This window comes from Dromiciops gliroides, chromosome 3 (assembly GCF_019393635.1).
Source record: "Dromiciops gliroides isolate mDroGli1 chromosome 3, mDroGli1.pri, whole genome shotgun sequence".
Taxonomy (NCBI): domain Eukaryota; kingdom Metazoa; phylum Chordata; class Mammalia; order Microbiotheria; family Microbiotheriidae; genus Dromiciops; species Dromiciops gliroides.
Genome location: NC_057863.1, coordinates 599,152,087 through 599,435,364, shown reverse-complemented (window position 1 = coordinate 599,435,364; position 283,278 = coordinate 599,152,087). Strand labels below are relative to the sequence as shown.

General features: G+C 41.1%; 7 protein-coding genes across 14 annotated transcripts; 2 read left to right on the top strand and 5 right to left on the bottom strand.

Moving 5' to 3' along the window:
- Nucleotides 1-11,146: 11,146 nt before the first annotated feature.
- CLDN19 (claudin 19) lies at nt 11,147-24,075 on the top strand. Its single transcript, XM_043996106.1, has 5 exons — nt 11,147-11,552; nt 15,690-15,854; nt 16,080-16,164; nt 22,762-22,914; nt 23,780-24,075. The coding sequence occupies exons 1-5, from the start codon at nt 11,330-11,332 to the stop codon at nt 23,826-23,828; spliced, it is 675 nt and encodes a 224-aa protein (XP_043852041.1). The 5' UTR covers nt 11,147-11,329; the 3' UTR covers nt 23,829-24,075.
- A 900-nt stretch (nt 24,076-24,975) lies between these two features.
- LOC122745327 (claudin-16-like) lies at nt 24,976-28,898 on the top strand. The gene is made up of 6 exons (XM_043990551.1): nt 24,976-25,150; nt 25,919-26,038; nt 27,010-27,112; nt 27,569-27,733; nt 27,965-28,162; nt 28,344-28,898. Exons 2-6 carry the CDS (start codon nt 25,925-25,927, stop codon nt 28,418-28,420), a joined length of 657 nt encoding a protein of 218 aa, XP_043846486.1. The 5' UTR covers nt 24,976-25,150; nt 25,919-25,924; the 3' UTR covers nt 28,421-28,898.
- Nucleotides 28,899-51,947: 23,049 nt separating this feature from the next.
- LOC122750308 (60S ribosomal protein L11-like) lies at nt 51,948-52,484 on the bottom strand. The gene has a single exon (XM_043997011.1). The coding sequence runs from the start codon at nt 52,482-52,484 to the stop codon at nt 51,948-51,950; it is 537 nt and encodes a 178-aa protein (XP_043852946.1).
- Nucleotides 52,485-56,362: 3,878 nt separating this feature from the next.
- On the bottom strand, nt 56,363-86,120 carry YBX1 (Y-box binding protein 1). Of its 4 annotated transcripts, none has more exons than XM_043991894.1 (8): nt 85,799-86,120; nt 84,970-85,033; nt 72,050-72,083; nt 68,789-68,878; nt 68,159-68,461; nt 67,458-67,540; nt 57,484-57,749; nt 56,363-56,723 (listed from the first exon to the last, which is right to left on the bottom strand). In XM_043991894.1, exons 1-7 carry the CDS (start codon nt 85,962-85,964, stop codon nt 57,515-57,517), a joined length of 975 nt encoding a protein of 324 aa, XP_043847829.1. In that variant the 5' UTR covers nt 85,965-86,120; the 3' UTR covers nt 56,363-56,723; nt 57,484-57,514. The 4 variants fall into 4 exon arrangements, with proteins under 4 accessions (XP_043847829.1, XP_043847830.1, XP_043847828.1 ...); XM_043991895.1 differs by having other exon boundaries at nt 56,363-56,728; nt 57,484-57,731; XM_043991893.1 differs by having other exon boundaries at nt 56,363-56,728; nt 85,799-86,119.
- Nucleotides 86,121-87,922: 1,802 nt separating this feature from the next.
- PPIH (peptidylprolyl isomerase H) lies at nt 87,923-106,014 on the bottom strand. 3 transcript variants are annotated; one of them, XM_043999150.1, is made up of 10 exons: nt 105,915-106,014; nt 105,350-105,414; nt 104,051-104,074; nt 103,735-103,779; nt 103,582-103,624; nt 101,958-102,050; nt 98,791-98,878; nt 98,472-98,512; nt 98,088-98,177; nt 87,923-88,114 (listed from the first exon to the last, which is right to left on the bottom strand). In XM_043999150.1, the coding sequence occupies exons 1-9, from the start codon at nt 105,978-105,980 to the stop codon at nt 98,109-98,111; spliced, it is 534 nt and encodes a 177-aa protein (XP_043855085.1). In that variant the 5' UTR covers nt 105,981-106,014; the 3' UTR covers nt 87,923-88,114; nt 98,088-98,108. The 3 variants fall into 3 exon arrangements, with proteins under 3 accessions (XP_043855085.1, XP_043855087.1, XP_043855086.1); XM_043999152.1 differs by lacking the exon at nt 105,915-106,014 and adding an exon at nt 105,632-105,708; XM_043999151.1 differs by lacking the exon at nt 105,915-106,014 and adding an exon at nt 105,612-105,692.
- A 6,896-nt stretch (nt 106,015-112,910) lies between these two features.
- Nucleotides 112,911-257,927, bottom strand: CCDC30 (coiled-coil domain containing 30). The gene is made up of 23 exons (XM_043996078.1): nt 257,842-257,927; nt 257,207-257,297; nt 251,692-251,874; nt 247,944-248,064; nt 243,551-243,747; nt 242,968-243,054; nt 232,666-232,822; nt 226,994-227,065; nt 223,439-223,554; nt 218,197-218,276; nt 215,085-215,277; nt 207,007-207,108; nt 206,200-206,325; nt 169,192-169,371; nt 164,648-164,857; nt 161,462-161,613; nt 159,985-160,147; nt 159,436-159,548; nt 150,612-150,753; nt 136,361-136,497; nt 134,987-135,101; nt 113,637-113,704; nt 112,911-113,264 (listed from the first exon to the last, which is right to left on the bottom strand). Exons 2-23 carry the CDS (start codon nt 257,222-257,224, stop codon nt 113,051-113,053), a joined length of 2,946 nt encoding a protein of 981 aa, XP_043852013.1. The 5' UTR covers nt 257,225-257,297; nt 257,842-257,927; the 3' UTR covers nt 112,911-113,050.
- A 6,907-nt stretch (nt 257,928-264,834) lies between these two features.
- On the bottom strand, nt 264,835-268,960 carry LOC122747065 (phosphopantothenate--cysteine ligase-like). 3 transcript variants are annotated; one of them, XM_043993299.1, is made up of 3 exons: nt 268,582-268,960; nt 267,140-267,243; nt 264,835-265,711 (listed from the first exon to the last, which is right to left on the bottom strand). In XM_043993299.1, the coding sequence occupies exons 2-3, from the start codon at nt 267,230-267,232 to the stop codon at nt 265,388-265,390; spliced, it is 417 nt and encodes a 138-aa protein (XP_043849234.1). In that variant the 5' UTR covers nt 267,233-267,243; nt 268,582-268,960; the 3' UTR covers nt 264,835-265,387. The 3 variants fall into 3 exon arrangements, with proteins under 3 accessions (XP_043849234.1, XP_043849233.1, XP_043849235.1); XM_043993298.1 differs by lacking the exon at nt 268,582-268,960 and adding an exon at nt 267,678-268,216; XM_043993300.1 differs by lacking the exon at nt 268,582-268,960 and adding an exon at nt 267,411-267,651.
- Between the last annotated feature and the right edge of the window lie 14,318 nt (nt 268,961-283,278).

The following is a 283,278-nucleotide window of genomic DNA, read 5'->3' as shown; positions in this document are numbered from 1 at the left end:
AAGGTCTACAGTCTTTTCCTCGTTACCCAGTGATGTTGGTAGGGCCACTTTACAGGTGAGGAAACTGAGGCTTATCAAGACTAAGAAGGTTGCAGAGCTAGTGTCTTAAGGACTCAAGGCCAGTACATCCTTTGACCTCTGAATCATTTGACCCTTGGACCTCAGTTTCTTTATCTTTAAAATGAAGTGGGAGGGTGCAACTAGGTGTTGCAGTGGATAAAGCATTGGCCTTGGATTCAGAAGTACCCGAATTCAAATCTGGCTTCAGACACCTGACACTTACTAGCTGTGTGACCCTGGGCAAGTCACTTAACCCTCATTGCCCTGCAAAAAAAAAAAAAAAAAGAAAAAATGAAGTGGGTCAGACCAATGCCCTTTGAGGCCCCCACCTCTCACTCTCTGATGTTAGGACACCAAGGCACCCAGAGCCCAGACTCAGGCAGAATACAGAGCCCCAGAGCACATGCTGAAGACCTTTAGGTGATGGCAGTAGACCAGGAAGAGGGGAGGAGGGCATGAGAAAGGGCTATGGAAAGAGACTGTCAGAAAAGAACAAATATAAAAGTAACTTGGGAGCTGTAAGAGGGAAGAGTGAGAAGCAAAAGTGTCTCATGCTGGTTAACCTCCATCTTTGTTCAATCCATGGGGCAGCTATGTGGCCCAAGGGATGGGGCACTGGGCCTGAAATCAGGAAAATGAGTTCAAATCCAGTCTCAGACACTTACTAGCTGTGTGACCATGGGCAAGTCACTTCACCTCTGCCTGACTCATTTTCCTCATCTGCAAAATGGGAATAATAATAGCACTTACTTTCTGGGGTAGCTATGAGGATCAAATGAGATAATGTTTGCTTTTTGGGTTTGTTTGGGTTTTTTTGCTCAGGGCAATGAGGGTTAAGTGACTTGCCCATGGTCACACAGCCAGCAAGTGTCAAGTGTCTGAGGCTGGATTTGAACTCAGGTCCTCCTGAATCCAAGGTCAGTGCTTTATCCACTGCACCACCTAGCTGCCCCCTAAGTCATTTGATTTTATTAAAATTTGAGGCCGGATTTGAATGCAGATACTCCTGAATCCAGGGCTGGTGCTTTACCTACTGCGCCACCTAGGTGCCCCTGAGATAATGTTTGTAAAGTGCTTGACATAGGTGCTATATAAATGTTAGCTATCATTAGCAATTGCATTGAGAATAACCAGGAGACTGGGTCTTTTGTTTTGTTTTGAACAAAGCTCTCTAGTAGTTGTTCTGGTTTGCAGAACATTCTGCTTTCCAAAATGCTTTCACATCCATTACCTCTTGATCCCCAGAACATGCCTACAGGTCTAATCTCTAGCTGAGTGACCCAGGCCCAGGACAGAAGGGATTTCCACACAGATAGGAAGTGACAGCTCTAGGATTGGAGCCCACGTCTCCTAACTTCTCATGACCCTGGCCCACATTCGGTATCGAGGGTGTCCTAAAGAAAGAAGATAGCTCAAAGTAGGGCTGAGACAGTAGTGAAAGGAAGCAGTGCAGTAAGCTCTGGACCACAAACACCTCCAAACCTAATGAGAAAATGCACCAGACCAGATCCTGATGAGGAAATCCCTAAAAAGTCACAGTGAACCCTTGGTTCAGGCATGCTCGGCATAGGAAGACAGACAGGGAGGTCTGGGGACACGGCACAGGATTGGGGCAGGATTGGGGCAGGAGCATGCCAGCATCCAGGGAGAGGCTAGAGAAGGTCCTAGACCCACACTGAGGCACATGCCTCCTCCACTCCAGACACCTGCTGGTGTGCTGCAGGGGGGACAGGTGTGAACTGGCTGATTTTTTGTCACCTATTACCCAGTTTTGGGTCACAGATTCAGGGTGGAGTGAAAAGGGGGTAGGGAGGCCCTGTGAGGTGTACAGAGAAAGGAGGAAGTTCAGAAGCAGCAGCAGCATTACCAAACCCCAGGTTAAAGCATCTAATCCAAGCTGCAGAAAAAGAACAAAGGCAGGAATCCCATGCCAAAGGGAACGCTACAATTCTGCCACCCTGAACCAACAGAGCTTTCTTGTTGGCCAGTAGGCGTAGAGTCCAGCAATATATTCTCTCTCAGCACCAAAGCCAGGTCAAGAACTTGCAAAGATCTGACCAGCAGGGTAGCATTCAGACTTTGCTTTGGATCGCACCATTTTGGGAGCACTGAAAGCTTCGAGCTGCCCTGCCATGCCACAATAACACAACACTTAGTACCCCAAGAAAGCAATAACAAAGCCAGCTCCAACCTTCCCTCCAGAAGCATTACAGAGCCTAGCCCTAACATCTGAGCTCAGGAAGTAGACTGGAAGAATGGACAAATGAAAAAAGAATCCAACAATAATGAACCATAATGGTGGCAAGCGTGCTTAGAATTTTTTTTATAATTTATTTTTTTAAAATTTAAAAATTCTTTTTTTCGTGCTTAGAATTTTAACAGAGAAGACAATGGCTCCAAAACATTTATAAGCAAAGCCTCAGAGGAAAACACAGCTTGGGCATAAACTCAGCTAGAATTCCTATAAGAGATGAAGCAAGAGTTTTAAATTTAATAAAATATTTTATTTTCCCCAATTGTATGTAAAAACAATTTTAACATTCTTTTTTTCAAATTTTGATTTCCAAGTTCTCTCCTTCCTCCATCCCTCCATTGAGAGAACAAGCAATTTGACATAGGTTATACATGTGTAGTCACACAAAACAAGTTTCCATGTAAGTTATGCTTTGAAAAAAAAAAAACCAGACAAAAAACCCCTAAGAAAAATAAAGGAAAGGAAAAGTATCTTTGATCTGCATTCAGGCTCCACCTTTTTCTGGAGATGGACAGCACCTTTCATCATAAGTCCTCCAGAATTTTCTTAGATCATTGTGTTGTTGAGAATAGCTAAGTTATTCACAATAGATCATCATACAATATTGCTATTACTATGTACAATGTTCTCCTGGTTCTGTTGTTTTCACTTTGCTTCAGTTCATGGAAGTCTTTCCAGGTTTTTCTGAGAGCATCCTGTTCATTATTTCTTATCGCACAATAGTATTCCATCACAATCATATATCACAACTTGTTTAGCCATTCCACAATTGGTGGACATTCCGCCAATTTCTAATTCTTTGTCACCACTAAAAGAGCTGCCATAAATATTTTTTTTAATATAGATCCCTTTCCTTTTTTTTTTTAAATCTCTTTGGGATATAGACCTAGTAGTGCTATTGCTTGGTCAAAGGGTATGCCTATTGGGCATAGTTCCAAAATGTTCTCCAGAATGGTTGAATTAGTCAGTATACAACTTCACCAAAAGTGCATTAATGTTTTAATTTTCCCACATCCCCTTCAACATTTGTCATTTTCCTTTTCTATCATATTAGATAATCTGATAGGTGTGGGTTTGGTCCCTCAGAGTTGTTTTAATTTTCATTTCTCTACTCAATAGGAAACAGTTTAACGTTATTAAATCCCTTATGATTTCTCTTTCCTGTTTACCTTTTGATGCTTCTTTTGAGTCTTGTATTTGAAAGTCAGCTTTTCTATTCAGCTCTGGTCTTTTCATCAGGAAAACTTAGAAGTCATCTATGTTATTAAACGTTTGTTTTCTCCCCCAAATGATTATACTCACTTTTGCTGAATAGATGATTGTTGTAGGTAATTCCAGCTCTTTTTTCCTCCTGAATATCATATTCCAAGCCCTCTAATCCTCTAATGTACAAACTGCTAAATCTTGTGTTATCCTGACTGTGACTCCATGATATTTGAATTGTTTCTTTTTGACTGCTTGCAATATTTTCTCCTTGACCTGGGGGCTCTGGAATTTGGCTATAATATTCCTGGGAGTTTTCCTTTTGGGATCTCTTTCAGGAAGTGATTGATGGATTCTTTCCATTTCTATTTTTTTTTCCTGAGGCAATTTGGGGTTAAGTAACTTGCCCAGGGTCACACAGCTAGTAATTGTTAAGTGTCTGAGGTCGGATTTGAACTCAGGTCCTCCTGAATCCAGGGCTGGTGCTCTATCCACTGCGCCACCTAACTGCCCCTTTCCATTTCTATTTTAACCTCTGCTTCTAGAATATTAGGGAAGTTTTCCTTGATAATTTCTTGAAAGATGATGTCTAGGTTCTTTTTCTTATCATGACTTTCAGGTAGTTCAATAATTCTTAAATTATCTCTCCTGGATATATTACCCAGTTTAGTTCTTTTCCCAATGAGATATTTCATATTTTCTTCTATTTTTAATTCTTTTGATTTTGTTTTATTGTTTCTTAGCTTCCATTTGTCCAATTCTAATTTTTAAGTGATTATTTTATTTGGTGAGCTTTTGTACCTTCTTTTCCATTTGGCCAATTCTGATTTTCAAGGTATTCTTCTCTTAATTGGGTTTTTGTGCTTCTTTTACCATTTGGCATATTCAATTTTTTAAGGTGTTGTTTTCTTTGGCATATTTTTTGTGCTTCCTTCACCAAGCTATTCATTCTTTTTTCATGATTTTCTTGCATCACTCTCATTTCTCTTCCCAATTTTTCTTCTACCTATCTTACTTGACTTTAAAAATCCTTTTTGAGTTCTGTGGCCTGGGGCCAATTCAAATTTTTCTTTGAGGCTTTGGATGTAGGAGTTTTGACTTTGTTGTCTTCTGAGTTCATGTTTTGATATTCCTTGTTACCATAGTAACTCTATAGTCAGGATTTTTTAGTGGAAAAAAATTTGTTTGTTCATTTTCCAGCCTATTTCTTGACTTTTAGCTCTGTGCTAAAGTAGGGCTCTGCTTTTAGAGTGGAGAAGGCACCCTCCCAATCTTCAGATTTTTTTGTGCAGCTGTTTTCAGAGTTAATTCTGGGAACCTTTAAGTTTTTGGTTCTTCCAAGGTGGTATTATCTAGGGAGAGGTGTGTTTACTATTCTCCTGTATTGTGCACTGGTCTGTGAATGGCCATAAGCCCTCTTTTCCACCTTGGAATTTTGACCAGGGTCCCTGTTCTCCTGCAGCAGCAAGCTCTGGTGTGCTAGTGCTCATCCTTGCCCTGGGACTGAGACCCAGGACTTCGACCTAGATCTAAATATGGGCACCACAACAGATTCCTATCCCCAGTGCCAGCAAAGGGACCCTTGTAATCTTCTGACCAGTTATCCAACCCCCTTACTATTTGTGGGCTGAGAAGTCCAGAAACCGCCACTGCCACCACTGATTCAATTGCCCAGAAGGTCTGATGCTGGTTTGCTGGGGTACAACCTGCACTGGACTGTACTCCACTTTCACCCTGCTGACCTAAGTTGTCTTGTGCTAAAAAATTGTTTCACTCCTTCCTTTTGTGGGTTCTACCACTCTAGAATTTGCTTTGAGGTATTATTTTGTTAGGAGTGGTTTTGGGGAGAGCTCAGATGAGCCCTCTGCCTTTTCTTTGCCATTTTGGCTCCTGAAGCAAGAGTTTTTAAAAGACTTTAAAATGGTTTTTAGAAATGGAATGAGAGCACTTTCAGGGGGGAAATTGACAAAGAAATATGATCTATAGAAGAATGAATTGGAAAAGGAATTAATATCTTGATAGAAGAAGTAGAAAACCTTGCTCAAAAAACAAAATTAGAATGGAACAAAGAGAAGTCAATGATTCCATAAAACAAGAAGAAATGTTAAAGTCAAAAGCCTAAAAATTAGAAGAAAATGTAAATTATCTCATAGCAAAAATAACTGAACTAGAAAAAAGATCAAGGAAAAAAATTAAGAATTATTGGACTATCTGAATGTCATGACCAAAAAGGAGCCTTAGACATCTTAGAGCCTAGAAATCTTAAAAGAAAACTTCCCAGATCTCTTAGATCCAGAGTCCAAAATGGAAATAGAATTCACTTGTCACCTCCTGAAAGAAACCCCAAGATGAAAACTTCCTGGAACATCATAGCCAAAATCCAGTGTTTTAAGATCAAAGAAAAAAAATACTGCAAGCAGCCAGAAAGAAAGAATTCAAGTACTGAAGAGCCACAGTCAGGATCACATACAATTTAGCAGCCATCACTTTAAAGGAACAGAGAACTTGGAATCTGTTTTTCTATATGGCAAAGGACACAGGCTTCAACCAAGAACAAGTTATTCAGCAAAACTAAGTAGAGTGCTACAGGGAGAAAATGAATCTTTACTGAAATAGAGGACTTCTAAGCATTCTTGATGAATATATTAGAGCTGCAGAGAAATGATAAAGTTTGAACACTAGAAAAGAAAGAGAGATAAAAAAGATGAATGAACAATGATAAAGGACTAAACGAAGATAAAGACCATAAGTTCAAATAAGGGGAGTTGATACACGTGTCCCTTCAGAACCCTATCATCATCATCATCAGGGTTAGTAGAGGGAGTCTAATTAGATAAGGCCTGAGAATGGGTCTGTCTTGATGGTTTATATCTTAACAATCTTATGAAAAGAATGGAAAGAGAGGGAAAGGGGGATGATGGAGGGTGAGTGAAAAGAAGGTTAAGGAAATTTATCTCACATATCAGGATATACAAGTAGACATCTAAAACAAAATGAGGCAGGGTAGTGGCTAACAATTGAACTTCTCTCTCAATTGAACTGATCAAAAGAAGGGAGAGTTGGGTACAGAAATACATTTCATCCAACTGTTAAAGTGATCTTCCTAAATCACAGGTCTGACCATTGTCACCCCCACCCCTATTCGATTAACCCTAGTGACTCCCTATTACTTCTAAGATCAAATATAAAATCTTTGGTTTTTAAAGCTCTCCATAACCAGGGCTTTTCCTACCTATTCAATCTTCTGACACATCACTCCTCTCCACATATGATCAAATGACACTAACCTTGCTACTGTTCTTCAATCATTCCATCTCCTCCCAACTCTGCATTTTTACTGGCTAACTGTTCCCCTGCCCTTCAGGCATACCTGAAGTGCTCTCTCCTTGTCTCTCTTTGCCCCCTGGCTGACTCCCCAGCTTCCTTTAAGTCTCAACTAAAATTCCACCTTCTCCAAGAAGCCTGTCCCAATCTCCCTTAACGCTTGTGCTTTCCTTCTGAGATTACCTCCAAATATCCTCTCTGTCTGTCTGTCTGTCTGTCTCTGTCTCTCTCTCCTTCATGTGTATACAAGATATATAATATATACACATATGTGTATGAAATATGTATGTATATATGATTTGTGTGTTGTTGTCTCCCAATTAGAATGTGAGCTTTTTGAAGGTGGAGGCAGTTTTCATCTTTCTTTATATTCCCATCATTTAGCAAAATGCCCACCATATATAGGTGCTCAATAAATGCTTGTTTGCATCACGTGGCTCAATGTGTTTCTGTTCCACTCCCAGTTCTGCCTTTTGGGGTCAGGCAGAGCCAATGTCATCTTCTTGTTTTATGAGAACTCCTCAAATGTTTGAAGACAGAACGTGCCCTCAGTTCTTTTCTTCTGAATGCAATAAATGTTCTTAGTTCCTTCAGTTGACTCTCTCATGGTATGGTTTTACATCCTTTCACCCCTGCTTGCCTACTCCAGACCCATTCCAGCTTGTAAATGCCCATCTTCAAATATGGCACCCAAAAGTGAACTAAGCATTCCAGCTGTGGTGTGACCAGGCCAAAGGGCAACAGGACCATTACTCCTCCCTTTTTATAAAAGACAACTATCATTTCTATTAACGCAGCCTAAAATTGCAATTTCTTCAGCTGCTCTGTCCCACCATTGAGTCATTGAACTTGCAGTCCACTAAAACCTCCAGATCTTTTTTCACAGGAATTGTTTAGCTATATGTCCCTCATTCTGTGCTTCTATAGTTGATTTTTTGGACCCAAGTATAAGACTTAACATAATTAGCTTTGATCAATTGTGCTCACCTGCCAGGATCTTTGAGGTTCTCCATTCTGTTATGCAGTTGGCCATGTCTCCCAGCTTCACATTATCTGCAAATTGGATAAGCCTGCTTTCTGTGTCTTCATCTAAGTCATTGATGAAGACAGGTCCAGGATCTGGGATTTTATTGGTATAGGGGATCCCTTGGTGAGGAAACCCCTTTAACCAGTGCAGATCAGCAACTTCTCTGGAACTCACAGTCTTAGAGAGTCCTCTAGCACAGCCAGTGTGTGATATAGATAAAACCTGAACTCAGGTCTTCCAGGCTTTGAGGGCAGCTCTCCTTTCATGACACCATATTGTTTCTCGGGTCAATAGAAATGCCAACTAGAACATTTCTCCTAGAGATTTCCCTCCAGGTTAACATTGATTCAGAATCTGGTATATATGTGTGTGTGTGTGTGTGTGTGTACACACACGTATACATACATACATGCATACGCACACAGAGGCAAGTTGTATGGGGCGGGGCAAATATTTTACATTTAAGCAGAACAGACAAACCAGGACATCTAGTGCCCATCTTCTTAAACTTTTTCCACTCTCGTTCCCTTTGCACCTGATAATTTTTTACACCACCCCAGGTGTATAGGTATGTCAAATAGGTACCCATAACCTTTTACTGTTGCCCATTTTTTCATGACCCCTGTGTTCAGTTACTTGACCCCACATGGGGTCCTGACCCACAGTTTAAGAAGCTTTGGTCTAGTCTACAAAACATTCAGTATCTACTCTGTGCCAGGCACTTTGCAGAGCTCTGGACAGCATGGGAAATGGGCAGCTGAGTACAGAGCCTCCTGATTTGGGGGTGCATAAGCTAACTGTAACATGAAGACCCCATGAGGCCCCATCTTCATGACCTAAGGGACTGAGGGGCATATAGTAGTAGAACCAGCCCTGTTACTGGGAGTTGGGAGAAGCCAAACTATAGTTTTTTCTATCACGCAGAGGGTTTTGAGGGTGACCTTGGGCCTGTGACTTTCACCCAGCCTCCCTGTGCCTCAGTTTTCTAATCCATGAAGGGGATAATAATTCTTGACACTCCTGTTACCTCACAGTGGATTTTCCTCCAAGTGGGACCACTCAGACCCTGTAAATTTGGCCTTAGTGCTTGGGGTGAATGGGCGTTTGGAATTATTCCTGGAACTTGCTCATTCTCTTACCTGGCCTTTTGAGGTCCCCCCAGGACCCACATTTGTATAGTCTTGTGGTGCCTGTGTAGGACATTTGCCTTGGGGCTATCCTGGATTGGGTGGGGAGGCTATAGGAGGGCTGGGGAGCTGGAGGACAAACAGCCTCTGACCTTGTGGGTGGTGGGCCACTCTGGGTGCCCGCTGGGCCAGAGCGCTGGACCATACCACAGGGCCCACGCCTGGGTCCTGGGCACACAGATGCTATTGTCCAGCTGGAGCCTGGCACCCCCTCGTTTGCATAGCCATGTGAGGAATGTAAGGGAGCAGGCCCTGTAGACAAGCCCTCTATGGACCCCAGCTCCTGGGGTGGGGGTGGGGAGAGAGGAGGCTGGCTCTGGAGCTGGGTCAAACCCAGCCTCCCCTAACCCCGCAGGTGGAAATATCCTGGGACCTCTATCTCCGCCCCCCACCCCCAGGTGGGAAGAGGAGATCTCCCCCCCACATCTCAAGCTGGCATGTGCAAGGTGAGGCAGGCAGCCGATAGAAGCTTTGGAGAAGGAAATGAAGCTAAAAGGTGGTCAGTGCTAGGGCTCCGCTATTGGTAGAGGCTACCAGGAATGGGTTGCAGAGTCTGGGACCCACACTTCAACCCCCAACAGCACGTACTTGGAGCTTCTGAGTCGGAGCGTGAGGGCACTTCTAATGAGGCCCAGGGCAGTTAAACATTCCCCTGCTGTGGGAGGAAAGGCGGGGCAGGGTTGCTGGGCTCCTAACCCAGGATCCTGGGGCCCAAGAGGGCGTGGCTTTCCCCTCCTGCAAACCAAGGCGAGTTGTGGGGTTCCCAACTCCAAATATTCTGGATCTGGGCAAATCTCTGTGTGGGGTGTGATGCCCAGCCTGGGGTTGTGGTGGGGTGGGGGGTGCTGTTGAGAACTAAATCCCACTCTCTTCAAGACTCCCTCAGTTTTCTCTTCCCCAGTCTCCCCCACCCCAGTCTGAGGAATGATTATGGTTGTTTATCCCAGTCTTGGTTCCCCTTCCCCCAGGCCGTCCCTGAGTCGGTGAGCAGAAGCAGCTTGGGCCTAGGTCCCAGCAGGAGCTGCTAATCCAGCTGCTGGGGAGGGGATTAGGGGCTGGAACAATCCACCTTCAGACGAATGCCAGGAAGAACTGGTGCTGCCCCCCCCCCCACTCCCCCAACGCCAGGCCCCAATCTGGCTAAGAGCCAAGGTTCAGGCAATCCCCCTTCCTGGCTGCTCTGGGGCCCTCCCCTCTTCTCCTTCTCTGCACCTCAGTTTCTCCAGTTCATACTCTCAGAAGGCTCAGGCCCCTTCTGGATAGACTCCCCTAACCTGAGAATGGGGAGCAAAGATTTAGAGGTCTCTGAGAAGCTTGTGCTTCAAGGAAGCTCTCCATGATATTCATTTTACCTCCCGCAAAGAGAAGAAATGCAACTTCTTTCCTGCCCCCTAGATTCTGAGGGTAGGAAACCCCAAAGTCAGAAAATTCTAGGACCAGGAATCAGTGACAGCACAGTGTGGTGTGGTGGGAGAAACAACAACAACAGCAAACACCAAAATCAATAAACAAACAAACAAAACCCCAAAACCCTTGACTTGGAGTCCTAAGACCTATGTTCTTACTTACTAGCCATGTGACCTTGGACAAGTCATTCCCCTCTGGGAGCCTTTGCCTGTATACTGATGGGGTTGGACCAGGTGGTTCCAAGGTCCTTCACAACTGACATTCTAGAAACATCAACTGAGATGTTACAGTGGATTTTGGGCTTCTTGGGTTTCTTTCCTATTTACTACCACTTGGGCAAGGTACAACCTCTCTGGGTCTCAGATCTTCTTCTGTAAAATCAGGGGGTTGGCCTCAAAGGTCCCTCCCAGCACCAAATGTATGGTCCTGAGCCCCAGAGTGGTTTCCTTCTGGGTAGGGGAGGATGGATGGTGTGTTGGGCCCCTAACTCTCTTTCAGTGCCTGGGGGTGGGGGCTCAGGGTTGCCTCCTTAGAAAGCTGCCTATGCCCACGTGTTTCCCCCCATCCCCCTGCTCAGGGACCTGGGGCAGTTCTCCACACTCTGTCCCAGGCAGGCTGCAGTGGGCGGTGCCTTGGTTTTGCCAACCCCCCACCTCCCCCTGCATTCTGGAGCTGGGAGCCCGGAGCAGTTACTGCTGTTGCCACCACTGCCCTTCACCCCCCCTTTCCTCACTGCTGTCTAAGTGACTCCCCATCCCTTAGCTGTCCTCCAGGAGAAAGAAGCCCTGTGGGGCCATGCCCCCGGTCACCACCAGGACCCCAACCCTGCTCTAAGCTGTCCCCTCGGGTCGCTGGGCAATCTGGGCCATGGCCAACTCTGGCTTCCAGCTCCTGGGCTACTTCCTGGCGCTGGGGGGCTGGGTGGGCATCATCGCCAGCACAGCCCTGCCCCAGTGGAAACAGTCCTCCTATGCGGGAGATGCGATTATCACAGCCGTGGGCCTCTACGAGGGACTCTGGATGTCCTGTGCCTCTCAGAGCACAGGCCAGGTGCAATGCAAGCTCTATGACTCCCTGCTCGCCCTGGACGGTAGGACCCTGCTCCCTCCCCTGCTCCCCCTGCCTCTGCTCCCTCCCCTGCTCCCCCTGCCTCTGCTCCCTCCTCTTCCCTCCCAAGCAGCTGGACTGTGTCATTGGCCCTTTGGGGATGGAAGGGGCAAAAATTGGACTTGGGTACCTGGTGGAGTTCACTGAGATGGGATGGCAGGAAGTCCTGGTACCTCGGAGGCCCTGTGTGTATTTGTTGGCCTGACTTTAAAAAGTAGTTCCCCCAACCCCCTACAGTCCCTGTGCCCCTCTGGTGTGAGACCCCTCAGGTGCCCCCAACTCCCTACAGTCCCTATGCCCCTCTGGTGTGAGACCCCCTAGGTGCCCCCAACCCCCTATAGTCCCTGTGCCCCTCTGGTGTGAGAGCCCCTAGGTGCCCGCAACTCCCTACAGTCCCTGTGCCCCTCTGGTGTGAGATCCCCTAGGTGCCCCCAACTCCCTATAGTCCCTGTGCCTCTCTGGTGTGAGACCCTCTGGGTGCCCCTAACCCCCTACAGTCCCTGTGCCCCTCTGGTGTGAGACCCCCCCTAGGTTCCCCCAACTCCCTACAGTCCCTGTGCCCCTCTGGTGTGAGACCCCTTAGGTGCCCCCAACCCCCTACAGTCCCTGTGCCCCTCTGGTATGAGACCCCATAGGTGCCCCTAACCCCCTACAGTCCCTGTGCCCCTCTAGTGTGAGACCCCTTAGGTGCCCCCAAGTCCCTACAGTCCCTGTGCCTCTCTGGTGTGAGACCCCTTAGGTGCCCCCAAGTCCCTACAGTCCCTGTGCCTCTCTGGTGTGAGACCCCCTAGGTGCCCCTAACTCCCTACAGTCCCTGTGCCTCTCTGGTGTGAGACCCCCCTAGGTGCCCCCAACCCCCTACAATCCCTGTGCCTCTCTGGTGTGAGACCCCTTAGGTACCCCTAACTCCCTACAGTCCCTGTGCCCCTCTAGTATCAGACATTCCATGCCCCCCTTCCTATTCATAATCCTCACATATGTAAGATTCCTAATCATACATATTCCTAGTTGTAGAGTGTTAGTGTGGGAAGGGCCCTCAGGACACAGAAAGCCAAGGTTGAAATAACCTTAGGACAGAGACTAATAGAGCTATACAAGGTTAGAACTGCAAGTGACCCTAGAACACAGAAGACTGAATGTGAGAGGGTAGAATTTCAGAGCCTTCAAAGGGGACTTAGAACATAGAATGTCAGAGGTAGGAGGGCTGTTAGAACAGAGAATCTCAGAGCTGGGAAGGCCCTTAGAACATGGGATGTAAGAGCTAGGAGAGAGCTTAGAACCCAGATGATCAGATCTGGGAGGTAACTTAGAACACAGAACATCAGAGCTGGGAGGGACCTTGGAACACAGAATATCAGAACTTGAAGGGGTCTTAGAACATGAAGTCAGCTGGAAGTGCCCTTTGAACTTTGAAGGTCAGAACTGGAAAGGGGTTTATTCCAATCTAGTTCATTTTAGCAAGGAGGAAACCAAGTTCTGGACTGGGCGAGTGACTTATTGGCTTGACCACAGAGCAGGTCAGTGGCAAAGCAAAGAGCTGGATTCTCATCTTGCCTTCTTCACCACACATCCACTCCTGGGGGCCTGCAGACTAACACAACCCCTATTAGACAACGCACATTCTCCATTCCATCAGTGACTTCCCTCACAGTTTCTCCCTCTTTTCCCAGCCCCTTATATCCTCCCTGGGGCCTGAAGAAGAGGGCAGTGATGGTGTTGGAGCTAAGGAGGGTTGTTAGAAGGGAGGGTCCTGGGGCAGCTAGGTGGCGCAGTGGATAGAGCACCGGCCCTGGATTCAGGAGGACCTGAGTTCAAATCCGGCCTTAGACACTTAACACTTACTAGCTGTGTGACCCTGGGCAAGTCACTTAACCCCAATTGCTTCACACCAAAAAAATAAAAAATAAAAAAAAGAAGGGAGGGTCCTGAAGATTAGAGGAACGGGGCAGAGTTTGAGGGAGGAACTGGAGGTTGGGAGAGACTGGGAGAGATTGGTTTCTCCCCTATTATTTCTGGTAGTTGCTCCCTAGCCCTATGCACCCAGGGGGTCTAAATTGAGGAAGGGGGACCCCAGTGGCTGGAGCTGTGTTGGTTAGTCAGGATGAGGGAAAGCTCCTGGTCTCTGGCTCCTAGGGCATCCTGTTTTTCCTAACTTGAGCCGAGGGTGGCTCTTTTCCCTCTTGAAATTTGTCTACTTGTCCTAGTGATGGAAATATTGGGGGAGGTGAGGTTGGGTGCTGACCCTCCCTCCTGGGAGGCACCCACCTGAAGGCTGCCTTCCTTTTTCTTTTGTCCTCATCCACATAATGCTAGTGTGCAGGCCCGGGTGTGGCCCTTGAGCCCAAACTTAGAACCAAAGGTTTTTTAAGTCTCAGTTGTATAGGGCATGCAGCCTCATTAAAGGGCAGGGGTATTTTGGTGGGGGGCAGAGCCATGATAGTCCTCAGTCCTCCTAGTGTTGGGGAAGGGAAATCTGTCTGCCTCATCTGTATAAATTAGGAAGATACCCTGGAAAAAGTGTCTGGCCACTCTAACTGGGGGAGAAAGGAAGGAAGGGAAATAGGATAGGCCTTTAAAGGAAGGATGGATGGGTTTAGAGCTGCTCAGGACATCCAGGGACATCGTCTAACCCCTTTATATTACAAATGAGGAACCTGAAGCCCAGTGAATTGGCATTACTTGTCCATGGTCACACAGGGAGTCAGTATTGGGCAGAGCCAGGATTCAAATCCAGGTCCTTTGATTCTAAAGTCAATGCCCTTTCTAGATCTCTAATAGCCAACATGATCAAAATCCAAAGAAGGAGGCAGAAGGTAGAAAGGTCCATGTTGGGGGTGGGGGAAGAGTACTATAAGAGACTGGGGCCCAGTTTCTACCCTTATCACCCACTAGCTCTGCTACCCCTGGCTAGCCACTTAACCGGCCACTATTAGTGCATCCAATACAAATGTGCCCATGTCAATGGGACTTTTTTTGTTTTGTTTTTTTGCAGGGCAATGAGGGTAAAGTGACTTGCTCAGGGTCACACAGCTAGTAAGTGTCAAGTGTCTGAGGTCAGATTCAAACTCAGGTTCTCCTGAATCCAGGGCTGATGCTTTATCCACTGTGCCACCTAGTTGCCCCTCACTGGGACTTTTATTTGTTTTTGTTTTTTGGGGTTTTTTTGGTTAAGTGACTTGCTCAGGGTCACACAGCTAGTAAGTGTCAAGTGTCTGAGGCCAGATCTGAACTTAGGTCCTCCTGTCTCCAGGGCCGGTGCTCTATTCACTGCACCACCTAGATTTCCCTCTGGGACTTTTAAAAAACCTTTAGTGGTCACTCTGGGCCTCTGTTTTCTCTGAGCCTCGGTTTCCACATCTCTTTGTTGGGGATAATCATACCTCATAGATAATACCTATCTGATAGGCTTGTGAGGATGACCCATTGAGATAATAAATGTAAGGTGCAGCCACACTTATTGAGGGCCACACTATTGGCTGATGAGGGGGATTTCAAGAGTCAGGTGTGTGAGAAGGTGAATGGGTTGAGTAAAAAGAAAGAAAAAGAAAAGTCTTAAAATAGAATATGTGACATCATAGCCATGGTACCACATCCACGAGCATGGTATCGCCCTAACTCCCCATGCCCCATATACTTTACTATAAAACCCAGAGACCTCAGGGTGCAAAACAGAAGGAGGGAGTGGCTTTTGTCCAGAGGCCCCATTTATCAAGGACATGGGGGAAACATGGAAAGGTTATTGGAGTTGAGTCTGGAGCCCTGGGTTCGAGTCTTCTACTCTCCCAATTACTCAGTGTTATGGTCTTGGGTACGTCATGTCCCTTCTGGGGTGCCATAACCTCCTCAGTAAAATGAGGAGTTGGGATTCGGTGGCCTCTCTGGTTCCTTCCAGCTCTGACAGGATTTTTTTTCATTTCTAGAGGCTGCACCAGTGATGAGGTGGAGGAAATGAAACAGGGAGGGGAGGATGGAAGTAGAAAACCCCGGGTGGGACACAAGGCTGCAGAGAACATGGATAGGGATGGGGGATGGGGAGGGACAGGGACAAACAGGAAGTGGGCTGAAAGTAGGGGCATAAGAAGCGGGTCCCTCTAGCATCCCTGATCTCTCTCCCTTGCAGTTCACATCCAGACTTCGAGAGCTCTCATGGTGGTCTCTGTGCTCCTGGGCTTCATTGGGGTGGTCATCAGTGTGGTGGGCATGAAATGCACCCGGGTAGGCGACAGCAACCCTGTGACCAAGGGCCGGGTCGCTGTCTCAGGCGGTGCCCTCTTCCTCCTGTCAGGTAAGTCCTGCTTCCCCCATGCTCCTGCCCTGTGCCCAGAATCGGCCAGTGGCCGGCCCCCTCCTAGCCTCTCCACCTCCTCCCTGCCCCCACTGGAGAGACGAGAGGCATTTGGCATAGTGTGTAATGCCTGGAGGCTGATGGGAGCTCCCTGGGAGGGGGGAGGGACGTGAGCTAGGAGCCAGGAAAGCCGAGCAGGACTGAGGTGGGCCTTTCTGTCCTCAGGCCTCTGTACGCTGACTGCAGTGTCCTGGTATGCCACTCTGGTGACGCAGGAGTTCTTCAATCCCAGCACACCGGTCAATGCCAGGTGAGGAAGCCCACATTGGCGAGGGAATTCAGTAACCTGGGTGAGGGTGGAGGAGGAGAGCATGCCTAATGGGGAGCCTGTTGGCTGTGCCCGCCTAGAACCCATAGTGCTTTTCCTTCTCAGCCCCTATGTTGACTCTTTTCTATTCCCAGGACTGCTCAGGGCTCTGAGCCCCATTCTAGGTGGTTCTTCTCTTCGGTCAGTCCAGTAGTCTGTATTTACTGGATGAAAACAAGAAAACATAGTAGGAATTCAGTCTCCCTGGGGAGATAATCTTAACACACACAAAGCTTCTGTGTCCCCCCCCCCCAGGATTTCCCAAGTACCATCTCCTCTGTCCTTTTTTCCTTTCCTCCTATTCCCCAAATCTCAGGCTTGGCTTCTGGCCCCCACAACTGCATTTCTGCCGCTACCCTCCCTCCCTCTTTCTGGCCCTACCTTCCTCTCTCCCCAGGGAGGGACTTCTGGTTGCCACCTCTCCCCTCACTTCAGCACACCACCTTGCTGGAGATTTTAAGAGGTTTTACTGCTAATCGCTGCAGGGAAACGGGCAAGGCTGAAAAGGAACAAACACTGGGGAAAAGTCACAGAGTGATGATGGAGTTCTCAACCCTAATTCCGGCCTTGCCTCAATAACAATCACGGCTCACATTTCGATAGTGCTTTTGGGATTGCTAAGCACCACCCTTCAAAATAACTCCTGGAGGTGGACTATACAAGTATTATTCCCTTTTTTTTGGGGGGGGGCAGGGCAACGAGGTTTAAGTGACTTGCCCAGGGTCACACAGCTAGTAAGTGTCAAGTGTCTGACTAGTGTGGTCTGACTTAAGTCTGATTCATGGTGATCATAGATCATGGTGATCAGTTCTGGCTGCCCCTATTACCAAGAATCACATTTTAGTTATCAAACGAAGAGATGCAGAACTTCTAGGAAGGAGGAAATGAGAGTCCTACTGTCTTTGGCCCTGATCAGATTCCATTTGAAGTGTTATATTCAGATCTGAGCACAGTTTGGTAAGGACATTGATAATCCAGAATGCATCCCCAAGGAGGGAAACCCCAGTGGTGGGATTCTAGTCGGTGCCGTAGGAAGGAAGACTTTCTAAAGGAATAGGGAATGTTCCTGGACAAGGGAAGACTCAAGGGGGATGTGAGATCCATCTTCAAGTATTAGAAGGGCTATCAAATGGAAGATACATTCTATTTCACCCAGACAGGGAAAATAGGAGCAGTGGGAAAAAGTAACAGAGAGGCAAGTTTCATTTCAACATAAGGGAAAAATGCCTAACACTTAACACTATCCAGATGTGGAATGGACCATTTGGGCATGTACACTATTGGTTAGATGGATGAAGAATTTATTAAGTATTTATTTATTAATAAATAAATGGTGTGCACTCATCTGTATGCTAAATTTATAAAAAACAAGCAAAAAACCCTCTCAAAGAGTTTCTATTCTGATGAGGGAAGACAACATATGAAGGGGAGCTGGAAAATGGCTGCCTTGGGAGCCTCATGAAAGGAGGGTCTGGGTTGAGGATCCACCAAACAGAAGAGAGGAACGCAGCATAGAGACATCTGCAGTCTGCTAAGGTCTAGGATCCCTTCTCACCAGACATCTTCAAGCAAAAGACTGTCTCTTTGTGTCTTCAGAATTTTATTCTTAATAATAGCTGACATATAGCACTTTTTTTGTGGGGCAACAGGGATTAAGTGACTTGCCCAGGGTCACACAGCTAGTAAGTGTCAAGTGTCTGAGGCCAGATTTGATCTCAGGTCTTCCTGAATCCAGGGCCAGTGTATATAGCACTTATTATTTCAGCTGATTCTCACAACAATTCTGGAGGATAGGTGCTATTATCATCCCCAGTTGAGGAAACTGAGGTTAAGAAACTTGTCTAGGATCAAACAGCTAGTAAGTGTCTGTGGCTGGATTTGAACTTAGGTCTTCCTGACTTCAGCCCCACCATTCTATGCACTGTGCCATATAATATTTAAAGTTCTGCAGATCAGGTTAGGGAATTGTACCTATCATCAGGAAGACTTGAGTATAAATACCTACTAATTGTGAGAGCCTGGGCAAATGTCTTAACTGCTCTGTGCCTGCCTCAGTTTCTTCATCTGTCAAATTAAGATAATATAGCATCTACCTCCTAGAAATATTGTAAGGATGAAATGAGTTTACATTTGTAAGAGGGCAGCTAAGTGGTATAATAGATAGAGTGCCAGACCTGAAGTCAGGAAGACTCAAGTTCCTGAGTTCAAATCTGTCTTCAGACACTTGCTAGCTGTGTGAACCTGGGTAAGTCACTTAACCCTGTTTGCCTTAGTTTCTTCATCCGTAAAATGGGCAGTATCTCTGCCAAGAAGACTCCAAAGGGGGTCACAAAGAGTCAGGCAGGATCGAGAATGACTGGACAACAGCAACAACAATGTGTAAAGTGATTTATAAACCTTAAAGCACTTATAAGTGCTAACTCTGACCATTATTATTGGTTTGTTTGATCTTCACTACAACCTAGTAAGGTGTGTGCTATTATATGTCCATTTGACAGAAGAGGAAATTAAGATGTGAGAGATTAAATTACTTGTCCAGTGTCCAACAAAAAGCATGTATCTGAGACAGAATTTGAACTCAGATCTTTTCTGACTCCAAGTTCAGCACTCTACCTGCAGTGTCAATCCTTGGGAGTTTCCTCTTCCCTCTAGCTTTACTTTCCTTATAGAATTTTTAGGTCCATTGGATCCTGCTTGTTCTTTCTAAGAATGTTTAGGGTTCATTTCAGTCTGTGCTTATCTTACCTCTCTTCCTCTTTCACAAATTCGAGGATGGATCAGTCATTTCTCTCAAAGGTCCTGAATCTAAAATGTACATTGTTACCTTGAGAACGTGTATAGGATTTGGGAACGTTTTACTAGCATATGAAGGAAGGCTTAAATACAAGTAATATTCTGAGGTCCCCAGAAGAAACTAAGTAGGGAACAAACAAAAAAAACCCAAAAGATATGATTTTGTAGAAACACCTCAGATTGAGCCACATCTATGTAAGTCCAGAGTTTAGGGGACTGAATCAAGAATTGTATTTCTAGAAATAATATTCTTGCAGTAAAATGTAAGAAATGACAATCGGGGGCGGCTAGGTGGCGCAGTGGATAATGCACCGGTCCTGGAGTCAGGAGTACCTGAGTTCAAATCTGGCCTCAGACACTTGACACTTACTAGCTGTGTGACCCTGGGCAAGTCACTTAACCCCCATTGCCCCGCAAAAACAAAAAAAAAAAGAAAAAGAAAAAAAGAAGAAATAATGACAATCTCATTTTTGGTTTTGTGTCTCCAAACAGTGACTTGTACATAGTAAGCACTTAATAAATGTTTATTGATTTGAATTGAAAGGATCATAAGTTAAAGAGAAGCAGGAGGTTAGCAAGTCTAGTCCCCTCATTTTACAGATAAGGAAACTGAGACCCAGAGAGGGGAAGTGATTTGCCCAAGTCCATGCAAGTAGTAAGTCATAAATCCAGGATTCAAACTCAGGACCTCTGATTCTACATTCAGCTCTCCATCCATTTCACCACACTTCCTCCCAAAGGCTGGATGACCACATGTTGAGCATGTTATAGAGGAGACTCTTGCTCAAGTACAGGTTGGATTAGATCATCTCTTGAGGAGCCTTCCAACTCAGAGATTCCATGAAGTGAAAAGAAACTTTGTTCTCCCATCTCTGGTGAAGGTTTTCAGTGTGGGGACCTTCTCAGGGATTTAAGGCTAGATCAATGTACCTAAAAGGGATCTCTTAACATCCCAATCAAGAAAGGTTCAGAAATATTATATCTATTTTCCTACAATTCTTACTCTAAGAGATTGTAAAGAATCCCAGTTGGTTCTGGGCAGCATGATATGGTGGAAAGAACCCTGAACCTTAATGTGAAAAGGCTTGGGTTAAAGTTTCATTAGGTTCTTATCAGGTATGATTTTGAACAAGTCACTGGGCCTCAGTTTGCTCCTTTGAAAATTGAGGATAGAGTGAACCTTACTCTCATCAGAATTGGCTCAAAGAAGGACACTCAATTGGGTATAGTAATCTATCTTACCCTGCAGGAAAGTAGGAGGGGAAGGGGATAAAGGGGGGTGGTTGTGAAAGAAGGGAGGGCAGATTGGGGGAGGGGGAAGTCAGAAGCAAAACACTTTTGAGGAGGGAGAAGGTGAAAGAAGATAGAAAACAGAGTAAATGTCATGGTGAGGGAATAAGATGGAAGGAAATACAGTTAGCAATAGTAACTGTGAAAAAAATTTGAAACAAGTTTGTCTGACAGGCCTCAGTTCTCAAACACAGAGAACTGAGTTGAATTTGTTAAAATAAGAGCCATTCCCCAATTGATAGATGATCAAAAGATATGAAGTTTTCAGATAAAATAATCAAAGCTACCTATAGCCATATAAAAAAATTCTCTAACTCACTATCAATTGGAGAGATTCAGGTCAAAACAATTCTGGGGTCCTATTGGATCAGATAATAGGACAGCAGAGGAAAATGACAAATGTTGTAGGGGATATGGGGAAAATGAGACATTAATACAGTCTTGGTCAGGTTGTAAACTGATTCAAACATTCTATAGAGTAACTTGAAACTATAGCCAAAGGGCTATAAAACCATGCATACTTTTTGACTTAGTAATACCACTACTAGGTTGGTATCCAAAAAGAGATTTTTTAAAGTCTCCAAAAAGTTGAATTCAAAATTGAGGAGATGCCCATCAATTGGGGAATGGCTGAACAAACTGGGATGTGATTATGATAGAATACTATTGTGCTATAAGAAATGATGAGCAGGAGGCTATCAGAAAAACTTAGACTTACATGAGTTGATGCAAAGTGAAATATACTGTATACAAAGTAACAGCAATATTATAAGATGATCTGCTGTGAACGACTTAGCTATTCTCAGCAATGTAATGATTTAAGACAACTCTGAAGGACTTATGAAAAATGCAATCCATATCCAGGGAAAGAACTGATGGTGTCTGAATACAGATTGAAGAATAATTAAAAAAAAAGAAAATTGAGGATAGATTAGATGATCATTAAGGTCCCTTCTACTTCTATCATTCTATGAGTCTCTGAGAATGTATAGAATTAGTTGTGCGGTACATGTCAGGTGGAGGAAATGCATGACTACTGGTGCAAAGGTTTAAAGATTTAGAACCAGAAGTAATCTTAGAGGTAATTTAGCCCAACTCTCTTATTTTTCAGATCAAGAAACTAAGACCCAGAGAAGGAAAGTTACTTGGGGATAGATAGTTAAACAGGTAGTAAGTAGGTAGAGAGCCAACATTTGAACCCAGTTCCCAATTCTAAATACAGAAGACTTTCTTCTTTACCATAATACCTCTTCAATATAATAAATACATATTAAAGCCCTGCTATGTATAGCAGAAATCTAGACCTCAGACACTTGACACTTACTAGCTGTGTGACCAGGGGCAAGTCACTTAACCCTCATTGCCCTGCCAAAAAAAATGACATAGCTCCTACCTTCAAGAAGTTCTAGTCTTTTAGAAGGAATAGAGTACGAGGGGCAGCTAGGTGGCGCAGTGGATAGAGCACAGGAGTCAGGAGTACCTGAGTTCAAATCCGGCCTCAGACACTTGACACTTACTAGCTGTGTGACCCTGGGCAAGTCACTCAACCCAAATTGTCTCACCAAAAAAAAAAAAAAAAAGGAATAGAGCACATATACAGAGAAGTCAGCTATAGAACTGAATGGGACAGGGACAAAAGAGAGCACTTTTAGTAGCAGGTTGATAAGCACCAGAGAAGGCTTCTCCCAACAGTTAGAAATGAAGAGAAGAGGGTATTTTAGGCCTGGAAGTGGGGCTGCATTCATGCATAGAGGTGGGTATAGTAGGATGAAGTAGAGGAACCATGGGAAATAAGGTTGGAAAAATATATTGATTTAGACTGTGGTGGATTTTGAATCCCATGCCAAGGAATTTGAAATTTATTCTGTAGGTAGTGAGTGGCCACTAGAGATTTTTCACCAGGGAGTGGCATGGTCAGGCCTATATGTTCAGAAATTATCATGCATGTGTACAGAGTACAGAGTTTCCCATTCAATTCAATAAGCATATGAACCATCCACCAGGTGTCTCTTGCTTAAGGGTACGTGGCAGGGCCAACATCTTTTCCACACACACACGAAACAACAAATATAAGACATGGCTGGTAATCGATGAAGGGTCTAGACAGGGGTTCAGAGGAGGGAAAGATATGCTTAGTTAGGATTAATCACAGAAATCTTCATGAAGAAGATAGTACTTGAACTAGACCCTGAAGGGTGGGAATAACTTTGGAATGACCTAATGAACCAGCCATAATGTTTTAGTTTTGTTTTTTTTTGTGAGACAATTGGGGTTAAGTGACTTGCCCAGGGTCACACGGCTAGTAAGTGTGTAAAGTGCCTGAGGCCGGATTTGAATTCAGGTCCTCCTGAATCCAGGGCCAGTGCTCTATCCACTGCACCACCTAGCTGCCCCAAACCAGCCATAATGGGACCTTGTCTAACCTGATCTTTCCCATTCTCCTTCCTTCCCTCCCAGGTATGAGTTTGGTCCAGCGCTATTTGTGGGCTGGGCATCTGCCAGCCTCATCATGCTGGGGGGCTCCTTCCTCTGCTGCACCTGTCCTGAAAGAGAGAGACTCAGCCCCCAGCAACCCTATCGAGCTGGGCCTGCCTCTGCGGCTGCTCGGGAGTATGTCTGAGCCCCTGGCCCAGCCCTGGTCCCGTTGTTCCTGTCCCCAACTCCCACATCCTCTGTGCCCCTGTCAGCCCCAAGACAGGTGAAGAGGCAAGCCCTCAGCCAGCCCCTGTTTCCTGAGCTAAGGGTGAAGGTGGTCCCTATGGCCCATCAGGTAGCTCCCAATAGCACACATTCCTCAGTTCACACAATACCAACATAGAAAAAGGAAAAGTCTCACAGGCACACATAGATTAAGTGGCATATTGGCATCTACTCCGAGAGATTAAAAACACAAAGACCCACACACACCCAGAAATACCTGGACACAGGCTTGCTCACTCTCTCCTCTCTCTCTCTCTGTCCCTGTCCCCTCTCTCTGTCTCTGTGTGTCTCTCTCCCCCCGTCTCCCCTCTCTGTTTCTCTCTTTCTGTCTCTCTCTCTCTCTCTCTCTCTCTCTCTCTCTCTCTCTCTCTGTATTCTCTGTGTCTGTCTCTCCTCTCTTTCCTATCTCTCTCTGTCTCTCTCTGTCTCTCTCTCTGTCTCTCTCTCTCTGTCTCTCTCTGTCTCTCTCTCTGTCTCTCTCTCTGTCTCTCTCTCTCTCACACACACACACACACACACACACACACACAAACAAAAAAAAGACATCTAAAGAAGTGTATACAGAGCCCACTCCTAGAAGGGCTCAGCAATCTGCCCCCTGTCATATGGACGGGGAAGGAGGGTGGTGTGAGCCAAGGTCACTGCCAATCTGTGTATAGGCTGGTGGGCTGTGGGTGGGGTGTGGGATGCTGGGGACAATGACCTCTGCCTGGATCCCTGGAGCCCAGGGTTTTCTCAGCAGAACTAATGCCCATTTTTTTCTTTTGAATTTCAGACAAATTGTAAAAGTGCCTGCACCCATGAGGGGAGACCCAGGCTTGTAACCTAGCAGCCCCCATTCCTGGCCCCCTCCCAGGCCCCAGACACTCCCTTCCCTTCCTCTTCCATTCCCTCTCCTCCCACCCTGGGGGAAGCTGTGCTTCTGCGACTTTGGTCCATATGCAAAGAGAAGTCCTGATTTGTTTTTCTTGAGTTTGGTGTCTGTCATTCGTCTGGGGGTAGGAGGTAGAAGGTGGTAGGGAGCGTGAAGGGGACAGAAAAGCAACAGGTGACAAGCAAGAGGGGAGAACAACCACTAGCTTTGTGATCTCATGCAACCTTTCTGTGACTTAGTTTCCTCATCAATAAAATGAGGAGTCAATGAATGATCTCTAATTTCTAAGTCCTGTGAACATCAATGACTCTTCCCCTGGGATGAGTGCAGGAGAGAGAAGCTTCACTCACTCCTAATCACTGCAGGAAAACAGGCAGGAGTTTTAAAGAAAAGACTTTGAGAAAGTCACAGTTTTCATCATTACACTCTGGTTCCTCCTCCTCTTAGGGATTTCACATCTCCTTGATTTCCATCCTCTAGAGCCTAGCTTACCCTTCTCTTCAGAGCTGCCTGAATTGGGATTAAAAGTAGAGCCTATTGGGGTCTTTAAAGCCTCTTCGGCTCTGACATTATTCCCTAAGGAGGAGAAAATGTGCCCTCTCCCCCTACAATTCTCTTAGAGGCCTAGGAGACAATCCCACAATTCTGAAGACCAAGACTCTAGCAAGGCTTGGGGTTGGGGACTGGGGACCGGACAAAGAGACTGCAGTGGAGCCCCTGGTCTGATGGTCTGCCAAGCAGTCCCAGGAGAGAGCTCACAAAAGCCCCCTCTCCATATCTTTCTTGGGGGGGCATTCAGGGGCAGGAGGGGTGGGGGAAGGGTGGTGTAGAGCTTTCGTCCCTCAGGAAAGTGTGCCAAAGTTGCTCTCGTGGGCTGGACAGGTTCCCAGGGTTTGGCTGGAATGCGAAGGAAACCTGGATCTACATGTGACTCACCCGAGTCCCCGCCCCCGCCCCCACCAGTAACCCCTCACTGCGCCCCCATTCCACGATCCTGTACCCTCCCTTTGGTTCTCCACGCCCTCCTCCCCCCAGGACCCCTGGCCGCGCCCCTTAGGCCTGGCCCAGAGCTCCAATCCGAGCTCTGGGACCCGCAGGGCTCCATCAGGCGAAGCCCAGGCTAGGACTGGGTGACGAGGTCCCAACGGGCTGTAGCACGGACTGCGGGGCTGGGCGGCGGCAGCAGCTTCTGGGGCTCCAGCTGTCTCCAAGGGGCGCGACCTCGAGACCGAAGTCCCGGCCAGGCCCTGGTCCAGGAGCCCGCTTGCGCAGGTCGGCCCCTCTGGCGGTTTAGGGTGGGGAGATGGGGTAGAGCGGGTTGAGGGATTAGAGAAAGATGGATGAGGGGTCCAGACCTACACCACCCTAAGGGGGGGCTCACTCACGTAGCCTATATTAATATCAAACCCCGGATAGATGGCAGTCCGCCTAGACGGGATCAGTGACGGCGTCAATGACTAACCTGGGTAGATGTCTAATACGGGTTAGTGTTTAACCCTTGTAGACCGTGCCAGATGTCTAATTCTCACAGACGGCATCAGACTCACCTGAGACCGCGGCAGTGTATATCCTTGTCAGTTACTGACTGGGTTAGATGTCTAACACGTTAGAATAAAGTCCCTAACGCTTGTAGATGGCATCAGTGACTAACTCTACTCCTACAGACCGGGAATAATTAGCCATAGACAGCATCTGTGTCTCTCTCACAGAGAGCCAGTGACTTTTCCCAACCCTAGAGCCCGATTCCTCTCCCGCCTCCGCTGGGAGTTATAGGTAAAGCCTGAGACCCGACCCGGGGCATCCTGGGGCTTTGCTGCGGGAGATGAGGGGGAGGAGGAGCCAGGGACCTTGATCTGCTGCAACGCCAAATCCTCCACCCTTCGATTCGTAAATTAACAAAGGCAATTTCACTGTTTCTGGTTATAAAATTCAGGTTCTTTTGTGGTTTCCCGGGATAGATAGAGGTTTCCGTGGGTGCGAGGCCCATCTGGGAGGGAGGACTGGCAATGGGAGATGCGTCTGGGTTACTTTCGCCTGCAGGCCCCAATGCCAGGACCCAGTCTCTTGCCGCTGGCCTCCCTGGCCCTGCTCTCTACAGCCTTGCTGCTCACGGCCACCTGGACCGACTGCTGGGTGGTTAACTCCGACGATAGTCTGGAGGTGAGAGAGTGAGAGTCAGGCCCACCCCCTTCTTTTTTTTTTTTTTTTAAGTGAGGCAATTGGGGTTAAGTGACTTGCCCAGGGTCACACAGCTAGTAAGTGTTAAGTGTCTGAGGCCGGATTTGAACTCAGGTACTCCAGACTCCAAGGCCAGTGCTCTATCCACTGAGCCATCTAGCTCCCACCCCCCCCCACACCCCCTTCTTAAACTTCTAACCTCCATCCTGCCCAAGTCACTGGTAACTTTAGTCCTGTAAGGTTTTGCTGACAGAATCTCAGCACTAGCCCAGTATAGGACCCTCCCCTCCACCGAGGCCACGCCCCTCGCAAATTCTGGCCTAGTCCAAATAAACCCTAAGCAGGATCCTGGCTCTAGCCTCAACCCCGTCCCCTGTCGTCCCGTCCCAGTCCCCTTTTGGTCTTTCTAAGACCTCCTCTGTCCCCAACCCCCTTCCACATCCTTCTTTGCCCGATACAGATCCCATCCGGGCCTGCCCCAATCCTAGCCCGCTCCCTACATCCTGAGCTAATCCTAGTTCACCTCCCGACCAGCCTCCTTGCCCACCTGTTCGGGCAAGAGGACTCAGTGGAAAGCAATGCGTCTCATTCACTAGCGCTACAATTCATGGATAATTTAGGCACCTCCTTATTCTCCCCTGCTGTGCAAAGAGAAAAAGAGAGAAGGTCCCAGAGTCCAGGAGCTCTCCTTGGTGCTGAGGCTCAGTGCAGGGGCAGTGGGGGAGAAAAGAATAACACGAAGCTTTACGCAGGACCTCGAGAGACCTGGGAGAGCGACACGAAACTAGGTGACACAGACCCTGTCCTCAAGGAGTTTACAGGCTGAAGTAGGGGGGAAAAACCTGACTAGGACGTGAATTTAACGAAGCCTCAGGTTCCCTCTCCTGAGTGGAAGCGGACCGCTGCCCTTCAGATTCCCTCTAGTCTGTCTTCCCCGTTCCGCCCATACCCAGGTGAGCCACAAGTGCCAGGGGTTGTGGCGGGCGTGTGTCACCAACCTACTGGATGGTATCCGGACCTGTGACCAGTACGATTCCATCCTGGCCACACATCCACGTGAGACCTTCACCCCTAGCCCGCCTGCAGGGCCCCGGCCAAGCCCCGGGTCTTCCCTTCCTAAACCAGCACTCCGGCAGTGACAGCTCGTCCCCTCATGTACACTCTCCCGGTCACGGGGATTCCCACCCCGTTTCCCTGCCATTTGTTCTGTAATTTCCCTGCCACACTACCCCTTCCCCACATTCTCTTTTCAATACTCTTCCAGTCTCTTCCCCCGTAAATGATATCCCGCCTCTGGGGCCTTCCTTCCAGTTACCCCCACCCAAGCTCCCCTCTCCTCCAGTGCTCCCCCATCCCCTTCAGTGCTCCCCGAGCATCCTCTCCGATACTCTCCATGTACCCTTTCAAAATGCTCCTTGTGCCCCTCCCTTCAGCTGGTCCTCCCTCGGTCTCTCCACCCCAGTGATCTCTGAGCCTTACTCCTTGGTACTCTCCCCTTCCCTCCCTCCCCAGGGCGGCGAGTGCTGACCAGGTCTCTCTTGCTCGTGGCTGGGCTGCTGTGTAGCTGTGGGTTGGTGGCCCTGCTGCTCACTCTGACCCAGGCCCAGTTCCTGGGGAGTGACCCCAGGACAAGGATTCGGCTGGCCTGGGCAGCAGGCTGCCTCCTAGGTGCCGGAGGTGAGGTGGGAAGGGACCAGCAATGGGGAGGAGGAGGGACTCAGGGCTGAGGCTGGGTGCTGGGGAAGTGAGTGACCCAAGCTCCTGGAAAGGACAGGAGGGCAGGATAGTTCTACACCCAAAACTATGGGGCTGGGGCTGGTCCAGGCTGGGGCTTCTGAGGAGGAAATTCTGAGGGTGCTCCTGCTGGACTACAGGGCAGGGGGATGAGCACACTTACCTTTGCTCTAGGATTCCCTGGAGCACTGGGCTCACTCTGGTTTGCTGTGGAGGTGGCTTTGGAGCGAACCCTACCTACTCAGCCTCGAGGACCCCTTACTGGCTACTATGAGTGGGGCTGGTCATGCTGGTTAGGCATTGTGGGGTCTGCAGGCTGCATGGCCACTGCTTCGAGCCTGGCCTGCTGTCTTCCAGGCCTCTGGCTCCCAGGTCAGTGTGTCTGGGAACCCTCCCCCTCCCCAAGTTCTCCCCTCTTTTCAAGCAAGCAGATGCATGAGGAGGAGGTCCTCACCTTGTCCCCATCCCTCTAGTCCCATGGTCCCCAGTCAGAGTTAATGGGGAGACATTATGGAACTTTGTATCCCTGATTCTCTTGTGCTCTGATCCACAGGCAGGAGGAGCCCTGGGCACCAAATTAGAAGCCGGCTGCACCCACAGGGCATATATATCCTGGACTCCAGTGTCTAAGGCCATAGCTGCTTCAAGTCCATCAGCATTGCCACAGTTTAGTCTCAGAGTCTTAGAGCTACCATGGGTCATCAGGACTCATCCTAACATACAGTTTGGCGTTTGAAAGTTTTAATAATAGCTTTTACTGGTATCCCACATTCATTTCCCAACACATTTCTTCCATGCTCTCCCACCCAGCAAGATTTCCCTCATCACAAATATTTTTTTTAGAAACACACCCACTCAGCAGAACCAACCAAAGCATCAACCTTGTCTAGCATCATATGCAATTTGGCAAGCATTTATTAAGTGCCTACTATATGCTAGGCCCCGCACTCAGCCCTGGGAATACAAAGAAAGGCAAAAATAGTCCCTGTTCTCAAGGAGCTCACAGACTAATGGGGAAGAAAACATGCAAACTACTACACAGAAAGAAGGTATAGTCAGGACAAATTAGAAATAATGTGTGGGGGGAGGAAGTCACATATTTCACCCCATTGAAAAGAGGGAGGTACATTAGGTCACCTCATCTCCAGGACCAAAACTGGCCATTATAATTGTGCAGTTGTGGCAAATAAAATTAATAATGGTAAACTGAGATACAGAGTTCAAGCAAAATCAGTTTATTAACAGTGAAGGTTATAATTGTTAACAAAGTGGGTCAGACTGGCAACCTCAGTAAAGCTAATAACCCAAACAAGAAGGAGACCTGTTTTATTGACACACAACAAAGAAAGGGTCATGGTAGGTGTGGAGAAAAGGTGATAGGTTGTAGGGTTTGGGTAGGAACATTATGATTGGCTATATTAAGAAAGGTGGAGGGCAGCTAGGTGGCACAGTGGATAGAGCACCAGCCCTGGATTCAGGAGGATCTGAGTTCAAATCTGGCCTCAGACACTTAACTCTTACTAGCTGTGTGACCCTGGGCAAGTGACGTAACCCCAATTGCCTCACTAAGAAAAAAAGAAAGAAAGGTGGGTTGGCATTCATGTGAGGCTAATCACCACCCCTCTTTGACAATTAAGACATTTTAATTGCTTTATGGGACCCATTTGCATATTGTAGTCCTTGCTCAAGGATCAAAACAACCACACTCGCTGTCTCCTTGGGAGTGATAAAAACTCCTTGTACAAGGACAGGCAAGGACAGACAACAAATCTTTTGAGGAATGGTACCAACTTGTAGGGCTGGGGGCAGTTAGATGGTGCAGTGGTTAAAGCACCAGCCCTGGATTCAGGAGTACCTGAGTTCAAATCCGGCCTCGGAGACTTGATACTTACTAGCTGTATGACGCTGGACAAGTCACTTAACCCCCATTGCCCGAAAAAACCAAAAACAAAAAAAACCAACTTGTAGGGCTTAAAGATTAACATTTACTGGAAGTATCCCAGGGGCTACCATATGAGAGATAACTTTTCTTTTAATTATAACTTTAACTCAGAAGAAAATCGAAATTCCTGAATTAACACAAATAGAAAAGCAACTTTAGGAATCAAAGTAATATTAATTTTCTTCACAGTGTTGAGGTCAATGTTTTGTTCTTTCCATTCTACATTGTTGTAGTCAAGAATACTAGTGTACAATGGTTCTTAAGCAGAACTCAATCTCCATGAGTTCATATGCATCTCATTATTCTCTGAATTCATCCTATTTTGTCATTTGTTATGGGACTGTAATATTGCACTATATTCATGTACTACAATTTAGCCAATTCTTAATGGGTGGGCACTTTGGTTCCAGTTTGCTTTTTCAACTATAGAAATTGCTGCAATGAATATTTGCTATATATGGAGCCTTCCTTTTTTGTCTTTGACCTCCTTGGGTTATATGCCTAACAGTGGAAACTCTGGTCGAAGTTCAACGCCCAATTTTAAAGAGACCAAAGAAGGGAAGTGACGATAAAAGTCACACAGAGAACATGACAGAACATTCTTGCACCATGAGATTATTTTTTCCCATAGGCATAGGGTGTGGCTTGCTATATGAAATCTACCATTCTCAGTGGCTCCCTATCCACAGTTATCTCTGCTCCCATTTTCTGCTCTGACCTTCTTCTATTGGACCCAGATCCACCTTGGGAACTAGTGGGATCTATTTTTGTCTGTCTGGTAGGAGCACAATAAACAAGCACCTTGAAGCCTGAGTGGTGGCACCCTTTCTCTCCTCTTGTGAGGACTCTGGGGCAGAAGTGTGACTCCCAGGGGTCAAAAGTAGATCTGGCTTCTATTTCATGCTATTACTCATGGATATTCATTAATATGCTCAGAGCCAGTGGGGCAGACAGGTGAAGAAGATACAGTCCCTGCCCTAAAGAGGTTTTTCTCTTGTAGCCAGGTTGGAGAGATTTGAGCTGTGAGGTAGACTTGGAATGGGCTCTCCCAGACTCCAAGAGATGTTGTCAATAAATTCATATCTTTGGTAGGAAGACCTCTAATGTATCATAGGATCAGAGAGTTAGAACTGGAAGGGAAATTAGAGTTCATCTAGTCCAACCTCCTCATTCCAAAATAAGGAACCCTGAGCCCTAAAAGGTTATGGGATTAAGGGATTTGCCCAATGTCAAACAGTAAATTATAATAAATAGAAAAACACCGATTTTAATCCAGGTCTCCTAAATCCAAATCTAGAGCTCAAAATCTAAAGTGAGCTTGGGAGATGTCTTTGGACCTATGTTGTCCAACATTTTTATCACTGACTTAGGTGGTGGCACAGATGCTCATAACTGGCGTGAGGGTTAGGCATATTTATCAAATTTGAGAATGACATTGAAGCTGGAAGGGAGAGATGGTATACTGGACAATAGAGTTGGTATTCCCCAAAGATGCTGGCCCAATAGCATGAGGAGCTAAATAAGAAACCATTGCTGCTCCTTCCATAAGGGTCTTCTTCCAATATTTCATCTTGACATGGAGGTGACAATAGGTTCTTGAAAACAATGTCAACAGAGTTCAAGTTTTTACCAGTGCTGCCATGTTGGAAAGATTTTAAATATAGTCCTAGTAACAGACCATCCAAAGATCAAACTAACTAGTCAAACTAATCATATATATATGTGTGTGTGTGTGTGTGTGTGTATACACGTATATGCATGTATGTAATTATATATGTATATAGACATATTTATATACATTTGTATGTGTGTATATATATTTACTGGACCTGTGATTTCATCAGTATAGAGAGCTCCTGCTAAAGAACTTTCTTTCCTAATGTAGTTCAGCTCAACATCTTCTCATCAACTTAGAATCTTAGAAAGTTGCCCATAACACTGAGATGTTAAATGACTTGCCCAGATCCACAGCAACTATGTGTCAGAGGTAGGATTTGAGCCCAAATCTTCATGACTTCTAGGCCAGCTCTCCATGAATTATACAATGCTAATAGTAATATCTCCCATGTATGTAGCACCTTGAAGTTAACAAAAAACTTGTATGTGCATTTTATTCAATCTCATTTGATACAAGAAACCTTTGCTCTTACCCCCATTTTACAGAGGATGAAACATTTCTCAGAGAGTCTAGGTAATTTGTCCCTTCTCACAAAGCTAGTTAGATATCAAAGAAAGAATTGAAACCCAGGCCTTGAGGGTGGAGTCAAAATGGTGGGGAAAAGGCAGGGACTTGTCTGAGTTTTTCCAAATTCCCCCCCAAACAATTTAAAATAATGCTTCAGAACAAATTTAGAGCAGCAGAACCCACAAAAAGATGGGGTGAAACAATTTTCCAGCCCAAGACAACTTAGAAGGTTGGCAGGAAGGGTCTATTGCACCTGGGTGAGATGCCAGCACAGGCCTTGGGGGTGACTGAATCAACTGTGGAAGTTCTGCTTCCAGAACTCCCCCACAGATGGTAAGGGGGTCAGACAATTGTTGAGAAGGAAATTGCAGGGGTCTCTTTTCTGACATTGGGTGCAAGAGTCTGTTGCATTGATCACATTCAGATCTGGTTCACAATTCTGAGTCACAATCCCAGGGCAAGAATGAGAGCTATCATACCATAGATTGTGACCCCAGGGGAGTGGGGTCCCTGGTCATAGTTCCAGGGCAGAAAAGAGTGCATGTGATCACTTATAGGCTAGAGAACAAACCAGGAGAGTAGTAAACACATCTCTTCTTAGATCATACCACCTTGGAAGAACTGAAAGCTTACAGACCCTCAGGATTAGCTGCCCAAAAAACTTGAAATTTGGGATAGTACCCTTCCACCCCAAGAACAGAGCCCAACTTTAATATAAAATTAAAAGTCAAGAGATAGGCAGGAAAATGAACAAACAACAAAAAAATTATTCTGATCATAGAAAGTTACTGTGGTGACAGGGAAAATCAAAACACAAAATCAGAAGACAAGTCAAAACTGTTACATCCAAAACCTCAAAGACTCTGAATTCATCTCAGCCCCCCGCCCCACTAAAAATTATTGGAAGTGCTGAAAAGGGATTTTAAAAATCAAAAGAGATAGAGGAAAAATTGGAAAAAGAAATGAGAGTAATGCAAGAAAATTTTTAGAGTCAACAGTTTGGTAAAGGAGGAACAAAAAGTACTGAGGACAAGTGGAAAAAGAGGTACACAGGCTTGCTGAGGAAAATAATTCCTTAAAAATACAATTGAGTGGGGCAGCTAGGTGGCGCAGTGGATAAAGCACCAACCAGCCCTGAATTCAGGAGTACCTGAGTTCAAATCCAGCCTCAGACACTTAACACTTACTAGCTGTGTGACGCTGGGCAAGTCACTTAACCCCAATTACCTTACCAAAAAAAAAATAAATAAAAACAAAAAGAATGAAAAAATAGAAGATGTGAAATATCTCATTGGAAAAACAACTGACCTGGGAAATAGATTGATCTATCTTCTCTTCCCTCCTTCCCTCTCTCCCTCCCTACTTCCCTCCTTCCTTCCTTCTTTTCTTCCACCTCATCACCATCCCTGGGGACTTCCTTGTTCTAAGTGCCCATGCTACTCAATCTGGACAGTTCTCACCTTCTGGTGCCAGCCTAGTGAGCCACCGCAATGTAAATCATCATGTGTTGTCATGGTAAGAGATGGAACAGTAGGTAACACTTGCTATTGATAACAACAAATGCATTTCCTTCATCCCTACTATCTTTGCCAATATTTGGATAATGTTATAATAGATGGAAAGTATGTAAATTTGGGGTTTTGTGATACAGTTGACCAAGAAGACTATGACCAATTTTGTCCATCATCCTAGTCATGAAACATATGAATTATTTTCTGTCATCTTAGCATTTTAGTGTATTTTTCTTTATTTTTAATATACTTTTCTTTTTAAATTTTGAGCTCCAAATTATCTCCCTCCCTTCTTACCCCTTCCCTTCCACTGGGAAGGCAAAAAATATGATATGCATCATACAAGTGAAATTATGTAAAACATATTTCCATATTAGTCACAATGCAAAAAAGCAAAGAAAAATAAAGTGAGAAAATTATACTTCAATTTGCACTCAGAGTTCACCAGGTCTCTCTCTGGAGGTAGATAACATTTTTCATTATGAGTCTTTTAGGACTGGATCACTGTATTGATCAGAGTAACCAAGCCTTTCACAGTTGATTATCATTACAAACATTGCTGTTACTGTGCACAATGATTTCTTGGTTCTTCTCACTTCATTTTGCATCAATTCATATAGATCTTACCATGTTTTTTCTGAAACCACCCCCTCATCATTTTTTATAGCACAATAGTACTCCGTCACAATCATATACCATAAAAACAATTTGTTCAGCCATTCCCCAATTGATGGCCATCTCCTTAATTTTCAATTCTTTGTCACCACAAAAAGAGCTGCTATAAATATTTTTGTACATATATATATATGTATATATATATTAGATCATTTTCCTTTTTAAAATGTCTTTGAGATATAGATGTAGTAGTGGTATTTCTGGGTCAAAGAGTATGCACAGTTTTATGGCCTTTTGGGTGTAGTTCCAAATTGTTTTCTAGAATGGTTGGACCAGTTCATTACCACTACCAACAGTTCATTAATGTACCTATTTCCCCCCATATCCTTTAGTATTTTTGTATTTCTGATAGTTGTTAGGTATTAAAGAGTTATTTTAACTTGCCTTTCTCTAATCAATAGTGATTTAGGGTATTTTTCATATGACTATAGATAGCTTTGATTTCTTCTTCTGAAAACTGCCTTTCATGTGCTTTGATCATTTATCAATTGGAGAATAGTTCTTATTTTTATAAATTTGACTCAGTTCCCTATATATCTAAGAAATGAGAACTTTATCAGAGAAAAATGCTGTAAATGTTTTATATTACTTATTGTCTATGGTACTTTTTAGCAAAATGTAGTTTCCATGCTTATCTCTTTCAATTAGATCTGTTTTTGATTTTGCTTTGTCTGAGATCATGACTACCACCCCTACCACCTCCATTGCAGCTAAAGCATAATAGACTCTACTCTAGCCATTCATTTCAACTCTGTGTGCATCTTTTTTCCCGAGTGTATCTCTCATACACAACATATTATTGGATTCTGGTTTCTAATCCATTCTGCTATCCCCTTCCTTCTATGGGTTAGCTCATTCCATTCACTTTTTTTTTTTTTTGGTGAGGCAATTGGGGTTAAGTGACTTGCCCAGGGTCACACAGCTAGTAAGTGTTAAATGTCTGAGGTCAAATTTGAACTCGGGTCCTCCTGAATCCAGGGCCGGTGCTCTATCCACTGCGCCACCTAGCTGCCTATTCCATTTACTTTTACAGTGATAATCACTAGCTGTGCATTTCCTTCCATGCCATTTTCCTGTTTATCCTTCTCTCTCTCTCTCTCTCTCTCTCTCTCTCTCTCTCTCTCTCTCTCTCTCTCTCCTTTCCCTTCTCAAAGCTTGTCTTGCTTCCAATCACTGCCTTCCCCAATCTGCTCTTCCCTTATCACCCCCTCCCCATGTCTCTTATCCCCTTCTCCTATCTCCCTATTGAGTAAGACATATCTATACTTAACTTAGTGTATGCACATACACACATAAATGTATGTGTATACACACACTTCCTTCTTTCAACCAATTCCAGTGAGATTGAAGTTCAAACATAACCTGCCACCACCACCCCCATTTCTCCCTCCACCATAAAAGCTCTTCATTGCACACCTCTTTTACGTGAGAAAATTTGCCATAGTCTACTTCTCTCTCCCCTTCTCCCACTGCATACCTCTTTCTCATCCTTACATTCCTTTTTTGAATAAAATTCCAACATAATCAACTCATACCTATGCTCTCTGTCTATGTAGACTCCTTCTAACTACCCTAATAATAATAAAGTTCTTAAGAGTTACAGATATCCTCTTCCTATATAGGAATGTAAACAGTTTAACCTTATTGAGTCCTTTGTGATTACTTTTTCATGTTTTCATTTTATGCTTCTTTTGAACATTTTGTTTGAATCTCAAATTTTCTGTTCAGCTCTGGTCTTTTCATCAGGAACCCTTGGAAGTCACCTATTTAATTAAATGTTAATTTTCTCTCCCAAAGGATTATACTCAGTTTTGCTGGGTAGGTGATTCTTGGTTGTAATCCTTGCTCCTTTGCCTTCTGGAATATTATATTCCAAGTACTCCATGTGGAATATGCTAAATCTTGGGTCTATCTATGGATCCACAATATTTGAATTGTTTCTTTCTAGCTGTTTGCAATATTTTCTCCTTGACCTGGGAGCTCTGGAAGTTGGCTGTGATATTCCTAGGGGCTTTCATTTTAAGAATTCTTTCAGGAGTTGATCAATGGATTTTTTTTTTCTTTTCTATCTTACCTTCTGGTTCTAAGCTATTGAAGGCAGTTTTCCTTTACAATTTCTTGAATTATGATGTTTAGGTTCTTTTTTTTTTTAAATCATGGCTTTCCAGTACTTAACTTGACAGCAGATTTGTCCAGATAATTTAGGTTTTATCCTAGTTAAGGAAATAAACAAGCTGCACTTCTAAGATTTAGTATGTGGCAATCTTGAGGCAGCTATTATTTTAAAAATGCTTGAGTATTTTTGTAAATAAAATTGTGATTTAATTTATCTCTTGTTGACCCTCATATATTGTGTATGAAATTTAATTTCAGGGTTTTGCAGAGTTTTGTTTTGTGTAATAAGTTTTCATCATGTACGCATTATTTTTGTAATCCAGAAGCTTTAAATGTGTATTTGGAATGTGTACTGTATAATTTTATCAATAAAGATAATTGATAAAATTCACAAAAAAATCATGGCTTTCAAGTAGTTCAATAATTATTAAATTATCTCTCCTCAATCTATTTTTCAAGTCAGTTATTTTTCCAATGAAATATGTCATATTTTCTTCTATTTTTTCATTCTTTTGACTTTATTTAATTGTTTTTTGATGTCTCAAGGAGTCATTAGCTTCCAGTTGTCCAATTCTAATTTTTTTTTTAATTTTAGTGAGGCAATTGGCATTAAGTGACTTGCCCAGGGTCACACAGCTAGTTAAGTATTAAGTGTCTGAGGCCAGATTTGAACTCAGGTTACTCCTGACTCCAGGGCCGGTGCTCTATCCACTGCGCCATCTAGCTGCCCCCAATTCTAATTTTTAAGGGATTATTTTTGGGACCCAAGATGGCAGAGGAAAGGCAATGACTTCCCTGAGCTTTCCCTAAGACTCCTCCAAATACCTTCAAATAATACCAGAAGATAATTCCTAGAGCAGCAAAACCCACAAAAAGACAGGGTGAAATAATTTTCCAGCCAAAAACAACTTAGATGGTCATCAGGAAAGGTCCGTTTTACTGGTGTGAGAATGGAGCGCAGGACATGCCAGCACAGACCCAGTTCCAGCTAACCAGGAGCAGGACTTGAGAGCCTCTGAATCAGCAATGGCAGCAACTGCTTCTGGAACTCAGTCCACAGATGTTAGGGGGGTAGAAGAATTGGCCAGAAGGAGATTACAGGGATCTCTTTGCCAGCACTGAGGCAGGACCCTGTTGTTTTTCCCATACTCAGATCCAGGTCACAGTCTTGGGTGGTAATCCCAGGCCTGGGAGGAGCACTAGCACACCAGAGCTTGTAGCTACAGTGGAGTGGGATTCTGTCCATAGTTCCAGAGCAGAGGAGCAGGCTTCTGGTTGCTTGCAGACCAGAACACAGACCAGGAGAGTAGTGAACATGCCTCTCCTTAAATCATACCACCTTGGAAGAACTAAAAACTTACAAATTCCTAGAAGTATCTCTGAAACCAGCTGCACAAACCTCCTTAAGCTTGGAACACTGCACCCTCAACCATAGAAGCATTGTCCCACTTGAACAAAGTGTTAAAAGTCAAGAACTATGTTGGGGAAATGAGCAAATAGAAAAAAATGCTGACCAGAAAAAGTTTCTATGGTCACAAGGAAGATCAAAATATAACCTCAGAAGAAGATAATAAAGTCAAAGCTTTTACATCCAAAGCTTCCAAGAAAATTATGAATTAGTTTCAGGCCATAGAAGCACTCAAAAAGGACTTTGAAAATAAAGTAAGAGAAGTAGAGGAAAAAATGGAAAGAGAAATGAGAGTGATGCAAGAAAATATTTTTTAATTAATTTTTTTTTTTTGATTCAAGAAAATCATGAAAAAAAGTCACCAGCTTGGTAAAGGAGACACAAAAAATAATGAAGAAAATGACACCTTAAAAATAGCCTAGGCCGGGGGCAGCTAGGTGGCACAGTGGATAAAGTGCCGACCCTGGATTCAGGAGGACCTGAGTTCAAATCCGGTCTCAGACACTTAACTAGCTGTGTGACCCTGGGCAAGTCACTTAACCCTCATTGCCCCGCAAAAAAAATAGCCTAGGCCAAATGGTAAAAGCCATTGAGGAAAAGAATGTCTTGAAAAGCCAAAGTAGCCAAATGGAAAAGGAGATACAAAAGCTCTCTGAAGAAAATAACTTCTTAAAAATTAGGATTGAGCAAATGGAATCTAATGACTTTATGAGAAATCAAGAAACAATAAAGCAAAAGAATGAAAAAATAGAAGGCAATGTGAAATATCTCAATGGAATAGGAATTATTTTCTTCAGTGAGCTTATATACCTCTTTTTCCATTTGGCTAATTCTGATTTTTAAGGAGTTCTTTTCTTTAGAGAATTTTTGTACCTCTTTCCATTCAGCCTATTCTGCTTTTAAAGGAGTTCTTTTCTGTCAGTAAATTTTTTGTGCCTCTTTTATCAAGCTATTAATTGTTTGATTTTTTCATATTTTTCTTGCATCAGTCTCTTTTCCCAATTTTCCCTCTTTCTTTAACTCTTCCAGGAATTTTTTTTTTTGGTGAGGCATTTGGGGTTAAGTGACTTGCCCAGGGTCACACAGCTAATAAGTGTCAAGGGTCTGAGGCCGGATTTGAACTCAGGTACTCCTGAATCCAGGGCTGGTGCTCTATCCACTGCACCACCTAGTTGCCCTCTTCCAGGAATTCTTGGTAGCCTTAGATGCAATTAGCATTTTTCTTTGAGGCTTTTCTTGTAGTTGTTGTCACATTCTTATCTTCCAAGTTTATGTCTTAGTCATCTCTGCCACGGTAGCTTTTTATAGTAAAGTTCTTTTTTTGTTGTTTGTTTATTTTCCCAGTCTATTTGTTAATTTTGAACATTTTGTTAATGTGATATGGGGGAGTACAGATGTACCAAGTTTCATGCTTTTTCATGCTGCTACTTTCAGAACTAGTTCTGAAAGAATGCAAGTTTTCAGAACTTTCAAGGTGGTATAGTAGGAGACCTGTGATCACTGGTTTGTTTTGTTTTGTTTTTTTTTAATAAAATTTTATTTTCCAAAATGTATGTAAAAACAAAATTTTAACATCAATTTTTTAAAAAACTTTGTGTTCCAACTTCTCTTCCCCCCTCCTTTGCCACCCCCCACCCACAAGAACTCAAGCAATTCAAAATAAGTTATATATGAGTAGTCATGGAAAAATTCCCATATTAGCTAGTTGTGAGAGAAAACAGTCAAAAAACCCAAAACTTCAGATTAAGGAATTGTCAAAGAGGAAATGAAAAAAAAATTTTAATGTGTTTCCATCTGTTTTCAGATACTATCAGTTCTTTCTCTGCAGATGGGCTGCAATCTTCATAAGTCTTTCAGGGTTATATTGGATCATGTCCTTGCTGAAAGTAACCACATGCTTCCCAGCAGATCATCCCCCACTATTGCTGTTATTTTGTTTACAATGCATTTCACTCTGCTTCAGTTCATGTAGGTTTTTCCAGGTTTTTCTGATAGTATCCTGTTCATCATAACCTTTATATAGTACCTTAAGCTTGACAGAGAATTTTCTTCATAAAAGCCCAGCAAAGTAGGTACCATGTGTTTTGCCATTATAATCAATCATCATAACTATTTCCCTCCATCCCACTCCCTTCCCATGACATTTACTCTATCTTCTTTTTACCTATTCCTCCTCAAAAGTGTTTTACTTCTGACTATCCTCTCCCCTGCTCTGCAGTCCCTTTTTTCACCCTTCCTTCCTTATCCTCTTCCCCTCCTACTTTCCTGCAGGGTTAAATAGATTACTCCTCCCAATTGGGTATGAAAGCTATTCCCTCCATGAGCCCAATCCCTTGAGATCAAGGTCCCTGAGCCAATTCTGTGTTCTAAATTTTTCTTCCTCCCTCCCTCCTCAACCCTCCCTATGAGATCAAGCAGTTCAATATGTCATACTGGTGCAGTAATGCAGAACATCTTCATCTTCCTTGAAAGTGTTTTGCTTTTTACTGCTCTCTCCCCCAATCTGCCCTTTCCTCCTTCCCTTCCCCTCCACTTTTCTCCCTCCCCTCCCTCAGGGCAAAAATATATTACTATACCTACTTGAGTATGTATGTTAGTCCTTCTTTGAGCCAATTCTGATGATATTAAAGTTCACTCACTCCCCAACTCCTTCCCCCTCTTCTACTCTCCTCCATAAGCTTTTTTCCTGTTTCCTTCATGTGAACTACTTCTCCCCAGAAAATCTCTCCTCTTCTCCCTCCCCCACTTTATTCCTCCTACACCTCAACCCTATTTTAATGATGTCACCATGGATTAGTTAGGTGGCACAGTGGACAAAGCACCAGCTCTGGGCCCAGGAGGTCCCAAGCCCAAATCCAGCCCCAGACATAAGACACCCCACCCTGTCTGCCCCACAAAGAACAAAACATAAATTCTTTACAGATATCATCCCTTCATATTCAGTTCAGACCTGTGTCTTCTGTGAATTCCTTACTGAGATAGTTCTTATGAGTTTGAAGTATTATCTTTCCAAGTAGGAATGTAAACTGTTTGATCTTTTAAGATCCCTCATGAAGTCTTTTTCCTGTTTACTTTTTATGCTTCTCCAGGATCTTGTATTTGAAAGTCAAATTTTCTATTCAGTTCAGGTCTTTTCATCACAAATGCTTGAAAGACCTCTTTCTCATTGAAATCCCATTTTTGCCTCTGACAAATTATACTCATTTTTGCTGGGTATGTGATTTTTGGCTGAAGTCCCAGTTCCTTTGCCCTCTGGAACATCATATTCCATGCCCTTTGGTCCTTTATTGTAGAAGCTGCTAGGTCTTGCTTTATCCTTATTGGACCTCCACAGTATTTGAATTCCTTTTTTATAGCTGCTTGCAGTATTTTCTCCTTGACCTGGGAGTTCTGGAATTTGGCTATAATAGTCCTGGAGGTTTTCCTTTTGGGATCTCTTTCAGGAGGTGATCAGTGGATTCTTTCAATTTCTATTTTTGCTTCTGCTTCTAGAATATCAGGGCAATTTTCCCTCACAATCTCTTGGAGGATGGTGTCTAAGCTTTTGTTTTGGTCATGGTTTTCAGGTAGTCCAATGATTTTCAAATTATCTCTCCTAGATTTATTTTCTAGGTCAGCTGTTTTTCCAAGGAGATATTTCACCCAGATCAGAAACCTAGGTATCATTTTTTACTTCTTCACTGTCAAATTGATCTTTGTAGAGCACAGGTGTGATCATATCACCTTATTCCATATGCTCAAGTGGCTCCCTATCAACTCCAGAATCAAATATAAAATATTATGTTGGCTTTTAAAGCCTATCATAACCTGCCCTTTTGTTGCTTTTCCACTCTTATGATTTCTTCCCTTCAAATACTGTGATCCAATGACACTGACCTTGTTTCTCTCACAAGATAACCATTTCCCTACTCCAAAGCTATCCCTAATGCTTGGAATTCTCTCCCTCCTCATAGCCTTCATTTCCCACTGGCTGTGCTCCTTTTTCCACCTTGCCCCCATCTGTCCCAGTATTTTCTCTCCAGCCCCAGCCCTACACTTTTCAGTCCCCTCTTTTGTGTTATCTTTCCCCATTAGACTGCAAGTTTCTTGGGGTCAGATTTTCTTTTTCATATTGGTATCCCCAAAATTTAGCAGAATGCCTAGCTTTCCTTAAGTACCAATCCCACCTTCTACAAGAAAGTTCTTCCAGTCCCCATTAAAACTAGTGCTTTCCCTCTAAGACTACCTCAAATTGATCCTGTAAATATCTTGTTTGTGCAAAGTTATTTGGCATGTTATCTCTCCCATTAGATTGCAAGCTCCTTGAGAGCAAAGTCTGGGGGGGGGGTTTGCATTTCTTTGTAACCCCAGTGCTTAGTGCTTACCACAGTGCCTTGAACATACTAGGTTCTTAGTAAATGTTTGTTGACATGAGCAGGCAGATTTCAGAAAAACCTGGAAAGATTTACACGAACTGATGCTGAGTGAAATGAGCAGAAGCAGGAGAGCATTGTACACAGTATCAGCAACATCTTGTAAGGATCAACTGTGATAGACTTAACTCTTCTCAGCAATACGATCATCAAAGACCATTCCAAAGGATTGATAATGAGAAATGCTATCCACATCCAGAAGAACTGTGGAATCTGGATGCAGATTGAACCATACTGTTTCTACTTTTGTTGTTGTTGTTTTTATTTTTGGCATTTTTCCCCCTTTTGTCCTGATTCTTCTTTCACAACATGACTAATGCAGAAATATGCTCAATGTATTGTACATTCATAACCTATATCAGATTGCTTGCTGTCTTGGGGAGGGGGGAGGGAAAGGAGGGAGGGAGAAAGATTTGGAACTAGAAATCTTATAAAAACAAATGTTGAAAACTCTCTCTACATGTAACTAGAAAATAATAAAATACTTTTATGATAATTAGATCTATTTTGCTGTTCCTTTGTCTGAGATTATGATTGCTACCCTTACCTTTTTACGTTGGCTGAAGCATAATAGTTTTGGGTCCAGCCCTTTACTTTAACTATGTGTACATATCTGTTTCAAGTGTAATTTATTTTAAACAACATAGCGTTGGATTCCGATTTCTATTGTATTCTGCTATCCCATTCACCTTCAAGGTTATGATTGCTAATTGTGAATCTCCCTCCATCCTATTCTCTTATACTTTTCTTTCTCTCTATTTCCTGCCCTCTTTTTAAGAGTTGCTTTTGCTTCTCACTAATCTCCCTTAATCTACTCTACTTCTTGTCCACGCCTACTCATTTACTTTCCTTCTTTTCCCCTGTGAAATGCATTTTCTACCCAACTATGTGTATATGTATTTTCTTCTCTCCTTTGACCAGTTCAGATGAGAGCAAAACTTGTGTCACCACTCTCCCTCTCCCTCATAATTTCTTCCTCTTTACAGTATGAACTTCTACTTGCATATCTCATTAATGTAAAATAGTTGTCTCCATTCTACCTCTCCCTTTACCTTCTAGTGTATTATTCTTTTTCTACATTTCCATTCTTCTTTTAAGATCATTAAATCATAATGGAATCAATACTGGGACCTTATCTAAATAGACTTTCTCTAAGACTCCCCATAGTGATAGATTTTTGAGGGTATACATACATCAATCATCTCCTCATATAAGAATGTAAATAGTTTAACCTTGTTTAGTCCCTAATAGTTGCTTAATCATGTTTATATTTTGTGTTTCTCTTGACTCTTGTGTTTATATGTCAAGTTTTCTGTTCATCTCTTATTTTTCCATTATGAATGCTTGGAAGTCTTCCATTTCATTAAAGATTCATTTTCCCTGGTAGGATTACATCAGTTTTGTTGGGTAAGTTATAAGCCCAATTCTTTTTTTAAATTTCTTTTGGGGGTGAGGCAATTGGGGTTAAGTGATTTGCCCAGGGTCACATAGCTAATAAGTGTCAAGTATCTGAGACCGGATTTGAACTCAGGTCCTCCTGACTCCAGGGTCAGTGCTTTATCCACTATGCCACCTAGCTGCCCCATAAGCCCAATTCTTTTGCCTTTTGGAATATAATATTTCAAGATCTCCACTCCTTTATAGTAATGGTGGCTAAATCATGTGTGATCCTGATTACACACACACATACATACATACATGCACACATACATATATATAGTGTGTATATATATGTATCAAGTCAATCCCACGTGTGTATATATAAGCATATATGTGTATCTATCTATCTATCTATCTATCTATCTATCTATCTATCTATCTATCTATCTGTCTGTGTGGGATTGACTTAATTTCCCCAATCCCCCAATTTTGGCTATAATGTTCCACAAAGTTTTCATTTTAGAGATGAACAATGGATTCTTTCTTTTTCATATTTAATAAACGTTGTAATTTATGATTTTGAGTTCCAAATTCTATCCCCTCCCCCTTCCCTTAGGTGACAAGCAATTAGACATATGTTATACTTGTGCAATTGTGTGGAACATTACCATATTAGTCCTTTTGTATAAGAAAACTTGAACAAAAGAAAAAAATGAAAGAAATAAAGTGAAAATAGCATGTTTCAATCTGTGTTCAATCAGTATAATTTCTTTCTTTGGAGGTGGATAGTATGCTTTATCATTAGTCCTTTGAGATTGTCTTGGATCACTGTATTGCTGAGAAAACTTAGTTAAGTCATTCATAGCTCTTCATTGAACAATATTAGTAACTGTGGACAATGTTCTGGTTCTGCTCACTACACTATACAATGGTTCATATAAATCTTTCCAGGTTCTTCTGAAATCATCCTGCTCATCATTTCTTATAGCACAGTAATATTCCATCACCATCATATACCACAGCTTGTTTAGCGATTTCCAATGGATGGGCATTCCTTTGACTTCCAGTTCTTAGCCACCAAAAGAAAAGCTGCTATAAATATTTTTGTACATATAAATCTTTTTATCTTTTTTGGGATGTCTTTGGAATATAAACCTAGCAGTGGTATTGCTGGATCAAAGTGTATGCACAGCTTTATAGCCCTTTGGGGCATATTTTGATGGATTCTTTCAATATCTACTTTACCTTCTGGCTTTAAGATGCCTGCAGTGAATTGGATTTAAGTGAGGGAGGGCCAAGCAAAGTCACCAACCTCACTCTCTCCTCCAGAGCCACCTGGGTCCAGTGGCAAGATATATATTAGGACAACTGGAGATGGCCCTGGATGTTTAAGGCAATTGAGGTTAAGTGGCTTGCCCTGGGTCACGCAGCTAGTAAATGTCTGAAATGAGATTTGAACTCAGGTCCTCTTGACTCCAGGACCAGTGCTCTAACCACTGTACTACCTAGCTGCCCGTGATGTTTAATAAATATTGGATTGAATTACAAGAAGCTGACTCCTCCCATTCTCTAGAGCAGGGCTTCTAAACCTGTGGCCAACAAATAGATTTCAAAGTTTTCAGGAAGTCTGTGCAGAGTTTTCATAGAATCTGAGCTTGGATGGGGTGGGGGGGTGGGAATTACACCATTATTTTCACTAGCCTCTAACTGGAATTTAGCATTTACTTCAATTTGGATTTTTAAAAAATGACCTTATTCTGAGAAAGGATCTAAAATCTTTATCAGAATGCCAGAGGCGTCATCCTTAATACACACAAAATATTAATATCATAATTAGCCAACAAACTTTAATTAAGCACCTACTATGTGCCAGGGACTTTGTTAATCACTAATACAAAGAAAGGCATAAACAGTCCTTGTCCTCAAGGAGCTTATAGTCTAATGGTGCACAATAAGGAGGATCTCTTGCCTATTTGCAACAGTTCCAAATATTCAGTGGTCCTTCACTTCCTTCTCTGTCTCAAATTCTTCCATTCTCTAATGACCTGACATAAATTCTTCCACTTTTTTTCTTTTCTTTTTTTGTGGGGCAATGAGGGTTAAATGACTTGCCTAGGGTCACACAGCTAGTAAGTGTCAAGTGTCTGAGGCCAGATTTGAACTCAGGTACTCCTGAATCCAGGGCCAGTGCTTTATCCACTCCACCACCTAGCTGCCCCCAATTCTTCCATTTTTTCAAGGAGGCTGAACAGCAGTATGATGTGGTAGATAGAGTCCTGCACTTGGAGTTAAAAAGACATGGGGGGAAGGGGCAGCTAGGTGGTGCAGTGGATAGAGCACTGGCCCTGGATTCAGGAGAATCTGAGTTCAAATCTGGCCTCAGACACTTGACACTTACTAGCTGTGTGATCCTGGGCAAGTCACTTAACCCCAATTGCCTCACCAAAAAAAGAACAAGAAGAACAAGAACAAGAACAAGATGTGGGTTTGAATCTTGGCACAAACATTCACTAGCTATGTAACCCTGAGAAAGTCACTGCATATCTCTGGGGCTCAGTTTCCTCATCTCTAAAATGAAAGGGTTAGATATGATGAACTCTACATCCTTTTGTAGCTCTGGGTCCCAGGATGCTATGATCTTATGTACAGCTTTACTTCTCCCCAATAATTTGGAGAATAAAGAGATGCTTCTGCAGCATTTTCACCTTCTCTGCTAATAGAAAGACTAACTTTGTCCAATATAGCTTTTGTTTGATACCGTTTAGATGTATATCATGACACAGGGTACTTTCTGCAAGTTATTATTATAAAGTTCCCTAACTTTCTCCATTGCAGCCAAACATTAAGGGGAGGGATTATTGTGGAGAAGGGGCCCACTTTCCTCATCATCTCAAGCAATAACTGTCTACAAAGGGCAAATGGATGTAGGATTCCCACAAGTGAGAGCACTGCCCCGCCCCCCCCCCCCCCCCCCCCAGCACAGGTCCTGATTCTTGTTTAGCCATTTTCTGTGGAAGAAACTCCTGTGGAGAAAAGGCCAGTCATTCCTACCAACTGCCTATCAACTATCACTCACAAAGCAAAGAAGCCAGCCTAGCTGAAGCAGCAAGTCACCGTGAGAGAGAAAAGGGCGGGGGGGTGGGGGTGGCGAAGCATGTGCCCAAGCAAGTTAAATCGCCACAGGCCCCTTGACCACCATGTTCTCTTAGACCTTGTTTGATAATTCCCAGAACCCTGAAACCAATATCCTTGAAGAGAGTCATTCTTTTAGCCCAGTGCCCTCAGACATGATCCTGGGAAGCAACCCCTGTGGAGATGTAGCCTGGAAATTGTTCCTGCAGGTGATAAAGGCACAACTCCTGAAGACCTAGAAAAGAAAGATACTGAGGTGACTGAGGCAAACAGGGTTAAGTGACTTGCCCAGGGTCACATAGCTATTAAGTGTTTGAGGCCAAATTTGAACTCAGCTCTTCCTGACTCCAAGCCCAGCACTCTGTGCACTATGGCGCCACCTAGCTTCCCTGCATATATGTTTAGTATTGATATTTATTGCCTATGTCCTAGCTTCTTAAACTGTGGATCCATGGGGTCATGTACCTGAATGTGGGGAGGGGAGGGACACAAAAAAAATTTGGCAACAGTAAAAGGTTATGTATACCTATTTTATATACCTATATACCCAGGGTCACACAAAAATTTTTCGTGTGACTTGTAAAAATTTCTCGGGTGAAAAGTGATCATATGGAAAAAGTTTAAGAAGTCCTAGTCTATGATACTTTTTTTAGCAAGCTGTAGTTTCCCCTGCCTGTCTCTTTTAATTAGGTCTATTTTTGCTTTCACTTTGTCTGAGCTCATGATTGCTACCCTTGCCTTTTTTACCTCAGCTGAAGCATAATAGAGTCCACTCCCCACTCCCCCCTCCACATTTTTTTAAACTCTGTGTTTTCCTGTTTCAAGTGTTTCCCATAAACAAGATATTGTTGGATTCTGATTTCTAATTTATTACATTATCTGCTTCTGTTTTATAGGTAAGTTCATTCCATTCACCTTTGCAGTTATGATTATTATGATGATTATGATTATTAATTATTATTATCCATCCAGTTTAATTCTGCTTATCCTTCTGTCCCTCTTTTTACCCTATCTCTCCTCATAAGTATGTTTTGCTTTGGGTAAAGTAGATTTCTATACCCAACTGAATGTGCGTGTATTCTTTGCTCTTTGAACCAATTCAGATATGTGTGAGCTTCAAGAATTGCCAGAGCCCTTCCCCTTTCCCCCTCACTGTACAAATACTTCCTTAATTTTCCCTATTCTTCCTCTCCCTTCTTTTCCCAGTGCATCCTTCTTTCTTGCTCCTCCATTTTTCTTGAGATCATCCCAATATAATCAACTAACTTCCCTGTCATCTGTATATGTAGAGTCATTCTAACTGTCTGAATATTGATAAAATTCTTGGGAGTTACGTGTATCATGTTTCCATATCCAAATGTAAACAGTTTAATCTTATTTAGTCCCTTATGATTTCTCTTTCATGTTTACTTTTTTTATGCTTCTTTTGAGTCTTGTATTTGAACATCAATTTTTCATTCTGCTTTGGTCTTTTCATCAGGAATGCTTAAAAGTCCTCTATTTCATTGAATGACCATATTCCCAACTGAAGGATTATATTCAGTTTTGCTGGGTAGGTTATTCTTGGTTTTAATCCTAGTTCTTTTGCCTTCCAAAGGAACATGTTCCAAGGCCTCCATTCCTTTAATATGGTGGCTGCTAAATCTTGTGTGATCTTGACTGTGATCCATGATATTTGAATTGTTTTTTGTTGACTGCAATATTTTCTCCTTGACCTGGGAGCTCTGGAATTTGGTTATAATATTCATGGAAGTTTTCATTTGGGGATCTTTTCAGGAGGCGATTGGTGGATTCTTTCAATTTCTATTTTATGCTTTGGTTCCAGGATATCAAGATGGTTTTCCTTTATAATTTCTTGAAATATGATGTCTAGGCTTTCTCTGATCATGGCTTTCAGGCAGTCCAATCATTCTTTCTTTCTTTCTTTCTTTGCAGAGCAATGAGGGTTAAGTGACTTGTCCAGGGTCACACAGCTAGTAAGTGTCAAGTGTCTGAAGCTGGATTTGAACTCAGAGACTCCTGAATCCACGGCCAGTGCTTTATCCACTGTGCCACCTAGCTGCCCCTAGTCCAATCATTCTTAAAGTATCTCTCTTCAATCTATTTTCCAGGTCTGTTGTTTTCCTGATATTTCATATTTTATTTTCTTTTACTTTGTTTTATGGGTTCTTGATATCTCATAGAGTCATTAGCTTCCACTTGCCTAATTCTAATTTTTAAAGAATTATTTTATTCAGTGAGTTTTTGTACTTTCTTTTCCATTTGTCCAAATCTGATTTTTAATTTGTTTTTCATCAGTGAAGATTTGTACCTCTTTTTCCATTTGGCCAATTCTGGGGGTTTTTTTTATTTGTTTTATTTTTGTTTTTGCAGGGCGATGAGGGTTAAGTGACTTGCCCAGGGTCACACAGCTAGTAAATGTCAAGTGTCTGAGGTCGGGTTTGAACTCAGGTCCACCTGAATCCAGGGCTGATGCTTTATCTACTGTGCCACTTAGCTGCCCCAATTCTGGGGTTTTTTAAGGTGTTTTTTTCTTCAATATTTTTTGTGCCTCCTCCATAAAGGGTTGGGTTGAGATTATCCTCTTCTTTATCTTCCTTTGAGTCATGCTTGATTTTTTCATAATTTTGCTACATTCACCTAAGATTTTTCAGCATGTGCTTGTCCTTTCCATGTACATTGTTATAGTAATTACAGGCATTGTTTTCTTGACTCTGCTTATTTCACTGCATCAATTCACATAGATATTGCCATCCATCTCTATATTCATTATAGCTGTAATTTTTTACAACACAAGTAATGTTCCGTTACATTCATGAACTGCAATTTGTCTAGCCATTCTTCTATCAATGGACATCTACTTTGCTATGACAAAAAAAAATGCTGCTATAAATATTTTGGTGCATATGGGGGTTTTCTTTGCATTCGATGACTTCCTTGGGGTATTAGCCAAGTAATGGAATCTCTGGGTTAAAGGGTATGGATATTTTAGTCACTTTATTTGCACAATTCCACAGTACTTTTTTAAATGGTTGAACCAATTTATTGCTCCTTATTGTAATTTTTTGTTATCTTTGCCAATTTGAAGGGTGTTAGGTGATACTTAGGGAATGTTTTGATTTGCATTTCTCTTATGATTAGTGATTTGGGACCTTCTTTCATGTGGTTGTTAATATCATACAATTCTTCTACAAATTGTTTTTTGTATCCTTTAACCACTTATTGACTGAGAAATGGCTATTATATGCATGAATGTATATATTTACATTTACAAAAATGCTATATACATATAGCTGTTAGATGGCACAGTTGATAGAGTACTGTGCTTGGAATCAGGAACTCATCTTCATGAGTTCAAATTCAGCATCAGACACTTACTACCTGTGTGACCCATGGCAAGTAATTTAGCCCTCTTTGCCTCAGTTCCTCATCTATAAAATGAGCTCGCGAAGGAAATGGCAAACTGTTCCAGTATATTTGCTCAGAAAAATCCCAAAATGGGGTCACAAAGAGTCAAAAATGATGGAAATGATTGAACAACATATATAGATCTATAGATATACACATGTATGTTAAATGTTTCTATATCTTGAATCCCAAACCTTTTTCAGTGAAATTTGATACAAAGACTGTTTCTTATTAAACCACTTCCCTCCTTATCCTGGGTGCATTAAATTTCTGTTCAAAAGCTTTTTAGTTTTATAAACCCCATTATTTATTTTATCTTCTGTAATTTCCTGTCTCTTGCCTGGTTAAGAATACATCTCCTATCTATAACTGTTAGAAGGTTATGATATTCTCTTTTAATTTCTTAGTAGTATGAGCTTAACATAAACATCATATACATTTAGAATATATTGTGGAATATGGTGTAAGGTTTTGGTTTAAACCTAATTTCTGCCATACTGTTTTCCTATTTTCCCAGCAGTCTTTATCAAATAAGGAGTTTTTTCCAAAACAATTTGCTTTCCATTTTACCAAACATTGGGTTAATTAGTTCCACTGTTTCTGATTCTCTCTAGTTTCACCTATTTCATTGATTTGTTTATCTATTCTTTAACAATACCAAATGATTTTGATAAAAGCTGCTTTGTGATATAGCTTGAAATCCAAAAGTACCATTTTCCCTTAATCCCTACTTTTTTAGCATTATTTTCCTTGATAGTCTATATTTTGCTTCACCAAATGAATTTTGTTATTATTCCATTGAGTTCCGTAAATTATACCTTTGATAGTTTGATTGACATAGCATTAGCAATGTAAACTAACTTTAGTAGCATTGCCATTTGTATTATTTTGGCAAGATCTATTCAAGAGCACTGAATGTTCTGTTATTTTTTATTGCTTAAAGGAGCAGTTTGTAATTGAATCTATACAAGTATTTTGTGTGCTTAGGTAGATTGATCCCCAGATATCGTATGTACTTAATGGTTATTTTGAATGGCATTTCCTTTTCTACGATTGCCTTTTGAATTTTGTTATTATACTATGGAAATGCTGTTGACTTTTGTGGGTTTATTGGGTAGGCTGCAACTTTGCTGAAACTATTAAAATCTTGATTAGTATCTTTGTTGAAGTCCTATGATTATCTTAGTAAACCACCATGACATCAAGACATAGTGATAGATTTATTTCCTTTGTTACATCTTAAATTTCTCTCTTTTGTTATGGCTCATTCCTAGAACTATACCAAATAATAGTGGGGAGAATGGGAATCATTTCTTTATGCTTGTTTTTATTGGGAAAGCTTCTAGGGCACCCTGATTGCATAGGATGCTTGCTTTTGCTTTTACTTTTTGTGATATTAAAAAAAAAAAAGTCTCCCATGCCTATCCTTTATAGGTAGTTTAGCATAAATGAGTGTCACACTTTGTGCAACTTTTTCTTGAAGGCTTTGGGTATTTTTGTTTTTAACATGATTGATTAATGTTGACCATTTTCCTAATGTTGAACCATCCTTGTATTCTTGGTCTAAATCCAACTTAGTCATAATGAATGACAGAATTTTATTTAGTTTTGGGGGGAATCAATATTCATTAATGATGTGGGTCAATAAGTCTTCTTCCCTTCTTTAGGCACTGGAATATTTGGTCTCACAAAGGGGGTCTGATCAAGTGTTTTCTTCATCATTTCTCAGAATAATTTATGTAGTATTGGTACTAATTTTTCTTAGAAGGACCTGGAACAAATTGATATAAGCAAAAATTTGCTTGGTTCTTGGCAAGTATTCTTAAATTCCAGTTTTTCTAGCATTAAAATTTTGAATTTTCCTTTAAATCCATTGGTACCAAGAGATTTATTTTTTTAATTTGGCAATTGTGTTATTTCAAAATTTTTATTATTTATTTATTTTTACACTTCGGGGATCATTTTATTGATTTTATAGAAAACAGGACTTTATTTGCCAGAAAGGATGATGCCATCGGACTTCTGCTGGAACCAGCGCATGGCTTCCTCTTTGCCAATTCTGTGTTTGGCCCCGATGCAGCCTGTCCTCTGCTTTTTGTCTGCAACGCTGAAGCCAGGCCTGCCCAGCACTACATAGAAGTCCAAGCCGTAGATGCCAATGCTTGGGTCATATTTAATCCCCAGGTCGATATGCTCTTGGATCCCAAAGCCAAAGTTGCCCGTGTCTAAAAAGTTATTTTTCCTTAACTCATATTCTTGCACCTTTAGCCCCTTCTCCAGAAACTCTTCAGCTTTGGCTCCACGGACTGTACAGTGAACTGCGATCTTCTCGTTTCTCCTGATTCCAAAAGATTTGACAGTATAGCAAGCTTTGGAGAACACTGGGGTATGGATTGTGAGCTGCTCCAACACTTTAGCAGCCCGGGTCAGGCCATCACCACTATCTCCAACACATTTGTTGAGGCAGAGCTTTTGGATGTGCAGTTCCCGCATGGGGTTTTCTTTTTCACCTTGATCTTGCACCATGGTGGAAAACTGAAAGCTATTATTTTTAACATTCTTTTCTTTTTAAATTTTGAGTTCCAAATTCTTTCACTCCCTCCTCCCCCACCTACTGAGAGCAAGCAATATATCAATTATACATATGAAATAATGCTAAACATATTTCCATATTAGCAATTTTTAAAAAGCAACAAAAATGAGAAAATTATACTTCAATTTGCGCTCAGAGTTCATCAATTCTCTCTCTGGAGGTGGATAGCATTTTTTCACCATGAATCCTCTGGAATTGTCTTGGATCATTGTATCGATCAGAGTAACCAAATTTTTCATCAACACTGCTGTTAACACAGTGATCTCCTGGTTCTTCTCACTTCACTTTGCAACAGTTCATATAGGTCTGACCATGTTTTTCTGCAACCCCCCCCCCAAACATTCCTTATAGCACAATAGTATGCCATCACAATCATATGCCCCAGCTTGTCCAGCCATTCCCCAGTTGATGGGCATCCTCTCAATTTTCAATCCTTTTTCACCACACCAAAAAACAAAACAAAACAAAAAAAACCCTGCTATAAATATTTTTGTGTATATAGGTTCTTTTTCTTTTAAAAAAAATTTTTTTTAAATCTCTCTCTCTTTGGGATACAGACATAGTAGTGGTATTTCTGGGTCAAAGGGTATACAGTTTTATAGTTTTTGGGGCATAGCTCCAAATTGTTTTCTGCTTGACCAGTTCACTATTCCACCAACAATTCATTAATGTACCATTTCCCCTCATCCCTTTCAGCAGCCGTCATTTCTGACAGGTGTAAGGTAGGTACCAGAGTTGTTTTAATGTGCATTACTCTAATCATGGTAATTGGTTTAAAAAAAAATAGTTCTATTTCCTTTTTCCTGAGAAGGTATTATTTGGTCTTCTCAGTTTAAGTACTTTATATTTTTAAAGTTATTCATCTATTTGTTAGCATATAACAGTGCATAGTTGATTGATGTTTCTTCTGATTACTATTTTGATTTTCTGCCCTTTTTTTAGTTAGATGTCTAAGGGTTCATTTTTATTTTCAAAGAACTAGCCTTTAACTTTATTATTTTAAGTCTTTTTGGTTTCCAATTTATTTCTCCTCTAATTCTCAACATCTCTTTTGTCCTCATATTGGTTTTTGTTCGCTAGTTTCTAAAAAATGCATTCATCTATCTTTCTGTTTGTTAGTGTATGTTTCTAGGCGTATTTTTATTCCGAGTGCTTTAGCTTGCAACCCAGAAATTTTGGTATGTTCTATCACCAATATCACATAATTATTGTCTCTATGATTGGTTCTTTGATGAATGTTATTTAGGATGTCACTGTTATATTATCTCCATTTGATTCTTTTATTTTTGCTCCATGAATTTATTACTATTTTTATTGTATTATGGTCTGCAAAGGATGTTTTTACTATTTCTGCTTTTTTACATTTGAAACATATCTGTAGCCTAGTGGGTAATTTTTTGAGCACACATAATGTACCCAGGAAAAACAATGCAACAGCCCACATCCCTTAAACAATGCTCTGGATTTTTGTTTGGGGAAGACCTAAAATCCTTAATTTGTCTCTATGCATCGTATCTTCAAGATCAGTAAATTTTGCTTATACATAGATCATAATTTAATGTTATGGCTTTTTGCTTCTCCAAGATTGTCCTTTATTTCTGTGCATTTGTATTCCCAATCAATTGTTCTTTCATTTCTTTGGAGAAAATAACCACTGTGGATTCCCCCCCCCCCCCGCCCCATTTTATGTTTGTTGTTCAATTCTATACTTTCCCTTTAGTTTATTATTCTGAGGGACATTACAACCATTGTTGTATTACTGTCTGTATTCCTATAATTCAGTTAATTTTTTCCTTATGAATTCAGATGCTATGACACTGCTTATGCTATGCAGGTCATAAATTCTGTTTTCAGAATTCTTATTTCTCTCGTGAACCACTCATTCTACTGTGGTTTTATTGTTGTTTGTCCTTCATTCTGGAAGACCATGGCAGATGTCAGGATTTGAAATGAATTGGATTTGAGGAAGGGCTGTGCAAAATCACCAACATCACTTTCTCCTTTGGAGCCATCTGGGTTGGGTGGCAAGATATACATCAAGATGAATGAAGATGGCCCCAGATATCTGAGGCAATGGGGTTAAATGACTTGCCCAGGGTCATATAGCTAGTAAGCGTCAAGTGTCTGAGGCCAGATTTGAACTCACGTCATCCTGAATCCAGGATTGATGCTTTATCCACTATGCCACCCAGCTGCCCCCGTAACCTCCTTTACACTTGTTTTTTGGTCCCAACACTTGTTTTTTGAAGGGCCAAAACATTATAATTTAATTTCTAAGACAATCCTTTCAAATAGTCAATGATAGTGATTATGTCCCCACCTCCCCAGTCCTGGACCAAGCCTCTACAGGCTAAAACATCCTAAACCAATCATACCTCATACTTCCCTTTGTCCTGGGCCACTCACCCTCAGATGGCCTCCCTAAATCACAGCACCTAAAACTTCTGATGTAAGAAGAAATTATCTCCTCTCAGCACACCTTATTTCTATAAATTCATTAAGTTTTCTTTGACCACCACATAGACTATGTGGCTATTTCTGGTCTGCTTTTGTCACCCACAAGTCATACACAATGACACTGTTTTAGGGTAGGGGCTAAAGGGGAGGCCATGAAGGCTTGAGAGCCAACTCATTTTGTGATTTTTAGAATTAAGCTCATTTCAATGTTACTTAAAATACTGCCAAAGCTGCCAGCAGTCATCAGATGAAACTCCATCTTATTGTTCTCCACTGTATAAATATCAGGATGAGGAGCCAGACACAATGTAGGAAAACATTTAACTACCAAGGTTAGAGGCAGGTAGGTGATGCAACCTAGATAGAATATTGGAGATCTCTCTCAAACTGTTGCTGAAGCTCCTGAATTTATAATTAAATCCTAACTGGTCTCCCCCCACCAACACACACATTAGATTTTAATCATCACACTGGGCAAATCACTTAATGTTTGCCTCAGTTGCCTCATCTAACAAAATGAGAAGGAAATGGCAAACCGCTCCAGTATCTTTGCTAAAAAACAAAAACCCTAAAGGGAATCATGAAGTGTTAGATGCAATTGAAAGACTGAACAAAAAGAATGTGGACACTAATACCCAGATCAATCAAAAATAACTAAGCTCTCTCTCTCTGTACTGTTTACCAGGATTTGAAGCCTTTTGGAACCCTGGGGTAATTAAAAAAAACTGGGGGCAGCTAGGTGGCATAGTGGATAGAGCACCGGCCCTGGATTCAGGAGGACCTGGGTTCAAATCCGGCTTCAGACCCTTGACACTTACTAGCTGTGTGACCCTGGGCAAGTCAGTTAACCCCAACTGCCTCGCAAAAAAACAAAACAAAAAAAACCAACTGATTCCCCCCACTTCTATTTGAAAAAATATGATTCCTTATATACAATCTTTCTTTGACCAGTCATTTCTTAATATCATCAATAGATTTCATGTCTGTGGATCAATTATCATTATTCCAGGAGGAAAAAAAAAGCCAAGACTGAAAAGAGTGGCTGAATCAATTCCTAACTTTGTGTCAGGGAGACCCTCCCCGTTCACCTCACACACTTTCAGTGTGTCTGGTCAAAGACACAGACCCTTCTCAATGTTTTTAAATGCATAAAAGAGAATTACAAAGAAAAGCAATTATTCTGAAATACAGTTATCAAAACATTTTAAAAGTTTCACCAGTTTAAGAACTCCTACTCATGAACAATGGCCCAAAGGATCCTGTGATACCCCCTATATCTGCAACACAACTTGAAGCCACACATAACTGGACAACTGCATCAACATCATTAGAAGCTAGAGACATGCACAGAAAATTATTTAAAGACCTTTATTAACAGGTGCTTGCAGTTTGTGGATTTTTGAAAAAATCAGGTGTACTTTTATACAAATTAAAAATGAGGTTCTTAAAAATCTCAACTTGACCAGATATGAAACAATTTAAAAACCTTTAAAGGTGTATTGAGAAAACCAGGCTTTTTAAAAAACATGTTTGTCATTCCCAAAAAGAGACTTCTTTAGGTAAAAATAATAAAAACCCCATGCTGCATAGATAATGCAGAGAGTTCTAGTTATCTGGTCAACAGCAAAAAGCAAGCACTTAGGTCTTCCGTTCCAAATCTTTTGTTCATTTCTTATTATTGCTGGAATTTCATATTCTTTCTTCTTGTATGATGACTAAACTAGAAAAAAAGAAACAAATGTCAGATTAGTAGGTCTCTAAAAACAACACATTGATCGTCTTGTCTATCCTTCATCCTAGCCCAATCTTATTTAAGACTGTATTATATCTAAATACCCCCAATTCCTTTCTCCAAAATGTTGTCCCTGCTAGAGAGAAATCTTTTCAGAGTGGCCTCAGAGGATAAGTTCATGGCAAAAATGGAGGCCAGGCTACCTACGCATCATGCTAGGCTATCTTTCTCACCAAACCAAATGCCCCATTTTCCCCTTTATATGTAGGGTAGAGAATGAAGCAGCAAAAATACCCTTTAGAATGCTGGTGTAAAGGTATATTAACCATTTGACCAACAGTATAACTGAATTAATGGTGTGTAAGGTACTTCAAGGAACCACACTGTTTTAACCTTTTCTTCAAAGTCATGTCCAAATGAGTAGCTGGGTCTCCCATTAGCACACACAAAAATAAAAAGAATGAAATTACTAAGTTTCAGTATCTCAGTCTCACAAATAGAACAGCAAACGCTCCATAGGTTGATTTCTCAACGACTGGGCTGGTAAGCCAACGTGGGCTTTTGCCCACCAACCAATACCTTGTATATGCTTTTCTTAAATTTTTAGGCAATTCATACAAATTCCTTAAAATTAAAATCTAATATGCATAGGAGACTACCTGACCAGACCTCAAAATGGAGCCACTCAATTTGCAAAGCTGCTCTTCCCTATACTCGGTTTCCAGAAGCACCCAAACAATTACCCGGATGATGGTAGAGATGGTAAGCCGGCATTTACTCAGCCCCGCCCTGCTCAGCCTCGGGAGCGGACGTATTCTCAGCTGGTGGTTCGGCTGCTTTTGTCTCTTTGCCATCTTGTGGTTTAGGGTTCTCTGGGCGTCTGCGTCGGTAATTGAAGTTACGGCGGTACCGACGTTGAGGTGGCTGCTGACCCTGGGTCTCATCTCCTTGGTTCTCTTTGTCTTCTTCGTTACCTTCCTCTCTAGGCTGTCTTTGACGAGGAGGGCCCCTAAAATCAAGTTAGTAATACTCGGAAGGATGCAAACAATTTTTTTTCAAACCATCCTAAAGTGAGTCAAGTATAACAGAAAGCTATGTCCTTGAGGAAAGTTGATAAATCCAGTATTTTAGGTTCAATTTTTTTGTCATTTTGTATACCCAACTGAACTTAACTGATTTCATTTTTCTACTATCTTCTGCTAATTTCTCAATGAGACTAAACACTTTCACATTATGCCTACCACATTTTTTAAAAGGAAAAAAAAAACAAACCCTTTTCCCAACTGTGACTTTTGTAGAACTGCTCTAGCCATCGAAAATGTCCTAGCCTTCAATTTCAGAGGGAGGAAAGGGGGAAGGGAGGGAAGAAACCAGTTTTAATCTGAGAGATTAGAGCAGTTGCATTTGACCTGACCTAGATTAATTCTACTACAACAGAGGTGGTATGGAAAAAACACAGATGAACACTGCTGTCAGACCTAGAGAAATTACAACCCTACTAAATTTCACCTTCTAAAAACATCTCTAGCTACACCACACAGGATGCTGAACTTAACTTGACAGTCACACAATATGCTGGAAGAAGAGGGAAGAGGAAGGTGAGTCAAGCATAGTTTTCTTTGGGACTGTACATAAGGCAGAAACCATGAAGACAGAGGAAAGTAAAAAACTAGGAAAAACACTATTAAAACGTAGTAATCCTGGGTTCAATCAACTCCTTAACAATCACCAAAAAATTTCATCCAGTACCATTTTCCACTCAGAGTTACCACCACACTTACCCCCATCCCCATCCATATTAAATCTGATCCTTGAGTTCAGAAACTTTTACGCCACTTTTCTACAACACATTTTCCCTGCAGCAGGAGGGGGAGATGTACAAATCCAATATATATCTAGCCACATTCCAGTTTTGAAGGCCCCAACTGTCTCCAATATGAATTTCATTAATATAGGATAGGAATGGTAGGCTGGGGGGGGGGGATGAACAGAAGAATTAAGCAGGGAAAGTAAAATGCTCAAGAAGTTTATGAACTCTAGAATAGAACCACAAAATTATAACATCTATTCAAACACCCAAAGAATTTAGTTAGTACCATGTACTCAACAGAAAGAACCCTTTCACATTCTTCCAAATCCCTAAATTCTCTAATCCCTCTCATCAAATTCAACTTCATTCATGTTTCACCTGACCTCTTGATTTTTTAAAACCTTTTCTGAGTATCAGCTTCATTCCTCTACCAATCCACATCATTTAGTTTCTTCATATTTCAGGCCTCAGTATCATATCAGGGCTTACTGGATATAGTTAACAGCAATGGATAATCTGTTCTTCATATTATTGATGGCACTTGTCACTGTCATAAAAGTCCCAGGCAATGTTCTCTTTTCTCTTCCTCTCCTGGTCACCAATGATTTTACAGAGGCATCACTCATACTGCCTCATGTGCCATGATGACTCCCAGTACATATCCATGGACCTCACACGGGCCATTCTACAAAACACAGCATAACTAGCCTATCTTGTAGCAACTATATACCACTACAACAATTTATCAAAGGCATTTTCTATCTCACTCTTTGGCTTTCCATAGGCTAAGGCAATAGCAAGCTTGCTTTCTGCATGTATTTGCCCATATCTCCATATTTATGTTCCTAAACCAATATATCCTTTCTCCCAATATCAACTTCTTCTGACTTTTCCTTCTTCCTTACCTCATAATCCTTTAAGAATCATTATAATTTATAGCTCAGAAGTCCCTCATATCTCTAACCCTTATAAGCCCTCATTACTAACAGCTGAGTCTTTGGGTCTTTAACACCTTTCATTCCACTACCAATTCATCTTTCATCCTGTTACTTGAATAATCTTTAACATGTGAATATGGTCATGTTACTCTTCTGAGCAAAAATCTGTCTACTGAACGATGGCCCTAACAATCTGGTTCCCTACCTTTTCCAAGTATATTTCATTTCATCTGCCAAACTCCAAACTCTAACCAAAATGGACTCTGCTCATCTGTTTTATGATTTTATTGCTTCTCTTCACCTTAACTCAAATGCCATCTTCTCCAAGATCTTGCATCACATTCCATTTTCCAATTCTCTAAAAACACCTTATTGCAAAATCCTTTACAAATTAAGTCCCTCTGAACTTACCTTGATAATGAGCTTCTCGAAACACATCGCTAGAGGTGCATGAATTAATGCCCTCTCATCATATAATAACACATACCAGTTACCTGCCAGTGTCCTCTCCTATACCAAATTCCATGTCTTCCCAATATCCCTGCAGAGTAAACACTGAATGTATTTACTAAAGACAATAACTTAACTTGGTGCATCCTTATCCTGTGTCAAGAGACAGCCACTGCAATACATGAAGAAAGATCTGGCTTTGAGATAGTCAAACTTGCTTCAAATTTGCTTCAGTTTTTATCCAAAGGGTCTGAAGAACAATGATTCTTCCAAGTAACAAATGGTAATGAAAATATTTTCAGAAGTATCTTATTAAAAGGCTACACTGGCAAGCATATTTCACAAAATACATAACCAGCTCTTAGTGGGGAAGACAAAAGTGAAGAAGGCATATAGGACGTCTGGAGACCCATGTAAGACAAGAGGCACCTTTCGGTATATCCTAAGTCTATTGCGTATTCCTCTCTTATAGGCAAAGACAGTTACACTAATGTCTACAATTTCAAAGCCAAAACAGTTTGCCAAAATTCACCCAAGTCTGTGAACAGCATACTAAATATGAAAGATCCAGGGTTGTTATTCAATATCAAATCAAGCTATTATCTAAATAATTCATAGGAAAGTATAGCATCATTACACTGTAGAGCTATAAATTCACCTAACACAACTTCTTCATTTTACGGAGGAGAAAACAGGTTTAGAATTTAAATGACTCGCAGCAATATGACTAATGACACTGAAACAAGAACAGGTATCTCCAACTCCCAGGTAAGAGCTCGTTTTCCTGCTTCTCTCAAGTTTCTGAAGCCAAACTTCAAGTTGACTCTGACGTCCTTTAGTGATACTGTAACTTTTGCCCCCAAATGGTGAGGAATAAAAATAGAAAGGAATACACTCATTTGAGTTTATATCATTGCGAGTATTCAAGTATAAGTGAGATAACCACAGATTCAGCCATGAAGCAATACATGAGACATAAAAGCTTTCAACAAAGTCTTCTGTTAGTTTTAAGGTTTTAGGATTGTCTCGTGACCAAAAGATACCCTTGCTACAAGAAATACCCTATACATCTCAAATAGATCTTGTCAGCATTTCACCAAGGAGAAATACTCAAACTATAGTCATATTAAGAGTGGGACATAAAGAATATAATTTCCCGTTTCGATTATTATTCAAGTATATACAAGATATGAGATATTATTTCATCTGTCTACAGAATGTTACCTTTTCGTAAAAGTAGATCTGATCACATCACCCCCTTATTCAGTCTATTTCAGTGACTTCCTATTGCTTCTAGAATAAAATATAAGCTTCTTTCTCTGGTTTTTAAAGCCCTTCACATCTGGGCCCCTTCCCACACTATGATCTAGCCAAGGTGGCCTCCTCTAATTTCTCACATGTAACACCCTCACAGCTCCATACCTGTGCCTTGGCCACACCACATGCTTGGCATTCAACCTAACTTCCCTTTACTTCAAAGAATCCCTTACTTCCTCCAAGACAAAGACTTAGCTAAAGTCTACTTTCTACATGAACTTCCTGCTAGTTTTCTCCCTGCCTCGTTACCTTGTATTTATTCTCTATATATTTATATTGTATTCTTGCATAGTATACTTGTATACTTATATAGATATAAATCCAAGTCTCCCAGAGAGAAATACAAGTTCTCTTAGAGCAAATTGGGTTTTTTTTTGGTCTTTGTATCTCTTCAGTGTCTACTTAGAAGGCATTTAGTAAATGCTTGTTGATTAAATCAGTGCTCTAAACAACACATTAGATTTAACCTTAACAGAGAAGTCTGAAGTAATTTAAAAAAATATAGCCTGTAGTAATGGTACTTTAAAAAGTATAGCTTAGGGGCAGCTAGGTGGCACAGTGGATAGAGCACCAGCCCTGAATTCAGGAGGACCCGAGTTCAAATCCGGCCTCAGATAACTTAACACTTACTAGCTGTGTGACCCTGGGCACGCCAAGTCACTTAACCCCAATTACCTCACCCCCCCCCCCAAAGTATAGCTTAATCATGAGAAAAAAGACTGACCAATAGGAACAGCAAGTAATGGGAAGGAAAGGTAAGGCAAGTTCAGATGACAGGGGAACTTAAAGGTCAAGATGGGGAAAACGGACTGAAGTTGAGTTTCTAGATTCTGACTACACAGCAAACCTTAATCTGCTTGTTGATAGGAAACACTGTAACTTGACAGTGTTTATAAACATGCCTTTTCCCTGAAACTTCAAATGAAAAGTTGAGTATGTAGCAAAATTCCTCCCTAACATTAACTCTTGAATCTTCAGATGACCCAGAAGAACTTCTGTTATTGATGTTATCTGAAAAGCAGGCTTAATCACAGTATGATCCTGAGATAGTCACACACACAGACCATCATGCTAAAGGATGAAACTTTTCAGGATAGGAAACATTTCCCCATTTCCCTTCACCACTTTGAATAAAAGAGCAAGAGGGAGCAAGGAAAATAAAATACTTATTTTTCCCCAATGATACTCCCAACACTCAGGACACCCTAATGCTATAAATCCCAGAATGAGGTGCTTTCCACAGAGCAAGAAGATGTGTCCTATATCTAACACGAGCAGTTTTTATAGAGAATCCAGGATCCATCTTCAAGTCTGAGCCTCTTGGCCCCTCCCATATTAAATATAACTTGCTGCTTCAGGGGCTCATCTACATAGTATAGATATTCACATTTTTCCTTACCTTAATGAATGGCTCATAAAGAATGATTCATCTGATCAAGCCAGGAAGGATTTGACAATCACCATGGAGTCTGGGACTTCAACTTCAGAAAGCCTATCCCTTACCTTCCCCAAGGCTTCTGAGGAGCTACCTTAGACACCAAAAAGATGTTAGCTTTCCTGTGTACATCTCAGCTTTCCACTGTAGTCCTAACTGCAAAAACCATCAGGGAACAGCTGTGACAGGGAATCTTTTTCATACATCTGCTGGGACTTAGAGGTAATTTCTCTGAGAAAAGTCAGTATGGAGCAATTTCTGTGCCATCTGGGATCACACCTGGGCTAGGGAAACAAGGAGATACCCACTTAGAATTAATTTGGGTGCCTGTTGCGAATGTCAGCAAGGGGAAACTGCCTCACTTAGTGGTTGTAGTTCTATATCCAAGGGTAATGGGGAAAAAAAAGTACAAAGGCTGTCACAGTCATTCAGGGCCCTCCACATCTAGGTAAATAAAGTTAATTCCTTCACAGGTACTTCAGTAAGAAGATCAACACAGTATTAGTTAAGTACTGACTTCTTCTCATTCTCTCAGGGCTTAAGTTCTGAATGAAAATACAGCAGATGTGGGGCAGCTAGGTGGCACAGTGAATAAAGCACCAGCCTGGATTCAGGAGGACCTGAGTTCATATGTGGCCTCAGCCACTGGACACTTACTAGCCTAGCTGTGTGACCCCAGCAAGTCACTTAACCCTCAATGCCCCACAAAAAATTTTAAAAACAAAGAGACCATGGTAGGTTTAACTCCCAAAAAGTATGGTCTGTGTTGAGAGACATTATTTCCAGTAGGCAGCACAGTGGATAGAGTGCTGAGCCTGGAGTCAGCAAGACCTGAGTTCAAATGCAGCCTCTCAGGCACTTACTAGCTGTATGATTCTGGGTTTAAGTCACTTGGCTGCTCTCTGCCTCAGTTTTCTCAACTGTAAAATGGGGGAAACAGCACATACCTCACAGGGACTTCTTGTGAGAATTAAAAGAGATATTTACAAAGTGCTTGGCACAGTGTCTAGCACTAAGAATATACTACATAAATGCTTATTTCCTTTCCCTCTCCCGTTCTGTTGAGGAAAAACTCATAAATAAAGGATAGTATGGAACTAGATAAAGACCATAGACTCAAGTATTCCAAAGGATTAAAAAAAAAGACTAAAAGGGTTAATTAACATCATGACAATGACTTGATGTGTGGTCAATATCCATAATTGGAGATATATACAAAAAACAAACCCAAACTTTAATCATTGCTGCCCCTCAATTTTGCTGTCAAGTAGCAAACTGAAGGGGTTAATTTCATCTTTTCGCTCTGAATTTTCCTGGGAAAAAGCAGTGATTACCATTTAGAGCTAAGCTTAAAAGGCTCCTTAAAAGGTCATCTAGATTCAGAGCCTTCATTTTACAGATGAGGAAAAATGAGGCCTAGAGGCTGTGTTCTACACAAGCTATTACAAGTAGGGGTAAACCCAGGACTAAGCCTAGTATTTTTAACTCCAACCCAGTGCACTTTCCACTGCACCATGCTGAGGAAAGGCCAGAATGCCAAAGAGGAAAACAAAACAAAGGGCTTATTTAAATAATCCATACAATGATTACATGGATCAAAGGATACATTTCTTTCAAACTGCTATAGAATGACAGAAAAAAGTTAAAATGATTAGAACTTATCTATCCAAGGGGGAAAACAAAAAAAGTCAAGTTGAGATAAAATGCCTGGTTTTGTTTTATTTAGTATTTTAAAAAGAATTCCCAATACAGGAACTTTCTCTACCAATGCAGATTAGTAACACTTTTGGCACAATCAAGTTTTTGATATAACAGGGTTGCTAGGGACCCTGAGAATTTAAGGATGTATCAGGGTGACATGTTACCCTTTAGCTCCAGATGAAAATCCTATCTCCTATGTTTATTCATTCTTGTGCCTTCCCTGTTACTTTTTTAAACCAATTTATCTTATATTTAGCTTCTTTGTATAGTTATTGGCACACTGTCTCCCAAATAGATTTTAAGCTCCTCAAGAGCAGGGACTTTTTAAAACCTTTCTTTGTATCAACCAGTCTTAAGCACAGTGCCCGTCACATAAAAGTTTTACTGACAGAACATGCCAAGAAAAGAACTTGATGCCAGGTCAAACTAACTACAGGGCTACCTACCTCTCAAAGGTTATCTTCTTGAATATAACCTGGTTACCCCAGGACAGAATGAGGCAGAGTGACATATCCAGGGACTTGTCAGATGGGGTACTGGCGGTGTAACTCAAACATGAAATTAAGAGTGGGCTGTGGTGACTGAGATTCATTATTTCTCAATGTATCATGGACCCTCTATCTATGTATGCCTAGCTCTAGAAAACAGTTATATACAAACTTATTTGGACTTTAACACATTTCTCAGTACTTCAGAGGAAGACAGCAAACATAATAAAGATGTTTATGGCAGAGAATTTTTAGGATTGTTTTGTTTTTTGGGGGGTGGGAGGAGCAGTAAGAGGGTGTGGTGCAGGAAAAGAGAGAGAATGGGGATGGGACGGACCTGTGATTTCATCAGTGAAAGGAGTTTCAGGTGAAGAAATTCCCTTACCACTGCTGATTGGCATCAACCAGTCATAGGTGGAACCTAGAGCCAGATCTCCCAGGCTCTGTGGGTAGCTCTCTATCCACCCACTCTGCTACTCCACTTCTACGATTAAATGACTAACATTCAATAAGCCCTAATACAGCGATAGAAAATATATACTAATTAATGCCTCACTTCCCCAACATCAAAGAACAAGCTGTTCTATACAAGCGAATTATCGAGAGCTCAAATTTTTCTGGATTACCAATTCAGACTCATCCATTAGGAAGCTCTGCTATTGGATATAGTACAATACAATGTTGCCTTCAGGAGTGAGGTTTGCTCCCATAATAAATGGCCCTAGACAGTTACTTTTTTTTCTCTCTCTCTTTTTTTTTTTGGGGGGGGGAGAGAAGGTTCTTCCCTTGCTGACAAGATATACTACACAATTAAATGTCCCTGCCTTTAGCAGGGTCCCTATGTCCACCAATGTTGTTTGGGAAAGCAGATCATCCAGCTTCTAAACAGTTATGTCTTGAGACATCTATTCCATTTATCAGGTCTTTTTGCTTACCTCTGGGGCCAATGACTACATATATTTTGGATTATTTGAGCTTAGGTATTGCCATTTCGGGTGGATGAAGGACTCATGGAAAACCCAAATAAACCACTTTAATAAGTATTAAACAGTTATGTTTAAACTATCAAAGCCTTTAGGTTTCACCAACCCAAAACCAAGCTCCATAACAAAAAAAACAGTCAAGAGGAGAAGTGCTGACTGAACTTCAGGGCTGATATGTTAATGAAAGGTCATCCCCAGGGGAGGCCTTTGCTATTTGATAATTCATTCCAACATCATTGTAGGATTTGTGAAAGCAGAATTTTCTACATACTGTAAGTCACCGGCTATGTGCAAAGGGGTATATAAACCGCAATTCCTACTTGGTTATCTAAAAGCTTAGAAGCTGACACAAAGGAGGATTCTAGTGGTTACACCAGCTAGATATACTACAGTCACAGTGAAAATTTAATCCCAATGCTACCTAAATTGCACAGTGCAATACAGGACTTACCTTTTCAGAAAAAAGCCCATCTGTACCTGCAAACATTGCACGGACACAATATTCGGGGGTCCCCTGCTATTAAGGAACCATCACCTCCACTGATTCAAGCAGTCTACCTCTAGCCTATGCAATTCAGCTCAACACACATTAAGGGTCTGCTATGTGCAAGATGCCTAAGATTCAAAGGTGAAGATTGATTCAAAGTTTCTTGGAAATAGAGTCTAAGGGAATGAAGAATAAATGCTTATTTATTTAGAGTGGAAAACTTTGGGGAACCCCAAGAAAAGGCTTGGATAATACATAGCAAAAATGTAGAAAATAGAAGAACCTTCCCTTTCTCCTATACATGGTCATCTAAAAAAACCCTACATGGAAGGGGGTATGTAGAGAATTAGTTACTTGAGGTGATCCTTAAAAGCCACAAGTGGTCTACAACTACATTTTGAGAACAGTATCCCATAGAGAGAAAACAGAACAGCAACATATACTGAAATGAGCTAGTTTGTAACCTAGTGTCAATCACTTAGGGTGATACCTCATTCCTGAGCTGAATCCACTAGTCTTCCCTGCTAACACTACTTTATCACCTCCAAATTCCTACTGAGAAGGAACATTAATAGCTAGCTATACCAAGAGTTCTAAAAATGTTAAGCAGCATCAGACATGCCTTTCCCTAAGAACATAAGCTCCTAGTGGGTTTTATGTGCACATGTACCTCCCTCTCCCCCAAATGCACATGCCACTCCAATCTCCCTATTGAGCCTTCATATTAAGACACAGTTCATAGAATGTCTACTATCACTATAAAAATCATTATCAGCCCTACATTTTAATTTGCCACGTGAACTGTTATAAATATTTAACTAGTATAAAAGGAGGCATAAAGTATGGCCTACTTCAGACATAACTGACTGAGAAAGTAATCACACCTGTTCATTGACTGATATAAGCCAAAGGGCAAAAGAAATTTTTATGTCAACTTTTACTTTGCTATCTGATCAAAGGAAATGTGTTAACACTGAACTAACCAAAAAGAAGGATTAATTTTCCCCTGAACAATTTTAGAAAAGGCTTTATACAGAAAATGCTGTGTGACCTGACATATGCTTGGGGCAGCATTTTAATACAGAAGACATAGCAATACAGAGCATACCTGCGGAATCGTGGTCTATAACCCCGATACATATTCTGTCTCACTGGTCTACCTTGTTCTCCTGCACCCTGGTTGTCAGCACCCTAAAAAACAAAAACAATGCACATCAAATCTACTAAAACCAGATCATTCCAAAGAGTAGAAAGTATAAAGCAAATCACCTGGTACCTTAGTTCACTTAATAAAACGTTTAATTTTAAGTTTGGACCTTTAAAGTCAGTAGGTAATATTTACACAGCACTTTAAGTTTTCTAGTGTTTTATATATACTATCGTATTTGATCTTTAAATTACCCTAGGAGGTAGGTGCTATTATCATCCCCACTTTATAAAAGAGGAAACTAAGACAGAAGTTAAGTGACTTACCCAGGGTCACATTACTATTTGAAGTGGGATGTGAAATCAGGTCTTCTTGGTACCAAGTCTACCACTCTATTCACTCTCACTAACTTTTAATACAGTTTAAGTAACAGATGTACTAATTATGTTAAGAACTGGAACTGGTCCTATTTTCTAAGAATTTAACTTCCTTCTAGGAAAATTATTATACATTCATTTTACGGAAAGGCTGTTTTTAAAGAAAAAAATTAACCTCAAAGGCAGGCATAAGAATCCTCAAAACTTTTGTCTCAGAGAAAGAGAAATCTGTACACGACGTCAATTCTGTGACCTCCATAGTTAATGTCTTTCCCATAACATTACCTCCATTACTTCTCCCTGCACAGGAGGGTTGGAATACTGTGGTCGACGCCCATAGGGTCTCCGCATGTAGTAAGGTGGGAACCGCCGTCTGCGGTAGGGACGGCGTTGTTGGGGCTGGCCTTCTGGAGCACTCTCAGATCCCTCGTTCTTTTCCCCACTCTCACTATTCTGGTAATTCTGCTGGTAGTTCCGTGGAGGACCCCTACGACGTGGATAACGTCTGTAATGGTTACGGTCGGCTGCATATTTACTGCCTTGCACTGGAACGCCACCAGGACCTGTAACATTAGCTGCCTCCGCACCCTACAAAAGCCATTACAAGTTGATAGTGACACTCAAAGGAAATCAGACATAATTGTTTTCACAAAATTCACAGTTAAAAAACAAAAACAACAAAAAAAAAGGTTTGCTGTGGCCAGGGGGTGCATACACACACCACGTGACTGAAATGTATCAGTTCATCACGGCTCTGAAGAGATTGCACACTAACTGCAGCCAGCACACAATAGGGAAGCTATAAAGCTTGATGAACCTGTATTTGTGGTCATCTGACCCATCTACATTAGAGTCACCATCAAAACTCATTATTTCTGGACTGAAGTCAAACCTTTACACAGAAAACATCCTCACCTTTTCTCCTTCAACAACATCAAACTCCACAGTCTCTCCATCTCCTACACTGCGAAGGTACTTCCTGGGGTTATTCTTCTTTATGGCAGTCTAGTAATATCACATTCCAAAATTAGATTAACAGGGGTGAATAATTTGCTTTTTCATTTAAAATGTACCAGAGTTAATTATTATGTTGAATATACTTGGATATACATTTGACCTAAAGACGAATTGAAATGAAACCAGAAGTTCATTAAATTTAGGAAGGTAGGGACCACAAAAAGACCTCTATCCACAAACTATACTTAGATGCTATAATCTTACACGTGTTTTACCCCTAATTTACCCAGTGTTACCACTATTTTTTAAAAACCAGACTTGTGATTTCATTGTGTAGTGAGTTCCTGGTAAGGAACGTCTACCAATTAAGGTAGTGACCTCTTTGAATTAGTCTTAGAGAGTAGGCTGGGGCACTGAGGGGTTAAGTGACTTGCCAAAGGTCACACAGCACACAAGTGTCAAGAGGTAGGACTTGAACCCAGAGTTTCCTGACTCCAAGGCCAGTTCTCTATCTGCTATGCCATGCTGCCTCTCAGCCTTCCTACTAATTTATATAAAAAAATAGCTGTAGTGTTCAAAAGAGACATATGTACTCTTGTGTTTGCTTCCTACAAATCAACTTTGGTTAAACAATGTTTGTAAAGAAAATGAAGTTATTCCTTGTTTTCCCATGTCTGTCCTCAACAGTGGAAGCTAGCCCCCTCAGGGCTGGTTTAGATGACAGGCAAGTCTGGTTTATCCACTTATAAAATGACCAAGTCTCAATACAGTCCTTGGCTTTTCCCACCAAGCCAACACAAATGCCAGTTGAAACCTCTCTCTTCCTGTGTTTCTGGGGGCACTGCAGAGAATGTTCTTGATATAGCTGGCATTAGCAAATTATTCCTCTCATTATTTAATATTATCAGGCAACTTGGTTATTTCCTTCCCTGAAATTCACTAGAATGTTTTCTGTTGGCTATCATAATCAGTTAACATGCAACTGAAACCTACTCTAAGAAGCATTCCCAACACCTCATTCCAGAGTAACCTAAGGACTGTGAATGAGGATTCTATTTCTGAGCTCCAAAACTTAGGTAAGTAAGCACTAAGGACCCAGGCCATGGTAAAGAAGAGAAGAAAACCAATATATGTCTCCCATGAAGTGAGTGGTTTGTCTCTATCACGATACATAAAATAAACATTTTAGTTGCCTTTAAACAGGGTTGGCTTTGCAAGAAGGATAACTATCAAGGTGTTAGGTCACTTGGGCCTAACAGCTATCTAGAACCTTAAAAAGCCAAAGTTTCTATGTTCATCTTGTACTTCCATCCCCTATCTCTACTAAAACCTAGGATCCAAAAAAGAATTGAGCCAATACTTAAAGGCTGAAACAGTCATTCAAAACTACAGGGGGGAGAGGGTACCAAAAACACCAGCCATCTGGATCATTAGAACTGAGTATTATGACAGTAAAATGAAATCAAGAGCTCAGTCTGTCATCTAAACCATCCCTTGAGCTTTTTACCCTTCATATACAGCCAACTCTATATTACCTGAAGATATGGGGGATTAATAATCATATGGATAACATATCCCACAAATAAACCAAGCCCTTATTTTGGTCAACAGTCTCAGCCTCTTCAATTTTTTCACCAAAGCTGCTGACAAGTAGCAAAACAAACCAGTTTTTACTACTGCCTTTCCATAATGTGCGTATTATTATAAAAAGGCTAACTACTGGTGAAATAAGGACTATAGCTGGGAGGGAGAGCGAGGAAATCAGATAACCAAGAGTAGGCTGTAGTCAAATAAGACTGCTTACAAGTCTATAAAACAAGATTTTGTTCTAAAATGAGTCAAACCCTCAGTTTTTACAGTCAACTTGACTGTGGCTATGGATAGGAGCAATAATATGGATTAAAAGCTATTGACATTTGGTTTTGGAATATGTTTTTGTACTTACATTTGGTCATGGGCACACCTGGTGCTTTGAGAATTCATATCCTATCATTCTGTGAAAATACTTCTGGAGGTGTTGGAAATTGACCCTACCTCCCCCATCCTGTCCCCTTCCTCCTCAATTCTATACTAAATATACAGATCCCTATTCTTATTACTACAAAGCAGCAAGCTAAACAAAAGTGTCTATTCTCCCTTTCTAAACTCACTAGCCTTTATGGATCACACATTCCCTGGGGTTGGGAAGGAGAAGAGAGATAAATTATTAAGTGTTTTGGTTTTTGCTAGGTTGTAGGCTATAAACACAAGAATAAGATCAAACAATTTAAGCAGAGTAGGTGATATAAAGATCAACGATAAAGACTGTTGGGCTCTAAGCTGCAAAATCCAGAGTAATTCCAATGCCTGTCAGTGTGTGCACATGCAAAACACAAATCTAGTCTTTCAAGGCTTATTTATACATGTGGCTGTAGCCCTCAGGAAAAGCCTTAGGAAGCCTCAAGTCCAACAGCAAACTACAACTACAGCATTATGCTTTAGTTTGAGATGCTTGCTCTACTCCAAAGCTATTTCTAAAAACATCTTTCTAAAAATGTTAACTGGAATAAAAGTTCAGCAAACTACCATCTACCTTGGACACAATTTTTCTTTCTTAAAAGACTACCTAATCTGAAAGTTATTAAACTATTATCCAGTTCACCATTCCTTTTCCACTTTACTTACCTTCAGGTGATAAAAATTTCTTAATTTTCTAACTCATAAACTCAACACTTACATAGCCTCCTATGCATGAACTCTTCAGAAAGCTTTAAAAAAGGTTGTTGCTGTAACTATTTCAATACTAACAAGTTCTTAAGACAATTTGTCTATCAATTAAATCATCCATTTTAAAGTGAACTGAATCTAAGGTTTCAAACACTAAAAAGCACACTTGACTGGAATATTTGCCCTATTTCTTCCAAGTCCCCATCTTCAGTTTACACTAGAATATATCTCTTACCACAGAGATTGTTCTAATGGTATTTTGAATGAAAAATGAATGAATGAGGAAGCATTATTAAGCATTACTATGTGCCAAGCACTGTGCTAAGCGCTGGGGGTACAAATACAAAAGCAAAGACAAAGCATGCTTCAAAATACCCATGTATTTATACCAAATACATTACTATAACTTCAGAAAACAAGGAAGCAGGAGTCAGTTTGGAGGTTATTTACCAATCCAGGATTTCAGGTTATAGCACTTCAGTCAGAAGTGTAGATGTGGGCACAATCACTCACCTGGTGTACAAATACATCTTCCTTGGTGTCATTCCTGTAAGACAAAATCAAGTTGGAGGAGTCAGAAATGCGTCATGAGGAGGAAAGCTGGGTTTTGGAGCCACTTGCAACTTATTTCCATGGAAAAGTAACCCCCCCCCCCATTCCATGCTTAGGAGGCTCAGCTTTAAAAAGGGCCAGGACTCATCAGTTAAAAGTCCAGGGAATACAGGAGAGCTCAAACATGCTTGAGCCAGGTCCTCTGAAAAACTCCAGCCTTGTTAAAGAAAGATAGTAAAACGCACTAGGAAGGACTTATGAGTCTGCATTGTGGGAGATGCTCCATTTACGTACCCAGCCAATTTTCTTCATCATGTATGCCTGGCTTTCCCCCTTGATTTCTATCTTTCCTTGACCAAGCCACCCAAAAATACCAACACAGGCAAAATAAATGTATAGTTTTGACTAAAACAAAAAACAACCCAAACCTCACCTGCTTGCTTGAAAATTAAGTTAAAATAATATGAAAAAGGGGCAGCTAGGTGGCACAGTGGATAAGACCTGAGTTCAAACCCAGCCTCCGACACTTACTAGCTATGTGACCCTGGGCAAGTCACTTAACTCCCATTGCCCTCAAAAAAAAAAAAAAAAAGTAATATGAAAGAGGGCAGCTAGGTGGTACAGCGGATGAAACACCGGCCCTGGATTCAGGAGGACCTGAGTTCAAATCCAGCCTCAGACACTTGATACTAGCTAGCTGTGTGATCCCTGGGCAAATCACTTAACCCTCACTGCCAAGGAAGGACAGAAGGAAAAATGGCTGTCACAAAGGTTAAAAATTAGATTAACAAGTAATCACTGACTTTTTAAAGTGGAAGGTGATTATAGAATGAGGAACCATGGCCTACAGAGATCAGGACTGGCTGAGGCAGCTCTGAAAAATTAGTTCCAAGGTATGTCCCATCAGTTCAATCCTTGAAAGAATGAAAACATTATGCACTATACCAAAGTGAGACAGTCTGACCTCTAGAAGATTACTTCTGGCATGTGGGAACTACACATATGAGGAAGTAGCATTTGGATTAATTGGAGATACAAATGATGGACTTGAATCTCATCACCTTTGCTGAAGCAGTCAACTGAAGTGTAGATAATGGTTGCCTATCCTGAATTACAAATATAAAATTAAAAATTCCTCCTATTAAAGCATCTTTACAACATGTATAGAAAATAGGAATTATCCCAATTTTATGGATAAGGACAGAGGAGCATAAACTAAAAAGTAACAGAAGTGGAGTAGAAGAATTCTCTTGATTTCCAACTCACTGTTCTTTCCAATGCCACTGCGCCTTTTCAATACACACATACTACTTAAATTGTTCCAAAACTGATGCCAAAAGCTATGTCAAGTTGGATGACCACTCAGGTCAGGCATGTTGAATGAACTCCCAGTAAGGAATATAGCTGTGCCTTCTCCAAGTTAAGAAACTTGCCCCAGGGTTATACAGCTGCCTCTCTCTCTCTCTCTCTCTCTCTCTCTCTCTCTCTCTCTCTCTCTATATATATATATATATGCATGTTTGGGGAGGGGGTTGGAAGAGAAGAGAAGGATTGAGGAATGGAATTTGAATACAGATCTTTTATCTACTACCATCACCCTACCTTATGTTGATGTGTCAATTCTTTTGGGGATACAAACTGAACTCTGTTGCTGAGATCCTTTCCCTAACACTTTTTTTTTCTTTACTTTTTTTTTGGGGGGGGGGGAGAATGAGGTTTAAGTGACTTGCCCAGGGTCACACAGCTAGTAAATGTCAAGTGTCTGATCTCGGATTTGAACTCAGGTCCTCCTGAATTCAAGGCCAGTGCTTTATCCACTGTGCCACCTAGCTGCCCCCTCCCTAACACTCTTGAACACTGAAGTAGCATGGCTGGACCAAAGGCAGGAGAAGACCTAAAATCAGCCCAGCTCTGCTACTAATCTGCTGTGAATCTGGCCATGTTACTTTAATTCTGTACTTTAACTTCCTCATTCACAAAATGAGGGTTTTATAGTAGGCCAGAAAATACCACATTTCAAAGTGTGTAACCAATGGTGGCACAGTGGACAGAGCACTGGGTATGCAATCAGGGAAATTAATTTTCATGAAATCAAATCTGGTCTCAGACACTAGCTGAGCAAGTCACTTAGCCTCAGTTTCCTCATCTGGAAAATGAGTTGTAGAAGGAAATGGCAAACCACTTAAGGATCTTTGTCAACAAAACACCAAACGGGGGTCATAAAAGAGTCAGATACACTGAAAAGCAACTGAACCACCAATAACTAAGATCAGGAACACTGCTTTGAACTTTCGTGGAATTTTAAAATTTCCCTACAGGACTTTAAACTGAGCTAAGAGTTTGGTACACAAACTTTTCAGTCAATATCTGTCTAACTAGCAGGTACTTAACTGGGGATAGTCTAATGGAATTAGGAATTTGTTTGCAAAGGCAGAAATGAAAATAGAAACACATTCAATATAATGAGTGACAGGTGGTGCTTAAGTAATGGTGAGCCAAGTAAGGTAAGGAACAGTGCTGAGATGGGGCATCTGGGGATGAAGATGTGGGGAAGTTGTCTGGCCATAATTTTGCATAACCTATGAGGCACCATCCCCAGAAAATAGAAAGTCCACAGTAAAGTTGATGGTACAATCTAGCCACAGAACAAAATCTGTATATTTCCAAAGACCAAATTAGGAGTAAGTTAAAAGTTATAGAGAAGGCAAAATTTGGCTAAGTATAATGAAGAATATCCTAAAAACTGAGCCTTCCTCAAAATGGAATAGAATGCCTTGTAAGATAGTAAACTTCTCATTACTAGAAGCATCTAAGATTCAACAAGCATCATCTATCAATGGATACTGTCAAAGAGATCCTTGCATTGCTCTTTTTTTGGGGGGCAGAGCAATGAGGGTTAAGTGACTTGCCCAGGGTCACGAAGCTAATGTCAAGTGTCTGAGGCAGGATTTGAACTCAGGTCCTCCTGAATCCAGGGCCAGTGCTTAAGCAGACTCATTATTAAGCGTAGTTGTTTTCAGCTACTTGGAAGCAACAGGAAGACTTTTAATGTCCTATTAGTTACTATGTACATGCAGAAGATTATCAATTACTCCAGTCATCTCATTCAAGATCTCCTCTATCCCCACAAACACCATCCTAGTCCAGTATCTTCATACCTTCCCTATGGATTTTGATTATAAGTTTTCTAATTTGACCAATTTGTACTAAGGGTCTATTCTATTCCTAAACATTGCCTTCTGAACTAATCTCCTTTGATCTCATCATTCCTCTATTCAAAAAACTTTCAATGAATGTTTCCCCACCAGGGAGTAAAACTAGTCTTTTATTCAAAGCCCCTCCTCCACTGCTTGGCCCCAGACTACTATTCCATTTCTTCTATTTCATTAACCAATTGCCAACTTTCTAGGTTCAAGCAAACCTATCTATTCATGACACTCTCAATAAGGCATCCTGCCCCCTCTTGACCTCAGCAGCAAACTAAGGTGTTTAGGGAATCTTTACCACCACAGAATGCTCCACTTCAAAACCTCCTTACTATGAAGGTCAAGCACAAAACCTGTGATTGCATCAGCTGGGTGATCAGCTTTTCAGCACTGACAGAACTTTCTTATGCCACTCATTTTGTAACAATATTCATGTACACTCCTCATTACATTCCTCATACTATATTGGTTGGATAACAAAGGAAAACTTGTTTGCAATTTAAGCTTACATATGACACATAAATTAGTACATATGGGAGTTGGTTATATGCTTAATGTACAGAAAAGGATACAAACTTTTCATTAACCATAATTCTAAAATGTAAATGGCTTTTAAAAGCCAAAATCCAACTAAAGGAGGCTGGGGGAATTTCATGTCAGTAGGGGTCTTTGAGAACAGGCAGATGACCACCTATTTGGATGCCAAAATCCAACTTTAACTACACAATCTCTATAAATCCTCGTTTATTGTTAAAAAACAATTTTTTTTAAGTGCGAGGGGAGAGGTGGGTTATGCAAAGGGGGAATGGTGCAAGCACTTTGCCACTCACATTTTATAGTAATTGTTCATTTCTTAGTCTCCTAAAGATTTAACAAACATTAACACACTTTAATAGACATCCTATTTATCAAGATTTATAACTTCTTTCCTATAAATCATCAGTTAAATCAGAACTGCTTAAACAGACTACCCTTGATTCCAACTAACTAGCATAGAAATATTTTAATATACCTACATACATTTCAAAAACATCTCATCTGGACTATATTTTTCTCACCAATGCAATGGTACAGAAGAGTTCCAGGGAACTCATGATAGAAGAGGATCTCCAAATCCAAGGAAAAAAAAACAAAACAAAACACTGTGGAGTATAGATGCTGAATGAACCATACTATTTCTTTTGTTTTTGGTGCTGTTGTTTTTTCTATTTTGAGTTTTTTCATCACTGCTCTGATTTTTCTCTTATAACATGACTAATGCAGAAATAGGATTAATGTTATTGTGTGTGCATGTGTGTGTATGTATATGTGTATATATATATATATATATATATATATATCCTATATCAGATTACCTGCTGTCTAGGGGAGGGGGGAGGGAGGGAGAAAAATCTGAAATTGGAAAGCCTGTATAAACAAAAGTTGAGAACTATCTTTACATGTAACGGGAAAAAAATAAAATACTTTATTAATTTAAAAAAAACCCTCATCTAGATTATTTCATTTTTAGAGGCTTCAAATATTTAATGTTCTTTTTTTAAATCACTAAATTTCATTGTGATAAAGATACTTCCCAAAGTACATTCCCTCAAAACAAAGCAAAACTGCCTAAAAGAATGTTGAAAGAGCACATCAACATAAATACACTTTTATGTCACCAATTTTTACAACAGTCTCCTAACCTTTACTATTTGTAAATCAAATTTTAATAAATCAAGACTCGGGCCACCATTATTCCACATAATTTCATACCATCCTCCACACATCATTGTGTACCTAGGGTGACATCTAAATGATTTCTAAATGAACATTTTATGTTTGAGGACAAAGGTGCAGAGCCAGATGAGAGCAACTTGCCCAAGTACCTGAAATGGACTGAAAAGGTTATATTGTGGTTTCCTTTGCACTATCTCTGTTGACTGCTATTCAAACTTTTCAAGTCACAAGATTTGTAGATGAAAATTCTTTGTGCAGCCTTGACACTTAAGCCATCAGTAGCAGGAGAAGTTGTCACCACAGTGTCTGATCTACAATCTGTCAAAAACGCAGCTTTCTGGGGCAGCTAAGTGGAGCAGTGGATAGAGCACCGGCCCTGGATTCAGGAGGACCTGAGTTCAAATCCGGCCTCAGACACTTAACACTTACTAGCTGTGTGACCCTGGGCAAGTCGCTTAACCCCAATTGCCTCACTTAAAAAAAAAAAAAAAACGCAGCTTTTGCAATGTCTTCCATCTACTAAAAGGCAGGTTGGGAGAGATTCCAGACCCAAAAACCTACTGTCCAAGGTGTTCTTGTCAAAGGTCACAAAACTAGCAAGTGTAGCCCTCAAATTCAGTGCCCCTTCTGTAGTACTACAAAATAATAAAACTAATAAATGGCAGAACTGTGACAAGAACAAAGGCAGGCCTCCAGATCTTTAGTAAGAGAAAATTTTTCCACTGTGCTTTGCCTTCTCTCAATGATTGTTCACTGTCCCCATCTTTACCTGTCAACAATCTAGTTTGGTGTTTAAAATCTCAAGAGTTAAAAGGAAAAAAAAAAAACCCAGAAACTTCCACATTCCTTTCTAACTACTCTCCCCTTTGGCTCATTTGGTCTCCTCCTGTTCTTAAGATACATTCTTCCCATTCACTGAAAAACATACTTTGTAGGTTTCTTACAGGATGATTGAGATTGTTATCGTTAGGATTATCCTGCTCATTTTAAGAACACTAAATGGTACTAGACCAGATGCTTTTATATTGTTTGCGGGTTTACTTCTCATTTCTTATTCATATTTCAACATCTCAGGACTTGTGTGTTAATCAATAATCCATATATATGGTATGCTTTCATCTTACTGTTTTTCTCATTGCCCCCAACCATTGCTAGGTAGGATGAGCACAGGACATGGTGGCATGTATGGAAGTCACTTCTTCATAATCCAAGCTCTGAGAAGTGTAGTAATCTATCACCTTCACACATTTATTCATCAAAGGCCCAAGTAGGTAATTAATAACCACCTTTGGCAAGTGGGAAACTAAGTAAGAACAACATTTAAAAATAAATTTTAAGGAAAAGAAAAAAGACTGGAGTTTAACCCTTTCAAAGAGCATAGGCATAACAGCTAGCTAGTCTAGTGATCTAAGCATGTAGATTCAAGGTACAATCACGCAACCTTTTTAGATACTGTGCAGCACTAACTCTGTCAATATCCAGGCCTTGTGAAACAGATAATGGCACCTGAATTGTTACACAAGCACAAAGACAATCTGGCCACACACAATAAACTTAACAAACTGAAGTGTTTCGGGGAGCTAGGTGGTGCAGTGGATAGAGCACTGGTCCTGGAGTCAAGACCCGAGTTCAAATCCAGCCCCAGACACTTGACACTAGCTTTGTGACCCTGGGCAAGTTACTTAACCCCTACTGCCCCAAAGGGGGAAAAAAAAATCCAAAACAAAGAAACTGAAGTGTTTCTGAAATTCTACCTCCATGAAACCACAGACTGATCAGAAAAATGTCTGCTCAGGCTGAACCAACTGCTAGGATTAATTTCCTGATCTCTATACTCTTGCACAAATGCAAGTAGTGACTTAAAAAATACTCTAAGAATGTTTATGGAAAGAAACCATATTAATGTTTCTAATGAATGTCCTACTTTCACAATATTGCCATGAGGAACACCATACCACAATCCATCCATCTCGGTTCATTAACAATCCTGAGATTAATTTGATTTTTTCATTATAAAAATTGAGATCTAGTCTGTCTGGGATATAATTTCCTTCCCTGACAAGATTTGGTCTCAGTAAACACGTTTAAGCCCAGCAAGAAAGCCAACTAGACAGCACAGCAGGTACAGTACTGGGCTTGGAGGAAGAACCCAGTTAAAATTTAACTTCAGACACTTACTAGCTTTGTGACCCTGGGCAGGTTACTTAACTTCTGGGGTGGAGGGTGTGTTTCAGGGAGGACTAGCACTTTTGATGTGAGAAGCTTGCTGAACCTTTTTCGGGCTGCTCATCCACCTCTGGTGTCCACCTGATTCATCTAACTCTCACCTGTGGCTCCAAGAAGCAGTAGCATGTTCAGCAGCCACAACACAGTAAACCATCTTGACAGACAGGCTAAACCAGGTTGAGGGTGACCCACAGGCCTCAAATCCACTGGTCAGTTAGAGGCATATCTACCCCAAGCATGTTAAGATTTTTCCTGGCAGAATGGGCAGATGAGAACAATTTGTTCCAATGGTCATGAAGGCAACTGAAGCAGGTACTAAGGAGTGCTTCAAGTTTAGTCAGACATCAAAAATGCATTCCAAGGGGCAGCTAGGTGGTGCAGTGGATAAAGCACTGGCCCTGGATTCAGGAGGACCTGAGTTCAAAGCCAGCCTCGGACACTTGACACTTACCCCCATGCCCTGCAAAAAAAACAAAACAAAACATTCCAGGCCATCACCAGTTTTGTCCTGCCACTGGACTTTGATGACTTTGGAAGAGTGAGGCTGATGGCTTTGTACAATTTCTGCCTCATCCAATCCAAAACATCATCTGTGATATCATTGATCCTCTTAAAAAACAAAACACCCTAACCTGTTGGCCTCAATTTCATCTGTAAAACAGGGATAATGATGCCAACTATCTTGCAGGGGTCTGAGGATCAAGTGAGATGATTAAGTACTTAGCATAATGCATGGCACATACTAAGTGCTGTGTTTTACCTATTTTTCTTTTTCCTCGCCTTGCCTTCCTTTCAAACAGGGCTCAGAAACCTCATTTCTTCTTTCTGCTCTAGCCATGTGGCAAACTCTACAGTAGTGCCTCCCAACCAACAATGGCTAACTGCCAGATTCACACAAATGATGGGTGGTTTATTCAGCAGTAGCAACGATAGGGAGCCAAGAGAGAGAAGTGGGGTCAACTTGGAATATTTTGCAGGGGATGCTAAGACTAAAAGTACTCCTATAACTCGAGGGGTATATACTTAACTGCACATGGGAGGAACCTTTTGAAAGAGCCATGTTCATTTTCACAGGGCTTTTGTAGAATCAAATCAAATAATGTGAAAATGTTTTGTAAAATAAAGCACTCTGACTCCTCACATTTACAGAAGAAATTTACAAGTGAGGAAACTGAAGCTCTTACCATTACACCCAAAATTTTCTCCAAGGATACCAGGTCAGCTAGAGAACATGTAGTTCATAGGAAAAGACAGTGACAGTGATTCTGTTCCCTGCCACACCAATACATCCCCAGGAAAAAATAAAATAACCTGACCCACAGATTACGGGTCTCTCAGTGAGTCCATGCTTATGCTTAGTTGAAGCATGTCCAAGAGATGTCAAACACCAATTAAGTCATGTCCAAATTGGTGTTGTCCTCTAACAATCTCTGAATCTACTACAGACATTGATATGGTCATTTTGTCATCATTCATAGTCACACAGCTAGTGAATGGAGATAGGATTTCAATACAGGTTTGACTCAAATCCAGGGTATCTTCTATTATGCCACATTGCCTCTGAGTCACAAGTTTATTATTACTAAGAAAATGTAAAGTTAAGAGCTTACTACTTGAAAGCTCTAAGCTCTCACACCCTGGATTACTTGGCAACTTTTAGTTAATAAAAAGTGTTATGAATATTTTGTACCATAACAAAATGTAATTCCAACTGAGAAAGGTGCTACAGATCATGAATCCTATTAGTTCACACTGCCAGTTCAGGGGCTGAAGCAATGGACTTGGAATCAGGGTACTTACCAGTTGTGTGACAATGGATGAGTCACTTTGCCTCTGATCCTGTTTCATTTATTTTATTCCCAAAGTTGGGAGACTCAAATAAGATATATATGTAAAGTTCTTGACAAACTTTATTCATCATCACTGTTACTATCACCTGGGCTGAGTTTTATTGAGCAAATCAATTCTTTGTAAAGTGTTTTTTATTATTGGTTGTATTCAAAAGGTTCATTTTTCTTACCCCATTAAGAGCAAGGGTGGGCCTTTTCATCTTTGTAGTCTCAGTGTATTTGGTATACTTTTGGTGCTTACAACATTAAGCATCAACTTGATAAGCATTTTGCTTATTATCAATAGTCCTAAGGATCATGACTATCATGGAGAAAAAGAATCCCCTCATTCTAAAGAGCTGAAATGACTTCGTATACAGATTAGAAACGAAAATTATACTGGAATCCAGAACTCAACTACTAGCTCAGTGTTTTCAATAAGTGTCATTTTAATGGCCTTAATAAAGATTTAAAAGGTACTTTATTCACAAGCCTACAAGATAGGCTATATAAGTAATAGTTACAGTTGAAAAGCTTGAGCCTCAGGGATATTAAACTTCCCTCTAGTCACAAAGATAGTAAGTGTCAGAGTCAGAATTTGATCTTTGTGAGTCTCCCTGAGTACAGATTCATTGTTTTTTCCACCAAGCCATTGTCTCTCTTAGTATAAATGAACTTGTGAAACTCAGTACTATTTAATTTCTAAAAACAAAAGCTACAAACCATAATTTGGATTGACTTTACAAATTAAGAGCTTGATTACAGTAGCCTCCCCCTCCCACCCCCCCACCCCCAAAAAGGGGAAAAGACTAAAAAAAAAAAAAGAAGGCATTAGTAGCAAAGGTCCAACTAATCCAAATAAAAGGATCAAGGTAACAGTTTATATTTGGCTTTCTAATGCAACAAAATAATTTCCTCCTTTTGCATCCATCTAGTCTGGAGCCTGTTTGGGTAGTGGAATAAAAGATAACTGAGTTAGAATTCAATTGCAGGCTCGAGAAAAGTAGTTTTTAAATTGGTCTTATTTGTTTATAATTATTAAATAAAGGCTTATTTCAGGCAAGTTAAGTGCCATAGGTTTGGAGTTTGAGAGGCAATTGGTGTTAAGTGACTTGCCCAAGGGTCACACAACTAAGTGTGAGACTAGATTTGAACTTGGGTCTTCCTGACTCCGGGGTTGGTGTTCTATCCACTTCACTGACTATGGCATAGGTTTTTTGTTTCTTTTTTTTTTTTAAACTCCATGGAAGAAGTTAAAAGGACAAAAAGAACCCTGACACCACCCTCTTCCCCCCAAAACCTCTGGGATTGGAATAAGTGCAAAGAATGCTCTAATTGTTTTAGTCATCAAGTAGCTGTGGGAAAGATAAGGAAAAAAAACCCAAACATGTAAAGATAAGCCAGGGGCCATCACTGGCACATTTTGAGGAACCCTGTTCCCAACAATGGAATAAAGCACCAGAGACATTAGATCCTGCAACCACTGATAAATGTGTAACCATTGATAAGTGGTGCATCTATCTAGCAAAAAGCTTCAAGAGGGTATGGAAGGAATATGATCAGGGCAAAACAGGAAGATACTAATATCCCCAGGAAAGATTCAGAAGAAGCCCCTAAAACATACATCTCAAAAGTTTTAAGTCAAACTACCCTTTGGATACAATTGCATTTGGAAATGTCATAACCCATAACAAGATCTGCAAAAAAGAAATCCCAACCAAATCAATTGTCAACATATCCTGGAAGGCCTAATAGCAGGAAAACAGGAAGTTAAATACACTTGGTATGAGCACAATTAACTAAACCAAAATGTCTAGCTCTATGGGATAGTCACAAAGGAAGAATGTTACAAATGGACTGAGTCAAGCTATATTACACCAGTGGGGTTTAGCTACAATAAAGGCATGAAGCTACTGTGCTCTTGGTTAGAGCAATCTTATTAAAGAGGTAAACCTGGAATATATTCTAGTTTTCAGAGCTAAATTTTTGGGAATTAAAGCTAAGTTAGACAGGTATTTGAAAGACTTAAAAAAATAAATAAATCCCAGAGAACAAAAAAAACACATCTTAAGTACATTACCTGTGGTTTGTGGTTAATTGAACTGTTCCTATGACATGGTTGGTATTTTTCTCTTGAATTTATCAAAATATTTCCCAGGGGTCATATTATATATATATATACATATATATATATACACACACACACACACATATATTTCAAATAGATTACATGTCTCAAATTCTTTTGTATACATCCTTGCTACATGGGCAAGGAGACTTGGGAAGCACTGATTTGCCCATCAGTCTGTCATAAAGATTTACATCTCTTAACAGTTAAGAATAAGCCAACTCCATTGGCTTCATGGCTATTTTACTAGCTTTGGCAGCTACCTTGAAAATGCCTCCATTGATTACAACAGAAACCTGTAAAAATGTACTTCAATTGACTGAATGAGAAACAATTTATAGGGGGAGATGATAGAATTTTAGGGCTGGAAGGCATCTTAGAAATCAAATCCAACCCCATCATTTTACAAATAGAGGCCTAGAAAAGGAACTGGTCCCCAAATCAAACTGTTACACAGTAGCTAGCATTTGAATCCAACCACTTTTTACTACACAATACTTGCCTCCATCACTAGGACAAAAACTCAAAGGAGCTATCTTACATGAATAGCAATAATAAAAACAATAGTAATAATAGCTAACATTTTATATAGCATTTACTACATGCCAAACACTGTATAAGGACTTTACAATTATTTCAGTTGATGCTCATAACAACCCCATGAGGTACATGCTCTTAGTATCCCTATTTACAGATAAGGATACTGAGGCCAATGGGTCTTTAATGACTTCCCAGTGTCATAGAGCTATCAAGTGTCTGAGGTCAGAGTTTAATTCCATCTTCCTGACTCCATTGAGCCATCTAACTGCCCTCAAACAGGTCCATCAATTTATCTTTGTATAATAGTAAGTGGACAGTACGTTACCTTAGACCAAAATTTTTTTGCCCCCCCCCTTGTAAAATCAGAAAAGCCCTACTATTGCTAAAGATTTAGAAAAAACCCAAAAGACTGAAATTTGCAGTTTGAGAAGGAATGGCAATTTTGCCATATTCCTTGACAATTTCACACTACTACTTGTTCTAGACAAAGAAATGAAACAAAAGCACCAATGTAGGCTGCTGTTAGAGGAAGCAAATATAAACTGGGAAAGCAAAAAAAAATTTTTAAAGGAAATATTCCATGTTATATTAGGCTAGCCTCAATCTGAATTATACCCAACTATGCAAGCAGACAGTGGAACCCTGTTGTAATATAATTCACAATAATACTGCACCACAAACCCTCCCAAAAAGGTTAACTGGATGCAATGATAATTTGGTCCCTGAACACCATCCTTACAAGGGAAGAAAATGCATCATGGTTACATATTTGTTTAACTCAAAAAATAGACTCTTTAGGAAGACTTTTCAGGATGTTTTGACTTTTCAACCGGGTGGGAGTTGTATTGTGCAGATTTTGTTCTATGTACTGTACTAAAAAATAAGTGTCTCTTAATTTGACAACTATTCTCCTCAAACGAGGACTCATTTAACTACTATTAACTTGCAGTTCTAATTACAAAATACCTTAAGACTGTTAGTGTTAAGTGTTAAGATGAAGATTTAGTTACAAAAGCAGGAAAGAAATGGCCCATTCCATTAGCTTCGGTGCTAAGTGCATGCTACAGCAGACAGCTCCTTTCTTGGTCAGCCTTCAGGAGATCATCTCACTCCAAAGTGACCATTTTTAATAAATGTAACCGCTTCCACCCACATCAGGCAGTTGTCAGGCGTGGAAAGCATGGACCAGGACACATGCAAGGGGGCAAGTTGGAGACTGCTCTAGCTCATTCTCACCTGTTGATGAAACCATAGCCGTTTCTTACATTGAACCATTTTACTGTTCCCAAAACCTTCGTTGCTGGGAGAGAAAAAAAAAAGGGGGGGATCCAAGGTTACAAAAATAAATTTTCTGAACCCTGCCGGGGCTGGAACCCACCCCCGCCCGGACCCACCGCCCGCCCTTAAGGCTTTGAGGGGGTGCCCCGGTGGTTGGGGGGGGGAGTGGCTGCCCACCCCGGGGAGCGCCGCCCGCCCGAGCCTGGGGGCAAGGCGGCGACCGCGGCCCGGGCCAGTAGAGGGAGGCGCCCGGGCAGCCGCCGGGAAGGCCGCAGGATCCATAGGAGCACGTGAGGGGAAGGCGCGCGGCGGCCCCCGCCCGGCCTGCGGAGGCAGGCGGCGGGAGGGGCGGCCCCCGCGCCCTCGGTCTACACGCGGAAGGGGGAGGGGGTGCGTGCAGGAAGGGGAGGGAACCCACACAACGGCGCTCGCACGCTCGCCCGTGGGGCGCGTGGCCGCCCGGGAGGGCCCGAGGCCGGGAAACCGTTACACACGCGGCGGGCAGCGCGCGAGGGGGAGGGAGGTAGGGGGGCGGCGGGTGGGCGCGCGGCAGCGGCGGCGCGCGGGGGTCCATAGGGGGCGCGGGAGGCGGCGCGCGGGCCCGCCGCCCTGGGCACGAGGACACTCGGCCGGCGCGCGCAGGGGGGAGGGAGAAGGGGAGGAGGAGGAGGAGAGGGCGGCGGCAGCGCGCGGAATCCATGCCGCGCGCCGCACCCCCCTCGGCTAACGGTCCCCCCACAGCCCCCCCGGCCGGCCCCGGCTCTGCCCGGCCGTCTCGGCCCCTCACCGATGACCTTCTTGTCCCCGCCGGCGGGCGCCGCCGATGTGAGGCCGCCGGGACCGCCGCTCCCTCCGCCGCTGCCGGTGATGCCGGGCTTGGTATCGGCGGTGCTGAGGGCGGGGGCGGCGGGGGGGGCGGCGGGCGGCTGCTGGGTCTCGGCCTCGCTGCTCATTGTTGCGGTGATGGTGACTGGGGCCTGCTGCGGCAGCGGCGGCTCCTCCCGGGTTGTGATGGTGACTAGGCCGGCGGCGGCGGTGGGGCTGCTCTCAGGGCTCTCTGGGGTCCGCTCTCCGCTCCCGCTACCGATCGAACTAGCGAGAATGGCGGGACGGGCGGGATAAGCCCTCCGAGCGACCCGCCTTATCCTCCGCTCATTGGCTCAAAATGCCATCAATCCGCCGCCTGACCAGAAGTGCTAGCTCTCATTGGCTAGGGGCGCATCACTCCCCCGTTCTCATTGGCTCTTGGGAGAGTAATTTGCCGACCTACTAGCAATTCCAGCCTCCGCCGCCGCCACCGAGACCGGAACTAGAACTAGAGTGAAGCCACAGCTGAACCATAGAGTACCCGAGAGGGCGGGCAGAGGGAACGTGACTTGGAGCCCGCTGTAGTGCGAGTCCAGCCCCGGTCCCGAGCGCTTTGGTCGGCGAGCTGGGGCGAGATTGTTTGACTGGGCAGGGACAGCGCGCTCGGGATCGACTAGGGCAAAGAAGAGAGGGTTGCCCTGGGTTCACGCCCCACCCTCCCCGGAAGTGTATATGGGGGGAGAGGGGGGGGTGAAATTGGCTGAATGACACCTTGGCTGACCCCGCCCCCGGGGTCCACATGGCCCCACACCGGCTGCGGGCACCCCAGGGGCCCCCGATTGTGGGTGATTTCTTTTTCTAATTCGGGCATTTATCTTCTTCCACGAGTAAGGGACCGTACTAAGTGCTGAACCCTTTACTATCCAGTGTCAGGCAGCAGTTTTCCTTCAATTATATTATGGAAATACTGGGGTCAGCATCGTCGGAGAGAAAACCTACGACGAGCTTGCTTTTTGAAAATGGCCAAATTGAAGAGGAAGGTGATCGCGTTCTTCTTGGCTGTCACGTGGACGAACGGAATTTGTTCTGCCTAGCCTAGCAGCGCAGGAGAGTGGAAGATGCAGAGGCCGATTTAAGGGGACAATTTCCTAATAATCAATAGTCCAGCAGATGAAAAAGGGCTATCCCTTGAGATCGTGGACTCACCCACACTGGAGCTCTATGTTGTAGATAGAAGAGTGGACCTCCTTTTTCAGGTGCTCATTGGAAGCCCTCGCCCCTAATTGTCAGTGGCAGTAAAACTGGTGAATGGAGGGGGGCGTGGCAGGGCAATGCTGTTTTGTTCATGCACAAGGTGTGTCCATAAAGGGAGGAAGATTTTTGTGTGGCTCAAAAACTGGTCCCCAAGGCATTTCTTAGAGATCCAAACTAGTTTTGAATACGGAAAGCCTTTTTGGACTACGCACACAGCCATCATCAAAGTAACTGCTTTGAAGGCCAATTTATTTGCAAATGGCCTAGAGGTTTAAAAAAAAAAAGGTGTAATTATCACTAGCTTCTACTCTTTGGAAATAGGAACCCAAAGACTGACCATGAAGCATGGCTAGCTAGCCCCTGCAGATGCTACTGGTGGGATGGAGGACAGAAAGTATTCAGGTTCTTTGCTCCAGTGAGGGCTGGAAGGGAAGGTGTAAAGTAGGGTGGTAAAGGACTTTTAACTGCCCAAGCTCTGACAGCATCAGCCACTTGTGCTTTAGTGAGTTACTGTACCCCAAGAACAGCAAGAACCTCACTAATGCACAGGTTTCTACCTACCTCTTTTATTGCAGACTTTGGCTGCCAAGGCCTTCCAAACTACCTAGCTAATTTTCATCCTGTCACCTGTAGTTTCTTTACTCAGCTCCTTCTCTTGGTGGTCTGAAAACAGACACCCTGCCTGGAACACACATTTCTACCAGCTGTCTTCTTTCTCAGTTCAGCTGTGGGCCATAGCTATGTGCAGCCCTGCCCAGAGAAGAGAAAAAGAGGCTGCCTGAGGGATGAAACCACAGTCATTCCAGCAGGTCTAGTCAGCCTAAGTGAACAGACTGAGCCTCCCATTAGATAAGGAAAAAAAAAAAAGACAACCAAAAACACAAGCTTTATTTACAGTTGAAAATGTAAAAAAATAAATGGCTTGGGATCCTGAATCCATGACAGGTCCTATCTCTTGATCACAAAGGCAGACAGTAACCAAGGAAGCAAGGTGGGAAGCCAACCCATCTTCTCAGAAGCATCACCCAGGGCAAAAGGAAGCCTAAAACAAGAGAAACATGGACTTCTGTGGGGGCCCATGGAAGGAAACAACTCTGAACAAGTGGGATGAAGCTGGCCAGCTCTTCACTTTGTGTCCATGTGAAGTGGTGTCATTGAAAGAATACTGACCTTGTGAGTCAGAAGAGCAAGACTCAATCCTGGCCCTGCTGCTAAGTCAACTATGGGCCTTGGGCCAAGTCCAAGCTTTCTGAGTTTAGTTTCTTCATCTGCAAAATGGGGCCACCACTATTTGCAGTGGGTGACCAAATGGGATAATGCATGTTGTTGGGAGTATTTTTGTCATTAACTGTTAACAGCTATTATCAGGCACCTCTCAATGACCTGCTTAAGTAGGAAAAATAAATAATACAAAGCAGAAGTAGTATTCCTGCCAGAGGGAAGTCCCAGGGTTAGAGCTATTGAATTAGGGTAAAGCCTGGTAGGGATAGGGCCAAGAACTTTAGCAAAAAGGCCCAAGACTGGAATCAGTTAGATCCTGGGGGAGGGGCATGAAAAAAAGAAAGGAATGGCCCCACCCATCCCTTCCCTAACCCCAGGTGACCAGCCAGCCAGCAATTGCTCAATCAAGGCAGTGGGCCTGAATCAGTTCCTTCTCACCTCCACACAACTTCTAACAGCTTTTGAACAACCCTGGAGGTTCAGGTTTGAATTCAGGGCCATAAAGTGGCCCTTTAGCCTTTGTTAAATGCAGAACAAACATCTTTTGCCCCACTGTAAAGGGCACTATTTACACTGCAGGCAGTCTCTTGGGTGTGGCTAGCTGGATCTGGGACACAGCCTAGGCCTGACTGGGTCAGGACCCAAATCCCTGCTGCTCTTGCTTCAGGATTTTGAAAATATTTGTTGACTTTGAACTGGATAATGCCTTAAGTGAGGTCAGGCTAAGCCCTCCGGGATAGGATCCATCCTATCCCACCCAGCTGGGCCTGAACCCCAAATTACCTCTGTGAATAGACCCTTGACTTAAGGTCTCTAATAGACCAGGGCTTACTAGGTGGCAAGACAGGCAGTGTAAAAAATATTCTGTTCCAGGGGGCAGGAGACCTGGGTTCAAATCTAGTCCCCCATTAACTATATGGTCTTGGAAAAGTCCTTGCCTATTTCTACAACAAAGGTAGTATCAAATGACCTTTCTTCTTACATTCTAGAATTCTACAGCAGGCAAACAAGTATTTGTTTAACAAATACCCAATCTCCAGTCCTCCTGACTGAGGACCCCCCCCCCCACCTCAGGTCCTCTACACACCTTCACATTCTCCCCAAGGAGTAGGAGGCAGGTGCAGGAAGGTAAATGGAAGGGAATCTGCCCAGTCTGGCAGCATAAGGGGACATTGCTACCTAATCACCCCAAAGGCTGCTTGTTGTCTTCTTGTTCCTCCAGTACCTCAAAACAAGGTGTTGTAGGCATCAGCTCTCCTCATAGCAACTCAGGATGGCAAATGAGAGCAGGTGGAACCTACCTGCCCTATGACAAGCTTTTTCATTCTTGGAAAAAGAAGGAATTCCTTCCCTCAGTGAGCTGGCCCATGGCTCCTGGGGCTAAGTCTTACAGGTGTGGCCTTTATGAGTATAATGGGCCCGAGATAGCACATGAGCCTCTAACTTGAAGAATGGTCAAAGGCCCTTGCGGAGAGCAATTCTACTACCATAGGTTCCTAGGATCTAGAGAAAAAGTGTATCTGGTATATCACCTATTCCCCTGCTTCTGAGAGAGGAAGAAGCTGAGCCATTCTACTACCATAGGTTCCTAGGATCTAGAGAAAAAGTGTATCTGGTATATCACCTATTTCCCTGCTTCTGACAGAGGAAGAAGCTGAGCCCTATAGCGGGCTTTGTAGAAGTCTTTCCCAATTGGAAATAGCACTGGACTGAAGTTCCAAACCCATGTCAACACTTACTAACTCTGTGGTCGTGGGTTACTCATTTAACCTCTCTTAGAACTTCAGTTTCTTCATCTGTAAAATGGGACTAATACTTGTAAAACTTACTAGGGCTATTATGAGATTCAAAATGTGATAATATACATATACCATGTGCATATATATCAGTGTCAGCCATTATACTGCCCAAAGTCTCCCTTGTCCCTTCATGGCCCAACTGAGGTCAGCCAGTAAGCATTTATTAAATGCCTGTGCTTATTAAGCACTGTGCTAAACTCTAGGAATACGAAGAAAAGCAAAAGACAGTGCCCTACCCTCAGAGAGTTTGTCATCTAGTGAGGGAGACGAAGAAGTTACATCCAAGAATAAATAGGAAGTAGTCTAGAAGGCACTAAAAACGAGGGGTTTAGAGAAGCTTCCTGCAAAAGTTGGCATTTTAGCTGGAGCTTGAAGGGAGGCAGTAGGTAGACAGGAAGAGGTAGAGAACATTCCAGGCCTGGGGGACAGTCAGAGAAAATGCCCAGAGCTGAGAGATGGGAGTGTCCTGTTTGAGGAACAGCCGGGAATCACTGGACTGAGGGGTGGAAGATGTAAGAAGATGGGAGAGGGGAGGGGAAGGTGAGGTGAAGGACTCTGAATCCCAGAGGATTTTGTATTTGATCCTGGAGATGACAGGGAGCCACTGGAGTTTACTGAGTATGAGGGTGACCTGAGCAGACCTGGGTTTGAGGAAAATCACATTCAGGGCTGAATGGAGGATGGATTGCTGTGACGAGAGTCTTAGGGCAGGTGGACCCACCAGCAGGTGAGCTCATGAGGGCCTGCACTAGAGGGGTAGCAGTGTCAGAGGAGAGAAGGAGCCATATTCAAAGAGAGGCTGCAAAGAGGAAATCCCAAAGCCTTGGATACAGCTTGCATATGGTGGGGAAGAGAGGTGTGACAGAGAGAGTGAGGACTCCTAGGTTGGAAGCCTGGTTAGTTTGGAAGGGAAGAGGGTTTATAAGTTCTACATGTATTAGTCCCATTTTACAGATGTCTGTACAATTCAAAGTTGTCTAAAGGGGAGTTGAAGATGCAAGCCAGGAAGCCAGCAGAGAGGTTAAGGCTGGTCAGGAAGATTGGAGAATCTTGAGATAATTAAAGGTGCAGGTTCCCCTTTCTTGCTATCTTTGTTAATACCTAGACACATGTACACACAAATGGTCTCTCCCTTCTCACATTTTTCCTGCTTTCCCTGGACTTTGACACCGATCTCATTCCCCTTTGTGACATTACTGTTTGCACATTTGTCTTTCTTACCCTGACCTCTATTAAATGGTCAGGCCTTTGAGAGCAGAGCATCAATCTATCTGTAGCTCTGAGCACGTAACCCTGTAGAGAGTAGCCAGTTAGCCAACTAGCATTTATAAAGCACCTACTATGTGCCAGACACTGTGCTCTAAGAGTTGGGGATACAAAGAAAGGCAAAAGACTGTCCCTTGAGCAGGTCATGATCTAATGAAGGACCATGGACAACAAGCTACACATAGGACAGACAAATAATCAGTTGAGGGAAGGCACTAGAATGAAGAAGGGTCAGGAAACACTTCCTGTAGAAGGTGGGATTTTATTGGAGACTTGAAGGAAACCCAGAAGTAGAGATGAGGAAGGCACGTATTTCAGGCATGGGAACAACCAGTGAAAACACCAGGAGTCTGGGGATGGAAAATAGCCAGAGGGCTGGTGTCACTGAATCCAAGATTCCATGTAGGGGCTGGGGGAGGCAGGAAGGGGTAAGAAGAGTGAAAAGGCAGGTAGGGGCCAAGTAATCAAGTACTTTAAAAGCCCAGAGGCAACAGGGAGCCAGAGAAGCTACTAATGGTCAGAACTGTGCTTTAGGAAGACCAACCAGACGGCTGAGTTTAGGATGGAATGGAATGGAGAGACTTGAGGTAGGGAAACATGTGTGAGGGGATGGGGGCTTCTTCTGGGGATGACAATGTCAGAAGAGAAAAGGAGGCATATTGGAGAGACATTAGAAGAGTATCAACAACAGGATGTGATCACTCATTGCATACAAGGTGAATAGGAGTAAGGAATCTAGGATGATACCTAGAGGTTGCAAACCAGGGTGACTGGGAGGATGGTCAGACCCTTGATATTAGAAGTTAGAGGGAGAGGGTGGATTTAGGGGAGAAAGAGAACAAGTTCAGTTTGGGACATGTTGAGTTTAGGATGTCTAGAGAACATCCAGTTTGAGATGCTAAAAGGCAGCTGGGGACATGAGATTCGAGACTAGAGAGAGGTTAGAGATGGATAAGGAAATCTGAGAATCATCAGCATAGAGATGATGATTAAATCTTTGGGGGCTGCTGAGATCACCAAGTGAAATGGCACAGACAAAGAGAAGTGGGCCCAGGACAGAGCCCTGGGAGACAAGGAGAGTGGTCTGGCATGATCTGGATAAAAAGCCAGCAAAGGAGACAAGAGAAGGAGCAGTCAGACAGAAGGAGAAGCAGGAGTGAAATGTCATGAAAAGCTAGAGAAATGAGAGTATACAGGAGAAGAAGGTGATGGGCAATATCAAAGGCTCCAGAGGGGTCAAGGAGGACAAAGATTAAGGACATGGATGTACATCAGGTACCTGTAGGACCAAACGGAAGAGCTCCACCCTCTTCCTGATACCATCATCTGCTCTAGGGCGCTAGAAGGACACCAGAGACCCTACAAGACTGGACCAAGGTCACCTAGTCCAAACCCCCACATAAAATGTGAAGCCGGGTAAGTGGTAGCCGTCCGTCCTTCTGAGACGAAGCACCTTCTTGCTACCTATTTCAGGGGTGTATCTAATCTTTGGCTTGACTTTCCATCTGGTTTCCCAGGGACATGGAATTAAGAACAGGAAGAGCCCTGGAGATCACCTAGTCCACCCCCTGCTTTCCAGTCCAGAGAAGGGGAAGAACCCGCCCAAGGCCAGCAAGCAGCAGTGCTACATCCAGCCCAAAGCCGAGGCCTTTCAGAACGGATCTCCTCTGGGAATTCACTTCCACAGGTTATGACTTCTGTCTCTAATCAGCCGTGGCAACTGAAGGGACAAGACTCCTCTGATGGACGCTCTTGGTTCCTTGTTGGGCAGAACAGCCTGCCTGAGAAGATGGAGAAGAGCAGAGCAAACACCCACTGGGGACAGTTCAAAGGTCCTGGGCTAGAAAGGCAGGGCTGATGACCCAGCTCTACCAGTTGGGAATCTGCCCGTTCTACTTCTCTGCTCCCCTCGGTGTTCCCGAGTCCATTTGTGACCCCTCACTGGGCACCTGCCAGGAATGCCATTCCCTTCTGCTGTGAGTCTGGCCAAATCCTTCCACTCCTCCGACACCCAGCTCAAATGCACCCATCACCATGAAGTATTCATTCCCTGTGGCCTCAGCTTGCAGTCATCCCCTGCTTCCTGGAACTCTCATAATCCTCCATCTACCATTCCCTTGTCATTTGGCACATAAGGCCTGGAACTGTGAGTTACAAGAGGGAGAGAGAGAGAGAGGAAAGAGAGGCAAAGGAAAAAGGACGGGGGGAGACAGAGAGGGGAGGTAAGGGAGAGAGAGGAGGGGAGAGAGACAGACAGAGAGGGAGGGAGGGAGAGTTTTAAGTGGCCTGGTGGTAAGGGGGTGCCTGAGCCTATGGTTTCATTGGTATAGGAGAGAGTCGCCGTGGAGAAATGCTCTGAAAGTTTGAGGGACCTACCCAGGATCAGAGAAAAAGAATGGGTCTGGTCAGAACTTGAACCCAGGTCTTCTTGACTCCAGGGCAGTCTACCCTCAGTTGCCTACACTGCACATCTTTTTACCCCAATTATGGGAATTATGAGAGCCAACCTTTGATGCTTCCACTTGTGTATATGGCAGGCAGTCAATATAGAATTTTGGACTGGGATAGTTGAGTAAATCCATAAGAACTGGGAGAAAAAGTTGGTTCTTATTGTAAGGTTGGACTCAATAAGCATTAAGCACCTACTACGTGCCAGGCACTGTGCTAGGTTCTGGGGAATATAATGACAAAAATAAAAACAGTCCCTGCCCTCAGAGGCTTACATTTTTTTTCTTGGTAAGGCAATGGGGATTAAGTGACTTGCCCAGGGTCACACAGCTAGTACGTGTCTGAGGCTGGATTTGAATTCAGGTCCTTCTGAATCCAGGGCCGGTGTTCTATCCACTGAGCCATCTAGCTGCCCCGGATTATATTCTTTCAAAGGAGATTATATGTACCTAAGTGAATTCCAAGTACATTTATATCTAGAGGAGGGCCCATAATATTCCCTATGCAGTGTTAAAACAAAATAATGAAAACATCAATAAGTTGAAAAATAACTTATAGACTTAATGCAAAACCAGTCAAAACAGCGCAGGTTACTACATAAATTGGATAAAGATGTAACAAAATTCATATGGAAAAACAGAAGGGCAGGAATAGGAAGAACCATGGAAAAGAACTACCAACTACCTTTCAGTACATATTATAAAATAGTCATTATGAAAACTAGCACCAGATATAAAAATCCACCAAATGAACAGACAAAAGAACCATGACATAAAGCTGAATGAATGACAGGATGTCAATGATTCTACTTAGGAACGTTTGATAAATCAGTGACAGAAACTTAGGAACATGATTATCATCCAGTGAATTATGCTGGAAAACCTATTTAAGTGCAAGATGAAGAAGGAGCTGAGAGTCCTACCTAAGATTATATATTATAATAAACTCTAACTGTGGGTAAGTCGGTCAATAAGCATTTACTAAGTACTTACTGTATGCCAGGCACTGTGTTAAGTACTGGGAATGCAAAAAGAGGCAAAAACCTGGGTCCCAGCCCCCAAGGTCACATTCTCACTGCTCACATGCAAACAACTCAGAGGGACAGAGGGGAGGACAACCAGGATAGTTCTCTCTTCCAGAGGCCTAGTCTTGAAGCCGAGACAAACTAAGAGGTAGAGGTGAGGTTGCAGAGCATCCTGGGCCTGAGGGACAGCCAGGTGCAAGGCATGGAGTCTGGCCATGGAGTGTCTCATCCAAGGAACGGCAAAGAAGGCCAGTGTTGCTAGATCCCGGAGTAGAGAGAGAAGAGTCAAGTGTAAAAAGACCAGGAAGTTAGGAAGAGGCCAAGTTTTGAAGGTCTTTGAAAATCAAGAAGAGGATTTTGCATTTAATCCTGGAGGTAACAGGGAGTGATGAGGTGAGATGGTCAGACCTGCCCTTTGGGTAGACCATTGTGGAGGACCAGCCACAAGACAACCCTGCATAGCCCGGGGTGAGCGTTGGCTGTGAGCACACAGAAGCAGAGATGTTTTGAAGGGAGAAACAGCAGGACTTGGGAACAGATTCAATACAAAGGATGCATGCAGATGAGCTGAGCATGCTGCTGAGGTTGTAAGCCTGGGTAACTAGGGTCAGCAAACTATAGCACATGGATCAAATCTGGTCTGCTGCTTGGTTTTAGAAGGCCCGTGGCCCACACCTAGCCTAGACAGGACTAAAGGAATTCTAAAGAGGGGAGGATTTGGGCGGGGGGGAGAGAATGCTTTCTGTTTTGGATATTCTGATTATAAGATGTCTACAGGTGAGGACATACAGTATGAGAGGTACAGCAGGCAGGTGGTGAAGGGAAACTGGAGATCGGGGACAAACAGATCTGAGAATCATCCACCAAGAAGTGATCACTGAATCCAAGGGAGCTGATATCAAACAAGATAGTCTGGAGGAAGAAGAGAAGAGAGCCTAGTACAGATCCTTGGGGGAGCACCCATGGTTACTGGGCATGACCTGGATGAAGGTTCAACAGAAGAGTCTGAGGAGAGGTCAGACGGGCAGGAGAAGCAGCAGGAGAGAGCAGTGGCAGGAAAACCTAAAAAGAACAACGTACCAAGGAGAAGGTGATCGTGTCAAAGGCTGTGGGGAGGGCATGAAAGGATGGGGACCGAGAAAAGGCTATTAGAAGTGTCCGTAGAACGAGGACTGCAGAAGAGAATGAGAAGAAAGGAAAAAGAGGCACCAATTGCAGTTTAGCCTTTTCACGGACTTTAGACATCAATGGGAGGACAGACATAAGGAGATAGCTAGTGAAGATGGAAGGCTGGGGAGTGTTAAGGATGAGGGAGGTGTGGGTGGGTCTGCAGGCAACAGATAGGGAAGATTAGTGAAAGACTGGGGGTACTCATGGGGCCCTCTATTGGAAAGGATAGAATTAGATCAAGGGTGCATGTAGAGAGCTTTCCTTGGCAAGGAGAAGGGCCTCTTCATGTGCAAATGGGCAAAGAGGAAAGAACAGGAGAAGATATCTGAGTGATGTGAGATGAGATGCAGGGGAGAAGAGGGGGGCTCTTGGTGAATGGCTTTTGTTTGGTCTCTGCTAAGAGGATTGCAAAAGGAAGGTACCATGGAGGGCTTGAGAAGAGATGAAAAGGTCTGAAATGGCCTCAGTGACAAGTGGGATACTGGAGGGCTGCTGTGCTGCAGTGAGGGCCCAGTCAAGATGAAGTAATACATTCATAGTGGACTCGGCTGAGCTTCATGGTCTTCTCCAGTTTCATTCAGTAGCATGTGCATAGGAGAGTGGGAGTAATCCAAAGGCTGGGGCCTAGCAAGGCATAGCTGGTGATAGGATAAGGGGCAAGGGTCTTGAGTAGAGGATGGTGTAGAGCTGAGCTGGGGAACTGGAGGTTGGGGTAAGAATGAAGAACAGGTTTAGGGGATGCAACAGAGAGGGAGAGGTAGAAGAAAAAGGATCAAATGAAGGAATTTTGGAGTCCAGTAAAACAACCAAAATCAGGAGCAACCTCTTGTAGCATTCCAGCAACCAGGGAATGACTACATAAACCGTGATCTATTCACATAATCACACGCTATATGATTAAAACATTAAAAATGTGAAGAACAATGAAGATGACAAGGAAATATGGAAGAAATAAATGAAATAATATAAAACAAGACTGGTGGAACCTAAATTCAAATTCAGCCTCATTTACTAGCTGTGTCACCCTGGGCAAATCACTCTACTACCACCTGCCTGTTTCCTGGTCCGTAAAAAGGGAATGATAAAAGCATCTGCTTCAAAGGATTGTTGTGAAGATCAAATGGGATAATATCTGTAAAGTGTTTTACCTCAGTGCCTGGCACAGAGAAAGCACCAAATAAATGTTAGTTGAATAATTATTATTATTTGTAAAGCACTACATAGATGCTAGTTGTTATCTTCCAGATGAAGATAATTCCTAGGGCGTCCAGGAGCTGTTCTAAAACCCAGATAAATTAACGTATGTGTTTTTTTTTTTCCATCTGAAAACATCATATAAAGGTCAGCCAAAGGGTGAGGGAGAGCCCCAAGAACCCTTGGCTTCATCTCTTAAGAGTGTGAGAATCGAGAAAGCATGAGGTGACCTTTCTGAGATTTTGAAGGTCAGATTGGAATCCGGAAGTTGCCTCTATTCAAAGACCACCTTTAAGTCATATCAATCAATGGACTTGAATTCGACCAGCCAATTAGCTTGGAGCTGTGTGTGGGGACTGCCCTTCTTCCTGTTCAACATGGGGCTTCAGGGAGAACTGAGTGGGACTCTTCCCTTTTGGAAGCTTGGGCTGCTAGGAGAAGGAGCGGTTTTTCTCTCTCTCCAGGTGTAGACAGATCAGAGGTAGGGTTTTTTCCATTCTTTCAGAGACATGTGTTCTCTCTGTCTTTGCTTACTTCTAATATACTTTAATAAATGCTTAAAAGCCTAAACTGTTACTGAAGCTCCTAATTAATAAGAAATTTCTAGCTAGTTCCCTCCCCCCCACTGGGCAGGGGGGGGGCAGGTAAGGACACACATTAGATTTTAATCATCACAAGAGACAACAGCATTAAGGGCAGAAATGCTGTTTTCTCTTCACAATCTCTTCTGGGCAATCACATTCCCTGATTGTGGTACTTTCCAGTTTATCTCCTGGAGCTTCTGAGCTCCGGGGATGGGGGCTGGGGGGAGTGGGGAGGGTGGGGGGAAGGAAAGGGAGTAGTTCAGCCTTCTCAGTTCAGACTAACCAAAGTTGGGGGGAAATGCTATTTACCTGATTCAGCACTGTTCTCCGTTACATCTCCCCACACTGGGAGATGACCACAGGAAGCTTGGGCTTGTTGTTGGGTCCAGTGGGAACATTCTAGGGAAAGGAAGCATAGTCCAGGTGAGCCAACACCTGCTGCACTGTGGTTCTGGTCCTAAGGACACTGTGAACTGTTCCTTACAGAGCATACCCACCCTCATGTTCCCAGAGGGCATCTCAGAGGGAAATGAAGGAATCAAGAAAGACAATGAAGGCTGGAGGCCTCTTGACCAGGAAGATGTAAACTTCCTTATGTACAGATGAGGAAACTGAGGCACTCTGCTGGGATCAGCTTTAAAACATAAGGTGGCCTGATGGTGCCCTCAAGGCAAGAAGCCAAAATGCACTCACCTCAATTTTTCTCATCACTAGAAGTCCATCAATTATTTTTCCTGCGGAAAGAATCAGAGCTAAATGACATTGTTTCATGTGCTCTTTCTCCACATCTCTCCCCCCATTCTGCAGCTGGCTCCGAAGAAGCCCAGTGGCTCCAAGGCAGAGGGGCCATATCCAGAACGGAGCAAATTCTGTATTTCAGGCCCCTTCAGGACCTGGAGGTGGAGACAGCCCATCTATTGATGACCATATTGATGCCAATGATAGGTCCAGGGACAGCCCCTTCCCTGAAAGCCTAAGCCAGCAGGCAGTCGGGTGTGGAACGTGAACTCACCAAACACCACGTGCTTTCCATCCAGCCAGTCACACTTGGAACAGGTGATAAAGAACTGGCAGCCATTGGTACTGGGGCCGCTGTTTGCCTGATTTAAATAAATTAAATGAAGGAAAGTTGAAGTGAGAAGCAAAAGACGACCAGCAGTGCCTCTGTCCTGAAAGAAGAATGGGTACCTGTGGACCTAAGGCCTGAAGAAAGGGACTCTCCACTGAGTTACTTAAGCCCTGGGGTCTCAACTAGACTGTAAGCTCTTGGAGGGCAGAGGCCATACATTCTGCTTGGTATTTATGCTTCATGTTGTATTTTTACTTTGCTGATATGTTGAGGCCACCGGGCAGGATGCTCCCTCAACTCCCTTCTCTCACCCTTCAGAACTTCCCAGCCTCATCCCCTGTTCTCTCTCATCTGCTCTTCCCACTCCTGGCTCTGGATAATACCCAGGTCCTCAGTCTCAGTTCTTCTCATCTCCACCAGAACTTCCTCTAGCAAGCCTTCCCTCCAATTATTCCTTCCCATCAGCCTATTAACACTGACGGACCTCCTGAATCCAAAGGCTTCCCTTGACCCAAATGTCCAGCCACTATACTTCATCTTTCTTCCTCTTTACCACCAAACTTCTTGTACTTCTTATACTAAGAAACTTCACTTCCTCCCCACTTACTCTCTCCTCATCCTCTTGCAGACTGGCTTCCTCTGTCACAAATCTGCTGAAATCCTTTCTCAGGTCACCAGGGATGCCTTCACCACCAAATCCAATGGCCATTCAAGGACCTCATCGGCTGTCATGGCTCCTGACCCTGTGGCACTAATCCATCCTGGATAGCCCCTCTGCCCTTGGCTTTCAAGATACTACACGCCTCCCTGGTTCTAGGACTACTCTTCTAACACATCCTCCTCAGGTTTTCTGGTTCCTCTTCCTCTTATCTTCAGGTTGGTGTTCCCTGAGATTCTTATCATTTCCATCTCCACAACTTCTAAATCTGTCCCCTTCTCTCCACTCATCCAGCCAGCACCATAGTTTAGGCCCCCCACGTACCTCATGCCTAGACTACCACAACATCTGCTGGTTGTTCTCCTTGTATCACGTCTCTCCCTACTTCAGTCCAACCTCTCCTCAACTGCCAAAGTGATATTCTGAAGCTCAAGCCTGACCAGGTCATGCCTCCTTCTAGGAACAACTATCAACTTCTGTTAGGTTCTCAAGCCCTTCCCAATGTGGCCTCTTCCCAGCTTTCCAGCCAATATACACATCCCCTCTTCTCCCTCATCCCGATACACTCCAGGGTCCAGCAACACTGGCCTCCTGGCTATTCTTCCCACATGATGCTTTCTCTCTCATCTGTGTCTTTGCATTGGCTGCCCACCTGCACAGCTACTTCCCAACCTTTTAGAACCCCTGATTTTCTTCAAAATGCAGCCAAGAGCCAACATGTGGCTTCTGCCAGGCTCTCCTCTGCTCCTGTCTAAGGCCACCTTCCATCTCCTGTCTTGTATTTACTGATGTTTCTAAGTCTTCTTGGCCATTATAACATAAGCCCTTTGAAGGCAGGGGCTACTCTTTGCTTCTTCTCTATTGCCAGTGCACCTGGCCCACAGTAAGCACTTAATAAATGTTTCAGATTGACTGATTGTGGCCTCAGCCTTCTTTCCATTTCTCTGTGCACTCTTTCCCTTGACAAATCTCATGCACTCTTGGGACTTCAGCAGATGACTGCCAAACTGCACCATCAGTCCAGACTCTCCTGAGCTCCACTTATAGAGCCAGCTGACTAAAGGATATTTCTAAGTGAACATCCCCATCGGTGCTTCAACCAACATGTCCAAAAAGGAGTTTGTCATCTTTCCTTCTAAACCCGCTTGTCCTTATGATGTTACCACCTCTATTTGTGGTACTGCCACCTGGTTTCCCGTGTCCTCAACCCTGGGATCATCCTTGAGTCTTTCCTCTTTCTAACTCTACATCATCAATCAGTAACCAAATCCTATTGGTTCTATTTTCCCAATCTCTTTCCTCTGCCCCTCTTTTCTATTCCCACTGGCACTGCTCTCATACAGGCCCTTACCACTGTCATCTTTCCTATGGCCACTCAGTGGGACTCTCTCCTTACTGCCAGTTTGTTCTTATTCTGCCATCAGACTTACCTACTACTTTTGGTCATTTCACCTCTCCACCCAAGACCATTCCCTAGTTTACTGGGCCCTTCAGTACCAAGTATAAACAGCCTAACCTGGCTCTGATGTCACTCCCCTGAGCTCACAGCACACCCCTTCAAACAGTGTATGCTCCAACCCACCTGGACCACTCACTATCCACTGTATCGTCCCACACTTTCCCTAAAATGCCCTTCTTCCCACTCCAGTGAATGAGTTCACATTTATCTTTTCAGCCACGGTCAAATGCTGCCTCTTCTAAGATACCTTCTCTGATTCCTGCCCCCTTAACCTCAGAGGCAGTTAGTTGGTGCAGTGGATGGATGGAGTGCTGGACTTGGTGTCAGGAAGGTCTGAATTAAAATACTACCACAGACATTTACTATCTGTGTGACCCTGGGCAACTCATTTAACCTGCTGGATTGAACTGCTATTCTCCATAGCTCCAGACTCAGGACTGGGCACATAGTAGGTTCACATTGGATAGCCACCATTTAGCAGGGATGGATCTAGGGCCATCTTTGGGCTGTACCTGCTGGCGTCATTAGCAGCTGACCTCTAGAGAGGCACTGGAAGGACAGCCTCCACCTCTGGTGGCTTCCTGTGCTCAGCTACTGCTGAGCTCTCATAAATATTACGCTGGGGACAGTGTGAGCAGGGGTGGGCCCAGCACAAGCACCCTTTCCTATTGGAAGATTCCAAGGGAGAGAACCAACGACATGTTCTGACTCAAAGAAAGCACATGGGAGAGCAAAGGAGAAAACTGAGCTCAGCCATGACTTTTTCAAGGCCACATGACTCAGATGAGTTTGAGGTCAGGTCCAAACAATGCAGAAGAGCCCTGTGTGGCAGGCCAGCTCATCCCCAAGGACAAGAGGCAGCTGACTGGCACAGCGAGTTGAGAATTGTGCCTGGAGTCAGGAAGATCAGAGTTTGAATCTGACTTCAGAGGCTTAATAGCATTTAATAACCACCCTGCCCCCCCCACCCCATTTCCAGGGGATTCTACATACCATAGAAAGCAGACCTGGAGCTGAGTGCCTCAATTTGAAGTTTTCATCTGCAAATGGTCCCCGATAAATGCTTGCAACTCCAGTGCCATCTCCCTAAGCAGAGAGAAAAGAGAAAAGGCATCAAGGGGAAGACATTGAATTTCACCTAAAGAGAATCATTTTTAAAATGACCATCTCCCTGCTCCCAGGAAAGAGGTGGGGGATTACAGGTGGGAATGGTGCATACATAGTCAAGCAGCATAAAGTGACAAGAACTAATCTTCTCTGCTTACAAGGTAGGGTCCAATGTGAGGTGGAAAATGACAAAAACCAGAGGCATCAGTAAAGCTTTTTAAAACCCGTTGTTTGCTTTCACCTGGGACATTCTCCAGCTACCACTGGTTTCTATCCAACACAATCCGTCCTAGTACAAAGCCAACAGCCAACAGCACCAACCACACAGGATCTCAAATAAAAAGTCTATGGATCACAGTCAGGCTTCTAATCTGATAGAGCCAAGGGCATGTGAAGCAGGGAAGATTAAGCATCTGAGTTAGGAGCCTGGGTCCTCGAGACAGTGAGAACCTCAGGAATTGAAAGACACTGCAAGGGCTGTAGACAGAACAGGCCTCCCAAATACCAGGGAGGAGAGGAGATTGGGTCCTACATACACATTACAAAGGGTCACTACAGACCTCAGGCCAGAATCAAGGGTGACCCTTGGATAGAGGCAAGAATTGCCCATTTTTCAAAGCTCAACTCAAATGCATCCACAACACAGGCCAGCACCTGGCGTGCCAGGCTTCTAGTGCATGTCATGCCATAACGAGTATGACAGTTATCTCTTGGTCTGTTTCATCTTCCACTAGACTGTGAGCTCTACCAGGGCAGTGATTGTGTCTTACCTTAGTTTGTCACGCAACTTAAATCTGTTGAGTGAACAAATGAATATAAGAACATCTGGATTAAAGGCAGAACAGCACAAGAGCTATTTGGGTTTCAAACTCCATGTGCATTAGGTTAACACCCAGGAAATGAAACAATCTCCAGTATGGCTCCCTAGTCTCTCTCCCACCACACATGCTCACACTTGGGATAAGGAGAAGAGAAAAATCAGCTTATCACCATTATTTCCTAAGTCATTGCCATCCCCTTCCATTCCCATAGTTACAGAGTCTGTTCCTCTGCAGAAGTAAGGGCAGAGAAAGCAACCAAACAAATTATTGTCATCCCAGACTTTGGAAACTGTCCACACAACCATGTCTCCCTTCTAGGCCTTCCTCACACCGGCCTATCCTGCTCTATAGCAGGGCTGAGGGGAAGGAGAAGGGGATGCCTGCCTGGGGGCAATGCAGAGCATTGGCTTGAATGCCATGGAGTCTGGGGATTACTGTAGACAAAGGAAAATGATTGAGCAAGCTACCATGCATTGTAACACTATACATATGGACTTGTGACCAAAGGTAATTAAGAGAAATAGACTCAGTATGTCCTCAGAGCTGCTCACACACCCAGTAAGGAAGTAAGCAGAAGAGAACGTGCCCTCCCCTTTCACCCCTCCCCCCAACCACTCTGGTAAATCAGACAGTGAGACACAGAGGGGGTAAAACAGAGCTGAAACAAGGCAAACTTACACAGTACCTACATTTACAAAGTCTCCTCCTTGGATCATGAAATCTTTTATAACCCTGAAAATAGGACAAACAAAAGGATCAGAAAGGAGAAAGTGATTCATGGTGTACAGGGAGGTGTCCCCACCATACTCAAAGAGGGGGTGACTGACAGCCCCAAAACTTACCTGTGAAAAGTGCTTCCCTTGTATCCGATAGGGACTCCATCTTTCCTACAACCAAGGAGAAAGATGAGAACTGCAGGGATTGCAGACAATCCCAGGCCCGTCCATAAAACATGCCCAAACTGGAGAAAGACCCTCAAAACTAATTCCCCCAACTGCCTCTGGGGAAGGAGGAAGAGTGGGTGACTGACTAAAACAGCAGAGTGACAGGCAGGGCCTGCAGCCTTGATCCCAGCAGCTCCCCTAGGCCTGATGGTAGCTTCCCAAAGGAACTGATTCAAGTTTTGGAGGCTCCTACCCAAGCATTTTGTAAACCAACCTGAATTCTCCTGTGCAGAACTGCCTGAAAGAAAGAAAAAAATGATTTGCAAAGCCATAGACACTGAGAGGCCATAGGGAAGAGAAACTGTGACCTGGGAGAGGGGATAAGGGAGCTACACCCGCCATCTATAAACAGAGGTTAACACATGTCCATATATATATATATATATACACACATACATGGATGTGTTAGCAACAGAAGGTCTTGTGTGTATATATAACCAGACACTGCTGACAGGCCATGACATATATAGAAGTGACAATAACAAAATGACCACATATGTTAGAGGCAGGTACCCAGCAATAAGGACTCTGCTTTTCCCCTCCATGCCCCCAGATACTGGGAACAGAAAGACAGACAAGGAGAGAGATGGTCTCCCAACCTCAAGAACAAAACAAAACAAAACAAAAAAACAGCACCTTAGAGGAAAATGCAAAAAGATAGGAGAGAAGGGTGTTTGGTATAACCAGGTCTCATGTTATGTTACACAAAGCAGTAACTAACCATCAAAATTATGTTGACTAGAAAATAAAGTAGAACAATGAAAAAGTTTAGCTAAGTAAAACCTAGAATCCAATCGGTACAACTTCAGATGTTTGACAAACCCAAGAACACAAATTAGGACTCTTTTATTTGACAAGAAACACTAAGAAAACAGGATAAATGTCTGGGAGGAAAAAGCATTGGTTCCTGAGTCAGAGGACCTGTGTTCAAATTCTGCTTCTGATATTTACTACCCGAGGGACAAAATTTTCCTGCAGATAAGGTACCTTATCTCCAAAATGAGGGGGTTGGAACACATAGTTCCTTTCAAATCTAGAACTAGTAGATGGAAAGACGGCATTTTATTAAGTGCTTACTATGGGCCAAGTTTTTAAAAATTTGCAAGCCATCAATAAATAGGTCATCTAAAAAGCTGCCCCAAATCCCAAAAGATGCAAAGAATGCAGATGTACACAAAGTGAGATTGATCACATGGGCAATCAGGGAAATATTACAAGGATGATGGGGAAGGCAGGATCCCTAATATACTTCCAGCGAAACTGTGTGTTGGCCCAACTTCTTTGGAATTATGCAAGAAAAGCCACAGAACTAATCACACCCTTTGACCCAGAAACCCCATTACTGGGCTTATACTCTAAAGCACGGAAGAGGCAAAAAAGTCAGAAAGATGCTACGTCCTCCCAGACAGATGCTGTTACACACCAGCCAGACAAGGTTAAGGCTATAGTGACAAGGCCGAAGGCTCCTGCCCGTCCCACTGAACCTGGGGGCAGGGGGGAGGGGTTCCCGGACCTGAAATTCTCCGCGGTCTTGGGCACGATGTCCGCGAAGAGCTCAATCTTCATTCGGCCAACCTCCTGCAGGGTGGAGCAATGCAAGGGCGTGTCAGTGACGTCATCTCTTTCTCCTCCCTCCCGGCCGGTTCCCCACCCTGGTCATTGGTCCCTCCCGTTCTCCCCCTTCCACCCCCACCCCCGGCCATGTTTGGTTCTGTCCATTCATTCTCCCAGCTAAAGTGTCCAGACCTGTCAGTCTGACCATACGGGATTCTGACCTGTCCCTTCTTTGTCTCACCCGCTCTCCCTCATCCTCGAGCCGATTGGTCCCGCCCTCTCTCCCCCATTCTCGAGCCTCTTGGTCGTGCTTGTGGTCCCGCCCGTTCCTCCGCCCTCCCCCCCCCCCCACCCCGTCTTCCGGACGCATTGGTCCCGCCCGCTTCTCAGGCTTCATTCCCCCCTTCCCCATGCGGTTCGCAAGGTTCTACATGCTTCCCCCGCGTCTCCGGGGCAGCGCGTAGCAATCGCCTTCAGCCCTTTCCCCAGTCATCCTGGACCTCTTTGATCCAACCCTGTCCCACCTGGCCACCGATGCTGACATCAAAGAAGACGATAGGGTTGACAGGGCTTGAATTTGCCACCGCCATAATCCCGACACGGAAGCGGAAGTGGGCCGGCGAAGCCTTTTGGGTCGCCGAGGTGCTCCGGAAGAGCGCAGGCGTGCTGGATGCCGAGGGCCCGGCTCCGCCCCCCCAGGCCGAGGTCTGGCTGAGCCTCGGGTCTCCGGGAAGAAGAAGAGGCGGAGTTACAAAGGCCGGGTGGCCCAATAGCCACTGGGACCCAGGACCGAGGCAAGCCGAACCCTGTACACGTGTCTTACATTTCTTTTGTGATTGTCGGACCCGCTGCTGCCATCTTGGATTTTCCTCCCCGCCCCACCCCCACACGTACGCTTTCTCAAACTGTAAAACAAACGCTTGAAACCTCTATTACCTGCCTACTGTGTGCAAAGCATCCGACAAACCCTGAAAATAAAGCCCCTGACACGTCTGCAGCCTCGGGCTGCGGCGCTGCAGGGCGTGCGGGCTCCACATGCTTAGAGGGAGTTGAAACCAACACGGATCCCGAGTTTGGCTGTATATCGCACGGTTAGGTGCATTTGTGGGGTCTGGACCCATCAGTTCTCACCGGCATCTGGGGACCCTGCGTTCGAGAAGCACGCAGCCCCCTTTTTACCCTCATACGATCTCCCGGTGATTTCATTTCACATCAGTGAATCTCTATGCAAATGAGCCCCACGTCTATATTGGAGATACATGCTACCCAAGTAAACTGTATCCTAAGATATATTACGTATAGTGACGTGGGATGTCTAAATGTAATAAAGAGGCTGGAGGGCAGCCACGGATAGCTCTGGAATCTTGTATATATGCCTGTTCAATATTCTCTCCTAGAGGAGAGCAAGAGAAGGAGCCAGGAAGGTGGCTGCATTGTTCTCCTCTGAGACGGAGGTAATTAATGGACAGAACGAGTGATACTGGACTAAAATGATTATATGCCCCACTAAACATTACTGGTCCGGGGCCCTATTTTTTATGCTCAAAAGCTGCTAGCTTTCCTGGTTGCTCTCCCTTAAAAGATGGAAGGTACCCCAGGTTCAAACTGCTGGCTTGATTCCTTCCAGGCAAATGTTAGTTACATGAAAGACCAACACAAATCGCAACTAGTGAGTAAACCCATTGATCCAAGCATATAGGAAATCGAAATTGCATAAATTACACAGATTAGAACATTCCAGAAAATGCTTGAGTGAATGAGCTCTTTAGAGGAGATGGAGGTATCTTAGTTGTATTGATGTAGGAGGTGAAAAGGGGGTTAATAGAAAAACCTAAGACCCAAGCTTTAATTCAGATATTAGCTCTGAAAGGGAGTCAGACCCCAGTTAATGGATAACTTACAAGTCAGGATGCTAGGTTCTCACACCCACATAAATCAGTACCCATAATAGGAATAGAGGGAGCTAGGCCATAACGACCTGAAGACTATAACAATAAAGGAATTGACAGACTATAGAAACTTAGACCAGAAATAAATGAAAAATGAATATGTTTTGAAACTAAGCATGGGAATCAGAAAGAGAAATGCGCAGAAAAGGCCAAATTTGTCCCCAGATTCACCTTATGATGTGTAAACCTCAAAAACATACCTCCACTGAAAAAGGTATCTGCCTCAGAGTTGGCTTAGGACCCCAGGAACTCCAAATTAGGATAAACCCTCCCCTGTACCTCCCTGAGGTGGAGAATATTATAATGAATAGGACAGGCCCTCCCCTGTACCTCCCCAAGGTGGAGATTATTATGAGACTAATAAATCAATTTATCGATACTATAGATATAACTGCAATTTGCTGGAAAAAATAGGAGGGAATGGGATCAAATATATATCCAGTTCTACTATAATGTGACACTTGCATTTTTTCCTATTTATTTCCCTACTCCCTTTCTAAGTCAAACTCCTTGAAAAACCTGTCTATACTTGGTTCTTCTGCCTCCAGTTTCTCCCTACTCTAATCCATCCCCCATTCAGCCACTAAAGTGATTTTCCTAAAGCACAGGTCTGACCATATCACTCTCCTACTCAATAAACTCCAGTGACTCCCTAATACCTCCAAGATCCTCTGTTTGGCATTCAAAGTTTGTCATAACCTAGCCCTCTTCTACCTTGCCTGTCTTCTTATACCTTACTCCCTGCCACATGTTCTTCAATCCCGTGACAGTGGACTCCTTGCTATTATGTGAACAAGACACTCTTTCAACTCTGGGTGGGTTTTCTGGCTGTCCTCTCATGCCTGGCATCCATACCTCTGCCTATTGGCTTCCCTAGCTTCAAACCTCACCTAAAACCCCTTCTTTGAGAGGAAGCCTTTTCCAACCCCTCAATTCTAATGCTTTCTCTCTGTTAACGATTTCCTATTTATCTGTATATACTTTGCTTGTACATAATCTGTTTGCTTGCTGTTTTCCCTATTAAATGGTAAACTCCTGAGGACAGTGACTGACTTTTGCCTTTTGCTGTATTCCCAGTGCTTAGCACAGTATCTGGCACATAGTAGGCACTTGTTTGATTGCTTGTTTATTTGAACTCCTCTCCTCAGTACTTTAATAAACTGCTTCTGACCTCATCACTCAACTGAAAACACTCTCTAAAAAGTTACCAGTGATCTCATAATTGCCAAATCTGATAATTTTTCAGTCATTATTTTGTTATCAAGGCAGCTAGGTGGCACAGTGGATAGAATGCCGGACCTAGAATCATGAAGATGGAGTGATTGATTGGCTAGAGTTCAAATCCAGTGTCAGACACTTAGTAGTTGTGTGACCCTGGGCAAGTCATTTAACTTCTGCCTCCTTCCCATCTGTAAAATGGTGGGGGTTTTTTTGTGAGGATCAAATGAGATAACATGTATACATAACATCTAAAACATAGCTCTGCAAACCTTTAAATGCGTTGTAAATTCTTGTTATTAGTCTCACTGCCTCAAAGTTCTCACTACACACAACTATCAAAGCAATTTTCCTTAAGCACCATGCGACTCCTTTCATCAACTCCGGTGGTTTTCTGTTGCCTCTAGGATCAAATGTAAACTGTTTAGCTTTGAAAGCCTCGCACAGCTATGCTCCGAGCAATATATATTTTTAGTGTTGTCGGCCATTACTTCCTTCCCTTTCCCCACTCTGTGATTCAGCCAAACCAGTCTAGTAATTCTGTTGCTCACACACAACACTCCCGCCTCTGTGTGTTTGTGCTGGCCGTGTCACATGCCTAGCAATGGAATCTCTCCTTCCTTCAGCCTCATAGATGCAGGTACTCTCATCCTTAATGATGCCAAGGAAGCACCACCTTCTGCATGAAGCCTTTCAGGATCCCCCAAAATGCTAGTGTCCTTCCTCTCAAACCACCTCATATTTCACTACGTTGTATTTATAGTCAATCACTTTGTATTTGTGTTGTATCTACTTATGTATGTAATTGTTACCCTCTATTCCTTCCAAGTAAGAATTGTTTCATTCTTTGTACTTGTATCTCAAGTACCTGGTGCAGTTAGGTTTGTGGTTTCTTGCTACACAGTCTCAGTCTCACATAACCAACTCAAATTACAAAGTATTATAGGCATTCCATACTCTACACTTCCAGCTCAACTCCCTCTGGTCTGTCCCATTTCCCCAAAACTTCACTTGTTGTTGTTGTTTGTCCTCCAGTCGTCCTGATGTATATCTTGCCACCAGACCCAGATGGCTCTGGAGGAGAGAGTGACTGCACAGCCCTCCCTCACTTAAATCTAATTCAGCACAAGTCATGACATCACCCTGGTGTCATGGTCCTCCGAGATAGAAGGACAAACAACAACACATATATCAAGACAACTGGAGATGGCTCTGGATGTTTAAGGCAATTGGGGTTAAGTGACTTGCTCAGGGTCACACAGCTAGTAAGTGTCTGAGGCTACACTGGAACTCAGATCCTCCTGGCTCCAGGCCTAGCATTCTATCCATTTTGCCATCTAACTGCCCTGCAGCTTCACTTACCTCTTCCTTGCTTGATTCTTCTTCCCTGGTCCTGAGCTCCCCACTGGCCACTTCTTTGTTTGCCTATTTTTTTTTTTACTTTTTTTTTTTTTTTGGTGAGGCAATTGGGGTTAAGTGACTTGCCCAGGGTCACACAGCTAGTAAGTGTCAAGTGTCTGAGGTCGGATTTGAACTCAGGTCCTCCTGAATCCAGGGCCGGTGCTCTATCCACTGCACCACCTAGCTGCCCCCTGGCCACTTCTTAAGTAGCCCTAGCCCTGCTCACTTCATTTGAGGTTACCTTCTCAGCAGCTTCACTAGGCACAGGGACTCTTCCCACCCCCTTCTCAGTTCCCCTTATGTTTCACGTTTGCCTATTAGAATGTAAGTTCCCTGAAAGTAGGAACCATGGGGAAGGTTTTCTTGTTTTTGTAACCCCGGGGTGGTTAGGTGGCTCAGTGGATAGAGCCATGGGTTTAGAGTCATGGAGGCCTGAGTTCAAATCCAGCTTCAGACACTCACTAGCTGTGTGGGCAAGTCACTTCACCTCTGTTTGCCTTAATCCACCAGAGAAGGAAATGGCAAACCACTCCAGAATCTTTGCCAAGAAAACCCCATAAGGGGGTGACAAGAGTCAGACATGACTAAACAACTGAATAACAACGATATCCCCAGCACTTAGCACAATGCTTGGCATATACTGCTTAATAAATGATCTCTCTCATCTCTATCTCTCTGCTACCATCCCTGGGTCTTTGTCTCCTCTCTTTATCTTTCTCCTTTCTCTGTCCTTCTCTCCATGTCTCTCTGGACATCTGTAAAGTAAGGGGGCTGGATAATCTATTTAAAGGTCTTTTCCCAACTCTAATATTCTACAATTTTCTATATACAAAAGTGGTCCAGCAAACGTCAAAATCAGGTGTCATGTATCTGAAAAAAAATTCTTGCACTCTGTGGAAAAAGGAAAAAAATTATATATTCTAATTAACGAGGTAGACCAGCTACTGGGTGTAATTTAAAACCTATTACAAGGAATCAGGGTTAGGTAGATTCTTAGGCACTGCCTCAATGAGTTGGACAGTATTAAGTCCTAAATTTGCTCTGAATCTTTAGAAAAAGTAGCAGTACCTTCAGTGGTGGTGACATGAGCACTTGGGTGGGAGTGGATTGACTGCCTGGGAGAGGGTGATGTATAAATGACTTCACTTTTCTTCAGAGTGCTAGCAATAATATTCTAGCGATTATGCAAAGCCAGTGCTAGCTCCATCAATGTTTTGTGTGTGATCCCTTGAAGGGTGCAGCTGTCAGCACATGGCAGCTAGGACATAAACCAGGGATTTGAATTAAGCACAACAGCAAGCAAGTATTCATCAAATAGTTGCTGACTGATATTTTTATCAGTTCATTTGAGGTTCAGTTTAGAAAATACTTTGATATTCCAGTTTAGAAAATAAAAAGGTTCAGACTGGTTCATCTGAGAGCAGATGAGAATTGAATTTGGCCTCTTAAATTAGTGTTTTGTTCCATTGTATAGTTCATGTTTTATTGGTTTGATTCACTTTCTTTCCACAGATAAATGTCCTTCAAGCCAAAGGCTTCCAAATCATTTTTAAATCATCACATTCTAGAGAAGGGGTCAGCAAACTATGGCTTGAGAGCCAAGCCCAGTCCCTAAAAGGTGTTTGGTTTTTTTTTATCTCTCTGAGCCAAGAAGGGCATTTCCAATTTTTAAAACGTAAAATACTTAAATGTAAACTTTATTTAAAAATGTAGTTCACAGGCCACACAACTAACCATGGTTGGCCCAGAGTTAACTGTCCCCTCCTCTAGAGCCAGAATGTTGGAGTTACCAGCTTCTATGTTATACTAGCTGGCCATAAGTTATATAACATAGGTCATTACATCGAGAGTAAAACACCCGAGTATGTCAATATACTGTGACAGAGCAACCAAAAAATCTAATCCAATGTACTTTAACAGTAATACACTGTCTATTATCTAGAATAATTTCACTGTCTTCTGCACTGTAGACTGTGTGTAGTATTGAATGTCACATTTTAGGAAGCAAACTGACAATCTGGGGCTCATTTCAAGGATGATCAGGCCATTGGGAGAACTGAAGGTCATGCTGCATAAGGACTGAGTATAGAAGGACCTGGATATGTCTAGTTTGGAGAAGTTAGACTTGGGTAGGAGGATGGGATGGTTGGTTTAAAGTATTTCCGGAGTTGTTTTATGAAATGATGATGGTAACTCACATATACAAGCATTTGAAGATTTACAGAGTGCTTTCCTTACAGTAATACTCATAGTATAGACATTATCATAATTTTATGGATGAGGACCAATTCAGAGACAGAGACAGAGAAATACAGAGGGACAAAGAGAGACAGAGATACAGAGACAGACACAAAGAGAGACAGAAACAGAGAGACAGAATTAGAGAGGGGGGGAGAGAGAGAGAGAGAGAGAGAGAGAGAGAGAGAGAGAGAGAGAGAGAGAAAGAAAGAGAGAGAGAGAGAGGGAGAGGGAGAGAGAGAGAGAGAGGGAGAGGGAGAGGGAGAGGGAGGGTCCTTCCCAAAGATTCCAGGGATTAATGAAACTATTTCACAGAAGAGATTGGGTGATTTGCCTCTGGTCCCATAGCTAGTAAGTATCCTAGTGAGGGTTTAGATTCAGGCCTTTCTATTGTTCTTTCCATTATATTGTGACCTCAGAAGGCAGTAGAAGGAAGATGTGTGTGTGTGTGTGTGTGTGTGTGTGTGTGTACATCAGGTAAAACTTCCTAATGATAACTATGCAAAAGTGGAATGAACTATCTCAGTAGATACCAAGTTCCCCATCTCTGAGGGTCTTCAGGTGAATTACTTCTTGGGATACTATCCAAGAGATTCTTGTTCAGGTACATACAGACCTAAACTAACTCTTAGGTCCTTTTAAACTGTGAAATTTTGTGTAAAAGAAACAAATGGGAACAACAGAGACCTACTTCTGTTTCTCTAAATGGTTTAATGACTTCATGAGCAACCTAGCAATTCTGGTTGGTGTCCCAAGGTGCCGCCGACTCTTCTGTTCCTTCTGTTCCTCTTCCTCCTGCTCTTCCTTCTCCTTTTCTTCCAGGTTTCTGCCTCGAGGTTTTCTCTGTGCCCTTATTAGATGTCATTAAGTCCATCCTTCTGACTCTGGTCTTGGTCATGGCTGCTGAGTTTGCCTACTAGAGAAACCACATTTAAGCTGCCCACATCAGGAGTTTGTGAATGTGAAAAAGACAGAGAGGACTTGGGGCTTCCAACTCGTTCTTCTGACTTCTGTTCTTCATTCACTTTAAGATTTTCATCTGACTTTGCCATACCTGTTGTTGAAAAACTGAGAGAGAGAATGTGTGGGGATTCAGAGATGTAAACATTTTCCTTCTGCATAAGTATTTGGGAGGAAGTTGGGGTTTTCTAATGGAATTTTGAAAAACCGTACTTTCCCCAAATTTATGAGATTACATGGCGTTCTTCAGAGTTATCAAGTACAAACAAAATCAAGTGATTCAATTTGGAAAGCATTTGTTGATTTTCTTCTACTATTTGTAAGGACCCTGCAAATTCCCTATGACAGTCCATGAATTTGTTAGAAAATCTTAATGGTTAAGGAAAAGGAAAGGAGCCCACTTCTCCTCATCTGTAGCTCAGGATGATTTAAGGAATCAGGGTTCCTGACCATGAAGCTGTTCCCCTCTATGTTACTGACCTTGAGTTTGGAAAAGTCAGTTTCCTATTCAATAGCTCATTCTCAGACAGCTCACTTATTGTAGTCTCCTGAAAAGAAAGAAAAGATAGATGTTCCCAGGATGGTCTCTAATGCTGAGGGTAAGCCACTAGGGCAAAATTTTAGTCCTGCTTTATCCTTCTCAGTCCTGCCTGAGTGGAAATGCCCCCCAAAGTCCCTTAAAGGCTTACTTTTGATTTTTTTTTTCAGGACCTTGCCTAAATCTCTAGGTATCTGAAGCCCCAAGGCAGCGAAGAGGACACATTTGTAGCTAGGTCTCTCTCTCTCTCTCTTTTGTGGGGCAACGAGGGTTAAGTGACTTACTCAGGGTCACACAGCTAGTAATTGTCAAGTGTCTGAGGTCACATTTGAACTCATGTCCTCCTGAATCCAAGGCCAGTGCTTTATCTGTTGCACCACCTAGCTGCCCCACTAGGTCTCTTTTGAGGATCAAAAAAAAATTCCAGGGTTACCAGTCCTTAAAGCCAAGAATTTGGGAAGGGTTTCATTCAATCAAGAAACCAAGAGATATATTAAGCATTTCATCTACAGAAAGCACTGCTCTGGGCATTAAAAGGGGTCCATACAGTATGGCCCAGTCCTTTTAGAACCACATAGCACGAGGACATAACTAACGAATCAACAGCCGGTCATGCCTGTGGAGGAGGTGAGGAAGAAATTGCAGAAGCATCCAGGAGATGAGAGAGAGTCCTGAGGGGTGCTTTGTCACAGCTTTGAGTTGGGTAGCTTTTAGGGAGGAAAGAAGAAAACCTAGGGAAGAGGAACACCATAAGCCAAAGTACAGAGATAGAAAACCACAAGGCATGGTGACACTTTGCACTTCTCATGTGCATCAATGCTGTTCCTCTCTGAATTACCATGAGCTGTGTGTGCTGGTATCCCTGCTCACTAGATTGTGAACGCGCTACTGTTTGCAAGTGTCTTATTTATCTTTTCATCTCCCTCAGTCCTTCATGAAGGATCACAGATCATGGATTTAGACATGGAAGAGAACTTTGAGGTCATCAAGTCTAAGCCCCTGGTTTTACAACTGAGAGAGAGTACATGACCTGCCTGGGGTCACACAGGGAGATGACCTAGTTTGAGTCCAAAGCCTTTGCTCCAAAGCTCGCACTCTGTCCACTGGGCCCCAAATCTAAGGTGCATGTTCCACTATTCCCCTAGGGGCCTGCACATCATGGGGGCGTCAGTGATTTTTAAAAAAAAAACCCAATTGCTAGGGAATAGATTAGTTTACCTGGAGTAGAGTTTGTGGGCCTGGAATGACCTTGCAGGGCTTTGAATTCCAGGTGGAATAGTTTGAACTTTATCGTGTATGCGAGGGGAGGAGGGAGGAAATGAAAACTGAGCTGACATAAGCAGTGTTCTGGTAAGATGAGTTTGTTGGCAGTATATAAGAAGAGGGAAAATGCAGGAAAATCAATTAGGACACAGCATATTACAATCCTGGATTAGGGTGTGAAAGTGAGAATGAAGCAGAAAAGGTGGATCTTAAGAGACTTCTGAAAGGTTGGATTGAAAGGAATCATCCAGTAACTGGATATAGGAGGGGAAAAAAAGAAGGGAGAACCAGGGTTAACTCCAGAAAACCTGCCACACATCAAAAAATGTAGAATTCAGACAAAGACATTTTCAGAATTAAATTCATAATGTTAGAGGCTTATGTTTCAGGAGAGAAAGGAACCATGAGTGGAATCTATATTTATTTGTTTATTTATTTATCTTGGTGAGGCAATTGGGGTTAAGTGACTTGCCCAGGGTCACACAGCTAGTAAGTGTTAAGTGTCTGAGGCTGGATTTGAACTCAGGTCCTCCTGAATCCAGAGCCGGTGCTCTATCCACTGTGCCACCTAGCTGCCCCTATATTTAATTTTTAAAAGAGTAACTTGAAATGACCAAAATTAGAAATGAGAAAGGAAAAACTACAATGAATGAACATTAAATGATCAGAGATCCCATGCCTTGATGCAAATACACTTGTGAAGCTGAAACAAATGGGTAAATATGTACAAAAATGTGAAACACCCAAATTGACAAAGCAGGAAACTGATCACCTAAAGAGATCAATTGCAAAGGACTTCTTCTTCTTCTTCTTCTTCTTCTTCTTCTTCTTCTTCTTCTTCTTCTTCTTCTTCTTCTTCCTCCTTCTCCTCCTCCCCCTTCTTTTTTTTTTGTGGGGTAATGGGGGTTAAGTGACTTGCCCAGGGTCACACAGCTAGTAAGTGTCAAGTGTCTGAGGCTGGATTTGCACTCAGGAACTCCTGAATCCAGGGCCGGTGCTTTATCCACTGCGCCACCTAGCCACCCCCCCTTCTTCTTGTCATTGTTGCTGTTATTGCTGTTCATTTGTTTCAGTTGCATCCCACTCTTCAGGACCCCATTTGGGGTTTTCTTGAAAAAGATACTGGAGAGGCAGCTAGGTGGTGCAGTAGATATAGCACCAGCCCTGGATTCAGGAGGACCTGAGTTCAAATCTGACCTCAGACACTTGACACTTACTAGCTGTGTGACCCTGAGCAAGTCACTTAACCCTCATTGCCCCATTAAAAAAAAAAGATACAGGAGTAGTTTCTGCCATTTCCTTTTCCAGCTCACTTTACAAATAAGAACTGAGGCAAACAGGGTTAAGTGACTTGCCCAGTGTCACACAGCTAGTAAGTGTTAGAGGCTAGATTTAAACTCAGGAACATGAGTCTTCCTGACTTCAGACCCAACCCTCTATCTACCACACCACCTAGCAAAGAACAAGACCAGGTAATTAATGACTTGCTCCTTAAAAAAGCACCAGAATGAGACAGAATTACAAGTAAATTTTTCCAAGATTGCATAAGACAAGACTATTTTGAACTATAAAGGAATTATGCCACTATAAAATCACATAATTTCCAAGATGGATGACCAGCTGATCCAATCTACATGTTTTAAAAAATCCCCTCTTTAACATACGCTATAAGTAAGTAATCACCCAGTCTTCTTTGCTTGAAGACTTCAAGTGAGGGGGAATAATAACAACTGACATTTGATCCTCACAACAGTGCTGTGAGGGAAGTGCTCCAAATATTATTGTTATTTCCATTTTACAGACAAGTAGACTGAGGCTGAAAGGCTATGAAATGTGCCGGGGGTCGCACAGCTTGTGAGCACCTGAGATTCCAGAGCCAAGAGCTTTCTGACTCTGAGAGAAATGGAAAATCACTTATTAAATACTTCTCATGTGCCAAACAGTAGGCTAAGCACTGGGGATAGAAACACAGCAGCAAAACCACTTCCTGCTCTCAAGGAGCTTCTATTCTAACAGGGGGAGACAAGACACAGAGGGGAGCAACAGTCAGAGAAGGTTCTTGTAGCCTGAAAAGTTCCTAGGTTCATAAGTGGGATCATGGTGGGGGTGGTGGACTGACATATGGTTTCCAGAAGTAATGGCAGTTTTGATTCAATTACGGTTCGAGAACCGGAAAGGGGCCTGGCAGGGTCTGTGTGCAGCATTAAGCAGCTAATGAAAACATGACAGTAGAGTAGAGTCAAACACAGCTGGGGCCCACCTGAAATAACAGGCCTCAGGAAGCTCTCTGATCAGACCAGTCACTGAAAAGTTGGAGCCAGCAAGATGACACAGTAGGTAGAGCACTGGCCCTGTAGGCAGGAAGGCCCGAGTTTAAATCTGGGGTGTGACAGCCTTAAGAGGAGAGCATAAGCATGTCTTTCCCAGGACTCTGAAGCACCCAGGGCTGGCTGGGTTTCACTGCGACATACTTATATCCACATGTGAAGGCCGTGTTGGTGATGAGAAAGCCAAGAAACGCTTCCAGTTTCCTCAAACCATTTTTGTCCAGAGAGGTAGGAAGGCATCTGCTATAGGAATGAGAATCCTCCCAGCAGACAGGAGGTTGATGGCAATAGCTGAACCTATGACTAATTGCACATCCGAACCTATGCTGGACAGCTCTACCATTGGCCACATAATAATTCAGGGGCCCTTGCGATACTGCTGGTGACACATTTCAGCAAGATGCAGACTTCATGACGGCCCCCATCCTGGCTGTCAGACACTGCAGCGGGAGCCCCACCATGGTGGCCAAGAACAGAACACAGAGCAACTTACATTTGGCCACTGCTCCAGACTGTCAATCAGACTCTTACATTCCCTGGTTCCAGATATGCAATGCTCATGAGGAAGCCAGGCCCTGTAAAAGTCCACACTGCTGGTGAAGTGCTCTTCCTGAAATGCAGAGGCCTATGAAGGAGAATGATTATTGTAGATGGTGTTAACAGCACCGAGGCTGGCATTGTTCTCAAGGTCTCCAGAACCATCTTCAGCAGGCATCTTCTGGTTAGAACTTAATATTATGGGGGATGCTGGTACCTCTGAGGACTTAGAATAGGATTCAGGAGGGCTGCCCCTTGCAAACAGATTTTCTTCCACTCTCTGTTACACTCAGATCTCCATCACACCTAGTACACTCAAAGCCTGAAGAACAACCCCCATTTAATCTATTGAATCCTACCTATATTTCCTCTGAGCACTTTGAAACTAACTTTCCCTAGATCTAAGGTATATGTTTGATTAGGCCCAGATTTCTTTCCTCTGTCACAAACTTTGGGTTGGGTTGGTCACTTTCCGCCCAAGGTTCCCATTATTCCCACCCCAGCTGCCAATTCCAATTAGTGAGCATCATTAAGGTAACTCTTAGCTGCCCTGTTTTGGGCATAGAGAACTCCAGCAGATGTCTAGATTATTGAGACCTCTCACCACTGCTACATTATGCCTCTGTGCTAAGCTGTGATCTGTTTTCCAAATTCTTTCTCTATTTTCTCTTTCTGCCCAGGTGGACTACAGTATACGCCAATGATCAAATCACTTCTTTTTCTCTCTCCTTTGATCTTTAACCACATACTCTCCATCATGCTTCTTCATTTTGGTTCCTGGATTTCCTCACAGGAATATACTTTCTTAATATACAATGTTATATCCCTCTCCTTTTACATTTGTTTACTTTGAATAAGGTCTCCTCATTGAGAGCCATGGGATTTATCCCACCAAGTCTCAGTGATATCTTAGCTCAAATTTGCTTGATATCCCTAAAAAGTTCTATTGCATACTTGCCCTAAACCTCTACTGAATCTACTCCAGGAGGGCAAGGGTGTATTCCTAAGAAAGTTCTTTATTGCTGTCTGCAGTGAGGTCTCAGACTTGTCCCTAAACAGCCTCGAGCCACTGGAGAGGATATGTTCATGCCTTATGCACAAACAAGTTATCTCTGTTGCAGAGGACCCTGTTTTGGCCCTTCTCCTAAGAGGGGTTCCCCATTATGGCTTAGCAAGACTAACATGAACAGACAAAGCTTCAGTTTCTGCCATGGAGAATATGGAATCAGCTTGACCTACAGATGAGATGTTTGTTTCTAAGGATGAAAATCTCACTTCAGTTTCCTCTATAGATGGGACTTACAGGAAAGATTTGTATCTGTACTGGGACTGCTGTGTGGTCTCCCTCTTTACTCATTAATGTCGCCAACCCCCCCCCCCCCACCAAAAACCCCAAATCCCAAACCAGAACTTTTCCATTTTAGATAAGCAGGCTGTTGGAGGGTGTCCCCTACATGGATTTTGTCACAAATTCTGAGTGATCAAATGGGTCTAGCAATTCACAGGACATGTCCTTAGTGGCTTCTCCTGGCCTCTTTTCTTAGAAATTAGAATTAGAGGGGCAGCTGGGTGGTGAAGTGGATAAAGCACTGGCCCTGGATTCAGGAGGACCTGAATTCAAGTCCTGCCTCAGACACTTGACACTTACTAGCTGTGTGATCCTGGGCAAGTCACTTAACCCTAATTGCCCTCCCCCCCAAAGAAATTAGAATTAGAATCCTCAACTCTTTAACTATGTCCTTCAATACTTTTGTAATGCCCTCAGCTTCATGGTCTGTTGCAAATATCAGTACTCCCACACAGATGTTAACGTCCATTAAACAACAATACATTTTACATGCAATACTCATATTTTAAAAGTATTTATCCATAATTACAGTACTCAACAGCTTTATGAAAATGAGCTATCCAAATAGGCTTATACCACAATGATACTGTAACCTGGTGCTCTAAGCAAATGATGTTGAATAACAGTAATGCAAGTCAAAAGTAATAACAGTGATAACATTCTATTTGCACACTGATAGGTAACAAAATAACTCTTAGTGTTAAATGTAGCCTTTCATATGTAAATTTGATATAGTAATATAGAGTAGGCATAATGGAGGCAGTTATACATGAGAGAGAAGAAAATAAAATACCAATGGAGTAATAATGCTGGGAAATCCTGCTTAAGTGGGAAGGAAGAATTAAAGCAGTGTGCAAAATTTTCAAGCAAAGAAAAATAAAATTAGGGGAAAAAATGGTGAGAAAAAAATATCTTCAGAAAATTCCCACTTGAAGCAGTGGTGGGGGAGAAGGCAAGGAGAGCAAGGCTGTTTAATCACTCCCTACTCCCACCCCACTATTGATTCATTGTTTAGATGGATTTCCCTCCTTTTCAGCTTTAATTCATATCAAAGGATCTTTAACACACGCACTCTCTCTCGGTCTCTCTCTTGCTAGGTCCAAGTCCCCATCAAGAGAGAGTGATCTGTCAACATACCTTGGTATTAGATCTCTCTCTTTGAATACGTACCTGTTCAATTTTTCATCCCAACTGCATTTCCAATAAGTACACTCAGACTGGTAAAGACTTACAGTTAATGTTTATATAATCAAAGTAAATTTCTAAAACAAAGGTCAGCAGACTTTCTCTGTGCTCAGTAGGAAAGATTTCAGCCCAAGGGGAGAAAGAAGATCCTGGATTGCCACCATGAGGTTCATAGTCCCAGCATGCTTTCAGTAACATTGCTACATATCTGTCCAAACACTCCTTGTACCTCACTGACTTAAACAGCCTCAGTGTGGCTCCTATCTTTGTAGTAGTAGTTTGCGCCTCTGCTTCTATTTCCCCATCTCCAAGAAGCTTCTCAAAGCCTCCCCTTCTCTACTTCTGCATATCTTCTATGCATCTCACATCTCATCAGGACTTGGCTTCCTTTTCTTTAGTTATCTCCCCTGAATTCACCAAATGACTTTCAAGGGTCACCTTGGAGGTGTGATCTTTCATTCTTCATTTGATCATTTTTGCTTCCTTTATGACTCACTCAATCTACTAATTTGTACCTCATAAAGGGATCAGCCGGCAATGGCAGCATTCTTACAGTTAAACACCTTGTTATCTAGCCCCCTTTCTGTGACTAGGTCTATGAAAGATCAACTCACTTAGACTTATCTCCTTGCAAATTCTACTCATGGATCTTACTTTTATTCTCTGAGTTTGAACCAAACAAGTCCTCTTCCATGTGACAACTTTCAAATATTGGAAAACAGCCATTATGTTCTCCCTCTCCCCCAGAAATGTTATCTTCTACAGGCTAAACACCCCCAGCCTGTCCTCGTATGGAATGGACGTAAGGTCCTTCACCATGATGATTCCTGTGCTGGACACTCCCCAATAGCTTAAGATCACATTAGCTTTGTGTTTGGCTGCCATTTCATATTTTTGACTCATACTGAACTTGCAGTCCACTAAAACCCCCAAATCTTTTTCAGACAAATTATCATCTAACAATGCTTCCCCTAGCTTGTAAACCTGAGTGTAAGACTTTATATTCCACCTACTAAATTTTATATTACTTGATATGGCCTGAAATTCTTGTTAAGAACTTTTTGAATCCTGACTCAATGATCTAGCATGTTAGCTATCTCTCCCAGTTTTATGCCTCTTGCAAGTTTGATAGTGCCTATATCTAAGTCATTGATAAAATAGTACAGGGCCAAATACGGGTGTTGAGGCACTCCAACAGAACCTTCCTAAGAAGATGACAGTGAACCATTACTGACTACTCCAGGTTGGGTCAATCACATCCATATCTACATAATTTTACTATTGTCTACACCACATCTATTCACCTTTCCTACAAGAACAACATGAGAGACTTCATAAAATACTTGGCTAAAATCTAGGTAAATTAAACCTACAACATTCCCCTCAATTACCAATTTAATAGCCTGTCGAAAAAGGAAATAAGGTTTGTCATGAGCCAGTCTTACCGAGACCATGTTAGCGCTTTGATCCTTTTTTACATGTTCACTAACTTCTCTAAAGATTCACAAATACTATAATAGCCCTAGATTAGTCTTGTCTTTTGCTTTGTATTTCCCTATATTCTTCCCATTCTGAGGGTGCTCTTGAGACTTAAAATACTTGTGGCTTGCATAGCCCAAACGGAGAATTGCCAAAACGTGGTTTAATTGTCTGCAACTGGTAAATTTAATGCAACAATAGACGATGCCTTTTGGCAAAAATGCCAGGCATACTAGAAAAAGAAGTAACGTGGATGCTAAACTTTCCACGTGTTCCTATTTGGGGATCACTGTGCCTGGGAATTCTCTGTGGGTTGGAATTGATATTTTTTTGAACTGCTGGTGGAGCCATAGCAGTCCCTGGCAAGCAAGCCAAAAGAGGTCCAGATAAGGACAGGAAGGAAAGTGAATCGAGATGCAGCATGAACAGAGAGGTCGCTTCTATATGTTCATCTGGACATCAGGGCTCACAGGGACAGCTTATTTTGATGTTGGAGACCTCAGGGAGAGAGAGAGAATGAGAGAGAGAGATAGAGACAGACAGAGAGACAGAGACAGACAGACAGGCAGAGACAGAGAGCACGTGAGAGAGCGCAAGCGCCTCTGGTGACTATTAGGAGAAGACAATATTTGCTAGGCAATCACATAGAAGTGGCTACCATATCTAAAGGAGGCACAGTTGAGTTGCTGCTTGCTACAAGGTTAGAATGCACCTTTGTCCTTTTTGTAAGTGGCATAGAGGAAAGGGAATGTCTGATAGACCCACTCTACCAATAGCCTCTGCCTATAGCTATTCCACTGGCAAAACTGAAGCAGAGATTTCAGACTTTGTGGAAGTTTTAGTATTTTATCTTTCCAATTTTTCTAATTTCATTTAGCAAAATATATTCTACTACATAATACAAGTGTATTTTTTGGGGGGTCATGTAAAGTTTTGGGAAGCAGGTAAGACTTAATGGCAATGGGTGGGTAAGCCATTGAAGTTATCAAATACTGCATAATAATCTTTACATTTTAAACCTAGGCTAAATGAGATAGAGCCTGGGAAGATAGTATGAGGATAGGATTGTGGGGACTCCGGGCTGGTTCCACTAGCCCAGTGGAATAAACTCGGGACTCAGGATTGTGCTGAAAGAAAGTCCAAATGCTGGATAGGCTCCTGCCTTCATTTGTGTGAGATTGACTTGATGCTGAAAGCAGGTAGCTTGAGTTTAGAGCACCACCTGGTGGCTAATGCAAAGGCTGCACTCTGAGCAAGCTTTTCAGGTCTAGAGCACCCCACCCACTCCCTCAACCCCTATACACAAGTAGCCATGGTCTGCTCCCACACTTGTTTGGTTTTTTCCAGATGCAGTAACAATGTGTAATAGCAAGTTCTTCTGAAGAAAGGAAAACTATATGTACCTGTCCCCCTTCCAACAAGGGCTTCCATTTTTTTTTTGTCTTCACACCCTTGGTTTTGAGTAAATCTTTCCATACCCTCTATTCAATATAAAAGGAAATAAATTCTAGAGTTTACCATGCATATATACATAAAACATAAAATGTACTTACTTAATAGGATAAAACATAGTTATTTATCAGATATTTTCCATAGTCCTTCACAAGTTTCTTGTACTCCCAGAGATATCTCAGGGTAGACACCTCAGTTTTATAATAAGAAATGCTGGGAAGCAACGTCAGATTCATTGGCCTGTAGTTTGTAGGCTTCATATTCTCCCCTCTCATCTTGTGGTACTTCTCCATGTCCCAGGCTTTCAGAGATCAGTGATAACGTCTCAGCAATAACATCTCTCATTGTTTCAGGATCCAAGAATGCTGTCATCTGGGTCAGGTGATTTGCTCTCATCAAGGACAGCCAGATGCACTCTATTTCCTTACTAAGCTTGAGCTTCCACTCCCCATTAGCCATTTTTGTTTTGTCATGTGTGGCCCAAAGATCATTCTCCTCGACAGAGAAAATTTCTGCTGTTAGTATCATTGCTGCGTTCACCTCAAGTAAGTGTTCTCTTCCTTCTGTGAGCCTCCATTTCCCACAAGACAGCTTTTAGAAATAAGCCAACTAACCCTTTTTTGTTGTTTTTAGCTTTCCTTGTTGGCATGTACAGGTGTTCAGGGAAGACTAGTACCTCTGATACGAGGGCTATCAAGACCTTTTCAGGGATTGCTCATCCACTTCTGGTGTCCACCCACCACCCAACTCTCCCCAGTGGCTCCAAGAAACTGTAGCATGCACAGTGGTCACAGCCCAGAAAACTGTTTCAACAGACAGACGAAACCATTTTGAGGGTAGTAACTGAGGGGCCTGAAACCCATTTATGTGTAGAGTCAGGACATAAAAAGTCCACTGAGGTCATGAAAATCTGCAGGGATGAAATATCTTGGCAACATTGTGCTTCACTCCTATCAAAATCTTAAGTTTGTGAACATTCTTTTCAAGGAGTATGTGTCTGTGGGAGATTGAAGCCCAGATTTATTGAGGTAGATTATTGTATAGCTATTGTTTCTATTATCACCCTATCATAAGAGGCTATATTATTTTATGTTATCTTAGTAAATGCCTTTGCTGTAACCTAATTGTCTATGGATTATTAAAAATACACTACACTGGGGGCGGCTAGGTGGCGCAGTGGATAAAGCACTGGCCCTGGATTCAAGAGTACCTGAATTCAAACCCGGCCTCAGACACTTGACACTTACTAGCTGTGTGACCCTGGGCAAGTCACTTAACCCCCATTGCCCTGCAAAAAAAAATACACTTCACTACACTACACTACAGAGAACTCCCACCATCTGGGGACCCAACCCACAAGTAGGAATGCACACTGATGAAGTAATCCAGAAGGGGTACTACACTTCCATCTTTCTTTTTTCTTTTTCTTTTTTTTTGGGGGGGTGGGGTGGGGCAATGAAGGTTAAGTGACTTGCCCAGGGTCACACAGCTAGTAAGTGTCAAGTGTCTGAGGCCACATTTGAATTCAGGTCCTACTGAATCCAGGGCCAGTGCTTTAGCCACCTAGCTGCCCCTACACTTCCATCTTTAAATGCATCTTTATAAAATTGGTAAGTTTCTCGTGCATCCACAAAGGAAAACACGCCTTCTTGAAGGACTCATCTCTTTGTATGTCTTAAGAATTTCACTCTTCAGAGTGTCATATTCCTTCTAAACTTACCTCCCTGGTAGAATATTATTCCACAGGATTGCTATTTATCCTTCCTCTGAACCTTTGAAATTTATTCTACCAAAATCTAAACTGTATGTGAGATTACAGGCTTTTCATTCCTTTATTACAAATTCCAAGATGGAGAGATTCCTTTTCCCCAACAGTCCCCATCATTTCTACTCAAATGACCAATTTCTCCCTGTCAGTGAAATTAAGATCAAGAAGAAATATCTCTTTATTCGTTCTTCCACCTTTTGAAGGATTAAATTATTAAGGCACACCAAGAAATTTTTAGCTACTCTGCTTTTGACAGAGAGCTCCTACTGATAAGGCACCTCCAATTATCTGGATGTTACATTCTGTTTCAATACTTTGTTTGAAGCTTAGGGACAGTATAATAGCTCTTTGGGTCCTTGTGGTTCCCTCTTCTGCTACCTTAATGTATTTATATTAAATAAAAAGATAGGATTATAATCACAATCAAGCCAAGCCCCCAGTTAAACAGTGCCTGACAGCCAAGCTTTCTATGTTAAAGGACATTTATATTTATTTCTAGCTTACTCCTAGACTCTTTGTGGCTGAAGCAAACTTCAAGCAACAGGAAATGTTTCAATAAAGAAGCAGAATATATTGCTGTTAATAGACAAACAACAGCAGGGGAAGTTGGGGGAAAGAGCAGAGACTTTTCCTTGGAACTTCCCTCAGTCCTCGAGGAGACGTTAAGTCAATAAGTACTTATTAAGCCCAGACACTGAGTTAAGGACTGGGGTACAAAACAAAGTAGTCTCTGCCCCTAAGGAGCTCACAGCGAATGGGGGAGACCACTTACCAAGACCTATGATTAGTTTGGAAATCCTCACCAGAGGCACTGGCATTAAGGGGGAACAGGAAAGGCAGAGCTTCCTGTAAAAGGTGAAATTTTGACTGGAACTTAAAGGGAGCCAGGGAAGCCAAGAAGGCGAGATGGGGAGGGAGAGCATCCCAGGTTTGTAGTGGGCCAGAGAAAATGCCCAGAGCCAAGACATGGAGTATTTTGTGCATCAAACAGCCAGGAAGCCAGTGTCACTGGATGGAAAATTTGGGGAAGCAGCAGGGAGGAGGGAAGTGTAAAGGGCAAGAAGTCTACAGAGGTAGGAAGAGCTGTAAAAAACACAGTTTTATATCTGATCCTGGAGATTACGGAAGAGGGAGAGAGGGGAAGGTGACGTGGTCACGTTTGTGCTTCAAGAGGATCGGTTGGACAGCTGAGTGGGGGATGGAGCGGGAGCAAAAGACACTGGGGGAGGAGGGAGCTCACCTGGAAGGTGTTGGAGAAGTCTGTGTATCAGGTGAGTGAAGAGGACAGCGCTCAGAGGAGAAGAGGGCATCGAGGAAAGGGTTTCTGAAGGTAGAGTCAGAAGGCCCTGGCGCCCAGTTCTGATTTACTGATTCAGCCAAGAAGTGTTCTTAGCCAAGGTAGCGACTTTTATGTGGGGTGGGGTAATCCATTGGCCTTTCACCCTTATGCTACATCATGCCTTTGGGCCAGGTTTGTGAACTATCTCCTGAACTCCTCATTTATTTCCTCTTTCTGTCCAGGTGGTTTATAGTACACTGTGATGACAATACTGCTTCTGTTTCTGCCTCCATTGATCTTCACCCCTGTTTCCACCATGATTTCTCTTTCTGACTCCTGGATAGTCTCACAAAGAAAATATTTCTATATGGTAAAATATGCTTTTCATCCCAAAATCTGACAAAAATATGACCGAAAAATAAAATTATTAGTCCAATCTCATGAGTAGCAAATAAAAATTAACTGCTAAATAAAACATCAGCCAAAATATAAATAAAAACATCAAAATATTTCCCATTATGATCAAATAGGATGTATAAATGAAATACAAGTTGATTAAATATTAGCTAAGCAATCAGTACAATAAAACAGCAATCAAATTCTTAAAGTATTATTTGTATAAACATATAGAAAAATCATCATTAAAATAAATCATTCATTCATATTAACATGTTAATAAAAATATTATAAAGTGTTAGTATATTTAAACAGGAAACTTTTAAATTAAAATTATTTTCTAAATTAACTGGTTTAAACCAAGGCCTAACATTATATGTAATGGAGAAACTTCCGAGGTAAATCCATTAAAAAACAAAACAGGGGGCAGGTAGGTGGTGCAGTGGATAAAGCACTGGCCCTGGATTCAGGAGGACCTGAGTTCAAATACAGCCTCAGACACTTGACACTAGCTGTGTGACCTTGGGCAAGTCACTTAACCTTCATTGCCCCACAAAACAAAACAAAACAAAAAACCTGGGGTATTTGTCTACTGTCATCACATCTACATGACATATTTTAAGAAATGTTATTTGCTCAAAGGCATAGAAAATAAAGTAATAAACATTGGCAATAAAAAGGTGAAGATGCCTCTCTTAACAAATAACGACTAACTAAAAGTTCAAGATTCAATAAATATTCAAATAATTTATGACAAATAAGATCTTGCTTATGTATAAGATACCTATAAAATCATCAGCATTTCAATGTTACCAACAAAATTGGGGAAAGTTGATAAAAATCAAATGTCATTTATAATCATTATAAAATATATTCTGACAGAAAAAAAACAAACAACATGCCCAATTTTGACTACTAGTAAGGAAGATTTTTTTTTTTGGTGGGGCAATGAGGGTTAAGTGAGTTGCCCAGGGTCACACAGCTATTAAGTGTCAAGTGTCTGAGGTCATATTTGAATTCAGGTCCTCCTGGATCCAGGGCCAGTGCTTTACCCACTACATCACCTAGCTGCCCAAGTAAGGAAGATTGTAATAATGAGGGTATTATCCCATATGTAAGAGTAAGTTAAGCTAATATTAAGTAAAAATATCAAAACTTTGCAATTTATTTTATAAATTTAATGCCATACCAATCAAAATATAATGGGCAATTCTGGTGTTTAGGCAAATACCTGGGACAAGTTGGGGGCAGGGAGTATCACACGATAAGTTCTTAATGAATTTTTGTTGATTAACTGATTGATCTCAGACCTTAGGGAAACAAGACCCTTAGGAAATTCCAGGAAACCAAGAGGCTGATTCTGGGGAGGCCCCTTCTGAAGGGAATGAACAAGGTGAGTCTAGGACAGGAGGGCCTCCCTGGAGTGTGGCCAACTGGTGTGGGAAAAAGGGTATGCTGGTAACTGTTTAACACCCTCCTCTTTGGGGAGGAAATGTATACACCAACACACCTTTAAATTTTATCCGCATTATAAACATTTTCTACATTCACTTCCTTAAACCTAGACAAAAACCAAAACAATAAATCAAGCCTTGCCTTGTAGCATTTGCTGATTTCTGAGGTGCAAATGCTCACAGTGGAAATGGAATTACTTGGCAGATCCTGTTGGTTCCAGTACACCCCTGAGTGGGACTGCAGGAGTATGGAACTGTAGGGTTCAACTATTAAAGGAATGGTTAACTGTTTTACAAAGTACTATATCAGCATTACCTAAATTTTAGCTCCCTGGGGAAAAGCTCAGATGGCCTGCCCTGCTTACTGGCACTAAGAATTAGATGAAACAAAGGCAACACTTGCATGGAAAAAACAGAGTCCTAAAGGAGACTGTGTAAAAATTAATGAAAAGGGATTCATCCTGTCAGATTTAAAATATTTCATAAAGAAGTAATTATAAAAAAAACTAGTCCTGAATAAAAACAGAAAAATAGATCACTGGAAAAGAATAGGGAATCCAAATAGAACTGAATGAATATGAGACTGATAAATCAAGATTGCCTAATAAGTCAATATTACAAAATACTGAGAAATGGAATAATCATTCGATAAAAGTTAAGGAAATTCAACAGTACCGTGGTAAAAGATATTTCAAGCTCCAAATTTATAATCTCATGTATATATTAGGGAAGCCTAATAGCAAGACAACTTTAAATATACTAACAGGAAAGAGAGCAGAAGGGGATAGAGGATGAGTATATTATTATTTTGTTTAATAATGCATTCTAGGGGCAGCTAGGTAGTGCAGTGGATAAAGCACTGGCCCTGGATTCAGAAGGACCTGAGTTCAAATCTTGACTCAAACACTTGACACTTATTAGCTGTGTGACCCTGGGCAAGTCACTTAACTCTCATTGCCCTGCAAAACAACCCAAAAAACAAACAAAATAATGTGTTCTAGGTGTATATGTACACATATGTATAAGCAGGGGTGTGCTGGCAAACATTTAACTGGCTTTCTGGACAAATGAACATGACACAATTTTTTTTTAAACACTTTTACTTATTTATTTATTTTTGCAGGGCAATGAGGGTTAAGTGACTTGCCCAGGGTCACACAGCTAGTAAGTGTCAAGTGTCTAAGGCCGGATTTGAACTCAGGTCCTCCTGAATTCAGGGCTGATGCTTTATCCACTGTGCCACCAAGCTGCCCCCATGACAAACTTTTAAATGCAATCTGCATTATTAACTTTTTCCCATCACTTTCTTACCTATTCAGTCAACAAAACAGGACATCAAGCTCTGTAGCACATGCTCATGTATGAGATGAAAGTGCTCACACAGAACATTTAACCACCAGCCCTCTCCAACTTATTGGAGCTGGCTCCAGCACAGCTTTTCACAGAAATGCAAGGGGAGCTAGTAGTGTGTAGCAGGGTCTTGCTGGCCTCAAGGAGGGCACTCTTCCCTTGGGAGTGGCACTTTATTTTAAAACAGGGAAGCCATTATTGGCCCCCAGTAGTTAGAAAATGACAATAAGATTGGCCACCCTCTGCCCACTTGCAGCCTTCAGCTTCTTACTGGCTCTTTGAAGGAATCTGGATGCTGAATATTCTTTTCTTTCTCCCTCTAATGAGTTGTAGTTTCAGGTAAATATATGGCTTGAACTTCCAGCAAGTTTTGCATTGGGGCAATCGTAAAATGGATTTATGATGTTTCAATACTTTAAATACAGGTGGCACAGAGGATAGAGAGCACTGAGCTTGGATGCAGGAAAATTCATCTTCATGAGTTCAAATCCCACCTCAGATACTTCCTAGCTGTGGGATCCTGGGCAAGTCACTTAGCCCTCTTTGCCTCAGTTCCTCATTTGTAGAATGAGCTGGAGAAGGAAATGGTAAAGCACTCCAGCATCTTTGCCCAGAAAACCCCAAAATGGGGTCACAAAGAGTCAACCCAACAACTCAACAACCCAACAAACAATCCTTTAAATTTGCTTCTCTTTCAGGTTTTACTTTCCTCTATTCCCAGGACAGGCACAGATTTGAATGGCCACCGGGATTTTCATACATTGTTAGAAGCATACTGAGAAAACACTTAAAACAATACCATTTACAAAAAAATAGCAGATTTAAGAGTCATTCTAGTTGATGGTGAAAAGAAAGGGAAAGAGGGGAATGGGAGGAGCAGACTGTCTGATTTTTCTCTCTTGGCCAGCTCTCCATTAGGAAACAATAAAGCAAAGAAGCAAACAGGGCAGACTAGGAGGGGAGAGACTAGCTCTTAGCACAGTGCCTGGCACATAGCAGGCACTTAATGTTTACTGCTTGATTGATTGGTTCTCAACCAGGAAAGCCCAAGGGGAAGTCTACAAGGGCCTCTCCAACAACTCCATTCCAGCCTCTCAGATGCCTGTTAGCAATCTCTGGAATGTCCCTACTCCCAAGAGCTTGTTCTTGTCATCTGGAGAATGGCAAACTGGTTGGCCCTCAGCTGAACCCCCTTGGCAAATGTAAGCATACAGACTCCAGCTATTCTGGCTCCAACTGCCCCAGCCCAACAAGGCCAAGTTCTCTTGTCTTCTCCTCTTCTACACTAAGATTTTTTTTTTCCTTTCCAAAAATAGGGGTGACCTTGGAAGTCAAGATTAGAGTCAGAGTTAGGGTTGGAACTGAATTTAGAGTTAGGACTAGCTTTTAGGTCAGCTGTGCAAACCCTTCACAATTAGGGAACTGGGAAGAAAGCATGCAGCACTGCCCTTCTTCACGCTAACGCCTCCCCTTGGAGATCATCGCCAATTTCTCTTGTTTCTACACGGTTGTTTTCATGGTGTCCTGCCCTGTACACTCTGAGCCCTTTGGGGGAAGGGACCGGACTGGATTTTTGCCTTTCTCTGTATTCCCAGACTTTAGCATAGTGCCTGTATATAATAAAGAGTTGCTTAATAAATGCTTGTTGACTCACTCCTTTCCAAACCTTCTAGCCATTTCAAAAGGTATACATATATATGTATAAAAGATATATCATATGTACATATATATGTATATGTATTGTGTATGCATATATATGTTTATTTCTCATAAATACCTGTGTCTGACTGTGTCCTTTTGTATTTCCTTGTGTCCCTTTTTTCCTGGCAAGAGGACACAGGACAGCTCTGGACACAAGGAAGAGTGATCTTTCCCAGGGCAAGGCTAGATCTCAACTCTCCCCCTGCCCCCAGCCCACCGTTGAAGAATTTTCTCTAACTAGGAGCATAAAGATGAACTATTCATACATTTCATAACTACACTTCAAAAGGCAGAATTACTATAAGCTTGGACCTTTAAATCTGACTCATCAGACCAAAAGTAGCAACACTTACACAAACATTTGTTTAAGGGAAATCTCAGCTATTATCATTCTCTGTCTTCTCCTCCTCTTTCTCCTTTTTCTTCCCTTTCCTACTCTTCCTCCTCCCACTGGCACTAGTAATGGCAGCCTTAAAGCAGAAACACTTGGGAGTTGCATAAGTTTGCCTTCATGGACTGAGAAAAGAGACACGGTGAGTGGATTTTCTCCACCCAAGAGATGGAAACAACCTAGCAGCCTAGGACATTGGTAGATTTTTTTTTTGGCGGGGCAATGAGGGTAAAGTGACTTGCCCAGGGTCACACAGCTAGTAAGCGGCAAATGTCTGAGGCTGGATTTGAACTCAGGCCCTCCTGAATCCAGGGCCAGTGCTTTATCTACTGTGCCACCTAGCTGCCCCAGGTAGATCTTAAGAAGTTTTGCTCTTACACATGTGCTGCTGAATGAAGATGAAAATGACACCACCTTTCTGACTGGGTACACTACACATGTTACACAACCCCAACTAGGCCCTCACTGCTTCAAGGCAATCCTATTCTACCTCCCTTATCTCAACTCACTCACTCTCCCACTCCCCCCAACGGCTCTTCCAGATCTCTTTATCCCTCCTTAAACCTTTCATGGCTCCCTGCACCCCCAACACATTCTTCTACCTGAGAACCCTGCCTCATATTTTACAGGAAAAAAGAGCATAGGCATCTTCTACCATGCTCCTCCTCTGGCCCTGTCTCACATAATGAAGTGGCTTTCTTCTACCAAGGCTGTTCCCTCTCTTTGTTCAAGCCATCCCATCTTCTCCACTCTTTCACTTATTTTCTCCCTCTCTACTGGCTCACCCCTCATACTTACAAACATGCCCATGTCTCCACCCCCACCTTGAAAAAATCCCTCAATTGATGCTTCCATCCCTGCTACATCCTCTATCTCTTTTGCCCTTTGTAGCTAAACTCCTTGAAAAGGTCTTCTCCAATCGAGGATTCCACTTTCTCTCCTCTCACTCTCTTCTTAACCCCTTACAATCTGGCTCCTAACATTACCATTTCGCCAAAACTGCTTTTCCCCAAGTTACTAATGATATACATTGGCCTTTCCTCAGTTTCTATTCTCCTTGACCTCTGGAGTCTTTGACCCTGTTGGTCACTCTTACGTTCTTGATGCTTTCTTCTCTAGCTTTCTGAGACACCACTCTCTCCTGGTTCTTTCCTACATGTCAGATGCATCCTTTGTCTCCTTTGCTAGGTCCCCTTTTAGATCATGAACTGTAGGTGTCCCCCAGGTTCTGTCCTTCTCCCTCTATATCAAGGCCTCTTAAACTTTTTCCACTCATGCCCCCTCTTTGCCAGAGAGATTTTGACATGACCCCAGATATATAGGCATATAAATTAGGTATACATAATTTTACTTTTACTGTTGTCAAATATTTCGAGACCTACACATTCAGTTATGTGACCCTATATGGGGTCGAGACCCACAGTTTAAGAAGCTTTGTTCTATACTACTTCAAGTGTTCTCATCAGTTTCCATGGATTTAATCACCATCTCTATACAGATGATTCTCACAACTACCTTTTCTATGCCAGCCTCTGTGCTGACCTCCAATCTCACAACTCCAACTACAGACATCTTGAACTGAATGTCCAGTAGACATCTTAAACTCATTATGTCCCAAACAGAACTCATTATCTTTCCCCGTAAACTCAGCCCCCTTCCTACCTTCCCTATTTCTGTACAGGACAACCCCATCCTCCCACTCTGTCAGGTTTGTAACCTAAGAATCATCCTGGCTTCATCATTAACTCTCACCTTCCCATAGCCAATCTGTTGCCAAGGCCTTCCTTCCAATTTCACCTTTGTGCCACCTCTCCATTATGCCCCCTTCTCTCCTCTGACACTGCCACCACTCTAGTCTAGGCCCTCATCACCTCATACCTGGACTATTGCAATAGCTGCTGGTAGGGCTGCCTGATTCAAGTCTTTTCCCACTCCAAGCCGACCTTCGTTCAGAGGTTAAAATTATTTTCTTAAAGTGCAGATCTGACCATATCAGCTCCCTGCTTAATAAACTCCAGTGGCTCCCTACTGTCTCTAGGATCACATACAAAGTGCTCTGTCTGGCATGCAAAGCCCCTCATAACCTAGCTCCCTCCTATTTTTCCAGTCTTCACACACCGTACTCCCTGACAAGTACTCTTTGATCCAGTGACACTGGGTTTCTAGCTGTTCTACAAACAAGACACTCTATCTCTTGGCTCTGGGCATTATCTCTAGTTGTCTTCCATACCTGGAATTCTCTCTCTCTCTCCATTGCTCTGCCTACTGACCTCCCTGGCTTCCTTTAATTCCCACCTTAAAATCCTATCTTTTACTGGAATTCTTCTTCAACCTCTTTTAATTCTAGAGCCTTCCCTCTGTTAACTATTTCCTATTTATCCTTTATAGAGCTTGCTTTGGATATATTTGTTTACATGTTATCTCTCCTATTAGATTGTGGTCTCCTTGAAGATGGGGGCTGTCTTTTGCCTTTTTTTGTATTCCCAGTACTTAACATGGCTTGGTACATAGTAGGAACTTTATAAATGTTAACTGATTGATTCCTATCTCTTCCAGGGTCAGGATTCACATCTTTAACCCCCCTTTTGACTAGAATCAATACCTACAGCCTGAGATTGCTCACAGGTAGCAAGCAAAGGCAAGGTGATGACAACCACTTTTCATCCTAGGGTAATAGTCCAACCCAAATCATTGTTGTCGTTCCAGCTGACTTTCTAGCCTTACGAACTCTGAAGTACATACACTGCTTTCCTTAGCTTGCTTCCCTATGCAACTATGGGCTTTTTATTAGCAAAGGCACTATAATAGCGTCATAAAGCTGAGGCATTTTTTTGTTTGGACCTTCAATGAAAACCTAATTAAACATCTTAGAGCAAAACTTGGATAAGTACTTATGAAAAGTCTTGAAGAGAGGATTAAAATCTCAGAAGTCTCTTCTACTCTAAAATTCTGCGATAATATGAAACCTAAGAGCTGTGGTGCTCCTCCCACTGTCCCTTGCCATCCTAGCCTATGGTAGACTTCTAGACTACTAGACTTCTCCTTAATAGGTGCCTTTCCTGCTGCTGCCCATCCCTTTGTGTGACACCTGTGTTCTTGGTGCACCCATGAAAAAATGCAGCAGACCAAATGGAAACCAAGGAGTATCCCAGTGGACATGCTTGGGTTCTGAGAATTCTTTGAGGAAAGATTTTTCTGAAGAGGAAGACCACTCTGGAGGATTCATTCCACAAGTGCCTGACATGCTGGTTTGCAGTCATTTCCCCTTCAGCTCCACATGAGATCAGTGGAATAGTGTAGGTGAAAGCAGAGTAACATGCTGGCCTGAAAACTGAAGATTCAATAGGAAGCAAACTTCTTACCTCCCCTCTTCGAATCTGTATACTCCTGAGAATTCGCTCTAGGAGGCCAACCTGCTGAGTAAGCCGAAGGCTATTTTCCTGCAATAGCTTGTTTTCTTCATCCAGGAAAAGCACTCTATGGGTGGCATAAACCAGAGGCAAAACTACAAATGTTTGTCTGGATTCTGTGTAATTCTAAGAGTTCCCATTTTTCAGGTGCCCCAGACTCTTGCCCAGATTTTGGGAACCACAATATAACAATCAGATTCACTAAATAAAAATAAATACCAATTGTCTGGAAATTTAATAAACACACAGCTCTTAAGTTCAGAAATGTGCTTGGTATAACGCAGGAATGTGGAACACATAGAAGAACCATGGGAGCTTATTGTGGGAAGAAACATCAGAAGTCATCCAGTCTAACCCCAGCCTGTATGGAATTACTCTCTATGGCATTTTCCATACTTTTTAAAAAGGTATTCCTGAGGGAACCAATTTCTTCCCATTTTTAAGCAGTTATCATAATTCTTCATCATTTTTCCTCCATTCCTTCCTTCACTAGGTTTATCCTAGTACTAGATAATCAGTAATTTCTGGAATGTTGCTATTTCCCCCAACAAGTAGGGTAGGAAGGGTTCAGAAAATCAATCTTCACATCTTTCCTTAAGCTACCAAGTATGTTATCAGATGCAGGTAGGTTATGCAAAGAATTCTAGAAGAATAATTTCAGGAGTGCCTGACAACCTGGCTTGATGCTAATGGGTTCTTTTCCCACTGTTCACCATGACATTTGTCTTTGTGACAGCAGAATACATAGTTGGTATGTGTCTAGTAGTATCACTCAATGAGATGACTGGACCTCATTTAGATAGCTGGAATAGAGGATTATGAATTATGAATGTCTTATCCCAGGTCATTGGAATACACTTACCCAGTCAATCCCTTTTAACAGTTATTAGACAGTCATTAATGTTACTGTTCCTGAAGATAATTCAATTCCCAAAGAGGGGTTTGGGTATTAGGGCATAGTCACTACTTATAGCCACAATATGAGCCAGTGGGTTCAAGTGGACACCATATTGGATCCGAAGTCAGGGTGTTTAAGTTGAATTCTAACTCTGCCCTTTATTAATTGGGTGAACTCTGACAAATCACTTAACCTCTTTGAGCTTCAACTTCCTTGTCTGTAAAATGGAGGGTTAGACTACATCACTACTAAGGCCCCCTTTTTAGCTCTAAATCTGTGATCCTACAAGACCGTCAAGGACAGCAGATTGTGAGATATTTTAAGGAACTGAAAAGGCATCTGTTTTCTTTTTGCTTAACTAGTAATATCACTTTTTGTGGAGGCATTTTGACAGAAAAGAAAAATATTCTTTGGAAATAAATCCTCACCTATTCTGGACTGAAGAGATCATCCATTTGTTGCCTTGTATAGTTTCATCTTGTTCTGTTAGTTTCTCTAAAAGTTGCCTCTTCTCAAGGAGCAGATTCTCATTTTGCGTGGTAACTTGGTCCTGGAATGCCTTCTCCTAGGGAAAAAAAAGAAGCTTCCAGATAGCAAACACATCATTGTCAAAAATTACTGTTATGGAATGAATTGTGGGTTTTGCTACATTGGCTTATAGTAGGATATAAACTCCATGAAGGCAGAATCTGTTTTTCACTTTTTCTTTGTATCCTCTGCACGATGCCTTGCACACAACAGGCAAGTAATATACCTTTATTCAACTGGATTGGTCTTTTCCTAAAAAGTGAAAGTGGTTCTGAGCTTTATACTTTTTCCAGAATTGTCTTCTGGTTTTATTCAGAAGAGAAAATCTAAGTTGATTTTGGTGTTCTTGATAATTTTCTTATCTTGTGTACTGTTTGGACTTTAAATCATTCTCTCTCATTTACATATTCTAAGGATCTATGATTTCATCCACTTATATACTTCTACCAATGCAAGTCAATTAGTCAGTTGAGAAAAAATTTATTAAGTTCCAGGTATGTCAGGTATTGGGCTAAATTCTGCAGATCCAAAGAAAAGTAACAGACTGTCCCTGATCTCAAGGAGCTCACAGTATAATAAGGGAGACAATATGCAAATAACTGTACATAAAAGCTATATTCAGAATAAATTGGAAATAATCAGTGGAGAGAAAACACTGGATTAAGAATCATTAAGGTAGGGGCAGCTAGGTGGCACAGTAGATAGAGCACCGGCCCTGGATTCAGGAGGACCTGAGTTTAAATCTGACCTCAGACACTTGACACTTCCTAGCTGTGTGACCCTGGGCAAGTCACTTAACCCTCACTGCCCTGCAAAAAACAAAACAAAACAAACAAACAAACAAAAAGAATCATTAAGGAGGGGGAAGCTAGGTGGCACAGTGGATAGAGCACTGGCCCTGGAGTCAGGAGTACCTGAGTTCAAATCCAGCCTCAGACACTTAACACTTACTAGCTGTGTGACCCTGGGCAAGTCACTTACCCCCAATTGCCTCACTATAAAAAAAAAAATGAAGAATCATTAAGGAACACCTCCTGTTGAAGGTGAGATTTTAGCTGGTATTTGAAGGAAGACAGGAAATCCAGGAAGCAGAAGTGAGGAAGAGCATTCCAGGTATGGGGGACAACCAAGGAAAATGCCCAGAATTGAGATGAAGTGTCTTGTTTAAGGAATAGCAAGGAAGCCAGTGTCAATGGGTCAAAAAAGGCATGGGATAGAGGAGGAGGGAGTTAGATGTAAGACTGGAAAGATGGGGGGAAGGCTAGGTTATAAAGGGCTTAGAATGCCAAAGAGGATGTTATATTTGATCCTGGAGGTGATAGGAAACCACTAGAGTTGAAGGGCATAATGGGGGAAGAGAGTGATATGGTCAGACCTCTGCTTTAGGAAAATCGCTTTGATAGCTGAGTGGACCCTGGGCAAGTCACTTAACCTTCATTGCCCCAGAAAAAAAAAGGAAAAAAAGATAGCTGAGTGGAGAATGGATTGGAGTGGGGAGAGATCTGTAGCAGGGAGGCCAACCAGCAGGCTATTATAATAGTCTAGGCATGAGATTATGAAAGCCTGCACTGGTAGTGACAGTGTCAGAGGAAAGCAGAGGTTGTATTCAAGAGATGTTACAAAAGTCAAATCAACAGACCTTGGCAACAAAGGTGAGAAATAGTGAGGAGGAAGATCACAACTCTGGTAGGCCTCAGTAGATGGTTTCCTAAGTTGCTGTGGCCCAAAATTATGAATCACTGGCAGCCAATCCCCTAGTATGAGCTCTCCAAATTTAGCTCAGCTGCTCCTGTACTTAAAGCTTTTCTTCCTTGGTAGGACTTGTTAAAGCTTGAACCCCACTGGCATTTACCTTTTGAAAACTCAAGGTCACTTCCATGTCATAATGGGGTAATAGAAGACTCAAGGAGAAGTCTCCTGAGTTTAATATGTTAAAAAACCTATAAAGTCAAATAAAGATCTCAACAATCACATCTATGTTGTTTCTAATTTCTCTATTGTCTGTCATCATCAACAAGAAGTACTTAGTTCTCTGATTTGACATGTTGTTGTTGTTGAGTCTTTTTTCAGTTGTGTTCAACTCTTCATGACTCCTTGTGGTGTTCTTGGCAAAGATACCAGGATGGCTTCCCATTTCCTTCTCCAGCTCATTTTACAGATGAGGAAACTGAGGCAAACAGGGTGAAGTGACTTGCTCAGAATCACACCAGTAGGAAGTATCTGAGGCTGGATCTGAATTGAGGTCTTCTTGACTCCAGGCCTGACTGTATCCACTATGCCACATAGCTGTCTACTCCACACAACCTAGGCTTTTGTAATTGTGCCCCAGGGTCTTGGGATAATCATGTTATGCACCTGCATTCCTTTTTTTTTTTTTTTTTTTGCGGGGCAATGGGGGTTAAGTGACTTGTCCAGGGTCACACAGCTAGTAAGTGTCAAGTGTCTGAGGCCGGATTTGAACTCAGGTACTCCTGAATCCAGGGCTGGTGCTTTATCCACTACGCCACCTAGCTGCCCCCACCTGCATTCCTTTTAAGGTAATCATGAACAAGTCACTGTGCCTTGGATCCCTCATCTATAAAATGGGCATAATACTCCCTGTAGGCCTTGCCTCATAGGCTTATTGGGAGGCTTAAATGGGACGATGTCGAAAGCTAACAAGCATTTATGAAGTGGTTATGAAGTGCCTGGCACTGTTCAAACTTGAGCATGCTTTGTAAATGTCAGTTATTATTATTGCTTAATGCAGAAAGAGCTAGCCTAAGGGAAAACTTCCTTGTAAAAAAGGATCAATCTTTAACCGCTGTGGCATTTATTCTGCCCTTCAATTGAAGCTCTCATTTATACTTTAGTCTTTCCTAGGGTAAGTGTTTCCAGTTCTCTTCACATTTAACCCAATGTCATCTTATGTAGCTGTCCAGTTTAATGTGGGCACAAGCTATCTCCCATACCTGGAATATACTACCTTTCAAAATGTTCAGTTCTGATGCCACTTCCAATAGGAAGCCTTCCCTGATCCCCCCAATTAAAAGAAACAAAACTCAAACTTTTATTATGAACTAGAAATCATCAAAAATATGAATGTTTCCATAAACAAAGGTCAGATAACAAAGATCATATGTGAAACTGTGAATCCAGAACATGCAGATTGGTCCTTTTAATATACATTAAGTGTAACATAATAATACTGACATTGCCTTGATTTTCTGTGTTCCCTCTGAACCTCTCTCTGATGTCCTCTGTGTATTTTAAAATGTTTTGACACTTTTCTTTTCTCTTTTTTTTGCATCACTATTATTACCCACCTCACTCTTCCCTTCTTCTTCTTTCACCTCCTCTCCCCTTACCCCAATGATAGCCTTCCCTTGTAACAAAGTATAGTCAAGCAAAACCAATTTGTGTTGGAATGGTCATGTCTGAAAATGTATAACTCATTCTGCACCTAGAATCTATCACCTCTATACCAAGATATGGGATGCTTGCTTCATTATCACTCTCCTGGAGTTGTGATTGGTCATTTGATCAGAGCTATTGTCTTTCAAAGTTGTATTTCTTTACAATGTTGTGGCCATTGACTACATAAGTTTTCTTGGTCCTGTATCTCATTCTTTATCAGTTCATACAGGTGTTCCCAGGTTTCTCTGAAACTATCCCTTTTGTTATTTTTTATAGTATGATAATATTCCATTACATTCCTATGCTATAATTTATTCAGACATTCCCAGATGATGGTCACCTAATTTTATTTCCATATATGTGCTACAATAAAAGTAATGCTATAAGTACTTTTGTATATATGGATCCTTTCCCTCTGTCTTTGATCTATTTACAGTAGTGATATTGCTGAGTCAAAGGGTATGCACAGTTTGGTGACTTTTCAAGTAGAGTTCAGAATTGCTTTTCAGAATAGCTGGACCAATTTGTCACTCCACAACAGTACATTAATCTTTCTAACCTTCTATAACACTTCCAACAATTATGATTTTCTTTTAAAAATTTGTTATCTTTCTCAATCTTATGGTCAAGAAGAGCAATCTCGGAATGTTTTCATTTGTTTTTCTCTTATTGTTAGTGATTAGGAACATTTTTATATAACTGTTAATAGCTAAGATTTTTTTTCCCTTGTGAACTCTTGTTTATACCTTTGACATTGATTGGGAAAATGGCTCTTGTTCTCATATATTTGTATCAATTCTTTATATACCCTATATGTGTAATACATATATATGTACATATATCAGACTTTTATCAGAGAAATTTGCTACAAATATTTTTCCTAGTACATTGTTTCCATTTATAGTTTCTTTTCTAGTTCTAAATGCATTGGTTTTGTGCAAAACTTTTTTGATTTTATGTAATCAAAATTGTCCATTTTATCTTTTACTGTATGATCGTTTTGATCCCTTATGTAGTCAAGAGTTTTCCTCTTATTCAAGTTGTGAAAGGTATCTCCTTTCCATTCTCTTCTAATTTGTTTATAATATATCTAGGTGATGTATACATTTGGAGCTTATTGTGATATCTAATATGAGATGCTGGTCTGGGGATAGGTCAAATTTCTCCCAGACTGCTTTTCAATTTTTCCAGAAGTTTTTGTCAAATAGTGCCTACCCTGATTAGTTTGTTTCCTTGAGTTTATTGATCACTATATGCTACTGTGTTCTGTTGCTTTTGGATCTTGTCTATCTAATCTGTTCCTTTGATCTACTTTTCTATTTTTTAATAAAACATTAAGATCTGGTTTGGCTAGGCTCCCTTCCTTCCTACTTTTTTCATTATTTCCCTTTAGGAGAGAGGTAGCATGGGCTGTCATCCACTATGAGCTGCCTTATCATCCCATCTGACTGCCATGTGGCCATAAACACATGGCACCCCTGTTTTTTCTATTTCTGTTGTATTTATTCTTTTCTGATCTGAGGTGAATAAGCATTAGAGAAAGAATGGACCAAGTTATGACCTTGTGTGCTTCAAATGGTAGAAAGGGTCATCAAAGGTCCCCTAAACAACTAGAACAAGTAGGAGCAGTAGCTAAGTCTGGTAAGGTGCCAGCCCTGAGGAATAAACAGATGGACCTGCCCCAGCAGTGAATTGGCCTTGCAGCCAAGATACCACATCCTATAATAAAGGGACTTACTTATCCATTGTCTAGGCCACACCTAAAAATTAATTTGGTGGAGGGAATATTTCTCAGCAGTCACTTTTTTGAATTCATTCTTCCTGAGGGGCCAAGGTATATAGATAGTTTAGGATGCTGTTATATTTTGGTCCTTGATCAATCTTCTCAGTAAATATCCCTTTGCAAAAGCTAATTGATTAAATGATTTTGGTTCTATATTAAGTTGTGGTTGATATTTGGAGGAACACAGCAGATGGGAGTAACTAATCACTAGGCTGGTCTGTGGAAGGTCTATACCCTCAGTGAGGACTGACTTAAAAAAAAAACAACAACTAATTTTTGTTGATATCTTTGGTTTTCATATTGACTCAATGTCCCCTTATATTCTTCCTCTTCCCAGAGATCCCGCTCACATAATAAACTAATAAACATTGAAAAAAATGACAATATGAGTAATGTTTCACACCTGTGACCCTCTACCTCTAAAAATGATTTGGGGGATGTAATTTCTCATATTCTTGGAGGCCAGGTTTGTCCTTTGTAGTTTTGCATCATTTATCTTCCATTGGTTTGTGGTAGTTGTTTTTGCCATTTACATTATTGTACACATTGTGGATATTTTTTCTTGGCTCTGCTTGTTAGTTCACTTCGTAGCAGTTCATGGAAGTTTTTCATGCTCTGTATTCATCTTTTAGCAATGTATGCAATGTTATAGAAGGCAATATTTGATTACATTCATGTACTCTAATTTGTTTGGCCATTCCCCCATTGATGGGCACTTATTTTCCAATTCATTGCACTAAATTTTGTTTCCATTTCTTTATAGTAGCTACAAAAATGCTGCTATAAAACTTTGGCGGGGGTGGGGTGGGGTGGGCATCTGGGTGGCTCAGTGGATAAAGCACTGGCCCTGGATTCAGGAGGACCTGAGTTTAAATGTGGCCTCAGTCACTTGACACTAGCTGTGTGACCCTGGGCAAATCACTTAACCCTCATTGCTCCCCCCACCCAAAAAAATCCCACCTTCTAAAAACTTTTGGTGAATATGGGACCTTTCTTCTTATCAATCACTCCCCCTGGAATATATGACTAGCACTGGACTCTTTGGATTAAAGGGTATGACCATTTGAGTCACTTTATTTGCATCCTATCAAATTGCTTTCCAAAATGGTTATACTAATTCACACCTCCGCCAGCATTGCTTTAGTGTGCCTATCTTTCCACAATCCCTCCAACATTAACTTTCTTCCTTTGTGTCATCTTTGCTCATAGGCTGAATGTGAAGTGAAACTTCAGGGTTGTTTTGATTTGTTTTTCTTTTATTATTAGTGCTTTGGAACATTCTTTCATATGGTTGTTAGTAGTTTATAACCATAATTATGCTGTTTGTTCATAATTGATTATCTATTGGAGAATGGCTTTTGCTTTTAATTATACATATGTTGATTACCTATATACCTTGGATATTCAACCCTTTCCTGGGAAATTTGACATACTTTTTTCCCCATTCTTATCTTGGATGTATCGATTTTGATTGTGCAGAAGCTTTTCAACTTAATGTAATGGAAATTATTTATTTTCCCTTTTGTGATTGCCTGTCTCTTATTTGGTTAAGAATATATCTCCCATTAATGCACCATTGGTGGAGTTGTAAACTAATTCAAACATTCTGTAGAGCAATTTGGAAGTATGGTCAAAGAGCTATAAAACCCTGCATACTCTTTGACCTAGTAATACCACTACTATGTCAGTATCCAAAAAGAGATAAAAAACAAAAAGTTAAAGGACCTATCTGTATAAAAAATATTTATGGCAGTCCTTTTCTGGTGCAAAGAATTCAAAATTGAGGAGATGCCCATCAATTGGGGAATGGCTGAACAAATTGTGGGATGAGATTATGATGGAACACTATTGTACTGTAAGAAATGATAAGTAGGATGCTCTCAGAAAAACCTGGAAGGACTTACATGAGCCGATGCAAAATGAGATGTACTGTTTACAAAGTAACAGCAATATTACAAGATGATCAGCTGTGAATGACTTGGCTATTCTTGGCAATGCAATGGTCCAAGACAACTCTGAAGGACTTAAGAAAAATGCAATCAATCTCCAAAGAAAGAAATGATGGTGTCTGAATACAGATTGAAGCATATTATTTTGTTTCTTTTTCTTACGTTTCTTTTGACTGTTTTCTTTCACAATCTGACTAATGTGGAAATGTTTTCCATGACTCCACATGTATAACATATTGAATTGCTTGTGTTCTTAAGGGTGGGGGGTGGGCAGGGAGGGAGAAAGAGAATTTAGAACACGATTTTAAAAATGGATGTTTAAATTGTTGGGTTTTTGTTAAAATTGTTTTTACGTGTAATTGGGGGGAAAATACAATTCAATAAAGACCTAAAAAGAAAAAAAAAAGAAAAGGGTCATTCAAAGTTTTGGTTCTTTAAACTTAAACTTCTTTAAAAACTTCTTTAAAAAAAAAACACCTTCATACTGCAAATGAACCATACATGTGTGACAGAATCCAAAAGAAGGATTAAACCATAGATGATTTTTTAAAAAGAGGAATCTATCTCCTACCTGTGAAAGATGTATGATCTGCTTCTTTTCTAATTTTTTATGGTATAATATTTAATATTCAGGTTACATATCCATTTTGAATTTATTGTGGAATATAGTCTAAGTCTAATTTCTGCAAGACTCTTTTCTGGGATTCCCAGAAGTTCTTATATGTAATGCAGGAGTTCTTTCCTAAGTAATTTATATTTTTAAGTTTATTAACACTGAGTTACTGAGTTCTACTACTGATGACTCTCCTTTGTTTAGTCTGTTTATTGATCTACTTCTCTATTTTTTAAATGAATACTGTAACAATTGGAATGACACCACCTGCTGGAGACTTACTGTAGAAAAGCTCCACCATGAAAGGAAGGTCTTTGAGGGCAAGACCATGCGTCTTTTCTTTGGCGTCAAGAAGTGACATTTGCTGGTGGGAGGAGGAAGGGGGAGCTGGGCGCTCTGCCTCTCTCTCTTTTCCTGAGGACTCTGGTGGAGAAGGGAGCTAGAAATGCACTCTCCCTTTAATAGATAGGAATCTAGGCCTTTCTCTCTCTCTTTACCAAATTCTTATTCTCCTTAATAAATGCTTAAAAGTCTAACTCTTGCTAAAGCTTATAATTTATTGGCAACCACTCATTAGATATTTTAGACAGACTAGCTAGAATTTTAGCCTTAACAATACCAAATGGTTTTGATGACTGCTTCTTTATTTTTAAATTTTAATTTAAGAAGCAACAAAGTGGTAGAGTGGATAGAGTACAGGAAGACCCAAATTCAAATCCATTTTCAGACTGGTATTATTTGTGTGACCCTGGGCAAATCATGCAGCCTATGTCTATTTCAGTTTTTATCATCTGCAAAATGGAATTAATAATAACACCCACTTCCCAGGTAAGGATGTTGTGAAGCTCAAATGAGATAATATTTGTAATGTACTTTGTAACTTTAAATTGCTATATAAATACTACTTAGCTATCATAAAAGGGAGGACCCCTGAGGATCAAATGTTATAGTTTGCTTGCAGAATTTGGCCAATGGTTCCATTCCCTAGCTGTGCCATGGTGCTTCTAGCAGCTTTCCACCTCTTCATCTCCCTACAGGGTTGCTTTATTTGGTAGCTATTCTTATTATTTTAATTAATAAAAATCTATTTTCTTCTACTCTTACCTCCCTCCCTCCATTGGAAAAACAAAAACAAAAACAAAGCCCTTGGGGGCAGCTATGTGGTGCAGTGGATAAAGCACCAACCCTGGATTCAGGAGGACCTGAATTCAAATCTGGTCTCAAACACTTGACACTTACTAGCTGTATGACCCTGGGCAAGTCACTTAACTCTCACTGCCCTGCAACAATAAATAAATAAACAAATAAACAAATAAATAAATACATAAACAAACAAACAAATAAATAAATAAATACACAAAAACAAAGCTCTTGTAACAACACATAGGCACAGTTAAATAAAATAATTTCCTCTATCAGCTTTGTCCAGAATATCTATCTGTGTGTGTGTATATATATATAGGTATAGGTATAGGTATATGCATATGCATATATAGGTCTATGTCATACTCTTTTGGCAACCTGAGTCCTTCAGGTGGCTGCTTCATAATGATAATAATCTGAGGTAACTGATAACTTTTACTCAATTGATCTAAGAATATATGTTTCGTTAGTTTTTACTATCTCCTTTCTGTTATAATATACACTATCTGTAACATGTACTCTCTGCAGAGGCTCTCCCTTTGCAAGACTAATGTCAAAGCGTCGGTTCATGAGGACAAAAAAAAAATCACCCCTCTGGACAAAACTTTCCTCTCTTCCTTTTCTATATTGTTGTTCACATATTATTAGTTAGCAATAGTTATTATATTCTTTTTACTGTTCCGTCAAGGAAATATTTTGTTTCTTGAGGAACAAAAGGGGGGAATGTGGTAAAAAGTTTTAACAGTCGGTTAGATAATGGAGAGACGCCAGTTTGTTTTTAGGACCACCCTTTTGGGGAGGAGACCAACAGCATGAGCTACGCACACCAGTCCGCCTGCGAGCGACGCACGCCAGATTGCCTGCTGAGCACTCGACTTCCAGGGTGCGAGCTTAAAAGGCAAGGAGAGAACGGAAGTGGGGCCTTTTTTCCTACTCTGCTGGTCTCCTGGCTGTGCTGCAAGAACAGATGCTGACTGGAGTTTGACTCGGCCCGGCTCTCGGTTAACAGCACGCGCTTGACTCGGTCTCTCTCCCCAAAGGTGGCCTTGGGTTTTGGTGAGTTTTACACGGAATATAGACTAAGCCTAGACTTAAGACGATTTGTATTGTATTTCTACTTTCCTATCCTTCTAATCAACATCACCTTGTGACTACCATACAATAAAAGCTCTAACTAGAAAACCAGAAGCTTCTTCCATTTACTAGTCTGGGAGATAAATTAAGGGAAAGGTTAAGTAGGGGAGATTTATGATCTAATATCCAATTTTAATCTCACAACACTTACTAGCTGTATGACCCTGGGCAAGTCACTTAACCCTCACTGCCCTGCAACAATAAATAAATAAATACACAAAAACAAAGCTCTTGTAACAACACATAGGCACAGTTAAATAAAATAATTTCCTCTATCAGCTTTGCCCAAAATATCTATCTGTGTGTGTGTGTGTGTATATATATATATATACATATATATATATATATATATATAGGTATAGGTATAGGTATATGCATATACATATATAGGTCTATGTCATACTCTTTTGGCAACCTGAGTCCTTCAGGTGGCTGCTTCATAATGATAATAATCTGAGGTAACTGATAACTTTTACTCAATTGATCCAAGAATATTAACTTATTAATGACTCCCTCAGCTCTAGGCACTATGCTCAGCCCTGGACTTTGGGGACAGTGCTTATGCAATGCTGACTTTGGACTATGCTGACAATACACTGAAAGGATTTTTACCCACTGATTTGATAACCTTGGGGAGGGGGCCTACTGGAGAAGGCAAGGTAAGAGGACAATGTACCTGTAGATACTGACTGAGCTTCCAGACCTCCTGGGGGTATGATAATGAACAGGGAATCAGGAAGCCCTGAGTTTAAATTCTGCCTCTGATATTTACTAGCTATGTGACCATGGGTAAGTTATTCAACTTCTTAGAGTCTGTTTCCTCATCTGTAAAATAGGGATAATAATGCCCATTATAACTACTTCTTCACAAGGTTGTTGTGAGGGTCAATTGAAATAAGATTCTAGAAGTGCTTTTCAAACTCTAAAGCACTATATCAATGCCAGTTATTATTATTATTATTCATTTACTCTCTCTTGATGAAATTTAGATGGTAACAGTTGGGACAACTTGCTATCCTATTCTTTTTTTTTTTTTTTTTGGTGAGGCAATTGGGGTTAAGTGACTTGCCCAGGGTCACACAGCTTGTAAGTGTCAAGTGTCTGAGGCCCCATCTGAACTCAGGTCCTCCTGAATCCAGGGCCGGTGCTCTGTGCCACTAGCTGTGCCACCAAGCTGCCCCTATTATTCTTTTATATTGAATGTTCCTTGGACCATTGCATAGATGAATAAAATAATTACCTTTTGTACCTAAATAAAAATATTGGAATGTAAAACGCATCTTGTATAGCTAGGCTGGGATGACTCCAGTAACAAATAGGGTGATGAGGATAATATCTGTCTTATCCTTTATCTACATGCTTTCTATTTCCTCTACTAGATCTTGATATTTTGAAAGATCTTCATTCAGGCTTGGAGATTGTGGGCATCTGGCATCTGGCATGGTGACATTGTTCTTAAGGTTTTGTGGACAAATATTGTGTTTTGGTGATTGTGGGCAACTGTTCTATGATAGTGGTCGTTATATTATGGTTTATCTGTTGAATTCTCCAGGATATTTTGAGGTTTGTATTTGCAGCCTGGGTGATGGTCATTTATTTACAAAAGATAGAAAGCTTCTGCTGTATTAGTCTAGCCACTAGTCTTGTCAAGTAAGTGCTAAATTTTTGCAAACTGCAGTGAAACGTTGAATACTTTCTACTATTTCATTACAGAAGCTGCATTGACTCCAATACCCAGGGTCCTGTCATTTCTGATGGTGGTGGCCTGGTCCTCAATCACTGGGCCCCTACTATTTCTAGAAACAAGTTAGTATATCTCAGCTATTTGCTTAGAGTGTCTGTGGTTGGTTGAATTCATGCAAATGCCACTCATAAAGAGCATTTTGATTCCATTCTTGGATCTTGCATGTTCATGAGGCTCTATCTAGATGTAAGCCATTTCTGGTTAACATTAGACAGTTTCACAGGTGTGTGCCTATTATCACCCCTTACTTACTTGGTGAAGTGATATCTGCTTGTTACAAAAGTATTTCTCTAAGTTTTTAGCCTGTTTATTATGTGTTCTGAGGTGTCTATCAATCCTATTCATTCTTTTTTTTTTATAAAAAAAGTATTCATCTTTCCATAGCTGCCTCAATATGATGAGTCCTGTGCTTCATTAAAATTGTATGACTTTTTGTTAGGATACTTTCCAAATCTGTTATGGTCTATTTTACAGTTCCAAAAGTGTGTATCAGAGAATGGTATTGCACCAGTATTAGTTGCTTTAAATGTGTTCTTTCCACTCAGCTTTGATTTTAGGATGCCAACAAGAATCCTGACCTACATAGCCACAGCTTTCTTCTTGATAGTTTTATGCTTGTTATGTTTTATTTGGAGGAGAACAAGGTTACCACCTTGAACCACTGTTTCAGTTTAGCCTCTGGATTCAAGATCATAGTCTTTAGTCTCTACCTTCCCTTAGTGGATAGAAATAAATTTTATACTTATTGAGTTCAAAAGACATTTTAATCAGTTGAGAAAGATTCTAAAAGATTGAGAAGCTGTGTAATGGATTTTTCTGCGGATCTTTATAACTTAATATGATGTTCTGGTATAGCTCCTCCATCTTTTACTTGGAAGACACATTCAGTTATGTTAGGAGAGAGAATAATATATTTAATGCTAGGAAGAATCAGAAATGGCTTCCTAAAAGGTATCATGTTTGATATAAATTGTTCTTGATATTAGGATGTTGGTGGCATATTTTAAATAGAGAATAGTTTTCTATGTAGATTATAATTATTCCTAGATTCCCAGAATAGTCCCCAGAATTAGGCCAATGGGAAAGTATGATCCAGGTACAATTACACGATTTGCAAAAAGCATACATTTTGTCATTAAGGGGGAGAAGGTAGTAGATGTGCCCATATACTGTACTGTCCTATGTCCCCAGTGACCTGATTGATAAGAATCTTGTTTTATATTGAAGAAATTTCTCAATATAAGGTGTAAAAATGCTAATTTGCTCCATTGATGAAGATTGTTTTCAGACACCGAATATTTCCTTTAAAAGGTGTGAAATTTCCTAGATAAGATATGAAACTCTTACTATGAATTGGTATGAATTCCTTGCCAGAATTCCATGCTGAGGATGACTGATTCAGGGTCAGTTCAAATACCTTTGGAAGGATGTGAGGTTCTAGGGAAGGTATAGAAGAATGAGGACAATGAAGAGATATACCCTTGTACTTAGCCTCTAAATGGAGGGAACAGAGAGGAGACTCTGAGCAGCAAAGAAAAAGACAGAAGAAAGTCTACACAGAGATATGGACTTGGATCCCCAGAGGGGAGACCTGTATATCTGCCAGGCCAGAAACTGCAGAAACTTGAGGCAGAAGTGCAGGGCAGAAGAGTTTCTTGACCAAATGGAAGACTTCCTGGATTATCTAAGATGTTAGGAGCCATGAAGCAACAAGGGACACGGTCATAATGCAGAAGAGTGAATTCAGACATTTTTTCCCATTAGGGGTCTATATGGTCTGTGTAGATCCAGAAACTCTTTACAAAGGGGGAATCCTTTACCCCAGGGACACAAGCCAAATTTTGCTATTCCCTGAGGAAAATCTGAGGGAAGGTGCAAGCCAAAGAAGTGTGATAGTGAGAAGACCCCAAGATTAAATCTGTTCCATGTAAAGCTGGACTGTGGTTCTAAGCCATACTTTACAGTGACAAACTACATTGGACTTTTATAGCTTGTATGGTTTCCTGAAGCTTATTCTCTTTTCAGTTTCACCCATATTACATGGATGACAGCTATGAAGGCAATGGAAAAAAAGTTGTGGTTATTTGGAGAGAAAAAAACCAGTGAAAGATGACACACAGCCAAGTAACTATATAAAGAATAATAATCACTTGATCTCCAGCTCCACTCAAGCTAATGGGCTTGAGGTGCAGCAGGAATATTTACATTAAACATAACTTGGGAGAAAGCCTACAATAAATTAATTTTTCTCTTTGTGCTTCTAGTACTTAGCACACTAGCTGATACTTAGCAGATACTTTATAAATGGAATAACTCCATTTCCTCTCCTCAATACTTTATCCCCACCACCCAAACTATCAGCGTGCTGTTTGCTATGTTTTCTTCTCACCTTTTCCATTAGTCTCTGCATCCCCTCAACTTCATTTTCGAGTTGTTTAATTCTTCCATCACGTTGTTCCACTTCATTTGTTAAACGTTCCTTGGCTTTACGAAGCTTGGCTTTATGGTGATTGTGTTTCTCATTATAATTTCTGTGGAAATAAACACAAGTGTACAACCACATACACAATGTCAGGTTCTACCTTGCACCCTCACCCATCTCTTTTAGTGGCCTTTCTGATCTTTCTGTCCTGGAGATCTTGGTGGCAGGTACTGACCTTTGGCTTTCCTCACGTCTGCCCCCAAATGATGCAGGGAATTGAACCACTGGTGTTTCCCATTAAAGGAGGCAGAAAGTTCAAGCATTTTGTTAGTTCAAAACTTGTCTGGGATTTTCATTATAAAGAATCTCTGATTTCTACTGCTTACTTCAACCCTTGTTTTGACTTAGAACTAGTTAAGTAACTCCTCATCTGAGTGATATCTGTGGCTACATCACAACACCGACAATGACACCCACCTAAAGTGGTGGAAAACCCTTTAGAAACACAAACAAGGCAGTAGAGCAAATTGATGCAGGGAATGAGAAGTGATAGAATTCATGAGAGGGTACAATGGTACTGCTGAGAACAAAACGAAAACCTCCAAGGTTTTGGGAAGATCCACTATGAAGGATTTATAGGAAATCGTGGATAAGAATCATATAGGATGAAGAGATTTGGGTTGGTTTTGATCTATATCAGTCAAAGAAGGAGCCTCACCAATGAAATTACAGATCCATGAAAGTTACCAAAGGCAAAACTATAAGAACTAAAAGATTTTAGTGCTGAGTAACATTCATGTTTGCAGTTATTTGAAAAAAAGCAGAGAAGACAGCAATTTGTGAGTGGGTATATAGTAAAATATGACCATAGAGATGATTTGACCCCAGGGATTGAAGGGGTTATGCCATTACTACTACAGTACCTCAAAAATCAAGTCTGGATTTATTTCAACTAAGCAGTAACTCAGGAAAATGGAATTTTATGACCCCTGGTCCTCAAATGATTTCAGAGAACCTCTAGTCCAATCAGTGTCTGAAAGGAAATTCTTCATAAAAATCCCCAAGAAGCTGCTATGAGAGGAGCTGTATGGTAGGCCCATTAGGTGATTTAAAAAAAATAACTGAAGTTTTTATACATAAAGCAAAAAGATGGTCATTGCATCCTTCTGCCCCTAATCTTCACTGATTCCATATTGTCTTTAGAATAAATGTCATTGCCTGGCATTTAAGCACTACATTATTTGGTGCCACCTTACCTTTAAAACTAGCTTTATCTCATAGAGGTCTCCTGCATGTTCCATAATCCAGCCAAAATGTGCTACTCTTACCTGCCAATTCTCTATTCCTCACCTCCCCACCTTTCCAAACTCCCCACCTGGTGAATTCAGACCAGTCCTCTAAAGCACATCTCAAACTCCATATCTTTCACAAACACCTTTCTTGTCCATCAGTCACTAATTACCATCCTTTATGGCAGTGATAAAGTGGATAGAGCACTGGGCTTGAAGTCAGGAGTACCTGACAAATCCAGCCTCAGAATCCTCCTAGCTATGTGACCTTGAGCAAGTCACTTAATCTCTGTTTGCCACTGGAGAAGGAAATGGCCAACCATATCAGTATCTTTGCCAAGAAAAGCCCATGGAGAGAAGTCCACAGGATCATGAAGAGTTAGGCACGACTGAAACGACTGAGGAATCAACAATGTAGACCTCTCTACTTCACTCATCACATCATATTGTATATTATGGTCATCTATGCTTGTTCTAACCCTTTCTGGATTTCACACAACAGCAACGTTTGCCAAATAGCTATTTGCTGTTTATGGATGACTGATCCGTTTTGCTTCTACACATAGAGAATTGCCATTCTGTGACTTCTCTTGCCCTTCAAAATTGTCTTTGAATCATTTGAACTTGATCTCACTTGAATACCCTTATTGCAAAAGCCCCCAGAAAATCCCCAAGTTGGGGGGTTGTCTGTGGGTCAGCAGTCACTCAAAACTGTAACTCTACTTTGGGCTGGGTAGCTGGGGAACTTTCTCCGAGAAGGGAAATTTATCTGGTGGATATGTCGATTGAGAATGAACTGTGAGTTTGCATTCATTCATCAACCAAGGCATTCATTGTTTTCTTATTGGGAGAGCTTTTCTCTCTCCTCTTTAACTCACAGGCACACCTTCTGCAAGTAGCCACCAGTCTGCCCCTATTTTCTCCCTTTTGGAGAGCTATGAGAAATAGTCCATGGTAATTCACACAACCTGGACCAGCTATTCAGGAAGAACAGAGAAAGAATGAAAACAAATGAGATATTGAAAGTCCCCTGTCTGTCTTCTCGAAGTTTAGATGTTTCCTTTTGAATTTGGATGCCAAGGCATTTGGAACATATAAGTTTATTCCTGATACTGGTCTGTTGTCTGTGGTTCCTTTCAGCATAATAGAGTTTCCTTGTTTCTCTCTTTTTATTTTTTGAAGGTTCGTTTTTGCTTTGTCAGTATGATTGCCACTGTTGCTTTGGGGGATTCATTTGACGAGTAGTAAATTTTCCCCATCCCCTCAGTTTTGTTTTGTGTGTGTCTTTGTTTTTTCAAAGTGTTTCCTGTAAGCAACAGATTGTAGGTCTTCATTTTCATACCCAATCTGTCATTCTTTTTTGCTTTATTGGATTATTTAATCCATCCACAGTGAAAGTTATGAGTTGGGTTTATATTTGAGGAAAAACAAATGGAAAGAGAGTAGGAGTGCCTCTCTAAACTCCCGAAAGATTGGGTGGGAGCTGCTAACCAGTCTTTGGGCATACTGTCCAGCTGCTTAGGAGGGCTAAGAGATAAACAGGCCAGATTTATCGTGAGCCAACCCAGAGTTCAAGATTCAGACCTGCAGTAATTCAAGAAAGAGTCATTTCCATAGCACTGAAGAAGACACTTGGTGTGAAGGGTGACATTGTTATTGGGATTCAGATGTTCAACAACAGAAGACATAGAAAGACTGGATTGATTCTGGCTTCAGAGGCTTGGAAGAGCTGATACACTGGTAGATGAGACTCTGGTATAATCAATAGGCCTGCTATACAACACCCAGACCTTAGAAATAACTCACGCCAATTTCTGGGGAATAGTAGCTAGAGCAGAGAACAGCAAAATGAAACAAAAAAAAAGGAGGCAAAAATGTAATTCAATAGGAAAACAGAGAAGTAGAAAGCTTCTAGCAAACAAGTAACGGACAGGGAATAGAACTATTGGCAAAAAAAGTAATGCTGTATTAGAACTCTAATGTGGCAGAATGAATCCTGGGTTCTTCCTTTTTACAGTAGCTAGCGGGGATTTATATAGCAGTTTAAGATTTGCAAAACACTTTACAAAGATTATCTCACTTGATCTTCACAATAACTCTTTTTTTTTTTTGTGAGGCAATGGGGGTTAAGTGACTTGCCCAGGGTCACACAGCTAGTAAGTGTCTGAGGCAGGATTTGAACTCAGGTACTCCTGAATCCAGGGCTGGTGCTTTAACCACTGCACCATCTAGCTGCCCTTCACAATAACTCTTGTCAGATACTAGTATATCCATTTTACAGACAAGGAGACCAAGGCAAACAGAGTTAAGTCACTTGCCCAGGGCCACACAGCTAATCAGAGTCTGAGGTCAGATCTGAACTCAGGAAAATGAGTCTTGCTGAACTCAGGTAGATGAGTCTTCCTGACTTCAGGCCCACTGTGCCACCTGAAAAACATCATAAGACCCACCAAATTAAATCAATATATTTCATATTGATTATTTTTGTGCAAAGATATGTAGCAGGTGAATAAGGTGAAAAAATATGTTGGAAAATATGAGAAAGGTCAAAGTCCTATTGATTACACAGTAGCCTCACGCCTATTTGCCAAAGGTATTTCAATAAAAGAATGGAGACTATGTGAATGCAACACTTTGGCAGTCTCCCAAGACAGAATAATGCAATCAGTTCTATCCAGGACAAACCACTGCTCTTAGCCTATATGGGGTGTGGCTTCTTAATCATGCTATCTAGTATCTTAATGACCCACATAACAGATTTCCAACTTGAATATGCCTTTTAATGATTACTGTATGAACAAGAAAGACATTTGCTGCGGGTATCACAATATCTAGGTTTCCAGAGCCACCATGATGTGATTACTAACTTTCAGTATCTCATCATATCTTTAGACTTCCTTCATGGTTTTCAATCTTGCTGGTGATATTGATGTTCTTTATTAATTCTCCAAGGACCTTTATGACTATATGGATAATAGCTACCTTTCAAATGAAAGATATAAACATCATGTCCACGTCTGGTCTATTTCACAGTACAAATCTTTATATCCTCAGAAAATTGCAGGCAAGTCTGCACTTGCCAGAGGAGGGTTCACACCCTTCTTGCTGTTGAAAATGCTACCATCCTGGCAAAGAACTGGAAATCGAGGGAATGCCCATCAACTGGGGAATGGTTGAACAAGTTGTGGTATATGAATGTAATAGAACATTATTATGCTGTAAGAAATGATGAGCAGGCAGATTTCAGAAAAACCTGGAAAGACTTAAGTGAACTGATGCTGAGTGAAGTGAGTAGAACCTAGACTCGGCTCTTCTCAGCAGTGCAATGATCCAAGAAAATTCCAAAGAACTCATGATGGAAAATGTTTTCCACAACCAGAAAAAAAAGACCTGTGGATTCTAAATGTAGATTGAACCATACCGTTTCTATTTTTTGGTTGTTTTTTTTTCTTTTTTGAGGTTTTTCCTTTTTGTTCTGATTCTTCTTTCACAACATGACTAATGCAGAACTATGTTTAATGTGATTGTACAAATATAACCTATATCAGATTGCTTTCTGTCTTGGGGAGGGGAAGGGAAGAAAGGGAGGGAGAAAAATTTGGAACTAAAAATCTTATAAAACAAATCTTGAAAACTATCTTTACATGTAACTGGAAAATAATAAAACTTTTATGATGAAAAAAACGCTACCATTCTCCACCCCAGTCATAAGGAAATCACTTTTTTTTTTTTCTGGGCAGTGGGGGTTAAGTGACTTGCCCAGGGTCACACAGCTAGTAAGTATCAAGTGTCTGAGGTCGGATTTGAACTCAGGTACTCCTGAATCCAGGGCCGGTGCTTTATTCACTGCACCACCTAGCTGCCCCCAGGAAATCACTTTTTACTTCACAGAGAAATGAATCCATTATCCACAAAGATTTTACTGCCAACTTGCACCACTTTTTAAGTGTTTTTGTAGTCTATCCATAGAACACTGTCATCACATGTCTCCATGTACACACCGTCCATGGTGATCTTCAGAGTCCTGCCCTCTTCAGTTTTACTTCAGCTGTGCCACTGCCCCTGATGAATTCAGTTAAGCTATCTGGTCCTTTGGTTCTCAGTCCTATAGCCATAAGCTGGTAAAGAATGGCTTTAGAAATGAAGTTCTCTGTGGCTTTTTGTATATTTGCAATGATCTCTGCATGGGAAATGTTTAAACAAGCAACATTAATTCCAGCTTTACTCATCTCTTCTAACATTTCCACAGAAGGGGACACAGGGCTAATTGTACAGATGACCTCAATGTTTTAAAATTGACAAATGTAAGGAATTCAGAGGAAATGTGTATGAACATTTACAGAACAAAATTAGAACCAAGAAAATGAAAAAGACACAACAGCTACAATGACGTGAATGAAAAAAATCACTAAAAGGAAATTGAATTTCCTTGTGAAACTTCCTTTCAAAGTAATGTAAAAGCCATTAAATTCCCAGAAAAGTAATGAAATTCCCTCACGGTAGAGAGGTGGGAAACTATGAAAACACATTATTGTGTATGATAACAGATTCAGTATCTGTATCAAATATTTTTGTTTAACTGATTTTCTTTGTCAGAAGGGAAGGTTCGATCTGGGTGCAGGGTCAGGAAATTTCTATGTTGTCAAGACAAAAGACATCCAAAAAATGTATTTTTTAAAAAGGCAACTGATAGAACGTCAATAGCTACTAGAAAAACTCATAAATATTTTCTCAACTCTATAAATGTAAGGGGCAGTGTGTGTTGCATGTTGAAGACATGATCAGTTTGCTGAGATGGTGTCATTCACATGAAGGACATTAGGAAAGACTTCTGGGAGAATCATGAGGCCCAGAGGATGGGATAATATTGATAAATGGCTTTGCAAGTGCCTGTAACATAAAGGGTACATAATAAACGCTTGCTTTCTTCCTTTCCAATAAGGTGTCTCCTATGCTTGTCAAAATTAGATAAGATTCCCAGAAAGATATAATAGTAATGATAATGATAATATTAATACCCAACATTTGTATAATGCTTTCTGGCTTACAATGAATATTAAATGCATTATCTCATGTGACTAGCATCAGAAACAACCAAATGACAACTTTCTGATAATTACTATCACATGAGGCATAAAATAGGGAGATGTATGCCTGCCAAAGGTGCTTACCACTAGCATGGAGAAGAGCCGTTGCAGAGTCAAAGCTGAAAAGGGACCTTTCTCCTAGACATGCTAGATGCTCCTATTGCAGAAGACATTAGCCTTGCTGCATCAGACCCTGGCACATTGGCAGAGAATCCTAATGATCCCACATGGAGCAGTTGGACTTAACGAAGGAGGGGAAAACAATCAAGCTGATGAAGGATGCCTAGTATCTAGGCATCCTAAATAGTGGGATAGAGAATCTAGCGTGTCTATCTCTCTGGCTATATATCCATATGTATGTATCCATATCTTTTGTTAATAGGAATACAAGGATCACCTGGATTGGATGGCGGTACCTTATTAACCAAGGGGAGTTTTATGAAACCCTGGATTAATAGGATTAAAATGTCCTTCAAGTGAACGCCAAACCTGAACCCAGATAGCTAGCAGATAAAAGACCCTACCTAGTGACTTCTTTTCCCTCAGGATAGTGAGTCCCTATCTTATGGTAACATCTGAGCGTCCTCATCCTTGCCAAACCTTTTTTGGAATCCTGTAGTCTTATCATGATGCTTCTGTATTTCCTCCATACTTGCAATAACTGAACTTGTTAAACTACTTTTTGCTTCTGGGTTGATTTCTGGATCATACTGTTGAAGCTAACAACGCCCTGTAATCAGTGGACTAAAACCTTATATACCCTCAGAAACGCAGAGTCCCCTGAGCTTCTCTCTCAGGAGGGAAGTCTCCACACGATCGTGTGTTTTGTTAACTTTCTTCTTGGGACAATAAAATATTAAATTGATATTATTTTTTTCTGTCTGTCTCTGAACTGTCTTCGTAAGAGTACAGGTATGTTTTTTCTGTCTCTGATTTGTAGGAGAGATTAAACATTATTTCTCTGATCTGTTTGTAGGAGACAGGCAGATATATCATGTTCTCTGATCTGGTTCATTGTAGGAGATATAAGATGTAATTTCTCTGATCTGTTTATTAATTTGTAGGAGAGATTAAACATTATTTCTCTGATCTGTTTGTAGGAGATAGGCAGATACAAAAGCTATATTTTAATATTTGATACTATATACTTAAAACTCTGTATTTCACTGCAAATGAACAATGATCTGGGACAAAAATTGAAGAAGAGGAGAAAAGTGGGTTGAATTGCCGTTGTGAAACTGTAAAGCTCTTCCAATGACCTCAAGTTTTTCTCTGAAACAAAGGTCAATCTTTTAAATAATTCTTCCTAGTAATACAGATCATAGAATAAAGGGCAATAAAGAAGTACAGGGAAGGTGTGAACTGTATGTATGCAACATGTTACAAAAAAGCAGAGTAAATAATCAAAGAAATGTACGGCTGGAAAAAGAAAAGATGGACTCATCATATAGTAAGGAATGAGAGTTCCCTGTTGGATACCCTCAGTTCTCCACTGATGTTCATTTGATGATAAGAGAACCTGAGGAAGGCCCTATCAGGTAGGGGACACCTGCTATGGCAAACTTAGGGGAAGACCTGTACAAGAGTTAAAGACAACCATGGATGAGATGTAATCTCCATTGCTGTTGGTAATGCCCACCATGATGAGATCAGAGATCCCCTTGAGTGGAGGAATACAGTAGGCTGGGATGGCCAAAAAGAAGAGAGAGGATTCTTCTGACTCAGAAAGGAATCAAAACTCAAAGCCCGGGAAGGGAGAAAAGAAGACCACACTTCTAGCTAGAGGAGATAATCAGAGACTGATTCGTCTTTCACATAATTACTGATAGAGTCTGAATAGTCAGGAAGAGCTCCTGAACCCTAGAGAAAAACAAACAGTAGTAAGGGCAAACACATAAATATGGGGCGAAGTTCAGACAGAGATGACCCAGGGAAGCACTAGCTCTGGGATCTGACAATCTGAATGCCCAGTAACATTTTAAAATTGTATATTGGAAGGGGAGGCCCCTCCTTTCTTGCTTAGCATAAAGCAATTATTCTATGAATTGGACTTACTTAACACATGTCTGTTGGATTTATTAGTGGAATTATTACAAATGCTACTACCATCAATCAATTTTCTTCTCTGTAAAATAATGGGATCTAATGAGGTGTTCTCTGAGATAATCTTCAACTCTTAATGCTATGAAGTTAGAACAAGATCTCACATTTATACAGTGCTTTACAACTTGAAAATCTCTGACTGGATCTTCAAAATAACTTTGTGAAATATGTGGTATAGCATTATTCACATTTTACAGACAAAAGAAAACAGGTACAATGACTTGCAACTAATAATCTGGACTTGAACTCAGGTCTTCTGACTTCTAGTTTAGTGGATCATCTTTACATGGCATCCCACTTCCTCTTATTTACCTCATATGGACATCGAGCTGTTTCAAAAATTGCCTATATTCTTCTCTTAAAGAGTCCTTCTCTTGTTGTAACACAGACAGCTTCTCTGACAGTTCCTGGTTGTTCTTAACTTGCTGGAAAACAGAAGAATTTTGTACACAGAACTTCAAAAATTATTTGGAAAAAATGAATCCTAGTAGTCACTTACACAGACCATTAAGATATTTAAATGATATGGGGCAGCTAGGTGGCACAGCGGATAGAGCACTGGCCCTGGAGTCAGGAGGACCTGAGTTCAAATCTGACCTCAGACACCTGACACTTACTAGCTGTGTGAACTTGGGCAAGTCACTTAACCCCCAGTGCTCCACAAAAAAATGTCCTATTGCTAAGGAGCTACTGATACCATCTGTAAATGTGCTAGTACATTATTACTAGCAAAATATAGGCTAGATGTTGGACATGATCTAATAGATAATGCTATTAATCTTCTATTGCTTTCCAGACTTCATCAAGGAGTATAGGTCTTCAAGAAATGCAAAAGGATAGGCATTCTCTTCTTACTCTTACCTCATCAGATATTTTCTTTTCATCTTCTAACATTTGAAGTTGGACCTCTTGTTGTTGAATCTTAACTTGTTGCTTACAACTAGACTGTTCCATTAGAGCCTCTTTAGCATGTAAGTATTGTATGTGTTGTTGTAGTTCATCTACACTTTGATTGAGTAGTTGCCTGTGGACAGGTTAAAGCAATACAACGATGATAAAATAACTATGGCCATATAACTCATTCACATACATGGGGCACAGGTATCTAAAGTGGACAAACCGGTTTTCTGTTCCCCCCAAACAAGAGTCTCATAGCAGTATCTGTGCTATACTTCTAGCTGAGCTGTAATCCCACTTATCCCCCACCTCTCCAATGTCTGCTTATGTTTGCAAGTGGCAGGCATGTGAATACAATGTACTGCTTTCCCTCCCATCACTATTCCTCCTACTTCTATGTTTTGGTGTCGTTGAGTCATTTTCAGTCATGTCTGATTCTTTGTGATCCATTTGGGGTTTATGTGGCAAAGACACGGGAATGGTTTGCCATTTCCTTCTCCAGCTCACTTTACAGAGGAGAAAACTGAAGCAAGCATGGTTAAGTGATTGCCCACACAGCTAGTAAGTGTCTGAGGCCAGATTTGAACTCACAAAGTTGAGTCTTCCTTACTCCTAGCCCAGCACTTTATCCACTGTGCTACCTAACTGCCCAAACCAGAAAAATTCTCTACTACCACTGGCTCCTTCCATGTGGTTCTATTTCCATTTTCTGGTAAAGGAAGCAAGTCTAAGACTTTAGTCTGCATTAAATTGTAAGTTGGTAACCCATATGCTAACTTACATATCAATAATATCACTCAGTGAGAACTCAAGCATTTTGAGTTATAACCAAAGAACACTTCAGAAGATAATTGATATATAATGTGCTGAGATGGTCTATAATAACCAATGACCAAATTCCGGTCTATATATCAGAAGTTATAATATTTTATAAAAATATTAGAAGAGCAGAGCTTCCTGGCATGTCTGTTTCGTTTGGCTGAATCATAAAATCCTATGTGAAAATATACTTATCTTTGTCAGAGAAATTTAATAAAGTATGACAACTGTTGGAATTGCAAGGAAGCTAGTCATCATAATGGCATCTGGTCTAGAATTGGACATTCTGTAGGACCAAGGCAGGGGCATGCTAGAGTGAGAGTTGATTGGTAAACTTTCAGTGTGAGCATTTAAACCTTGGAAATTGACAAAAGCTACAAGTAAGGGCTTGATTTAGTTTCTTTGATTTTCTGCAGTTAAAAAAGTGATGGAGAAAATGTTCAAAAAAAAAGTGTTCCAAGTTTCAGACAACTGAGTTATAATAACTGTATAGATTAGACCAGTTAGAAAGTTGGGGCTTCTCCATATGTCTTTCTAATATTATGTTGACAGTGTCAGATAGCTACTTCCTAGAATGGAATCTCTCCTCCCCATAGAAAATGATGATTGTTGTTCCTATTACCTCTTCTGTTGTTCTTCCTGATATTGCATTTTTAGTTTGGCCTCATTTTTTCTTGCTTCTTTTACTGCTTCTTCAAGCTGCTTTTTATCTGAAATGCAAGCTTCTGTACAAGACTCATTTGCAGCTTCTAATTTCTTCTGGAGATCCAAGACCTTGAGCAGAAAACGATGAGAAAGTGACACTCAGAAGGCTGCCAACTGCTTTTAAATCAGACCAATCCTGGACAAACTCTGAAATAAACAGTATTGTTGTGCACTCTGGCCTAATGTCAAGCAGAGCTCAAAATCCAGAAATAAGTTCAGAATTCTCTACACTCTGCACGGATGAGAAAGCATTTATCAGGAATGCTGGACAAATTGTTGTATATTAATGTGACAGAACACAATTGTGTTATAATAAATGACAAGGGAGACTGGTTTCAAAGAAGCGTGGGAAGCCTTAAATGAGTTGATGCAAAATGAAGTGAGAAGAACCAGGAGATCACTGTACACAGTAACATAAATACTGAAGTGAGGATCAACCATGAAAGACTTGGCTACTTTGATCAATACAATGATCTGTGAAAATTCCAAAATACTTGCAAAGAAACTGATGAATTCTGAAGATGGAAGCATATTGTTTTCCCCTTTTTTGTCTTGCTTTTTAATTTTTTTACAATATGTCTAATATGCTTTAAAAACCTCCAGAAAGTATGTATTCCAGTAAATAAAACCCACATGAGAAATATTTAACAAAATAAACAAAAATACAATGAAACTTTTTTTTTGGTGAGGCAATTGGGGTTAAGTGACTTGCCCAGGGTCACACAGCTAGTAAGTGTCAAGTGTCTGAGGCTGGATTTGAACTCAGGAACTCCTGAATCCAGGGCCGGTGCTTTATCCACTGCGCCACCTAGCCGCCCCTAATGAAACATTTTTAAAAGAAAGTAATTGGTATTGTCTCATATCAGGTAACAGCAACTCCTGCCCTGGATATCAAGGACATTTCAAAGACTGACTAAAATGTCTATGAAATACTTTATATTCATTTTGCTTGAAAACTTGTATTTGATGACCATATACAAGTCTAGACGTTATCAGTTACTGGTAAGAAAGATAGCTAATTGCATGTTGGGGTTTAAATAAAAATAACATGGATAATATGATTGGTGATTTTGAGATTTGTAAAGCTATTTATTCATACTTTCTTATTTCATTCTCATAACGGCCCCACCAGGTAGGTGCCCCTTTTATCCCCATTAAACATCTGTGGAAACAGGCTGAAAGAGGGCGATTATTTCCCAGGAACACACAGCCATAAGTGTGTGAAGTGGGGTTTGAATCAAAGTCTTCCTGCCTCCAGGACATCATGAAGAATTAGAAAAGACTGAAAAACAACTAAACAACAACTTCTCTCTTGATCTCTAGTCTTACATCTCCAGCTGTCTTTTAGACACGTCTCACAGACATGGCCACTTCATTACTCAGTAAACTCCAGTGACCCCTTATTATTTCCACAGTCAAATTGTACTTAGTTATGTGTTGTCTCCCCCATTAGGCTGTGAGCCTCTTGAGGGCAGAGACTGGGTTTTTTTTGCCATTCTTTGTATCCCCTGTGTTTAAGACAGTACCTGGCACCTGGTAGGTGCTTAGTAAATGCTTGGTGACTGAATCTATAAATGTTATCTGCTTGATGTTCCATGTTTATTTATATCAAGCTGTTCTAATCTAGACAGCTATATATTCAATCTTTACATCTCTATCTATGTATATCTATGTATATATTTAATATAAATTATAGAAAATTCATGATCAAATCTAGGTGGACTAGAGGAGAGAGCTAAGCCCTTGAATTTTAGCCAAAGAACTACTTTCCAACTTGGACCATATTACTATGGCATACTTCAACAACCTGGGGGCACTTTATCTACATTTTATTATAATTATTTGCAGTAATAATAGCTGACATTTATGTAGAACATTATGGTTTGCAAGACTTTTACATACATTATTTTATTTGATCTTCAACAACCTTGTGGGTATTATTATTCCTACTTAGCTAGTAGGTGTTTGAGGAGAGATTAAAACCTACAAGGCTTCTCACATTTACATAGTACTTGCCTAAAAACTAACCCCATGACATAGGTAGTGCAAATTTCGCTGCCCCTATTTCAGATGAAGAAATTAAGGTTCAGAGAGTTTAGGCAATTTGTCCAAGGTCACACAGCTAGTGAGTGTTAGGGAAAGGCTGTGAGCTTGAGGATCCTTAAATACTTTTCAAGGTGAAAATGCCAAACCAAACATACAAGTGGATAGCTTTGGGATAGTCTGACTCTTTAGTCTGTCAGATGGTAGACAAACTAGACTTATTTTACTGAGCTGACAGAGGCAGAACTAGGAACAGGGGTTAGAATTGTTGTTATTGTTTGCCCTTCTTTCCTGAAGAGGACCATGACATCAGGGTGATGTCATGACTTGCACTAAATTGGATTTAAATGAGGGAGGCCTGTGCAAGGTCAACAACCTCACTCTCTTCTCCAGAGCCATCTGGGTCCAATGGCAAGATATGCATCAGGATGATTGGAGATGGCCCCAGATGTATGAGGCAATACTTGCCCAGGGTCACAGAGCTAGTATGTGTCTGAGGTGAGATCTGAACTCAGGTCCTCCCAACTTCAGGGCCAGTGCTTTATTCATCGTGCTACCTAGCTGCTCCTAGTACATAGAAGCTGAAAAGCTGAAAATCGAGGCTTGAGGCAGGAAAACTTCCCAACAGTTACAGTTTATCACCATGGACTGCCTTGGCATGGTGAACTCTTCCATATTTAAGGTCTTCAAGGAGAGGCTACACTCACTTGCCCAGTGTGTTGAAGAAGGGACTTCTTTTTCATGTATGAACTATACAACATGGTAACTGAGGACCCTTCCAACCATGACATTCTGTGAGCCTATAAGGGTCACATTGTGGCTTTAATAGATCCTGCCCTTTAAAATCCACACTATAGCTGGAGAAAGGAAAACCCATTTACAATCTGAAGCTGTGGACCATGGGGAGATCAGTTCCTAAGTATTTGTCCTGCAAATACCCAGGCTTGATTCAAGTTGTGGTATGAACTTCACAGTCACTGGAATCTTGAGAAAGAGGATTTCAGTGATAGTTTCCAGGGCATAGTTACTGGAAAGGGCCAAATGTGATGGTTATAATTACCTTTTTCTCTGCATAAACCACTCTGGTTTTCTCTTGAGCAAGCTTTTCATACAAATTGTTCTGTGACTGAATATTCTTGGATTGTTTAAGTATTTCTTGTTCAAGCTCTCTTACTTTCTGTTGACTGCCTTCCCAGTTTGCTGTGACAGAAGAACACATATTTGTGCTATCTAGTAGTTTCTTCTGGGCCTGCTTCAATTCAGCTTTGATCTAGAGTTGGGGAATAAAAATGACAATTTTAGCATAGACCAAATTTCAGTATCTTAGAAAAATCTTTCAAATGAATCTACCCTACATCAAATATATCTTTTCTCAGGTAACCGAGAAAAAAAATCTTTGCAGAAAGTTTCTTTGATAAAGATCTCATATCCAAGATACATAAGGAACTGATTCAAATTTATAAAAACAAGAGCCATCTCCTAACAAGTAAGTGGTGAAAGGATATGAACAAGCAGTTTTCCAAAGAAAAAATCCAAGCTGCCACCAAGCATATTAAATATGCTCCAAATTACTAATAATTAGAAAAAAGCAAATGAATATAACTGTGAGGTTCTACTGCATAGATCCCCCAACAGCAAATGCCAATTGCTGCATGTGCTTCAGGCACAGCTGCAGCTGTAAATTGGTCCAATCATTCTAGAAAACAATTTTAAATTATGCCCCTTTCCCAGGTCACTAACCTATGGATACCCTTTGACTCTGTGATAGCACTATAGCTATCACTTTTTTTGGCTAAAGCATGAAGAGCTCAAAGAAAGAGGAAAAGGACCAATATGTACAAAAATATTTATAAGTAGCTCTGTTTGGTATAGTAGAGAGCTGAAAGTTAAGGGAATGCCTATCAACTAAAGAATGGCTAAACAAATTTTGATATATAAATGTAATAAAATATTTTTGTGTTGTAAGAAATGAAAAACAGAACGGTTTCAGAGCACCCTGTAAAGACTTGTGCGAACTGATGCACGATGAAGTGCGCAAGACCAGGAAAACAATTTATACAATAACAATACTGTAAAGACAACTTTGAAAGACCTAAGAAATCTGACCAACAATTTTGAAAGATTTAAGAACTCTGACCAACTATAATGCCAGACAGCTAATGATGAAGCATGCTACCCACCTTCTGACAAACAGATAATGGCCTCAAGTTGACATAGCCAGTTTAAGAATTTGTTTTTCTTGACTATACATATATCTATATCTATATATCCATATATATATTTGTTGGTTTGGAATTTTTTAAGATTACACATAATTATTACAAAGGTTTCAATTTTCTTTTTTTCAATTGGGGTGATGGGGTAATGGGGACAGACAGGAGCTAGGGATAGAGTTGCAAACAATAAAACAAAAACAAAGAAAAAAGGGTTTAATACATGAAAACAGGTTTTTAAAAATGCACAAAAGAGAACAGAAAGGTCAGCAGGAATCACAGATAAGTAGGATGATTTTGAAAGTAACGTTAAATTTATTATATATTTACAAAGAAAAGCAACTGTAGTTAACAGAAATTTGCCATTTTGTTTACAACCTTTTCTTTTTGTTCTCCTCTACAGAAGTACTCATTTAATTTCACGTTTAAAACCTTTAGAAATTTTAAAATGGGAAAAAAACCAAAACTGAACTATGTCTTTCTTAAATTTAAGCCAAAAAAAGAATCCCAATCTTTACTTAGCCAGCCAGAAAAAAGGAAAGATCTGATAATATGTGCTGTGCTCAAAGGAATACCAGAGCAAAGGATAGAGCTAGGAGTCAATTTACCTATGTCTTTTACAAAACAACATTTTCTTTGAAAGAAATAAACCCCTGAACCACAGTAAGAGTGTTGTTGCTCCAAGGCTGACTACAACTGCCACAGGTTTTTGGAAGTTCCTTTTGTCTCTGCTCCAGTCTCTCTGCTATTAAAAAATCCATGATTAGCTGTTAAAATGTGTGCACTAACTAGTAGTACTGGATACAACTTGAAGGAGGAGGATTGAGGGAAAATCTCGGAGATCTATAGAATTGTGAGGTCATTACTATAAATTCAAAGGAATTACTGCCAGAGTGAGATTTCTGGCCAATCACTAAGAGCAAGATTAGCTTAGTGGAAGGAGGAGAACAAGCCTCAGGATCAAAGAATCCTGATACATCTTATACATGTGAGCAGCAGCAGTGAAAAATAGCTTTCATTTCTTTCTTTTGTCCTGAAAGTGCACCATCGATTAAAGAAGCCTTGGCCACAAAAGAAGGGATGGGGAGTGGCAATATAGGAGCATGCCCAGTTGTTCCCAGGCTCAATAGATGATTGACAGCTTTGTTGGTTGTGTTCATCGGCACCACCTGGTGGTTACATACTGAGGATGGAAGAAAGGGAAAGTAATGGAATGAATGTAAGGTTTTGTATTAATCTATCTACACCTATACCTACACCTACATCTATATCTATATGGATTATATGATCCTGTAAAAATAGTTATAAAAGAAGTTGCTGAGGGAAGCTAAGGACAAGAAGACAGGCAGAGTTGTTGCTGTTGTTTCCTATTCTGGGAGGAAAACAAAGGATCAGACCAATATAGCTCTGAAGGACTTATGAAAATTGCAATCCATCTACAGAGAAAGAACTGATGGTATCTGAAAACAGATTGAAGCATAAGTTTTTGATAGTTCCTTAATCTGAAGTTTTGTTTTTGTCTGTTTTCTTTTACAACCTGACTAATGTGGAGATGTTTTGCATGACTACTCATGCATAACTTATATTGAATTGCTTGAGTTCTTGGAGGTGGGGTGTGGGGAGGGAGGAAGAAAGAGAAGGTGGAACACAAAGTTTAAAAAAATTGATGTCATAATTGGTTTTTACATGTAATTTGGAAAATAAAATTCTAAACAGAAAAAAAAAAGAAACAGGAAAAAAAAAGAAAAGAAAACAAAGGATCCGAGAAAGGAAAGAAGCCTCTACTTTGGAGCATATGATGACACTAGACCAGAGGGAGAAGGCAGAGTGGCTCAATTTTTATTCTGCTTCTTTTTTCTTTGCCAGGATCAGAACAAAAATGGATCGGGGAAGGCCTCGTTGCGATGAATTCAAGTCATACGGATCAGATAAAGCTCATTTTGTGGGTTCTCAACCTTTGATGATGATGATCAGTCCTTGGTACTTTCTTCTTTCTAGGTTTGTGTGATACTGCTCTCTCCTGGCTTTTTCCCCTCCTCTATGACCATTTCTTCTCTCTCTCCTTTGCTGGATCTCTATCTATGATATGCATAATAACAGTGGGCATCCCTCAAGGCTCTGTCTTGGGCCCTTGCCTCTTCTTCTACTAGACTTTTCCATTTGATGATCTCATCAGCTTCTTTGGATTAAATTGTCATCTGTAATGACAATGTAATAATTGAGAAAGTAAATTCTCAGATGTATCATCCACCTTCCCATACCTTTCTTTCTTTCTTTTTGTGGGGCAATGAGGGTTAAGTGACTTGCCCAGGGTCACACAGCTAGTAAGTGTCAAGTGTCTGAGGCCATATTTGAACTCAGGTCCTCCTGAATCCAGGGTTGGTGCTTTATCCACTGTGACACCTAGCTGCCCTTCCCATACCGTTCTTCTGACATTGTGTTACATTTCCAACTGTCTACTAGATATCTCAAAGTGCATGTCCTGAGGACATCTTAAATTCAACATGTCTAAAACTGAACTCAGTATCTTTCCCCTCGAGGTCTCCTCTCTTTTAAACACTTCTCTGTTACTGTCAAGGGTACCACCATCCTCCCAGTCACCTAGGCTTACGACCTATGTGTTTTTCTCCACTCCTCCCTCTCTCTCTTATCTCCCATACCCAATCTGTTGCCAAGACAGCATCTCTTGTATACTCTCTTTTCTCCTCTGACCATGCACTGCCCTTTTATTGGCCCTCATCACTTCACTCCTGTATTCTTACAACAACCTTCTATCATTGGCCTCCCTGCCTCAATTCTCTCCCTACTTTGTTCCATCCTCTACTCAACCATCAAACTGATCTTCCTAAAGCACAGGTCTGACCATATCACCCACTGCACCCTCATTCTATAAACTCTGGTGGCTGCCTATTGCCTCCGGGATCAAACATAAAATTGTCTATTTGGTGTTCAAAGCCCTTCACAACGTGACCCCCTCGTACTTTTTCAGGCCCCTTACACCTTATTCCCCCACCATGTACTCTGATACTCAGTGACACTTTCCTTCTGCTGCTCCTCACACAAGACACATCATCCCTTGACTCTGGGCACTTTCCTTGGTTTTCTCCAAGTGACAGCTAAAATCCCCTTCTGTAAGAAGTCTTCTCAGATCCTTTTTCATATGAGTACTTTTCTCTCTGTTGATGATCTCCAACTTAAGCCTTGATATATCTTGATTGAGTAGTTGTTTGCATGATGTCTTCCCATTAGACTGTAAGCTCCTTGAGAGCCGGAACTGTCTTTTGTCTTTCCTTATTTCCCCAGAACTTAGCATACAGTAGGTGCTTAATCAGTTCTTGGTGACTGAGTAGCACCTATACCCCTGGTAGTTAAGCAAGGGACCTATACTTACTTTAACGTTCTCTTCCTGAAGTAAATTATTTTGCTGCTTTAAATCAAAGCTTTTCGTCCGTTCAAACTGAAGCTCTCTTTCAGCTGAGCTGCACAGAGTCTGAACTCTTTGCAAATTTTGTCGAAGCTTCTGCAGCTCTTCATCTTGCTGTTGGTATCTTAATCTTTTCTCTTGCGAACTCTGCATGAAGAAAGAAAAAATAAAGAAATAAGGAATAAAAAGTCAATAACCAAGCACAGGTCTCATATAAGGAGGCAACTGTGATCCAGCTAAATGATCTCATGATCATCTACATCTGGATCTTTTACATTTCAGCTAATTCATTTTAAAAAACCCAAACGGGCAGCTAGGTGGCGCAGTGGATAGAGCACCGGCCCTGGAGTCAGGAGGACCTGAGTTCAAATTTGGCCTCAGACACTTAACACTTACTAGCTGTGTGACCCTGGGCAAGTCACTTAACCCCAACTGCCTCACCAAAAAACAAACAAAAAAACCCCCCAAACACCTTGTTTTCAAGTTAATTGTTCGGTGGTGCCTACTACTCTTAAGGCTTTTTGACTCTCTTTTGCCTGCAGAGAAGAAGTCCTTTCAAACTTGCCCCTTTAGGTATATTCTAAGAAAGAGTAAGTCTTAGAGCAGTCTGGGAGGGAACAGTAAATGGTCAAGACTGAAAGGGCAAGTGAAGGATGGGAAGGGGAGCAGGATGAAGAAAGTATCCTTGTTCTTAGTCCCGACTGAGTCAGATCTTCAATAGGAATGCCTTATTTTTTTTGAAAGTAAATTTGCAGGGGCAGCTAGGTGGCTCAGTGGATAAAGCACCGGCCCTGGATTCAGGAGGACCTGAGTTCAAATCAGGCCTCAGACACTTGACACTTAACTAGCTGTGTGACCCTGAGCAAGTCACTTAATCCTCATTGCCCCACAAAAAAAAAGAAAAAAAAGAAAGTAAACTTACAAAAAAAAAGTCAATTTGCAAGATATCAGACATGTCAATATTCCACTATAAACACAAAAACACATTTCAGAGCAAAAGGTGAATTCGGAGGAGGGCTTATCTGCCATTTAAAATTAATTATACTTCTGATCCCTTTTTAAAAAATCACTTTTATTAGTATGGGAAAAATGGAAAGGGACTGTTATCACCATTTGTTGTAGTAATTCTGGCCCTGGTATTTTCACCCTAAAGTGAGAGAAATGGGGAAATTGTAGGAGCAGATAGACCTTAATATACTACCACCTTCATCTTATTTTGCTTCTAAGATTTCATTGGTGGAGGGAGGTACTTCCTCCACTGAACCAGATTGCAACTCTGCAACATTTATTTAAGTAATGATGATTTCAAGGGTTCCTGTGGTCAAAAAAATCATCACTGTGGCCAACCTGCTAATGAAGCATCTCTGATTGTAGGTAGGCTGGGTCCTCAGAAAACAGACAAGACAATCTGTCATGGGGCCAATATTCAAAGCCTTTTCAGCCTAGCAGACCCTACTATCTCTACTGCTCCATTGGCAAAGCCTTTGAGAACCCAGGATCATGTCCACAATATGAGGAGGTAGTAGAAAAAGACTTTAGCAGAGGCAATTTTGTTTTAGAATAGGGGGAAACACAAGAAGGGAATTAAAAGAGATTTTGTGTGTGTGTGTGTGTGTGTGTATCTAAGAAGGAATGAGCACACGAATATAAGAGAACACAGGACTCTATGCATGTGGCAGAATTCCAGACTCAAGCTCCCTGTCACTCCCCTTTCTACCACCAAGGACAAGGTGTTGGGAATGAAGACCTAATCTTATGTGCTTTTCTCTTCATCAGTAAATCATTTACTGTCAGGCTTGTTGTTCTGAACACAATATAATGACTTACTTATAGGCATGAGAATTTTTGTTTGTTTGTTTGTTTGGGGTTTTTTTGTGGGGCAATGGGGAGGTTAAGTGACTTGCCCAAGGTCACACAGCTAGTAAGTGGCATGAGAATTTATAAGACTGTACAGACCAATACAGGCACCTACAATAAAGTGTCACCCTTTATGTGGCTTTGAGATAACATTTAAATGTCCTTTGGTGCTTTCCTAATGCATTCCCAACCCATTTCCTTTTCTCTCTAGGACTCCAAAAAGTCTACACTGTTGGAAGGGAAGGGGATTCAGCATTTATGTAGCACTACTATGTGCCAGGGCCTGTGCTAAGCATTTTACAAATATCTCTATATCTCTTTTGATCTTCACAACAACCCTGTGAGGTAAGGGATATTATTATCTCCATTTTACAGTTGAAGAAATTGAGGTAAATAGAGATTGTGACTTGCCCAGGGTCACACAGTTAGGAAGTGTCTAAGGCTGGATTTGAACTCAAGTCTTCCTGACTCCAGGCCCAGAGCCCTGTGCCCTATGGTGCCACATAGAGCTGCCCCTAAATTGTCTATTTCCTTTGCCTCTTCTCTTGGTCAAAGGCAAATCTCTCTGTATTATAACTGATACTTCAACTCAAATAAAATGATACCTCAAACCAAGTTCTTATGAGTCACTATAAACTAGACTGGGTCTCAGCTTTTACTAACTTCTCCTTTGCTTTAGCTTTCCTCTTTATTGAGTTCTCCTGGGACTTGAGAACACTTGAGGCTAATAACCCTAGTGTCTTCCTTAGCCATTACCCATCAAAACTTAATTAACTCAACATTTTTAACATATACAATCATTTAATTTATAAGTGCAGATGCCAAAATACAACATCTTCCCTGGACTAATGGGACACTCAAAGGGGCACAGAAATGTAGATGGGAAGACAAAAGGAGAGCCTTTTGTTCAAAGGAAGAGAGTGAAAGAGATGAGAGGTAATGTTCACACTTAGGACTTCCTTTCTTATCGAATTTTAGGTTTGGGGCTGAAGTACTTTTTGGTCCAAAGGAAGAATTGCTATCATCTTAGCTCCCCAATTTACTCTCTCATAGGCCTGTGAATCCCACATCAGAGGAGTAGGATGGGTTTAGAAATAAAGAGGAAGTAGGGAGAGAGGCAGTCATATAGGGAGAGAGCAATGACTATTAACTTGCTCTTCCCTAAACCTTCCTTTAGGGCCAAGGAATAGGGTATGGATTGAAATGTTTTATAATATTTGGGGGAGATCAAGGCAGGAAGCAGAGAGAAAGTTCTGAACCTGCATAACTTGCTGGGATTTGAAGTTTTTGCTCATCTCCCAAGGTAAGGAAATATTCAGGAAATCAATGAATAATTCAAAGAGTGGAAAGTATACAAATCTGGAGGGTAGATCATGATGTAGCAATCTTAGGATTACAGACATACCATTTCAGAAATAATAATAATGAGAATCACAGAATTTTGGAGTTGGAGGGAATCTTGGTAGTCAACAACCAGAAAAAAGATCCACTATAATACACACAAAAAGCAGTCATCTACTCTTTGCTTGAAGACCTCCAATGAAGGGGAACCCACTGACTCCAGAGGTAGCCCATTCCATTTTTAGACAGCTCTATGTGTTAGTTATTGTTCCTAATACCAAGCCCATATTTGTCCCTTTGGCACGCCTGCCCTCTGTTGCTGGTTCTACCTTCTAGGAACAAACAGAACAAGTCTAGTCCCTCCTCCACAAAATGACCTTCAATGGCTTAAACAGGCCTTTTGTGACCCCTCCCCATCACACTCCCCCTCAGCCCCAACCCAGTTTTCTCTTGTTCATACTTAAAACAGCTCCAGTTCCTTGAGTAGGTCCTCAGCTGGCCTGGACTTGAGGTCTTTCATTATACTGTTTGCCCTTTTTTGCACAGTCTCCAGTTTATAAATGTCCTCCTTAAACTGTGGCACTCAGAACTGAACACAAACTGTAGATATGATCTGACCAGAGCAGAGTATAGGGGGACTATTACCACCTGATTCCTGGAGGTTCTTAATGTAGCAAAAAGGAAAAGAGAAGTTTAAGAAGAATGGAGTGGCCCTATCTAGTCTTTCCTGGGTCAGATATCATTATCCCATCCACCCCAAGTAGCAATTGGATCCTTTCTTTGATTGTAGAATTATAGATCTAGAGCTAGAAGCCATCTCAGAAATCTATGCCCAATATGTTATAGATGAAGTGTGGTAACAATTATTTGTGGTATATATATATATATATATATATATATATATATATATATATATCTCGGAAGTTTCAGCGGAGTCATTTGAGAGATGGTGCATGCTACCGAAGAGGCTTCTGAAGGACCTCCTTTTTGGGGGAGCAGAACGCGAGGAACTTCCGGTACGCGGACTTAAAAGTGAGGGCAGGAACAGAAGTTCTCGCTCTTTGGCGGTGAACAGCGACTGAGTGGGTTTGAAAGGAGTGCATGTGGTTTGGTGTTCTTCTTTTCAGAGATTCCCAGTCTGGCAGGCAGTTTGGGATTCGGTGAGTTTTATAAAGGAATAGACTAAGCTTAGATCTAAGATTATTCATTTGTATTTCTCCTTCCTTATTTCTCTAATTGGTTTCAACTCTTGTTGTCTAATTAATTCTCAAGCAATAAAATAAAAAAAACTGATCCACCATAGATTAAAGCTCAGTGGCTCCTTTTTCTTAAGGAAAATTAAAGGGGGGAGATTAATGCTCCATATATCTAATTTGGCTCTCACAGAAGGAAATGAGATGCAGTGATGTCCAGTGATTTGCCCAAGGTTGCATAGTGTCTAAGAGGTAGTGATCCTCATTTTTCTCTTAATAAATTTTAAAACCACATTTTTTCACCATCCTCAACTCATGGCAAGTATTAGTACTTCTGAGATTTTAATTTAATATTTCATTTCCCCCCAATTACACATAAAAACAATTTTTAACATTAATTTTTTCTTTTAAGTTTTGAGTTCCAAATTCTATCCCTCCCTCCCCTCCTGCCTCCCTGAGACAGTAAGCAATCTGATATAGGTTATATATGTGCAATAATGTAATACACTTACATATTAGTCATTTTGTGCAAGAAGACTGGAAAAGAAAGAAAAAAGGAAAGAAGGGAGGAAGGAAGGAAGGAAGGAAGGGAGGAAGGGAGGGAGGAAAATATGCTTCAGCCTGTATTTAGACAACATTAGTTCTTTCTCTGGAGGCAGATAGCATTTTTCATTATGAGTCCTTTGTGATTGTATTGGATCATTGTATTGTTGAGAACAGCTAAGTCATTGACAGTTTTTCATCACACAATATTGCTGTTACTGTGTACAATGTTATCCAAGTTCTACTCACTTCACTTTGTATCAGTTCATGTAAGTCTCTCCAGGTTTTTCTGAAATCATCCTGCTTGTCATTTTTTATACCACATGAATATTTCATTACAATCATATACTACTAGTTTATCCATTCCTTAAATTGATGGACATCCCCTCAATTTCCAATTCTTAGCCACTACAAAAAAGAGCTGCTATAAATATTTTTGTACATATAGGTTCTTTTTCCTTTTTAAAAATTTCTTTGGGATACAGACCAAGCAATATTATTGCTGGATCAAAGGGTATGCAAAGATTTATAGCCCTTTGGGCATAGTTCCAAATTGCTCTCCAGAATAGCTGGATCACTTCACAACTCCATTAATAATGCATTAGAAGGGGCAGCTAGGTGGCACAGTGGATAGAGCACCAGCCCTGGATTCAGGAGGACCTGAGTTCAAATCCAGCCTCAGACACTTGACACTTACTAGCTGTGTGACCCTGGGCAAGTCACTTAACCCCAACTGCCTCATCAAATAAAAACAAACAAACAATAATGCATTAGAGTCCCAGTTTTCCCACATGCCCTTTAACATTTATCATTTTCCTTTTTTGTCATATTAGCCAATCTGATAGGTATGAGGTGGTGGTACCTCAGAGTTGTTTTAATTTGCATTTCTCTAATCAATAGTGACTTTGTATGACTTTATATGACTTTGATTTCTTTGTCTGAAAACTGCCTGTTCATATCCTTTGACCATTTATCAACTGGGGAATGACTTACTCCTGAAATTTTTACAGGAACATGCCATATTTCTACTCATCCTTTGCTATTTGCCCTTGTTTCCACCTTCTGAATATATCCTTTTAAAATCTAAGTTGGGGGGCAGCTAGGTGGCACAGTGGATAAAGCACTGGCCCTGGATTCAAGAGTACCTGAGTTCAAATCCAGCCTCAGACACTTGACACTTGACACTAGCTTTGTGACCCTGGGGAAGTCACTTAACCCCCATTGCCCCGAAAACAACAACAACAACAACAAAAACAAAGTTGGTTGGAGATTTCCCTGTTAGGCTTTAAGACAACTTCCATGTTTCCACTATAATACAACTGTTTCTCTTTGTGTTTTCAGAATATCATTCTTGTGAGTTGCCTAGCCCTCTTATGCTGATTTTTCCCTGTAGAATTTTTATTCACCAGATCCTACCTATATTTCTTCTGAACCCTTTGAAATATGTTTGACTGTAATTCCAGATAATGTTCAGGTTTCCTCCCCTCTAACAAAAAATATAGAATGGGATGTTCATTTCCCCTCCAACAACTAATTTGTCCCTTTTAATAAAAATTAGACCCAGCACAGAATATGTTGGTTTCATTCAAATTTTGGTTAATGACAGAATTATTAGGAAAATTTGTGTTCCATCCCAATAGAATGACTAACAGAAAAAACAGCCTAATCATTGTTATGCCAAGCATGAATAGCTTGTAGAAGGGTGAAATTACCTCTAAGGCAAATCAAGAAGTTATCAGCTATTCTGGCCTTAGCAGAGGGGGCATTCCAACAGATGTGTTGAGATAGTTGAAATCTCTCATCACTACTATAACTTTCCTCTGTATCATCTATTTCCTCTTCCTGTCCAAGTAGTATATAGTATATTCTGATGACAAAATCACTTCTGATTTTTCCTCACTGATCTTTACCAAAATGCCCTCCATTCTGCTTTCTTGCTCTCATTCTTGAATTTCTTGGTATGACCATGCCTTCCTAATACACACTATTACCCCCACTCTCTTTTTACCTATCCTGTTTCTTTTGAATAAGGTATATTCATCTAGCACATATTCTTATGTATTTCATCCCACCAAATCTCAGTGACACTTATGAGTCATGATTGCCTTCTTTTTTTTTTTTCAGGGCGATGAGGGTTAAGTGACTTGCTCAGGGTCACACAGCTAGTATCCGAGTATCAAGTATCTGAGGCCGTATTTGAACTCAGGTCCTCCTGAATCCAGGGCTGGTGCTTTATCCACTGCATTACCTAGCTGCCCCCAAGATTGCCTTCCTTTGTTAGGATATTTATTTCCTCTTGATAATTGCCTAAAAGAATTTAGATATCATATGTTCAGGAAACGGTTAAAGAAATATTTATAAAATTGGTTAAAACCATTAAAATATAAATGTAAAGAATTCATAGGATACCTGCAAGGGAAAAGTCAAGATCTAATATATCTAGACATATAACAGTGAAGTGCCAAAGCAATAATGATAAGAATAAAATAGTATGAGCTACCAGAAATAGTTTAAAAATCACTTTGTTGTTGTTCAGTCATTTCTGACTGTGACCCCATTTGGGGTTTTCTTGGCAAAGATATTAGATGTTTTGCCATTTCCTTCACCAGTTCATTTTCCAGATGAGGAAACTGAAACCAACAGGGTAAAGTGACTTTCTCAGGGTCACACAGTTAGTGAGTGTCTGAGACCAGATTTAGACTCAGGAAGATGAGTCTTCCTGACTCCAGGCATGGCATTCTATCCACTGTACCACTTTGCTGCCCAAAAAACATTTATCAAGGAATAATGATTAGATCACAGTAGACTTTTCAAGGAGAATGCAGAAATTGGAATATGTGTATTCAAAATTAAGAAATGTGGGCTATGAAAGCAGAATTACCTGGCAAAATTTAGTATGTTTATGAAGACAAAAAGTGGATATTTGAATAGCAAACTTTGATCCACTTCAAGAAATCTTTAAGCAGCAAATAAGCCACTCTACCATAGATACAAGCATTGAAACAACTAAAATAAAACAGCCCTTAACAATACAGGAGAGCCCTCAGAATATTGTACTGGCTAAATAACTACTGAAAGGTTTTCCAAAGAAACACAGGATAAAGAGCTCAAGATGGAAGGCAAGAGATTGCCAAGTAATCACAAGGAAAAGCACCTTTGATTTAGTTAAAGCAACTTACATAGTTGTTAATATAAGAAGATCTTTGTCTAGAATGGTTAAGTTTTGATTAATGACAGAATTGTTAGTAAAACTTGTATTCCATTCTGATAGAATGACTAATGGAAACTACAAACCTAGCAGTTGTTATGCAGAGCATGAATAGCCCAAACTCCCTAATAAAATAAGAAAAATGAGTTAAAAGCGCAGGATCAAGCAATCTACTGTTTATTGGGAGCATATTTAATACAATAAGATCTGAATAGATTCAAAATGAAAGGCTGTAACAGCACTGATATATCAGGCAAAGTTTAATTAAAACTAGAGAATAGGCAGAGAGATTAAGGATGGCATTATATTATGTTGAAAGGGTTCTAATATGAATCTGAAATACATAAACCCTTATTAATCCTGCAGCAAAAGTTCATAACCTTAAAAGAAGAAACCACAATTTAAGAATGAATCTATAAGGAATTAATTTATAGCTAGAAGACTATTAGTACATATTACCCAATGGAGCAATGGCCAAAAGATATAAACGAATAAATTACAAGGGAGGAAACCTAAACTGTGAATAGCCAGATGAAGAGATGATCAAACTTTTAATATTAAAAGCACCATAACCCCAAATCACCTTACAACTACTAGAATGGCAAATGGAATTTTTTTACAAAAAGGTAAAATCTACTGTTGGTGGGACTATGGGCAAAGAAGGACTCTAAAATATACTTGGTATGACCACAAACTAGTATAAATTCTGGAGATCATACATCTCCACCCAGTGATTCTGCTCCTAGGGCTTGGTCCTCAAAATTACTGACAACTGTTATTTTTCATAGCAAAAGCCTGGAAAGTACCCATATATCTAGCAAATAGAGAATGGCTAGACAAAGATGGAGCAGGAGGGAGCAGGACTTTGGATTTGCTACCTGAGGGCATCTTCCATGGAGCTGGACACACTCTCTGGCATTTTCAGGAGGGACATGCACCTTGCGGGAATGACAGTGAACTCCTCATTAGTTCTCAGTGACTAGGGGAGGGAGACATGTCAGGGAGATGGATGCTTATGGAAGAGCCACCTCTAGGCCCCAAGCACACGGAAGCTTGAGGGGCACCTCAAGTCCCAGGCTGCCTTCTTCGGCTTGTTTTCTTCCCTGAGCACCTAAATTCCACATCTGTGTTTAAACTGTCCAGGGGAAGAGGATTTCTGCAAAGAAGCCTCCTTGGAGGAGAGGATGAGCACAGGCAGGATCAATATATATCCGAAGGACTAAAGGAAACCATGTCCTAGCTAGGCAAGAGATCTGGCTCTTGTGAACTGGTCATTCAGCACAGGCTTCATGGGTGTTCTAAATATCTTTTTAGCATGCAGTCCCACAAAATGTCTTTACCTTTTAGGAAGTGTCGTTTGTTTTTGGTTTTGGGGGGTTTTTTAATATTTTTTTTTTTGGTGAGGCAATTGGGGTTAAGTGACTTGCCCAAGGTCACACAGCTAGTAAGTGTTAAATGTCTGAGGCTGGCTTTGAACTCAGGTCCTCCTGACTCCAGGGCCGGTGCTTTATCCACTGCGCCACCTAGCTGCCCCCAGGAAGTGTCATTTGTGTAACACTATTGGAAACCTTTTGTGTTTTCTGTATTTATATGTGCCTTTGAGGTCTCTTTTATCTTAGGAAGTTTCTTTGGTAGAGAAAATAAATAATTGTCCTATCCCTGATACCCATAATATATACTGAATACCTTTTCTATAAGAGATCTTGTTATTCACATAATTATACCCAGAGTTCCTCTAGGAGGGGATAGAACCAGAGAGAGGGGAAAACATGATCTTCCTCCTTTGGAGTTAGGTCCCCCTCAGGATGAATCCTTGACCCTATGAACTCAGAACCCTTTCTCTATTTTGGGCTCACTGGACTATGGGGTATAAATGTAATATGGTACCATAAAAATTATAAATATAAAGCATACAAGAATTATATGGGATAAAGCACCGGCCCTGGATTCAGGAGTACCTGAGTTCAAATCCGGCCTCAGACACTTGACACTTACTAGCTGTGTGACCCTGGGCAAGTCATTTAATCCCCATTGCCCCACCAAAAACCAAACAAACAAAAAAAGAATTATATGAAGATCTAGATAAGATGGTGCAGAATAAAATCAGCTGAAAAGAGCTTGTATGAAAAGATCTAGTATACTATATAGATAAAACCATATTATATGGTTAAAAAGAAAAGGAATAAAGAAAAACAGCCAAAGGAAGAAAAGCAGCACAATGTAATGGATAGGGAATTGGATCTGAGGTTGGAGAGACCTAATTTAATATCTTGCCTTTGGAAAAAACAAAAACCAGGGGCAGCTAGGTGACGCAGTGGATAAAGCACCGGCCCTGGATTCAGGAGTACCTGAGTTCAAATCCGGCCTCAGACACTTGACACTTACTAGTCACTTAACCCCAATTGCCTTACCAAAAAAAAAAAAAACCACAAAAAACCAAATAAAATAAAATAAAATCTTGCCTTTTCCACTTACTAGTTGTGTGACCTTGGGCAAATTGCTTCACCTCTGTTTGCCTCAGTTTCCTCATCTTCAAAATGTAGGATTCCAACAATCTCTAAGTTCCCTTCCAGCTTTAAATCTATGAGCCTTTGAAAGAGGGCAGAACTTCAGGAAAGCCAGAATAAAAGGGCATTCTTTGTTGTTAATTTGGTTAAGATTTTGACCTTTGTTTATTTGATTCTTTTTGCTGGTAGTTATTAAATTTATAATAAAAATATTCTGAGTCCAGTCCACTGTACATCTGTAGTGATTGTCCAACATGCATGCAATGATAGAACATCTCTGTGAGCTATGCATAAAACTGAATATAAAAATCGAGACAAAAGGCCTTCTTTAACCATTTGGTTATTTTCCTGTATGGACCATTAGGTCAAACTCTTTTGAATGACTGTAAATTTCATTTAGAAGGCTTTGCAATGTTCCAGGGCTTGATTGCAGTTGGCATAATGCCATCTACAAACATGAGCATTCAAATGACTTCCCCATCTAGAAAGAACCCTTTTTTGGGGAGATGCTTATGCTGCTGCCTTCAGGTTAAATGATATTCAATAATTTCTGTTAAGAATACATGGAAGTCGGGGCAGCTAGATGGTGCAGTGGATAGAGCACCGGCCCTGGAGTCAGGACTACCTGGGTTCAAATCCGGCCTCAGATACTTAACACTTACTAGCTGTGTGACCCTGGGCAAGTCACTTAACCCCAATTGCCTCACTAAAAAAAAAAAAAAAAAAAGAATACATGGAAGTGTGTAGTACATTTCAGAAAGATGTTTATTCAATTAACTTAATAGAAATCAAGTCTCAGGGCTTTAAGGCTAAGCTCCCTTATTTTACAGAAGTGTTGAGTGTGGTCTACTCATAAGAGCAATAGACTTGGAATCAGAAGAATCCTGGAGTTCAGATCCCAGTTCTGAAAGCCACTAGTTGGATGATGCTGGGCAAGTCACTTCAGTTCCCTCATCTGCAAAATTAGGATAATAACACATGTACTACCTGCCTCAAAGACTTATCACAAGGAAAACATCTTATGAATCTTAAAGTTTGAATAACAAACCACGTATCCAGAATGACTTATTCCTCCCATGTTGTGGAGGAGTCTACGTTATATTTTAACGTCCCCAAATTCCTTCAAATTTATCCAAAAATGTGTTTTATAAATACAAAAATTATTACAACCAAACTTACTCACATAATTTCCTCCTTTCCCCAAAGACATTCCTCCTATAGCTATGACCGTAAAGATGGAAGAGGGTATTTTGAAGTCATACTGCTCAGTTAAAAGCTGATGGCTGTATCAGTTAAGCATACACTTTTTCCTCTGATACTTTCTAGTTAGTAATAACAGAATTTCCTTCATAGTAGAGGATTAAAAGGCTTGATAACACTAGAGGATAAATAATAGTTATGTTAAAGCTTTTCTTTTGATTTCTCTTATAGCCCCAAATAATTTTATTATAACCCTAATAAACTAAAAACATTTTTTTGAAAAACCACATTGCCACCCAGTGAACCTTCCCTTATAATAAAAAAGCTATATAAAATTTAGTGTAAGTGAAGTTTGCACTTGCCGATATGAATTAGACATAACTTAAAAAAAAAACTGCTATCTATGGGGGCAGCTAGATGGTGCAGTGGATAAAGCACCAGCTCTGGATTCAGGAGGACCTGAGTTCAAATCAGGCCTCAGAAACTTGACACTTACTAGCTGTGTGACCCTGGGCAAGTCACTTAACCCTCATTGCCCCACAAAAAATAAACAAAAATGCTGTAACACTGGTGGTGGGGATGTGAATTGGTCCAACCATTCTGGAAAACAATTCAGAATTACACAAGAAAAGCCACCAGATTGTTCAGACCCTTTTACCCAGAGATGCCATTGCTGAAGTTATTTCCCAAGGAAATGAGAAGACTGAAATAAGGGGCCCACACATATCAAAATATTCATAACAAGGCTTTTTACAGTGGCAAAAAAATGAGAAACAAAGTGAGAACTGGTAAAATGGAGGGATAGCTGAACAAATTATAGTATATGAATGCACTGGAATATTACTGCATCACAAGAAATGACAAAAAGAAATCAGAGGAATATGTTTAATGTTATTATACACACACACACACACACACACACACACATATATATAACCTATATCAGATTGCCTGCTGTCTAGCGGAGGGAGGATGGAGAGATGGAGAAAAAATTGAAATTCGAAATCTTACATAAACAAATGTTGAAAACTATCCCTACATGTAACTGGAAAATAATAAAATACTTTTATTAAAAAAAGAAATCAGAAGAATATGAGAAAATGTGAAGGAAATGATACAGAGTGAAGTAAGCAGAAAAAGAAAAACAATACACACAATTACTACTATAGCAAAGGTGAAATGAGCGCTAAAACAAAACAGACTGCTGAGTAACTAATGCCCTTGTCAATGAGGAGGAAGTACACCTCTCTCCTTTCTCTGGAAAGGTGGAATACTATGGGTGCAGATTGTTGTATACAGTGTCAGATATGGACCCTAAGTCCATTGGTTTGGCTTAACTGATTTTCATCACACAAGTAAAACTGCAGAATTAACAATGATCTGTCAAATCTAATGAATGATCTTGTCTTCTTTCTCTCTTCATAACATTTAACGCTAAGCACCCACTTCTCCTAGCTGCTGTCTCCTCTCTAGGCTTCATGACGTGCTTCTCTTATTCTTCCCCGGCCTGTATGACCATGCCTTCTCAGTCTTCTCTGCTGGACCATCCCATGTCATGATCCCTAACTGCAAGCGTAGCTCAAAGCTGGGTTATGTGCCTTTTCCTCTCTCCTGTCTATATCTACTGACTTGGTGACCTCATCCACTCTTATGGTTGTGATTATCTTTATGTAGATGTCTCCCAACTAACCCTGGTTTCTCTTCCTGAGCTCTAGTCACACATCACTGACTGTTCCCTGTTGGACATCTCCAAGAGAATGTACTGTAAGCATCTCAAATTCATTATGCCCAAGATAGAACTCCTCTTTCCCCACCTTTCTTTTGAACTTCCTTATTACTGTTAAGGGCACCACCATCCTTCCAGATACCCAGGTTTACACCCTTCGTCATCCTTCATTCTCTTGCTCTGTTGTATTTGGTCTCACAGCTTGGGTTAGAGTAAGGACTTGTATGCACAGAAAATCGGTACTCATGAAGCTGGTACAAACATGAGCTATATTACACAGCAAGCAAACCCAAAAGTAAGCCACACAATATGACCACACAGACACACAGAGATCCTGCCATAAAGGACTGGTCATTCACATCCCATCACCAGATATGGTGGGGAAATTTCCCAGGATTATCTCCTGATTCCACACCCAAGTGGAAGAGTTCCTTAATCAGGACTAGAAATTGTCTGAGATGGTAAATGGGGACTCCAAGAGTGAGTATCAGTGCACAGTCACTGCAGTTGGCCAGGAGCCCTGTCTAATCAGAAACCGAAGTTGTTTACATGTTTGGCATGGGATCAGAGTAAATCAGGGCAGTGGAAAAACACAGGCTGTCTGCTACTGCTTTCATGTTTATGGTCACTAAGACAACTTGGCCTAAGTGGCTCCATGTGGGAGTCCTATCACTTACAACTACAACACCAAACAGTACGTTCCATGATCTCAATCATCACACACTCATCCCACATATCCAATCAGCTGCCATCTCTTTTCTTCCATCACAACATCTCTTCTCTCCACTAACACAGGCACCACCTCAGTTCACCTAGTCTATTTTGATAGCCTCTTGGTTGTTCTCCCAGCCTCAAGTCTTTCCTTTCTCCAGTCCATCTTCTACACGACCACCGACGTGATTTTTCTAAAGTACAGTTGTGACCATGCAACCTCTCTACCCAACGAAGTTCTCTGCCTCACTCTTACTTCTAGGATCAAATGTAAACTACTCTGGCATTTAAAGCTCTTCCTAATCTGCTCCCTTCCAGCCTTTCCAGTTTTCTCTCACATTATTCCCATCCATGGAGTCTACCAGCCTGTTTGCTATTCCTCACATCCAATCTCTGCTTTTGCTTTTTGTGCTGGCTGTCCATCATCTCTGATTTCCTAAAAACTCAGCTCAGGTGTCACCTTCTACAAGAAATCTCTTCTGAATCCCCAGCTGCTGGTATCCTCTTTCCCCAAAATGCCTTATGTTAACTTTGTATGTATTATACTTATATATATACATGCTGTCTCCTCCTTTAGAATAAAAGCTCCGTGAGCTAATTCACTATTGTCTTCTTATCCCCAGTGCTTCACACAGTGCCCAGCAATTTGGAACTATGCACAAAGGGCTATGGGGCTGTATCCCAAAGAGATCATAAAAAGGGAAAAGGACCCACATGTACAAAAATATTTATAGCAGCTCTCTTTGTGGTGGCAAAGAATTGGAAATCAGGGGGATGCCCATCAATTGGGGAATGGTTAAACAAGTTGTGGTATGTGAATGTAATGGAATACTATTTTGCTGTAAGAAAGGATGAGCGGGTGGATTTCAGAAAAACCTGGGAAAACTTATATGAACTGATGCTGAGTGAAGTGAGAAGAACCAAGAGAACATTGTACACAATGACAGCAACACTGTGTGATGACCAACTGTGATAGACTTAGCTCTTCTCAGCAATATAATGATCCAAGACGATTCCAAAAGACTCATGATGGAAAATGCTCTCCACATCCAGAAAAAGAACTGTGGAATCTGCATACCGATCAAAGCATACTATTTCCACTTTTATTGCTGTTGTTTATATGTTTGTTTCTTCTTTCTTTTTTTCCCCTTTTGTTCGGATTCTTCTCTCACAACATGAGTAATGTGGAAATATGTTTAACATGATTGTAATATATAACCTATATCAGATTGCTTACTGGCTTCAGGAAGGGGAAAAATTGGAACTTAAAATATTACATAAATGAATATTGAAAACTATCTTTACATGTAATTGGGAAAAATACTATTTAACAACAACAAAAAAGCCTACAACCAATGAGCAAACAGCCTCAGGGAGGGTCGGTGACTTTCCTAATGCCATACAAGGAAGAGGAAGCAGAAGCAGGATTTATACCAGAAGGTTCTCAGAGGATCTAGATCTAAGATGCTCTGATCATGTGTAGCTACATAACAAACAGAACTGTTAATAGTTCAGTCGTATCCCACTTTCCAGTAAATGAAATCTATGTAGGAGGCATTTACATTGCTAAGGCACTGGCAGGAGTTCCAGTATAATCTCTCCCCAAGCTGCCATGGGGTAGATTATTACAGCTACGTTCAATGTCAGCTCAGGCACAAGCCCACAATACAGCTGAAAGAAGACTAGATTTAGAGACAGGATCTCCAATGCAGAATCCCTGCCATCATGACAAATCTTCCCCAACCTGGGCCTCAGGTTCCTCATCTTTAAATGAGGTGGGTTGGACTAAATGACTCCCGAGATCTTTTCTAGATCTAGGCCCATGATTCTTGGAGGTGAGCAAATTTCTAGGAGGGTTCATTTCATTGTTTGTTCTTGTATACCCGGGCACTCAGCACAGTGCCTGTCATACAGTAAGTATTTAATAAATACTTGTTGACTAACTGATTGATCTTTAAAAAGGATGCCCAGGGGCAGCTAGGTGGCTCAGTGGATAGAGCACCAGCCCTGGATTCAGGAGGACCTGAGTTCAAATCTGGCCTCAGAAACTTGACACTTACTAGCTGTGTGACCCTGGGCAAGTCACTTAACCCCAATTGCCCCGCAAAAAAAAAAAAAAGGATGCCCAACTATAGATTAGTTCTGCAGAAGCTAGCAGCATGGAGAAGTGACAGGAGGTCAACATTTTCAGAGGGAAGTGTGAGAAGAGGGGAAGTGCAAGGGAAGATTGGATCCTTCTAAAGATGTCTTCCAAGATTGTGACCTGTAGCTGTTAGCTGCTTTTTGTATGTTTGGAGGTGGTGGGGAAGGTTTTAGCAGTTACTACCAGGTGTCTTTTATTCAGTGACCATTTTTCTAGTCAAGACAGCAAGCAGACAACTAACAGAAAATAAAGGGAAATAAATGCACCATAAGAGAGATGATCAGTGGTCACAGTGAGTACAGAGAACAAGGACAACAAAGAGGTGGTCGTCTCTGGTGGTGAAGGGGGCCTACAAAACATGAAGGATATATTTTAGAGGGGGTAGGGCTGGGATAGTTCAGTTGGCATTTCTGTTTCCAATGGCATTTGTGCATCTCCCAAGAAAAGACAATTGTGGGGATACTCAAAGTTGAATGGGCCATGAAAGGGCAAGAAGCATATCCCTCTTCTCAGCTCCTCAGGATAAGAGTGTTCACTAAAGAATGGAAGATGTGTTCCAAGAATACAGGAAAGAAGGAAAAAGACTGTGAAAATGAACAAGGAAATTCAAACCAGCGTCAAGAAATCGGAACAGTCAAAGAAAAGGGAGAGGAGATGTGCTGAGTCACTGAAGTATTAATGGGGGTAACAGTCTTCATGTGGTGGGAAATTTGTCCCTTCTAAGCCAGTCCAGATCATTGGCAATATCATACATCTGGCCCTTCTGGTTCACACTTCCAGTACCATAATTCAGATCCTTATTGCCTCTCACCTGGACTACTGTAATAGCCTAAATGGTTTCTCTTTTCTCCAGTCTCTTCCCTCTCCAATCCTTCCTCCACGCAGTTGTCACAATATTCTTCCTAATTCGCAGGTTTAAATCACTCCTCTACTCAAAGACCTTCAGTGGCTCACCATTGCCTAAAGGATAAAAAGCAAACTCCTTATTCTAGCATTCAAGGCCCATCCCAAGGCTGCCTATCTGGTCTAATCACAAGTTATGCCCTTGCACACACTCTGTACTTTAGCCCAACTGGGCCCCAGCTCAGTCCCAGCTCTCCTCACCTCACACCTCCTCTATTCCACACATTCACTTGCCAACCAGTTATTAAGTACTGACCTGGTGGAAAAACCCCGTTCTAGGCCCTGGAGGACGTATATATCATGACATGATGGTCTCTGCTTTCATGGAACTTACAATCTAGAAGGAAGGATGTAACCCCCCACACCATAAATATTAAACAATATATAATAACAACTTACCTAGTAGTCAGAATAAATGCATAAGAACAGTGTTGCTAGACTAACATTAACATTAACATTAAACCACTATGTTTAATGAATAGCTACATAGATTATAGAATCTTCCAATTCAGCCACCATTTATAAAAGGCCTCCCATGTATAAGACTGCTGGAGTTCTCAGACACTGAGCGTCTGAGAATAACAAAGATCCAAATGACACAAACCCCTGACCTTAGGAAGCTTATGTTCTTCTACTAGAGTGAAGGCAGAGGACATTGCCACATAATCACAAAACTACAAAATTTGAAAGAGAAAAGGGGTCTCAGTCTAAAATCTGGTCTAAAACATGTACCAAAGGAATCCTCACTAAAGCATTCTGGATACATGGTCATACAGCCTCTGCTTAAAGATCTCCAAGGAAAGGGAACCCACCACTTCTCAGAACAACCCGTTCCACTTTGAGACAGCTCTAATTGTTAGGTCAGTTTTCTTGATATTGAACCTAAAGATATGCCTCTTTGCAACTTCCACCCATTGCTCCTGGTACTGGGGCCAAATAGTACAAATTAAATCTTTCAAATCCTTTAAAAGAGCTATCATGTCCCCCCAGTTCTTTCAACCAATCCTTGTCTGTCATGGACTCAAGGTCTCTCACCACCCTGAACACTCTACTCTGAAAACTCCAATTTATCAATGTCCTGGAAGTTAGGTCCTTCTTTTTTTTTTTTTTTTTTTTGGTGAGGCAATTGGGGTTAAGTGACTTGCCCAGGGTCACACAGCTAGTAAGTGTTAAGTGTCTGAGGCTGGATTTGAACTCAGGTCCTCCTGAGTCCAGGGCCAGTGCTCTAACCGCTCTAACCACTGTGCCACCTAGCTGCCCCCAACTAGGTCCTTCTTAAGAGAACTCAAGATTGCTTTTGCTTTTTTAGCTGCCAATCACACTGCTGGCTCTTACTGAGCTTGGGCACAGATCCCTTCTCATAAGAACTGCTATTCATCCAAACCTCTGCCATTTTACACCTGTGAAACTGATCGCTTTGTAACCAAGTCTCATAAGACTTTACATTTATCTCTACTGAATTTCATCTTTTTAGATTCAGTCCAGTGATGCAGCCTGTCAAGATCCTTTTGTTTTTGTTTTTGTTTTTGTTTTTGTTTTGTTTTGGTTTGGGGGGGGCAACAATGAGGGTCAAGTGACTTGCCCAAGGTCACACAGCTAATAAGTGTCAAGTGTCTAAGGCCAGATTTTAACTCAGGTCCTTCTGAATCCAGGGCTGCTGCTTTATCCACTATGCCACCTGGCTGCCTTCTCAAGATCCTTTTGAATCTTGATTCTATCATCCACTGGGTTGGCTATTTCTCTCAGCTTTAGGTCATCTACAAATTTAATAAGCATATGATTTAGATCATCATCCAACTTATTGATAAAAATGTGAAAGAACACATGGTAAACCATACATGACTCACATGTACATCAGGGTATAGATTTTACAAAGTGCTTTTCCTATAAACCTATGGTAGGGGTTACACAAGGATTATTAGTCCCATGTTAATGATAAGGAAACTTTATTTGTGTAAACCACATCCCCATTCCTGCTATGATCCCCTTCTAAGCCTCTGCCTGTTGGTATCTTTCTCTTTCTTTAAGATATGGCATCTCCTCCATGAAGACTTCCTTGATCCAATCAGCCAGTGATTTAAATAAAGTTTAATATCCCAACATTTTATTCCTCTCTGATTTACACTAAGCATTCCTCACATTCTAACTTCTATCATGATTATTTGTGTCTGTCATATCATTATTGTAAGGGTAGGAACTATGTCTTTTTTCATCTGTGTGTCTCCAATTCCTAGCACATTAATAATAGATATTCAAAGATATATGTTGCATTTATTACTGTCAGTGAATTATAGAGCCCGTCATGCTCCATGAAATGATATAGATCCATGGATGTCATCATAATTAAAGGCATCTGTTCTTGGCCCTGGGAAGAAGAGACACATATGGATGGTAGGTGACTCTCTGCTGAGAGGCATGAATGCATACATTGATCAATGTGACATGACCAGTCAGAAGATGAGCTGTCCTTGTGAGGCATGTCATATCCAGGAAGTGACAGTGGACCTTCAATGATTTATCAAATATGATGTCTATCACCTACTTAGGACAACATATATGGGAATAAGTGATATTAGAAGGAACCTAGAAAGAATCACTAAGAATTATGAAGTTCTAGGCATTAAACTGAAGGTCTAGAAGGCATAGAGGTCATTTTCATTACTTCTGCCAGTGAAAGGTAGGGACTTCATAAGGTAAGGCAAGAACAGTAGGCTAAAGACATCAGGGAGAATGAGATTTGAATCTCTGGATCAAGGTTTAAGATTTAGAAATCATGAACTCTTTGACTCAGGACAGAGTATAGAAAGCATGAGGATGCTACCCACCTTTTAGCAGAGGGCTGATGAACTAGAAGTACAGAATGAGCCATACATTTGTGGACACAGATACCATGTGAATTTGTTTTGCTTGACTATACTTGTATCTTACAAGGGAGTGCCTTTTATTTTGAGGGTGAGGATTATAGGGAAGAGGGTGGGTAGAAACAATGATGCCCGAAACATAGCACAGAGCATAGAGCACCAATGAGACATTTTTAAAATACATAAATGAGAGCAGGAGAAAGAGCCCTGGACCTGCTGTCAGGATATATTTGGACATAAATCCTGTCTCAATTTAACTCCACAACCATTTATTGAGTATATACTATATGCCAGTTATTACATAAGATGCTAGAGATATAAAGTTTCAGACTCTACCTTTGTAACCAAGGGGAAGTCACTAATCAAATGAGATAATAATAATAATAATAATAACATATATATATAAAGTACTTAGCTTTTACATATATTTTATAAGTATTTATACACATATAATACGTATGTATGTAATATATGTGTAAAGTACAGTGCCTGGCACATAGTAGGAGCTTAGTTTCCTTCCTTAACTTCTCAGAGCCTCAGTTTCTTCATATGGGGATAATACCAATAGTACTTACTTCATAAGGTTGTTGTGAGATTCAACTGAGAAAATGTTCATAAAGAACTTGGCACATTGTAAAGCTCTGCATACATGTCAGCTATTGTCAGTGGTTGTTATCATTGATAATTATACTTTCTATAATTTTTCCCCACTAAATGTTTGCTCTTTTTTTCAGATACACTGGAAATCAATCCCTCAGTTCTTTAAAAGAGCATCTTCTCCAACCCCAGATTTCTTATGAGAGTCCCTGTCTGGTTCAGCTTTTGTCCCCAATGCCATCTTCTCTAGAGCCATTTTTACTCCCCCATGTTGCTGATTAGGGATTGACGTACTAGGGTGTAAATATGGTGGTTCTACTGTCACCAGTCATTAAGCTAGTTTGTCCTAGAAATTCTAACAAGATCAGTTCCATTTTTGTCTGTTTATTGGCCTCCTCCCAATTTCATCTATATCTATATCTATATCTATCTATATAAAGATATATGCTTTGGGGACGATTTGACTTAGGGTCTCATGCCAAGCTTTCTGAAGACATTTTATTTCATTTCCTGCTCAGTAGAAGGAAACATTTCTTAATGATGAGAGCTCTCAGGGCAAATCATACATGGAAAGGGCTGTGCTGGAAGGTAATAATGATAACTGACATTTATATAGCACGATAAAAGATTTATAAAGCACTTTCCTCACAACAACCAAGTATTATTATCAGCATTTTACAGATGAGAGGGAGAAAGTAACTTATCCAAAAAGTCATACCAGAACCAGGATTTAAACTCAGGTCTTTTGATTCCACATGCAGTGTTCTTTCAACTACACTAGAGTAATGAATTTCCTGGTCACTGGAGATTTTCAAGTGAAACAGCCAGATGATCACTTGCTAGAGATGTTGCAGACCAGAATCATGCTTCTACCAGGAGCTAGACCTGTGCGGTCCCTTCCAATTCTAAGATCCTATTGCTCTCTACAGAAAACACTCTGAGTCAATTTGCTGTATGCAATCCTCTATCAGGTCTTCAGAGGGTAATTTCATAGCAAACAATTGTAAATATACGCCAATATCATCATCCTCAACAAACATTTATTGAGTGTCTAGTTTGTGCAAAGCATTGAATTGAGTGGAAGGGATACAAAGAGACATAAGACATGGTGTTGCACCTCAAGGAGCTCTCTTCCAACCTAGTTTGAGAGACAGGATATCACCATAGAAATACAAATAAATAAATGAAATTGTTGGACATGCTATGCAAATGATGGAAACAATATATTAGTAGGACAAATTTAATGTACCCAGAGAGTTTAATTATGGAAAAGCATAAATAAATAAATTTTCCTGTAATTGATCATTTTTTTTTATCCCTTGTCATTGCCACTCCAAATATCTTGACTCATGCTATATACACAGGGATTACTCAATAAATATTTGGAGGGGGTGGTGATGTCAAGATAACGCTTATATTCATAGCTGATTATAGGAAATTGAGTAGTGACATTTATTTACAGAGTCATGTTGTTCTCACTAGTAGTGCAACATACCTGTTTGCTACTGTCATCTGAACTATCTCCAGAACTGGGAGAATGGAGAAATTGTTTACTCAGCTGGTTCAACTCTTCTCTAAGCCTTGCCTCCTCAGACTTGCTATTAAATTGCTGCCTCTCAGCATTTACATCTTGTTCCTGTTGAAGATGTTCTTCCCTTTCCATCTCTTTTGGATAAGTGCCCCCCTTCACTGGTTCCTTTAGCATGTCCATCTGTCTGCTACTTTCTGCTAATTCGGGACTTGATGCAAATGTAACAAAATCCATTCAAAATGTTCATTATTGTAGCAGAGGAGAGAGAAAAAATTTAAAGTAAAGACTGGAAGCAAGATTTACTAACCAGATGTATTAACAAAGCAGATATCCTATTTCTATGAGTGTGATCCTCCCATGCCAACTATGTAAAGGGCAGCAATGATCTGTAGGAGATCCCTCTGCCCCCTCTGAAGTTTTCAGTTCCCACCAGGCTTATGTCTTAGGCAAATAGACAATGCCAGTTTTGAGGGTATATAAATGCATTTGAATGATCAATTGTTTTAAGGATTAAATTTGGCAAAATAATAATTTGTTTTGGTCGGTGCAACAGTAAATAATCCATTTGGCTGAATTTTCCACTTTTCAAGCTGGTAGTTTGGACGTGTGTAGACAGAGCTGGGAGGCATGCAGAAAAAAAAATGACCATAGGGGGCTGTTAGAGATTGCAACTATCCTTCCTTCTTCACCCTATTCACACCACCCCCAAGAATATATGGGGCTCACTGTATATAACAATAGGAAAAAGGATTTTGCATCTGTGTACAAAGCTGCTCCACTTCCAGGGTGAGAAATTTGATGTTTTCCCCAAAGCATTAACCCACGGGACCTTCACTCCCAACATCACAGAACAGTCTCTTTTACACATAGAACTAGAATTTGATGCTATAATTAGACTGGATCTTAGTCCTCTAAGAAGTTCATTTTCTAAGCCATGTACACTGTTGTGAATATGCACATAAGACATGCCTATATATGAACACATAAGGATTTATATAATTTACTGGTCAAAGGGATGAAGAGTTACAGACAAAATATCATTTGGATCAAAATTAAGGATCTTAACTATAGTTCCTAATCTTCACCGGGCAAAGGGAGAGGAAACAGCTAATTTTTCTCTGAAATATTTTATGAAGGAAATATTTCCTTTCTTCTGACTTCTCAGGTACATGTCATACCCTAACTATATCTTATTTTTCACTAGAGCTATTAAATAATACTCCATGTTTGTGTATGTGTCGTAATCCTCATTAGACTGGAAGCTCATTAAGTACAGGAAATATGAATTATCTATATCTGAGCACTTACAACAGTGCTTAATAATTTTCCATTCATAAATTTTAGGAACTGTTTATATGCTATAAAAGGCTATGACATAAGGGGTCATCTGGGCATATGACATTTTCATTTATGGCTTGATAGTCAAAGAGAGATGAAGTAACACAGAGGTTTTAGGTTAGATGTCCCTCAGATAAGTGGATAGTATAGAATGGGATATGCGAGGAAATAGGGGCAATGAGGTGGATTAAGTGCCTCATGAGTCTCAAGTACAGGGCAAGAATTTCAAAGTTTATAAGGCTTTCTAAGTAAGTCTAACATGCACATACCCACAAGGGCGAAAAACTCCATAGGCTGATACAAGTGTTCATCTAAATACACACTCACATAAAATACAGCTAGAGCTATAGATATTGCCAGCCTCCATGTGGAGGCAGTTGGAACCAGAATGGTTAGTGCAGCAGCCATGAGACACCAGAACTGTTTCTATTCTCATTTTAAACTTTTTTTTCTCTCTTCCCTATCCAAATCCACTCATCAACTCTACCCTCTCAACCTTCTATCGCAATGTTGGACACCGGTCCTTGAAGAACAGAAAAAATGAGCTACTCATATCATGAGCTCATCTTCTTAAAAGGGAAAAGAAGCCATGTTAATAAAACTGTGGATCGGGTATTTAGGAAGGTCCCTTTGAAATCACAAGATCCTCTTAAATGAATAACAGGTCTCTACAGAGCAATTAAATTTCCTTCTATGCCACAATGACAGTAGGTCTTTCCTTGAGGATAGAAAGGAAGGAAGAAACAGGCAAATTTATCTCCATTTTTGTTTTTATTCCACTGGCTACCTCTCAACAAACAAAGATGATATTTTAAAAACTATACTTCTGTTTAGAGGGGACATAAACATGTATCACACTCAGTGGATATCTATTAACGTCTCAAGCATCAGCTTGTATAAGAATGAGGTTCCCAAGGAATAAGCCTTGGAGTGGATGCCATTTAATAATTTCTTTTTTGTTTGTTTTTTGTGGGGCGATGAGGGTAAAGTGACTTGCCCAGGGTCACACTGCTAGTACATGTCAAGTGTATTTGAATTCAGGTCCTCCCGATTCCAGGGCCAGTGCTTTATCCACTGCGCCAACTAGCTGCCCCCAATAATTTCTAAAGTGAGATAAATAACAGAACTGAATTTATGTTAAATCTACAGATGACAACAAATTGAGTTTGGAACAGAAGAATTTAATTCTAAATATTGGTAGAGAAATGATTCATAAAAAGATAAAGTTCAATTGTAATAAATGGAAGTTGTTATGCCTAGTAAAAATCACTGACTTGGCACCATAATTTCCACCTATAGTTTCTGTTTTAAACTACTGGATTAATCTAACAGAAGAAATCTGTGATTAGACCAAAACTCAGCATCAAGTCATTTTTGCTACTTGCTCTAATTTTATATTTCAAGTTTTAGTAACCAGGCTCTTGTCTTATTCCTTGTAATCAACAAACAACATTATACCTCAATTCCAATAAACTGGGTTTCAATATTATTCTCTCATACCCAAATCTCTATCTTAGTCCTATGTTCTTTGGGCCTGGAGCCCAGCTTTGATCACCTAAAGTCCTACTTTTGAAGTCCAGTTTCTGTGGCTTGGTTTTTGTGAGATGCTGACAAAACTCCTCTCTTTCCCCTTTTCACCACTAATGCTAAACATCTATCTTGCCTGAACCTGACCTACTGCCAAGACTGTCCACCTGCTGAGACATGCACCTGTTTGTTATCCACTGCTTAGACCTTCCCAATAACCACAGCTACTGAACCTGCATGCTGCTGAAATCAACCATCAACACCTATTCCACCCTGCCCTGCCCTGCCCTCTTTCTGGACCCCAGCCATCTCTGATCTTCTTCATCTGAATGCTAACAAAACCTCCACTCTAACACTTAAAGACCAAAGACAAACTAAACAGACAAACATTGAGGAAAGACAAACTGAGAGCAAGTAGCATGCAGCAGAGAGAAACAGCTCTCAGCTGAATCTGGAAGTTGGTAAAAACCCCTTATCACAAGACCTTGGACAGGAGCTAGGAGGGTAGATCTGCTTTGCTTTGGTCTTTATGTCCATTCTGCCTAGCACAAGGCTTGGAACACATCAGGGATCTCATAAATATTGCTCATAGGCAGACAGACAGGCAGACAGGACCTTAAAGTCCATCTGGTCCAGGCTCCCACATCACTGCCAGGGCTCCAGCACCGTGTAGTCCTTGTACCTTAGCATGCTTGACAAGCATCTCCTGTTAAGGCCCTGGGCAAAAGGCCACCTCCAACCACAGCAGACAAATTAGACTGCAATGACCCCATAGCCTCAAGAGACAGTGCATCTGGCGGGGGCTTGGCAAAGACCTGTCTGCCCTGAAGATACAGTATTGGTGCCTACTGTCAGATTCAGAATTAATGGACTGAAGAGGATGAAGCTACAGTCCTAGTGGAGCCAGACCTGTGCCCTGGGGCCTCGTTAGATAAACCAGGATTGCTCAAAATGCAGAGCCCCTGATTAAAAGGTGGTTAATTGGCAGCAAGCATCTGTTAATACAACTTGTCCTTCGGGGAGAAAATCTGGCTGTTACCATGGACCTCAATCTGGCCCCTCATCTCACAACTCTTGATAGCTCTCATTCCAATTGGCCTGCCCACCATACATCTGTCTATTCAGCCAGTTCCCCATAGGTTCTCTTCTATGACTTCCATTCTATCTGCCTGTTTTCCTCTACTTTCACCCCATGCCAGCTCTCTGACCCATTCTTGCCTTATCCTAGGATTTCTGTGTATCAAACCTGAGAGCACTTTCCATCCTTGCCTTAACTGACCAGTGTCAACACTTGTACATTACAACTAATTACCAGTTATTTCTTCATAGGCATTTAGAAAACTACCCAAACCAAGCTTGTTTCTTCATTCCTGGGGAAGAAATTGGCCCATCCCAGGCTCATCTTCCCAGATAAATCTGTACTTCCATATCCACACTGGCTAGTTATCTCATCTTCTCAAAGCCCATCACTTCTCTAGGTGAATCCTTCTGGATCCTTCGGAAAATTTGCTTTGACACTAGCCCTCGAGCCACTTGCTACTGTGATGCCTCTGAGCCACCCCACTCCTTATCTTCTCTGGGTACCTGAGGATAGGATCCTTACCAAGACATCTGGAATATGTCCAGCATCATGAATAGCAGCAATAGCAACAACTCAAAGCAGAATCCCTGAAGGGTAAAAAATGAGTTTCACTGCAAGAATCAATCAACAATATGCTTAGCCTGTAGAAAGAGAAGACTTAGAGAAAATATAATAGCTGTCCTTTAGGCTGGCATATGGTACAGGAATTAAGACTTGTTCTTAATTCTTCCCCAAAGGGCAGAGTTAGGATTAATAGATAGAAATTGCAAAGAGGTAAATGTAGGCTTAATGCCAGGAACACCCTCCTATTAAGCTCTATTAAAAAGTGGAATGGGTTGTCTTAAGAGACAGAGGAAAGATTTCTGAGCAAAAGCTAGATGGTTATTTGTCAAGATGTTGCAAAAGAGGGAATTTTTTTTCAGCTTCAGGACTATGAATAGTTTTATTCTCTTAGGCTTATGAGGATTCTATGAGTCTGTGAATAAGTATTTACAGAGCACCTTTTACTAGATCCTGTGAGCCCGAGATGAGGAGAAGCTGTGGTTTGGGGCACAGAAGGATATGAATGGGCAGGTAAAGTATTAAGAGAGTCTAAGGCTAAGGTCTGCACCAGGGTGCATTACACAGTGCCAGAGCTCCTGGCCACAGAAAGCAGATGGACAGTAAGACCTCTTTTGAGGGGAGCAGAGGCAGTCCCTATCATAGAATTTCCTAGATTAGCAGCAGGTTCAGAGCTAAGACAAGTCTCCTTGACAACTCTTCTGAAGGACCACAACTCTAAGCCATATTCCTGAGTAGATTTTTGCTCATTCTGATTTTCTATAATATTTTCTTCTCTGTTACCAAAGCAACTACCCTAAACCAGGCCCTCAGCATCTCATGCTTGGATCATTGCTAAAGCCTTATAGTTGGCTCCTCTTCTCAGTTTTAATCACAATACATTTGCCCAGACCTCAGCTCAGAGTTTTTCCAATTACTTAGTGGGCGATGTGGGAGGAGCACAAGGATACAGTAGTATCCATTATTACTGGGTGTTTTCCATGGCGGCAGCGGGCACTGTGCTTGGGACTGCTTTGTGTCTAGTAAGGGGAGGATGAGGACGAATTCAACATCTTCTGCATCCCTTGCTGTTGGCTGACTGACGCTGACAAAATCTCAGAGTTCAATACTCCAACTTATATCTTAATATGAACTGTTTCTACAATATCCTCTACAAGGGATCATTCAGCCTGTATTGGAAGGCCTCCAGTGAAGGAAAATTTACTACTTCCTAAAGCGGTTTGTTCCACTACTGGGTTATTCTAATTGTTGAGAAAAATATTATCAGGCCTGGATTTGCCTCTTGACCTTCCAGGGTTCCTGGATCTGCCTTTGGTACCAAGAAGAGATGGTCTAATCCTTCTTCAACATGACGGCCCTTTAAATATTTACAGATAGCTCTCATCTCTTCTCCAATTCTTTCAACCAATCTTCACATGACATGGTAACCAGTGCCTTCTCTATCACAGTTGCCCTTCAGCACCAGACTAGTTGGCAAAGAGATAATCAATTAAAACCAGCCCAGCTAGCCAGTGATACCATCAGACTCCATAATTAATCACAGAGTCCTATCAGTACACAATGCTTGCATACAGCCTTATATCTATCTTTACTGTTCCCCCACAACAATTCATCTAAACACACTGGTACTAAACCAATCTTCCTCAAACACTGTTTCCATCATTTAATGCCAGTACTTAAAAAAAACTAATACTAACCACATTTAAGGCTCTCATTAACTTCATCCTTAAGCCTCTACTACTTCTATAACTTAACCAATCATCTTCATCATTCTACATCTGCAACTCAGGGATTTACAGTAGATAACTGCTTATGTGATTTGCTCTGCAAAATCTCCCATTTTCTGACTGATGCCTTGCATTTTTTAAAAACTGAGGACAAAGTTTTCTTCTTCTTCTCCTCCTCCTCTTCCTCCTCCTCCTCCTCCTCCTCCTCCTCCTTCTTCTTCTTCTTCTTCTTTTTGGTGAGGCAATTGGGGTTAAGTGACTTGCCCAGCGTCACACAGCTAATAAGTGTCAAGTGTCTGAGGCTGAATTTGAACTTAGGTCCTCCTGAATCCAGGGCCAGTGCTTTATCCACTGCACCACCTAGCTGCCCCAGGGACAAAGCCTTCTAAATATACAATTAGAGATAAGGATTAAAATGTGACATACCAATAATAATGACAACAATCATTCTTTAAGTTCTGGAAAGCAATTCCTTCGCCAAAATCTTATAAAATACATTGTACCCCCCAATTTTACAGATGAGAAAACGAAGTTTCAAGGGGGTTAAGTGACTTGCCCAAGGTTATGCATCTAGTGAGTATCAGAACTGGGCTTTAAACCTAGCTCTTTTCCAATTTCAGGTGCAATGGCCTTTCTACTCTATCATCCTTCCTCCCTGGAAAGGGCAATACAGACTCACACTAATTAAACTTAAACTTATAGGTACAAATCATTATTCCTCTCCTTCAGAATGCCTACAGGATAAAGTCCAAATTCTTTAATCTGGCACCTATCTACCTTTCCAGAGTTCTCTCTCACTACCCCCATGGGAAATCTCCATTTCAATCAATTGCTTTGTAGCCTGAACCTGTCCTGTGCTATTCATCTTGTTCTTTTCAAGAATGTCATCTGCCCTTTCTTCCTTTTCACCCATCACAAGCCTACTTCAAATTGCATCTTTCTCTGGAGTTTCTCCTGATCAATTGTCAAGCACTAGTCTATCTTGTCATCAAAATAGTCCATGTTCAGCATCAAGTGTTGATCTACTTTGTAAGTAGATCTTGGGCGGTGGCACTTGGTTGGTCATATGCCTAACAACACACATAGTTCCCTTTTATCAATTCCCACCCTTGAAAATTAGTTGGTATGTCCTCTGGGGCTGCAGCCAGTCCACACTTTTCCAGTTTCATGTGGCACAGACTCCGAAAGCCAAATTAGATTGAGCCTCAATCAATCCCATTATCTTATTATAACCTAGTTGTGGCTTAGATATGTTTTGCCTGTGTCAATCTCACTGACCTTAAAATGTAGCCAAACATTTAGCCAAGATAAGAGCAACAAAACAAAAACCATTGTTACTGGGTCTAGGGTTTTAATGAAAGTGGAGAAACCCTGGAGGAAGAAAAGATAGTTACAAAAATAGTTCTCAAAATTTAGACAAAAATATTTGGGCAAACTTTATAACTAATTGGTCCATTCACATCATTTGTAAAATCCAAGAAAAAGTGAAACTCCAGTAATAATCTACCTAAATAAAGTTCAATTAATGGACTGATCACACTATGAAATTTACTAAATTTACCATGATCGGTGTCTTTCTCCCCTCAGGCTCTGACTTGGTTCTTCAAGTGTACGATCTTTAGACATTCCTGGATTTGTCACTGCCTTAGCATCTGCAGCTTTTACCCCCATAGCTAACTGATTTAAGTGCTCACATTGTTGTGAAAGCTTCAAGACCTGTGGAGTTCAAGTGAAAACTTCAGCAAGTTTATCTTATATTCTTTTGTAAACTATGCAATTAAACCTTCTATTAAAAGCTATGTAATTCTTGCTTTGAGAAGTGATGCCCTTAAGCTACAAAGAACAGCATCCACACGGATGTCATTGTCTTACCAGGGATCTTTTCAAGCTGATTTGGACTTCTTGTACAACCAAGCCTCCAATGATGTCTAATCGTGATGTATTGATAACCATGAGTTTTCCAAGGATAGGCCACAGTGGAACCTCTGGCAAATTCTGCCAGGTTCAATTGGCTTTGATTCTGAGCCCAGCAGTTAAATCTGTGTGTGTATTATTCAGGGACTAGCCTAGCTAAGTTCAGAGAGTCTCATCACTAGGCAAACTGCTCATTAGGTAATGTAATTTTGGCCACAGCGACCTATAAAGACTGTCTCTTAAGTCTAATAGGGTTTGTGATCTTTACTGGGGAGAGGAAGTGTGTAGAGTTGTGAAATCACAGCTTTTTAAAAGTATTGACGTATAAAAACAAACCAGTTCTTAGAACTGCTTGGCTTCTAGGAAAAGCATGTAGAGAAGTGGACCAATTGAAAATTTTAAGAGCTCCATATTCTGCTCTTAAGTTATTAAAGATTTATTCCAATAGGTTCTACAATGTTCTAGGACTTGATGCAAACACCACACAGTCATCCACAAAGAGAAGTATCTGGAGGACTTTACCATCCACAAGAATCCTTCTTCAGCTTGACTCTGCACTAGATTCACCTCCTTCACAGTATACTTCTGGGCCACATGGCCACCAAGATGGATAACGAAATGCTTTCTCTACTTCTCATGGGCTCTTAAAAAATAACAGCCCAAAAGAAGTATTGTGTACCAGAGACTGAGAAATTACAGCTGTCTCCACAAGACAGGAAAGCAAAAAGCCCAACTAAGTAATAGTATTATGAATGAACAGTGGGGGATGCTACTCCATAGCACTTACTCGGTACCCTTTCCCCACCAGCCTCCACACTACACTGCCCCTCCAACCTACTTCCTTGTATTTTGGGACCAACACAAGGATTTCCCTTTTTCTGAAGTTTCTCCCGGCAATACTACCCCTAATTCCCCCCACCCCCCGCCCGTGTTCTGTTATAAAAAAACAGATGAATTCAGTTCTACCCAGTCACATGTGCAGGAGAAAAAAATATGTATGTGTGTGTAGGTGTGTGTATGTATATATATATGTATGTATGTATGTGTGTGTGTATGTAAAAGAGGGATGGACAAGATCCTGCCTGGGGTGCCCCCTAGGTTAAGAAACCTCAAGATGACAGATATTCTGCCCAGAAAACCCTCCCCTAATCTGTAGAAAACAGCAGACAATGACTAAGCCAAGCCAGAGAAGTAAAAAACAAGGAACTAGGGCAGAGGCCCATTGTGTGAAACTTTACTGGATTTAAGGAAAACAGGAATGGCCTTCAGATAGAATCAGTCCTGTTCCCACAGAAGTTACTTAGGGCACAGACTAAGACCAATGAAAAGGGAATTCTCTGATGTGGGAGGAAGTTGAGATAGCTTTGAAGTCGAACCCAAGGAGTCAGAAAGTGAGCAATAGAGAAAGATAAAGGGGAAAAGACTAAAACTGTGAAAGACTACAGAAGGGAAAAAATTCCATTAAAAACCTAGAGCGAGGGGCAGCTAGGTGGCACAGTGGATAAGGCACCAGCCTTGGATTCAGGAGGACCTGGGTTCAAACCCAGCCTCAGACATTTACTAGCTGTGTGACTCTGGGCAAGTCACTTAACCCCCACTGCCCTACCAAAAAAAAAAAAAAGATACTGTTTATTGGGGCAGCTAGGTGGCACAGTGGATAAATCACCGGCCCTGGAATCAGGAGTACCTGAGTTCAAATCCAACCTCAGATGCTTGACACTTACTAGTTGTGTGACACTGGGCTAGTTACTTAACCCCAATTGCCTCACCAAAATAAATAAATAAATATATATTTTTTAAAAAACCTAGAGCCAACAGATAAATCAACAGGGAAGATACTAAAATCAAAAGAAAGATGACTACCAAGATATCTGAAAGTGAAAATATCTCAATAAATATTGCAAAGCAAAGAAAATGAAACCAATACTTGATGAATTCCCAAGAGAGTGTGGAACCTTAGCAAGAATTTCCAGAATGGTTCAAGAGAGAAATCATAACCTTGAAAGAAGAATGTAGATGGGAACAAATGGCAGAATTTGTAGTCTGTACAGCACAAATAATTAGTAAAATAGAAAAAACTTGAATCCACAGTGGGGAGTATCTCCAAAGTGAAAGGAAGAACAGATTGGAAACACAAACATACTGATGTAAAGCAGTATGTGAAAATAACGTATATGATCTTTATACAAGCAAAACACATTTATCTTGAAGACAGGATGTAAAGAGACAACTTAAAGATCACATACTTCCCAGAAGAACATGGCAAGTTAAGAAACCTAAAAAAACCCAACCACCATGCAAGAAATATTTCAGGAAAGCTGAGAAGAACTAGTGAATACAGAAAAAAAGCATTGGCCAAAAGAATCCACAAATTGACTCTTAGGGAAACAATAACAACAAAATACATTCTTTAGACTCCAAGAAAAATAGTGAAATCTGACAATGACAAGGACAAACAACGAATTTTTCATTCTATCAAGAAAAAGACCCTTCAAATTTAATAGAAAGAAAATTTGAATAACACAACTATTCTGCACCTACCAGAAACTTTAGAAATAGAATAATATAGTTTAAAAGGCAAAAAAGCTCAAGATGCAAAACTGAGCCTAATCAGTGAAAAAAGAGGCGTTTTAAGCATTTCTCCTCCAATCATGGCAAAGACTTGTGGTGAGTATGTTTACCTGCTTTATGTCTTATCTGATTATTTATATGGAGAAAGAGTTTGGCCTAATGGTCCACACAGGAAAAATTAAGTGGATGAAGAATGTCTATTTGTCCAGATTATGACAATGCAATTTAGATGCACACTCTATAAAGCTTTTCCATCGGCATATATGTATGTACAAGTAGTCTGTAATTTTCAGGAGAAAGTGACGCTGTTCTCAGGCATGCTGAGTAGAGAATTTATGGAGTCACATAAGGATGGGCAGGCATGAATGGGTTTTGATTTGCATCATTGGAAGAACTTTCCAAATCTATGAGATCAGAGACCCATTTGAGCATTTAAGAACTCGTTTCTTTTATGGACAGCTAGGTGATACAGCAGACAGAGTGCCAGGCCTCTGAATTCAAATCTTACTAGTTGTCTGACCTTGGGCAAGTCATTTAACCTTGTTTACCTCAGTTTCCTCATTTGTAAAATGATCTGGAGAAGGAAATGGCAAACCACTCCAGTATCTTTGCCAAGAAAATCCCACTGGGGTCAAGTGGAGTCTGACACAACTGAACTGAAAAAATGTGCTTGAACTCATACCAGGGAAAAATAAACCAGCTTGCATGAAGGAGGGTATGGAAAGATACTGAAATATACTTGACTCAACTATGGCTATGACTTTATCAATGTGAGTACTATCTTCAACTATGTGAATGTGTAGTAGGGTTGTGACTACACACTGTGAAATCAATCAGCCTTTAACCTGGACCTGGCTCTTGTTCTGTTTCTGGCACGTTTTTTAACTTTGAGAAGAACTTAGGCAGTCATACACTTAAACATGTCCCAATTACCTTGTGCTTTTAACCTGAACCTTTTATACTAGAGATATTTAAGTCAACCTTTTAAATTCATAATCTTCCCAAAATAAGGGATTCAACCTTCATTGTGAGTATAGATTGAATCTTGAATTTTATAGTGATAAATTTGAATTGACTTATATCCTAAAATATACAACACATTATTCCCAATATCCTTTCTCATGCTTGCAGCCAGTTCTGATTTCTAAACTAAATCTCATTTGCTGAAATTTAAACTTGAAGCCCTGAGAAGGCAGGGTGACTGGGACTTGAACTGAGGTGGTCAAGGGGGAAGGGATTATGCCTACCACATGTCGGGGGAATAAGTTTGTATATTGAGATTATACATTTTGAAGTAAATTGTTATTGTTTCTCCTTCGATCTCAAAGAGGAGCACGACATTGGGGTGATGTCATGACTTGCACTGAACTGGACATAAGTGAGGGAGAGCTGTGCAAGGTCACCAACCTCAACTCTCTCCTCCAGAGCCATCTGGGTCCAGTATTGAGATATACATCAGGATGACTGGAGATAGCCCTAGATGTTTAAGGCAATTGGGATTAAGTGACTTGCCCAGGGTCACAAAGCTAGTAAGTGTCTGAGGGGATATTTGAACTCAGGTCCTCCCAACTTTAGGGCCAGTATTCTATCCACTGTACCACCTGTCTGTCCTTTTGATAACAAGGCAGTACAGTGGATAGAGTGTTGGGTTTGAAGTCAAGAAAATGTGAGTTAAAAACCAGTGTCAAACAGTTACCAGCTATGTGACCCTAGGTCAGTCATTTGAAATAAATATTTCCATGTAAAAGCTAATTTGACTGTAAATGGTTAAATGGAACTGGGGTGCAGGAGACCACACCTTGCAACTGTGAAAACACCATTGGTAGAGACTAGAGCCATCTGCAGAGAACCTAGATCCTTCTTAATCCCCTTAAGTGTTCCAGGGAACCCTGGGGGTGGGGTGAAAATAAAATTTATCTGGTCTTCAAGCAGTGAGGGCAGGGTAGTCTGTGTTACACTTATAAATGCTATATCCCACACCGTCCCCAAGTAGAATATATATTCTTTTTTTTGTGAGGCAATTGAGGTTAAGTGACTTGCCCAGGGTCACACAGCTAGTAAGTGTTAAGTGTCTGAGGCCGGATTTGAACTCAGGTCCTCCTGAATCCAGGGCCGGTGCTCTATCCACTGCGCCACCTAGCTGCCCAGAATATATGTTCTTAAAAGCAGGGACACACATCCTCAGCTCCCTAATCCCTGACTGGAGATGTTAGAGGGTATACATAGGGGAACTCCTCACAGAACCTTCACCATCTAAGGAGAGTGTCCAGGGAATTCTCATCACTTCCCATCATGCTCCTTTCCTGACTTTATCATCTTCAGAAACTCATCATTCTGCAAGATGAAACCAACTCAGAAGCTCCCCCCTCCTCAGATCATTCCCCCACTGGCTGGGTGGGCTTCAGGAAGTCATCATGCCAGTGATCTGCCTGCTGTCTGCTTGGCATCTCCTTTTTATGTTTGGTCTCCCCCGTGTGACTGCAAACTCCTTAAGACCAGGGCCCCTCTTGTGCCTTTCTTCATATCCCCTGAGTTTAATACAGTGCTTGGCACACAGTAGGGGCTAAACAAATGTTTACTGACTATTGACTGTTATTACACTCCAAAGAAATGGAAATAAGGGGTTCTGTCAAACAATGGGCATTCACAGACTTGTTCGTTAGAGCTCACCTTTGTTTCTAAAAAAGCATTCTCTCTTTGTAGTATTTCGTATGCTGTAAAGAAAAAATGTCTGTCTTCTCTTTCCCCTTGAAGACTTTGAATTTCATTAAAAAGATACAAAAGCTCTGACTTTGATCTTTCTAATTCCTGATTAAGAAATGAAAATATTTAGTAGAATAAAATGAGACTATTTCCCCACATTTAATATAAAAGGTCTTAAAAGACAGACTTCTTAAATGATCCCAATCAGAGATTTATTAACCTTCCAACACATTTTACTAGCAAACCCCTCTCTTAATTACTGGATGGAGAATCACTTAAAATTAGTTATGAAAACTGTTATTTCCCCAAGTTTGCAATGTTTACAAATTATAAAAAAGGTTGTCTAAAGTCCTGGATATATTATTATTTTCTTTAGAATTATCCTGCTATCCTAAAATAACATTTTAACTTATACTCAATAACTCACTTAACTGTCAGAATTCAATCAACATTCCCTTGTAATTCTTTCCATTCAGTTGTTTCTTTATAGTCCCCTATTTCTATGGTCATATAACAAATAAGATGATGCTTGACAGGTGGGGTGGATGGGTAATGGGAGGGTCAGTTTGGAGCACAAACTTTATGGGGATAGAGCTTAAGAAAGTTGGGTTAAATCATGTATCAGAATATCAGAACTTCACAAGCATATACAGCATACATTTCTAGGGTGGACATTTTTAATTTTCCTGAAATCTTCAGTTCAGTGAGCAGTGCTGGGGCAAACTGTAGGGGAGGTCATGTGACAGCATCTTCCTACCACCTCCCTCTGTACTAAGACTACATCTATAGACCCCAGGTGGGAAGATGCAGCTGGGGCTGTCATCCTGAAATCAGTCAGGTTTGGCTTCAAAAGAAATTGTTCACACCGACTAAAATGAAGCCATTTCCTGGTTTCTCCTCAAATGCAAATCATTCTTCCTGACAGACTTTTTTCAAGATGTCAGAACAAGATGCTAAAAAAAGAGGAGTATCCCCATTAATACAGGACAGAAGGGAACACCAATACACTACAATAATAATTAAGAGCATGCCACCTAATGGACTATTGTGCAGCTGTGTAAGTCAGGGAACTGACCTAATAAATACTGGATCCAATCCATTGTTATTACACAGAACATATTATATATGCTCTACATACTTCTTATTTTATGATTCATTGAAGAGAAATAAAACGGTGAATTTTCTAAGCAAGAAAATAAGACATTCCAATAATCTACTTAATGAGAAAATACCTGACTTTCAGCCTGCAAAACTTTTTGTGCCTTTTTAAGGTCAGATGCCAATTGTTTTCTCCATGCCTTTTCTTCTGATAACTTACTTTCAAGTACTTCGATTTCTTCTTGGTTCATTATCAGTATCTGTAAAAATGATCTTTTATTATAAATTCTATCCATAATAGACAAGTTTCTTCTGATAAACTCTGAAAATAAATACATACCACCTAAGCTTCATACTCAGTGTCATACTTCATGCCAAGAAAATGCTATTCAAGTTTATTTGTATCACAAGGCAAAAGTAATTTACAATTTTTTTAAAATTGCCAAGTGGACCTAATTTTTTGGTGTCAGGAGAGCACAACATTCTCTCTCCCCAACTGGAAAAACTGCTTGGGGAAATAATATTAAATGGCTACTCCATGTATATAGAATAAGAGCAAAGGGAACCAGAGAGGCCTAGAATATGTTTTCATTAAATTCAAAGAGCCAATGAAATATTCTTCCTCACTCCAAGTACATAGCTGTCAAGTAAATCAAACAACACAAGCAAGTTCAAGGATATAATAACAAACTGACATTTCAACTTTTTCTAGACTCTACTGAAACCCAGATCTGCCATTTCTCTGTCTGTACCCTACTGGGACACCTCCCAAACCTCCTCTTTTAAGTAAGTACATATTCAATTATCTGCCCTCCACAGCGATAAGGTTCTGTAGCAACTAATTTCATCTACAGTTGAATTGCTGACCAAAGGGCACAGCCCTTTTCTCTTTTCCTAATGTTTAACATTCAGCCTTGGGATCAGACCTTTGCAGTTCTTACCTCTTGGAAGTCTTCAGCTTTTGTAACAGGTTCTTGACTTTTCATAACGGTTTCTCTTTTGCCTTCTTGTATTTTGGATAACTCAGTCTCTAAGCTGGAGATCTTAACACAAATAAATCATAGGTAAAAATATACATATTTGTCATTTTAGTTCCATATACAGTATTTTAGCACACACTAAATTTCAACTTTGAGAAAATGAAGCAAGATCCAAAGCTACATACATTCTCTAACTGTTGACATCTTAGGCTGCTCCACAGAGACTCCCTCTTACTAACAAACCCTGTCTCCTACTTGGCTCTGAAGCCTTTGCTCATGTCCTGGCACCCAGACTGTCCCATTTTTGGAGTCTTTGCTGCTGCTCATCAGCTGTGACCCAAAGGGAAGGAGTGGGAAATGTTCATCAATGAAGCATGAGAAAAACATAGTGTATCATCGGTATGAGGCCAGATCTTTGCATTCTCTTCCCAACTTTGACTTTAGTTGCTTTGCATAAGCTGCTATTTCTCTGAATCTCATATTTAGCAATAATACTTACTTCAAGGATCCATTATTTCATCAGTGTGGATACGCAGATTACAAACCCTCCAGTCCTCAGTAGATGGTCTTTGTGAGTTGCTGTGGCCAAAACAATTCTTCACCTGGTGGCCAACCTTCTGGTGATAAGCCTCTCTGAACTTAGCTAGATTGGCTCTCAGACAAAAGCCATAGTCCTCCAGGCTCATACACAAAGTCTTTTCAGCTTGATAGGGCCTGTCACAGTTTGTAATCCACTGGAATAGCCTTTAAGACTTCCAAGGCTACTTCCATGAGGCATCAGAATAGGACTTTAGAGTGATTCAGCATTAATAAGATTGGGGAGAAATTCCTCAGTTGAGGAATGCAGACATGTGGAAGAGTTAATATCTAAAAATGCTATTTTTAAAATTGTTACTAAAAGGTAAGTATATCTGAGACAAGTATTAAAATCCTACTATCGGGGCAGCTAGGTGGCACAGTGGATAAAGTACCGGCTCTGGATTCAGGAGGACCTGAGGTCAAATTTGGCCTCAGATACTTGACACTTACTAGCTGTGTGACCCTGGGGAAGTCACTTAACCCTCATTGCCTTGCCAAAAAAAAAAAATCCTAATATCTCAGAATAGCCAGTAGTATGGCCATTCAAAATATTGCTGATATCTTATGTATACTGCACAATTAGTTTGATACTTAAGAAGATATATTTTCATTATGACAACTTTTCCCCCTCATGTCAGACAACAGAGGTACTGGGAGATATGTCTGCACATCTATAGAGTGATGCAATGGAAAGACCACTAGGTTCTAATCTCAGCTCTGGCACTAACTTACTGTGTAACCTCAGGTGAGTCATTTATAACCTCTGGGCCTCAGTTTCCTCATCTCTTTAACAACAGAATTCAACCAGATGACTACTAAGGGCCTTTCTAGTTCTAATTATCTAGGTTCTTTAGACCTAGTTCCTACTCCATCTTGACTACACTGTAGGTATTCAACAAATACCTATATCTGCCTCACTCTCATCACTACACTGACTGAGACACGTGGAGAACATATAGGGAAAACACTGACTTAAAAAAGGGAAAATTTGTAAAAAGAAAGCACATTCAACAGATGTCTCTGACACACCAAGTATAGGTGTATTTTACACAACTTATACTTCAGACGGCCAAAGATAAGGGCTAAGGGCTAAAGAAGAAAAATTTAGCAAAAGGGCAGCAAACAATGGATAGCAGTGGGTTATTATAATGTCTGAATTGTAGCTGAAGGTAGCCCACCTCACCTTTCAGCAGAGCAAACAAAGTGGAGGGTCAGTGCCCTTGCTGGGCAATTTGTCTCATCAGCTGGGGGTAGACACCAACGGCTCAGGAGAGAGGGTAACAGCTCAGAATTCTGTGCTCTGTATGTTCCACTATCCTTTCTCATACACAGGAAGGACAGCAGACCTCTAGAGGGGCAGGTAGAAAGATTCTGGTACCACAAGATTGTTAAAGGTGAGACTATCATCCCTACACAAGAAATCCCCATTTGAAGAGCACCATCAATATAAACATTGGACCTCTGATAAAAGTCTGACATCCAAAATCTATAGGAAATTGACACAAATAGATAAGAATAAGAAACATTCACCAATAGAGAAGTGGTCAAAGGATTGAACAGTTTTCAGAAGAAACACAAAATACAAATAGCCACCTGAAAAAATGTTCATAATCACAAATAACCTGAAATTAATTAACACAACACTAAGATACCACACCACAATCCTATACTACATGACAAGCTATCATTGAATTTCAAAAAAGAGAGAACTCATTGTTGGACTGGCTGGGGGCAGACACACTGGTAGAGCTGTGAATTGGTTCAAGTGTTCCAGAAAACAGTTTGGAATTAAGCAAGAAAAGATGCCAAATTGTTGATATTCTGACACACAAAAAATATTACTATTGGGATCTTATCCCAAGGAGATTTTTATTGAAAAAGGTTCATGGAAGCATTATTTGTGATAACAGAGAGAGAGAAACAAAATATAGGACCAACAATTAAGGAATTGTGAATAAATTATTTGTATATGAACTTAATGAAATCTAACTATCCTATAAAGCAGAACTATTAGTCTGAGAAGTATGAGAAGACAAATAAACAGATGCAGAGTGAAGAAAGCGTTAGCCAAAGGAATATACACAACTGCAACAATATAGTCAAAGGCAGCATGAAGAGGCAATCAAACTCTGGTCAAATACAATGCTCAACTGCAGAAACTGCCAAAATTAAAGGACTCATGCTTCTATTATTTTAATAATCCAGAATCAAAAAGTTTTCTTGGAGAATGTTCTTTGTAAAGGGGTTTGTATAGGTGTTGGGAAATATCCCATTAAAACAAAATGTATCAGGGGCAGCTAGGTGGCGCAGTGGATAAAGCACTGGCCCTATATTCAGGAGTACCTGAGTTCAGATCTGGCCTCAGACACTTGACACTTACTAGCTGTGTGACCCTGGGCAAGTCACTTAACCCCCATTGCCCCGCCAAAAAAAAATGTATCAATTTTCTAAAAGTAAAAGTTTTAAAATACATCAATTTCATCTCTCTAACATTAGCGTCTGCCACTCAACTACTCACAATTCCTTGAATTTCATATATAGTTACATTAAGCTCAAACCCAAGACAATTCAGTGACTTGCCATTAGAAACTCAACATGACAGCAGTAAAATTGGAAATGAAATTTCAGAGTATTAGCCTTTGAGACAATGATAGTAGTTCAAGCTGTGCAATATACCCATCTATCACTGATCCCAAATATGGTAACAAGAAGGAGCTAATGTAAGCCAAAGAAAATCACTCTGTAGTCACAAAAATGCCACATGATGACTTTGGACAAATGGGTTAAGAAAGGACTCTAGGGCTGGTGAGAAATAGATTTTACAGGCCTAAGATGACCCTAGATATCACATAGACATGTGAGACATTCTACATGTGTGCAAAGAAAAGTACTATGGGCTCATATGAATATTTAGAGAACAGAAGTACTAGTGAACCTCTGGAACTTGTCTGCATTTACTTCCTGTCTCTGGAATGAGACAGAAGAACATAAGCCATATATTGGTGGTGACTTCACAAGCTATGCACAGGCATATCCCTAAACAGCAATCAGAAAACTTCCATGGTTATTAAAGTAGTTTGGGAGAAGTATTTTTGCTAGGATCCATTGATACAAAGACATTCCATCAGAAATGATGATGCCAACTTTACACCCTAGCTGCTGATGTTTAGGTCTTGGAGTTTCTGAGGATGGAAAGACTTCAGAAATTCATAACAAATATATCTCTTAACTGATCCAAAGAAACTGAAGAAAGTTTATTACCTAGCAACAACTTCAGCCCAGAAGGCCAAAAGAAATAAATTATAATATAATACCCAAGTTTTCAAGACTTTGAACAAGGTGACAGAGTTTTGCTGAAAAATCTTGGCGCTCATAAGACAAAGAAGTTAACAGATCAAAGCTACTTCACACCTACTTTTGGAGAGACTGGGTAATTTACCTTTTTACAAAATGGCCTGCCCCCCCCCCCCCCCCCGCAAAGACAACTCACCACAATCACCTAGGACCAATTAATTAGTTAAATGGACCCTGATAGGCAGTTGGAAATTTATGGACACTCATCTCGGCAGACACTAAACAGGAGACTGTTTTGAACCAGACAAAAGACACACTTCAAGTAAAGATGACTATATACTATAGTCCAACAAACCACAAATAATGGAAGAGGACATATCCAAGAGTCAATACCTATTCTACCTAGTTCTTCAGGTAGAGAAACCCCTAGGATACAAATGTACCTCTCAGCATATAGTAACATTCTCAGCCAGACTTGTTCAGATTTAGGAAGAGAACACTATCGTTTTGATGAGGATTATCAACCCATATTATCAACTAGCACAGGTATGGGGGAAATGACATGTCAGAAGACTCTAAGAGAACAGGGAATAACTGATCAGTAATCAGACTGACTTTTGTCCCAGGTGAAATGTGAAACATTACAAATATAGCTACATGATAATGCTAATATTCACCCATGTAATGAGTGGCATGCATGTAACTGCATATGTTCATTAATGCACATGTTAATAATTGCATATTTAAGTATGGTTTTATCATTTTGTTCATCTGTTATGATTTGATTCACTGTACATATTGTAGCTATATTAATCTATTGATTGTGCCTAGTTTTTTATTTCTACATGTTAATTTTTGTTTGTTTGTTTTGTTTTTGGTGAGGCAGTTGGGGTTAAGTGACTTGCCCAAGGTCACACAGCTAGTAAGTGTTAAGTGTCAGAGGCCGGATTTGAACTCAGGTACTCCTGAATCCAGGGCTGGTGCCTTATCCACTGCGCCATCTAGCTGCCCCTCTACATGTTAATTTTATTTATATATTTTGTCATTTTGTAGGTGTACTGATATTACTATTACAGACCTACTAATGTTGCTGTTTCTTTCATTTTGTTTGCTGTTATATATTTTTGCAACACATGGAGATGCATGTACTTCTGTGATATATACATATGAAATATATCCTACATATAATTTGGACCTATAATCATTGAAGCAACCTGTCAAGTGATGTTTTACACTGTGCCATGTCTATTGCATGTTTTGTTGATGGCACCCTGAGGTGATTAACGGGAATGCTGAGTTAATTATCCTTATTCCATTAAGGGCTGCTGAATATTCTGATGCTCTGCGGTATAATTCCAAATGCCAAGTTTACTGCAGATGATTTGAAAGGGATTGCAAAGTTTTAAATCCTGATGGAGAATGTAACAGTCAGAGAAAGGCTTGAACTGGTTGCCCTATGAGGGTGGATAATTTGCTATGGACCCTGGGAGTTGTCTTTTCACCGTGTCAGAAGAGAAAGAACTATCATATGATTGGGTTTGGACTGTGCAGGGTTATGCCAGTTTGGGAAGTATTTTAACTACTTGGAAGCAAGATAAGAGCATAAAGACAGCAACAGATGGGAGATGTTTTCTGGGAGACTGACTCTAGTCCCTGTAGCAGCTGGAGCTCCTTTCTTTCCCTAGCTTGTAGCTCATCATAGAAAGAAAACCCAGCAGGGAATCCAAGAGCTGTGCCCACTCAGAAAAGCTGCAGGGATGATAGTGTTCTACTACTGCCTCTCTACAGTCTGCATTGTTTACTGTTAAGTGTTTCCTTGCTCTTTTAAATTTGTAAACTGGTTGCTTATATTCCAACGATGTCTTGCTAGATAAAGATAACTTTATTACATCTTGCATTAATCTTTGCTCTAGAGGGTGAATAAGGGAGAAAGTCAATGGATAACTGGCTATACAGAATTCAAATGGCCAGAAAACATTTCCTGCCTGGTGATCAAAAAGATCACCTGGGGGGGGGGGGCAGCTAGATGGCGCAGTGGTTAAAGCACCGGCCCTGAATTCAGGAGTACCTGAGTTCAAATTCAGCCTCAGACACTTGACACTTACTAGCTGTGTGACCCTGGGCAAGTCACTTAACCCCCATTGCCTGCAAAAAAAAACCCAAAAACCAAACAAAAAGATCACCTGGGGGCTCAGAGCTTTTTATGCATTTTATTAATAATCTGCATTTCTAAGCTTTCTAATTTTGTAAAGAAAAGAAGCCATATGAAACTAGTACCCTTGCCCTGGGCTAAAATCTCTTTATCTCTTTGCTGACTGGGAACAAAAATAGAGACTTCCCAGATGACTATGAGGACCGATGGGCTTTCTCCAGTTCTCCACTCCACCCATGAAAGAGGGCAGAGGGAATAGAGGTAGGGTGCTTAAGAGAAGGCCACCTCCTAAGACTGACACATGATCAGGAAGAATTGTTTCCAGACATCCTCCCCACTCCCTAGGTCCCCACCTCCTCACCCTGCCCCCTCCCCCAAATAAAAAAAAGGGGGGGAGTGCTCCTTGACTAAATTGTCTTTCACAGTGATATTTCCTGGCCAACACTTTGCTTATTAATAAAACTTCCTTTTGATATATTAAGGCAGTGGTCTTATAGGTGTGGGATTTGTACTACAAAGTGATGAAGTTTAAGCTACAGAAACTTCCCAAGACCATTTCTATTAAGTTTATCGAGGTTCTACCTCTGTTTCTGGGGAGGGAGGAACCACACCAATAAAGTCATATGTCTTTGAAGAACTGGAGTAGATATGGCTTGTCCAGTTAAGAGATTTCCCCCACATTTCTGGGTGTAATTTGATCCATAAGAAGTGTAATGCTCCCAAAGTTAGGCTGAACACTGGGCACCATGCGTATCTCCAGCATGAAGTTTTGTTGTCCATGAAAGTAAACTGAGTATGGAGCTGTACTATGTGGTTATCGGAACAGCGTAATAATGTATATTACGGAGTGTAAGTTGAAGCAAATTATTTTTCACTTTATTTTTCATGGCTAATATAGAAATATGTTTTGCATGACTTCACATATATAATGGGTATTATATTGTTTGCCTTCTCAAAGGGTGGAGGGGGTAGAGGGAGGGAGAGAATTTGGTCCTCAAAATTTTAAAAATGAAGGTTAAAAAGAAATGATTTATTTACATACACTTAGACATATATACACACTCACATATACATATATACATGCATGCATGCATGCCTTTTCCTCTTGTGGTCAGGATCCCAAAAGTCACCCAGCAGTTAGGAAGCTAACTAGCTGTGAATATAATCACAGAATGGGTAACTGAGTTCTGTCTATAGCACCCAGGTAGAATTCCAAATTGGTTGATAGTGTTCAAAGAAAATAGATGACCCTCTCATGTTGAAGGCTAGTGGACACTCTGGGGCTCAGGACGAACCATGATTATAACCAAAAATCCAGATGTGAACCATAGGATAGGATAAGTTAATAGGCTATGGAATCCATCCATTTCTATTGAATAGTTTGTTTTACATGCGTATTTGATTACCTTATCCCTATATATCCTGTTAGCATTTTTTGTCTTGTAAATAAATCTTAAACACACATGCTTGTGGTGTAGGGGAAATAAAAGAAAAGAGGGACAGGCAATGGTGGAAGGGGATCCAGGGATGTTGCCAGTGGCAAAAGGCAGTAAAAAAGTAATCAGTGATTGGACACAACAGTCTCTGAACTCAATAAGCCAAACAGGCTGAAGGACCATGAAGATTCTTGAAGGTTTAATATTTTAAGGCCACGTTTAGAGACCAGCAAGGTTTAGAATACATTAATTAAGAATCCCTGGGCAAAATTCTCCTTTGTCCTGTGAAGAAGCTCATTCCCTAGAAAGCTGAGGTCTTCAGCAGTCTTAAGACTAGAGTGGGGGGCAGATAGGGGGCACACTGGATAAAGCACTGGCCCTGGATTCAAGAGGACCTGAGTTCAAGTCCAGCCTCAGACACTTGACACTTACTAGCTGAGTGACCCTGGGCAAGTCAAGTCACTTAACCCTCATTGACCCCCCCCCAAAAAAAAAGACTAGAGTGATCTTTCAGACAATGGTTATAGGAGTACTGGGTCAATTGAAAATAATATGGGCATTTTTCTTTTCTGACATACTTTCCTTTGAAGTTTTTCAATATGATATTCAAAATGTTTTCTCTCCTCCTTGGTTTGATTTTGAGTCTCTCCCAAAAGAAGTTCTAATTCTTCATTCCGTTCCACTAAATGTTCATGTTCATGCTCAAGCTTCTGGAACTTGTGAAGAAGGTCTGCATGCTTCCACTTTTGCTCCTCAATCATTTCTTTACATCTATAACAAAAATGCAGTTAAACCAAGAACAAATAGCCTCATATGAAGCCCAGATGTCTTGTTTCCCATGTGATAATGCTGCGATGTGCTAATGATAATGCAGGCATCCTCTCCATTTCCCACGGGGGAAGGGACAATGAATGATTCCTACAATGCAAATCAGGTGGCCTTTATTTCTAATCCAGACTCTGAAACTTTTATACTCTACCAAGTGTTTAATACTCTTGCAAAGTGCACTATGTATACTAATATGTACACTTTTTCCAATGTCTGGGAGACAGCCATTATTCAGTGCATAATACTGAATGCTAGCACCCAACTTGCATTCAATTCAAATGTCATTTACTGTGTCTTCAATATGCTAGCATTCTCCAAGGTACACTTAACACCTAAATGACTACCAAATTATTTTAGATACTAGAGAGACTATAACCAAGTACAATAAAATTACGTTGAATTCTTAACTACCTGGGTATATGTTACTTACCCTATTACTAGTCAAATAAGTATTATTATCCAATATTAGTCATATATATTATAATCAATAAATTATTGACTTATGGCAAATTTAAAATTCTAATCAATGGATGATTATCAGATAATATAGTGACTCTAATATCCCTATTTGTATATCCACATCTGGAGATTTTACCTTGTCATGGCATGTCTGTCTGATAGTAAATTTGATTTCATGAGGGTTGAGGGCATACATACACTTTACCTAAAAAAAGATACTACCATATCTCTCCTAGAAAACAAAGATGGGGTAAATAAGAGAGGCAGAGCATTAGGTACCTGAGCGCTTCCCAAGAAGCCACGTGTATATACCAGGAACAAAGTGGGAAAAAAGAAGGGTGAGGAAATATAGTATGTACAATATGATATGTGGCCAAGCTCAGCAAACAGTGTACTGTGACAATACTTCCATTGGATTCATCTGACATTGTTACCACTTCTGATTCCTTAATGACTTGTTGTTTCCATTTACTGATATGGTACAAGCTCCTTACCCCCCAAACTAATAGCTAAGCATTAGTGTAAAGAAAAGAGTCTTTTACCCAAGAGAGTTTTAATGACCTCCCCCTATTACTCAGGACAAATCGGATCTACAAAGGCTATCTAGTTCAAATCCATGCCATTGCCTTTAAGCAGGATCAGCGTAAGCCTCCTGATGCTATGCAGGCTCAGGGAAGAGTGAATCTTCTTTGGTGATAAGAGCGATTCCATCCCTAGGCCAGCCTCCACTTCAGTGTGAAATGCAGTCATGCCCACTCCTCTGCATTCAAATTCATCTTTGCGATGGACTGTTGGCAAGGCCTTTCTTGTCTATCATGTGCTTCTCATCACCAAGGTTCCTCTTAGCTTTATGAGGAACCTTATAGAATTTTATCTAAGGATAGATTCCATCCTCATCTCTTTTTATATGGAACACTGTTAACTTGTACTTAATAAAAGCTTGTGATCCGGACTTATTTCCCTTCATTTTTTCCTTCTTTATTTTTGACCATAGGTATTAGCTGAAAATTACTTATAATGGCAGCCCACGTGCTTCACAGAAATTTCTCTGTAAGCCAATTGGTGCTTCTACCTGTCCTAGTTTTTAATAACAAATAAGCTTATTTTGACCCTAAAATTGTGAGCCATGGGATTTTTCCAAGAGAGATGATATCCTCATTTTAAAGACTTACAGAGAAGTAACAAAGACTTTTCCTTAATAGTCATTCCATCGTTTAATAAATCTATTCCTCTCTGTGACCAAAATGAAACCAGTCACAATTGACTGAAGACTCAATATGAGGAGCTCTTGCTGTTTTATTGTTTCTAATTAAATTTCAGAAAATAACAACAAATAAGAGAAAATAGATTTAAAGTATAAGAATTTTTGGACAATAAAGGAAATAAAACATTGAAAAGATTACTAAGGAAAGCTGCACATTCTCCTCAGTAGGAAGGTCTTTTAAAATGGGAAATATTCTCATTTATGTACCAGGGCTTAGATGACACCGGATTTGGAAGTATGGAAATGCACTAGAATGATCTTTCACAAGATGATCTAATCCCAGTAGCTGGTATTTCAGCCAAATTAATGGGTGAGAGGATGGAGAGTGGCAGTATAGGACCCCATTATCAAAGATATGATATAATTACTAAAAAGAAAGCAAACCACCTAAGTAAGTCATTCTGTCATTATTGTATCCTGTCTTACTGTATCACTACTACTTTAACAGATAAGGATCAAAGGAGAAAATGGATCCAGATAGGGTCTCACTAAGTCCCCAATTGTAACGTTTATAGCAAACTCTCTCTTCTTGCAATCAGACAGTGTGGAGAGTCAGGGGATACTTGCTAGCAGTTTGAGCTTAGGCCTGCCAGGCAGGCTCTTCTTCCCCTCAATGAAGCTCAGCTCTGTAAAGTAACAATGTACTTGTGCAGCCTATTTCACAGAGATTGTTATACGGACTGTACTTTACAAACACTAAAGTGTTACAAGAATTTGAGTCATTACTATTTTTATACATTTTAAAAGAATATATTTTAGGGGTTTTCAATTATTAGGTGTGAATAATAATGCCTGCTTGTGAACGGGGTGAGCACTTAGTGAGTCCAACTATAGGGACACAGGTTTGGTGGCTCTGAATATCATATACAATGTTCCTGAGTGATAGGTAGGAAGGCAAGGAATTTTCCAGGCTTATGAGAGATGGGACTCACACTACTTTGGTCTGGGCACTGCAGTCCCTCTGGGAGAAGAAGAGGGAGGACAAAAAGGTTACTTCCCCCAGTTGTTGTCTTCCCCATGGATCAAGGGGAAAGACAGCAACAGTTCCCTCCCTTCTCACTGCTGGCTATTGGCAACAATATGGGATGGGGGAGAAAGCATGTGACCAGTTTGTTCTTGTCTCTGTTCACAAAGCTCACCTCTTATGGAATGTCTCATCACTTTTTTCATTTTTTTCTGCTTCGCAGTTGTCTTCGGCCACTATTTCTTTCTTTTTATCCTGCCAAATACACATAAAATGACAAATAAGTTATGTCAGTACAGACCAAATAAACATGAATCAATCACCAAGCTTTCCTTAAGCATGTATGTACTATGTGTCAGATACTCTGTTAGGTTCTGGAATACAGAGACAAAAAAAAACAACAGTCCTTGTCCTCAAGGATCTTAAGTTTCATCAGGAGATCACAAGTCTGTATAGAAACACAGATGAAGACTCTTTCTAATGTATAACACTCTTTCACTCTGTATAAGGACCTCATTCATTCTCCTGACCACAAAGAATCCATAAATACTGTGAATAAAAGCTCTCCATGTTCCTGTCCTTCCTGGCTATTCCATAAAAAAAGACTGAAGCTGCATGTAAGTAATTATACTTGTATTAAGTTCAACCCTAAAGAAATGTAAGCTCTTCAAGGGGAAGCAATAAGTTTCTTTGTTTTTTGCCTCCCCAACAATTGATATTATGCCTGGCATGGTGGTCAGAGCAGCACTAATCAGAATGTAATTATTATTTTTGCATTAAAAAACCTTTAGTATGCAATACAGTCTTTTGCTGCAAGCACTTGTTCTATATGATCTAGAATTGATTTCACAAGGTTTTTATAAATTTTTTTCAGGTTTTTAAATTAAATCTAATTTTTTCCAATTATCTGCCTTTTCTTCCTCCTATACAACTGAGAAAGAAAAACAAAGCCCTTATAAGAAATATTTATTAACTAGGATATTAAAGAGGAAGAAACACGGCTACTGGCTGACAATAGATAGTAAGACTGTTTCCTAGGAAACAAGTTCATTACTTGCAGAGAATCACATCGAAGAAAGGTTCCAGAGCTTGGGAAGGACATGACTGCATTGCCTGGGATTCCTAGAAAGTGTCCTTGATATGGGTGAATCTTTTTGTCTCATGCCTAATATTCTGTTTTTGGGGTTTTTTTTGTTTTTTTTTTTTTTTTTGCAAGGCAATGGGGGTTAAGTGGCTTGCCCATGGTCACACAGCTAGTAAGTGTCAAGTGTCTAAGGCCGGATTTGAACTCAGGTACTCCTGAATCCAGGGCTGGTGCTTTATCCACTGCGCCACCTAGCCGCCCCCATGCCTAATATTCTGATTGCCAAAAAGACAGCTAGGCAAGGAATATGTTGTGTCTGTATATTGAGCCCAGTGGATAGAATGCTTAGCCTAGAGTCAGGAAGGAAGGCCTTATTTCAAATCCAACTCCCAACACTAGCTGTGTGACCCTAGGCAAGTTACTGAACCTCTATTTGTCTCAGTTTTCTCAACTATAAAATGGGGATAATAATAGCATCTACCGGGGCAGCTAGGTGGCGCAGTGGATAGAGCACCGGTCCTGGAGTCAGGAGTACCTGAGTTCAAATATGGCCTCAGATACTTAACACATACTAGCTGTGTGACCCTGGGCAAGTCACTTAACCCCAATTGCCTCACTAAAAAATAAAAATAAAAATAATAGCATCTACCTCCCAGAGTTATTGTGAGGATCAAATGAGATAATATTTCTAAAGTACTTAGCATAGTACCTTAGCATATAATAGGTGCTTAATAAATATTTATTGACTGATTGATTAGCATTTCAATAAATATTCTCTAATTTCTCCTCCAGTTAACTTTGTGACTGCTTGACTACTTGGAAATTCAATTCAACAAACATTTATTAAGTGTCTGCTATGCAAAAGGCACTATGCTAGGCACAGTAGCTTCTCTTCTACACACACTTTTGCATGTGTATATATAGTGCTTTAAGGTTTGCAAGGAGCTTTATAAATATCTCACCTTATTTTCACAAGTCTGGGAGGCAGATTGCTACTATTATTTTCATTTTACAGATGAAGAAACTGAGGCAGATCAAGTGATTTGTCCAGGATTACCCAGCTAGTAAGTGTTTGAGGATGGACTTGAATTCAGGTCTTCCTAAGTCTGGGTCCAGCACTCTATCCACTGCACCACCTGGCTGTCTGTCTCTTGGGCGTTAGCATACCTGTGCTTTTCTCTGTGTCCCATATATTTGTGGCAATGTCCATCTCTATGTTTGTAATTGATCTATATATTTTGAAATTGATATGTGTATGAATAATCTGTCAGTGTATGTGTGAGTATGTTCATGGTATATGTGGCTAGCTTCCAAACTGATTTCCCCAATTCTTTACCTGCATTCAAAAGGGACTCAGGAAACCTAAGTCCAGGTCTCCTTAAGACCACATATTCCTAAAAAAACTACCTCTCCTGCATAAAGCAGCTTAGATTTTGCTAAGCTTAAGGAAAACTTTCCTTAGGCTCATTGAGTGATTCAGAAAAGATCTCGAGATCAAAGCTATTAATAAACTGGGTTGAGGACTGGTACCAGAGAGACTGTTACCTTTACCCTGCCATATTTTCCATGGCTACCATCTGGTTTTAAGCTAGAGATATGCCAATGAACATAATGCAATACTATTATGCCATAAGAACAAATCAAAAATGCATTCTACTTAGCTGAGCAGCCATTTAGACAGAAGCTTCAAGCTTATTTAAGGCAGTGAAAGAAAATGGAAATAAAATAGATAGTAAAGAAACTTTTACTGCAAGTGTTGGTGGTTTCAATTGATTTTAAAATCCCATTCAATTTCACATTAAAATCACCAGAGAGGGGGCAGCTAGGTGGCACAGTGGATAAAGCGCCGGCCCTGGATTCAGGATTACCTGAGTTCAAATCTGGCCTCAGACACTTAACACTTACTAGCTGTGTGACCCTGGGCAAGTCACTTAACCCCAATTGCCTCACTTAAAAAATAAATAAATAAGAAATTTTTAAAAAAATCACCAGAGAGGTGGCAAGTGCGATGAAGTTAAATACACTTAAATACATTTCTTTCTTTTTTTTTTTCTTTTTTTGGTGAGGCAATTGGGGTTAAGTGACTTGCCCAAGGGTCACACAGCCAGTAAGTGTCAAGTGTCTGAGGTCAGATTTGAACTCAGGTCCTCCTGAATTCAGGGCTGGTGCTTTATCCACTGCACCACCTAGCTGCCCCAATACACTGATTTCTTGAAGAAAAAAAATCAAAGAAGGTAGATACATTTGATATAGGTCTGGCCTAACTCAGAGGTTTTCTCCCAGAGAAGCTAAACCAAAGGACTACTGAGAAGCAGGGGGAGATAAGCAGAGCCCAGGACAAAGATAGCTCCAGAAGTCAGGACCACCACCCTTCTTTCAAGCCTCTCCCACCCTACCTGAAGATAAGCCCATTGGGCATGGCTGCTACCTGAGCTGCACCAGGGGACAGAGATACCACCATCCCTGATTCAAGCCTTTCCTATCCCACCCCTCATTCAAGCTTTCCCCATCTCCAAAGGGAGCTTTCCATAGTTCGGTGGTCATTCTCTCCTTCCCCACCACCTCCATCCCCTATAAAAGCTTTGGCCTCCCTTCTGGTCTAGGAGAAAGCTGTCTCAGAGAAAAGTTGTCTGTCTCTAAGCCATCCCCTTCCCAAGAAGGAAGTTTTCCCTCTTGGTCACCTTCTCTAGCGCCCAAATAAAAGACCATTTTATTTTAATAGGATTGTGTGTGAGAGGTATAATTCTTGTTTTCTAGGGGGGTTTTTTTGGTTGGTTTTTTTTTTTTTTTGGTGAGGCAATTGGGGTTAAGTGACTTGCCCAGGGTCACACAGCTAGTAAGTGTTAAGTGTCTGAGGCTGGATTTGAACTCAGGTCCTCCTGACTCCAGGGCCGGTGCTCTATCCACTGTGTCACCTAGCAGCCCCAAGAGGTATAATTTTTTAAAGAGGAATACCTAAGGACCCCCACCACCTATTTCCCTGTGATACATTGATCAACGCTTTTTTAATTTATTTTTTTGTGGGGCATTGGGGGGTTTAAGTGACTTGTCCAGGGTCATACATTGAGTAAGTGTCAAGAGTCTGAGGCCAGATTTGAACTTAGGTACTCCTGAATCCAAGGCCGGTGCTTTATCCACTGATCAACATATTTTTAATGTGGATGGAACAGGCTTGTTCTAGAAAAGGATGTCTTCCAGAACTTACAGTTTTAAGAAAGAAAAAAAAAAACTCAACCTGGATTTAAAATGTCTACAAATTGCCTCACACTCTTATTGGGAAGCATTGCCAAAGGAGATTTTAAATTAAAACCAATCTTTGGGGGACAGCTAGATGGCACAGTGGATAAATCACCAGCCCTGGATTCAGGAGGACCTGAGTTCAAATCCGGCCTCAGACACTTACTAGCTGTGTGACTCTCAGCAAATGACTTAACCCTCATTGCCCCACAAAAAACAACAACCACCATACAAAAAAACCCAATCTTTGTTAATCCATCTCAAAACCTCTGAGATGCTAAAGCAAATAAGAAATATGGCTGACTAAGGCTGTTTTCAAAGACTGGTTTTCAAGTTATTTTAGCCCCAGGTGTTGAAACATATTTCAAAGACAACATTCTCACCTTTCAAGCCATACTGATTTTAGAAAATATCCCAAATTATTCAACTACATTTGGTTCATTGTATGAGAATGTGAGCATGCAAATTCTCCAAGATGTGGATAAAGGTCTTTGCGCCCACCAGTGTATATATGAAGATTTAAAGAACGAATATTTTAAATGACAACGTTTTCATCATATCATCAATGTAGGCTTATCTTTAGATGTAATATTCAGTCATTTAATTTTTTTAAAATTTCACTTTCTTTAACCACTCTATTACTTAACTTAAATCAGTAATACATTTTTCTTATCCTTTGCTATTATGTGAATAAACCAATACAATTTTTATTTTTAAATTTTTCACTGCATACTTCCATTGGGCTGAAACCAATATCCATATTTTACATGTAAATATAACTTTGAAAAGTGTGAAATAAATAATGCAGAACCTTAATGGGATTCATTATTTGGATTAATTGGTACCTGACTGTACCATCTAATAATAATATTGTTTGTTTTTGGTTTTTGTTGTTGTTGTTGTTTTGTTTTTTGCAGGGCAATGAGGGTTAAGTGACTTGCCCAGGGTCACACGGCTAGTAAGTGTCAAGTGTCTAAGGCCAGATTTGAACTCAGGTACTCCTGAATCCAGGGCCGGTGCTTTACCACTGCACCATCTAGCTGCCCCCTAATAATAATATTGAAGTTATTAACTACAAAATTCTTTAAAGTCTTACCAGTTCCACACACATTTTTCTTTCGGAGTCATGTGATTGGATGTAACTTCTTAATGCCAGAATCCCTCTGTCCACTCTACGATTGTGTTGCTTTGCTTCCTGCAGATCAACTGACTCTGAAACAGGGGAAACAACAAAATATATTGACTAAACTGAATCAAAGAAAAATTTGGGTGATGCCATCATTGACATTTTCGCTATGCCCATTACTTTTCCATCCCTATAACCTCACGAAATACAGTATTTTTCCACATACAAAAATGAATCATAGCAGCTAATGCCAATCTTCATAATGCTAGGCTACTACGGGGGCTTCTGAGGCAATGAGGGTGGAGCGGAGAGAATGCTGCTGGATGTCAGGTCAGAAGACCTCAGTACTGATCCTGCTTCAGACACTTACTAGTTTTGTGATCCATGGGCAAATTACAAGTTTTCTGAGTCTCCATTTCTTCATTTGTAAAATGGGGATAGTAATTCTTGTACTACCTACCTGACAGCTGTTTTGAGGAAAACACTTTGCGAACCTCAAAGTGTTTTATAAATATAAATTGTTGTTGTTGTTATTGATAGGGTGAAAGGAACTTTCAGGGAACAAAGCTTAGAAATTGCCTACATCACCTTATAAAACTTGAAAAAGGTCTTGAAAAAAACTTCAAAAATAACACCACCTAATCACTGAGAAAAATTTGTATATCTTTGCCAGGGCCATGCCCCAGAAAAATCCCTTTCCTCTTGACTCCCTCCTAGTAAGTAATATCTCACCTGACCAGCCCTACAGGGTCCCTGGTACTTCCATCCCCCACTGGCCATAAAGTGTCAGAGTAGAGAGAACACTGACCTAGAGTCCCTTCTCTACTACTACTACCACTTCTGTGACCTTCCACAAGTCATTTTATCTGAGCCTCAATTTCGCATTCTAAAAATGGCCAATATCTACCTTTCTTACCTCCCAGGGCTGTCCTGAGAGTCAAATGGGATAATGGAAGTAAAGGCACCTTATGAGGTCTAAACTACTATGAAAATATAAGCTATTTTTGTGTGGTTCCCAGACTGGACTGCAGAAGAAGGTGTAGAGAAAATATTTCTCATTTATCCTTTATAAATATTGTTGAATCTAGCTTTATGTAGCTAGAAAATTATCTAATCCCAGGCAGCTAGGTGGTGCAGTGGATAAAGCACTGGCCCTGGATTCAAGAGGACCTGAGTTCAAATCCAACCTTAGACACTTGATGTGACCCTGGGTAAGTCACTTAACCCCCATTTCCCTGCCTGCCCCCCAAAATTGAATGAAAATTATCTAATCTCAATGATTCTGAAGTCTGGCTGACCTCAGAGACACTCCAGAGAACCTGGTTATAGTAAGAATGGAAAAAGAAAAAAATATGGACAATAGAAATTAGGAAGCAGACACTTCCAAGGAAGGCAAAGATATTGAACCAATGATTTAAGGTACATTAATGCACTGCTAGAGTTGTGAACTGGTCCAACCATTCTGGAGAATAATTTGGAACTATAAACCATGCACACCCTTTGACCTCACAATACCACTCTTAGGTCTGTATCCCAAAGAGATCAAAGAAAAAGGAAAAGGACTTATATGTACAAAAATATTTATAGTAGCTCTTTTTGTAGTGTCAAAGAATTGGAGATTGTGGGGATACTCATCAATTGGGGAATGGTTGAACAAGCTAAGGTCTATGAATGTGATGGAATATTATTGTGCTATAAGAAATGACAAAGGAGATGATTTCAGAAGAACCTGGGAAGACTTATATGAACTGATGCAAAGTGGAGTGAACAAAATCAGAACACTGTACACAAAAATAGCAATATTGTAAAGAAAAGCACCTGCTATTCTTTTTTTTGGGGGGGTGAGGCAATTGGGGTTAAGTGACTTGCCTAGGGTTACATAGGTTACATAGCTAGTATCAAGTGTTTGAGGCTGGATTTGAACTCAGGTCCTCCTGAATCCAGGGCCAGTGCTTTATCCACTGTGCCACCTAGCTGCCCCCTGCTATTCTAATCAATACAATGATTCATGACAATTCCAAAAGATTAATGATGAAAAATGTTCTCTACCTCCAGAGAGAAAATTGATAAACTCTGAATGCAGATTGAAGCATACTTTTTCAATTTATTTTCTTCCTTTTTTACAACATGACTAATATAGAAATATATTTTGTGTGATTTCACATATATAACGGATATTGCTTTCTCAATGTGTAGGGGAAGAACTAGAAGGAGGGACAGAATTTGGAGTTCAAAATAAAAAAAGAATGTTAAGCATAATTTCTCTAAAAAGAAAAATAATCTCGGGGCAGCTAGGTGGCGCAGTGGATAGAGCACCAGCTCTGGAGTCAGGAGTACCTGGGTTCAAATCCGGCCTCAGACACTTAACACTTACTAGCTGTGTGACCCTGGGCAAGTCACTTAACCCCAATTGCCTCACTAAAAAAAAAGATTTGAGATTATTAAGGAACGTTCTTATTTGTGTAAGGAGAACAGCAACCTGAATATAATTTGATGCAGGGCAATGGTGGTCCACTCTACCATGATTTTCCAGCGTAGCAAAAGGTCTAAAGACCTTCAGTTCCCCTGGGGAAATTCCTACTAAGACAAAAGACAGACTTTGACCAAAAGAGATCTTAGAAGAACTGGTCAGATGTGGCTTTAGACTAGATCCACAAGAGAACTGAAATTGTACTTAGAAGTCCTAAACATGTTTTGGCAATCTCACAAAAGAGGGATAACAATTCTTTCCAGGAAGAAGTTTCAATAGCCTCAGGCAGCTCTAGCAGATGGCGGTCGGTGGTGGTAGCAGCAGAAGCAGCAGAGCCAAGCAGCTCTGTGGTAGATGACTGCAGCACCTCCACAGAGAAGCCTCAGCCTCTGAGACAGAAGGGAAGCACCCCCCAAACTGCTAGGAGACTGAGCCAACAGAACCAAAAGCTGGAGGATTCCCAGGGAGACACAACTTGAGGAGACAAGTTTAGTGAGTAGTTCAGGAGGAACGTTCCCCATAACCAGTAATATGTGTGGTATTCTTCCTTGTTATTCACTTTTTTATTCTTTTCCTTCAAACTGTTTGGTCTAATCTGATGCGGGGAGTAATTTAAAGGAAAACTTTGAGGTACAGACTGGAATAGATGATGACTCAAACAGTTCTCTCAATCTGGGTAGTAGTGAGAGGTCCTAGGGTTGTGTGGAGACCTGAGAGGGTTTTCTATTTCCTTTGTATGAGGAACTCAGGTACTCCTCACTCTGAAGCATGAGCTCTATCCATGAGTCACCTCACTGTCCCTAGATAATTATTTCATTAACAGCCAGATTACCAATCTTCCTGGTAGTGAGACTCAACTACTAAGAACTTCTACCCATGTTATCCTAGTAGAATATCCCCAAATATCCCTCTGGGTAATTGCAAGTTTCTCTCACCTAGTAAAAGAATTGAAGCTCAGAAGACATTTAGCAGATTGGAAATATAAGGTACCTGGCCAAAATGAAATACTGTACCTATGTGATTTGAAAATTTTAACAGTGATTAGAATGACTTACCATTTTCTTTAAGTGTATTCAAATTTTCTTTTAGCTCCTCAATTTCTAGTTGGGCTGATTCCAAGGCAAGTTCTAAAAAAAAAAAGAAAACAAATATAACATACTTACTTGGATACCAAATTAGTATATGTTTATTCATCAAATTTCATTCCTTTGCATCTTCAAAGGCAAAATGTAAAGTGCTCCAATGGAGAAGACTTTAAATAACCAAAAAGATTTCTTCAGAAATATAATAAGCACAGTCTTTAACTAGACAGTGTTAAATATTGAGAATTGCACAAAAAGTAAAAAACAAATTACAAAACTACAAACAACAAATTAAAAATAAATAACTGTAACAAATATTATAAGTATCTTATTATGTGCCAGGGACTGCAATAGGCACTAGGTATACAAAGACAAAAAAAAGAAACAGTTCCTGACCTCATGCTATATCAAACCTTAGTATTTAATTAAGCACTGCCTTGTATTATATTTTTTATATTTAAATGTTTCATATGCATATGGCTTATTTTACCAATTCTGAGCTCAAGGGCAAGTACCATTTTAAAAATAACAACAACAGCATATTTATATGGGCCTTTAAGATTTATAAAAGGGTTACCCCCCAATACAATTATGTGAGTTCAATAATACACAATACTATTGTCCCTCCTTTATAGATAAAGAATCTTAGAGAACTGACTTGCCCATAGTTATAAGGGTTTTAGGAAAAAAATGTATGTGCCAGAGGAGGGATACAAACCCAGTCTTCTAATTTCAAGGATAGTACTTTTTCTACAACCAATACTTCTATATTGCCTTCCCACCCCTCATATCTCATAGCCTGGGCATATTGTATCAAATGAAATAATGTTTGTCAAGCATTTTGTAACCATAAAGTGCTATGTTAAATATAGTCTATTATTACTACTGTTGTATAAAAATAAAATACTAGTTAAATGAATAAATGACTGAATGAAATCAACTTATATATTAGTTTGTGTCTTCACTCCATTCCACCACCACCACCCCCACAAAAACCCCCCCAAAAAACCTAAATTAAACATCACATTTGTATTCATTCATTTTTGGAAGTTCCCCCTTGGAGCTCAGATCTCTTGATTGGGGACAGAGTGAGTGTCAATTTAGCTAGCCCAGTATATCTAGCTTGCTCCAGACCCCAGACCAGACCATCTTTCACCTTCACTTTTGGGTCATCTTGCCATTGGAGTGTACAACTTACTGTCTCCCACCTGGCCCCCACCCCCAACTGCTTCTAGAAAACAAAAGTTGGAGGCAGCTAGGTGGTGCAGTGGATAAGGCACTGGCCCTAGATTCAGGAGGACTTGAGTTCAAATTGGGCCTCAGACACTTGACACTGTGTGACCCTGGGCAAGTCACTCAACCCTCATTCCCCTGCAAAAAAAAGAAAGGAAAAAACCACGAGTTGACTGTCTCATGTCACAACCCCCCATCTCTATCACTACCCAAACCAAAACTCCCTTCCCTGACCCCCATACCCTAAATGTGCTTTCTTCTTCCAGAAGTATGTTAGTTCCATAACATCTAGCAAGATCTCTCTTGCTTTTTAATTTATAGTATATCACTTAATACAGTGCTTGGCACACAGTAAAATTTTTTTTGTTCATTCACATCTTTCAAAGAAAGATCATGATTTATGGCACATAGAAGGTATGTTTTTCTACTATATCCATCAAAAGTGTCACAGAAGGTTCAACATGCAGAAACAATGTGACTGAAAAAAATGGAAAGCATTTTTAAACTTCACTTTTTAAGAGTAAAGCAAATAAAATACATTAGATAAACCAATTTCATGGGATTGAATCAGTATGAAATCTCGACAACCTGGGCCCTTCCTACCTTCCCAGACTTCTCCCTTCCTTTCTCCTTTCCATGTACTCTGTGACTCAGCTGTCTAGGCCTACTCACTGCTCTGGACACATGACTCTCCCTCTCCCATCTCAGCATCTTTGTGCTGGCTCTCCTCCGTGCCTGGAGTGTACTCTCTCCTCACCTGCGTCTATAAGAATCTCTAGTTTCCTTCAAGAATCAGCTTGAGACACCTTCTACATGAAGCCTTTCTTGATCTCCCCAGCTACCAGTGCTAACCCTCTCAAAAGTACCTGGTGTGGGGCAGCTAGATGGCACAGTGGATAAAGCACCGGCCCTGGAGTCAGGAGGACCTGAGTTCAAATCCAGCCTCAGACACTTGACACTTACTAGCTGTGTGACCCTGGGCAAGTCACTTAACCCCAATAGCCTTACCCAAAAAATCAGTAAATCAATAAATTTTTTTTTAAAGTACCTGGTGGGGGGCGGCTAGGTGGCACAGTGGACAAAGCACTGGCCTTGGATTCAGGAGGACCTGAGTTCAAATCCAGCCTCAGACACTTGACACTTACTAGCTGTGTGACCTTGGGCAAGTCTCTGAACCCTCATTGCCCCACAAAAATTAAAAATTAAATTAAAAATTTTTTTTAAATCCTTGTAAATATAAGTTGTTTCTCCATGTGATGATATAAACTCCTTAGGGACAGAAAATTCTTTTTGCCTTTGTATCTCCCATGGCACCTGGTACATAGTAATGTAATGATTGGAATGATGCCAACTGCTGGGGAGTTACTATAGGAATGCTCTGCCATGAGGAGAAGGCATCTGAGGGCAAGCCATGTGGTCAGGTCCTTGGCGTCAGGAAGTAATGTTTGCTTGTGGGTACTGTCAATCAAGGCTACCAGCCAATTAGTTTGGAGATGTGTATGCATGTGGATGGGATGTGGCGAGTTTCACAGGAGGCTTGTGGGATGAAGGAGGTGTGGCTCGCTCTCTTTAGTCAGGACTTTGGTGGAGAGTGGCGCTAAAAATGCGCTCTCCCTTTGATAGAGGAATCTAGGCCTTTCTCTTTCTCTTCACCAAATTCTTATTCTCCTTAATAAATGCTTAAAAGTTTAAACTCTTGCTAAAGCTTATATATATATATATATATATATATATATATATATATATATATATATATATATATATATATATTTTTTTTTGGTGGGGCAATTGGGGTTAAGTGACTTGCCCAGGGTCACACAGCTAGTAAGTGTTAAGTGTCTGAGGCCAGATTTGAACTCAGGTCCTCCTGAATCCAGGGCCAGTGCTCTATCCACTGCACCACCTAGCTGCCCCTAAAGCTTGTAATTTATTGGCGACCATTCATTAGATGTTTTAGACAGTATAGCTAGAATTTTAGCCCCTTACAGAAAGCATTTAATAAATGCTTATCAATTGCTAGACTGAATTCCTTGATGGCTAGGAGCCATCACTTCTGTCTTTGTATCCATAGCCTTTAGTACAATGGCTGGCATACAGTAAGGGCTTAATAAATGCTTGTTGATTGATTGTACTTAGGATAGGAAATATAAAAAAGAAATAGGAAAGATAAAACGTTTAGCTAAGAAACAGTTCTTATAGCTCCATGGGGAGCTTATAGTCTAGTATGGGATAGGGGTATAACTATAGCTATAGCTACACATGCATGTGTGTGTGTGTGTCTGTATATATATAATATGTACATATATACACACATATGTAATTATGATACAAAATAATATACAAGTACATACAAGTAGTACTAGTGACAAACTTTATGAAGTCCAAGAAGGGGAAAGGTAAATCTTCACTAACTGTGGGGGGAATAACTGGATAAATACAAAGCAGACTATTTAGAATCTTAAGGTTCAGCCTAAAAAAATGACAAGTGGTTCAGGAAATAGCTTTCACTGATTTTAAGAATCAGATGATCTCAGGAATTAAACTCTCAAGTCATAGGTATTATCTTATTCTTTAATTGCTGAAATAAACCTGTTTTTTTAAACAAATATATTCTAGATAAAATTGCAGTAGAAAAAGGTGAATAAAAAATAAGTTATTTGCATTAAAATTTTTGTAAAAATTAGCAGTTTTAAAAACTTTGTATTAGTTGCTTTAAAAAGTGATGAGGGGGCAGCTAGATGGAGCAATGGTTAAAGCACCGGCCCTGGATTCAGGAGTACCTGAGTTCAAATCTGGCTTCAGACACTTGACACTTACTAGCTGTGTGACCCTGGGCAAGTCACTTAACCCCCATTGCCTGCAAAAAAAAAAAAAAGTGATAAGAACTCATGAAAAAGGATGCTATTCACCTAGAAACAGAGTGCAGATTTAAGAATATTTTTTCTCTTCATTTTTCTTAATTTTTTTTACAATATGGCTAATGTAGAAATATGCTTTGCATGACTTCATAGACATAATAGGTATTAAATTTATTGTTTTTTCAATGGGTCAGGGAGGGGATAGAAAGAGGAAGAGAATTTGGAACTGAAACTTTTTTTAAATCAAAAAAAGAAATGCCAAAGAAAAGCTGAATTCTTCTTAGCCCTATGTAAAGCAGAAATCTCAAGACAGCTTTTATAAAAGTATATTATTATTATTAGCTCATCCCATAAAGTCAATATAGGTCAAAGATTGTTTCACTAATCATAATAATAATAGCTAGCACCTATATAGATCTTTAAGGTTTGCAATAGGCTTTATAAATATTATCTTCATGACAATCCTGGGAGGAAGGTGCTAAATTTATTGGTAATATTATCATAAGAAAGAAATTATTAAAACTATTATTAATATTAATAGTGAGCAGCGTTTGTACATGCTCTGAAGTCTGCAAAGCACTTTGTGTCGATTATCCTTTGACCTGCACAACAACTGTAAGATAAGTGCTGTTCTTATCTATTATGTAACAGGGGAGGCAACACATTTTACAGATGAGCTCACTGAGGCCTGAGGTTCAGCGACTTGCCCAGGGAGTATTGAACTCAGGTCTTCCTAACCCTAAGTTCTACACTCGATCTAGCACTTCACCAAAAAGCAATCACCTTTGGAGTCTAAAATTGGATATGACATAAGCCCTTTAACATGTAATCCTGCATCTCCCTGAAATCCTCCAGACTGAAGATACCCTGGAAATTTCTGACTTAAAATGAAGTCGAAAGGGAATCCATCTCTCCTCTGTGCTAAAACTGTGCTGAAGAGCAGTCAACATGAATATCTCTTGAATGTAGGAACATGAGTGTGGCAGCTTTTCTCTAGGGAAGGTGGTTGTGACCTATATGAAGGTCACTGAGATTACCCCAGAGATACAACATGTGAACTCTTCTGCAACCCATTTTATGGGGTTAAATCAAAGCCCCAGATTCTGGAAAAATCCTTTAGTCCAAAAGAGAAGCCTAGAGAAAAATCAATCTGTAAGAACTGGCTATAAAGAACATGACAGATCTCTCTGTGCACGGCTTCTTGAAATTAGTCTTATTTTATAATTGTGAAAAGAACTTTAAGAACTCAGGAAAGAAAAACAATCTTAATCAAATTAAGTGATCTGCTTCAAAATATCAGAAATCAGTGGATAAAGGAGATAAATCCAATTCCCAACAGCTCCCAAAGATGTGCTGAGGGTGACCGTGTATGCCGGCCTTCAGAGGGCTTGGCCTCCTCTGAGCACAGGCTCCCATGGGCAGCCCCCAGTTCTCTTCAGTTTATCAGAAGACATTTTTGCCTCTGTTGTTTTAATTTTATGAAATGAAAATGATTTTGGCAAAGTTTAATTACAACAGTCAGAGATGACAATTTTTAACAACTACCAAGTTTACCGAGTTTGTTGTGTTCTTTTTCCTTTGTATCTAATTTTTCGGTGAGTCTAGAGATCTCTTCGTGTACATCCTGTAACCTCCTAGCTGCTTCTTCCTCCATTTTCTTCTCGAAGTTCCCTTGTACTCTTTTCTCTTTCTCCAGTTCTTCATTAGGAGGCTGAAATACAGATGCTATTAATAGCAGAACAAAAAGCAAATTTACTTTCATTCTACAGTAGTCCTTCAATCAGTGTTCAGTAGTCTGGAAAGGAAAGGAAGAAAAACGTGTGCAAACGAAAACCATTTCTGCACATAGAACAAAGAGATCCAGTTTCTGCTGGAATGACTCCAGAAAAAGTGAATCCACTTCTTCCTAAGGCAGCTCATGCTCTTTGGGGACAGTTAGATTTATTAGAAAACTGCCCTTTCATCTACCTCAAAACTGCCTCCCAACTGCTCCCTGGTTCTGTCTTCTGGGGCCAAGCAGAACTCCCTTTCAGGCCTTTACTTTCCGTTCCCCTTTTCTTTTCAATTAATAAACATGACTACTAAGTATGAAATCTGGTGCCCAAGAAGGAGATAGACAGATAAGAACCAAAAGTTTCTATTCTCAAGGAGCTTTCATTCTGTTGAAGACTCTAACACATACACAGATAAATAAATACAAGGAATGTGAGGCAGAGTACTTACTAATGGATAGGCAAAAGTTGCTTCCTTCCATCTACTCTCCATGTATGATACATTTGTATGTAAGAACAGATATCTCACCTCTCCTTGGGGGCAGGGGCTCTTGTTACTTTCCATTATTCACCCTACCACCAACACCCAATCCCACCGCACTTAGCTCAGGACCCGACACAGTCTGGGCTTGTTGAATAACATGATGGAGCTGCAGAGGTAAACTGGAGCCACACTATAGAGGGTAATTTGGGGAAGGCTTATCTATTGACTATAGAGTAAAGAACTTTTCAGCCATACCAACTTTTGAGGGCCATTTACTGCTAAGTTATTTTTTTAAATAAGCTGTAATCCATATCAACAGATCAGATTATACCCCAATAAAAGTAGAAATCTTTGAAGTATTGAAGAAGGATGACACATCACACTGTTGATTCACATTGGGTCCAATAAAAATCCCAGAGGCTTTTTCACACGAACAACTTTCTAACCATACTTCTTCCAGGCCCATCTTTTAAACCAGAGTAAACATTTATTTATTTTAGACCAGAGTAAACATTTATTCCTATCAATTTCACATTATTAGATCTGGGCCATTGCTGTAGCCTGTTCAGATCTTTTTGAATCTTAATTATGAAATCCAAAGTGTTAGTTAATCCCTCACAGATTTATTTAACCTGCAAGTTTTATAAGCATTTCATCTATGTTTTCAGTCAAGTCACTAGCAAAAATATTGAAAAGAACAGGGCCAAGTTCAAAGTCCCATATCATCCTACTGAAGACCCTTCCCACTTCCCACCCCTCTGGCTTGCAGTACTTCCACTTCCTTCTTTTTTGAGTATTTCTGTTTCTTTTAACCCATTTTGGATATGGGTCAACCAGCTCTGAACTTACCTAATTGTAGATTCATTATCAAAATGATATTACCAGGAGGTTACGTGTTTCTTCACCAATGTTGCCATTGCTTGAAACATGTTCACAACTCTTCTAGGATTACCTTCAGAAAAACAGTATGCTGATTTTCATTATCCACCTTTCTCTAGCTTTATAACTAGCTGGCAAGGGTTTGGGGTGGGAGCTAGCACAGCATCACTATAAAATCATATAACCTATGCTGTCAGCCATAATAAGCGCGCTCACTGGGTTGATACTTTGCATGACAGTCATTAACTGAAATACTGTGTTCAATATGCTTCTCTTAAACCTGGTTCTGTGGAGACTGCGTTGGACTTTGAAGCTCATAGCTATCAAATCAGACCACATTTTCCTTCCACATACTCTCTGATCCAATGATACTGGCTTCCTTGCTGTTCCTCCAATACAACATCCTTTCTCCTAACTCCAAGTGTTTTCACTGGCTGTTCCCCATATCTGGAATACTTTCCTCCCTGCTTCCCTGGCTGCCTTCACATCTCAGCTAAATATCACCTTCCACAAAAAGCCTTCCCTCGTTCCTCTTAATGCTAGTTTGTGACAATCTCCAATTTATCCTGTATATCATCATACAAGCACAAAGTTGTTTATGTGTTGCCTCCCCTGTTACATTCTAAGTTCCTGGAGACCGGGACTATTTTTGCCTTTCTTTGTATCCAATGCTTAATAATATGTCTAGTTACTAGTACATAGTAGGTGCTTAACAAATGCTTATTGATTAGACTTCTTCCTGAACACCCTGGATCTTCTCTTAGGGAGTCCTGAGATCTGGGCTAAGGCACTGCCTTTAAGAATACTCAGAGAGAAATGATTATGAATAAGCAATGATTTGGGGAATTCATTCTCTCATTGATTGTTAACCAATCAAAGTTGATTGCCATCCTCCGAAACAGCCCTTTTCTGAGTATATATACACCTGTGTCCACCACCATGATTGTCTTTGGTCTAAGACAAATGACCATTCCTTTATTAAAATACCGGCATTTTAATAAAAGGATTAGATTACCCAGAAATTATGCCTCTTGAACCTTTTTAAATGCCACAGCCTCTCTCCTATAAATCCTAGGCACACTCTGGACTTTCCTCTCCTTTCTTCCCTGTAGGGAAGAGGGACGTGCCACGTGGACAAACACAAACTTCTGACAATGGCATACCATTTGCTGTCCCACTGCTTTTTCCAGCCAAGGTGGCTATTTGGCTATTCCTCACACATGACACTCCATCCCCCATTTCCCTGACTTTGCAAAGGGGTCCCCACTGATGAGAATGTACTCCTTCCTCCCCTCTGTCTCTTAGAATACCTAGTTTCCTTCCAAGTTCAGCTCAAGTCCCACCTTGGAAATTAAGCTTTTTATTCATCCTGTGCCCTCCCCACCCCCAAAAAAATTAGTTTGTATTTATTTTGAACATAACTCTATGTGCATATGTTGTCTCCCATGGGCAAGGACTGTTCCATTTTTGATTTGTATCACCCCTGAGCTTTGCACAGTGCCTGGCACATAGTAGGCACTTATCAAATGCTTGTTGAAAGATTGATACTCCCAGCAGGAAGACAGGAACCTAGAGGTCAAAAACAAGGTGTGCTGAGTCACAAATGAGCCAAATCACAGAGAAAACTGTCATCTTCTGGACAAGTTAAAAGGTAAAGAAGAAAAAGAATGGCTAGCTCTGGAAGCTCATGGAATCGACCTCCTTGACCTCAACAGCACAATGAGTCTCATAAGTCAGTCCACAGGTCTGGCAGAGAATCTCCAGGAGATTCTTTGGCAAATAAAACTATTTCTCTACCTTCACCTATGGAAATTCTTCACATCTTTGACCAAAGTGGCCTTTATGAAGTAAAATCAGATAGACCTTGGAACCCGCTAGGGGCATTCCTTCTCCACAGAGTCTATCACTCTATTTGTTAATGTTGAGGGGTTCTTCAAAATAGTTAGGGAAACTGCTGACATACTCCTGTGGAATGTGATACAACAGCAGTATTAACACCCCTCCAAGCTGAGGAACTGCTATAAGCTTTATGTAGAAGTGGGAATCTATTTTAGGTGGATCCATGTAGACTTCTTATTGATCTATTATTGGCCCCTGACCTATGATCATAGGGATCATAGATCCAGAGTTGGAAGGGACCTATATCCAATCCCCTCATTCTACTCTCAAGGAAAAAGAGGCACAAAAAGGGATAGATGACTCATCCATACAGTTAGAAAGTGTCTGAGGTCTGAGCCCCCCACCCCGCCCCAATCTTTCTGATTCTAAGTCTAGAGCCCTATCTACTCCATCACACTACTGTGGGCACATGGGCAGTCATGTGTTCCCTTGCCAATTCCATGAGTAGAGCTAAGTTCTCCAAAAAGTGATCTTTCCAGACGGGGCCATTTACCTGGCTTAGTCTCTGGAAGGATCTGACGTACCCTAGTATGGTATTGTGGTGTTTCTGCTGAAGCAAGCAAACATACTGATTCACATTTTCAGCCCTAAGGCAAGAGAAGTCAAAAGTTTCCTTGAGCTCCTAAAGCTCCTACTGCCACATTGTCCAGTAGGAAGACCAATAAGGTAGGGAGGCCCAATGGACAGCTGGCCTTGCTAGGTGGGACACACTGAAACTCAAATTGCCCTGGAGTGTGGGGAATCACCAGAAGGGGAAGCCTATGAACGACTGGCATTAGAGTCCAGGAGCTCTGAGGGGACCCTCTGACCATGCAGTGAAAACATCTAGGGATTCTAGATGCTATATGATGCCAGGGACACATTTGAACCACTGAGTAAGCCGGGACTTTTCTGCCTCCTTCGTCAGCAACTTCTCTGGAGGTCTCTGGAGCCCTCTACCGGGGAACTGTAGAACTGCCGCCACTGTTGACCACAAGCAAATTGGGAGTCAGGTAACACTCATATCCAACTGGAAAAAAGGGTTCTCCTTCCAGCCCTCTCCCACTCAGGGGAAATACCTCCTTTTGTGCATGAGCCCAAAGAAGAGATGAGAGCCAAAATGAGAAATAGGCCCATAAGCCAAAATGATTTAATTTCAGAGTGTATAGAGAAAATGCAGGCCAGAAAGTCGCTAGTAAATAAGGATGCTATATGCAGAAATAGTTGGGAGCTAATTTTTTGTCCCCAGTCAACATGTTTCCCCAAAGCCTCCATCTTGATTTCTGGCTTTCTTCATCCCCTTTCCAGTTATGCCAATGTACTGATGTGCTCAGGGAGGTACCATGTTTTCTTGTGGGCCTGTGCATGTAGTTCAGTTCAGGCAAGGTAGACACGCTACCAATCTAGCTGCCCTATGACTATGACAAAAACTTGGTGCTGGCACTGTTGTTTCTGATCAGCTGAAATAATGGCATAAAATCATGGCTCTGTAGGAATTTCAGGATGAGTATTAGGGGGGCAGCTAGGTGGCACAGTAGATAAAGCACCAGCTCTGGATTTCAAGAGGACCTGAGTTCAAATCCAGCCTCAGACACTTGACACTTACTAGCTGTGTAACCCTGGGAAAGTCACTTAACCCCCAATGCCCTGCAAAAAAACTATTGGAAGGGGTTAATCTAGCCTGCTACATCCTTTGCCCGAGTCTTGGAACTTACTATCTGTTCAAAGTAGTTGAATGTTCCTTATATCAAATTTGTCTTTGTACTCCCAACACCTAGTATAATGTTCTATCCATAGAAGGTGCTTAACAGATTGTTTAATGAGGCACAGGGAGTTGTGGCTTTGATATAATTACATGAATGCTACAGGCAACCAGGACTAGGAATCTACTGTGCTAACAGACTGGGGTGGTAAGATACACAAAACTTAATGTAGGTATGTACAGAATCCAACCTACATATGGAAAGGTGATTGGTGGAAAAATATCATTTCAGCTATTTTCCTATTTGAATCCTGTATCATGTCATTCAGTTTATGAAATGTCCCAGCAGTCTTAAAGGAATTCATAATCTGCATCTTCTCAGAACTGGACAATGAGATGGACATTTCTCTCAATAACCTTCTCATCTGTTTCTAGACTCTCATCTAGAACAAAGAATCCATCTCAGCCATTGTCCAGGGATTGTATCAGAAAAGGCTACTCATCAGACTAGAGAAGTGTGATGGGGTGATGGTGAATCCCTAAGGCACATACTGGTTCAAAAAGCAGGAACAGACTGATGTAAGGTAAAGATCATAATAGGGGTAGGAACTCCTGTATCTCTACATTGGCAAAAGGCCTACAATGGTTTCTAACTTTCCTGGAGTACAATTTACAATTTCATTTCCAGGTGTTCATGTCTGATAATGCTTTTAACCAACTAGCTCATGCCTCCAAACCATTCCACTGGACACTGTTGGTAGAAGATAAATGTTGTATTCAATGAGCTCATGAGATGTTTTCCTTTATCTTCATCTTGGTCTACCTAGATTCTCACAGACAATGTACAGTACAGAAGAAGTCATCCTCTCATATATACAACAATATTACTATGAATATGTCTTTCACAAGATGACTTCAGTGGAGAAAAAATTATGCTATATGGGAGAAATCAATCAGTCGTAAGGCATTTATTAGGTTCCACATGAAAGGCACACAGAACTGCTAATGGTCAAGTCACTTTCAAGAGACAGAAACTCAATGTAAATCAACACCCGTTATCCAAATCACACAAATCTAGAGCCCTTTTAAATTGCTCAATTGATGTCAGATTTGCTGGCACTATTTGTTTTAGTAGATTTAACCTTATAACCTTCTTCGACCCAAGGCAATGAAAGAAATTGGCAGATGCACTACTGCAGAAACCAGAGTTCCAACACCAAGCAGATCAGCCACCGCAGAAGACCCTATTTCTGACATCTCCTGCCTGAGGCAGGGTCATCCCTGGTAACCTGTGAAATCCCTAGGCAAGGACAAAGATATTGGTGTCACACTGAAGCTGAATCTTGAGAGAGACAAGAGAAGGCTAATCTAAAGTCAGTAGCCAGAGCACCTACAAAACAAAATATAAGTTCTTTGAGGATATGGACTGTTTAAAATTTTTATCTCTTGGGGCAGCCAGGTGGCTCAGTGGATAGAGCACCGGCCCTAGATTCAGGAGGACCTGAGTTCAAAGCCAGCCTCAGACACTTAACGCTTACTAGCTGTGTGACCCTGAGCAAGTCACTTAACCCCAATTGCTTCACCAAAAAAAACAAAAACAAAAACAAAAACACATCTAAAATTTTTGTCTCTTTATCTCCCATGGTACAATGTCTTGTACAAAGTAGTTATTTAATAAGTGCTTGTTGAATTTTTTTTTTTTGGTGAGGCAATTTGGGGTTAAGTGATTTGCCCAGGGTCACACAGCTAGTAAGCGTCAATTATCTGAGGCTGGATTTGAACTCAGGTACTCCTGAATCCAGGGCCAGTGCTCTATCCACTGAGCCACCTAGCTGCCCCTTGAATTAAATTTAATTAGAAATATCAATAGACAAAGAGCTAAGAGAGGAGCCAAAGCCAAAAAAATTCTGCCAAAATCGAGGGAGCCAAAACGCAAAAACCAAGGCATTGTCTGAACTTAAATTGCTTTCTGGAAGCTAAGATTTTAATTTATTCTGGAGGCCTGAGCACTCCATGCTGAACTGGCAATGCTGCCCTGTGTGATCCTGGGTAAACCCTATAATCTTTTGCTAATTTAGCAACCCTTGCTCAGGTCCATATACCTGAAAACTACAAACTGCAAAGCACTTGGCCTCAGCCAGACCTACAAGATCAAATCAGTCAGCAGCAGGCACAGCCTTCCCATTTGCTCTGGACCATTCTTTAGAGCAGGGCTTCTTAAACTTTTTCCACTTGGGACCCCTTTTTGCTTGAGAAATTTTTATATGACATGGGGTTTATAGGTATATAAAATATGTATACATAACCTTTTACTGCTGCCAAATTTTTCTCGACCCTCACATTCAGTTATGCGATCCCATATGGAATCACGACGCACAGTTTAAGGAGCTTTGCTCTAAAGCACCAATTTTTGAATGATGGAATAAAGCTGGTTTGACAGCCTCATTCCCCAGAGTAAGAGAGTCTATTTAAGGAAATCTGACTATAATGATTCACATCCTCACCAGTCAAAGACCTTACAACCTCATTGAAGCTAGCTACTCACCTGTTCCCTTAATTCATTTTCTGGCTCTACAATCTTCCCTCAAACCTTCCCTTCAGTCAAGGTCCCCAGTTTATCCCATACTTTTAGGCCATCCTGGTCACCATACTATAAGTAACATTTACCTCTCCATAGAACATTCTTCTACTTCAATGAATGGTATACCAATCATATTTGTAACTAGTATCTCAAGCACAATATATCATTTCACCAAGATGAGATAAAGAGACAAAAAATTTTAGATGTGTTTTTGTTTTTGTTTTTTTTGGTGAAGCAATTGGGGTTAAGTGACTTGCTCAGGGTCACACAGCTACTGTGGAAGGTTGAATTCTGTTATACACACTATGGGAGCAGCACCCAGTTTTTCTCCACGCTCAGATCCTGAAGGCTGCCCAGGCTGACTTATAACATAGTAGGTAGTCGAAGCTACAAATCAATGGTGATACTATTTAGTATGCCCAACAAGAAGCAGGTACTTCAGGAAGTGATTCCCCACCAACTTTGCTGCTTAAACTTCCTTCCCTTTCCCCCTCCAGGCAAGACGTAGAACTCACAGCACTCCCCAGCACTCCTCTCCTCCCCCCCACCCCCATTCCTTATCCTCACCACTTTAGGAGGGAACTCAGTCTCTGCTCCAGTCCAACCCTCCAGCCTACTCACATCCTAATGGGGGTGGGCCAAGTCCTTCCACCCCCTATTCCTGCCTTTCCTATTGGATACATCCACTCACACCTCTCAGAAGAGCAGGGAGTCACCAACGCCAGTTCTGGTAAGACTGAGGACAAGTAGGCCTCACCCTATGCCTTGCTATCCTGCCCTAAGTGCCACACAGTCTTACTACGACCATGTCTTCCATAAATTGCCATTTGGCCTGTCAAGGCATCCTATGGACCCTGGGGTCTTGCTATCATTCCTGCCGCTGTATCCTGAGGACCTCCAGGCCCTTGCATCTACCCTGCAGCCAAAGCCTCCTATATGTGCTATGTGCTCTATTTAGAGTGGGAGCAGAGACTTTTAAATTGCACACGGTAAGCATTGAATGCATCCTTCTTTCCTTCTTTCCATGTCAAAGGTTGAGTCTGGCTAGGTAGCCAGTACTTCTACACATTACACAATAGTCGACAGGTCCCTTCCTGATCATGTAAACTAGATAATGATCCCTTTGGCCTATTTACTAGGATTACCTGCCTTTCTACAATAGTCTATCCCATTTTCCATTAGTCTTTGTTGCCAATTAGGTTAACCTAAAACCTGGCCTACATTTATCAAAACCTCATCCACCTCCAATAATCCAGATAAATAAGAATAATATAATAGCCAGAGACATCTTGGAATCATAGAGGTGTTTGGTGGATTCTGGGCCCACCAAATACGGGACTCTTTAATAACATTAGCATTAATAATTAGCATTCCTTTGAACTAACAGAAGCTTTTCACTACAAAGTGATGGCTTTGAGCTCTAGAGAAATATTCTAGGAGGAGAGGCAATATCCAAGCCTGCTGCTTTACTGTATTCAGCTGAGCTGGGGAGATGGGAAGAAAATAAGAGCTGACAGTTTATAAAACACTAAGGTCTGCAAAGCCCTTCATTAACATTATCTCCTTGGATCCTCAGAACAAACCTATGAAATATGCTAGCATTCTCCCCATTTTATGGTTGAAGAAACTGAGGTTCATGGAGGTTAAGTGACTTGCTCTGAGCCACACAGCTAGCTGATGGTTGAAACAGAATCTTTTCTCTCTCTCTTACCTTTTCTTTCTCTCTCTCTCTTCCCTCTCTCCCTCCCTCCCTTATATATATGTCCCACTGCCTCCTGTTGGGGTGAGAAGATGGACAGTGGGACACTATTATAAAATGGAAAAACTGAGCAGATTCTTTGCAGAAAGTGAACTGTCTTTATTCAAAGCCTCAACCTTCTTCTTCTAGGATATGTTCCTGATTCTACTTAATGGGAACCTCTCCTTCAGCACCCCTTCCCCCTTGATTCTGAACCTAATGTTCTTGAATCCAAACTAAGTTTCTCAGCCCAGGGCCCCCTAGGTCTCTTACTTTTTGGATTTCTGTCTCTGACCATCTGGACTGACTTGCAGTTTTTGTTCATTTGGGCACTTTTAGTTGACTTATACTCCCATGACTTACTTTCTCTCCCTTCAGTCACTGGACTGTGCTTATTCTCTCCCAGCTCAGGAGAACAGGACACAACAAACTCATGCACGAAATATTGCTCTGAAGGATTTTTTGGCTCTTTCAAAAAATCAAATCCATCTTACAAGGGTGGAAAACTACAATCATAGATGATATTCAAAAGATATTCCACAGGTCTTGAAGTCAGTTCCCAAGTAGTAGGTCCAAAATGGAATAGCAGAATCATTGGAATAAATACAAAATCTCAGAAAGAAACTACTTTGAAAGGAACAGCATTGAAAAAAAGGACAATGTTCATTCAGATGTGAGGCATGGTCCATCTGTTTTTAAAAAAGACTCATTCATTATTATTTTATAGTCAGATTTTATATGTTTATCCACTTTAAGCTAAATATATAATTTAGAATTGATATCCTGAAATTGAAGGGGAAAAAAACCATAAAGACATTTTACCTTATTCAGAGTTTCTTTCTGCCAATGCAAAGATTCCTGTTGTTTCTGAAGTTCATCTTCTAATGTCTGGATTTGCTCAAATCCATCCTAATACCAAAAGATGAATTGAGTGAAACCAATGTCAATAATCTTTTGGGAGTGGGGAGAATGTTGTTTGAACCCAGATAAAGAAATCAATGGTGGTGACATTCTAGATATTATTGATAAAGGCAGAAAAGTATAATTTTGTCTGAATACATAAGTTAAACCTTGACAAACTAGGATTCCTAGGTCATATTCTAATATTTAATAGTCAAAATGACTTCCTCAATAAGTTTACGAGCAAGGAATACAAAATAATTGTTACATTAACCTAAGCAAAATTTAATTGTAAAGATAGTTTTTCTACAATAAAAAAATTATATGAAACATTTCAAAGTCAACCAAATTTTTTTAAATTTGTCATTTATTGTTCTTTCCTGTTGGCACAGACAATTGAAAAAATGTCCTATATTTTTATCTTGGTAAGGTAGGGTAGGGGAAGGAGAGCATTGATTTTTAATCATTAATTTATTGTTTGGGTTCCAAGGTAATTCTGGCATACCTTAAGATGAACTTCCTGAAGGTTCATACAACCCACAGAGTTGTATGAATTTAACTTGGGCTCAGCCAGTTCCAGCTTCTCCAACAGAGTTGTTCTCTCTACCAATAAATATGCAATCTGTTCACTGGGACTGCTCTGAGCTATTTCTGATAAGCCCTCCTGATCCAACATTTCTTCAATCTCCTTTAGCTCTATCTCTGGGAGGAACAAATAGCAAAAATAAAAGAATTATCCAATTAGCAAATGTATTATAGTTCAAAATCTCATAACATCTAATCCATGTTCAAAGGGGTCGAGTGAGTCTATGCTTAGATACCTAACAAAAGAGTCACTTAAAAGCTGCATAGCTCCCCTCCAGGCTCCTAGCTACCCACTCCCTGTCCATGTTTTTTTCCAACTTTCTAAAACAAAAAGAGGAGCAATAGAAAAGATCCATACAAAAAGCTATAGTCTTCCCTGCTGTTTAATTTGGCATTGATAGAAGATCAAAACGACTATTATGAAATTTTAAAATGCAGACCAAAATTGAGCAGGAATATGTATAGTATACTAATAGAAGAATTAGCCAGGACATTAGGAGACCTGCCTCTAGTCCCAGTTCTGCTGTTCATTAGCTGTGTTATCTTAGGCATGCTATGCCAAATGTCATTAACTGCTTTCATTAATATAATTTTAGGGAAAATCTAAAATGTCTCTGGTAGCAATAGCAGGAGGAAGGCAGTTAGTTTCATAGGAACAAGGCTGAACAGAGCAGAGCTAGTCACCTTGATGGCAAAACAAGTCACAGCTACCGATTCTAAGAGTAGAGGAAAAGCTGCCAGGTCAACATCATGCTAAACAGGTAGGGCCTAAGGATGTTTGGAATGACCTAAGATTACTGGTCTAGAACAGTAACAGGTTGAGGACATCATGAAGGAGTTTAGTTATAATGTCTTAAAGATGTTTTTGAGAAATTAGATTGACTGGGGAAACACTAGAGAGGCACACCTGGGTATAAACACATATGACTGAGAGACAAAGAGACAGACAGCAACTGAAACAAAGAAAAAAGATATGGCCATATGTTTATCAAGAGATAGACACACATAGATACAAAGAAACAGATTTCTATGGAATAATATCAACATCTTGTGGCAGTTTCAAATACTGCCCACCGGTTTTTACAGCTACTTTACAATTTTACAACTGCACTTGCCCTATGGGGAGGGCTTGATGAAATCAAGGCCAGGAAAGGTCCATACAGTTAGGCTACAAGTCCCTCCCCGCCCATTCTTGTAAAGATTTATCCAGTGAATAAAAATAAATTGTTTTTGTTTAAAAATCCCTATGTAATGTAAGCTTTCCTTTAAGATGCATCTTTAGATCACAGTTATCATTATGAGTTAAGGATTAGACCATTTCGCACCTGACAATACACTGCTATAACCTTTTTTAAAGTTTAATACATAATGCACTGCCTATTTCCAATCTTCAGCCTGTTTTCTTGCTAATAGGTTCAGTTCTCAGTATGACATTCCACCCTCAACCAACAAACAAGACTTGGCTATGACCTAGTGTTCATCAGGGAGAAATTGACAAAATACATTTGTAAAGGCATTTGACCTAACAGTGGACGGTTGAGGAGGAGATGAAGAAAATAGGTGATGCCAGAACTTGGCATGGAGACTAGGAAAAAGAGAATTGAGAATTAAAAATTTGACATTCTGTAGTTATCGTCATCTAGGCCATGAGGCGTTCCATTCCCCAAATATTCTCTGTAGCGAAGTGGTGATTTACTAGATTTTTCTTTCATTTATTTATTATTATTTACTTTTAACATTCTTTTCTTTTAAAATTTTGAGTTCCAAATTCTCTCCCTCTCTCACACCCACTGAGAAGGCAAGCAATATGCTATCAAGTATACATGTGAAATCATGCAAAACATAATATATTAGCCATAAAGAAAAAAAGGAAAGAGAAATAAAGAAAGTAAGAAAATTATACTTCAGTTTGCACTCAGAGCTCACCAGTTCTCTATGGAGGTAGATAGTATTTTTTTCACCATGAGTCCTTTGGAATTCTTTTGTATCAGAGTAACCAAGGCTTTCACAGTTGATCATCATTACAACATTGCTGTTACTGTGCACAATGATCTCCTGGCTCTTCTCACTTCACTTTGCATCAGATCATACAGATCTTGCCAATGTTTTTTTCTGAAATTATCCTCTTTATCATTCTTTATAGCACAAAAGTACTCCATCACAATCATATGCCACAACTTGTTCAGCCATTTCCTAATTGAAAAGCATCCCCTCCATTTCCAATTATTTGCCACCACAAAAAGAACTGCTATAGATATTTTTATACATATAGGTCCTTTTCCTTTGATCTCTTTGGGATAAAGACCTAGTATTGCTGGGTCAAAGGGTATGTGCAATTTTATAGCCTTTTGGGGATAGTTCAAAATTGTTCTCCAGAATGGTTGGACCACATCACTGTTCTATCAGTCGTTCATTAGTGTACCTGTTTCCCCTCATCTCCTTCTGGATTTGTCATTGCTGAGAGGTGTGATTTCAAGTATTTTTTTCATGAGACTAGATGACTTTGATTTTTTTCTTTCTGACTGCTCATAATCTCTTTTCCTTTCTGGAATTTGGCTATAGCATTCCTGGGAGTTTTCATTTTGGGATCTCTTTCAAGAAGTGATCTGTGGATTCTTTCAATGTCTATTTTACCCTTGGTTTCTAAAATATTCCTATATTTTAGTTTTCCTTTATAATGTATAATTTCTTGAATTATGATTTTTGATGATGGCTTTCTGGTAATCCAATAATTCTTAAATTGTTTCTCCTCCAGATATTTTCTAGGTCAGTTGTTTTTCCAATGAAATATTTCACATTCTCATCTATTTTTCATTCTTTGGCCTTATTTTCTTGTTCCTTGATGTCTCATGGAGTCACTAGCTTCCACTTACCCAAGGAATTCTTTTCTTCAATGAGCTTTTGTACCTCTTTTTCCATTTGGTCAATTCTCCTTTTCAGTTATGTTCTTCAGTGAATTTTTGTACCTTCTTTTCCATTTGATCTATTCTGCTTTTTAAGAAGTTCTTTTCTTCAGTGAATTTTTATGCCACTTTTGCCATTAGGCTAATTCTGATTTTTAAGGTGTTATTTTCTTTAGTGCTTTTCATGCTTCTTTTAACAATCTGTTAATTCTCTTTTCATAATTTTCTTGCATCACTCTCATTTCTTTCCCCAATTTTTCCTCTACCACTCTTTTCTCTTTCTTTAATCTTTCTAGGAATTCTTGTTGGACTTGTGTCTAGTTAGCATTTTTCTTCAAAGCTCTGGTTCTAGCTGTGTTGAATTATTGTCTTCAGAGTTTGTGTCTTGGTCTTCCCTGCCACTGTAGTAACTTTTTATGGTCAAGTTCTTTTTGTTGTTGTTGTTTGCTCATTTTTCTAGTCTATTTCCTGACTTTGAATTTTATGTTAAAGTTCTGCTCACCTCGGGGTGGCAAGGCACTGTCCCAAGCTTCAGGCTTTTTTGTGCTGCTGTTTTCAACTAGTTCTGGGTACCTGCACATTTTCAGTGCTTCTAAGGTGGTTTGATCCAGGGAGAGGTATGTCACTGCTCTCCTAGTCTCTGTTCTGGTCTTTATCCAGAAAGGGCCCCTGCTTCCCTGGAGGTGCAAGCACTAGTCTTAGCTTTGGACTTATGAGCAGATCCCCTATTCCCCTGCCACTGCAAATACTAGCACTCCTCTTGGCTCTGGAACTATGCCCAGGGACCCTGCTCCTTACTGGATTTTTCTTTATGAGTTACATAACCTTTTGCCAATTACAGGTTTACTATTTGCAAGTAACTATTCAACTTCCTAAATATAGGTAACCTCCCACTTAAGTTGCTTAGACCAAGTGCTGGTTGACTGTTCTCCATTTTCCCATAATATCCTTCAGCCAACCAACCCTAGAGATCAGCTCAACTCAGCCTTAGTGTCCACTGTTGGTCTTTGTTCTTTCCTTACCTTGTTAAATATCACAGAAAGATTAAACACTATATATACACACACAAGTACTTTACTTACAAGACTCATGCCGTTACTACTAATATTAGATGACAATTATATATCAGCTTAGAGGTTTACATTTTGGCCCTCTGAGAGTTTACATTCTAGAGTATCCGGACTTGGAAGCACACTGATAATCTGAAGAGATGCCAGTAACCTCAGAGCTCCAAAGCAATCTGACCAAACAGCTACAAATAACACAATCATGGGGTTCTACTACATTTGCTCACCATCACTGTAGTATGTCACTTAAAGTAACCTCAACTGTATTCTTCCATGTACTTTTGCCTAATGTGATTAAAAAACAAACCACTGAAAAAGTTTAAATAAAAGATCAAAAAGTTACCCTGTTGGAGCTGCAGTTCCTTACATTCAAGTTGAAGTCTCTCACTCTCTTTTTCAAAATCATGAGTTAAGGCTTCTCTTTCTTCTGTTAATTGACGGACATGATTCACATAATTTTCCACCTAAAACAGAAGCAGCAGCCACCATTGAACACATCTCTAAGTCATTTCAGAACAAAAATAAAGCAGTCGAATAAGTCGTAAATAGAAGTTTTGAAAACTATCATTTCTTATAGCAAGTGGCATTTCAAATACTTTACCAGTCTCTGATTTCACACTCTAAACCTTGGTGGAAGGCATCATTAACTAGGATATGCAAAATACATTTGCCTTCTGGTGATGACCCTCACCAAACCTAGTTATTAGGTTGGTTCTTGGTTAAGAAGGTACTTTGTTGAGTCCATACCAAGCCTTGCTAGCTTTCAGAGGCTCAGAACTAAGGTTGGGAGATATATTGGAGGACATGTCCAAGCCCCTCATTTTATAGATGAGGAGAATGAGGCTTACAGAGGTTCAGTTATTTTCCTATGGTCACACAGCTAATATATATCAGATGTTAAAATCCAAACTGGAGTATTCTCACCCCTAAGTCCAATGCTCTATCCACTAGGCAATACTGCCCTCCTAGGCAAAGCTTTCAAGAGCTGTGGGTGGCTTCTAAACAACGATGGTAATGTCTAGCATTCTGTGAAGTATTTTTATAGAATCAGAGACTTTGAGAGTTGGAAGGAACTTTAACAGTCCATCCATGAAAAGAATCCCCACTATAACATTCACATCCATTATTGCATTTAAGTCTCACAACTCATCTGATAGACATGCATAGTGCAATTATCTTTATGAAACTGCCCTGCACCAGTGGGTTGGGCTCTCCCAGGACAAAGACAGTCCCTTTGACTTGGCAACAAGAATGATCCAAGCCAAGGTTTCAGGGGTGTAGTAACACCAGGAAATCAGTGTAGCAGCTGAATGGGATAGCTGGCCTGGATCCAATTCTTACCTGTGCTATGAATTAGAAGGAATAACCTAATACAGTCTGAGTCCAAGGAGGTCTAGTTTTCATCCCAGGAAAAAAAGTAACAGTAAGGGGAAAATACTACAGACCAATTTGAAAGTCAAATGCAATTAACCAACTTGTGAAGAAGGAAATGAGCATTTATTAAACATCTATTATGAGCCAGGTGCTGTGCCTTAAGCACTTTACAAACATTATCTCATTTGATCTTCACCACAATCCTGGGAAGTAGGTGCTATTCTTATCCCAAGTCTACAGTTGAGGAAACTGAAGCAGGCAAAGGTTAAGTGACTTGCCTGGAGTCACACAGCTAGTAATTGTTTGAGACTAGATTTGAACTCATCTTCTTGGACTCCAGGCCCAGCATTCTATCCACTGCCCCACCCAGCTATCTGCAACCAGAGGCAAAAATCAGATGTAAGAGACCCAAGAAGTCACTCCTGCCTGATCTGAAAATCTGAATGACTAGTGAGTTAGTAGCAGCATTTCTTTATACTGAAGATGTATGGCCAGACTAGTCTCCCCTTCTCTTCCTTATTAATGCATTATTGTGCTCCAAGTCAGTTATGATGACAAGTTGATTCCTGTAGTGTCTGTCCTGGTTAGGCAGGGTTGCAGTGGTAGAATTCTTTGACCAACTCCAGGTTATTCAAGCTACACACAGGATCAGAGGTCCTTTCCCTAGTCCCAAAGCCTTTTATTCTGGTAAAATATTTGGGAAGGCTTAAGAGTTTCTAACCAATACCAAGGCTGCCTTAATGATGGACTCTCACTTCTCATTTATTACCACCAGAAAAATATAGGGATGTGGTAGATATATATTTCAGGCACACCAGCCATATGTAGGAATTCTTAAAAAGTGAGATTTAACTAAAAGAAGACTAGGAGGGTCAGATGACAATGGGTAAAAAGTTATGTTGTCTTTTTTTTTTTTTAATAAATCAAGAATAGGCCAACTGCCCAGTAGGCCAGCTAGGTAGGACCTTTCCTGAGTTTGCACTCTGCTGGCAAAACCTTTAAGAATCAAGGATCAGGGCAGCTAGGGGGTCCAGTGGATAAAGCACTGGCCCTGGATTCAGGAGGACCTGAGTTCAAATCTGGTCTCAGACACCTGACACTTACTAGCTGTGTGACCCTGGGCAAGTCACTTAACCCTCATTTCCCCACAAGGAAAAAAAAAGAAGAATCAAGGGTCGCCTCAGAGATTTGGGGTGGCAAATCAGACTTTGTCCTTGATTTGCAAGGTTTTCTGAGCTAAGTGCTACCAATTGGTCCTCACTTTTATATAGCCTTGAACACTGAAAGGGTTCAATACTGGACTACATGACTTCAAAGTGGATCTTCTTCCACTTCAAAGTGGAAGCTTCTTCCATTTACTAGTCTGGGAGATAAATTAAGGGAAAGATTAAAGAGGGGAGATTAATGCTCTAGTATCCAATTTTAAATCTCACACAGGACTATGGCTAGAGCAGTAATGGAGAAAGTCAAAAGAGAGAAAATGAAGGGACATTTATATGGTCCTACCTTGCATGAAATAGTGCATTCTAATGGCATGGGTAGTGTATAGGGGCAAAAACATCTTGTTCAAATGAAATCTCAGACATGCACTATATGACCAGGAATAAAACACTTAACTTATATGCCCACATCCTAAAATGAGGAGAGTATTGTCCCTTTGGAGTCCCACTTTAAAGGTTATTGAGGGAACAAACTGAGACAAGTAATGGGCTTGGGAATACCCCAAGGAACAACAACAATAAAAGATTCTTAATCTTTCTGGGCCTCAGTTTAGTCAGCTGTAAAACACAGAGAATACCTATAGTGGTGAGAACCAAATGAGATAATGAATATGAATCACTATGCAAACCTTAATGCACCATATTAATGTCAGTTATAATAATGATCAGTGGAGAGAGTTATGGAAAATCTTGTTGAAAATTCAGTTACCAAGAAACCTGTTACTTATAAAGGCTACAATTTGTATGTTTAGTCTGCCATTAGACTAGGGCAGTATTCAATGGAGAGATGAACTTCTTTACAATGAGAGCAGTGAGAAGGACAGAGAAAAAATATTAGAACCTCAGGGGTGCAGTCAAAGGTGGTGTTAGCAGAAAGACTATGGACCCAAATGCCTTCTCCTCCTGATTATTTCATCTTTATAGTATTTCTTGAATAGAGCCCCTCCTCTTTACTGTCTTTGCTACCTCATTAGTGCAGGCTCCTGTGACCACCTGATGGATTATTGTGATAATCTCCTAACAGGTCTTTCTGCCTCCACCTCATCCTTCACACTGCTGTGAGGCTTATCTTCTTATGAATTGGATCATGCTACTCAATCTGATCATCTAAATAGGAGAGTCTGTCCAACATACGAGATGAACAATGACTTATACAATATGAAATTTTAAATTATGGACTTTCCTTTCTGGTAGTTTCTGGTTCATATTGACAGCCTTAAAAAATGGGTCATTTCAAATATGCTTCACAACAGCCTAGATTTAAACACTACCAAAATAATAATATACTTCCTGAAATTACTGTGAGGTTTGTCTGTGATGGCAGAGGAGTGTTCTGAAAGCAGAATCCTTTATGTATTCTTTTGGAAGCTGTCATTTCAAAAAATGGAGAAGAGTAAGCAAAAGCAGTTTAAGCACACTATAAACAAACATAGGAGACTAGCTCATAGAAAAGAGTATGGCTATATCAAGGAATAATTCTGTATTATTTGCTCTTACTTCTTTCATTTCTTCCGTGTGCTTTACTCTGAGCTCTTCCAAGTCTCTAGAAGCAATTCTCAGCCTATCCTCGCTATGTTGGAATAAACGCCAGACATGACAAAGCTGATCTTCAGCAGTAGCAAGGGAATCCATTCCTTCTCTCTCAAGAAAATGGAGTATGTCTTCTAACCGAACATTTTCCTTAATGAGAGGAAAGCAATAGCACGAATAAGATTTTTTGTTTTAAAGTTATAGTAATCTGAGTTACAGGAAATCTTGAATGTATATTCCCCATAATGTTCAACTTCTGGATCGTTAAATGTACATAAAGACCATTTCTCACCGTTCACTTAACCAGTTACAAATTCACAAGAATTTCTCCCCCTCTAAGTGTCGACAGCTGCTGATAAACAGTTGAATAATGGCTGTATAATGCCAACTAAATTGAATGATGAGATCATGTGACATATTATAAACCACTCAATTATCACATAATCTACATGTCCAACTCAGAATTTTACTATTTTAAATATTCCAACATTCCTATCTACAAGGTAAATTTACATTATCCTATGACTCTAAGTTACCATACCAGTGACTTCACTCCTCCCCAATCAATTCTTCCAGATATGCAGTCTTTGTCTATTAGAATGTAAACTTAACAAGGACAGGGTTTTTTGTTTTGTAGTAGGGGGTAGTATTTGTATCTCTAGCAGAGAATCTAGTATTGGTTTTTTGGGGGGTTTTGTTGTTTTTTTGTTTTTTTGTTTGTTTTTGGTGAGACAATTGGGGTTAAGTGACTTGCCCAGGGTCACACAGCTAATAAATGTCAAGCCTCTGAGGCCGGATTTGAACTCAGGTACTCCTGACTCCAGGGCTGGTGCTCTATCCACTCAGTGCACCACCTAGCTGCCCCTCCCCCCCTTTTAAAAATCTGGTATTGTTTATTCTAACCAAAGGGTTTACTCAGCCTTGATCTCCAAGGTTCCTTTTGAGTATAAATCTATGGTCCTCAGTTCTTTACTCCCTCCAATAAATAACTACAGATAATTCATCAAACTTTTGAGCAATTGTGTGTAAGGTATTGTTCTAGGCATATAAAAATGGGTAACACACTGGAACTATCTAGAAGCTAGAGTTTTCTATTCATTCCAATATACCCCTTTCAGGCCTAATCAGTGTGGGGCAATTATAATACACCTTAATAACAATGCCAGCTTTATATAACCCGTGACAACTTTCTAAATCATTCTGTTCTGTCCTAAGCTTATAAACAGTGTCTGCCATTTTTCTTAATTGTGGAAGAACAACACTATTACATGGCCCTTTGCACCTAGTGGGCAATTGACTATCCTCTACTTCCCACGCCAGCCTTCCAAGGGACCATTTTAAACTAATCTTCCAGTGTTTTCTTCTATTGTGAGTAACAGTGCCCGAGTCATTTTACGGATAAGTTTTGCCTTCTCAACTTAATTGTAAACTCATCAAAGGGACAGTAGTAGTCTCTGGGGAATTTTTTTCTCTTTTGAGAGGTAAAACCTTTTCTCCTTCCTCCCCTACTCAAACTCATACATTCAACAAATGTTAAACAGGTTATAGATATTTAAAAATGTTATACATGCCAATAACACTATTACAGGTGTTGAGAGAGATACCAGTTGAGATAAAACAGTTCCTGTCCACTTGGAGATTATACCAAAGCATTCAGTATAGGCATATTTAACTTTATAGAACTGATACTTCAATCAAAGTTGTGAATAAAATAGATTTTTGTAGAATGAACTCTAAGTGCACTTTTATGTTGGGCACAATTAACAACTATAAAACACAAATGAGATAGTGGGCACTTAATATTGGTGGTAGAGGTGTTTTTTCATTGAACTGACAAGAACACATACTGAAGTTTCTCCCCTTTTCCACAACTTCCTTCCCTTCATCTACTCATTGGCATCCTCTATCCAAGTCTAGTTCCCCCTTGGAGTTGTCCCTAATCATGTCTCTTCCCATCTTTCAAAAACTTTGGACCTCTCCTTATAGTTTAATTTAGTTTTAAGAATATGCCTCGGGGCAGCTAGGTGGTGCAGTGGATAGAGTACCAGCCCTTGAGTCAGGAGTACCTGAGTTCAAATCCAGCCTCAGACAGTTAACACTAGCTGTGTGACCCTGGGCAAGTCACTTAACCCCAATTGCCTCACTAAAAAAAAAAAAAAAAGATTATGCCTCATCTACTTGATTAGAAAGAAATCTCCTTAAATCTAGGGGCTGTTTCTTATTTAATATTTGTTTTTCCCATGCCTAAGTGGCACCGAAGCACAGTGGACAGAGAACTGGCCTCAAAGTCAGGAAGACCTGGTTTCTCATTCTACCTGTGATTGACCCTGAGCAAATCTCTTTTTTTTTATTTTTGAAGATTATTCGGAATTTATTCTCAAACAAGAAAGATAACATATAGTTATAAACAACAACAAAACAACACCTTAATTTCACAGTAACACGAAAAGCAAACATTACAGAATCAACTGTCTCTTTCCCCCCTACCAAAAAACCCCCAAAAACCCTCACAAAAGAACACAACACCAAAAGCTCACAACAGCACATGTTTAAAAAACAACAACAATAAGAGCATGAGGTGGGGGAAAAAGACTTTAGGAAAGGGGAGAAGTGGACCTATAAAGCTACCCTCAACATTTAACCCTTAAGTTTCTTAGCAATGCCACTGATCTCAAATCAGTTCTCTTTCTTCTCTGGTGAGGAAAAAACAAAAACAAAACCCCAAATCCTCTTTTCATCAGCTAGCTATTTGTCAGCTTAAGCTGATCTAGATAAGACAGAAATAAAGAGGACACCAGATTCAAGTGAAGGTCTCTGTCAGACATTCAAGATCATTTTAAGATCTCCAGAAATGGCTTAAAAAGCTTACACAGGCCTTTATACACACACACACACACACACACACACACAGCCATCCTATATGAATGAACCAAAAATAAATAATGAAGCAGTACTAATCTATAGTTCTGAAAGAATTATGGTGAGGAATGACAAAGGTCTGTTTCTCCCAACCCAGATACACTGAGCAAATCTCTCAACTTCTGAACACCCCAGGCAACCCTATAAGACCATCCATTGATCCATATGGGGAAAAATTTCCCCACTCAGAGCTAATCTGCATCAATAAAATCATAAGTTCCTTCAAAATAAATATTCCCACAAATAGCACAAGGCCTTTCCCATTGCAAATGTTTAATATTTAGCTGTTGAACTGAAAAGTAGACTAACATAAGATATAAGGAATCTCATCATTCAGAAATTGGAATCTTCAATCAATTTCCTGAGACAAATTTTCTAATGGTGAAATTCTCTGTATGCAGTTTCTACATTGCAAAGTACATTTGTACATGCTCTATACATGACAGATACTAAATGATTTTTTATTAATAAACTAAGCTCCCCTGAAAATAAAGACCCTAAAATAATTATGAATAAGACAACTAGTTTTCTGGATGTGTTTCCTGAGATGCAAGGAAAGAAGAGGCAGAAACAGCTAAAGCTAGTTGGAAGCAGAGGGGTAATGAAGGTTAAAAAAAAAAACAAAACCCAACAACTGTACTTCTAACTGCAGTGTGGTAGCCAGGGTTACACTTCATTAGACACCATTTCTTCTTTGAAAACCAAAATCCAAGAGAAGGAGAATATGCTGCCCAGCACTACATAGTGTGGTCAAAGAAGAAACAAATACTGTAATAGCATGTCCTGAGAGCTCAAAGGCATCACAGTATTGACAGTCCTTCCCCACCCCCCAGGGCAATGAGGGCTAAGTGACTTGCCCAGGGTCACACAGCTAGTAAGTGTCAAGTGTCTGAGGTCAAATTTGAACTCAGGTCCTTCTGAATCCAGGGCAGGTGCTTTATCCTCTGCACCACCTAGCTGCCCCCAGGGTAGTCCTTTTAAAGGCCATCTCATTCACCCCTTTTACAGATTTACAGATGAGAAAATGAAGCACCAAATAGGTTAAATGACTTTGCTCAAGGCCAAACTGAAAGTGGCAGAAATGGGATTTGACTCTGGTCTTCTAACTAATTCAGCCTTTTTTCCACTCCACCATCCTTCCACCTTGAGGCAAACAAACACTGACACAAATATGTAATTCAAGACTTTCATAAACCACTAAAATTCTATTAGGAGGCAAGCTTCTTGAGAGCAAGGACTGTCTGGATTTTCTGTTTGTATCTCCAGTCCTTAGCATGATGCCTGGCATACAGGAAGCATTTAATAAATGCTTTAGAATTCATTCATTTACTCAGACTTCGACACTCTTACATACTCCAGCTTCTTCAACTTACAAACGATTAGCATTTTATTTGTGAACTGAAAAAGCAAGAAAATTTCCTTCTCCAGTCTAAGATTAGGAAGAGAAGCTGTAAAAACATTTAAATTTTTTCATGTAACCTTGGCTGAAATTCAGCATGACTTCATAGGTACCTATTATAATTGACCCTGAAAACTAAAATAACCAAGTTATCAATTTTCTGAAAACTAGACTCAATAAACTAAAATAATTGCTTTTAAATGTACTTCCAAAAAATAGTAAGTCCTTTACTGGGGAAGTTGACATATAAAGGTTCTAACAAACTTCAGGAAAGCATTTTTATAGGAAAAAAAATTAAACCTTCCTAATTAGTTAAATCCACTGTATCCTACTTACTAATGACATGTGGTTTAGGATGACCAGACAACAGGACAGATATATCAAGGAGTCAAGGGACTATTAAAGTTTAAACTGGCCAAGAAGATATCATGATGGACACATCTAAGAAGTAAGGGAAGGCAAAATTCTGTAGCAGGAAAGTCGGTTAGACTGACTGGAGCCAGGAGACAGAGATAACTCTAGAGGTCAGGACCATCATTCCTAAAAAAGAATCCCCCTGGACTCTCAGGAATGACAAGCATCCAAGCTTTCCCCACCCCACCCCACCCCACCCCACCCCCGAAAGGAACTTTCCATTTTCAGATGGTCATCCCATCTATCCTCTATAAAAGCTTTTGCCTTCCTTCTGTTCTGGGAGGAAGATGTTTCTAAGTCATCTGCTTCCCAGGGGTGAAGTCTTCTCTGTCGCCAAATAAAAGACCAATTTAGTCCTAATTGGACTGTGTTCAAGAGTATAATTCTTTACAGAGGAATACCTAAGCACCCCCACCATCATTTCCCCAGAACACTACCCTACCAAGAAAGACCTGGCACCTATATTCAACAGAGCTATCTTGCTCATAAGTATACATTTACTGATATTCCTCCCACTAGTTTCTCTCTTGATTCACTGAAAGTAGTGTTAGTCTCAAAAAGTAAACATAAAGTTTAATTATTACTAAACATAGGTATTATCCCCTAGTTTCAATTCTCATTCAGATAATTCTGCATCCAATTAAAAACCTGAATATTCTTAACAAAAGCTCTAAATAACAAAAAAAATGTAGTTGTTTTCTACATTTTCTAATACATTTGACTTGATGTAATTTAATAGTTTGTATTTACCAATGTGGGCTTCTCCATTTTAATTTCTAGTTTACTCAACACAGTCTCACCGTGATAGTGCAAAGTAATAGACAGACTGTTCCAAATAATCCTGGGGATACAAAATGGGAAATACCCAGCTACCCACAGCATTGCAGCAGGAAAGTGGAGTGAGACAGTGTATTAATTTTAGGGGTTCGGGCGCTATGAATGAACATTGAAAATGCACTATGGCCCAAGAAATTGGGGGGGGGCGGGGCGAAAGCAATAAAATGGATAAATAAGGCCAGAAAGAGGTCACAGGATCAGAGAATCGTGGATCTAGTGGTGGAAGGGACCTAGCTGGTCCAACTCCTTCATTTTACAGATAAGGAAACTGATCCAAGAGGGTGCAACAGGGAGAAGACAAAATGAAGGGGGAGAAGGGGAAGAAGGGGAGATCGAGGAAATGACTGGAAAAAAAAGACGTCAATCAAACAAAATTTTAGGGACAAAGGTGTGGCCTGGAAAAATGCAGAAGGCTAGATGACTTCTGAGACCAAGGGGGAACAAAGGAGCCACCCGTCCCTTGCTTGCTAGACAAGCAAGTGCAGTATTCAAAGGCCGTACAGCAGTGGTCAGAAAGGGCTTCCCCTTCCTGGGCTTCCCCCGCCCACCTCCGCAGTGAGTTAGTAAGGGCGGCCACAGATGCCCTAGCCAAGCCCGGGCCAAGCTAAAATCCCATCCTTAGGGCTGCTGGGCGCGCGTGCCCAGAGAGCTCAGAGCCCGCGCACGCACAGCTCGGGTACGAGAGCGGGCTCGGGGCGCGCGCACGTACGACTCGGGGGCGCGCGCGCGCACACCCCTACAGCCTGAAAGGCCTCTCCTCACGCACTCATTCACTCTACGGGGTGGGGGGTGAGGGGCTGGGGCAGGAGGTCAGAGAAAGGCGAAAGGGAGGAAAAGAAAGGAAAGAGATAAGAGAAAGCTTTTCTCTCTCCTGGCTGTCGAGTCTGCGGGTAGGTCTGGTTCTGCGGAAAGGGTGAAAAGCCCCCGCGTCGCCGAAGTCTGGCAGAGAATCCCCGGAGAACAGTCAGGTCGGCGACTCCGAACTGCAGCGGCCGACAGCCTCTGGGGGAGTCATGGCAACCACTCCAGTCCCGCGGCTCCTCTGACGGTAGCCATGGTTACGGAGCATACCATTGGCCTTAGAGGGAGGGATCTTCCTGTGCAGACAGTGTGTGCGTGCGTGTGTGTGTGTGTGTGTGTGTGTGTGAGACCGCTGCCACAGGGAGGGGGGGGGGGCAGAGAAAGCAGTTCTAGGGTGAGAGAACTTTGGTCCAAGGGGCACAGGCTTTGTTCCCTCATGGGTGGAGCCTACGAGGGTTTCTGGGAGAGGGGAACACTAGTCCGGCTCATGGATATCTGGAAGTTTTGAAAGGGTTTTAGGTTACAGGATTTAGGGATAAACGTTTCTAATTCAACACCTGTCATTCTCACAGATACCCAGGGAGGTTGTGACCTGTCCAAGTGGCAGGGATGTGACTGGAACCCGTATCTCACCTCACAACAAAATGTGCCAAGGGGTCTTTGGCCTTGTCACTTACAGGTTTTTAAGAATCCCTGCCTTCGGGCAGCTAGGTGGCGCAGTGGATAAAGCACCAGCCCTGTATTCAGGGGTACCCGAGTTCAAATCCGGCCTCAGACACTTGACGCTAGCTGTGTGATCCTGGGCAAGTCACTTAACCCCCACTGCGCGACCAAAAACAAAAAAAGAATCCGAGTCTTGGGGCAAAGCTCAGATAGCATGATTTTCAATTCTGCATGTGATAAGATGGGAAGGTTGGCCAACACACTGGAGGCCAGAATCAGGATCAACATAGATCAGGTCAGGTTGGAGGCATTCTAGCACCGGGTCACTGCTCACCCCTTCACAAGGCCTCCTAGCACTAAAGTGACCTGAGGTTAGGTTCATTTCAGCAGGTGCTGAAGGCTCAGCTAGTGCTGAGCTAGCTGACAGAATCAGAAAGACAAACAGGGGCATACTTACCAGGGGAAGGCTGGCCCCAGCTGAGGAACTGGCCACGGTGGCCAATGGAATGGATAAAAGTACAAAACTGCCTAGAGTGACCCACAGGTAACCCATCTCCACTCCTTTCATTTCCAATGATAGAAAAGCCTGTTTATCTTGGGTAGTTATTCCTTACTGAGTTTCTGATGTGGAAAATAAAAATGCAAACACTTTCAGATCTCAAAGGCATTTATTTATTAGATTCAGATAAGACAAGGCATATGGATCACCCACATGGCACTGGAAAGCTATTGATACAAGTATGGGTTATAGTAATATAACAAGAATTCTGCCACTTCACTGGAAAGCTATAGAGAGCTCTATCACACCAGCATTGCAAAGCTCTTGGGCTATTGAAAGGATAGTGTGTATGTGGCATTATAAAGTCAGGTGCTCTCACGTTTCCACAACTGGTCCCTTAGATGCTCATCAGGCAGGATTTCTACAGAGCCACCTAGGGACTGACTCCAGTCTGCTTGTCTATAGAGGTATACTCTACTTTGGACTTAGGGGCTTTCCAGACCAGCTGCCCCCTCAGCCTGACTCTCTTTTCTGGGCCATTATGGAGCTAATACATTCATTCATTCATTCAACAAACACTAAGTTCTTGGAGTCTTCCTACAAACTGTCCACCACCCAATTGGTCCTTTCAAACATGTCTTACCCCTCCCTCCAGTTCATGCTGTACTTGTAGAATGTTCTGAGCACAGCAGTCCGTGTGATAAGCAGTACTACACACCACGTATACAGTGACTAAGGACCAGTTTTTTCAACTGTCTTAAAAACAAATGAATGATAGTCTGCCTTCTTGTTCCTGTTAACCTGGGAGTATTGGATAGGGACCTAGCTATAGGATGGAAAAATATTAGAAAAAGAGTTAGACACAGCAGGATGGGAATGATCTTGGGTTAAATGGAAAGGAGAATTTGGAAACAAGATCAAGAAATCTGTTTCTACAGCAGGGAATATAAAGAAGCATAATGGGGAGTTGCACACAGTAGGCACTTAATATGGAACTGCTGGAAGAGAAGGCTTTGGGGGTCATGATGACTGTTCTGAAGTATTCTAAGCACTGTTACCTACAAGAGGGATTTGACTTGTTCCATGTTTACCCCAGAGGTCAGAAGTAGGAGCAGCAAGTGGACAGTGAAAGGCAAATTTAGCATTCACAACAGAAAATGTTTCCTTAAAAATTAGAGCTATATGGGGATAGTGCAATGGGCTATGTCTGACAGTGGCAGCAAGTTCCCTCTCATTGAAGGTCTCCAGGAAAAGCTGGCTGACCACAGGTTTTGCATGGAGTTCTTTTTCAAGTATGAGTCATCAGGGTCCCTTCCAACTATGACACTGTGGTTCTGTGTGCAAGTGATATCTTTGACCAGTAAGCAGATATGCTACAGGAGGACTAACCTAACAGAGGAAGGCCTCCAATACCCTGGGTGAAGGTCATGGGAAGAAACTGCATAGGACACAGGCTACTGCACTGCAATCCATCTGAATCAAGGTGGAGTAGTAACTCTGGGCCTCCTTCCAAGCCTCTTCCTGGCTTCCTTTGCTCCTTTGGGGTAAATGGGCAGGAGATTACTAGGAGGTGGTTGGGTTGGAGCTGGTGGGGAGTATATAGTACTTACTAAGCAGGAGAGGAATAGAGGTAGCAGGTGTGCTCAGGAGTTGGTTTCATAGCTACAGCTGTGACCAGCAAACAGCCTCATGGGAAGAATGTTGGCCTGTAAAAGGAGATTTGATAAGGGCCAGGTGGAGGAATTGGTATGGCATGGTTCCAGTAAAGTGGGTGGAAAAAGGATGGGATAGCAAGCAATGGGAGGAACCAAAGGCCCCTTGGTTATGGAAATCAGGTGAGGGTCATTGGCTCAGTGAGGTCTGGACCTGGTGTCCTTCCCCTCACCTCCCTCTTAGAGGCCCAGCTCTGCAACAACTGGTGTACCATCCAACTATTTTGTTTATAGTTTATATTTTCTTACATGTATATCTGTTGTTTCCTCTGTAGAATAAAAGGCTCCTGAGGGAGTGAAACTTTCATTTGAATATTGGTATGCCCAAGACCTGAAATAGTGCCCGGCACAGAGTAGTTGCTTAATAAATACTTGCAAGTTAGCTGAGTCCTGGACAGAGAAAGAAAATCTATCAATGTGCTTCAGGGGATCCTCCAAGAGGCTCTTTCCTGGCCCCACAGGGAACATAATGCTGTGCATAATTAGAGTAATAATTTACATAATGCTTTAGGATGTACAAAGGGTTTTCCTCACAACAACCCTGTGAGGTAGGTAATACAAATATTGTCCCCATTTTCAAAAAGAGGAAAGTGAGGCACATAGGGGTTGAGTGACTTGCCCAGGTCACAAAATAAGTGTCAGAGCCAAGACTCACACTCAGATTCTGTGAGCAGAGTCTAGCAGGCAGATGACACAGGTAATTAATTACAACACACAACAGTACACAAAAAGTGCCTAACAGAGGTGCAAAGTGCTATGCAAAGCCCAAGAGGGAAGTCTTGTTATAACCGGAGAGGAATCAGGGAAGGCTTCCTGGAGGTGATGGTGTCCAGGCTGGACAGTCTGAACAAAAGCAAAGAAAGTGCATGCCTATGTTCCTGGGAGAGTTTTACATCTGCAGATCTTTGAATCTCAGTATTTGTCCCCTCAGAGAGCACTATGAAAGCTATGGTGAGGCAGCCAGCATAGACGTACACTGAGGTGGGAATTAGGAGATCCGACATTTAACACTGTACCGAGTTTCTTCTCCTTTCTAGAACTCAGTTGACTAATCTGTAAAATAAGGATCTGGGCAAGATCATCTTTAAAAGTCCTTTCCAAGGCCCAAGAAATCATGGTTTAATTATGTGAAAGCTTTTGCAACTTCAAGCAAATTTAAAAAGTAACAATTCACTTGAACCTGCCTTCCCTTTTTAAGAGTCTGAGTTAAAATTCCACTTTGGAAGACACGATTGTCAGAAATGGCCCTCTGATTCTTGTACCAACAGTGGGCAATGCAGGCCAACAAAGACCTAAACTATGTATGTGGACAGTAGTGCAGTACTCACCCAGGCTGGTCTAGAGAGAAGAGAAGAGAAGAGAATCCTGGTCTGAAATGTGTTGTCCTTCCCTCCTGTAACAGCAGCCTAGCAACCTGTAACTAACTTGTCAATTAGTTATGAAGTCCCCAGCTAGCCAGCAGTCCCTCTCCTGAAAACCACCCACTGTGAGCCTTGATGCACTCTGACATCATGGCTTCCCTTCTAGGCTTTCAGCACCTTCCACCTTGTATTAAATGTCCATCCAGAACAAAGCCTTGCATGTTGTAGATACTCAATTTTTAAAAAATGTGTTTATGATTTCAGCGACAGAGGGAACACCTTACTGAATGCCCTCCACACCTTCTCGGCAAGTAGTCTTGGAGTCTTGCATTGAGATGAAATAATTTGCCCCAAACCACAAAGCCCCTGTATCAGATGCAAGAACAGAGCCAAGCTCTCCCTGGAGCCATCACACAATGCCTCTCAGCTCCAATTAATAGCTGCTGAATAAATGAACTGTCTTTTCCTGATTCTAGCCCCCATCACAGTTTAGGGCTGGCATAGCTATAACCAGAACAACTCTTGATTCTCAGTCCTTCCCAACTTTTTCATGGAGGGTAAGGTGGGAAGGATGGAGAGATTATCACAGCCAGTGAATACATCTTCTTAAGTCATTGGCTAGATGTATAACCACTGTTAAGAATCAATCATCCTGCTTTGAAATGAAAATTGAATTAAGGAATAGAAAAAATACACTTATAATAACCCTCTCATGGAAGCCTCAGTTTCCTAATTTATGAATCAAGGCAACAGCTTCAGGTTTCTGGAAACCTTGCACTTTGGACTACTACTGTGAGCCAGATCATATACTGAATGCTTTAACTCTAAAGGCTGATGATCCAAAACTCCTGCTCCAGGCCTTCTAAGGGCCCAAGCCAAAGCCTCATGATTCTGTAGGGCCTCCCTTCCTCCCCAGCCACTCTAGCATATAGTGCTTGAAACTAAAGGATCCTTGAAGTATAATTCCATCAAGGGCACTGAAGATGTCACAGCTGCCGGGTGAGAAGGCAAAGGCAGATGACAACCTTTACCTACCTGGCTGGCTAACAGTTTCTGTGCAGGACAGTCCAGAAGCACAAGACACATTGAAAACAAAACACCAACAGCTTTTGAGGCACTGTGTTCATTGATGGATCCAGGCAGGGAGAAAGGTACTTTCAAAATAAAAGGGTCCAATAACAGATGAATTTTCACATCATAGCTCTACTAAGCCAACTCTGCCAAATGCCACACTTACAATTGGTTTGTTTTTTGTATACACACTGACCAAACTGCCCACTCATGAATCATTTGCTTCCTGTGTTTGTAAGATGGATACCCAGACTAAAGTATGTTTTGGGGGACTCAATCCCCAGTTAAACCTTTTGGAAAATAGAGGTGTGAAGGGATACCACCATATACCCATCAAATTATCATTTACAATGACCAAACTGTTTGGTGGAGCGGTGAACTGGTGAAATCTTATTTTCATGCTGCAAGAGTAATATGCAGTGTGACTCCACATATAACCGGTATCAAATTGCTCACCATTTTAGGGAGGAAGGAAGGAGAAAATTTGGAATTCAAAAATGTTTTTAAATGAATGTTAAAAATTGTCTTTATACGTAACTGGAAAAAAATACTATTTAAAAAAAATATATAGAATGTGACTCACAAAAGGGATCACAGCCCTAGATCAAGTGATCTCATTTCAAGAAACACATTGTAATGGCATTGTTAAAAAGGAAAAAAAAATATGGTTGTTTAAAAATATTCATAACTACAGTTATCCCTTCCACATCTTGGGGGGCCGATGGATGACAAGGAGTGGGTTACGGGCTCAGTACCCCCATGATCTGGAACATCCACATAAAATTTTTAGGCTCTCCCTTCATACCAGAGAAGTCTGAATTTTTTTCTTTATGAAGTGTTTACAGTACTCTATTATATAATTTGAGTTAAGTATTTGGCTCTGTATAGTGTGCTGGCTTCTGCAAAACTCCCCCCAAATTCTCATTTAATTTCTTATGCCAACCTACCATATATCAAAACCTCAATGAGGAAAGTCTCAATGTGGAAGGGATAACTAACTGAAAACCTCCTCCACATGCAAATGGAAAATGGTGGAATAAATCATAAAACACTATTGTTTTCCCAGGAGTGGCAAATAAAGAATACAAAGATATATGGAAAGAGCTGTTTTAAAGCAAACAGCTCTACCAACAATACCAACAATTTAATACCACACTTGTTTTCCCACAATTCTGGCAATATTGAGTTTTATCATTTTTCTTTTTCTTTTTTTTTTTGCAGGGCAATGGGGGTTAAGTGACTTGCCCAGGATCACAGGGCTAGTAATTGCCAAGTGTCTGAGGCTGGATTTGAACTCAGGTACTCCTGACTTCAGGGCTGGTGCTTTATCTACTAAGCCACCTAGCTGCCCCAAGTTTTATCATTTTAAACTACTTTTTGCCAATTTTTGATGGCTATAAGGTGGTATCTCACCTCACTTTGATATAATAAATATCAATCGCTAATATGGTTATATTTTAAAAGCAACAAAACTTGAAGTACAGAGATGGAGAACACTAACAGAGAACACAGAACAAAACATTAATTTGTTAAAGTTTATGTACATGGACATGTTTTAATCAAAACATGAAAAGTTTGGAATTTATGGTTTTATTATTTGGGCTTTTATTCCTTCTATCCTTTGATTGTTTTTTGCTGAGGTTGTTATTTAGCTTGCAGTAAAATATTTTAAATAGAAAATGAGAACACTATATCCTTTATTCCTTTTCCCACCTGATGTGGTTAAGTTTAGCTCTATAACACTAGAGCTGGTCTGCCTTCACTTTCATTTTTAATGAAAGAGCATCAAATAATCATTAAAAGACAAAAACAAAACCGATTTGAAATTAAATATTCCCTCTCTATTCCAACACCCTTTTTTCCACCTTCCCACAGATTTTCCTTTTTCTTATGGACAATAAAAGATGGTTTCCCTTTCTCTGTACTACCCTCTTATTCAAGCCACTGTCCAAGTCACAACTTCAGATTTAGCAGACAAGTTTTTGCATCAGTTTTTCTCATTTATAAAAGCTGTGTGTCGAGACTGTAGATTACTCACAATCTTTTCTTCTATTTCCATACCTTTTCCCATTTCTTCGTCAGAAAGAGACAACTGTGTTTCTGAGTCTTTGGTTACAATAACCACATAAGACCTCAGGGATTCCAGGATATTGGCCACCACAACCTGATGACGATAAGTCTCCAGAGCCTTCCTTGCATGATCAATTACAACTGAGGGGTCTGTCTCCAATTTAAAAGAGATTACAAATGCCTTGGGAGCCCAGTCTTTAACAAGAGGAGAAAGCATTTTTGGCACCATCTTCATTGTTATCTGCATTGGAAAAGAAAGGTTTTAACACCAGCTATCAAAAAAAAAAAAGATAGCTAAGTTATCAAAAATATCACTAATTACAATTGGCACATGGATTTTAGATCAGCTAGATGTGAGGGAAATGCATGCCTAATATATGGACTAATACAGAGTACAGCCTTGATTTGGATAAAGAGTTTATTTTGGAAGCAAGGGCAATTCATGAAGGAGCTGCAGGGGAGAGAACAAGTATATGTACATAACTGGTGTGCCTTTAGCCTTGTTCCCATGAAATCCCACCAAAATTATCAAAAGATTTTTGGAAAGCCCATAAGAATGGCGTGCATCCTCTTGGTCTCTAAGATGTCTATCTTCTATGTCTCTAATAAACATATCTAGAACACTGCTTTTCTTAACACTGGGCATCAGAGCTAAGTGAAAATTGAGTCAAAGACCTGAACTTCTAAAAACTGGCTAAGTCCATTAGTTTTATAACTAACTTCTGCACAGCATAAAGGTGAACCTGGGTTTTGAAAGGCCGTGTTAGTGGAATACAAACTTGGGCAGGTCCCATCAAGCTGGAATGGCTACCTGTTACATACCTGGCAATGGACCATCTACCTGTCACTCAAGAACCAATCTAGCTAAGTTTGGTCAGACTTATCACTAGGTTGACAAAACAGTTATTCATTTTTTTAGTCACAGTAACTCAGTAGATGGGTTGTCATCTATGTGTATGCAAGGCCTGCTTACAAGAATGACACTGGGGGCAGATAGGTGTCGCAGTGGATAGAGCACCAGCCCTGGAGTCCGGAGTACCTGAGTTCAAATCCGGCCTCAGAGGCTTGACATTTACTAGCTGTGTGACCTTGGGCAAGTCACTTAACCCCAATTGCCTCACTAAAAAAAGGAAGGAAAAAAAAAGAATGACACTGCAACTCTCTGAAGTATTTATAAAAAGGTGTTCTATTCTTAGGGTTGGAAAAGAAAGTATTTAATCTGATAAGGAAGGCAAGGGGCTGAGAGGCCAAGGTTCACTAAAGAAATAAATGGTTTCTTTAAGGAAAGGGGGAAAGATTGCACAAAGGGGTTTTAGTAAATAAACTGCAAAGTGCCCAACAGCTCCAACACTTATATATACTTAGGTTATCCACTTTAAACACACAAAATTTCTGCAGAACCATTTGCAAAGGTTATTAGGAATCTTATGAATAGGGTTTTTAGTTTACAGATATCTGGGTAACTCAAAACTAAAACTCCCTTGGTCCCTTCCAATTCCAATCTGCCATCATCTATCAATCTGATATTATGAGCATCCTGGACCACCCTGCTTTGGGCTTTATATCACAGTTTGACTACAGAAATGCCTAATTCAAACAAAGAGCAAGCTGGTCTATGCTCAGTCATAAGGAACCTTAAGTCTACATGGGAAAAATAACTCTTACCCACCTGCAGAGGGCCTCCAGAGGACTGGATCTTATGCTCAGGCATTTCAGAGGCAGGCACATAGAAATCCGACACGGCCGCAGCGAGGTAAAACATTGCGGAGGGGCCTACAAAGAAAAACAGTGACGAAGCACAGTGGATAGAATGCCCGACTGGGAGGGTCACGGTGCGAATTCCAATCCTGCTTGGACACCAATTAGCTATATGCCCCCCGATTAAAGCCGATTAACTTCAGCGTCCTCATCTGTAAAATGGGGATAACAGCAGCACCTACCTCCCAGGGCTGTTCTGAGGATCCAATGAGATAATAAGGCATTTGGTAAGCGCTACATAAATGGTAGCTGTTATTATGAAATGGGTCGGAGGGCCTTCAAGGTCCCTTCCAGCTCCAGAGCTAGGCTGCTACAAGAGGGGAAGGGGGAGCCACGAGAACGAGGGCAGCGGGCGGCTCCCGGGGCAGGGCAGGGGTACGCCGCCCCGGGGGAGTCAAGGTCACCGGGCGGAGGCGGCGCAGGGCTGGGCCCGGATCTTCCCCACGCACCGAGTGGGCTGAGCGCCTGGGCCGCAGCCTGCAGCAGGTGCAGGTAGTCGTTCAGGGTGGTGAACTCCACGGCCAGGAAGGTGCCGGCGTCGGCGGCCTCCTGGTAGCTGAGCAGGGCGTCGGCGAAGCCCGGCAGCGCAGCGGCCTCGGCCTCCAGCAGCAGGCGTCCGCCAGAGCCCTCGGCCTCGCCCCGGGCGGGCCGCAGCGCCGAGAGCCAGGTCTGCGGCGGGAAGCGGTGCGCGAAGGGGAAAGCAGAGCGCGCGCGGTGCAGGAACAGCACCCCGTAGCCGGCGCGCAAGAAGCTTTCGGCCGAGGCCGCGCCGCGCCGCCCGCTGCTGAAGTTATCCAGAAAGCGCACGGTGCGCGCCTCCAGCGGCACCTTGGTACCGCCCGACGTGACGAGGACCACCGGCCGGCCCTGCGCGCCCAGCCGTGCGGCGAACTGCTGCATGAGTGCGGCGCTCCGCGCCACGCCGGGAGGCTCCGGGAACTCGGAGCTCAGGCTCGCTTCCGCCATCGGTCCAGCTACCTACACCGGGCCTGCGCCGCCGCTGCCAATCAGCCGGAGCGCCGGCTACTGCGCAGCCGCCGAGGGGGAGGAGTCCGGACACGCCTCCGTTGCCTTAGCAACGGCAGCGCGGCCCGGCCACCTGAGGCCAGGCTGGGACAGCAGGAGGGAGCTTCCTCCGCGACCCCAGCTAGGGACTCAGTATCGGTCGCCGGGCCAAGGTCATTTTCTTTCAGCCTAGAGAAGTGCATCTCCCTCCTAACCTCCGCCACACCCCATCAGGTGTTATAAAGAGCTGGGACTCAAGCTCCGTGCCGCTCTCCCCTCATTTCCCCGCTACGCTTTTTGCCAGGACTTGGAAGGGAACTGGAAAAGAATCCTCCCTACGTAACATACCTGAAAGTCCATCACCCAGCCTCTGTTCAGAGACCTCCAGGACAGGAAACTCACTACCTCTCCAGGCAGCCTCAGCCCCTTTTGCTTTTGAACTGCTCTAAACGTTAGGACATCTCCCTTGAACTCAAGCCTAAATCAGTCTTTACAACTTCCATTCACTGTTCCTGGTTCTGCCTTCCAGGATCAAACGGAACAAGTCTAATCCCTCTTCCACATGACAGCCCTTCATTTATTTGATGTGCCCTCTGAGCCTTCTTTTCTCCAGGTCAAACACGTCCCCAATTCCTCCATCCGATAGGTCATGAACGTGAGGAAGGTCCATAACTCCTGGACACCATGGTGCTTCCGGAGGTCTGGTTAACGAAGGTCCTGGGAGTGAAAGCAGATTACCTTGAGCCAACCCCTTCATTGGACAGAGGAAACTGTGGCACAGGAAAGGGAAGGGACACATCCGGGCTCGCGCCAGTAGCAAGAAGCAGGACATGGACGGAAGCGCGAGTGTTCCAATTGGAAACCAGCGCTTTCCGTAGGCTCAGGTCGGGAGAGGGTACCCGAAGCAACAGCTGGACATCGCCCTCTGCTGTCCTGGATACGTTGCGCGTGTCTGCATGGAGCGCGTGCTCACTTCAAGCCCTGCCGATTTAAGCCTTGGATTGGGAGTGGTCCGTCACGTGACGGGAAGAAGGGGCGGGCCGAGGGTTTTAGTTCTCGGCAACCGCTCCCTCCATTTCCTGGCAACGGACGCGCAGGCGGCGGCAGGGTGGTACCGGCACCATGAACGAGATCTACCCGCTGGCAGTGCCCAAGGGGCGGAAATTGAAGTGCGAGGTGTGCGAAGCCCCGGCCGAGCGAGTGTGTGGGGCCTGCACGGTCACCTACTATTGGTGAGGATGCCCGGCCCCCTCCCTGTGCAGGCAGGGAGACTGAGGCACAGGGAGGGTGGGAAAGGAACTTGCCCAGCGTCACCCAGCTACTGCCGAGGCAAGATTTAAGCCCAGATCTTCAGACTCCAAACCCACTGTACCAAGGTGCCTTGCCTCTATCTCCAGCCTTCCCTTCTCCCCACATCCCCCAAACCCTTGGAGAACCTGGTCGGCCCCAAGGAATAATGATCAATAATAATGATGTTAAGAATAATAACTAACACATCTATAGTGCTTTAAGGTTTCCAAAGCACTTTACATATTAAGTCATTTGACCCTCAAAAGAACCCTGGAAGATAAGTATTATTATTCCCATTTTACAAATGGAAGAGCTGAGAGAAGTTAAGTGACTTGCCCAAAGTCACAAAGCTAGTGTATGAGGCAGGATTTAACTAACACTTTCCTGACTCTAAACCCCACTGCAGCTATCTACTGGGGCCCCTAGTTGCCTGTGATAGCCATTCAAACGCCATCCCTGCCCCACCACCGTCACCCAAAATTTCTTCTCAGGCTGACTTCTTCCCATCCTTGGACTTGGCAATCAAAAAAACCTGGTTTTATTTCGTCAGAAATCCTGGGCAAGACATTTGCCTCCACTTTCTGGGCCTCATTTTCTAAGCAAACAAAGAAACAAATATGCAAATAAATGTGTGTATAGATACTAGTTTATTTTATTTGATTTTTTGTGGGGCAATGAGGGTTAAGTGACTTGCCCAGGGTCACACAGCTAGTGTCATGTGTCTGGCTGTATTTGAACTCAGGTCCTCTTGAATCCAGGGCTGGTGCTTTATCCACTGTGCCTCCTAGCTGCCCCTAGGTACTAGTTTAGAACTCATTTCCAGACTATTGCAATAGAGTGCTACTTAGTCTCCTTCCAATATTTCATTTCTCCAAACCATCCTTAATACAACTGCAAAAACAATCTCCATAAGGCAAAAACATGACAGGAACATTAAAGCAGGGCCTCCTATCTGATCATCTGACTATGTGCTTCCTGTCTTATACTGCACTTGCTTCCAGCCTAATCTCTAACTTCTTTTGGGAAGAGGAATTGTGCCCTCCATTCAGTGATGAACAGTCTCACACTTAGTCACACCATTCATGTTCCAGCCATCCTGAACCCCTATACAAACACTCATTCCTCATCTCCCTCATCACCTGATTCCTCGTTCCCCTCCCCTCCCACCCAAAACACAGGTCAGCCCTTCAACTATATTGTCTGGAATGCCTATTCTATATAGACAACACCCCTTCATCCTAAATCTTTTTCTTTCCTACTCCTTTTATCTATTAACTATTACTGAAATCCAGCTCCCCTGTGATGAGAAAGCCTCACTGCCCACCCTTTCTAGTACTGGCTTCACTTTCGCCTATACATTGGCAGAGTCAGAGGAATTAACATACTTCTTACTCCCTATTGGCACTTCCAGGTCCCCCTTCCCATCAATCAATAACCTCTCTTCCTTTGAGGATCATGCTATTCATATCTTCCACCTAATCAAAATCCTGGTATCCACTGTTGTAGACCCCTCCCCTCTCAAGGTCACTCCCCTTCCTTCCTCAATGAGTTCTATCCATGGTTCAAAATTTTTCTCTCCTCCCTAACTCTTATAATAGGAGACTTTAACATAAATATTGACCAGCTTTTCAACCTACTTACTTCTCATGAGCTACTCTGCTACCCCTCCTTAGCTACACACATCCTGAATGTGCCACCTCCATGTTCAAGAAATTCAACCATAGCTTATTGGCTTTCCTTGTCTCTCTCTACCTTCCCCTATAAAACCCTACGTTGTCCTGAGTAGGACCTGCAGTCCCTTGACCCTCAGTTCTCTCCCAGGCCATTTCCCCTGAACTAGTCTCTGTCTCTCTTCTTTTCCCCATCTTGACCCCTTGGTGAGTCGATTCAACTCTACACTGACCTCCTTTATGGAATCCTTAGACTCATTATCATGTCGGTGATTATGCCCTGCCAAGCCTCAGCCTTGGCTCACTCCTACCATTTGGTAACTTTGCTTCTACAACATGTGCTGAATAAAGGAGGAGGAAGTCATTCAGCCATTCTGACTGAGTCTACTACAAATTTATATTGTACAACTTCAACTGGGCCTTAACTATTGCTTGGCAATCTATTTCCAGTCTTCATGGTGGCTCTTCCAAACTTTTTCATTCTTCCTCAAACCTCCCAAGTGTCCTCCCCCATTCTCTCTGCTGAGAACCTTGCATCATTTTTTTTTTTTGGTGGGGCAGTGAGGGTTAAGTGACTTGCCCAGGGTCACACAGCTAGTAAGCATCAAGTGTCTGAGGCTGCATTTGAACTCATGTCTTCCTGAATCCAGGGCCAGTGCTTTATCCACTGTGCCACCTAGCTGCATCCCTTGCCTCATATTTTACGGAAAAAATTGAGGCCATTTTCTGTGAGCTCCCTGTCTCCTCTCTTCATGTCTCCTATCACTCAGATGCCTTCGGCCACTCTCCTTCTTTACCTCTGCCTCACGTGATGAAATGCCCTTACTCCTTACTAAGTAAGCTCTCCATATGTTCAAGCAATCCCATTCCATCCCTTTTTGAGAAATGTTATCCCCATCCTGTCACTTATTTTCATTTTCTTCCTGTCTTCTTGCTCATTCCCAGCTGCCTTCAAACATGCCAATTGGCCTTCCCCGTCCTGAAAAAAAACTTTTACTTGATCCTTTCATCTGCACTATTGATGAATATCTTTTCTGACCTTGGTAGCTAAACTAGAAAAGGCCATCCACTATAAATGCCTCTAAAATAAATCTCTTTACTTTCCTCCTCCTGAGTCAAAGGGTATGTGCAATTTTATAGCCTTTTGGGGATAGTTCAAAATTGTTCTCCAGAATGGTTGGACCACATCACTGTTCTATCAGTCGTTCATTAGTGTACCTGTTTCCCCTCATCTCCTTCTGGATTTGTCATTGCTGAGAGGTGTGATTTCAAGTATTTTTTTCATGAGACTAGATGACTTTGATTTTTTTCTTTCTGGCTGCTCATAATCTCTTTTCCTTTCTGGAATTTGGCTATAGCATTCCTGGGAGTTTTCATTTTGGGTTCTCGTTCAAGAAGTGATCTGTGGATTCTTTCAATGTCTATTTCACCCTTGGTTTCTAAAATATTCCTATATTTTAGTTTTCCTTTATAATGTATAATTTCTTGAATTATGATTTTTGATGATGGCTTTCTGGTAATCCAATAATTCTTAAATTGTTTCTCCTCCAGATATTTTCTAGGTCAGTTGTTTTTCCAATGAAATATTTCACATTCTCATCTATTTTTCATTCTTTGGCCTTATTTTCTTGTTCCTTGATGTCTCATGGAGTCACTAGCTTCCACTCACCCAAGGAATTCTTTTCTTCAATGAGCTTTTGTACCTCTTTTTCCATTTGGTCAATTCTCCTTTTCAGTTATGTTCTTCAGTGAATTTTTGTACCTTCTTTTCCATTTGATCTATTCTGCTTTTTAAGAAGTTCTTCTCTTCAGTGAATTTTTATGCCTCTTTTGCCATTAGGCTTATTCTGATTTTTTAAGGTGTTATTTTCTTCAGTGCTTTTTGTGCTTCTTTTAACAAGCTGTTATTTCTCTTTTCATAATTTTCTTGCATCACTCTCATTTCTTTCCCCAATTTTTCCTCTACCACTCTTTTCTCTTTCTTTAATCTTTCTAGGAATTCTTGTTGGACTTGTGTCTAGTTAGCATTTTTCTTCAAAGCTCTGGTTCTAGCTGTGTTGAATTATTGTCTTCTTCAGAGTTTGTGTCTTGGTCTTCCCTGCCACTGTGATAACTTTTTATGGTCAAGTTCTTTTTGTTGTTGTTGTTTGCTCATTTTTCTAGTCTATTTCTTGACTTTGAATTTTATGTTAAAGTTCTGCTCACCTCGGGGTGGCAAGGCACTGTCCCAAGCTTCAGGCTTTTTTGTGCTGCTGTTTTCAACTAGTTCTGGGTACCTGCACATTTTCAGTGCTTCTAAGGTGGTTTGATCCAGGGAGAGGTATGTCACTGCTCTCCTAGTCTCTGTTCTGGTCTTTATCCAGAAAGGGCCCCTGCTTCCCTGGAGGTGCAAGCACTAGTCTTAGCTTTGGACTTATGAGCAGATCCCCTGTTCCCCTGCCACTGCAAATACTAGCACTCCTCTTGGCTCTGGAACTATGCCCAGGGACCCTGCTCCTTACTGGATTTTTCTTTATGAGTTACATAACCTTTTGGCAATTACAGGTTTACTATTTGCAAGTAACTATTCAACTTCCTAAATATAGGTAACCTCCCACTTAAGTTGCTTAGACCAAGTGCTGGTTGACTGTTCTCCATTTTCCCATAATATCCTTCAGCCAACCAACCCTAGAGATCAGCTCAACTCAGCCTTAGTGTCCACTGTTGGTCTTTGTTCTTTCCTTACCTTGTTAAATATCACAGAAAGATTAAACACTATATATACACACACAAGTACTTTACTTACAAGACTCATGCCGCTACTACTAATATTAGATGACAATTATATATCAGCTTAGAGGTTTACATTTTGGCCCTCTGAGAGTTTACATTCTAGAGTATCCGGACTTGGAAGCACACTGATAATCTGAAGAGATGCCAGTAACCTCAGAGCTCCAAAGCAGCCTGACTAAACAGCTACAAATAACACAATCATGGGGTTCTATTACATTTGCTCACCATCACTGTAGTATGTCACTTAAAGTAACCTCGGCTGTATTCTTCCATGCACTTTTGCCTAATGTGATTAAAAAACAAACCACTGGGGCAGCTAGGTGGCGCAGTGGATAGAGTACCGGCCCTGGAGTCAGGAGTACCTGAATTCAAATCTGGCCTCAGACACTTAACACTTACTAGCTGTGTGACCCTGGGCAAGTCACTTAACCCCAATTGCCTCACTAAAAACAAACAAACAAAAAAAAACACTCAAAAAGTTTAAATACCCTGTTGGAGCTGCAGTTCCTTACATTCAAGTTGAAGTCTCTCTCTCTTTTTGAAAATCATGAGTTAAGGCTTCTCTTTCTTCTGTTAATTGACGGAAATGATTCACATAATTTTCCACCTAAAACAGAAGCAGCAGCCACCATTGAACACATCTCTAAGCCATTTCAGAACAAAAATAAAGCAGTCAAATAAGCCGCAAGCAGAAGTTTTGAAAACTATCATTTCTTTTTTTTTTAATGTATAAGGTATTTTATTTTTTCCATTACATGTAAAGATAGTTCTCAACTTTTGTTTATACAAACTTTACAATTTCAGATTTTTCTCCCTCCCTCCCCTCCCTCTCCCCTCCCCTAGACAGCAGGTAATCTGATATAGGTTATATCTATATATCTCTATACATATATAGATATAGATATATACACACACATATATATACACATAATAACATTAATCCTATTTCTGCATTAATCCTGTTACAAGAGAAAAAATCAGAGCAGTGATGCAAAACCTCAAAATAGAAAAAAAAACATAAAAAAAACAACAGCACCCAAAACAAAAGAAATAATATGGTTCAATCAGCATCTATACTCCACAGTTCTTTCTTTCTTTTTTTTTCTTGGATTTGGAGATCCTCTTCTATCATGAGTTCCCTGGAACTCTTCTGTACCATTGCATTGGTGAGAAGAATATAGTCCATCACAGTAGGTCAACACTCAATGTTGATGATACTGTGTACAATGTTCTTCTGGTTCTGCTCATCTCATCTCACTCATCATCAGCTCAAGTAAGACCCTCCAGGTTTCTCTGAACTCTTCCTGCTCATCATTTCTTACAGCACAATAGTATTCCATTGTATTCATATACCACAACTTGTCCAGCCATTCCCCAATTGATGGGCACCCCCTCAACTTCCAATTCCTTGCTACCACGTAAAGAGCAGCTATAAATATTTTTGTACATGTGGGTCCCTTTCCCCCTTCCATGATTTCTTTGGGCAAAAGACCTAAAAGTGGAATTGCTGGGTCAAAGGGTATGCACAGCTTTATTGCCCTTTGGGCATAATTCCAAATTGCTCTCCAGAATGGTTGGATCAGCTCACAGCTCCACCAACAATGCATTAGTGTTCCAATTTTCCCACAGCCTCTCCAACATTTATTATCTTCCTTTTTTGTCATTTTAGCCAATCTGATAGGTGTCAGGTGGTACCTCAGAGTTGGAAAACTATCATTTCTTATAGCAAGTGGCATTTCAAATACTTTACCAGTCTCTGATTTCACAATCTAAACCTTGGTGGAGGGCATCATTAACTAGGATATGCAAAATATATTTGCCTTCTGGTGATGACCCTCACCAAACCTAGTTATTAGGTTGGTTCTTGGTTAAGAAGGTACTTTGTTGAGTCCATACCAAGCCTTGCTAGCTTTCAGAGGCTCAGAACTAAGGTTGGGAGATATATTGGAGGACATGTCCAAGCCCCTCATTTTATAGATGAGGAGAATGAGGCTTACAGAGGTTCAGTTATTTTCCTATGGTCACACAGCTAATATATATCAGATGTTAAAATCCAAACTGGAGTATTCTCACCCCTAAGTCCAATGCTCTATCCACTAGGCAATACTGCCCTCCTAGGCAAAGCTTTCAAGAGCTGTGGGTGGCTTCTAAACAACGATGGTAATGTCTAGCATTCTGTGAAGTATTTTTATAGAATCAGAGACTTTGAGAGTTGGAAGGAACTTTAACAGTCCATCCATGAAAAGAATCCCCACTATAACATTCACATCCATTATTGCATTTAAGTCTCACAACTCATCTGATAGACATGCATAGTGCAGTTATCTTTATGATACTGCCCTGCACCAGTGGGTTGGGCTCTCCCAGGACAAAGACAGTCCCTTTGACTTGGCAACAAGAATGATCCAAGCCAAGGTTTCAGGGGTGTAGTAACATCAGGAAATCAGTGTAGCAGCTGAATGGGATAGCTGGCCTGGATCCAATTCTTACCTGTGCTATGAATTAGAAGGAATAACCTAATACAGTCTGAGTCCAAGGAGGTCTAGTTTTCATCCCAGGAAAAAAAGTAACAGTAAGGGGAAAATACTACAGACCAATTTGAAAGTCAAATGCAATTAACCAACTTGTGAAGAAGGAAATGAGCATTTATTAAACATCTATTATGAGCCAGGTGCTGTGCCTTAAGCACTTTACAAACATTATCTCATTTGATCTTCACCACAATCCTGGGAAGTAGGTGCTATTCTTATCCCAAGTCTACAGTTGAGGAAACTGAAGCAGGCAAAGGTTAAGTGACTTGCCTGGAGTCACACAGCTAGTAATTGTTTGAGACTAGATTTGAACTCATCTTCTTGGACTCCAGGCCCAGCATTCTATCCACTGCCCCACCCAGCTATCTGCAACCAGAGGCAAAAATCAGATGTAAGAGACCCAAGAAGTCACTCCTGCCTGATCTGAAAATCTGAATGACTAGTGAGTTAGTAGCAGCATTTCTTTATACTGAAGATGTATGGCCAGACTAGTCTCCCCTTCTCTTCCTTATTAATGCATTATTGTGCTCCAAGTCAGTTATGATGACAAGTTGATTCCTGTAGTGTCTGTCCTGGTTAGGCAGGGTTGCAGTGGTAGAATTCTTTGACCAACTCCAGGTTATTCAAGCTACACACGGGATCAGAGGTCCTTTCCCTAGTCCCAAAGCCTTTTATTCTAGTAAAATATTTGGGAAGGCTTAAGAATTTCTAACCAATACCAAGGCTGCCTTAATGATGGACTCTCGCTTCTCATTTATTACCACCAGAAAAATATAGGGACGTGGTGGATATATATTTCAGGCACACCAGCTGTTTGGAACAACCTGCCTCAGTTTACCCAAATAACTCGAGGAGACCACCAAGTCGAGCAGAGACAGGCTTATTACATCCTTGTAAGGATGGGCAAACTCAATTATAAATTGAATTGCAAAGATTTGCCCAATCTTTTAGGTTTTTATAGTAATCTTGAAAAGGACTGTCCCCACGTACACCTAGGGTAGGTGAGCTCACAATCTAACATCCAATCCTATCTCACTCAAGGTGTGTGCCCAGCTCATGATCCATGTATGGAGACATGTCCAAGAACAAAGGGGAGAAGGGGAAGGGGTTCAAGTCTGACTAATGTCAAAGAAAGAGGGAGGCAGAAATCACTCCCTTATCTGACTGCAATTAATCCATGACAGGGACTGGGATTTGGACATGTGAGAGAGGAGTAAGCCAACTAGTTTATTACAGGCCATAAACTAAGGTGTAGCTGGCATGTGAGGAGACTGAGCAGCAATAAAGTAAATAGTGCTAATTGGTAGAACTGACAAGTAATAAAATTATTGGGGGACTGGATATCTTCCAGACCCCATCCCCAAAGTTTACAGAACTGACCCAATTCCATTATCTCAACAATAAAACTTAAAAGAGACAGTGAGAATTTAACAAGCAATTAACTTTAAGGCAAAGGAAGAGACTGGGGGGGTGGGGGGGGCCTAGGTATCTTTCAGACTCCATCCTCAGAGTTTAATCTGACTCAAATCCATAATTATCCCATACACCAGCCATATATAGGAATTCTTTAAAAATGAGATTTAACTAAAAGAAGACTAGTAGGGTCAGATGACAATGGGTAAAAAGTTATGTTGTCTTTTTTTCTTAAAATCAAGACTAGGCCAACTGTCCAGTAGGCCACCTAGGTAGGACCTTTCCCAAGTTTCCACTCCACTGGGAAAGCCTTTAAGAGTCAAGGGTTGGGACAGCTAGGTGGCTTAGTGGATAGAGCACCTGCCCTGGATTCAGGAGGACATGAGTTCAAATCCAGTCTCAGACACTTAACTCTTACTAGCTGTGTGACCTTGGGCAAGTCACTTAACCCTCATTGCCTCGTAAAAAAAAAATTTTAAATAAAATTAAAAAAAAAAAAGAATCAAGGGTCTCTCACCCTCAGAGATCTGGGGTGGCAAATCAGACTTTGTCCTTGATTTGCAAGGTTTCCTGAGCTAAGTGCTACCAAGTGGTCCTCACTTTTATATAGCCTTGAACTGTTATGTAGCCTTGAAAGGGTTCAGTATTGGACTATGTGACTTCCAAGTGGACCAGGTCTATGGCTAGAGCAGTAATGGAGAAAGTCAAAAGAGAGAAAATGAAGGGACATTTATATGGTCCTACCTTGCATGAAATAGTGCATTCTAATGGCATGGGTAGTGTATAGGGGCAAAAACATCTTGTTCAAATGAAATCTCAGACATGCACTATATGACCAGGAATAAAACACTTAACTTATATGCCCACATCCTAAAATGAGGAGACTATTGTCCCTTTGGAGTCCCACTTTAAAGGTTATTGAGGGAACAAACTGAGACAAGTAATGGGCTTGGGAATACCCCAAGGAACAACAACAATAAAAGATTCTTAATCTTTCTGGGCCTCAGTTTAGTCAGCTGTAAAACACAGAGAATACCTATAGTGGTGAGAACCAAATGAGATAATGAATATGAATCACTATGCAAACCTTAATGCACCATATTAATGTCAGTTATAATAATGATCAGTGGAGAGAGTTATGGAAAATCTTGTTGAAAATTCAGTTACCAAGAAACCTGTTACTTATAAAGGCTACAATTTGTATGTTTAGTCTGCCATTAGACTAGGGCAGTATTCAATGGAGAGATGAACTTCTTTACAATGAGAGCAGTGAGAAGGACAGAGAAAAAACATTAGAACCTCAGGGGTGCAGTCAAAGGTGGTGTTAGCAGAAAGACTATGGACCCAAATGCCTTCTCCTCCTGATTATTTCATCTTTATAGTATTTCTTGAATAGAGCCCCTCCTCTTTACTGTCTTTGCTACCTCATTAGTGCAGGCTCCTGTGACCACCTGATGGATTATTGTGATAATCTCTTAACAGGTCTTTCTGCCTCCACCTCATCCTTCACACTGCTGTGAGGTTTATCTTCTTATGAATTGGATCATGCTACTCAATCTGATCATCTAAATAGGAGAGTCTGTCCAACATACGAGATGAACAATGACTTATACAATATGAAATTTTAAATTATGGACTTTCCTTTCTGGTAGTTTCTGGTTCATATTGACAGCCTTAAAAAATGGGTCATTTCAAATATGCTTCACAACAGCCTAGATCTAACCACTACCAAAATAATAATATACTTCCTGAAATTACTGTGAGGTTTGTCTGTGATGGCAGAGGAGTGTTCTGAAAGCAGAATCCTTTATGTATTCTTTTGGAAGCTGTCATTTCAAAAAATGGAGAAGAGTAAGCAAAAGCAGTTTAAGCACACTATAAACAAACATAGGAGACTAGCTCATAGAAAAGAGTATGGCTATATCAAGGAATAATTCTGTATTATTTGCTCTTACTTCTTTCATTTCTTCCGTGTGCTTTACTCTGAGCTCTTCCAAGTCTCTAGAAGCAATTCTCAGCCTATCCTCGCTATGTTGGAATAAACACCAGACATGACAAAGCTGATCTTCAGCAGTAGCAAGGGAATCGATTCCTTCTCTCTCAAGAAAATGGAGTATGAGGGGCAGCTAGATGGCGCAGTGGTAAAGCACCAGCCCTGGATTCAGGAGTACGTGAGTTCAAATCCGGCCTCAGACACTTGACACTTACACTTGCTAGCTGTGTGACCCTGGACAAGTCACTTAACCCTCATTGCCCTACAAAAAACAAAACAAAAGAAAATGGAATATGTCTTCTAACTGAACATTTTCCTTAATGAGAGGAAAGCAATAGCACGAATAAGATTTTTTGTTTTAAAGTTATAGTAATTTGAGTTACAGGAAATCTTGAATGTATATACCCCATAATGTTCAACTTCTGGATTGTTAAATATACATAAAGACCATTTCTCACCCTTCACTTAACCAGTTACAAATTCACAAGAATTTCTCCCCCTCTAAGTGTCAACAGCTGCTGATAAGCAGTTGAATAAGGGCTGTATAATGCCAACTAAATTGAATGATGAGATCATGTGACATATTATAAACCACTCAATTATCACATAATCTACATGTCCAACTCAGAACTTTACTATTTTAAATATTCCAACATTCCTATCTACAAGGTAAATTTACATTATCCTATGACTCTAAGTTACCATCCCTGTGACTTCACTCCTCCCCAATCAATTCTCCCAGACTTGCCCAGGGTCACACAGCTAGTAAATGTCAAGCCTCTGAGGCCGGATTTGAACTCAGGTACTCCTGACTCCAGGGCTGGTGCTCTATCCACTCAGTGCACCACCTAGCTGCCCCTCCCCCCCTTTTAAAAATCTGGTATTGTTTATTCTAACCAAAGGGTTTACTCAGCTTTGATCTCCAAGGTTCCTTTTGAGTATAAATCTATGGTCCTCAGTTCTTTACTCCCTCCAATAAATAACTACAGATAATTCATCAAACTTTTGAGCAATTGTGTGTAAGGTATTGTTCTAGGCATATAAAAATGGGTAACACACTGGAACTATCTAGAAGCTAGAGTTTTCTATTCATTCCAATATACCCCTTTCAGGCCTAATCAGTGTGGGGCAATTATAATACACCTTAATAACAATGCCAGCTTTATATAACCCGTGACAACTTTCTAAATCATTCTGTTCTGTCCTAAGCTTATAAACAGTGTCTGCCATTTTTCTTAATTGTGGAAGAACAACACTATTACATGGCCCTTTGCACCTAGTGGGCAATTGACTATCCTCTACTTCCCACGCCAGCCTTCCAAGGGACCATTTTAAACTAATCTTCCAGTGTTTTCTTCTATTGTGAGTAACAGTGCCCGAGTCATTTTACGGATAAGTTTTGCCTTCTCAACTTAATTGTAAACTCATCAAAGGGACAGTAGTAGTCTCTGGGGAATTTTTTTCTCTTTTGAGAGGTAAAACCTTTTCTCCTTCCTCCCCTACTCAAACTCATACATTCAACAAATGTTAAACAGGTTATAGATGTTTAAAAATGTTATACATGCCAATAACACTATTACAGGTGTTGAGAGAGATACCAGTTGAGATAAAACAGTTCCTGTCCACTTGGAGATTATACCAAAGCATTCAGTATAGGCATATTTAACTTTATAGAACTGATACTTCAATCAAAGTTGTGAATAAAATAGATTTTTGTAGAATGAACTCTAAGTGCACTTTTATGTTGGGCACAATTAACAACTATAAAACACAAATGAGATAGTGGGCACTTAATATTGGTGGTAGTGGTGTTTTTTCATTGAACTGACAAGAACACATACTGAAGTTTCTCCCCTTTTCCACAACTTCCTTCCCTTCATCTACTCATTGGCATCCTCTATCCAAGTCCAGTTCCCCCTTGGAGTTGTCCCTAATCATGTCTCTTCCCATCTTTCAAAAACTTTGGACCTCTCCTTATAGTTTAATTTAGTTAGGTGGTGCAGTGGATAGAGTACCAGCCCTGGAGTCAGGAGTACCTGAATTCAAATCCAGCCTCAGACAGTTAACACTAGCTGTGTGACCCTGGGCAAGTCACTTAACCCCAATTGCCCCACTAAAAAAAAAAAAAAGAATATGCCTCATCTATTGATTAGAAAGAAATCTCCTTAAATCTAGGGGCTGTTTCAGGGGCAGCTAGATGGCACAGTGGATAAAGCACTGGCCCTGGATTCAGGAGTACCTGAGTTCAAATCCAGCCTCAAACACTTAACACTTACTAGCTGTGTGACCCTGGGCAAGTCACTTAACCCCCATTGCCCCGCAAAAAAAAAAAAAAATCTAGGGGCTGTTTCTTATTTAATATTTGTTTTTCCCATGCCTAAGTGGCACTGAAGCACAGTGGACAGAGAACTGGCCTCAAAGTCAGGAAGATCTGGTTTCTCATTCTACCTGTGATTGACTCTGAGCAAATCTTTTTTTTTTTGAAGATTATTCAGAATTTATTCTCAAACAAGAAAGATAACATATAGTTATAAACAACAACAAAACAACACCTTAATTTCACAGTAACAAGAAAAGCAAACATTACGGAATTAACTGTCACTTCCCCCCCTACCAAAAAACCCCCAAAAACCCTCACAAAAGAACACAACACCAAAAGCTCACAACAGCACATGTTTAAAAAACAACAACAATAAGAGCACGAGGTGGGGGAAAAAGACTTTAGGAAAGGGGAGAAGTGGACCTATAAAGCTACCCTCAACATTTAACCCTTAAGTTTCTTAGCAATGCCACTGATCTCAAATCAGTTCCCTTTCTCCTCTGGTGAGGAAAAAACAAAAACAAAACCCCAAAGTCTCTTTTCATCAGCTAGCTATTTGTCAGCTTAAGCTGATCTAGATAAGAGAGAAATAAAGAGGACACCAGATTCAAGTGAAGGTCTCTGTCAGACATTCAAGATAATTTTAAGATCTCCAGAAATGGCTTAAAAAGCTTACACAGGCCTTTATACACACACACACACACACACACACACACACACACACACACACACACACACACAGCCATCCTATATGAATGAACCAAAAATCCCTGATTAAAAAGAATTCCAAAGTAATAAATAATGAAGCAGTACTAATCTATAGTTCTGTTTTTTGTTTTTTTGTGAGGCAATTGGGGTTAAGTGACTTGCCCAGGGTCACACAGCTAGTAAGTGTTAAGTGTCTGAGGCCGGATTTGAACTCAGGTCCTCCTGACTCCAGGGCCTGTGCTCTATCCAGTGTGCCACCTAGCCGCCCCCAATCTATAGTTCTGAAAGAAGTATGGTGGGGAATGACAAAGGTCTGTTTCTCCCAACCCAGATACACTGAGCAAATCT

Excerpts from the sequence above, each read along its gene's own strand:
- CLDN19 (XM_043996106.1), top strand. The coding sequence starts at position 11,330 with ATGGCCAACTCTGGCTTCCAGCTCCTGGGCTACTTCCTGGCGCTGGGG. Across the intron at positions 15,855-16,079 it reads TGCCCTCTTCCTCCTGTCAG|GCCTCTGTACGCTGACTGCA; the intron begins GTAAGTCCTGCT and ends TTCTGTCCTCAG. Across the intron at positions 22,915-23,779 it reads GCCTCTGCGGCTGCTCGGGA|ACAAATTGTAAAAGTGCCTG; the intron begins GTATGTCTGAGC and ends TTTGAATTTCAG.
- LOC122745327 (XM_043990551.1), top strand. The coding sequence starts at position 25,925 with ATGCCAGGACCCAGTCTCTTGCCGCTGGCCTCCCTGGCCCTGCTCTCT. Across the intron at positions 27,113-27,568 it reads CATCCTGGCCACACATCCAC|GGCGGCGAGTGCTGACCAGG; the intron begins GTGAGACCTTCA and ends CTCCCTCCCCAG. Across the intron at positions 28,163-28,343 it reads TCCAGGCCTCTGGCTCCCAG|GCAGGAGGAGCCCTGGGCAC; the intron begins GTCAGTGTGTCT and ends TCTGATCCACAG.
- LOC122750308 (XM_043997011.1), bottom strand. The coding sequence starts at position 52,484 with ATGGTGCAAGATCAAGGTGAAAAAGAAAACCCCATGCGGGAACTGCAC.
- YBX1 (XM_043991894.1), bottom strand. The coding sequence starts at position 85,964 with ATGAGCAGCGAGGCCGAGACCCAGCAGCCGCCCGCCGCCCCCCCCGCC. Across the intron at positions 85,034-85,798 it reads CGGGGACAAGAAGGTCATCG|CAACGAAGGTTTTGGGAACA; the intron begins GTGAGGGGCCGA and ends TTTCTCTCCCAG. Across the intron at positions 68,879-72,049 it reads AAGATGTATTTGTACACCAG|ACTGCCATAAAGAAGAATAA; the intron begins GTGAGTGATTGT and ends TGATATTACTAG.
- PPIH (XM_043999150.1), bottom strand. The coding sequence starts at position 105,980 with ATGGCGGTGGCAAATTCAAGCCCTGTCAACCCTATCGTCTTCTTTGAT. Across the intron at positions 105,415-105,914 it reads ATGTCAGCATCGGTGGCCAG|GAGGTTGGCCGAATGAAGAT; the intron begins GTGGGACAGGGT and ends TCCACCCTGCAG. Across the intron at positions 103,625-103,734 it reads AAGGGAAGCACTTTTCACAG|GGTTATAAAAGATTTCATGA; the intron begins GTAAGTTTTGGG and ends TCCTATTTTCAG.
- CCDC30 (XM_043996078.1), bottom strand. Across the intron at positions 232,823-242,967 it reads AGAAAGAAACTCTGAATAAG|CCTCCTAATGAAGAACTGGA; the intron begins GTAAAATGTCTT and ends TCTGTATTTCAG. Across the intron at positions 160,148-161,461 it reads CAGGAAGAACAACAGAAGAG|GCAACTACTCAATCAAAGTG; the intron begins GTAATAGGAACA and ends ACCTGTCCACAG.
- LOC122747065 (XM_043993298.1), bottom strand. The coding sequence starts at position 268,194 with ATGGCGGAAGCGAGCCTGAGCTCCGAGTTCCCGGAGCCTCCCGGCGTG. Across the intron at positions 267,244-267,677 it reads CCAGGCGCTCAGCCCACTCG|GCCCCTCCGCAATGTTTTAC; the intron begins GTGCGTGGGGAA and ends TTTTCTTTGTAG. Across the intron at positions 265,712-267,139 it reads CCTCTGGAGGCCCTCTGCAG|ATAACAATGAAGATGGTGCC; the intron begins GTGGGTAAGAGT and ends TTTCCAATGCAG.